The sequence below is a fragment of the Armigeres subalbatus genome, chromosome 2 (assembly GCF_024139115.2).
Source record: "Armigeres subalbatus isolate Guangzhou_Male chromosome 2, GZ_Asu_2, whole genome shotgun sequence".
In the NCBI taxonomy this organism is placed as follows: Eukaryota; Metazoa; Arthropoda; class Insecta; order Diptera; family Culicidae; genus Armigeres; species Armigeres subalbatus.
In genome coordinates this window covers 167,930,748-168,219,105 of record NC_085140.1, presented here as the reverse complement: position 1 = coordinate 168,219,105, position 288,358 = coordinate 167,930,748, and the positions used below count along the sequence as shown (strand labels likewise).

Genomic DNA, 288,358 nt, shown 5'->3' with positions numbered 1-288,358 from the left:
CGAGTGGGGAAAATGATCTAAATTATTTGAACTTTTCTGCAGTATTTTCCTCTGTTATATATGTACACTGGTTCTTTAAATTTCCAGTTTTTCACTTGAATTAGGATCACACTACATGTTCTTCCCCTACGCCTGAAAAAATACAGAGAAAAAATACTTGAATTTAATAAGCCTTGTTTCTGGATCATGAAGCAAAATTAACCAAGATTCTCTAAAACGTCGAATAGCAGAAACATATTTCCTACGTTCGCTATAAAAAAAAAGCTGATGTGCATAACAGATTTTGCCTGAGATGACCGGCGGTGGACATTTGTAAATTTTCTCCATTGGTCTGCAGAAATCATGCTGCTCGCAGTTTTGATAAGATCAAACCATTGTGCAATCGTTGGGTCGGCAACTTCGCAATCGTATGCCGCAGATCAGCTGAACAGTTTTGGTTGTCAAGCAAGCTATTTTTTTTGTAAGCTGAGGTTCAATTAAAATACTAAAACTCAAAGATTTGCATAGTCGAGGTCAGTGAATGCTAAATGAGGAAATGAAGAACCTAGAAAGACTGGCTTTCCCCTCATATATGTACCCGACCAGTGGATGGCAGATTTTATTACAGTTCTGCATATAAACTTTGCCGGATCTGTATAAAGTTTTGGCATATACAAATTTTGAAGATTTTAATACAATCATTGTATTGAAATCTAACTATTTTGTTTTTTTTTATAAGAATCTGTATCAAAAGCTTACATTTGTTGTATTGAAACTTTGCAGAATTGTATATGCCAAGATTTTATACAACAATTGTAATATTAGTTTTTTTCGTGAGGAAAAATAAACAAACTTTGTGATGCTTTGCATAAAATGCGTTAAATAAAGACAATGCAATGTTCATATATTTACAAGGGTTAACTGCTGAGGCAATTGGCAACTACATATAACGACAGTACAATCATTTTCTTACCGTAACGAATCTTCTCTTCTGCTGGATTGCGTTGTTCCTATTTTTTCTCCCGAATGTTGGTCATATTTTCCGCACACTGCGCTGCTGCTTCTGCGAACGAGTTATTGCGGTGACATGACGGTTATTATTATGAGCCACACCCCTCAACTACTACAGGAGGGAGACACATAGATCCTGAGGTCAGGTCGCCGTCGTCTTTGTCGCCGTTTGATGTATGTTCACTAGGATTGTTTTATTTTTATACTCTATGAAAACGTTTTTTCGATATCGATTGCCTCGTCGACATGCGAATATTTTGACTCTCGGGAAAACCTTCGAACTGAATCCGTTATCTATGCACTAGCCACAAAGAAAAAAAAATCATTCCATCGAGTAACTTTTTAACCATGTCAATGGTACTACTTGAAATTAGTATCAAAAGAAACTTTCCCAGAACTCGATAATTTCTTCACTACTCCGTTAATCCTTATTTGATGCACACTTTCAGGGTAATCCTACGGTCAGTTTCAATTAAAACTGCAATTAAAAATATGTACAGCTTGTTCTCACACTTTTCATCGTAGTAATTTGCATGCCATCACGGTTTCCACTGGCTTCCTCGGTAGTCCTGAGAGAAGCTTCTTCTTCGCAATTAATGCACTAGTTCCGCGCTTTTAGCTGGCGATGAAAATTTCACAGTTTTTTCACGTCATGTTTATCACATTTTAATTGCGCACTCTGAACCACCAGGACCTTCCTGCCTCTGCTCAAGGGCCCAGCTAAGACTTCCTTCGGTTAGCAACTTCCAAGCACTCCGGGAGGACCATCATGATGACGACGACGGCAAACTGTGATGGGCTGTCAACACCCACTACCGTGTGACCAGAGACCCTGTTGACGAGAGATCAATTTGAATTGTAAATTATGCGCATACATAAAAGGTGCTCGCGTTCGCTTTACTGCTAATTGCTGGCGCTCACAGGTACGCCGCTAATGGCTGATGGTACCCCAGATCGAATGTAGCTGTAGGTACGGGTGCAGCCGGAGAGAAGAAGAATTTGCCTAATAGACCAGCTTATTATCACATCATAAGCTCTGTTCTGAATAAGGTAAAAATTGCATTCATTTTTATTGCTTATGTGTTCCGAAAGTTTATTCAACAAATTATGTGGATGAATGAATCTTAGAAACTTACCATTCGAAAGGGCTCGACAATTTTACTAATAATAAAGTGCCATCTAGAATTCAGTTGCTGACATTTAGTGTCCAATGCTTGATTTGCAGTGACATATTCAAACACCCACAATCAAATAAGTTCTGATTTATTCCTTTTATGAAATGTAAAATCATTCCAAAATCAGTGAATGCTGTAATTCATTTTGATTTTTTCTTCATTCGTCCTGGCGGTGTAGTTACAATCAACAAATTCTTATATACAACTCTCTTTTTATTAACCAAATGAAAAAAAAACACTCTTTCATAGGACTATATCTATGCATGCCCGCCCATCTTGTGTGCTTCAAGGATGCTTCACTGTCGACCTCTCGAAACATGCTTCGGGATATCTGCAGTCCGCATCTGCATTGTTCAGCCTCCTTTCGCCGCGTAGTCCATGGTGTGCCATTCAGATTTTAAGTCGTTTATGAAAACTTTGTTCACTTTCGTCTCACACACTTCCCAGCAGTAGTGGCGTGACGATTTTTTTTGGACTCAAATTGAAGAAAGCTTTTATTCCCTTTCATCTTTTGCAGAAATCAACATTGCTTATGCTGTTTTTCAAAACTAACAAAAATAAAACACCGGAAGCTGATTTGTCGTATGCATGTTTGCCAGAAATATGGAGGCCATCGTGAATCGTTGTGGCAATACAGGGTCGGAATGTACATCTCTGATGTCTGACAACCGAATGTGTAATTTGAATGAAACATTTAACGATTTGACGAACCAAAACGCTTTTGATGGGACTAATTTACAATGTACCACGCACCTCCATACACCTCCACACTAAAAAGGACAACAAACGCAAAAATGGACAAATTGATATTAAAATTGCGAAAAACAAACTATTGGTCTTTGTAATCAATCCCACATTAAAATACCACTAAGAGGTTAGTGGAGAAGTCCTGTATCAAAGTAGAACTGAAGTGCGCTTTTCTTTCGCAAAAGAACATTTTTGATTGATTTGATTTCTCATCTGCCAAATGCTTTACTTTGTACACAGAACTCTATTCAACGTATTTTTTTTTAGGGGTGCTTGGTGGCCTTGTGTCACTGCTTCTGCCTCATAAGCAGGAGATTAAGGGTTTGATCCCTGGCCCTTTCTAATTTCCTATTAGATAATTTCGTTAATCATATAACTCAATCTCTTTGCAAATCAAATTCTCATTGCTAGCAAGTATGATTCTAAATATAGAATTGTTATAAAAGCTGCCTGTTACTTAGTAGCAGTAAATAAAATGTAAAAATAGATTGGTATTCATTTGTACCCGCATACGAATGCTATATACGGTCGCTACGCTCGTGCAGGCCTCATACAAGTAAGAATGTGTGAGGTTGATGTGCGGGTAGCGATGGTGTGGTAGACGTGTGCGTGGTATTAGAATCCAATAGCATTCAAATTCTAATTGTAAAAAATAAATCCCATTAGAATTCACTTTAATACTTTCTCATTACTCTAGTACTTCCAATTCTCATTCATATATTCCTATCCCATAGATCGCATCACTTACCAAAGTGAATCCAGATAATGTATCCCTTCATACTAACACAATATCCTATCCTAAGACTATCGTGGAGATGCAGAGGTATACTCGGTCTCTAGTAGCAACGAGAGTTGAACTAATAATCCTTCCTTCCCTTGATGACCGTAAGGACGTGGCCGGCGCCGTAATTGACTTAGTAAAATGCATTGAATTTCCGAACTTTGCACATTGAGAATGATAGCTAAACCCAAGCTCCATTCAATTGGTTCCCTGTGCAATTTCGCAAGTTCTAGTCAATCACGGAGTAGCAACTACGAATTGTACGGTTATCCTGCTCATGCTCTGCTCAGAACTCTATTCAACGCATTTTTTTATTGCACTTTTGATTGTTTCGTTTCAGTTTACCTTCAAACTCCTACCTACATGATTTTCCAATGAATTCTAAATGAATATGTATGTAATGTAGTAAACCTTTTAGTTAAGCGCAGTGGGGAAAATGTAAATCACGTAAAAACAGTATTCTGTGTATATACACTACACAGTCACTAACTGCATACTGGAAAACGCTAAATCGCTAAAACTAACAAACAATTCACGTTGTTATTTGCCGACCGAATTCTAATTACCTTCTAGTATCCATGAATGCATAGCGACGTTTAGAATACCTATACACCCAGACTTTTTTTACACGGTTGGAATTCAATAATTTCCCGGTTAACCCGAACTTTCAGAGCTTTTCAAATACTACTTGAATTTTCTTTGATGTTTTGGGAATTTTTTCGTAGGGTTACCTCCTTATTTCATTGACGCTGTAGGTCTTAAACGACTAAAACCAAACAGTGTAAAAAAAACCTGGGTGTATGTCAATATCTAACTTAAGTTTGAATTGAAGATCGCAACTCTATTGACAGAAATCGAATAGTTTTTAATACATGTCTTAGTAACCTTAGTGAAAAGCTAGATTTCTTGGCAGGATGGTCTTTATTTTTTGAATTGTCACTGTCAAGATTAATCTGTATTCTATTCGAGAAATGATACCGAGCTTGACTGTCCCTATTTGCTTTGGAGTTTCTTGAGAAAAATCAATACATATCGTCAAAAATCGACATAAAACTCTTGGGCGATTCGAGTCAACATAGTAATGTTTTCAATTCAAGTGATTAACTGCTTAGCTAAAGCACCTTCGTAATGTACACTTGAGGAAACTTGGTGATCCGCTACACCATTTGAAAGCATACTCATTTTTGGGAATACTAAGAAGTATTTATTCATAAACTGACAATCGTGTAGGTTTCCGGGACTGTAAAAGAGAAATCTATTCCGAAAAGCTTCTTACAGTCTATGAGGAATGCTTTCCATTCCAAAAAGTACGCAATGATGTATTGAAATTTTCCAAGAAGTCTTGATTTTTCTAATAGTTTCTTCTCTTCCATAAAACTGTTGAAAGTTTTCTGAAAGTACGTAATTATTTCTGCTAGTTCAGGGAGGCTCAGAGAATTTCTGATATTTTATAAAAAGTGACAAACTGATAGGTTACTTAACCAAAAGATGAATATTTAAACAAGGATATAGCTTAGCTTAACTTAGCTAAGACTGACTGTACTTGTCAATGGTTGCTCTCCGTGACTGTCATATTGGTCATAATTGTAATAACTGGTGTAAATTGCGCTACGATTCAAGTGAATAAAGGTTGGTATTCACTACCCACAGCTCCAGTCAGTTGGGAAAGGAGAGAAATGTTAGTGTGTAGTTATTGTTGCTACTACAGGCCGAGAAAACCTCTGCATCCCCACACTGCTCCGAAAAGGAAATTTCGTCAATTTGGTAAGGTAGATGAACAAAGGTATATATCGAGGGTTCACTTTAAAAAAATGAAGTTTTTGCCGCATTATGTGATGTAGTCTTTTAGTCTTTGCCAGACCTCCTGTATATAAGGCAGAAGCGGTAGTTACTAGACTGCCGAGCTCGTCTTTATAGGTTGAGAAACTAAACAAAGATATGAAAGAACAATCGCAGATATACGCGAATATGAAGCAGTTTATGATGATACGGAGCACATACGGAGGTCTGGTAGCAAGCATGAGAAAAAAAAATTTAAAGCTTCTAAGAATTCAATGAAATCGTTTGTTTAAATGAAATCTTAGAAGTTAAAAAAAAGTCTGAAATTCGGAGTAACATTATTCTTGAGATTTTTGATACCCCGTAAAAGGTACTGAACACCCTTAAAGATTTTTGGACGATCATAAGCTTGACTCGAAACGATGTTTCTGTATATTTCTAAATTCGAATTTCTAGAAGTTAGAGATAATTGCTTCAAACCATCAAATATTTTATAAGATTTACAGGAATTCATATTCCGTTCTGGAAATTCGTAAAAATGTAGACATACTAGTCATAGGGTGTTTTATAACTTATCTGAGGATGTCCGAAAAAATCCTTTGAAATTCGAGGATCTCCGGAAAGTCCTTGAAATTCCATAAAAGTATTCCATAGATTTGATAATCCAGTTTTTGTCCTACTCACGTCTCGGAATGTGGCCGCGCCTCTGAATGTAACCAAAACGCTCATGTTATTATCTATGATACTGCCATCCGTCTTTTTATTTCATCTCTTCAGAAATCAAGAAGTCTATTTTTCAATCATTGAAAGAATGAATAATATTGCGAACTATTGGTTTTTCATCTCTGAAGGCAGCATAAATCTAAAACGAGCTGGTGTTGAAGAAAGGCATTCAGGACATGCGAGTTTAAACTTGGTGAGAGAATTCCATTATATATATATATACATTATATTGAAACCATATGATTATTAACAAAAAATAACAAAACCATCAGGGCACCCGATTGAAGCGATTTGGATAGGCAGAGTGGACTCGCCAACTTCCTATTGTTAACATCTCGTGGATAAAGGGCGGGCTCTTCTCCCCATCTATTGGGTCAATCTAAACGAGGGCTAGGTTATATTATTGTATGTACTAACTTTCTTCTGGAAGGAGATTCTCTATTCATCCCGTGGATTCGCATAAGTGTCTCTGCTTATGGAACCACCCCACCCATTTTTGGCCCTTCATACAGGAGTTTGATGAAATACAAACAATAATATAATCATGATCAAATCGTTTATCAGATATGGCCAGTGCTATCGGCAGGTGCCTTGCTACAATAGATGGTAGTATCATCATCATCATCATCATCATCACTAAGAATTATTTATTCAAAGAGACCAGTTTTTGTTGGCAGAAAGCATTGGAAACAACGCGATAAAGAAGCATGATCCATTAAGCAGTGATGCTCAAATTTCACGATTCAGCAATGAGAAGAAAAAACACAATATTTACCCGATGACTTCTGCGTTCTATGTAGGGTCAGGCTTCTCCTTCGAACACTCAAAAAAATTGACCCATCAAATGTATATTTCTCATACTTTACTAAAATTCCCATTCTCATCATTTTCATTTGATTCTCATGACCATCATACTTGCGACATAAACTTTTAATTTCATCAAGCATTAGAATTGATGAATTTGGACCAATGGATTTGCTCATGATGGTATGATGTCAGTAAGCATTTTAATTATAACCATGAAAAAGTTACAGTAAAATAAAAAAAACTGTTAACGTAGTTGCCACATATACATCGTCCGAAACCATCATCCGAATCTCCTACTCCAGCGGAAACTGAAAACAAAAGTGCATACCCTACATCCCATGGCGGATATACAAAGTACTATCGTTTCATTCGGTTCCAAGCTTCCGTGTTCAACGTTCTACATTTGACAGCTGTGAGATTCAAATGTACGAACCCGCGGCCTAGCCACATGTATTTTAAAGTTCCCAGAGAATGCCGTAGTACGGCGAAGTGAACGATCACTACTTCAGATCAGAAAATTCACATTGCACACAAAGTTTCTAACAATGCAGCCAAAATTCGAACACATCGACTTGCGTTGTTCGATTTCTTCCGATTTGCAGGTTAAAACCAACGTCGAAAGTGAGTACATAAATAATGTCGCAAATAAAACAACACACTGTTTGTCAAAGTTAGGTTTAGCGCACAAAACGAGAGAGAATCCAGATTCGCTAGTCGACGTTTTCGAATTTCAATTGAACCAAGTTTGTGTTGCAATTTAAGAATAAAATATGCTTTTGCATCCATAACCTGGTATATTTAAAATGTTTTATCTATTCATAAAAAATGAAAAGGGAAGAGAAGGTATTTCTGAATACTAGCGATTAAGACCATTTGCTGCATGAATGCATTTCATTGATGGATATTATAAAAGATATGTCAGTTGGTCCATGCTATGCAATTGATTTGAATCAAATTGAATATTTAAAAAAAACCATTCACTTTGCACATACTTTTCATTGGTCAACCAAATAACCATGTGAGTCGACACATGAATCTGAGAGGCTTTTTTACTTGAGTGTACATTTTAAGATAAAGTTGTTAACTGCTGTATTTCTAATTTTAGCATTGTACGCACGCTATTCCAGATCTACCCAGATTTTTCATGCTGTTTCGTTCACACCTATTCACACTGCTGCAAAACCGACCCAAATTGATGAAAAACCGTGGTTACTAAAAAATGAGTACCACGGTTTTTTCATCAATTTGGGTCGATTTGTCAACAGCGTGAGAGAAAGAGCATGAAAAATCTGGGAAGCGTGCGGTGTTCTAGAAAGTTGTTCCTTATTTAATTTAAAGGTACTTTGCTGAAGAAACCATTGTTGTAATGCGAGATTTACTCCTATTTAGACTCACCCTGAATAAATGATTATCACTGTCGTATTTCACACACGATTGCACAGTGCATCAAGGCTACTGCACATTAAGGTTATCTTATTTTTCCATACAATATTTATTTTAAAATACCTAATTTTAATTGGCCTTGCATCTGACAGTCAGCAATTGCGATAGTCAACAATGAAAATAATTTGTTTGCATCATCATCTCAAGGCGTTTGACAGTGCGAAAGTTCGAAAATGGGGTGAGTAGGATTATCACAAAAATATGTAAACAATTGTGAAAACAGCAATATGTCGTTTGTAGGGGAACGGTTCGGCACTTAATCATATAGCTCCTATTTCCATCCCATCAAAAACAAAGCAAAGAAAAGGAATTTGGTTTGTTTCTTATTTTTGTGACGCGTGTTAGCAAAAAGAAGCGACGAGATTGGTGCTGTATTTCTTTGTTTCGCGATGAGATGAATATATGTTCAGTGAGATGGAAAACGGAACAGTTTCCCTATTATTTGTTATGATAATTTCAAATAATAGTGTTAGGGTGACCCCAAAAAATCAATATTTTCATTGTAACTTTTGTTTTTTTTTTACCGGAATGACGTCTGCTAGAAAGTTTTAGAGCACAAAAAATGCACGTTTTGATTACACTAGGGTAAATGACCCAATAGTGGAGGAACTAAGCACTTCCTTTCACTGTTTTAGCTCTTGAAACTGATACATATTTTGTTTTGCTTACCTTGTGGGTGTATCCGAAAGCTATTGGACTTACTTTTCTTGCAGTTGGGAAACCATCGCAACAATATTCATAATTGTGCTTTAAAATTAAACCACCAATTATTGGTACAGTGTTCCAATAGTTGCGGTATTTTTTAATTTGTGTTCCTATAGTTGCGAATCCCATTGTTTTTCTATGAGACTCGCAACTATAGGGGCACTACCGCAACTATTGGTGCAAAGACGGAAAATATTAAAAGTGTTTTAATGTTAATTACCTATTTTGGATGAATTCCGAGGCTGTTCCTCTTTCAATAGTGTGTTAATATGTCAAACAAACGATAGATCATGTAGACTACTGCGATTAATTTATAGATATGACATAACATGGACTACCGCAACTATTGGTACACCCACAACCATCGGATCAATTGCCCTACCTAGTGTATCCACATTGGTGGATTGCTGAGAAATCACTTGATAAAATTCGCCATTTTCAAATGCCTGCGTTTTTGAATTGGCGAAAATGGGTAACTATTTCTCCCTGGTTTAGGCAGAGGAATGGGAGGCGTACACTTTACTAACTCAGGAATAGGGGTGTCGCCGATATTTTTGCATCAGCGTCACGTGTCGCTGACCTAAATTTAAACAGCGGAAATTTTGAACAATTTCAAAACAATCGTTGAAATGCAGAAACGTTTCCCGTTTAAACCTGTCGTGATAACGATCCGGTGATTCAAATTTACAGTTAATCGTATATAACATATACCGGATAGGCTGATGTTCTGGACATAAAAATGTCTGAAGCACAAAAAGATACTTATTTAACACACACAATATAACGCTGAATCATTTCAATCGTTTGAAAAAGTCCAATAAGTAAATGTATCGAAACTTCGCATCAGAATAAATATAGTGTTTATGAGAATCTGCAAGGCCGATGAACACTATGTCGTGCTAATTTCAGTCAATAACCACCTCAACTGGGAAAATCTTCTTTATTTCCGTGGGAAATTCTTCTCAATTTAGGGACGTGAGAAATATTGGTCGACGGCGCACGGATGCAGACATATCGTCAGTGGCAGCACACGCCTGTATTCCAGAGTTAGTAAAGTTCTTCTGATTACTATAAACATTTTGTTTTCGACGAATTGGACGAAATTTACAGTTTTACAACACTTCTTGAACTGGTCATTGAGATTTCCTCGTACAAAAAGCCATCTATGACAAGGTTTGTCATTCCCCCTTTAACCCAACATTCGAGAACGGGTCACTAGGAGCATTGTAAAAGAAAACAACCATGCGTCCAGAGTTTAACTAAATCGAACTTTACTTCAGTGATAATTCAAATATTTGTTCAACAAGTTATGGATAGTGGTTGCCAGTTATTGGACGATTCTTTTCTCTGGCCTCCACTGCGATTGTTGATCGCATGCGAAGAAAGAACACTAAGTCGTTGCTGATTTGACGGCTAAGTTCTGAACAATCATAGAATACCTGAGAGGCACACTTTTCTGAGCATGGGGAAAAGTTTTTTTTTATTACAAGATGAAGTTTATTCCTTTATTTAATTTAATTTAAATCTAATGAATAACATTATTTATATGTAGAGAGGTTTACTCTAGCTTCGGCGAAAAGGATAATCCGGGTATGGAAAGAAACGGGGGAATTAAAAAAAAAACCAGATTGATCCACCTAGCGATGACGATGCCTTGCTCGATTCAATCGTTTGGTTTTGCCTTAGTGTGATATACATCATAAATAATTTCCTACATTACGGCTCTTGAACGCAATGGCCGATCGTGATTATATTCAATAGTGATCAACTCTCCCGTTGAATGCAACTTGCTGTGATAAAATCGGTTAATAATTGCTATATGAAAAAGTGACTATTTTTTCGGTTTTCGTGTGCACACACACACATACACATGGACTGACAGACATTTGTTCAGTTCGATGAGCTGAGACTTCTAGAAAACACGATTTTGGAGTGAAATGATAGCCTTTCGGTACAACAGAAAGGCAAAAACCTTGACAACTACAAACTATAAACATTAGTTATCTATTTATTTATTTCTATATCTTCGATGTCTGTCTCTTTGAAGTTATGTGGAAGGGAAAAACCTTTTTTATTTGGTCCTAGATCATTATCAAACCCTGTATCTAGGACAGAAATGCGTAATGGTGGTTATAAATTCATAAGAAAAAATAAAAATATTCTCACTATTATTATGCGAGTTATGCAGATCGGTAACGGATTAGGAAAACTGATACCTTTGTTGAACGGATCAAATTGGTTACTTTAATTTTTAATGATCTATAGCTTTCAACATGGTCGGATTTTGTTTTAACAGTTCAATAAAGGACAACAAAACCACGGATCATTTTTATGGTTCTGGATGTGATCGCTCTTTACTGTTGTTTCTGTTCGAAATTGCTTCTTTGAGATATACCGGAATTAGTGCAGTTTAGCAGATAATTAGCAAGTGAAGTTTTGCTATCTTTCTATGCTAATTGTACACATAACGAGAGTAAAAAAATTCCAAAACATCAACCGTCTAAGACGAGTTTAGTACTCTCCATTTAATTCCACTAATTATTTTGTTATCTTTGCAGATAAGTATTTCGACCGTGGCCCCGGGCCCCCACAAATCTTATGTACCAAAACCAACATTTTTTGTACATTTTGGGGCCCCCACAAGTGTACAGAAAAAGTTATAACACTTGTTCAAGCCATATGCAACAATCGGGCTACCTATTATAGTTAGAGAGCACTACTATTTTGCCTTTTTGTTCGGATTTTCACGTGCAGAAATGATACCGAGTAACTCCAAGAAGATCCTAACTCAATAAGATAAATTATTTTTCAATAACATTCAGTTGAATTATTGGCCCAGGTAGTTCGGCAGTGCTGGCGGAATGGATGTTTTTTTTTTGCATATTGGTTAAACAACCAATCTTCGAAGCGTTATAACTTTTTTGTACACGTTCCAGAACGTACCTTCTTCAGCAAAGTTTTCCGACATCACTTGGTTTACGACGAACTGGAACCTCTAGGAGGAAACGAAAATTTACGTTTTCCCATACTAATTGACATACAAACTTCAAACGCGATGCGGAAAGCGAGGAAGGAACCAAACGGGCTAAGATTTTGCACAGCTGTTTGGGACATAAAACATTTAGATAAATCTTATTAAACAATGTAACGAGTTGTTGGTAAGAATTGTAACCAAATCAAAAGCAATTTACGGTGCCACTATAATAAGGATGAAAAAAAAAATTGGTTCAAATTCCAGTTGTTAAAATTAATTGAAAATCGATGGATAAATTATTTTTGAAAATCCTTAGGCTGAATCAAAAGAAAATTTTAGAAACTGACAAACGTATTTCTGCAGCTTCTTTAATTCTTTCAGTTCCTATCAAATTTCTTGAGAAAGTTCAGAAAATAATCTGCTAGAAGAAAAGCTCCGTGGAAAATCTCGTCAGAGCATTGTGCCTTTTCCAAGGAGTTAACTATGTTCCGTTTTGTCACATTAGCCTAGGACCTATTTGTCACCACAATTCGTTTGTCCTGTCTTGTGTGAGATAGGGCGGCAATTTGAATTGACCCGGCTCGTAGAAACTTTTAGTGCACTTTTATATCAGAAACTTTTAGTGCACCGAATCAAAAAATCCGAACTGTAAATAACTTTTGAAAAAAGTTGTTAGAAAATTAGTAATTGCGGTCCAATGACATTTTTTGACATTTCATATCACAGTATGTAGGACTTCGACTGTACCTATTCATTTTGCTCTAACATTGGAGCCAGCCCTGGTGAAGCGATATGTAAATTATAGTTTTCCTTCCTATCGTCATTCTCAATATCACTTCCAGTTTCCAGTGATGCTGGCTGGCTGGCTCCTGCCCCGAACATCACTACGAAACGGGCTAGGTTGAGGTTATGTGGAGCCTCTTTGTAAAATGGCCCATAAAGCAGTAATCTGTACGACATTCGCATCCCATTGCTGCCGGGGGTACCCACACTGAAATGTATCTACCCGATTTAATTTCCCGTTGCTGTCTCTCTTTTCCAATTTACCAGCTTTTTGGCATCGAACTCAATTTTTTTCTTCCGCTCGTGTACATAGGACTAGGGTATCAAATCATGGTTTGAACCATTCGGCATGAGTTTGATCAATTACCTATTTCATGATTAGATGCATTTTACTGTAACAAACTTTAACTTACATGAAAGCTTAGTTCATATTCTTATGCTGTATTTCATTGACTTAATGATTACATAACTGTATGGTATGGTACGGAATGTAATGGTTTGGAAGCATCAACAGAACCTTACATGCAGCGACTCAGCCTAGTGACAGCTCAACAGTCGCGTCGCGTGTGTTTGAAGTCATCTGACATTCAATCATGCTTGGACTACCTATTGGTGGTAGTTCCTAATTTCACGCATGACGCATGACTTTTTGATGCAAATTTAATTAACAATCCTTTATTTGGTATATGATTAGTGACTTGAATCTTGCAAAAAATCACCTAAATTATCGATATGATTTTTTTTATATTTTTTTCAGATTAGAAATGTAAACAAAATGTGGAACCTAGCTGCATTTACAATTTTACGTTTTAGTTAAACCATGATCACTTTTCATTGGGCAAATTTTACAATTTTGACTATTTGGATTTTTTTAGATTTTACTATGTTATCAATTGATATTCCCACGTAAACAATATGATTAAGTGTTAAAATTAACACTATCATTTTTAGTATAGCTAAATCTGCCTTAAATACGACTTCAGTTAGATTTCCAATCAAAGGAATGCCAATTTCGACTGACTTCAAAATAGATCAAACCATGATTGTATACCCTACGTGCAATACAAACCATCCAGCAGCAGCAGTTATAGCAGCAGGAGCAGAAGCCTTTCGCTGTAGTACACGTCACGCTGATTTTCCACCAGACATCGCCATTATGGCCGGAACTCCCCGGGTGGAACTTTTGGCACGACAGCAAGGGCGCATTCTATGGCGAATAGTATAGAGCATCTAGCGCGCGCGTACCGCTAGGCGTACGTATACCGAAGTGTATAGGTTGTTACGTGCTGCTGAAGTGTGTACGTCGCATGGTGAAGCTTCTGTTTGTGCATTTCTGGTGCCGACTTGTGCAGGACATGGAATCCAACTGAATGGAATGTGCTGACTTGAGGTGGAAACATTGAGTGACGTCATATGAATAGGAAATACTGGCCTAATGCTTTAGAAAAAAATGGAAGTGGATTGGAATGCGTATTATACCGGGGGAGATTGTCACGTGCCGTCACGCTGATCAATTGTTTCCGAAAAACAAATTTTTCATCAATAGATAAGTAATAGATTGAGATTTCGGCTGGAATAATCAAAACTGACTTTTTTGTACTATTGGGCTTTGTTTTATAAGCAGAACACGTTTCTGAGATGTTTTAAAATTATGAATAATCGAATAAATCATTTTAATAGTAGTAAAAATTTCCAAATAATATATAGGTTCCACATTTTGTTTACATGATCATTTTATTTATTCTAAAGTCGTTCATTCTAATTACATCACTAGAACAGCGGTTCTCAACCTGAGGTACATGTACCCCTGGGGGTACCTTCGAAGGCCCCAGGGGGTACCTCGGACAAAAATGCGTAATGGCGGATGTATTACAATTCCAATTAAAACTTATTAACATGCATTCATTATTATGCATATTATATACAATACAAACCCATTGAATTCCACCACTTAATTGTATCTTGACAGATACGTATTTCGACCTCAACAGTAAGGCCGTCTTCAGTGTCTCGTACTTGACTCGACTTGAAGAAAATGATCGCAGCTTACACTATTTATACTATGCGTAGGTATAATAATTTATCTAGGTACTTATCTTACCACGGTGCTTATTTCTACTCGCTTGATGCGCTTAATGCTTAGGTATAAACTTGAAGAGCCAGGAGCTACCATTTCCTTGATCTTTATTCAACAACCGCGTTTGTACCTGTCGGTAGATTTCCAAGCTCTCAGCAACATCAAGTTTCCACGGAGAAGAGACATTTCTTAAAATTTTAATGTTTGATGTCGTAATTGAATGATTTTCCTGATATACATGTTCAGCTACCTTAGACCTAAACTCATAATTTAATCCCTTATCAGTTTCCCTCTTAGCCTTACTTACTTCTGCAATATGTTCTTTGAACCTTACATCTAACGATCTTTTGTTTGACCTACATATACTTTATCACACTGTGAACAATTAATTTGATAAACCCCGGCCTTATTTAACATTTCTACTCTATCCTTTGTGGAGCCCAACAGTGTCTTCAGTTGATTGCTTCTGCCGGAGAATACTAAATAGATGCCGAATTTCCTCAGTCGATGGCTGGTGGGTGATGTGTCGATCATAGGGGACCGATACCCTCTTCAGCGGTTCATCGATCGGTGTCAGTGTTGTTAGTTCGTTTTTCCGTAGGTTCCTCTGCTTCTTGTTGATGATTGCTTGTATTGTTCTTTCCTTGTATCCGTTTATCCTCGCTGTTTCTAAGATGTGTTGTAGCTCCTTCGTTTTTCCTTCTTCGCTCAGGGGAATCGTCTGCATCCTGTGGATCATGTGATGAAAAGTTGCCATTTTGTGCTGATACGAATGATTTGATGAGTATGGGATGACTCTCATGGTGTTGGTGGGCTTCCTGTAGATTTCGAAGTCTAATGTTGCATTTGTTCCCTTGATAACCAGTAGATCCAAGAAAGGTAATTTACCTTCCTTTTCCTCCTCGTGGGTGAATTTGATGTCTTTATGCACGTTGTTTATCGCTTCCAAAATCCTGGGTAGATCTTTCCGGTTGATAATGCTGAAAATGTCGTCCACGTATCTCCACCATTTCTCGGGTAGTACTCCTTGTTCATCTAGGTTGTCCTCCAAATTCGCCATGAATAATTCGCACAAAAACGGTGATAGCGGATTTCCCATAGGTGGAAAGGAAAGAACAATACAAGCAATCATCAACAAGAAGCAGAGGAACCTACGGAAAAACGAACTAACAACACTGACACCGATCGATGAACCGCTGAAGAGGGTATCGGTCCCCTATGATCGACACATCACCCACCAGCTACGCCTTCGACTGAGGAAATTCGGCCTCGATTTAGTATTCTCCAGCAGAAGCAATCAACTGAAGACACTGTTGGGCTCCACAAAGGATAGAGTAGAAATGTTAAATAAGGCCGGGGTTTATCAAATTAATTGTTCACAGTGTGATAAAGTATATGTAGGTCAAACAAAAAGATCGCTAGATGTAAGGTTCAAAGAACATATTGCAGAAGTAAGTAAGGCTAAGAGGGAAACTGATAAGGGATTAAATTATGAGTTTAGGTCTAAGGTAGCTGAACATGTATATCAGGAAAATCATTCAATTACGACATCAAACATTAAAATTTTAAGAAATGTCTCTTCTCCGTGGAAACTTGATGTTGCTGAGAGCTTGGAAATCTACCGACAGGTACAAACGCGGATGTTGAATAAAGATCAAGGAAATGGTAGCTCCTGGCTCTTCAAGTTTATACCTAAGCATTAAGCGCATCAAGCGAGTAGAAATAAGCACCGTTGTAAGATAAGTACCTAGATAAATTATTATACCTACGCATAGTATAAATAGTGTAAGCTGCGATCATTTTCTTCAAGTCGAGTCAAGTACGAGACACTGAAGACGGCCTTACTGTTGAGGTCGAAATACGTATCTGTCAAGATACAATTAAGTGGTAGAATTCAATGGGATTGTTGACTCGTCGTAGGACAGGTGAAAACATTCCACTAAAAAGCTCAAAATAATTTTCTTATACAATACAAAGTTTTGATATGAAAAATCATACAATTATCAAAACTTTGCATTGTATATAATGTGCATGGTGATCAATAAATCAAAGCCCATTGAATCCTGCACACTACAACTAGCGAGGAATGTGGGACAAAAATTTCAAAAGGGCAAAACGTCGAATGAATCTAAAAGTTTCGAAGCCTCCAACTCAGAGTCATACAGGCTTTTTCTGAAAGGCTCAGTAGCTTTGTTGCAAGGAGCTTGAAAGCCTTCTTCTAAGCAGCCCGTAAGATTCTTTTCGAGAGGAACACAAACCTTCTTTCAAGAGGCTGCGAAATCTCCTTTCAAGAGGCCTGTTTTCAAAAGGCTAGGAAGCCTCGTTCAAAGACGCTCGGCAGTCTCCTTTCAATAGGCTGGGAAGCCTCCTTGCAAAAGGTCCGGAAGCCTGTTTTCAAGAGGTTCAGAAGCCTCCTTTCAAGAAGCTCGGAAGCTTCTTTTCAAGTGGCTCGGAAGCCTCTTTTCAAGTGGCTCGGAATTCTCGTTTTAAGAGGCTCGGAAGCCTCCTTTCAAGAGGCTAGGAAGCCTCGTTTCAAGAAACTCGGAAGCTTCCTTTCAATAGGCTGAGAAGCCTCCTTGCAAGAGGCTCAGAAGCCTCCTTCCAAGAGGCTCGGAACCCTCCTTTCAATAGGTTTGAAAGTCTCCTTTCCAGAGGCTCCGAAGTTTTTTTTTTTCAGAGGCTCCGAAGTCTCTTTTCCAGAGGCTCGGAAGCTCTCTTCGAGATACTTGGAGTTCTTTTGCTTGGAAGCCTGCTTTCAAGAGGCTCATAAGCGTCCTTTCGAAAAATGCTCAAAAGCGTCCATTCAAGAGACTCGGAAGCCAAGAGGCTCGAAAGCCGCCTTTCAAGAGGTGCAGAAGTTTACTTTCAACACTTCAAGACGCGACGCGAGACAAGGCATAACACTTATTGTTCTCCTCCTTGCAAAAGGTCCGGAAGTCTGTTTTCAAGACGTTTAGAAGCCTCCTTTCAAGAAGCTCGGAAGCTTCTTTTCAAGTGGCTTGGAGCCTCCTTTCAAGAGGCTCGGAATTCTCGTTTTAAGAGGCTCGAAAGCCTCCTTTCAAGAGGCTAGGAAGCCTCGTTTCAAGAAACTCGGAAACTTCCTTTCAATAGACTTAGAAGCCTCATTTCAAGAGGCTTGGAAGCCACCTTTCAAGAGGCTCGGAAGCCTCCTTTCAAGAGGCTCGGAAGCCACCTTTCATGATCCCTTAGGCGGGTCTTCACTTTTCGGTGTGTTTGACTGATGTAAACTGCTGGGCAGTCCTTAAAGGAATTTGATATATTCCTGGTAGGTCATCTGGGGGTACTTTATCTTTCAGGTTACAGGGCAAGTCTGGTATACAGGGCAAGTCTGGTATACTTGTAAGGACTACGTGTAACCCTTGTCGTATGAGGGTGGATTTGATCGGATTTGTCAACTTCGGATAAAATGGCAAGCTTATTCTGCGCGTTTCCTTCGTTTCTTTCAAGAGGCTCGAAAGCCTCCAAAAGTCTTATAGGAAGCTTGATGTAGGTATATAGTAAATTTGAATTAGAAAGTTCTACGGTATAATAAAAATGTCTGACCACTTTTTGGAGAGCCATATATGTCGTTAGTTTTTAGGTCCATTTTTCATATACCTATCTTATGAAAATGAAAAAAAAAATTGCACTTGTAATATTATTTCAGCGTTCGCATTTAATTAATTTAATTTTTCATCATTTTACATTCTAATTATAAAATATTCTAACTTGATTATGTGGAAAAAATATTTTAAGCTCTTTCTAGTGGAATGTATTCAACCGTCTAAGACGAATTAAGTAACTCCATTTAACTCCACCAATTATTTCGATATCTTTGCAGATACGTATTTCGACCACAACTGTGTGGTCGTGTTCAGTATCTCGTACTTGACTCGACTTATTGATTATGTGGTGGGTGCTGTGTGAGTGTTAATATAAATGATGATACATTCAAAATGGCTTTGCTTTTTCAATAAAAAATATGTTCGAATTATATTCGTCGCTAGTCCCATAAATATTGATCCCTTCCTACCGCTGTTTGGGTGATGTTTTTTTGTGATACTTGCTCATAATCATCATCAATTCCCAACGATGTTGTTTTTGCAGGTTTTAAATATGGCGCCAGATTGCCGCCTAAGGAACACTTACCTCCAGAAAAAAAGGTACTTTGATATTTTTGAAAATTTGGCCGCCACGTGGTGAATTGTGACGATGAATGCTTTGATAGCACGTGCTATTTGTACTGCGGACACATATTCTATGAGAGCCTTGTACAATGATCACGAAAGTTGTCATTTTGTTGCAAGGTACAATTAGAAAATTATCAAGTAAAATATTTGACGTACGTTTGTTTCTTTGTTTCCAAGAATCTTGATTAGTGCCAATATTTTTCATCAAATCAAAGCCTTCATTGATTAATCACTTATCATGTATTTTTTTTTAATGTATTTCATGAGCTAAATTTTATGATTTCATGAATTTATGTTCATAATCCTGAGAATAGATTTGTCTCCGTGTACACAGGGAATATGAAACAAAATTTCCAACGTTCTGCAAATGTACATTATAATAGGCATCTTATTGTGGGAAAATTGTATATTTGAAAAATTAATTAACAGGGGTCTCGTAGCGTAGTTGGTTACACATTCGACTCATAGGCGGATGATCATGGGTTCGATTCCCACTACCCATCTCCCGCCACACAACAAATCTCGCCAATCCACTGAAGGATGCAGTGCAATGGGCGACGCTTTGGGGAACGCTCATTCATCACAACCATCTGACAGTGACTGGTAATGCATTTCCTCAGAGGCATACATCTACTGGATATGGATAATGGCAATCGACTCCAGCAATGGAAAACGGGTTTAGATAATGGACTGAAAAGGAAGCAACACAACAGTGTCATGTGCTTATCGGTACCATCAATAATGCAGATAGGAAGCAGCAAAATTAGGGAAAAAAATCCAATCGGAATAGAAAGATAAAGACAATCAAAATAAAGGCTAGATAATTAGACTATGAGCTACAGTGTGGTAGCACCAGGTACCACCACAATACGTTGTGCCCAAAGGGATGAATGGGCTTTTATTTAACAAAATTGGGGAATTATCTAATAATATTTGCCACCAAATGGTTACAATCAACAGTTTTAGAAACTTTGGATTAAGAGATATATGTAGTTATAGTTTGCTAGGCAAAATTTGTTTTCCTTCATTAAATACTCAATTCATATGTCATTGCAATACGCATGCTTGTTCACAATTCCCCACACCCCAATGCACGCGGCTCCGGGCAACGATTCTAGAGATACAAGTACAAAACAATAAAACCATGTTCCGCTCCATGCTTATGGCTGGATATGCCATACTTTATGGCGCCAACCAGAAACATAGGCCGATTGTCATTTGGTATTCTGAAACCGGTAGCTGAGGAAACAAAAAATAACATCCAGATTTGGACTAGCTTTTTTCCTTTTACACACTACGCACAGAATAAAAAAAAATGAGTTTCACAAACACCGATTGGGCATTCTACAGTAGAAATACTGATACAAACAACTCCTTTTGCCCTTATTTCCCTACGATTTCGCTCGAATTTTTCATCGTTCAAATGACATGTATGTATGTCTATACCAACTATACATGTATGTACATAGATGGCTGATCGGAAAAGAAGAAAAAACAATTCCTACATCAAAAAGCTTCCTATTCTGATAGTCGCTCGATTAAGCCCCTGACTACTATGTGCCTTCAACAATAACAGGTCGGTCACCCTCGTCAGCACTTTTCGCTGGAATCAATCTGCTCCCCAGCCATTACTATCCTGTCCCATCCTGTGCCGTACCCCGCAACCGCCACAACACTCATCGAGCCATTTTCCAATGAATTCATAATGGGCGCTCGTTATGTGTCTTCCTCAAATGTATAGCGTGTAGAGGCTCCTAAACTTGTCGTACAGCGGTTCATGCAGTATTAATAAGTAAAGCTTTTATCTAGCTCTCATCGTAGGATAGGACACTTGTTCTTTTAATAGATTCTACTTATTGGCATATTTGTGACTTGAATAATTTCTCTGGTTACCTCAAGTGAACAGTTTGTTTGATCTAATATTAGGACGACATTTACTCTTCCTGATGTGAATCCATTTTAAGTATGTCTCTTTGTCCTTCGATTTTATGAGCTTATGAAATGTTCTGCGCGTGGGTAGCAGAAATATTAAACTTGATAACTCCTGGCAAATGGTGCTCTATAGAATTTGTGGCAGGCTTAGCTTGTCCAGTAAAAACTATCCGAAGTTCTTCAATCTACTATCCAGAACCCACAAGCCAAGTGGACGACTATCAATGTATGAATTCGGTTCGGTACGAAGTGGATAGAAGTGGAAAAAAGCATGCTGCGAGAAGGAGACAATCAGGAGGAACTGAAGCATAATAGAAGACTAGATATTCCATTTGAGTGATTAAATATGTGCGGAACACAGAATTGGATTTGAACATTGAGCTGAACAGCCGTCCGAAGAGCAGCTAAACCGAATTCATTACGGGCTGTTGGGAACAATTGAGGCAGTAAATTGTTCTTCTGCAAGGGTTATCAAAGCTTCGATTCGGGCTCATACGATTTTGCATGTGTGTATGCATATGGACATGATGGAAATGTTTCTGACACACGCGAGCGATTCGATTTAGTGTGGAAGATGCACTCATTCTTAGCAAAATCTATATGTGTGATAATTAGATATTGGGCTCCGATATGCCGGTGGCAGAGATGGTTCAGATCATTTAATCAAAGTTTGACTCTTTTCCCAACAACTAATTACATTAGTTCTATTTTGAAATGAGTTGTATTGTGAACTTGCAGTACTTGAAGTAATAAATAGTGTACTACAGTCGCCTCTCCACATCTCGATATTGAAGGGACCATCGAGATAAAGAGAGATCGAGGAATGGAAGGAAAATTGAATTGCGTACTAGATTGAAAAAGGCTCGTTGCTATGAAAAACGACAACAAAACAAATGTCATCTCTTGTTGTTCACGTATTTGTTATTGTCCAAAAATGGTCTAGTAGCCTAGAAATATGAATATATCGACATAGGGAAAGAGTATCCTGAACAAAATACGACCCGAACACATCGAGATAGAGAGATATCGAGATAGGGAGGTTATCGAGATGTAGAATGCCCAAATGTATATAGATTGAAGGGACCGAAAAAACCATCGACATAGGGAGAGATATCGAGATATAGAACATCGAGATGTGGAGAGTCGACTGTATCAATTCTAGACCAACATTTGAAAAGGGCGTAACTGCCAAAATTTATTCCTTCTGATTCTTCGTCCACATATAGAGCTTTATATGTAGACGAAGAACCAGAAGGAATAAATTTTGGCTGTTACGCCCTTTTCAAATGTTGGTCTAGAATTCATGAATAGTATTCCTATACACGCATAGACGATAACTGGTTTTAATTCAACTGTCACTCTAATTATTTCTATTTAGAAAAAAAAAACCTTCTGAACAAAAGAGCAATAGCTTACCTGAAGTAAACGGTCGTATCAAGGTATGAAAGACAAATAAAATCAATTTACGCCATATTCCCATAAAATCTCTGTACGATTGATACATCCTAAGCACAGTTCTTTACTTCACACCATGCGTCTCCATGAGCATTGGCTCAAAAGCATACCTAGCATACCACCGTAAATGGAGTATTGCATCCACCGACACAGCGATATAGTCGCGGCGACAGTGACAACTACGTCACGTGTGTTTGGGAGAAGCTTAACATGAGAACGACTATTAAACAATCGACTTAAGGTAACTGTGCCAGTTTTGGCTATGTTTCTTATTTGGTCAGTTTTTCGCATAACTCCAACAACATCAGCATTCCAGTTCGTGACAGCAGCGCGTACGGACGTGCTTTTTGCTAGCGCATTTTGTTCTTTCTCGTTCGTTCGCTGTTTACGTTTTCACTTCGTCGCGTTGGCGTTTTTTTCTCCGTCATGGAAGACTCGATGGCCGATTTGGTCGCGGGAAAAGTGCCTGAGCGCATTGCTCTTCGAGGCGCGGGTAACCAATTCAAGCAGCTTTTGCAGAGCAACGTGTTCTCGTCGTTGCCGCTTGATGACGCCGGCAATCCGCCGAAAAAGAGAAAAAAGCAGCAATTGCAGCTGCCGCAGGTGCAACTGGAGCGGAAGGAGAAGTGCCCTCCCATGTTTGTGAAGGGCGATCGCCAACTGATCGCTATGCAGCGAGGGCGTGAAAATGATGCCGACAAATACGGACCATCATCAATCCATCGTGGAGGGCTCCACGACATGAAGGAAGAGATCTAAGCAGAACTCGAGAGCTGCGGCCTAAAGCCAGTGGCCGTGCACAAGATCGCTCGTCACGACAAGACGAGGAGTTAGCAACCAGCTTTACCTGGTCCACCTGGAGTACGGCTCCACCACGTAGAAAGACCTGAAGCTGGTCGGCGATATAAATTACACCGTCGTTGACTGGGAGCGATATCGTCCAGTGCGCCGCGACGTCACGTAGTACACCAATTTCTTCAACTGCGGGCACAGCACCATGATGCCGCGTGAAGCCGCGCTGCGACAAGATGGATGTGGCTGATCCCAAATGCGCCAACTGCGGCGACAAACATCGAGCTACAACCAAGGACTGTCCAAAGCGGGCAGCGTTTTTGGAAATCCGGAAGAAGGCCTCCACCAGGAACCTGCCGAAGAAGAACCGTGTTCCTGCTCTCAACGAGGTGACCTTTCCAGCCATCCCGATTTCCCGTCTTGGGATTCCAACCCTCCCACCGTAACAACCGCACAAGCGACTGGCAGCGGCAGCTGCGTCGGTTCAAGCTCCTCCACCAGCGAATGGCCCCCGCTCCCTCCTTCTAGGTTCCGTTGGCAGTCGGAGAACGAAGCCGTCCCACTTTGCGCAGCTTGCCACTCGGCTGCGCGGCTGCAAAAACCCGTTTCGACCTGGTCTTCACTCTTGGCATGTTCATTATTGAAAATTGCTGCTAGGGTGGGCCTGGTCAACTGGAACGCTTGCTCGCTTAAGAGCATAAGCATTGAACGCGGTCGGTAACTCCAGATGCTATTGATCGTCAGCCGCGTTCCATCAAGGAGGCGATCTCGGTGGCCCGTGATCAACATGTACCGACGGCTAGGCAGGTAAGCAACACCCTAACAATCGATACACTCACCAAAGATTTGATTCAATTGCGGAATATCACTCGCAGGCAGTTTCATCGTACTGGACTGCCTGAGCTGAAGGCACTCTGCTATCGAATCCTAAAAATTATCAAGGCCAGAATGGTGGACCTCAAAAATAACGATTTCATTAAGATCCGCACTCTCCCAGACTATGCAAAGCCGTTCTGGAAAATGACCAAAATACTAAAATCCAAGCCTCGGCCCATTCCAACTTTGATCCCAGTAGACAATAATGACTCTAAGGATCGCTCGATAACTCCTGCAGAGAAGGTCACTGAAATAGGTCGTCACTTCGTCAGCTCACACAATCTTGGACAAAACATCATCAGTCCACACGAAGCAGCCGTTAACGAGTATGCACACAATATTCATCTGACTCCCAACGACTTCTTGGAGGAGTTGGAGATGTCAGCTGACGAATTGACAGCATATATCGAATCTTCTTTCGCTGATCTTTAATCAATGCCTCCGGCTCAGCTACTTTCCATCGTCCTGGAAGTCAGCGAAAGTCATCCCCAGCCGGAATCCTGTGAAGGATCCTCCTCCCCCAAAAGTTTTCGTCCCATCAGCCTTCTCCCAGGATTATCCAAGCTATTCGAAAAAGCTTTTTATCACCGATTACTCGAGTCTGCCGAAAATCTCAATATCTTGCTCGAGGAACAGTTTCGTTTCCGACGCGGTCGGCCAAACGTACACCAACTGACTCGAGCTAGCAAAGTCCTCAGACGGAACAAGTTTGTCTCAGAAACATCTGCCATGGCCTTACTCGATGTTGAGAAGGCATTCGACAATGTAAGGCATGATGGCCTGGTGTACAAACTACAACGCTACAATCTTCCCAGCTACCTGGTCAAAATCATCAACAATTACCTGTCGGCAAGGACATTCCGAGTCTCAATCAGCGGGGCGAGTTCCAAAGCGCACAACATCGTTGCAGGCGTTCCCCAGGGCAGTACCCTCGGGCCCCTGTTTTTCAATTTGTTCACCTCCGACATCCCAGAACCTCCAGAAGGCGGTATTCTGTTTCTGTTCGCAAATGACACCTCCATCGTCTACAACGGTAGAGTGATCAGAGCTTCTGATACCGGTTATAGATTATTTTAATTTATTCAAAAGGTGGATGTTTAAGACAGTCCTAATCAATGTTAATCACCGATCTAGTTTCTATTTGCTGCAATAACGGCCTCCACACGCTTCCGAAATGCAAAGCAGGTCCTAAAGCCTGTCCACGTTAAATTTCGGACACTGTGACAATGTCCAATTGATTTGTAGCCATTTTATCACTTTGGACAAGAACGAAAACACGCTGAACGAATCACATAAAGCGGAGAGATTGAGTTGTCATGTAAATTGATCTTCTCAGTGGTTTGTGAAAATTTTAAAAAATCGCCTTGGATGATGGGTGTCCGAAATTTAACGTGGACAGGCTTTAATAATGTTTTTTTAATATTTTTTTAGTAAAGTGATTTTTCATTATATAATTAAGTTCATCATTTAATAATTATAATAGGCGGCTTGGAAAAAACGACCTATGGGCTCCTGTCAGTAGACCTAACAATGAAGCCTTGATCAATTTCTACCACACCCATGACTAAAGAAGGACTATAGCGGCTAGATCAATGTTTCTAGTACATTTGAAAAGAAATTTTAGCAGCCCAAAAGTCAGTCATTTTGATTTCCAAAGCGGCGCCAAACATTAATTTCTGGCTTATACTTATCCAGCCCGTTCCATCAATATCCGTGTTGCTAAGATTTGCAGTCATTTCAGCAAATCATGTTCCAAAATTACGCCAAATGTCAATTACCGGTTTCTACTCATTGAGCCCATTCCGTCAATACCATTTTTGCAAGTGTTTGCAATCATTTTACCGAGAGTCGGACCGCTTTAATTCCATATGACGCCGAACGTCGATTTCCATCTTCTAATCATTGAGCCCGTTCCGCCAATACCCGTATTGCATAGGTTTACAGTCATTTTAGCAAATCATGAATTCCAAAATTGCACAAGCATCGATTTTCAGTTTCTACTTATCGATCCCATTCCGTCAATATCTATATCGCATGGGTTTCTGAATGTGTTTTTCTTTCAGAACGATTTAGAAGAACTTCAAGATGGATATCGCGTAAATGTAAAATACGTGTAGAAAACCGTGTAATATCAAACACGCGTGTAGATTGCTGGCAATTAGAATTGCGTGTAACATTTTATGTAAATTTTTACTGCATCCTATCAATTACACGTGTATTCTTTTCATCAGATTAACGCACAAGCAAATTTTATTTATTTGTTTATTTTGCTTATTTCATCTGACTGTGTCGTCTTTATAAAGCATTTAAAAAAAGAACCCAACGTATACTGCCCCTATTCACATAAGCGTCCCATGTCAGTTTTCTTCAACTCGTTTTACATGGAGAATACAAAAAATCTAATAAATTGATAATCCTCCAATCTTTCTGAAATTTGGAATAATATTCTTTATATGTATGTATATATTGCTATGGAACTATCAAATGGACCATAATTATATTTATTTTTTTGTGCAAAAGTGAATTAAAATCTGTAATGTGACTGTTATGCGAGTAAATAGCAAGATGGGACAATACAATTGGATTTTAACTTTCAAATGTCTAGAAAAAAAAGCCTGTTATTTTATCAGTTGTTCTTAAAGACTGATGCTTATTTCTGGAAGAAAATCAAAATCGTCAAAACTCGACATGTGAATTTTATGCGAATCGTGGCAGTACAGCAGTTAGATTAAGTTTAAGCGAATGTAAAACATACCGATGATCCAAATGTCCTGATTAGAATAGTTCTATAATAGTACCTTTAAGGAACTGTGGAAAAATCCAAATTAATTTTACTGCCTTTCTCGTAATTAGTTTGGGCAATAAACTCCTATTTGGTTTGAAACACTATTTTCTTCTCAAATTTCGAACGTAATGAACAATCGTGATCAAGCTTATTACTTGCTGTGAAACTTATTCATTGAGTGGAGCCGTATCGGTTGATATACATCACTATGGAGTTCCAAGCCTTCCCTAAAAAGGTCGCTTAAAAAAGCCTCCCATTAAAAGTACGCGCGAGAAAGTGAAACACGATGAGTATTTTCAGAGCTAAATCCAAACATTACTACGCTAATTGCTGTGCATTAGGTAGGCTTCCGATTTTCCCTCCATTCCATCCACAATCAAGAACAAATAGATATAAATAGGTACAGAAATGTAACGTAACATTGTAGCAAAACATGAAGCCCTATGTTTGACACCTTAGTTTTACAGCTTACTCTACAGCTACAATTCTCACTTAACTTTTCAAAAGGTCCTAAGTAACATTTTTTTCATGAATTAATTTGAGTAGCGCAATCAAAAGCTTTCATGTTGTTCTGTCGATTGCGCTATTCAAATTAATTCATGAAAAAAATGTTACTTAGGACCTTTTGAAAAGTTAAGCGAGAATTATTCTCGTAGATAAGTATGTAACGTGGTGGCTACATCCATCACCCACCACTCATAAATATGTAGGGTAGTTATAATGTTTCATGTTAAGCGTGTGCTAAATTGGATATTTATCGTTTCTATAGGAATATACAAACTTGCATAGCAGCGGTCATGTAGGGCTTCTTAATCTATTCGTTTCGGATAAATAGTGGCATTAAATGGTTATGAAGAAGTGATTATGGCTAACACGATCATGGACAATTAGGATTTGAGCGTTGAAACCAATTGAGCTGTTACTTAAAGACTGGTAATGCCATAATCCGGGAAGTCGCTTTGCGAAGGTGGAACATCGCTCTGGCGCACAGTGGGATGGTTTTGAAAAAAAAGTGGGACATTCGTATTATCGGCGAAACAATTGATTGGAGACTTTTGCCGTGTTCTGGAGGGTGTCTTTATTTTTAGAGCATTTTATTTTAGGAGTAAGAAAAACTGACTTAAAAGGGAGCACCCCGAGAAAAAAAATATTTTTTTTTATTTTATTGATAAAATTGTTTATATTGTATGGAGACATTGTGAAAATGACAATTACAAGACACTTTGTCGAAGACACCAACTTTTTGTCTCTGAAGTGGAAAAAGTTATAGGGGTGCGAAGTTAGTAACCCCTTAAAATTAATTTTTTAGCTCTAACTTTTTTATTTAAATTTTTACATTTTCATAATGTTCTACAAAGTTTTAGGTGCTTCAAAAAAACATTATGTCGTAGAAGAGTGAAAATCGCTACCCGAATAAAAAATACAGTAGAATAACAATGCAATTTATTGTGACACTACTATTAATAACATTAAATTGACAATAGATTATATTGTAAATGAAACCATAGAAATACATTAGAATGCATTGTTATGAACCATTTACTGAAATGTAAATGAAGTTTTCGCAATAGAATGTACGGGTTGTTAAGTATCGTAACTATACAAAATCTGAGATTTTTCCATACATTTTTTTCGTCACACAATAGAGTGTATGGTTAATATATTGTTGAAATATCCGAACAAAACTGTTCAAAATACAATGGATTGTATTGTATTTGTATAGTAAAACAATACGATTTTAAATTTCTCAGTTGTGACAGCTTTACTGTTCAACAATGCAATTTAAAGGGAAAAAATGCATATTTGGCGCTATGAGGCAAATATTGTTATATAGTTTATATCCAATGTAAAGAAACGTTTCAAAAACTATCAGTGTATGAAACTTATGTACGAAAACGTTCCAAAAACAATTGCAAGTATAGTTACATTAGAGAAATATGTTGACGTATTGTATTCACAGTATGGATACAATCTGTGCAACCATCAAGAAACAATGGATCCTATTGTATACCGTACATTTTATGGTAATTCAATTGTTTACACTATTGAACCAATAGTACATTTTTATCCGGGTATCTTTTCATTTTAGGGAGCTATATCAGATTTTATAGTTTTTTAACACTATTTTTAATCGGGTATACCTTTCAGGGTAGCAGGTTATCTATGTCATTAGCTTCAGTAGCTCTTACTCTTTTGTTACATATATAAATCATAGGTGGATCTAAGTGGATTCATAAAAATATTCCGCAAAATGCACCTCAACTTTTTGATCCATTATTTTGTTTCTCCGTGCATAATTTAGTTATCATTATGTTTTCTCGTTAATATTTCCCTGTACGCTGTCTGCTGGTCTAGGTGCCACGCTGTTGTTTGGAAAATTTGAATTGTGATTCGAAAACAAGCCTTTTTAAGTGATTTAGAGCGTATATTTATTTCTAGGGGACTATTGTCTATTGTTTGAGGGAACCGTTTGAGTTTCTGACAAGAATCCGTTTGAGACAGAATCTGTTCAGAATTTCAAACAGAATTCGTTTGAAATTCTGAAGCGAATCCTTTCGTGAACAGAATTCCGGTCGATATTCGAACCAGAACCCTTTCGGCATTCGTTTGAAATTTTGGATAGAGTTCGTTTGAAGGCTCTGACCAGAATCTGCTTGCGAAAGAATCCGAATGGTATTCTGAACAGAATCCATTGTTGATGGTGAATGTATATTCTGGAGGTAGTAATCCAGCAAAATTTCAGTTCAATTTCGCCAAAACCTAGTTTATTTTGAAAAATAAAAGTATTCTTATTACGGAGCATGACGGGTATTACAGCATTATTTCTACCTGTAGTTCAACCTTTAGTTGCTTCAAATCTGTAATTAAATAAAAATTTGCTATTATAATAACCCGGGACGATAACATCGAAATATGTTTGCTGTATATTTCTAGCTACACAACATCTATGTATGAAGTTATGAATTCCTTGAATCATAATGATAAAATCGTGCTTCAACATCATAGTGATGTGAACATGACATGTTTCCGAGTACACCGACATTTTGGGAATGATAATAGGCTTTTCCTATATGTACTGTAATATAATATATTGCTTATCAATGGGCCACATGCAGTGTATTCTCAGAAAACCTTCGCGAGCCGCAGGAAAAGGCTTAAAGGGCCGCACTTTGGGAATCACTGCCTTGGGTGGGACATCTAACGACATTGCGAGGAACCTGCTTTTACGGCACTTACGTACGGTGTACCAAGCGTCTCCATCCTCTCCACGCACTGCACACTGGCTAAATTCGTGTTTTAGCGCGTTTCTTTAGTAGTACCTTTATTATGTAATTTAGCGCAATGGCGTCTTCGAGACATTTTATCAGTAAGTCGACGGGCTTCTTTGGAGGTATTCAACCTTATTATCAATCATCCTAAAAGTGAGATGAAAAAAAATATTTTTTCCACTTTACAACATGGAAGGTATACGGCTTCGCGAGAGTTGTAGCAAAAGTTCTCCTGAAAAACTTTGTCGAAGACACCAAGTTCGTAATTCCGCTACTTTTGGAAATTTTTTACGTTTTATGCTATTATGGATATATCCTTTCGATTATAAAACTGATTTTTAAAATTTAACTAAATAGTATTTCATCCAACGATGCAGTGGATCTGCAACTGCAACAGTCTTTTTCGTCAGAAATGTCCTGCGATGCCCCGTCTTCTAACGTCTGCTGAGTATATCGTGGGATAGTCGCAGGAACGTACGCTGTGTTAATCTGATGCTGTAAATTAAAATTGAAAACCAAACGAATCGAATCATTTTTTACCTATATCCAAGCCAATATCATGGTTGTCTTGTGGGAATTCAGCTCCCATGTTTATGAGGAGTGAAGTGCATGGAAAATCAATTCAAAATTCCTGCCTAATTAATAGCGTGGGAACTAAAACCCGGAATGTCGGTCTTTAGTGAAAATATTCTTTTACTTATCATTATGTTTCAACAATAGCTCGTCTTGAAGTATGGCTATTTATCTAATAAAAGAAGAAACGAAGTACAGTTTATTTGATTATTTCGACTGCTGTACCTAACAATGAAACTAGCAAGAACAGCTCTCGGCATGCTGTTCAAAAAAGTACTTGACAACCGCTAATATCAAGTTATTCTTAATGATACTAAAATATATGCATTGGAAGTATAAATTTAAGTATTTGTCATGCACAAATTCAATTTAGGTAAATTATTACTTAAATAAAGTTCCCAAATGAATTCATTAATTTCTGAGTGTACGCCGTTTAGTGAATACCCCTATTATCAATTATCATTTGAGCAATGAGCATTTAATGATGATCCGAATAGCAAGCGCAGTTGTTGGTTTGTGCACAACACGAAAGAGTTGTTACAACACTTAAGCTGTGAAAAAATGTTCTTCCATGTTTGCTGAGCGGATAGAAAAATGAAATCAATATCCCATCACTTTATCCCTATCTTTGCTCAGAAGATCGAACAATGGGATCGTTTGAAATTCCTGCTATAAAGTCATACCGGAAAGTCAAATAAGCTTCAAACCTTGGACAGATACCAACAGAAATCGCAAACGCATCAAAAACATCAATAGAATCAGCGTCAAAATGGTCAATGCGCCCACCTATAGTTGACATGACAGAACAATCACGGAGACGGAGATGGTTTCTAAGATGGCGGACAACGAATATGTAGAATATTGACGTTGTCATCTTAGTAACCAGCGAATCCAGCATCTGTTGCAGCAGCACATTAAGAATAGTGTCAACGAATTCTACAATCCAAATTTTCAAAAGTAACGACTCATTTCGACGAGAAAGAGGTAAACATTTTTACAACGACGTATCGACGGTGTCTGGACTTGTTAATTTTCATCATTGCTTTATACGTATACTCCCGCTGCAGGACTTGCTGTCCCATATAAAAAGCTCCCTTTTTTCTTATTAAGTGAAATAATTTTCTAAATCTATATACATAAAAATGAATTTATGTCTGTCTGACCCTTATAGTCTCGAAAACTTCTGAAACGATCGGCGTGAAAGTTTGTATGCAGAGGTTTTTGAGGCCAGGGAACGTTCTTAAGATGGTTTGAGACCCCTCTCCCTTTGGAAAGGGGGGCTCCCATAAAATTGAAACACTTATTTTTGCATAACTCGAGAACTAATCAGAGAATAATTGAATCTTTTTTAGGCGAAACGAAGCTCGTCGGGTCTGCTAGTTCAAAATAAAATTTGGTGCGTTACAATGAGAAAGCATGCCTTCGATATGGTTTATGGAAGAGGAGTTTATGGTTGAGGAAGAACAATCTCAGACTCGGTTATTTCGCTTCCAAAAAGGCTGGCATCAAGAGTTTTAAATAATTTATATTATAGAATTGAGTTTGAGAAAAGTTAAGTTTATCGTTCGGAGGGGGAAATCATTCCTGGAAGCGCGACATCCGTCCGCGCAGCTCTCTCGAAAAAATCGGAGGTCTTCTGGTCCAGTCACAACCCACTTGACAACTTCATTTCGGCCATAAATTATTTGCATTATTTGCACGGACTCATTAGGTGCGCGCCATCGGGATAGATCGAACAATTTCCATCAATTTATTTATTTAATACATTACATAAAAACATACAATAAAAACATACAAAACATTCATTAATAGACATTTCCACCAGACATTTATTTAATTTTTTTTTTCCAATGTTTTTTTTCAATAATTCCGAAATGCAATGTTCGGTCGAGCCAATTTTCTATAGCAAACAATTGTACCGAATTCTCTGTCGAATGCATCTTGTAACGAGGCCAATGCTAAGTTCCAAAAAGAGTGTCTACAACATTTGTACACATACACACATACACACGCAGACACATACAGACATCATCTCAGTTCTTCGAGCTGATTCGATCGATATATAACACTATTGAACCACGGGCATCATATGAAAAGCTCATTTTTGGAGGGATCTTATATATAGCCTATATATAGACTTTCGGTACAACTCTGTTGTACTAATCGCGCGTCAAAAAGCCTTTAACATGTTTTGAAACGCGACACCAGACAATGCGTTCTGTTCTATCGCGCCAAACGTAACGATTATAAAACCTTTCCAAGATAAAATATGTCCATCTCGCTTATCAGTGAATCTGAACAACATTAATCGGAACCTTTTGAAATCGGCCAGCAAAGGAGATTTGAGTCCCAGAATCCTTTTGAACCAAGTGCTTTGCAACTTGGTTTTCAAGACGAACAGTTTAGTTGAAGTTTATAAAATAAATGATATTCTGGGAACAGAAAACGCGAATCCGAGAACAAAAAAACTGCTTGAGATTTGCAAGAACTGATAATTAGTGCAAAGACGTGTGCGTTATTGAGAACATGCAAAATAAAACCTTCGAAAAAGTGTTTTTTTTTTTGTCAGGTGCAGGGTTTAAACAAGAACGAGTCGTCATGAGTGGATCCTTCAGCATCCGAAGCGCCATTGGCCGTTTAGTGTCAAGCAGATCTTTCTTTATCCATGCAATCTTCTTTTTCTTATTGGCATTACATCCCCACACTGGGACAGAGCCGCCTCGCAGCTTAGTGTCCATTAAGCACTTCCACAGTTATTAACTGCGAGGTTTCTAAGCCAGGTTACCATTTTTGCATTCGTATATCATGAGACTAGCACGATGATACTTTTATGCCCATGGAAATCGAGACAATTTCCAATCCGAAAATTGCCTAGACCGGCACCGGGAATCGAACCCAGCCACCCTCAACATGGTCTTGCATTGTAGCCGCGCGTCTTACCGCACTGCTAAGAAGGGCCCCTTATATATATAGCCTATATATAGACTTTCCTTACAACTCTGTTGTACTAATCGCGCGTCAAAAAGCATTCAACATGTTTTGAAGCGCGACACCAGACGATGCGTTACGTCGTATCGCGCCAAATGTAACGACCTATAAAACCTATCCAAGATGAAAATATTATCAGTGGATCTGACCAATATTGATCGGAACCTTTTTAAATCGATCCACAAAGGGGATTTGAGTCCCAGAATCCTTTTGAACCAAGTGCTTTCCAACTTGGCTTTCAAGACGAACAGTTAAGTTGAAGTTTATAAAATAAGATAGTATACTAGGTTCAGAAAACGCGAATCCGAGAACAAAAAAAACTGCTCAAGATTTGCAAGAACGGCTAATTAGCGCAAAGACGTGTAAATTGGCGTTATCGTTACTAGTTCTTGTTCAAACCCTGCACCTGACAAAAAACACTTGTTCGAAGATTTTATTTTGCAGGTTTTCAGCAAAAAAAAAACCTTCGAACAAGTGTTTTTTTTTTGTCAGGTGCAGGGTTTGATCAAGAACGATTCGTCATGGGTGGATACTCCAGCATCCGAACCGCCATTGGCCGTTTAGTGTCAAGCAGATCTTTCTTTATCCATGCAATCTCGACAGTGTGGTGGGTAGATCATAGTCATAATTTCTGCTCAACGATGAACCCAATCGATTGTAAGACGAAGAGGACGATCATTGCGGCCACGTACCGATCGTGCTCACCGACCACGATTTCCATAAGGGTACCGCATCGATCCTGTGACAGTGGAACCCGTCAGCAATTGGTTGTGCAGTGCATAAATCAGTCCGTATGGGCATCAAGTCACCTGCCCTGATCCACTGGATACAGCAACACGATAGATTCGCGAAACAACGTTAGAACCGAGAACACCATGTTGTCAGCATAAACTACACTCCAAATAATCTAAACGTTGTTTTCACCTGAATTTTCAGGTACATTTTACGTGCGCACGTAGCTGCAAATACTTCAGAAAATTCAGGTGAAACTTACGTGTCCGGTGAATTCTATCTAAAACTCAGGTAGAACTTACCTGATTTTCACGTAGAATGAAATTTCTATCGGAAAATCAGGTAAAAGTTACGTGAATTTCAGGTGGAAAAAATCTACGTATTTTTTCAGGTGGAAAGAACGTGCAGATTTTTTTGGGTGTAGGTTAGACCTTTCGTTTTTGCTCTTTTTTAGTTCATGTTCATGAAAAACGGACCTGAAAACTAATGGCACTCCGAAAAGGAAGCTTCCAAGCCTCTCGAAAGGAGGCTTCCGAGCCTCTTGAAAGGAGGCTTCCGAGCCTCTTGAAAGGAGGCTTCCGAGCCTCTCCAGCTTTCCACGCTAGCCATAATGGCGGCTGCTATAAATAAATCTGACAGTAACTGCTTCCGACGCCGACCTGTAATCGACGCTGGTTGTATCTATGCAACCATTTTCACATTGTTTATTTATTGTTATTCAAAAAGGCAAGACTTGAAGATAATGGAATAAAATTTGAACAAGATTTTGATAATTGAAAATTAATTTGATCTGTGTCAAAAATATGATATACATTTGTCTTTAAGGTTGAAGTAGGTATTCCTGCGATACAACAGTTATTTCAATACGGAAGGTGTAACCCCAGTTAATGTGAATTATTTTTATCATTTAGATTCCAATCCCAGACATGTTCGAATGCAGCGCTGAGTTAAAATTCAAAATTAAGTCTAACACGGAATTCGAAACAAAATATTTCTGAGATGAGACGATTGGAATTAGATGATTGGCTGCAGTTACCTGTGTGCTCCGGTCACTTTGAATTTATTTGATCTGTAATATTTATCTAAAAGTTTATTCAAGAGAAGCCTTATGAACAGTTGAATGGCGATATGCAAGTAAACAAAAGCGCAAAACTCGGTTGTGCTAAGATCGGAGTGATAAAACCTAACGTTACGTATTGCGTTGCATGTTATACATAGATGAACCCTAGGATACATCTATTGCGTATTAGACATCCATGCTAGTTCAAGCTCAATAGCCGTCATCCATCCAACACAGTGCGGTCCAGATGATAACATTCCACTTTTCTTAGTTTCACTAATTAATTAAATTAAATGGGATACCTACTATAAACTCCATTTCAGAGTCGTATTTACAGACAGTAAATTGTAACAATATCAGGAACAAAATATAGTAACCAATACTAATGAATAGTTACTTTATTTAGCCATATTAACGTTAATGGGGTAAGACTAGCTTATGAAGATTTTAGAGCTGTATATGTGCCTAAGTTGAAAATAAAAAAAGGATTATTGAAAAGGAAGTCATATGCACAACGTAAGTTTAATAATGAAACGCGAGGCATAGCCTGGCTGGATTATTTCTCATTGGATTGGATAGTTTCCGTGAGATCGAACAAGACACTTTTGCTTTCCCTCTGGAGTGTTGGTGTTAGGGCGGTTTGGCTCCACTATTGACTACTCGCATGTTCTATGAACTCGGAATAACGATACCAAAAGCCAATGACTATCAAACACCTTAGGTCGGTTACTGGTGATGAGCTCAGAACATAATGAATACACATTAGTAATCATCGTAGGAAACATAACTAAATAGCATCAAGACAAATAACGAATGCTTAAACATGTTGGAATTACATTCTAATTGAATATCAGTACTGCGCTGCTCTGTGACATGTCCGGATTAGAAATCTTTATATAGTAAACCTCCACATCAACAGGGATCACACAGCGCGTACTTGAATTGCTGTTTGTATGGGAGAACCTCTTCAACCTAAAACGATAATTAGTGTTGATCATATTTGCGAAACAATAAATAAATTAGTATTTAATTATCAAAAGCTTGTTACAAAAACTCCTTTTTTCAAATCTCGCCTTTCTTGATAACAATAAATAAACAATGTAAAAATGGTTGCTGAGATACGACCAGCGTCGATTACAGGTCAGCGTCGGAAGCAGTTACTGTCAGATTTATTTATAGCAGTCGCCATTATGGCGAGCGTGGAAAGCTGGCTTGAAAGGAGGCTTCCGAGCCTCTTGAAAGGAGGCTTCCGAGCCTCTTGAAAGGAGGCTTCGAGCCTCTTGAAAGGAGGCTTCCGAGCCTCTTGAAAGGAGGCTTCCGAGCCTCTTGAAAGGAGGCTTCCGAGCCTCTTGAAAGGAGGCTTCCGAGCCTCTTGAAAGGAGGCTTCCGAGCCTCTTGAAAGGAGGCTTCCGAGCCTCTTGAAAGGAAGCTTCCGAGCCTCTTGAAAGGAGGCTTCCGAGTCTCTTGAAAGGAGGCTTCCGAGCCTCTTGAAAGGAGGCTTTCAACGGAGATCGATTCACATTTGGTGAGATCAAGCCAATATTATTTCACTTTCTTCTTCGCTATCTCTGTGGATGTCTTCCATCCATTCGTTAGGCTATCTTTCTGTTTTTACACAAATTCATAAGTTCATCATCAGCTTCGATTCTTTCTTACTTCTGTTTGTGATTCTGTACATATTCATCAGTTTATAATATTTAAAAATTTGTTCACTTGAATAACTGTATCTTGCATATTCATTATATCTATTATATAATTTGAAATTACTCATATAATATGTACAGTCACTCTCAAAATTGAGCGTACAGTATGGATTAGTTGATTATATTCGAAAATTTCAAAGGAAATTTAATGGTTAGCTCGGTTGTTTTTAATGCATTTCAATATTCATCCCTTCCTTCAATGTATGCGTACATAAAATTGTTAAAAAATTTTCTCTAAAGTTCATTTATTTGAAAATAATCTCAAAATACGCCTATTAGATGTGACAAAATTGAGCGTACAGCTAATGTTTTTCTATAAAATTTCTTATTATAAACACAATTAATGTATTTTAATATTGTTTTTTCATGATTATATTTATAATAATAAACATCCGCTACTTAAACATTCAATGTTTTGAAATTAAACCATGTTTTGGTCAAAATGGCGAACAAGTGAGAGGTAAGAACATTGCTATTTTACAATTCAATGCCTGTGGGCAAAATAAATGCTTAAATTTGTATGTTTCACCGGCATCGCATCTTATATATGATAAATAATCGAAATCGAGCGAGACATACGATTAATTTGTCAAAATTCAGTCTGTAAATGATGAAAACAGATGTAAACATACAGAGAAAACGACAAATGTTAGGAACGACATAATTCAAATTTAGTATGTCTTTAACATAAATTTGTTTTAAAGCTCGATTATTGTCTCAGGTCTATCATTAAGAGTAATATTATTGAATCCAATCATTCACAGTCAAATTCTAAAAGTACAAGGTGCATGTTAAGGTACCGAACATAAAAACCGCTTTTCAACCCCGTAGAGCACTTCTGATTGAATATTGAAAAGATAGCTTAAAATCGTAATTTCATAATTAAATTTGGATTGAACTCCACGGTCTGTTACCATAAGGGATACAATTGGATGATTTCCATGTGGCGAGTAAAAAAAACTTTCTTAAGAGTTCGGCAGCTTATTTAATGATATCTTGATGAATTTAAATGATTCAACCAAATTTGTTCCTACGGTGACTGAGTCTTCAAATATAAAATGACATCTTATAATGTATCCGTGTGCTGCTCTTTTATTAATATTATTATTAATGAGTGTCCTGAGCTTATAAGCTACCTATACATCGACTTTTAAATAAAGTTATACTTAATTTGAAATATGCCGTTCCCAACATTTGTCGTTTTCTTTGTATGTTTACATCTGTTTTCATCATTTACCGACTGAATTTTCCCAAATTTATCGTATATCTCGCTCTATTTCGATTATCTATCATATATAAGACACGATGCCGGTGAAATCCATATCTTAAAGCATCTATTTTGCCCAGCAGCATTGAATTGTAAAATAGCATTGTTTATACATCTTACTTGTTCGCCATTTTGATTAAAACATGGTTTAATTTCAAAACATTGAATGTTTAAGTAGCGGATGTTTATTATTATAAATATAATCATGAAAAAACAATATTAAAATACATTAATCGTGTTTATATTAAGAAATTTTATAGAAAAACATTAGCTGTACGCTCAATTTTGTCACATCTAATAGGCGTATTTTGAGATTATTTTCAAATAAATGAACTTTAGAGAAAAAATTTCAACCATTTTATGTACGCATACATTGAAGGAAGGGATAAATATTGAAATGCATTAAAAACAACCGAGCCAACAATGAAATTTCCTTTGGAATTTTCGAATATATTCATCTAATCCATGCTGTACGCTCAATTTTGAGAGTGACTGTATATATATTTGCATTTTGTTTATCTCCTTCATATGTGACAGCTGTTTCGGTTCCGTGCGTTTTCTTTAGCAGATGATAGGACAATTATAAAATGAAAACACTTGTAAGGACGTGGCCAGGTGTGTGGAGAAAATCGGGTCCACTTTATTGTAGATTGTGGCAAAATCTATTCTGATCGTGGATATGATTATCTCTGCAACCCCATCTACGATTTGTGCAAGGGTTCTATACTATGCTACGATACATCAGTCTTCGCGTCCTATTATTCTTATTCACAAACAAACGAGAAGAAACAACAAATCAACCAAATTTACAAATCTGTACGATAAAAATGTTGCACAAATTACCAAACAGTTTGGTAGTCTATCACAGATTATCAAATATAGCCGTTTACCGTACGTTCGGTATTGAATTCGATTACCGAACTCATTACCGTACCTTCAGCTGTTGAAAGATCGGTAAAAAATTACCGAATACTGTATCGTTACCATGCATCTACGAAAACCCCCGTGCAATAATTAGTATTCGAATTTTCCGAATGAATTTCTTATCAAAAGATTCCTGGTACCGTGGTAATTCAGCCCCCTGAAACGGCTGTCATCTGCATACAATATGATTGAAGCCGAAAACTTGGTGCTACTGCTAAACTTGGTGCTAGCTGTCAAGCAGTGGCTTTAAGCACGGAACACAGTGACGCATGCGACAATATCGCTCGAGAAAAAAATTAATTCGAATAAAAAAAAATAAAGAAACAGTTTTTTTTAAAGCGCTAAAATAAGTTTCATTAATGTATTGCAATTATCTCTATAGCTGATTCGTTAATTTCAGATACACATGTTTCGCTATAGCGCAACAGTTATCAGCACTGTATTTGTCACAAAAACAAATACCAAATTTTTAATAATAACAAATTTGTCAAGTCTGCCTGATACTCATGTCGATATCTTAACGGTTTGATAGATGTCTGACGGAATTTGACAAATATTTGGCATTGTGATAAAGAGTGGGCCTTTAATTTCTAATGCATCGTTCTGTTAAAAAAAATAGAAAAAATAAGACTGCAAACCAATTAATTGAGATCAGCAGTGATTTATTTTTCCTACAAATTTAAGAACACTATTCTCGTTGGAATCTGAAGCAAAAAAAAAACGCTGATATTTATTAAACTATTATTCTGTCAACACACAAATGGTCCAGTTTAAAGAAAAATTTTACTTGTCATAAGACGAGTTTGTACAATCCCATTGAAATTCCACCACTTAATTGTATCTTGACAGATACGTATTTCGACCTCAACAGTAAGGCTTTAAGATACAATTAAGTGGTGGAATTTCAATGGGATTGTACAAACTCGTCTTATGACAAGTGAAGACATTCCACTAAAAAGCTCAAAATAATTTCCTAAAAAAAAAATTATCTTAAATTATATTTTATTTTATCCAATAGTGTTTCATAAAGCACCTGTCGATGACACGTACAATGACTAGATTAATTTATGTTAGTTTCGACGCCCACATTATATTGAGCTCAAGTTTGTAACCAAAGAGTTAATGCGTCAAGATCAAATACGTCAAATTCGTCGACTGAAAAGTAGTTGCTGTCTCATATCTCATAGAGGCAGTTCAATAATTATCGTATAACCCTGTTTGCAGGGCAAGATTACTTTTGATAGATTTACGTTTTAATGGTTTTGGGAGGTGCACCAGCCTTTTTTAAGACTGGGTATTTTTTTGAATCTTCGAACTGGCACTTTCAAGTTTAGGGTAAATGTTGCATTTTGGATCCCTAGAGGAAGTGCTATATCCGCTTATATCTTTCAAATTAGACGTGTGATACAGGCTAAAATCACAAAATTTCATAGATGAAAGTCTTATTTATGAAAAGGAAGTTTGAAATGAACATCGGATGTTTATAAATCGCTTAGATTTTTGAACTATCTGATTGACTATCTGAAATGAAAATATTCTTCGTTTTGGAAAGTGCAACATATTTTGAACCCCCAAATGTACACATTTTGGACACCCCCCTTTTAGTCTGTTCAAAAATGAATTTTCAATTTGCACAGGTCATTTGAGCTAAAGCAAAGTCTTATCTTTCAATTGACATGCATCAATGAGAAGATTGCAGCGATTTAAATTTGCAATTTCAACATGAACTGATTGTGTTCGTTCTGAGATATTCAATGATGTATGCTTTGAAGCGTAACGCATTGTAACGCTTGCCTTCTTGAAAAAATTGGTTTCATCAACATTTCATCCAAATATCGTTATTTTCGCACATGAAACTAGTTAAACAAATTCGCAGCAATCTTATTTGCATTAGGACCATGCGGGATTCAGCAGCGGCATTGTTTAGTTCAGATATCAATAAAATGTCAACAGGAGGGTCCAAAATATGTAATTGGTCAAGTTGGTTACCTTAATTTTTCGGTAAATGTTTGTTTTCATTCTGATTCTAATAAACTTATTTCTCGAAGGACCTTACCCGGCCCTGTCCAGGAATCCCTAAATTGTCAAAATCGAATGATAATTGTTGTCATTTACAGCATCTTACGGGCGCTAACGGCCGCTTATTTTAAGCTCTTTTAGTGGAATGTCTAGAAGTAGTTTGATTTAAAACGAAAAACAGTACGGGGTTTGACTTTTCTCATACTGTGTATCAAGTGTGATATCACAAAATAAAATTTGAAATCGAAAAATTGCGTTTATTATGCAGTAGAAGGGAAGTCCAGCCCCGTACTGCTAACCGTTTTTAATCAAATTGCTCCTAAAATTTTTGAGAAGAATTTTAAAACACTTTCCGTATGTTTCCTCGTGCATTTTTTTTTCAAATATTATCCTTAGACTTCCTCTTCATTATGCAACCTTTATTCGGCAATAATGATAAATTCATGAGGATGATGATGATCGCTGCGATCACAAACGACACAAGACAAAAGTCAAATAGATTGCATCTTACCAGAACATGTTAAATTGTGGCGGCTATTGAAATTAATTTATTGTTTTTTTTTTTTCGGTGATAATTTCGGCTGATTTTGATGATAATTATATTGTGGCAGCTATTACCGCACGTAAAATGCTGGATAAATGAAGAAAACAGAACAATATAAGTTAAGTTATTGAAATTTAAATTTTCACGGTCGAAAATCATTTTGCGATACATAATTAAATACCCGCGCGAAATGTACGGTACAATATGAACGGAGCTTTAAACTTCAAGAACAGCACTAGCGCCACACCAACAAACGGTGGCTTCAAGAACTAGTGCTTGTTTCACGGGGTTGTGGTAATTGCCCGTGCTCCCGGTAATTCCCGGTACTAACATCGTTCAAATTAAAAAAGGGTTCAAGCATCATTTAGCACGTGGAATCAAGAAAAAAAAATGCAATATTGTGAAACAGAATGCAGAATAAAAAAACAAATAGGCCAGCCAGAAACCAGTTTTTTCGGATGCCCATAGAGTAATCAGTATTTCAAATTGTAAATGAACCCCGTTAATTTGAATGAGGAATCGTTCAAATTATCGGGGCCCATGGTACTGGGATAGAACGCTCGATCGGAAGATATCTAGTAGAAAAAAAGTGATTCAATCATATATCTCATAGCCAGAAAGTCGAAAATATATCTCACCTAATTCTGGGACAGCGGTAAATATTGAATCATTAAGAGAAATAGTAGCCGGGTAGATCATCTTTACGCAGTGTATTATGTTGTAAGATCTTCTACCATATTATGCTCTAGTTCTAACTTTCTAGTTCTATGAAACGACTATAATTTGCTTTTTGAAATTTGTTTAGTATTTCTTATAAAAACCCAGAATAATCCACCTAGCGGTGATGGTGCCTTTCTCGGTTTTTTTTCGAGTGAGTAATTTCTAGGCACTTTTGGTATGAAAAAATAGTATTTTTGTCATAACTTCTGAGCCCATAGTCCGATCCGGCCAATTTTCAACAGGAAACAATGGGATCGGATTCTGCATCGAATGCAACTTGCTGAGGATAAGTGCCTGAAAAATGAGTGAGAATTTTGTATGTGTTTCTTATGTAAAAAAATGAATTTTGGCCATAACTTCGAAACCCATAGTCCGATATGTCCAATTTTCAATACGAAACAATGGGACAAGATTCTGCGTCGAATGAAACTTGTTGCGAGTAAATCAGCTAAGAGTAAGTACCTAAAAAGTGAGTGAGAATTTTTCTAATAAAAAAATATATTTTGGCCATAACTCCGAAGCCCATAGTCCGATTGGGCTGGGTAAGGCAAATCAAGCATCCGAAAGATATGGCTTTTTTCACAAACGTGACCTTTAAGTGGTCTTGTTGTGTAGAGGTTAGCACAGCCAAGATATTAAACAAAAAATGGTTTTCGTACGGGCGAGTTGCCGAATAATATGCAATTAATTGTTAACATAACTAATGTTAAAATTTAGATAGGGAAAAATGTCAAAACGATTTATTATAACTCTATGACATCAATGGTTGTTATAAATATCGGATACTATTTACCACGATTGTGTTATAATCTTCCTACTTAAATGACAGTATATTTTTGCTCATTATATAGTCAACTGGAATGCTAGCTAGACACGTTTGATTAAAAAAAAACAAAAAAGCTTCTGCAGTTCCACGAGTCCTTTGAAAGCATAGTGGGTAAATACAAGAAGTGATGATTTGGATAACGATTTCCTCATCTGATTCTTGGCGGTCTCCCATTTAGTTAAATATGGTCCATATCGCTCACTTATTGATCCAGATTTTATCTGTTGGAAGCAAAAACAAATTTGGAGCACGCCTCTTCTTCTTAGAAAATGCGAAGAAAAAAAATAAACGACTTATCACGCACTAATTGATTTTCTCAAAACCTGGCAATTGGCCACTTGCCTTCAACAATTGAACGTTATAAATTTCCAACTACTAAAAATAATTATGAAACTTTAGTTCAAAAACAGCTAGCTCACCGCAAATAAAAATAAAAATCAAATAATTTAAAACATGTGATAAATTACTTGTAAATGTAAATGTATGTAAAAAAACAAGGAAAACCACATGTTCGGTTCGGTCTCGTAAAAAAACATTTTCACTTACAGAATGCAAACTAGCGCATTTGTATCATCTTTCAAGTTTTCATTCACAGAAACTCCTTCAAGCATAGAATAATGAAACATTTAAGCATCACTTCAACATCCTTCGAAAGGCACTGTTCGTACAAAAGTCCACCGCACTGAACGCAATTCAAACAACAATACAACAGAAAACAAAGTTCAACTAATTGTACCATTTCTCGTGCGACTGTATTGCTCAATTCGCTTCCAGAAATACGCTCCATCCGCTCTCGCCCCGAAACAATCGCTGAGAAAGCTCACTCACTTTTCACACGCCAAACGCTCTTGTTCTCACCCAGTATAGCAAAGAAAATCGGCACCACACCAAGTACCCCCAAACTTAAAAAAAATGGGAAGGAACTGTGCAAGGAAAACGCACACACATTTTTTCCTCAATCGATATTTTCAACTTTTCCGATGGCATTTACCTGGACTACCGTTGGGTCCAATTTACTAGATTTATTACTGCTGATACGGGTTAGGCAGCTATTTCAGCAAGCGAATGCATCATTCTATATAGGGGAACGGTTTGCCACTTCATCTCATAGCTCCTATTTCCATCCCATCAAAAACAAAGCAATGGAAAGGAATTTGGTTTGTTTATGATTTTTGTGATTTTTTTCAGCAGTGAGCACGTATGTTGACAAAAAGAAGCGACGAATTTGGTGCCGTATTTCTTTGTTTAGCGATGAGATGGATATATGTACAGTGAGATGGAGATCGGAACAGTTCCCCTATGTATCAACGGAACTTTTTCTCTGTTGTTCCACCCACTTGAGCTGCTGATCAGTAATATGAACCAAGTAGTATTAACATGATACAACAAAAAGCCAGTAACGTAGAAGAGATCATGATCTATTATTTGTACAAACATAGATTTTGTTGATTCATTGCATTTGAGTTGAGCTCTGGTACATAGAAAAAGAATTGTGGCTTATTCGGCTGAATTTGTTAATGAGTAATTTTAGAAAGAAATAATATTCCGCAAGCATGCTTAGCTTAAACTTCTCGGAGGACAGCAAAACTTCTTCTCTCTCGCTCCTTGTCAAGTGCTACACCCTCCTCTGAACAAAGCAGAATTTTCAATCACCTTATTATTCGTGAATTTTCTTTTCCAAAGCTACTTGTAGCAGCATATCGCACTTTTCCTGCTTATCCAGATTCGTTTCAATCCTCACGATCAGCAATCTTCGCTTTTTAGAAGCATTCACATTTCCAGCTCGAATAGAAGATTCAAGGAATTCACTTCATTTTCACATCACTGTTGCAGCTATCTAACCCAAATTCGTGGAAACAGTTTTCCTGTTCTTACTTTTCAACAATTGAATCCAGCAAACTTTTCACCTATATCTGCAAATCACTTTCACGTCACCTTTTTCCGACCGATCCCGAATTAGACCCGTTCTCGAGAAATCTTCAGTTCAAAGCAAAGGAAAGCCGCCTTTAAGGTCCTTTATCCACCACCACGCACCAGATAATCGTCTCACAAGAACAAATAGGTCCAAACACGTCCCTTTATCCAAGCACTCATTGGCAAGATGGCTTTTCTTTACTAGAAAAAGGGGGAAACCGATTTTCCGCCTACTTTTGCTAACTAACTGTCTGTGAAAGTGCAGCTTTCAATTCCAAAACGTGCGCACAATTGAACGGCCGAATCTCGACTGAAGGAACGGAAAATCTATCGCCGAGCGAGTCCACCCGAGCATCGCGGAAAAAGAGTTTTCCCCAATGCATGATGTGTTCAGCTTACGGTACGGGATATTGTGTGCCAAGGAGCGACCAAAAAGTGTCTCTGACACTCTCAACCATACTCACGATCTACGGGCAGTGAACGACGTTTAGCGCGATTTTCCACGCTGCAAAGGGAAGAGAAATTAGAGATCTGTATCTGTAAGCTAATCACGAGAGCGGAAACCTGCTGCAGGTGCGTGGTGTTACGCAGGGCTGGAAAGGAGCACATTTTCCTGTCAACTTGTAAAAAGTATCATTTTGGTTTTCACACCAGTGAAAGGATACATAGTCTGAATAAATCTTTATCTTTATTCTTTATCCATCTATATTTATATAGGGGAAATGTTGCGATCTCCATCTCATTGAACATATATTCACAAAATATCACAAAAATAAGAAACAAATCAAGTTCCTTTTCCTTTTCTTTTTACTTTGTTTTTGATGAGATGAACATCGGAGCCATGAGATGAAATCCAGGAGCAGTTCCTCTGTATATATATATATATATATATATATATATATATATATATATATATATATATATATATATATATATATATATATATATATATATATATATATATATATATATATATATATATATATATATGACACATGACCGATTTAATGAAGAAGAGGAGGGAATAGGGGATGTCACTCATAAGAAATGCGACGTGAGACAAGACATACCACTTATAGTTCTTACAATCGTCATGAAGTTAAAATTTACCTTATCTGTCGACCGGTTTCGGGTGCGATGTCACCCGGTTCCGAAACCGGTCGACAGATAATAAGGATATGCGGTGTTTCGAAAAAAATCGTTTCAGGTGGTTCGAAACGAAATTCCGCGGAATTTGAGCATGGCGAAATCTGAATTTTTGATTTCATTTTGTTTCGTTAAATTTCAGAAATTTCGCCGGCGAAAACTGGATTTTTACGAAATGAAACGGAATTCCGCGGAATTTCAGTACAAATTTTAACCAATACCAAACTTCATGTAATCTAAAAATTTCGGCTGCGCCGCTGAATTATATAATCAAGCTTACATTTAAGATTATGAGACATACAAATACTATTTACTTTTACTGCGAAAGCTATTCTGAATCAATAAATACCTAATATATTTTAATTACTATGTCTGAAACTCGATTATGCATATGTACAACATGTGATAGATTTAGTTCGGAAAAGGTATTGGAGGGTAACCGCCCCTTCGGCCTACTAAATACTCATCCTACTTGGTTGGCATGTGTACAAAAATACATATGAGAGAGTTAGTTCTGAAAATGTATTGCGAGAGATCGGCTGGTACCTAGTGCTGGGAATTTGGTTTCATCAGTACCCGCTAAGCTGTGGTGGACGACGGAGGTCCTTCGTAGCTTAGTAGGGAAAGCACCTGTCATGCGAACTGGGGTCGTGGGATCAAACCCCACCGAAGGGGCGGTTACCCTCCAATACCTTTTCCGAACTAAACCTATCACATGTTGTACATATGCATAATCAAGTTTCAGACATAGTAATTAATTTCCACTCAAGGTGGCTTAATACCCTATATGCCGGGCAATTAACTTTGAATGTACTAATATATTTTGTTTTTTACTGAAAACCCTCTATCGCTGTTTTAGAAATGTCCTAGCAAAAAACGAAATACGTATCCGTTGATTTAAAATAATATTGTGCAGATTATTGTTGTATAAAAGTCTTCTAAATCAAAAATGTAATTATACTTTAAGCCTGACCTACTCAAAATTGCACCCAATTCGACTTATTTTCTTTATAAATAGGACATCCCAAAAATTGAGTAAAAGATTCTTTTTAAATAAAATGATGATTTCGTGAAAGTTATGAATAATCTTTCATTATTTTGTACGACTTGGAGGAAGCAAGTTCACCTATCTAGCTGAGTGCTTTTTACAGCATTTGATTTTAGTGCAATAATCATGTTAATGAAGTATCTTTTACTCTTGAAGACGAATTGTTGCTACAAATAGGGCCTTCTATGGCTTACACGCACAGCTGAAAGTATGCTCTTTTGGGCAGAAATACACTCTTTTGCGGGAGAATGGGACTACCCACAAAAGGAGTAAAATTAGATGCATAAAAAGGATAAGTTTAACACACTTTTCCTGTTTTTATTCATAAATGTTAATAATTTGTGAATAAAAGATGGTCATAATTGTGCATAATATTTATTCCTTTTTGTGTGTAGTCCCATTCTCCCACGAAAGAGCGTATTTTGAAGTCATAATTGAATACTTTATAGTCAAAAGAGCATACTTCAAAGTATTTTGTGTGTAAACTTTTTTAGCAGTGAACGTTACCAGTTTAGGTCCTACGAAAATATCATTTGTGGCGTATAAAACCTTGTATAAAACTCTGTGTAAGTAATTTAGCACAGATGATATATCTTCTTGTATTTTTTTTTTTTGAACATTAAAATTAACTGGATTGTGTTCGCATCCGCATAACTTGAAGAGGAACCATCTTAAGCCTCAGACTACTGGTCTATTTAGCCAACGGTATCTATAACACATTTTGTTACAATATTTTTCTGAAATAAATAACTCCCCTTCTTCACTTTGGCAGTTAACTATTATCAAAATAATTCTCAAACAGAAATAGTTTTTTTGGCGGTTACAACACTGACCCACAAAGAGATTCATATTTGTGGAATCAGTGTAACCTCCGACACATTTATAACACGTTTATAAATATATAGATTGGGCATGGGCAGGTCACCACCGGCATTCTCTCCTTGTACGCAGATTAGCTAATAGATTTTAAAAATAGGGTCCATCAGCATTTCATTTTGATATTTGAATATAGGGAGATAGACATTCAGTTTGTTTAAAAAAAATCTATACCAGTTTAAAAAATATTACTTCGAAATCCGATCATATCTTCTTTGTGGATTTTTGAATGGTGTAAAGGACCATGAAGTGTTGCCTTGCTATAGTCATCATTCTCACATCCGAGAAATGGACAATTTGGGATCAATTTGTGTCTTTTTTCTTGTTACCCTGCGTGCTACTACTCACTGCTGGAAAATCATATAAATGAGAAACAAAGCGGAAAAAATATTATCTCTATTGCTCTTATGTTCATCCCATGAAAAACAAAGTAATGAAGAGAAATATGGTTCTTATTTTTGTGATCTTTTTGACAGTGAGCACGCATATTAAAAAAAGCGACGAAATTAATGTTGTATTTCTTAGTGTAACGATGAGATGAATACAAGTTTAGTTAGATGGAAAACAGAACAGTTCTCCTATATAAAAAATATCGCAAACTACTTCTTCCGTTACTAAAATGCTGTTGTTCGCAAAACAGAAACCTATTTGAATAAAAAATGTTAAATTAAAATTGCAAAAAAAAAAATATAGAAGTTCCGCAGAAAAAAAAAATAAAAATTTTGTTCCGTTTCTTTAAATTTCGAAACAAATAGGACCTTGATTTCGTATCGCTTCAATGTTACGGAAATAATTTTTATTTCGTTTCGTTTCGAACCAATATTTCAAATATCGTTTCGTTTCATTTCGCCAGGAAAAAAATGTGTTATCGCATACCCTTAATGGCAGCTAAATAAAATTTCCATTTAAAATTAGAAATTTTCCATAAACAATTAGGAAATTGCCAATAAAAAAATCAGGGTATGAGCAATAAATAATTGTAAAATTTCCACAAATAAAACAAAATTTCCATAAACTATTAAGAATTTTCCACAAAACAAAAATAAATAAGCACTTTTAAAAGCAAAAATAGCAATTATAAAAGAAGAATTTTCCATAAAGAAATGAAAATGTTCCACGAAAAAATACAAAATTTCCATAAATAAATCAATATTAGCAATAAACAATTACAAAATTTTCCACAAAATAAATATTTTTTTCCATAAAAAATTAAAAATTTTCCACAAAATAATCAATAAAGAGCAATAAAAAAAAAAGAAAATTTCCTTTAAAACATACAAGAAAGCAATAAAGCTGATGAAATTTTACATGAATTTTAAACGCTTTTAAAGAAGGGGTCATCTATGGAAAAAAAGCACAGTTTGATTGCTTTTTTATATTTCTTTATGGAAATTTTCTTATTTTTTTTATTGCTTTTTATTGATCATTTCGTGCAAAATTTTTATTTTGTTATGGAAAAAATATATTTATTTTGTGGAAAATTTTGTTATTTTTTATTGCTAATATTGATTTATTTATGGAAATTTTGTATTTTTTTTTTTCGTGGAACATTTTATTTTTTTTTATGGAAAATTCTTCTTTTATAATTGCAATTTTTGCTTTTAAAAGTGCTTATTTATTTTTGTTTTGAAAAAAAAAAAATTTATGGAAATTTTGTTTTATTTGTGGAAATTTTATATTTATTTATTGCTCATACCCTGATTTCTTTATTGGCAATTTTCTATTTTCTTATGGGAATTTTCTAATTGTTTAGGGGGAGTATTTATTTTAGTCTACCCTTAATAGATAAGGTAAATTTTAACTTGTTGACGATTGTAAGAACTATAAATGTTATGTCTTGTCTCGCGTCGCGTTTCTTATGAGTGTCGTGTCGTTCTTACGTTAAGCACAAACCATAAAAATTGTTGTGAATAGGGAATGCATTGTTTAGAAAACGAACAAATCACTAACTTTCAACCCCAGGACCGATTTCAAAAAATGCTATGCACATACCCACTTTGAGAAGACAAATATATGAGTGGATAGTTGGTAAAAGGTGGAGGGTGTGATGGGAGGTGTTACACCTACTATGTAAGGTGAACGCAAGCTCTAAGACGGAGCATACATAGGCCGCAGACATGTTGAACTTGGTTTGCTCATGATTAGCAGAAGTTGTTATTAGGAACGTTATTTGATTGAATTTTGAATAGTTAGATAATACTAAATAAGAATATAGTGCGTTCAACGCCGTAGCGTGCTATTGGCCGGGCTGGCGTTAGGGGGGCGCCGAAATAAAGAATAAAAGAAAATAAAGAATTACCGTATTTTTTTTTCTTCCTAAGCAATGGAGGGGGAATCTGCTCAACAGACATCCTGGGTTGTCCAGGAAGTGCGGGGTTAGGGACCACCTCCAACAGCAAACGAGGGAGGCAGGACTACATCCCCGACCCACTAAACCGTTTCCATTGCCGCCAAGCCCATAGTCCCTTCGGTACAACCAGAAAGTAATGCTTCAAAGGGGGGCCAGTGCACAACGCACCCTCGAGGTTAGCTGCGTGTCCTTGCAGCACCGAACATCGTGACTCGCTTTTTTAGAAGAACACCATGGTATCGTGCCAGCGCATTGCCGGTTTTCCAGGTGGCTCTACCACGTCCTATGTCCTCTGAAGGTGGGAATGGTCGACTTCGCGCCTGCTTCCCTCTGCACGACTGGTATCAAGAATGATGATGCCGCGTGCACCCCAAATTGACCTCTCTGCGGTAGGGCCTATTCGCCAACACACAGAGGGACTTGCCGACGCGGTGCCTACGCCTGCCCCAGCATTGACGATTTTGCAGCACGCTTAAACGCCGGGCAATTTGAACCCCCCATGGGGTGCTTGCTGTTCACAGCTTTGCTGGAACAAATCAAACAACTGGGAGGGTTCGTGCAGCATTGTGCCTTATGTCCCTCCAATCCGCAGCGTCGGCAGAGATTGCTTCTGTCAGAGCCTTTGCAGTCCCATTGCTTGTGCCTCGGTTCCAGGCCCTTGAAGCAAACTTCGGGTTGTTCGTATATGCCCACAGGGCACACCGACCATCCCACCTTGAAACTCCCTAACTTGACTACCTTGGATGCATCCGCTGCAGATAGCCGAACCAACCTGCGTCCCTGCCGGACCTTTCCGTAGCCGAACGACTTCGGTGATCTCGTCCAGGTCTTTAACCCTTAGACCTTTCCAGGTCCTTCCTCCCCCGGTTTTGGAGGTACCTGGCCGGGGTTCAGCATCCCAGCCCTACTACCCTTGTTCGAGGTAGTAACCCTCCGCGTTTTGGAGCGGTCCCCAGGGAGCTCATCCCCTGGAAACTGTCTCCCCCGTTTTTGTGTCTGCTCCGTTGGAGCAGTCACCCGCGAATACTTGAGCCTCAGTCTGGGTAGACTTTGACACCACCGTCTTCGCTGGCACGCCCTCGGTCGATTCGACCTTGCCCGAATCCGCGAATCCTTGGGCCTCAGTCTGGGTAAAACTCGACTCCACGGATTTCGCGGGTTTAGACTTGGCTCGCTCCTTCCCAGATGTCAACTCATCATTTCGCAGCCCAGAATCACCGTATGAGAAATTAATCAACTGTACTAGTTAGGTGACGAAAAATTAGAAACGACTCTGAAGTCCAAAGACATTTTGAGGAATATAAAGCAAACAAAAATATTTCTTCATTTCCACATCAACATGTCATATGGATAGAACTTTGAAGTATTAACATCTCTTCTGGTTTCTCTGGGACTTCCGGAAGCGGTTACAAGGGGCCGGTTTGATAAAAAATTCAAAAGTATTATATTCAAATTGTTATTTGAGTGTAATATCTGCACTGCGTAATCGGATGAGTTCCATTTTTGCCTCTATCAACCAGGGACCTCCGGAACCGTAATGTAATGCCGTAGTGAGGAGAATTTACTTTCAATTTAAATTATTTGAAATAACTCAGCTTTTGTTTCAGTACATTCCTTCAGGGGCTACAACCCAACCGTTAACTAATACTAGGGGCCATCCAGAAACCACGTGGTCATATTTTTGAAGATTTTCAACCCGCCCCTCCCCCCATGTGGCTTATCGTGGTCATTTGGCAGACCCCCCTCCCCCCCTATGACCACATGGTTTTTTTCAAGTACAAAAATAAAAAAAAAAAAAAAGGTTAATCCGATCAATTTTGAAGATGGACAATTTCAATTGATTCAAAATCAAACTAAACCCAGCATGGAAATTATAAATTTTCAGGAATTCGAAAATTTTGATGATGTTATCATGTTGTATTGTGTATCAGGTATTAGGATATCTAGAACTCGCACACCTTCAATGCATCAATCAGAAAAATTTATAATGGTTTAGAAATTTTCCAAAACATCCTTATATTTTTAATTTTTTTAAATTTTTTTTATTAGTTTTTTTTTGAATAACTATAAAGTTCTTCACGGAATATCCCTATAGATTCCTTAGAGTATTTGGGACCTTCCATAGCTCTGGAGGTACTGGAAATTCTTAAGATATTAACCTCAGCGAAGCATCTGAACTGAACTCCTACAAAAAAAATCACAAAGGTAATATGTAATCTTAGAGATGCAAATAAAACCTCCTACTGTTGTTTCTTTTGAGTGGCATTCCTGTAGAAATTTCAGTATTGTTTTCAGAATCATTAATATTGGAAATAAATAATTATAATTTTTTTTTAATTGTTCATTGCTAATATTGATTTGTTCATGAAAATTTCGTATTTTTTCGTTGAACATTTTGATTTCTTTATGGACAATTTTTATTTCATAATTGCAATTTTTGCTTTTACTAGTGCTAATTTATTATTGTTGTGTGTATTATTGTTCTTTCTTAGCAATTTCCTATTTTATTATGGAAATTTTTTATTTTTTCTCTACTAAGATATTTTCAATCCAGAGCTGGCTCATCTCTCAAAATTTCTAATTCTTCATTGAAATTTTATTTTGATATCGACTCGTGGAAGCCAATGATGCCATACTTAAAATATTTTCTCGGTCACTCTGAAGGTTCTTTGGAATAATTTTCCAAGAAACTTCTATTCCACATCACGAATATGCTTCAGTCAATGGTCCATTCATAAGCGACTCGTAGAGGAATGAATGTATTATAGACCAATTATTATTTTGGAGTTCGGATCATTCGATTTATCCAATTAACCAACTTATGAATGATGTATGATATAATATCCCAGTAGGTCCATTGGGTTGATATGACTTCAATTATTATTTATACAAGCTACTACAGACTTTTTAGGTTATACAAAACGTCCTGGGCCCTGTAGCATAATCAGACTAATAATATTAGCTACAAGTTACAAGTTACAAGTCAAGAAATTACAAGTACTTGTAAATTGTGTTGCATAAAAGTGATTCGCCAACTAATAATATTAGTACTTGTATTATTAGTAAGATGGAAATGACAAGTTTGTCAGGTTCATTTACCTGTCAAAATTCATCCGATAGTTCACTGCCAATGCGGCGATAAATGATTTGTTTATGTTTTTCTGTAAGTTTGTACATAGAATACTGCGATAGGTATACACGGAACACGAATTTATTATTCTTCTCTCTTTAATTTATTGATTCCGCGGTTCATTCCGGTTTCGTGGTATTTTTTACAAAGAAAAAGTTATGCACACTGGATTGATTTTTCACGTGGTTTTTATATAGGCAGATTTGGGGATTGACATGGGTTTTAATTTGGGCGAATTGTAATTACGGGATTCAATTTACGTGTTTTGCGGAACTTATGCAGGTTTGGATTTTATTTTCAGTTGTTGAAATTATTATGAAATTTAGGCGATTTCTTGAAAGATAAATCATTTCAAAATATAAGTTGAAAATACTTACTAATGATAATATCGCATCAAATTTTATTAAAAATTTAAGTGTTTTTCCTTTCTGATTGTTGTCAAAATAGGGCAAGATGCATGGCCCCACCCGAGATTGTTCAGTACAACAACTCAAATTTGAGTTGAATAAAGTCAACTTTAGATAAACTAACTTTGCTTTGGGTAATATGTTTTTGCGTGGATTAAGGTAAACTACGTAGTGTTAGAAGAGTAATTTTACACTAAATTGGGCTATTGGACCAAAGTACGGGTTTAAGCAAAAACAACCCACTTTTGAGTAGTTAGCGCCCCACCATTTGAATACTTGATGTCAGCACAAGTATTTCTGCTTTTTCCAGAGTAATTTGAAAAAAAAATCACAATTCTCAATTTTGTATTGGAACGATAAATTTATTCTTAGTGCATAGTATTTCACTGTATGGTAATTTGATGTACATTGAATAATAGTTTCTTTCTCTGTTAAGTCGTTTAAAACAATAAAACGATGTATATTTACTTTGCACAGCTGAAATAATAAAATAAAAGCTACTTGTAAATTAAATTACAGCACCATTCATACTTGTAAAAGAAAATACAAGCCAACGCTAATAATTTGTACTTGTATTTTCTTTATGCAACAGTTACTTGTAAATTCTGCTAATATTATTAGTGCGCTTCACTTGTAATATTAGACTTGTAAATTGATACTTGTAGATTCATTATGCAACGGAAAAATACAAGTTACAAGCTACTTTACTAATATTATTAGTAACATTTCGATTATGCTACAGGCCCCTGGAAGTCGTAATGTTTGAACTACTCAAGTCCGTGAACCCAGTGCTTCTAAGGCTCTACAAAAACAGTTTGCGAACAAACCTCATAGTCATTGCGCAACTTGATGTTGACTCAAGATAATTTTGGGTACCTTGTCTCTTGGATCTCATGTTAATGGAAATTAGGATCATATGCTTATTTCATCGGATTGGGTATATACCGATGATGAGAACATTGCAAATGCCTTGATTGATCTGGTAGATTCGTGGGCTGAACTTGAGAGCATTTTGAAGTACCTTGAGCATCTCGTATTCCTGAATATTAATCACTGGCTTAACGTTTAGGATGAGCCATTTCAAATATCTGACCACCCATCTGTTCAGAATGATTCAAACATTTAAACTTTATTTACATGCTCTTAGAATCGAAATCTTCCCAAGGTTTCGGATATCTGAGTTTTCATGGTCAGTCAAATTTGAGCTCCCATATTTTTTCTGTAAAGCCAATATCTAGATGAACAATTTTACTGAAGAAAATGGTGGCCTAGCTCTCTTTTTGTGATTCTATAGACAATCTAATCTATATATATAAAACTCAATGTTTGTATGTTTGTATGTATGTTTGTATGTATGTTCCAGCATAACTTCTGAACCCATTTACCGATTTTAACCAAATTTGGAACACACATTCTTCATCTTAAGGAGACGACGATAGGGGGGTTATGCATGCTCTTTGGAAAAGAGGGAGGGTGTGGGGGGAGGGGTATTGCTTAGTTATCTGTCAACTCAGTGTAAATTCTGAACCTCTTGGCCGATTTCAACCAAATTTAGAAAACAAATTCTTTATCTTAAAGAGGGGACGATAGGGGGTTGACCATGCTTTTTGTAAAAGAGGGAGGGCATGAAGGGAGGGGTATTGCTTATTTATCGATCTACGCAGTTTAAATTCTAAACCCCTTGGCCGAATTCGACCAAAATTGGAACACAAATTCCTTATCTTAAGAAGGGGACGATAGGGGGTTAAGCATGTTCTTTGGAAAAGGGGGAGGGTGTAGGGGGAGGGGTATTGCTTAGTGACCGATCAACTCAGTGTAAATTCTGAACCCCTTGACTGATTTCTAACAAATTCGGAACACAAATTCTTTGTCATAAGGAGACGACGATAGGAGATTAGGGATGCTCTTTACAAAAGAGGGAGGGTATGGGGGGAGGGGTATTGTTTAGCAATCGATCAACTCAATGTAAATCCTGAGCCTCATGACTGATTTGAATCAAATTTGTATCAAATATTGTCTGTCCTAAGGAAGCGATTTGTTAAGTAATTTTCAAAGGAGGAGGGTGTGGGAGAGGGTGTATTGTTTAGTTATCGATCAATTCAGCATGACTTCTGAACCCATTTATCGATGTCCACCAAATTTGGAACCCATGTTATCTGTCTAAGGAAGACTATATCAGACTGAGTATGAGTGCCATAGCTAAATGAGAGAGAGGGTATATTCATTAAACGAACAGTTTAGTATACCTTTTTATCGCATAGGTCAATTCAAACAAAACACGTAAACACGTAATACCTACCCAAAGGAAACTGTTATAGAGAGGCTGGAAGGGACTTTTGGAATGGGAGGGAGGTGTGGTATTGGGATTGGGTATTGTTGTTCATCGGAATAATGGTATGCCCAGTGAAAAGCAATGATTAATGTGTTTCCTTCTGAATGATGGATGTGATTGCTTCTTTAAAAGTAGGAATTTGCCCGGAATAAGGCAATGGTGGGTATAATCCCTTCTTTAAAAATATGCGTTGCCCGGAATATGGCATCGATGAATGTTTTTCCTTCTTTAGAAATAGACGTTTACCCGGAATAAGACCTTTCAAACCCACGATCCCTTCTTCAAAATCAGTCAATGTTTCCAAAAGCCTTCTTTTAATCAAATGATAAAGTATGAATAAGTAAGCACAACTACCCTGTTGACCAATTGGTTTTATCATTTTCCGATTGTAAAAGAAAACTGCAAACCAAACTGGCAATTCCGAGCAAGGCCGGGTACATAAAGCTAGTGGGCATATATGACCCATCATTCCTGAAAGGGTTGAGATTTGTTTTGGAATTCAATTTCAATCGTTATTATAACACTATTTTTTAACCTAGATTGTTTTAGGAATTGGAGTGTTTTTTTTGGAACACTGCCACTTTTTTTCATATCGCAGGACTCTCCTTAGTTCTAAGACCCTTTTATGAATTTAAAAAGCATTTTGTTTAGAATTTCATGTTGATTTTTTTTAATGCAAGCTTCACTATCACCACCTATCACTATCACCTTTTTCATGCGCACTACTAGAATTTTGTGCATTTAGAACATTTATGTGCATTATTATTTTTTTCGATCATTAATTATTGCCTACATTTATTGCTTGGATCAATTTTAAATTCCAAGATCTTCTTAATTTTCAAGAATAATTATTCTGGAGTTGCAAGGGAAACCCTTCGGAATATTGATAAGAAATTCTTCGGAGTCTCCCCGGAAAATCTTTAGAATTTCAACGACATTTTTTTCCGAAATTCTGTGGAAGAGTTCCGAAAAATGTTCGGTAGAAATTTTGAAGAACTAGAAGAATCCGTAGAAAGATCCGAAATGCATATTTACGATGAAAATTCCAATAAACATCAAATTCCGAAGAATTTCCAGTATAAATTAGAAAAAAAAAATCCAGCTTACTTTTTTACAGAATCTCTAAAGATTTTTTTCTAAATCCTGGGCAACTTTAATGAATCCTCAAAGGAAATTCTTCTAAATTTCCAATGGAGTTTTTTTTCGTTTTCCAAATTAGAAATTTTCAGCAGTTTTTTTTTATTTCTAAAAGAAATTATTCGGAATATGCCAAAATATTTCCGATGGAAATTCCTAAGATTTTCCAGTAGAAAATCGAAAAAAGTTCATCTGAAACACCAATAATGAGTTTCCGAGGAAATTCCGATGTTTTTACAGGTGGAAACAACGAAAAAATTGTACTTTTGTAGTACTTGTAATGGTTGTACTTTTGAAGCATTTCCAGTAGGAATTCCTTAAAAATATAAATCAAAATTTTAAAGATTTTCTGATGTGAAAATTCCTTAAACTTTCTAAATCATTTCCTGTGTATCTTTGCATGGTAAAGATTTAAAGCAATGTTTAGCTGAACCTACAAAGAAATCAAAATGACGTCCCGAATGATTTCTGGTTCAAATTCAAAAAACATGAACCTTGAGAATTCTAAAGATTTATTCTCTGAAAATCCAAAGAATTTTTTGTAGATAATCCATAGACTCTTCCGTGAAAATTCTAAATAATGCCTCGAATAAAAAATAACTTGGAAAATTTTAAAAAAAATGTGATAGAATTCACAAAGAGCGTAAAAAAGTATTCCGAAAAAAAATCATTTCAAAAAAGTGTTTCATGTGGCATTGGCTCCATATTCACACTGGAAGTTGGTCTGCTTTTCAACTTAGTATATTCTATTAGCATTTCCTCAGTTATAAATTGAAAGCTTTGATATGCCAGCCATTGCACGATTATATATCTTGTGTAACAAGTACGATGGATACACTATACATAGGGTGTCGAGAATGTTTCCCACCCGACAACATCCTAGACAGGAACGAGAATCGAACTCGTCATCTCCGGATTGGCAATCCTACGCCTTTGCTCGCAAGGCTAACTGGAGACTGAACATTTTGAAGTGCACTCCTTAAAATGTTCGAAAAACTTCTTTTGGAAATGAAGAAGAATTTCTGGTGAAGATTTGGAAGAACTTGTCGAAGAAATTCATTAGAATGTTTTTCCACCGAAAATTATATGTATTTCCCACGGGACTGTTTTGAATTTTCAGACAGAATTTTTTTCGGAGTTTTAAGGAAATTTTTTCGGAAATTACACTGGAGATGTATTGTTTTTTTTTCATTATCAATTTGTAGCAAAATTTCCAAGCAAAATTTTTCAGAGAGAATTGTTCAAAAAAAATTCTGAATGCTAGCACTTTATCAGGATTGTATGAAGTAATGTCAAAGTTTTTAAAGGAAATTTCTTTACTTGATTTTTCCTGAATATCCACAAGAAATTCTTTTGAATTTTTCTTCTTAAGATTTTTTCTTGGATTATTGTAAAAACATGAACATTTTTCAAAATTGTAGCTGCGCTTATGCAAAAGTGTCGGCGGCGTGATGCCAAAAACCATCAGCGGCGGATTTTTTTAAAAATATTTTTCCATTTTTCCCTTCCAAATTTTTTTTGGGGGAATTGACTATCGTTTATTTTTGTATGGATATGGGATCTTAGGCTAAGATGGTCAAATAATGCAGATATGCATCGGCGTTGCGACCGAGGCTGCGTTATCGATTTTTCTCGATGCACACCTACGTCTTTTTAACGCTGAGTTGAAAAGACGCTACGTGGGCATAGCCCTTAGACGCGCTTTTCGTTTAATGATTAAATCATTTAATTTTAATGATTAAATCATTAAATTTTAATGATTTGTATTTTTTACACCGCTATTGTTATGCACTAAAAGTTTTTCGTGTAAAAAAAACCACGTGGTTCGAGAGCAACACCACTCCTCCCCCCATGTGGCTTATCGTGGTCATTTTCCAAACCCCCCCCCTCCCCCCATATATGACCACGTGGTTTCTGGACGGCCCCCTAGGAAAAAGTAGTATGGGCGGTATAGGTTTTGTGTAGATTCAAGATTATTATTGTCTGTATTATAGAGGCTTGTTGCAAAGTTGTCAACGACAATCAACCAACCCAGAGTCTATTATATAGAGTTGCGCAAAGAGTGAAGCCAAATCTACCTATTGAACTGTCAAACCGTCTACCTATCGAGCAAAGTAAACAAATGCTTGTTGGTAAGGCGGAAGTATTGTTTTCGTATAATGATTATTATGGCGAATTAAAACGCAAGAATTGAAATGTATTAGATTTGTTCTAGAAACAGCTTCGAAACACTTCAATATTCCCCTCAATAAAGTAGCAACAAGAAACTCACGTGTTTGCACTCTCTGGGTGACTTGACTAAAAACCTATAGAAATAAACATTCCCGTGAAGTCACTTGAAGTGTTGAACAAAAATGAAAGTTGCCAACAGAATAATAAAAGCATCACCCAGAATAAGTGTAAGAAGATCATCTTTGCGCAACTTTATAATCAGAAACTTTAAACCAACCAAGCAACCAACTCACTTTAGAAATATTTTTTATTTACCCAACAATTTACAGAGCCCAATTGTGCCTCCTTGTATGTTGCGGTAGGTCCGAGACGGGTAACAAACAGGGTTAGGGTAAAGGACCCAAAAGTGGAGGAACTAAGCACGTTCCATCACTATTTCTTGCTTTCCATCAAGTCTATACTTAATTGCACTTGCACTGGTGCAGTGTTCCAATAGTTGCGTTATTTTTTAATTCGTGTTCTTATAGTTGCGAATCCCATTGTTATCATATGGGACTCGCACCTATTGGAAGACTCCCCAACTATTGGTGCAAAGCCAAGAAAAAGATAAGGTATTTTAGTGATACTTTACCGATTTTGAGGGAAGTCCAAACCTGTTTCCTTTTATTTTACTACATGGGTTGCTGCGTCCAATCCGTAGATTTTGTAAAAACAACGCTACCACAACTATAGGAACACCCACGACTATTGGATATTTCACCCTATTCGATTTCGTGATTTCGGTCATAGAGCTTTTCGTGATCCAACTAGCTCCGACAACGACTGTTACCATTGACCATCTCCCCTCACTTCTGGGCACGGCAAATGCTAAATAAAGCGTACCATTGGTACTTCGCGTACCTGAAGGAATAAAATAGACTCCATCTCGCGGTCCTTAGCCTCTTACAAAGACTAATTAAGACGGAACTGTAAGGCTCATGCGAGGGACCAGTTCTACTACTGCATTTGGTCCCTCGGTACCCAAGTTTGACGTTTCCGTGCAGACCAAAGTTTTCATCTGCCTTGCGACTAAATAGAGTCACTAGTAGCCTATGGCAACCACATCTTGTTTGGAAGAACACTTTTGATTTGGTTTTGTTTAGCAATGCAATGCAATTGCAAAATTATTTCATTATTTTATTTTCTTATTTTTCTCAATTGGCATCGCTCGAGACAGACAAGCAGTACTCATGGAGCGCTTCTAGCATTCTCCAAATTTTCCATGTGAAGCCATCAGTGAAAATTTGTCTCTGGCTTTTCTCGACTTTGCCGTCATGAAACAATTTATAGCGAGGTCTCTTCGAACTGTAACCGGCGTGGGTTTAACATTCCAAACAATTGCACTTTTTACTCGTGTACGGGGTGGCAGCTAATCGGGTAATGAATCCGCCTGAGAACGAGGGTATAGTCTCGCCCAAGATGAATACAGTAGTAGGTGCTCCAACCTGTCAAGTTTGTAGAAGAGAAGACGGCGGGAGTGAAAAATTCATTTTCAGTGCAAAACGAAAACAAACCGGCTGGCTCTTTCATACTAAAATCCAAGATGGCTGGATCGTGAATTTGGCAGATTGGAACACCTAGTGGTGTATTCATCTTGGTCTCGCCGAACTTCACAGGAGCCCATTCTGGCCATGTTTGGCTATGGATTGGAAGCTCATCGGCCACCAACTCAAAAGCTAGTCACCACCCAGGAATTCGTACTCTTTTTCTGTAATCTGATATCTGGAAATGTCCGGAGTGGCAGTTAGGAGTTCTACAAATTCTACTAGAGAAATGTCAACCAGTGTTAATTAGCCAGTTCGATACTTATTGCGAACTACATGTTCTCTTCGATTGTTTTGTGCTCAGTGCTGTAGAACAAAGAGAAATATCTATGGTATAGTAGTAGTAAAAACTACTAGTACAAACTACGACCAGAGGGTTTTTGGACAACTGGTACAAAGTGTGGGATTGTTTGAAGCCCGTATTTGAAGGTGCTGCTCCGATCACGCTCAAATGGAACGGTGGTGGCAAACGGCCTCGCGTGTCAGCAGCATTGCAACTCAATCATACAGGAGCTTGAGAATAATCTTTTCAAGAACTGCAAATTGAAGATCAGGCCAGTTCTAAAAGCTGAACGATTTATCCGAGCAGCACCATAAGCTACATCGTCCGGTTCACCTGCATCTCAATCGCAATCATTATACGACACCTCAAAGAAGAACGGGAATACCTGGGAGTGCAACCAATACTTTTGGGGCCATCCACCAAGTACGTCACGCTCCTAGGGGGGAGGGGGGGTTCCGAACAACGTGACGACTCATACACAAATTTTAGAGGTTTAATACAAAAAGCGTGACGAAGGGGGGAGGAGGGTTGAAAATATCCAAATTTTGCTTGACGTACTTTATGGATCTTCCCTTTGGACAGTCTACGGCACCAGCTGTTGGATTACCCCAAATGTTTGTTAAACCGTGTGGAAATATGCCCACAATTACGATTGGACAAACCAAAGCGCTTCAGGAGGACTTATGACCAACAAACCGGCATTTGTAATATTAATAACCGAATATTTCTGTCAAATGGCAGCTCCGGCTACATTTTTCAATGATTTGATCTACATAACATTTGGAAGGTCGCCGTAGCAACACATGAAGATGTACTAGTTACTCAGCTCTGTACTTGCACCCTAGGATAGGATGTGACAATTCAATTGAGACTGCCTTGTTGTTTTTAGTCGATGGCTCTGACGAGGTGGTCGCCAGTGCAGCCAAAATAATTTGGTACAAAATCTTCCAAACATCATGTATCAAAACATGATGTTTTTCTTTCCGTTCTATCCATTATTTATGTAAGAGAAGCGAAAGACTAACAGAGTGAAATTTTCGCTAATGAAAATATGGCTTTAAGATCAAAAACGACAGAAATGTGATCAAAATGCTTAAAATCAACAGTCTTAAACCTTTACAACCCCTTGAGAATAATTTATATGGCGTTTGCAGTTCAATATAAATTAGTTTTGTGTCAAAAAACTCGAACTCAAACATTCACGTAAATTGCTTAATATCAACTTTACAAACCAGCAACACGGCCAAACTAACAACATGCTGTCCTACGAAAAACGCGTCGCCGCCAATCGAAGTAATCGATTGTCATTTCCAACCAATCAGCAACCGGTACGATTGTGACAGAAAATCGGTACGATTTTTAATGACTAATTGACGCATCCTATCCTAGCTTGCACCAAGACATAATGCTGTTGTTCAATTTTCTATTCTGGTACTCCATGAGCACTATAAAAGTGGGACATTAACGTTATAATTAGTCTTTGCTCTTACCCAGCAACTCCTATCCATACCTCCTCGTGGTGCTGGCCGGGATACGAGCAAGGGAAGATTCATTAATTACGTAACGCAAAAATTGGTAATTTTCAACCACCCCCTCCCCCCCTTTGTCACACTTTTAGTATGAAACATCTGAAAATTTTGTATGGACCGTCACCCTTCGCTCAACCCCCCTCCCCCTCTAAGCGTTACGTAATTTGTGGACGTTCCCCAACCTTAGGGAAGATCGGGTAGCCAACCCCGGTGGGAACTATGGTCGTATGCTGACAGGGGGTCCGCGATGTTAGGTATAAGGACGTTAGGCATAAGTACGTTAGGCATAAGTACGTTAGGCATAAGTACGTTAGGCATAATGGACGTTAGGCATAATTCTGCCTTCTTTATATCATTGGCTGTTCTTTGGGTCATTTTATGCCTAACGTCCATTATGCCTAACGTCCATCATGCCTAGCGTCCATTATGCCTAACGTAAAGTTTCTAATTATAAAGTTGCGCAAAGATGATCTTCTTACACTTATTCTGGGTGATGCTTTTATTATTCTGTTGGCAACTTTTATTTTTGTTCAACACTTCAAGTGACTTCACGGGAATGTTTATTTCTATAGCTTTTAGTCAAGTCACCCAGAGAGTGCAAACACGTGATTTTCTTGTTGCTACTTTATTGAGGGGAATATTGAAGTGTTTCGAAGCTGTTTCTAGAACAAATCTAATACATTTTAATTCTTGCGTTTTAATTCGCCATATTAATCATTATGCGAAAACAATACTTCCGCCTTACCAACAAGCATTTGTTTACTTTGCTCGATAGGTAGACGGTTTGACAGTTCAATAGGTAGATTTGGCTTCACTCTTTGCGCAACTCTATTAATAGACTCTGGCCTAACGTACTTATGCCTAATGGGGTAGGTGGCTCAAATCAGTATGGGAAAAACTTATTTCGAATTTTTTGATTTCGTGATGCTCTGGACAAAATTTCAGCCAAATCGGTCAACGTTTGGGCGGTGCTAAACTCGTTGAACATATAAACTTCCAAAAATGTATGCAGAAACATCCAAAAACAGTGATTTGCATTTAGAATGCACAAGGAAGCAAAATTCCACATACAGGCAAAATAGGAACGGAAACTGGTCGCTTTGTACGGAATTAAATCAGGGAATTCACAGTTAGGAATAAATCAACCAATAAATTATTGTATCATATGCATTAATTAATTGCAAAATACTTATGTTTGTGATACTACACTAGAGATTGGTGACGTTATAACAGAGTAATATCGCCTTTGACTGGGAACAACGATACTGGAGTACTGGTTCGGATTTGTCAACACATCGTCTTGAAATTGTTGTTGGGATGGAGGTGTACGTTGGAAAGAAGATATTGATATCTTTGAGAAACAGCATCGACTCAAAATGGGGCCAACAGGTGTAAGTTTCAAAATTAAGTGGACCCACATCGCCAGATCGCCCTTCTGGAATCTTTTTTATTTCCTTTCCAAACGTATTCCTGAGATTTTTCCATTTCTTTTTTACTTCGTCAGCTGTTGAGTAACAATAAATAAATACATCACAATAATGAAATAAGCTATTATTCAGACTTACTGATTACATTGCCTTCCAACTCAGAAGAAACTTGACGCCAAAACTTATCCACAAGTATCCTATTTCTATACCTACTGCTTGGTGGTTTTATCCCACACTGCCGTAATCTGAAAAAGTGACGTATACGCCATTTTCCAAAAATGGTGTTAAGGTGATTATACAATGGAGCCAGAATTCGGCCATTTTGTAAACCACGTGCTTTTCCAATATTTTTTTCAAGAGCACGAGATGAAGGAACCATAACGCGTAAGGGGCTCAAATAATGGTAGATCGTTTGCTTAGTTATGCTGAAAAATCATAATTTGAGTTTCGGCACTGTACGAAAACTATTATGCCAGATTTGGGCTTTTGGAAATGTATGTACACGCAACAAAATGTTGCGGTCGAAATTACCATTCCGAGGGTTAATTTAAGAATACGCACCGACGATTTTCAGCAGACAACAAACCCGTTTGATTTTACCATGCGCGCAGTAAAAATCAACTGTGGTCCTAGTGAAATGTTGTTACATACACTGAATCAGTGGTGAATTTGTCCGAATGCATGGTTAATTTAACTGAAAATTTATGGTTGTTTTAAAAACATGGCGTAGTCTACAAAATAGTAATTGTTACCATGGAATTTTTTTCTGTGTAGATAAACGTGTGGTGAATTTGAAATTAGGGGCCCTCCTTAGCCGTGCGGTAAGACGCGCGGCTACAAAGCAAGACCATGCTGAGGGTGGCTGGGTTCGATTCCCGGTGCCGGTCTAGACAATTTTCGGATTGGAAATTGTCTCGACTTCCCTGGGCATAAAAGTATCATCGTATTAGCCTCATGATATTACGAATGCAAAAATGGTAACCTGGCTAAGAAACCTCGCAGTTAATAACTGTGGAAGTGCTTAATGAACACTAAGCTGCGAGGCGGCTCTGTCCCAGTGTTGGGATGTAATGCCAATAAGAAGAAGAAGAAGAATTTGAAATTCACCACGGGATTCGTTCTATAATTCTCCCGCAAAAGAGTGTATTTCTGCCCAAAAGAGCATACTTTCATCTGTGCGTGTATCCTCGCCAGCAAAAGATGTTCCGGACAGCGCCCAAGTAACACCGAAAACATCATTATTAACTAAGATCTAATAATGATGTTGAATAAAGGTCGGGAAAATGAAATTCAAAACATGTTATGTTCAAGGAAAGCTATGATAAGGTTTTGCAAAACATACAGCAATTTGATCAGAGAAGAAGTTTCATACTACATTCTCACAACTTGCTGATAACATGTCAATTTTTGACATTTGTTTGGTTTTTTGAGATGTTTCTTTTTACATTAGTGCTGTCCAATGAGCAGCTCGAAGTAGCTCGAAGTTGTTCCTGTCACGCTCATGCCCGTTTGTTGACAAAAAAGAACGAGCAGGACGGGAACAACTTCGAGCTACTTCGAGCTGCTCATTGGACAGCACTATTCTCACAACATAAAACAGAAGATTTTACGAACAATGTCATAACATGTTCATTTTTAGAAATTTGTTTTGTCCGAACATATACCGCAATGATAGAAGTTTATAATGCATATAATGTTTCGACCGAGACATCGAAACAAATTTGATTTATTTATTCAGTTTGTATATGTTTATTAATATTATTAAAATGGTGTTCATCATTTCATGCATGCTTGTTTTCATTCGTTTTTTTGCATAAAATTTATTTCTTTGGACGTGTTGGTCAGCATTTTAGTTTTGGTATTTAATTTGACAGAACCATGTTGAAAGTCGGTTACTGAAAACATCCTTAATACTTAAGTTTAGTCTTGTGAATGTGCAATCAAAAACAAGGTTGCAACTGAAAGATGTTGAAAATATCGATAACTTTTGCGCTGTTTGGGTCGTGTGAAAGTAATCAAAGCAGTTTTTGATACCAAAACGTAACATACTATATGTTCGAAAGATGTATTTTTTACTCTCATACAACAAACCGTGTTACTTGGGCGACGACAGCGACAATGATTATCTCTCGCGTAACATATGATTACGGCTTATGACCCAAAACCACGATTTTTCATTTTCTAACGTAAACGATTGCTTTGTAAATGATTCTTTATCGTAGGTAAAACTCCGTACTTAATATCTCTTAAGAAACACATTTATTGTTATTTTGAGTGAACGTCTCATGAACCATTTGCAGCATAGTGGTTTTTAAGTCCTTTGTTGGCGCCCTTAACTACCATGCGGAATGTTTGCTTTGGTTTTTAGGCCGTTCACTTTACGTTATATTATTTATTTAGAAAAACTAGCTTCAAGTTAATTGAAAATGTATATTCTTACTAGGTTTTTGATATATCGCATAACAGAACTACTCTGGCTAACAAATCTAAGTAAATCCGATGGTGTTACAAGCTTTGAGCAAACGGCTTAAAAACCAGACATGTTGCCGGTAATGCGAGTAAACGGCGCGATTTTTGTTTTAGCTGAAATTTTGAAGATTTCGAATAGTTTTTCAATTAATCTTTATCTGCTGTTATAATATAACCATTTACGTATGGCATTGACATGGTTTTTGCAATGAAATGAGCTTCTACTTCAATAAATCAATTAAATTATTAATTACTCAATTACTCAAACTTGAACCTCATTTTTCTCGGTTCAGCATTGTTGGATTTTTTTTTCGGCCCTAATCATATGTTGCTCGAGATCTTGTAACTAAAATATCTTTTTATCTTAGAGGAACTTCAAAGATGAAACTTCAGTATTCAGCATCAGGAAACAAGAAGATCATTGGTTTTTCTGACGCAGATTGGACCGCCGGGCTGCGAAATGATGAGTTGACATCCGGGAAGGGGCGCCTAACATAGCTCTGGTCCTCACAAGTTCCAATACTCACGCTTCCACGGGTCTTCCGATGACAATTGACCGCCAGCTAAGGGTTGCGTACTTAGCTGGTAGTGCAGCCTGGGCACTGTTGTCCTTCTGACATCAGCTAGAGTAAGAGGGTGGATAGGGAACCTTGGGCCAACAACCTACTGTTCCCGAAACATCTATTTGTTCGAGAATCCGATAATGAAAGAATACGGACTGATTTTACGGCGACGACTCTTAGCGCGAAACAACGGACACGAATAGGAACATGGAAAGTTTTAACCCTAGTTCATCAGGGTAAATTGGCACAACTTGCCAATGAGGCACGCCGCATGAAGCTTGAGTGAAGTCCGTTGGCCAAACTTTGGAGAACACAGAACGCCGTCGGGACAAGTTCTGCTATACTCTGGTTTACGAGGTGAACACGCTCTCCGGCATCGCGGAGTTGGCTTCCTACTAAGCGCTCAGGCACACTCTGCGCTTATGAAGTGGGAACCTATAAGTGAAAGGATAATCGTTGTCAGATTTAGAACACGGGTCCGAAACCTTACTATAATCAATGTAATGTAATGCGCCAACCGATGCTGCCGATCTGCAAGACAAAGAGAACTTCTACAGTCAACTCAATGCCGTCGTAGATAGAATGCCGAAGGGTGATATCAAGATCTGTTTGGGCGACTTCAATGCGAAGATCGGATCCGACAACTCGAACCATGAGCACATTATGGGACGCCATGGTCTCGGAGAAATGAGCGAAAACGGAGAGCTGTTCGCAGAATTTTGTGGTAATAACGACATGGTGATCGGGGGATCGCTCTTCCCTCATCGACCGGTTCACAAGGTCACATGGGTCTCCCGTGATGGCTCTACAGAAAATCAAATCGACCACATCTGCATCAGCCGAAAATAGAAACGGAGTCTTCTTGATGTACGGAATAAACGTAGTGCCGGTATCGCGTCTAATGATCACCTCCTCATCGGCGAAATACGCCTGCGCATTGCGCGGATTCGTCGGCAGGAGGAAAGAGTTGGACGACGGTTCAACACACGTCGACTGGAAGATGCCACGGTGAAACGGTCCTTCGTTGAAGAGCTGGAGACGCGTGCTGCAGATATTCCGGAAGGTGTCAGCGTGGAAGACCATTGGACCGCCATCAAGAATGCCTTCATTGCCACCAGCGAGAACAATCTGGGCGAACTACGCACCCAGAGAAAACAATCGATCACCGATAAGACCTGGAGGAAGATAGAGGAACGAAGAGAAACCAAAGCCGCGATAGAGCGATCGAAAACCAGAGGAGTCAAAGTCTTAGCCCGTCAACGATACGCGGCTCTTGAAAAGGAAGTAAGTCGCTCATGTCGACGGGACAAGCGAGCGTGGGCAGACTCTCTGGCCGACGAAGGAGAGAGAGCCGCCGCAACCGGGGACATTCGCCTCCTATACGATATCTCACGACGCTTAAGCGGGGCGAAGATGAATGCAACGATGCCTGTGAAAGACGCGAATGATCAGTTATTGACCGACCCAACTGACCAGCTGAAACGCTGGTTCGAGCACTTCGAACAACTTTTTCAAGTGCCACCACCTCGGCATGATCTGCCTAGGATCCGACGTATAACACGCGTTAATACAGACGCTCCTTCACTGCTAGAGATTCAAACAGCCATCCAAAGCATGAAATCGAATAAAGCTCCAGGGGTCAACCGCATACCAGCCGAGATGCTCAAAGCTGACCCCATGACATCCGCTCAACTACTGCATCGTTTATTTCGTAATATCTGGGACACCGGACACTTCCCCGGTCGACTGGATGCAAGATATCTTAGTGAAGGTGCCCAAAAGGGGTGACCTGACTGTATGCGATAACTGGCGAGGCATTATGTTGCTGTGTACCGTTCTCAAAGTTCTGTGCAAAATTATCCTAGCCCGGATTCAGGAGAAGATCGATGCGACTCTCCGGCGGCAGCAAGCCGGATTCCGTGCCGGAAGATCCTGTGTGGACCATATTGTAAAAGGCAGTCAACCGTAGCATTATCTACTTGCGAAGCAGAGTATATGGCGTTGTATGCAGCGGTACAGGAAGCATCATGGTGTCAAGGACTCATATCACAGTTCGGCTCAAGGCAGCTAATAGATTTCAAAGCACTATTATATGTATTGCAAGAAATGGCGGGTACACTCCAAGGATAAAGCTAACGAATTTCACCCGACCAACCAATTACTCGTTCAATTCTTAACTGCTGTCATTCAATTCGCCTACTGCAATCTTTTCCACATTCATACGAGATTAGACTAAAGGCTATACTATATACTTAAGTAAACGTGTATAAACGCATAGATTTATATCTATCATATGTTTTCTCAACTCTACAAACAGGTGGCAGATGGGCTGACGAAAGCTTTACAACGAATCAAACTGGATCGAAATCGACAAGCTATGGGGGTTTCCCAATAATCGGCTTAAGGAGGAGTGGTGTAAAGTTAATCATAGTAAGTCGTTAATTTATTAAAATAATGTTAATTAATAAATTCAATTCATTCTGTTATCAACCACCATACGAGCAAGTCGTTTTATTGTGCTACTCTAATAGGCACTCAAACGGCTATTATCTCAGTTTGCGAAAAAACGGTATGTGACTGATATACAAGTGGGGGCAGATTAGCCTGTCAACGAAAATGGTCATTTAACTGTTCCGATGCGACGAACGAGCAGCATACCTACCTACACTCGGTTCAATAACTGGCTGCAATTGAAAAAGGAGGTTCTCACCAATAAAACAATAGATGGATCAACAAGTTTGTAGCAAACGACCCGTTTGTATATATTGTCTTGCAAAAATTTAAGTAGTTTTCGAAATATAAAACTTTATATTTACATATTTGAACTTAATAAAAACCAGTTATATTAACACAATTAGCAAAAGTAACAGACCTAAATTAATCAGTCTTCTACTGTTAAAGTACTGACTGTTCATAACCATTTTCTACATAATGCTCATATTATCATTTTACTCTCCTTAGGAGACATGTTCCAAGCAAAACTTCATAAATTTTGCATAGAGAGTATAACTATTTAAGGCGGGTTAAAAAGAATCTCTAACGTAATTGCAAAAAGTTTTATGTTACGGTATCATTACTTGGACTTTTTCGTAGGTGTCGCATCACTTTCTCTACAAAGGTATCCACGTCGTCATATTCGTCGTCTTCCTCGATGTGATACAGCACCTTCCGCTGCTCGGCATCTCTCAATAATTCAGACCACACGTTTGCTTCCTAAGAAAAAAAAAACGTTTACAGTTTTTCAAGAATAAAGTGTGCTACTTTTTCACGAATACTAGATCTTTAACCTTCGGGAACTCGCCTATTCCTGAATCACTCATGCCTCGTTGTGTACGGCAAGCGTGCTTTTTTCGCTAGTGTTAAGCTTTTTACAACGGTGCGAGTCCTCGAGGGCTAAGTATTCAACATTCAGAGAAATTTACCCTTAAGTCAGCAAAATTTCCGCACATGATCAGGCATTTCCTAGCACGCGTCAAAGCTACATTCAGCCGTTGAGGATTGTCGAGGAACCCTGTGCCGATCGTTCTCGCTAACGAAATAACTACAACGTCGTATTCCTGTCCTTGTACCGAGTCGATTGACAATACCGACACCTGTGTGATCTTTCTCGCGAAAAGAAACTTCTCGCACTCCCGTTTATGCCGGCTGTATGGCGTGATGACGGCGATTGTCGTATGCCTTTCGCAGAACTGTATGATTTCGCACAACAGTTTCTGTACAAACTGAATCTCTTCGTTGTTGTAGATTTCATGCTCCATCTGTGTTAGATTTTGCTGACACTCCAAGCTGAATACTGTATAAGGTTTAAAGGGAAACGCGTCACACTCGGTCGCTTTCTGATTACTTGTTAGTTTTCCTTCGTAGAAATACTCATTTGGCCACTTTAGAATTTCTGGGTGCATACGATACTGCGTCGTAAGCATTTTGACACCCTCCAGGTTCGTACCAACGAATGAACCTGCGATTCTTGAAAACAAAGAATTTTTTAATCCGGCTTCTGCACATTCCTTTCCGAAAACTAGGGGTGGTAATTGTTTTACATCTCCCACCAATATGAGTTTTCTTACGTCGAACTGGAGCGGCGTGAAGGATGCTATTTCTGTGCACTGCGTTGCTTCATCGATGATACACACGTCGAACCTCAACGATTGTGTGTAATCCATTAGACTACCACAACTACCAAGGGTTGTGCAAATTACGTCCGCTTTTGCTACGAACTGTTTCTTGGCATGCATTTCCATACCCCGACGATCTTTGTCATGCAGGTCCATGTCATTGAGTTTTTCCGGCAGCATTTGTCGGATATGATCCCGTCGTTCCACAAGTTCATTTAGCTCATCTGTTAACTGCGTTGCCTTCAGCAAAATACCTTTACTATTGGTTGCGTTCTTGAGGTGGTTTATCTTTTTCTGAAGGTTTTCGACCTGAACAAAAAATAATAATATTATTTTTACATAGATAGGGTAATTCGTCAAATGTTGAACAGCTAATTTTTTCTCCTATTGTTGAACGCACGTGCATTTCTTATGGGCGTTCAACAATAGGCGAAAAAATAGCACTTCGATATTCAAAAAAATCTAATATGTACTCCAATATGTCTACCAGCTTTTTTTATAATTAAGTCTTGGTAGAATTTTATCGTTTATCGTTTTTTGGTAAGCCCTTAAAAACTGCATTGGCAAATGATTTGCGTCTTGAGTTTCTTTGACAGGTCAATCCTGTAACGTGTAACAGATCATTATAAATACCATCTCGCAATACTATTGTATTGTTATTGTTATTGTTGTATGGGCAATTGGACAGGGAGGGCACAAGCAGAATCAGGATTGAGGATGATTGACAAATAGCGGAACCACCAACGGTGAGAAAAGCTGTTCGAGAGGCAAGGTCAAGAACGTCCTATCTACAAGAAAGGGCACATACTCGATTGTGCTAATTATCGAGGTATAACTCTCCTGTTGTTGGGGCCCTCCTTAGCCGTGTGGTCAGACGCGCGGATACAAAGCAAGACCATGCTGACGGTGGCTAGGTTCGATTCCCGGTGCCGGTCTAAGCAATTTTCGGATTGGAAATTGTCTCGATTTCCCTGGGCATAAAAGTAGCATCATGTTAGCCTCATGATATACGAATGCAAAAATGGTAACTTGGCTTAGAAACCTCGCAGTTAATAACTGTGGAAGTGCTTTAATGAACACTATAAGCTGCGAGGCGGCTCTGCCCCAGTGTGGGGATGTAATGCCAATTAGAAGAAAAAGAAGAAGAACTCTCCACAATACCGCCAGATAATCTCCCGAATTCTGATTAGCAGACTGCGTCCGTTTGCGGAGACATTTGTCGGCTAATATCAAAGCGGTTTTTGAGAAGGACGATCAATAACAGACCAGATGTTTACTCTGCGACAAATTATTGATAAATTCTGGGAATTGAACTTGCGCGCACATAATCTGTTTGTAGATTTCAAGGCAGCGTACGACTCAGAGAAACGGAACGAGCAGTGGCATTTAATGCTAGAACATGGCTTTCCGGCAGAGCTTATTAGGCTGATTCGGGCGACGCTGGATGGATCCAAATCAAGCGTCAGAATATCTGGTGAGACAGCCGATTCGTTCGTGACGGTTAGATAGACTGAAGCAGGGCGATGACCTCTCTAATCTGCTATTCAAAATAGCTCTGGAAGGTACAATTCGAACATCTTGTGTTCAAAGAAACAGAGCGATTATCAACAAGTTTTACATGCTCCTTGGTTTTGCGGATGACATCGACATCATTGGTGTAGGTCAGCGGTTCTCAACCTGGGGTACATGTACCCCTGGGGGTACCTTCGCTGGCCCCAGGGGGTACCTCAGACGGATGGATCACAATTAAAATAAAAGCTTATTTATAACGTTTTAGCTGTGGGACAAAAGATAAAAAGGACAAAAGGTCATTTTATCAACAAATGGATAAACAAATTAAAGCAAAAAAGTTCAGCAAAATCTATCTGATCGAGTCAAAACGTTGGATAAGATGTTAAGAATATGATTCCGAGCTGAAATCTATAATCTAAAAGTTCTGAAGCCTCAATTTGAGATACATGAAGAGATTTTTACAAAAAGCTCATAAGCTTTGTTACAAGAAGTTTGGAGGCCTACTTCTAAATGTCTCGGAGGCCTCATTTCAAGATACCTTCAGCGACTCCACAGAAAAAAGTAAAGGAAGATGGAAGACATGTAAAATAATTTATAATATGAATATAGACTTTATTTGATGTAATAGCAACCATTATGTAAATTCACATTTATATTTAAGTTTCAATTAAATCTACTTTATTTTTAAATAATCGGGCAATTTTTAATTGATTTTGATTTAAAATTATAGCATATTTGTTCATTTTTATGCTCTAAATACGGCATCTAAATACGAGCATCAAAATATTTCTGGTTGTGTCTGATGCCTCCTTTCAAAAGGCTCAGATGTCTCGGAAACCTTCTTTCAAGAGGCTCGGAATCCTCCTAGAGGCTAGGAAACCTTCTTTCGAAAGGCTCAGAAGCCTCCTTTCAAGAGGCTCGGAAGCCTCCTTTCAAGAGGCTCGGAAGCCTCCTTTCAAGAGGCTCGGAAGCCTCCTTTCAAGAGGCTCGGAAGTCTCTTTTCAAGAGGCTCAGAAGCCTCCTTTCAAGAGGCACGGAAGCCTCCTTTCAAGAGGCTCGAAAGCCTCCTTTCAAGAGGCTCGGAAGCCTCCTTTCAAGAGGCTCGGAATCCTCCTTTCAAGAGGCTCGGAAGCCTCCTTTCAAGAGGCTGGGAAGCCTCCTTTCAAGAGGCTGGGAAGCCTCCTTTCAAGAGGCTCAGGCCTCCTTTCAAGAGGCTCGGAAGCCTCCTTTCAAGAGGCCTCAGGCCTCCTTTCAAGAGGCCTCAAAGCCTCCTTTCAAGAGGCTCAGAAGCCTCCTTTCAAGAGGCTCAGAAGCCTCCTTTCAAGAGGCCTGGAAGCCTCCTTTCAAGAGGCTCAGGAAGCCTCCTTTCAAGAGGCTCAGAAGCCTCCTTTCAAGAGGCTCAGAAGCCTCCTTTCAAGAGGCTCAAGCCTCCTTTCAAGAGAGCTCAGAAGCCTCCTTTCAAGAGGCTCAGAAGCCTCCTTTCAAGAGGCTCAGAGCCTCCTTTCAAGAGCTCAAGCCTCCTTTCAAGAGGCTCGGAGCCTCCTTTCAAGAGGCTCGGAAGCCTCCTTTCAAGAGGCTGGGAAGCCTCAATTCAAAAGGCTCGGAAATCTCCATGATGAATAAGTTAAATTTAAATTGGAAAGGAATAACGAAAATTTTAGAGAACTTTTATTTTCATTTACAGCGAAAAAATAGGGGGTACCTCAAAGAATGCAAAAGATCGAAGGGGCACCTCTCAAGAAAAAGGTTGAGAACCGCTGGTGTAGGTCGCAGAGCAGTGGAAGGGGCTTTCGTGCATTTTTTCGTGCCTCTGACTTCACCAGTGGCCCTTTACGGATATGGAGCATGTACGTCAAGAGAAGCGGACTGGAAAGCAGGGTTTTCGTGCGAAAAATGTTACTCGACGGGAAACTAAAAAATGGTGTGTGGCGCAGACCGATGAATCACGAGCTGTATTCATGTGTAAGTGTACAGAGAAAATATTGTTAATAGTATAAAATACGACAGACTTCAGCGGGTTGGTCACTTTGTGCGAATGTTGGAAGAGTCGAAAGAAACATTAGCGAAAACAAAATTAAACGAAAAACCGAATAGAGGCCGGAACGCGCTGGTTGCTCGCGATGGAATCGGACCTGGGGACCCCAAGCGTTTGAGGAAACTTGAGGAACATCGTCCAAGCCCGGCAATTATAAAGCTCTACATTACCCTATAGGCACAAGTGAGTCGAAACTGTAGCCAACCAAGTAGTATGCAAGTAGGTAGGTAATGCTTAAAATAAAGTGTCGTACAAAAAGATTTGAGTGTACATCTAATATAAATTTCTCTACCGTTACCAATAAACTCCAGAACATAAACCACCCGATACTCTGCCGTCCAAATGTCGACCTGCTATTTTGACATTGTAGTTGCTTGTTTATATTTAACATTGACGATACCAACATACCTCTAAGTAATATGCTTCATAGATAGGGTCATCATCCCGAAGCCTGCGACATCTAATCTGCTCATCGACGTGCTTCCTAGCAAGGTCATCAAGAAATACTATCCTACACTCATGATTAACCTTACTGGATGAACCAGTACGGAGCAAGTTACACCGTTCGTCCTTATCTAAAAATGTTCAATAGAGATTACATTGTTGTTCCCTATTTATTCACTAGAAGACACTTACTTAACAACCTGAACAGCTTCATCAGTTTTAGCACAATTACGTCGACGGCGGTGTTTGATTGCGCACAGACTAGAATTTTAGGTTGACGATCCGGCATGCCTCTCCGCAGTTGCAGCACCAAATTGCTGATCAGCCTCGATTTCCCGGTACCGGGTGGTCCTTGGATCAGCATGATATGCGGCCGACGCATGTCTAGGCACTGTCCGAATACGCTGAGTAGAATGTCCCCTTGCTGGACGTTGAGTGCCTCCTTTCGGATATGATCTTGGATTAATTGATATTCGCGAGGAAACCGCCGCTGCCAGCCGTTACTTACCTTTCCCTTGTATGCGCGCCGGTCTATATCATTATTGCAGGCGTAAAAGTTGCTCTTTGGGGAGAGTATATTTTCCAAAAGAGGAGAACTTTTCAGATTGAACAGCACGTGGAACTGTCTCATGTGGAGATTAATTTGCGTGAGCGAAAGAATCCGATAACCTTCGCCGTGGCCATCTTTTATCCGCTGTGTAATAGGGCTTTTAGCGGTTTCGATGGTACAGTGGAAGAATTTTAGACCATTTTCTCCTGAATACTGAACCTGCTGACGGCGCGCAGTAACGACAGCTGGAAAACGTATTGTATTACCGCTGTCTCGGTCCCTGCACATTATCAATACGTAGTCTTTGTTGTTGATGGATTGCTTCTTGTTGCTCTCCACTGAAAATAATGAACATAAGTTAGGTGTAAATTGCACAGAGGTGAGGTCAATCGATTTTGCTTCGAGTTGACGCTTCTTCACTACCGCCACCTGTTTCGTGATTTGCTCAAGTCGACGTAAAAAACGCAGATGTCGTTAGTGCTTACGCGACTATGAATTTTATCAGAATATATTCGTTGTGTTATGTCAATGGAAATTATTTTTGTACTTATTCTAATCCTTCCTAATCCTACGTGTGTTATAAAGAATGAAGACAATATAATGCTGTAGCTGTCCAGTCATATTGTATATAATATGTATTTAAAAAAATCAGTTTTGAAAATAAAATACAAATCGGTAACCTGGCAAAAAAAAAACAATGATTTTTCAATAACACTGGAACGCAATAGCCGATCGGGTCATTTTTCCATAAAATACAACTGACGAATTTCGCGCCAACCCTTCTATGGGGCTGGCAGCACCATCTCAGAATCGAATAAAACTTGGTGGGCATAAAGATATGGTATTTCTAAGCCACTCATACTTAGTTTTTCAAAAATTTGTCAAGAGTAACGTTTTGTGAGGGCCTAATTTGTTTTCATTGATTTTTTAAAAATCGATGTAACTCTAAAATGACAAGACCTATAAAAAAGTGTTGTATGGCGGACTGTCGTGAAATTCCCTGAAGTTTTTTGGAAAACTATCCAAAAATTAAAAAAAACGATTTCTACACTGGAAAAAAAATAGTTTTAAAAATTAAAATCGATATTACAAAAAAAACCACATCTCAGAAATCGATGACTTTTCTGGGAATAATGTTCCTGTGACATATTTAAGGAAAACAAGTTTTTCTAAAAAAAAAATCTTTTTCCATGTCCATGTTGAGTGAAAATTTATCAGCGTGTTTTATGCCTACCGCCCCAAATATAGGTTCAGCAGCCTATCATCAACCAACAACACATTTTGAACGTACAAAAATTTGTTTAGGAAGCAATTTAGCATAATCTAACATAACTGTGGACCAACATTTGAAAAGGGTTTCTATTTTCTTTGACTTTTTGTATCGAAGTAACTTGAAAACAATTGAGTCAAAAAAAAACAAATATTTGCTCTGACGGGCAATGTTGCCGAAACGAAACTAAAGTGATATTTAACCGTTGTGTGGCCGGCAAAAAAACACCCTTAACAGGCCGGCAGGGTACCCGGGTACCCACAAAACTAAAATGCTTTTATCTCTGGAAATTTACAACCGATTTCAACAATTTTGGGCTTATTCGATTCATAATTTTCTCTTCTATAAAGATGTTATCGGGATGAACCGATCCGGTCAATTTCGGATTTCCAGGAACATGTCCTGCATAAATGATACTGCTCGTGGATTTCGGTAGCTAATCAGCTATATGGGTATCAAACTTCTTGAAACTTCATCACTAGATTGATTTTTATCGATTTGAGTCCATCAGAAGTGCACACTTTCGATTGGCCATTCCAGAACAGGTTCCTCGAGGGGTCATAGGTGGCCATGAACATTGTTCAATGGATCATCAACAATATGGGTATTAGAGTGGGGCGCCATGGTAATTTTTTTTCAAATCAATGTTTTTCGAAGCCATTCTGGGTCCTAAACAACTGTGCAGAATTTGGGCCCGATTGGTTGCTTCCTCGCTTTCCGCATCTCGTTTGAAGTTTGTATGGAAATTAGTATGGGAGAACGTATATTTTCGCATTTCTACTACTGGAGGTTTCAGTTCAGCGTAAACCAAGTGGCACATTGCGTTAAAGTATAACCCAAAGGATGCCGAAAAACTTTGCTGAAGAAGGCACGTTGCTGAAACGTCCACAAAAAAAGTTATATCGCTTCGAACATTGAGTGATCAAACCATATGCAAAAAATCGTTTATTCTGCCAGCACTGCCATACTACGTAGACCGATAATTGCACTGAGTGTTATTTCAAAATAATTGATCTTATAGGGCGATTGAGCTAATGGGAGTTATCCGGAATTATTTTACTAAGAAAAAAATCCGACAAGAAGGAAGATGAGTTTTGCCCTTCGATAACCATAAGTTCTCCGGTAGTGCTGGCAGAAACATTGATTTCTTGCATATGGTTTGAACAATCAATTTTCGAAACGTAATAACATTTTTTGTAGACCTTCCAGCTACGTACCGTCTCCGGCAAAGTCTTTCGGCATCTTACAGACTATATTCTAACGTATTGAGTCACGTGATTGATGATAAATTGAAGCCGCTAAGAGCAAAAATGTAAAAAAGTACGTTTTCCCATACTAATCTACATGTAAATTTAAAACGCGATGCGGCATGCGAGGTGGCAACCAATCGAGCTCATATTTTGCACAGTTGATTAGGGTCCCAAAACGATTCAGAAAAACCTTGATCTCACTTGATCGGACGAAGTTTGCGTTTTTCCATACAACTGCGCCCCACTCTAATGGGTATCCAACTTCATGAAATTAACACTTGCGTATGTCACATTGGAACATTTCTCATTGGAACCCCAACAATATGGGTGTCAAACTTCTTGAAATTGTCTCAAGCGTTTATTTCTTATCTATTTGGGTTCATCAAACAAGTTCACCCCGGATTGCCAATTCCGGAATAGGTTCCCTGAGGAGTCAGGAATGTTCATAAACATTTTCAGAGCCGCATTTTGTTTTAAATCAATTTATCTAGCAATGTGAGTGCAAAATCAATGCAAGGACCACTCATTGACGCCGGGTGACCAGCAGGAGACCCGCCCACCATAAGATTCCGGACACTCGGAGATATGATCGATTCCAGAAATTCTTCTAGACAGATGTGACTTTTCATAAACCGTTTGTTTTAACATTGTCACATCAAAACCAATACATGAACTACTCTTCGATTCTAGGTGGCCTCTATCTGATACTACGAAAGTTTGTTCTAGAAATTTGCGCCTTTCTATAAACAATCCGTTGTAAAGTAATGTCCAGGGCCATCAATTGATTCCAGGTGGACACTTATCCTTGGAAAGCTCCGAATCATCCGGAGCAGTGGTTAATTCTTGATATTCGTCATTTGTTGTGGGAGCAAAATTAATGCAAGGGCTACCTGGTGGTCCCCAAATGGTGCTCCAGAAGTGCAGGGACATCCAGAGCAGTGGTCAAGTATTGCAGTTCGTTCTAGAAACTTTCGAAAATCGTTTGTAATAGCAGTATAGAAGCAAAGTCTTTGCTCGCTCTTAGAATCATAGGGGCGTAACTGTATTGATCGATTTTTGTTCATAGATTTTATGTTTACTTCAGGTAGAAGATGCAATAACCTTCATTACAACCATGAACTCGTCGAAGATAAATCGATTAAAACAGTACGCCCTTATGATTCTAAGCGCGAGATTGCGAATATCATTCATTGATCCCGAGTGGCCACCAAGAAGTCCTTCTGAAATACCGGAATTCCCGAAGCAATCGTCATTTCTTACATTTTGTTTTCAACAGTTGCGTAATCGTGAACAATTTTTTTGTAACAAAGTAAAAAGAGAAGGAGAAGAGAGCGGGCTTGGTAGTCACAAAGCTACTGCTTCTGCCTCATACGCAGGAGGTCGTGGGTTCAATCCAAGGTCCGTTCCATTCTCCTACTTTGTATCTTTCTTTATATTTATCTCTAGCAATCGCTAGAACTAGAAGTGGACTTCCATACCATTTCTATTTCTATTCCTATACCTTCAACTTGACTATTCTAACAGTATCTGCTAGAATTGGAAATGAACTAAAGAGCTTGTTTCCTACATCCAATTAGAAATTCCATCAGTTGCTTTCTATCTATAACATTGGCAGCTCGTTAACCAAGACGGACCTCTGCCTCTCGAACCTTGACCCAAAAACTCCAATAAATTCCGTACGAACTCGTGGCAAGTGCAGAGGTATATTCGGCTTGCAGTGGGCGAGTGATTGCATCATCATTTCGTCCCCCTTCTCTACATTGACTTGCATTCTGAATCCACTGATAATCTGTGTGAAAAAAAAATCTGTAACTAGATATGCCCCCTCAGTAGATAAAGAAACTGGCTAGTCTTATCAGTTTCTTCGTTTCAGTTCCAAAATCTACCTGTCTGGCCGTGGAGTCCGATCAACGACGGATGAGATGTTTAGCCTGAAGATGATCCTTTATGAATTTCGGGAGTACAACTTGCAGACTCACCATCTGTCTATTGATTTCAAAGCAGCGTACGTTTCAGGCGAAGCCGATTACTATGATACGTGCAACGCTTGATGACTCGAAGTAAAGTATTCGGGTTGCAGACGTCGTATCAAACGCGTGGAGAGATTGAAGCAGAGTGATGCGCTTTCAAATTTATTGTAAACTAGCAGACCCAACGAACTTCGTTTCGCCTAAAATTAATTTATTCTCTGCTTAGATCTCGAGTTATGCAGAAATTTCTGTTTCATTTGTATGGGAGCCCCCTTTCCAAAGCAGGGAGGGGTCTCGAACCATCTTAAGAACCTTCCCTTCCCCAAAAACCTCTGCATACAAATTTTCACGCCGATCGGTTCAGTAGTTTCGGAGTCTATAAGGTTCAGACAGACAGAAATTCATTTTTATGTATATAGATATTGCACTCGAGGGGGTGATTAGGAGATCTGGTGTGCAGAAGAATGGCATTATCATCACATGGTCGCATATGCTCCTGATCTTTGCGGACGACATTGACTACATTCGATTGCAGGGCAGTAGTGGAGGCTTTTACCCTAATCAAGAGGGAGCCGGTGAAGATAGGCTAAATTATCGACTCTACCAAGACGGAGTACATCTTTACATGACATGTGGCATGTGACAATAACGTTTCATGTGAAGTGAAAAGACGTATTGAGGGGCTTCCTCGAATATTGGAAACGAAATTTGCTCTGATTCGTAAGGATGTAAAAAGAGGCGGACAGGAAAGCTTTTGACGTTTTCGAGCGAAAAGTGCTACGGAAGAAAGAATAGCAAAAACAATATTCACCAGAGATCCGGATAGAGGCCAGTGACTTCGCTGAAGGCCACGAACACGCTAGCTGCTGCACGCGGTGGAATCGGACTAAACCCTAAACCCTAAACGTTAATGAAAACTGGAGGAACATCACCCAAGATTGACAATTGTGGAGCTCTACAAAACGTCAGTCAAAGGTTGTTTAGAGCTTCTACATTCATTGATTTATTTTCTCGGTGAACGAAACGCTCTTTTATGTTTCAGATTTTACAGTTCGGACAAATTTACAATAGTCCATCAAACATCACAATTTTGTAATCCCTGGTCATTTGTGTGTAACATTGATGTAAGAAATACGTCCTTTTAAAATGTTGGTCCACATTAATGTCAGATTATGCTAAATTTGCCTCCTAAACCAATTTTTATACGCCCAAATATGTCGTTGGTTGATGATAGGCTGCTAAACCTATATTTGGCGCTATATGCATAAAACACGCTGATAAATTTTCACTCAATATGGACATGGAAAAAGTATTTGTTAGAAAAACTTTTTTAGCTTAAATGTGTTACATGAACATTATTCCCAGAAATGTTAGATAATTGAAATACCTATCTGCAAAAAAAATTTCATCGATTTCTGAGATGAGTTTTTTTTTTGTAATATCGATTTTAGCTTTAAAACTATTTTTTTTTTCAGTGTAGAAATCGGTTTTTTTTATTTTTGGATATTTTTCCGAATTTCACGACAGTCCGCCATACAACACTTTTTTGTAGGTCTTGTCATTTTAGAGTTACATCGATTTTTAAAAAATCAAAGAAAAAAAATACGCCCTCATCAAATGTAACACTTGACAATTTTTGAAAAACTAAGTATGCAGGTTAAGAAAATAATTTTGAGCTTTTAAGTGGAATGTCTTCACTTGTTATAAGACGAGTTTGTACAATCCCATTGAATTCCACCACTTAATTGTATCTTGACAGATACGTATTTCGACCTCAACAGTAAGGCCGTCTTCAGTGTCTCGTACTTGACTCGACTTGAAGAAAATGATCGCAGCTTACACTATTTATACTATGCGTAGGTATAATAATTTATCTAGGTACTTATCTAGGTACTTTTACTACGTAGTAAGAAATGAAACATATCCCTGTAGTATGCGAGAGTGCCAAAAATATTACGTATGAAAAAACCCAGAAAAATGCTTAACGTAAATGGCGTCGACGACGACGTTCGAATAAAATGTGATAAATAAAAAAAGCTGTAAATAGTTTGATGATTAAGAGGAGAACCAGCTTATGTATTATTGTAAAGGTAATCAATAAGATGGTGGCTCTGTAAAGCTGAACTCGGAAAGTGAGCCTTCAAATAAACGAATTTAAATAATAAGATGTCTAAAGTTAAGGATGAATTGGGCGCTTTAAAAAATGGAATCATCTGATTATTTACCCTACTCCGAGCGTACGTACGCTTTCAAAAGGAATAACTTATTCTGAGCAAATGCATACTTATGAAGAAGGTGGCATCTACTTTTTTGTCTTATTCTGAGCAAATGCGTACTTTTAAAGAAGAAATCATACACTCTTTGCCTCACTCTGGGCAAATAAATGCTAAAGATGGAATAATATATTCAGATGGTTCACTTTTTAGTGTGATCATTACGTCAAATGGCATTTTACCCAACACCTCTGCAGAATATAAAATCTAACCACAGATACCAAAAAAAAAGCCAAGAAAAACTTACCGCTGCAGGTCATCACGAACGTACGCCCCTGCGCCCGTGTTTGGTTGACTTTCATCTGGATGGGTTCTTGAGCGCGCTTCTTCACCTCCACATATTGGCCCAGTATGTCGTAAAACAGCTCAGTCTTCAGTATTGGCAACACGATCCGCTTGTAGTCCTCAAAGTCAGCATACTCTTCCACCATCGGCAGTAGCGCTTGATTCCCACAGATGGCCGCCTCCGACGGATTGTCGAACCATTCCGCATTCCAGCTGGTGATGTCCTGAATTATTTCGTTCTGGCAACTTTCCTGCGACATATCCCGGAAGAAATCGGTATTGTCCTTGTACAGCTTGGTTGGTACTGTCATGTAATTGCCGTCTTCTATTTCAAAGGTCCGCGTTTCGACTAGATTTGCGCTCCACTTCACTTTTTTTGATGAGGAAGATTTGCTGATCGTGGCTCCAGGCGATTTGAGAATCGACCTCATATGTGGAGAAGATCGCGATATTGGTGTGGTAGGGGGGTTGTTGCTGGAAGTCGGCTTATATTTCACTGGTTGTTTAAAGTTTAGAATATTTGGTTTTGGCTGTGAAACAGAATTAGATGCTGCGGGAGTCGGGATGTTTTCCAGGATGGATGAAATCGATTCACAGGCTGGTTTCTGCACGATTCCCGGTTGACGCTTTGGTATTTTATACGCAGGTGCATTTTGAGCAACCCGGCTGACCTTTGCGACACTGTTAAAAGTGAGCTTCGGTGCTTTTGTAATGTGAATGTCGATTAAATCATCTATCGGAGGAACGTTTTTAAGTGTAGTCGATTGAGTACAGATAAAATCATCGACGTCTTCTCTGCCAGCATCATCGGTACGATTTAATGATTTACTTGGGCCTGGTATTTGCTCTGTGAGAAAAGCTCCTCGATTACATGGCGTAAATTTTACTTTAGGTTTGGTTAGAGTTTTGGAATTTTTGGAATCACCCTCATTTCCTAGACTTTTCTTCGTGGATATTTCTTTCAGTTTTTGCTTACGAGCTTCTTTTGTGACTTCTGGTTTTTTAGCTAAGGAGTGTTTTGGAATCTTTGGCGGTTTTTTATTCAGCGATGCTGCGCTGACGCTCATTCTTCGCTTCACTATGTGATGCGGTTCAATAAATGGAACTTTTTTGCTAATCCACGCATTGCTTGCACTATTGGAGTTCTTTTCCTTAATTGGCGTACGAGGTACCTCTGAAGGTGTTTTGGCAGGCGAAGTGTGTGAATTTGGCACGACAATCGAACTATCTTTGTCCGTTTTGTCAAGTTCCTGTAAGAAGTTGTCCAGAAAGTTATCTGCATCCTCGATTCCAGTATTCTTTTCTTCATTCGTATCTTCCGAGGAAAGTTTTTCAATACCGGGCATACACACTTCAGGTTTGGATACTTTCGGTTCTGGTTCTTTTAATATATCCAAAATTTCGTCCGGAATATCCAGATCTCTGGAGCCATATTCGTCAAGCTCGATAGGTTTTTCACTTGGTAAAACCCTTATAATCGGAGACACTTCATCACCAGAACTTTGTTTGTTTCTGAGAGGAGAACTTTTTTGCGACAAGCGTTGAAACCATCTTTTAGAGTCTTCCAAATAATTTTCGTCCTCATCATCGTCTGTAATATAGATTGGAGCATCATCTGAAATAATTGGTGTTGCTTTTGGTGAAACGTTTTCAACTTTAATTTGCGGGACAATGAGAGGTTCCTGTTCTGCTTCCTCTTCTTGTGATTCAACCTCGAGGGCTTCCTTTTTGACGCGCCGATAGTAGGACTGAGTAAGACCGTGCTCGCTGAAATCAACTTCATCTTCAGCCTCATCGCTGTCGTCTAGTGATATTAATGGTATATTACTCTGAGCCTCAGAACCCTCCGGGCTTTGACACGAATACGAATCTTGAAATAGTTCATCTATTTGATCTGTCACAGTCTCAGCTTTTTTATGCTTTGCTTTAACATCTGCTCCATTGTTTTTTTGTTCACTCTCAACATTTTGAACATCTCGACGTTCGTGATTTTCATCTTTATCAGATGCATGATTGTTCAAATTTGAACTGGATTCACTACATTTACGTTTTTCCCTATCTTTGCCGTTATTTACATGTCTCCGACTGGAACTTGATTCTGCTTCGTAGGATCGTTTTCGTCCATTATCCTTTGTTTTAGATGTTTTTTCCGTTTGTATCTTATCGTCCTCCTTTGGTTTGCTAGCTTTCTGAATTTGCTTATTTAAGAGCTCGTCGATGCCACTCTTCTCGTAGTGTCGGTTTTCTTTATTAGCCTGTTCTTCCTTTATATGTTTTTGTTGTTCCAACTCATTGATAGCTATTTCTGTTGATTTTGCAACACTTTCTTCAATGCGTATCCGCCTATCACACGATTCCAACACATGTAGACCTTCATCATCATCTGATGATAAATCGATTCGATCCACGATACGGAACAGTCGCTCATCCCTACACTCCGCAACCATTTCTGGGGCTGAAACTGGTGCTGGAGTCTGGTTCTGTTCAGGGGGGATTTCCAAATCGAACACTTTGATATCTTCCGGTTCATCGTCACTGCACAATATCACCTCTACCTCGCCCTCTCGAACGATCCGATTACGATCCTTGCAGACCTGGAAGAGCAGCACATGGCTGTTTTCGCGGTAGAACGATTCATCCTGGAAGCATGGTGTGCCTATTCCAATCAAGTCACCTTCACACAGAACTCTCGAGCCCGGATGTTCTTTGCAGAATTTCTGATCGTTCACAAATGTTCCCGTTGTAGACTGCAAATAAAAAAAAATATTTTTAATCTATTTATGTATTTACTAATCTTTGATTCACAAGTTGCACATACAGATATCATTACAGGCAGAGCCGTAGCGTGGTCTTCCAGCGCCCTTGGCGAAACCTTTATTGAGCGCCCCTTTTTTACAAAAGGAATTCAAATTTCGAGATCAATTTGAATCTTACAAGATTAAAGGGTTAAGTGGTTCCAAAAAGTACAAATAAAAGTCATGTGTAAATGTTCAGCGATGTACAGGAACCTGATCCCTGCAAGTCTTTTTCGATTGCAGAGAATAGCCTGAGATATTTTTAAAGTTTTGTTATCATTTTGACCTATTTGCAAAATTTGAGAACTTTTATAGCGCTGAACAGAAAACTCCAAAAATTGCTGAAAGTTTTTAGGTCGTCTATAACATACATAACGTATAATAGTGGCCATAATTTACATAATTTCAGACAATAGTGACCATACGCATGGTGAGGAGTGGGTTCAAAATCGCCAATTTTTCCGTGACATACTCAAAAAAAAAATCTTTTATAATTTCTGTACTACCTATGATCAAGCATGATTGGACAGTAAGGCTAGCTAAATAAACTTGCTCCTCAAAAATTTGAATAAACTTGAGTTTTTATCGAATATCTGGTAGGTTAAATAAAGTCTTCCTAATTTGAAAAAAAAAATGATTTTTTGGGTCAATGAAACCCAAGTCTGTAGATCAGTCGATGGTCGATCTTTTCGGATCAAGAAAAATCCCTCTCTTTAGAGGGTCTGTCGAAGCTTTGGAGACTCAGTGTAACCTAGCTCTAAAGTGGGTTGATCGATTTTTGAATTCGCTGTCGGACCTAGTCAAAAGTTATGAACAATCTAAACCTGATGTCGCTTGATCGTTGGTTTGAAGGAACAACTGAACTTAATTAAATTAACAAAATCCAACTCTGGGGTGAGTTGGTAGATGATCGAAATGGCTATTGAACGTAATCGGATCAATTGGTGGCCGAAACTGTCATTGGACCTAATTCAACGATAATAATCCAGCTCTGGTGAAGGCACATCTGGATATTCATTCATTTATTTAGTCTACATCTAAACAGATAACACTGAATCAACAATTTGACGCCACAATACACGGTTCGAGACCGCATCTCTCCATCCTCGAATACGCCCCACGCTCGCCAAGTCGTTTTGCACCTGGTCTGCCCATTTCGCTCGCTGCGCTCCACGTCGTCTCGTCCCTGCCGAATCAGAAGCGAACACCATCTTTACAGGGTTGCTGTTCGGCATTTTTGCAACATGCCCTGCCCATCGTATCCTTCCGGCTTTAGCTATCTTCTGAATACTGGGTTCGCCGTAGAGCTGGGCGAGCTCATGGTTCATTTTTCGCCGCCACACACCGTCTTCTTGCACACCGCCAAAGATGGTCCTAAGCACCCGTCTCTCGAATACTCCGAGTGCTTGCAAGTCCTCCTCGAGCATTGTCCATGTTTCATGTCCGTAGAGGACTACCGGTCTTATTAACGTCTTATACATGACACATTTGGTGCGGTGGCGAATCTTTTTTGACCGCAGTTTCTTCTAGAGCCCGTAGTAGGCCCGACTTCCACAGATGATGCGCCTTCGTATTTCACGACTGACATTGTTATCAGCCGTTCGCAGGGATCCGAGATAGACGAATTCCTCGACCACCTCGAAGGTATCCCCGTCTATCGTAACACTGCGTCCCAGACGGGCCCTGTCGCGCTCGGTTCCGCCCACAAGCATGTACTTTGTCTTTGACGCATTCACCACCAGCCCAACTATTGTTGCTTCACGTTTCAGGCGGGTGTACAGTTCTGCCACCTTTGCAAATGATCGGCCGACAATGTCCATGTCATCCGCGAAACAAATAAATTGACTGGATCTGTTGAAAATCGTAACCCCGGCTGTTACACCCGGCTCTCCGCATGACACCTTCTAGCGCAATGTTGAACGAAAGTCCATCACATTGTCTTAATCCCCGGCGCAAAGCGATGCACAACTGTCATTTTTGCTATTCCAGCTTAAGTGCGTGGAATAATAAAAATGACAGTTGTGCGTGGCTGATGTTTTGCATAGGGTGCCCTTGAAAACGAAAGTGCATTTAGTTTTGGATTCCGAGAGGCTTGTCCTTAAAAGACTTCTAAAACCAGATTTTTTTTTTAATTCTTAGGCTACTAAGGTCTGTTTTTTTTTCTAAATAATAAAGTAACGAAGTGCAATAGATCAGCAATTTTTCCTTCGGCTGGTATTTATTCTGAATATGTTTCTGCTATTGAAGTTTAGCTGTTGTGAACCTCAGGTATCAGGTATCAGAACGTCGGCTCAGGAGGCACGTTCCCCTCAATATGGGAGATTTGTGCCATCGCCTTCACTGGCCTTTCTCATCATTTACCTGACGGAAAAGGAAGTGAAAAGGGGAAAGGAAGAGGAAGTGAAGTTGGAAAGGAGAATGGAACCATTTATACACGGTAAAAAATCAACACGCTCAATTTAACTGTTCCATCTATTGAATGATCAACTTTAAAATCACTATTATTGAAAATGATATTCCTTTGATTTTGAAGTGGTGTCACACCTTTCACAAGTGTGTTGAATGCAGACAATTCCATAACATCAACACTGTTGATCCAAGTGCTACTCACTGGATGTTGAAATGATTAGCACTTCGATCAGCACCAATAATGTCTCCACTAGAATTGAAAGTGCTATGCTATTGAATTCACAGGTTCAATGCTATTGATTTAAAAGTGGAGCGATATCGGTGTTGTTCTAAAAATAGATGACATCTGTTCTGCTTATTTCAAGAGGTATTTCGAAGTGTGAGATGGAGTCATGGTAAGACGAAGGACTTTCAAGCAAAGGTATGTTATTCAAATCTGAGCTGAGGTAATTCTATTTTTTTATTTTGTTGTTTTATAATCAAAACATTGTGCACGTCAAATGAAAGTGGTGGTCTTTGAATGCGACGAGCTGAATATGTTTCTGCTATTGAAGTTTAGCTGTTGTGAACCTTCTGAAGTGTTTGGATGGAGCAATAAGTGGATGGCTGCATGGATCATTTGTAATCATCCATCAAAAAGTCAAACAAGTCATCAAACTGTACCTACCACAAATGAGATTTCTCAACTGTCGTCTCTGGGTCTAAATGAACATTAACATAAAATAGCGAAGGAAGTAACTAATGGTGTGGACTTATTTTTAATTTGGTAAGGTGTTTCAAATTATTCGAGATAAAAAAGGTAAGTCTTCCTTTCAATAGATTTTATATACAAAACAAAGTGTAATGTTAGGTTTGTTAGGGGCATAATTTTCGCCTATAAATATTGAATCAAGCCTTTTCTGCCGTCAATCAAATCCGCGACTCCGAAACTTAAATCTATGTGGCATAAAAATATACTGATTCTCAGTTCTATTCTAGTGTACCGTCGTTCGGGTGACATTGGGCCTTGGGAGTAAGATTGAGGCAAAAATGAAAAGTGTTTCCACTCTAAATATTTCAGAAACTGTTACGAATCTTGAGGTACACTTTTAACCTATCGAAATATTATTAAAATTCACATCTTACCAACTGACTTTTAAATAGAAGGCTACCTGCTTATTATATTACGATACTCTGTTATTACTTTGTCGAATTTTATTATTATTAATACTTCATAAAGTGGTTCGTAGCCACGTGCAACGCACTCTACAAGGAGGGTGAGAATGTGCCAGGCGCAATAATGTACAAGTTATTATTACTATTGTCTTTATTTAAGAGGCTTTTAGCCCCTGGCTGACTCACCCTTGAATAAATATGCAAGTTGCGTTTGGTCCAATGATGATTTTAACCAAATCTGCAATAATGACAATATAACTTTAAACATGCTTGGATATTCATAAACTTTTTAATATTTGAACCAACGAATAGTATAGCCAATCATAGTTTGAATCACAAACATGTGCTGCTGCCTGTCGTATTGAGGCGGGTTTGCTTCTGCTACGACAATAGAGGCTTGTTTGCAGCCGTTTCATCATTTATTCATCCACTTAGAATTCATTTGTTGATCAAAATCATTATCATATCAGGGGGGAAGGGGAATTTAATTTCTTTTTGCTCTTTTTTCGTTTCAGAGAGCGAGCAAAGGCGCTTAAACCTAGGCTATTAGCCAGGGCAAGGCTAATACCTTCGCCCCATCCGAGGAAAATCATCGGCAAGGATAATGGAGTGACATAAATTTCTTAGAAAATTTTCTATCATTTGCTTATAATGATACTCCTAAACCACATACCCTACCCACCATCCAATTCCTTGACATCTATGAGGGCGTCGGTGAGTCGCTGGCCTCTCGTTAAGTAGATGTCATATCATCATTTCCTTCCCTTTCCTAGTAACGGAGAAGATGGGCGTGGCCGGCAATGATAGCTTTCATGTTTTATCATTTTGGACCCCCAATTGGATTTCCATTGAATCCCAAATGGAAATCCATAAGCAATTGGAGTAAGAAAGGTAAAGAATATACATGACAACTATCAGTATGCAATCTACGAAATACTCCGCTACAACGCAACGCAACGCAATAAAGTAACGAAGTGCAATAGATATTTGTAGAAATTATGTGTTGCCTAGCGGCTAGGGGCCCTCCTTAGCCTAGCGGAAAGATGCGCAGCTATCAAGCAAGATCATGCTGAGGGCGGCTGGGTTAGATTCCCGGTGCCGGTCTAGCCAATCTTCGGTTTGGAAATTGTCTCGACTTCCCTGGGCATAAAAGTATCATCGTGTTAGCCTCATGATATACGAATGCAAAAATGGTAACTTGGCTTAGAAACCTCGCAGTTAATAACTGTGGCAGCTGAATGAACACTAAGCAACTAGGCGACAATGTCCCAGTGGGGGATGTAATGCTTATAAGAAGAAAAAGAAGATTTGTTGCCAAATAAGAATGTAAGGAAATTTTATCTACGAACTGGAGTGTTCGCCCGAAATCTTCACACAGTTTTGCACACCATCCACCGTTGCTTTGATCAGTCTGGTAAGCTTCACAGGGAAGCTGTTCTCGTCCATAATTTTCCATAGCTCTACGCGGTCTATACTGTCGTATGCCGCCTTGAAATCAACGAACAGATGATGCGTTGGGACCTGGTATTCACGGCATTTTTGAAGGATTTGCCGTACAGTAAAGATCTGGTCCGTTGTCGAGCGGCCGTCAACGAAGCCGGCTTGATAACTTCCCACTTGCGTGTAGAATTGAACTAGAAATAGAACTTGCAGGTTTCTTGAGAACGGCACAGCTGTTCCATCTCCTCACACTCCGCTTCTTCCAGGCGGCATTTCTTCTCCTGAAAAAGGCGAGCCTGCTGTCTCCGCTTCCGTCTATAACGTTCCACGTTCTGCCGGGTACCTTGCTGCAGCGCGACCGCTCGCGCTGCGTCCTTCTCCTCCAGAATCTGTCTGCACTCTTCATCGAACCAATCGCTCCGTCGACTTCGATCCATATACCCGACGTTGTTCTCTGCTGCGTCGTTAATGGCTGCTTTGACTGTATTCCAGTAGTCCTCAAGAGGGGCCCCATCGAGCTCACCCTCTTCCGGCAACGCTGCCTCGAGATGCTGCGCGTATGCAGTGGCGACATCAGGTTGCTGCAGTCGCTCTAGGTCGTACCGCGGCGGTCGTCGGTACCGAACATTGTTGATGACGGATAGTTTTGGGCGCAGTTTAACCATCACCTGATAGTGGTCAGAGTCGATGTTAGCGCCACGATATGTCCTGACGTCGATAATGTCGGAGAAGTGCCGTCCATCAATCAGAACGTGGTAGATTTGTGATTCTGTCTGCAGTGGTGATCTCCAGGTGTACCGATACGGGAGGCTGTGTTGGAAGTAGGTGCTGCGAATGGCCATGTTCTTGGAGGCGGCGAAATCAATTAGTCGTAGGCCGTTTTCGTTCGTCAGCCGGTGAGCGCTGAACTTCCCAATAGTCGGTCTAAACTCCTCCTCTTGGCCAACCTGAGCGTTCAAATCCTCTATGATGATTTTGACGTCGTGGCTTGGGCAGCTGTCGTAGTCACGTTCCAGCTGCGCGTAGAATGCGTCCTTATCATCATCAGTGCTTCCAGAGTGTGGGCTATGGACGTTGATTATGCTGAAGTTGAAGAACCGGCCTTTGATCCTCAACCTGCACATTCAGTTTCACTTAGAGTCCCTCGCTGGCACTCGGACGATGACATGGAGAACAGACGCTGTTGTGAGCCGATCCTGACATGGAGAACAGACGCTCAATAAGATTTGCACCTCCGGAGAGGAGCAAACTCCCCCTTCCCTGTCAGCATACGACCATAGTTCCCACCGGGTTTGGTTACCCGATCTTCCCTAAGGTTGCTCGTATCCCGGCCAGCACCACGGGGAGGTAGGGATAGGAGTTTCTGGGTAAGAGGCTAAGGATATAGTTGGGTGAATTAAATCCAACTCTGAAGTGGATTAGTCGATGGTTGGAATTGCCATCAGAAGCAGAAGGATCAAGAAATCCAACAATGGACTAGATAGATATTCATCTTCTCCAATTTAATAGCCAGAAAAAAAATCTTAGATGAGTACCAACACTTGGAATACGCATCATCGTTTTAATTTTTCTAGTTGGAATCGGTCCACAGGAAGGATCTCTAAATAAAACAGGAAAATGATCTCAAATCTACATAAAATCCATATTACTACTTCTCGGAATCAATCTTTAGAGTATTAGGGCTTAACAACAGGCTGATTAAGGGAGACCGGGGCTGGTTGGCCGAGTTTTGCTTCCATAATGTCTGTTCTAAATCTGGTTCGACTTTTCAAAAAACGGTTTTCACTGTCATAAATATACAAGTCTTGAGCACATTTGTGACATATTTTCATCGATGAACACAAATTTCATTTTCATTTTCATTTTGCAGCGTTTGGTGGGGCAATGAGAGCGCAAGTCAATCCAAAGTCCTTGCAGACCACTTGAACGCCATGGGGTAGGATAAGGATGGGGTGAAGTGAGGTTCGGATTTGGAGTCGACTCGACACTAATGCAAAATGTAATTGAATGCAAACTAGTCAATGATCAAAATGATAATTTCAAAAATTCTAGTACAACGTTTTCTAGTTTTTAAAAGTAATGTCTTCTTCTTTTGTCTTGGAAGCAGCTGATGTGGTTTGAAAAGTCATATAGTCCAATTATGAGTCATTTAAATTGTTAGCTTTTTGTGACCACATTGAAAATATAAAAAATAATTGCGTACTAGTGTTCTATTTCATTACTTTTATTTATGCAGATTGAAAATTAATTACCTTTGTTTGTTCTGGGTGTAGGTTATGCGTTCGTCAAATCACTTTGTTTACCTAAGTCATTGTTTCGTCAATATTCTTAAGCAGTGTCGATAACAAACACTGAAGAAGTTTCCAAGTAGGAAACGAAATACGTATTTGTTTGTTGATACATAAAAAGTGAATAGTGGAAGTAAATGGAAGAATAATAGTCTTTTAACCTTGTAGCATTTCCCCTAAGACGCTCTAAAATAATTAATCATTTAATACTTTGTTTTTCAATAAATTCATAGCTAGCTAAATGTAAGCGTGGCTACGACTCAGCGTCACAGGGAAAGCATCAGAAAAGTATTGCCGAAAAGAAGAGAACTCACATCATTATTACTGATGAAACAGGCCTCTGTCTGACTGCTCCAAGAGACGACGTTTGTTGGATCACATGCACATGCGGTAAATCAGTGCGCCAATGCCAGATATGTGACGCGGCCCCAAACAAAAATAGTCAACATGTGATACCACCACGACAGGATATGTCTTTGGTTGCCATATCAGTGCTAATAGCGTAAGCCCACCCATCGCGGCAAGATCACATATCCGAGGGGAGGGATTTTCATCGATGAACACAAATTGAGTAAAAAGTTATAACAAATCAAATGCGACGAAAAATTCCGTCAATCAACCCCAGGGCTGGGGTAAGTTGGCAGAGTTTGTTAAAACAAGTGAAACACATCAAATCAATTAGTGGTGGCAATGTTTAGAATTGGAAAAATGTAGTGTGTAGTGTATAGTTTTGTAATTTTTAGGCACGTAAAAAAATTCTAACTCTGTAATTTTTAGTCTTTTTAAAACATTTTTAGTAAACCAAATTTACATTACTATAATTTCCTCGAGCATTTTTTTGTTCAATGCTGCTTTTAATGAGGAATCGGTAAAAAATAGTGCCGATTGGTATTTACTAAGTTTTCAACTCGGCCAAACAGACCACACAAAAGTCGGCAAAAAATTTACTCACTCGAACCAAAATAGCAAAAAACGTGAACGTGAGTAAACGGAAACAATAAAATACCTGAAATTACATTCGATCTAATACCCCACCCAAAACATTATAATAAGCCTTAAATGCGCCTTAAAATGTCACTCGGTCAGCCTGCCACTTCGACCAACCAGCCCCGGTCTTCCCTATAGATGTAGATTTTGAAAAAATCCACTGGAAAGAGCTAAATCTTTTGAAACGATTTTTAGTTTAATTTGTCCTTACTGCTGTAAAGCATTATGTACACTGAGGAAAATGGATGTATGATTTTCAATCAAACACCTTATGAAAATTTGCCACAAGGCATCGGTATGAATTTGAATATGTTGCCTTATGAATGATGATTTTTATCTAATCTAATCTAATCTCATACTTGCGCAGCCAATACTTGAAAGCATCCTGGAAAATGACGGTTTCTAAATTCCGTCATTTTTCTTTTCATACGGCCAGGCCAACTACGCAGTATGTACCGCAGAGATGATTTCTAGATACTGAGCGACTTCAGAATTTGTAAACCTTCAAGTCGATCCATACCATGAAATCGAGGGGAAAGGAAGAAAGCGTGGACCTCCCGTACCAAACGCTTCCTGTTAGTATAAATAGTAATGAAATATAATATTAATGAATTTTTCGTTGGGAGCGAAGCTATTTAAAAGTTATGAAATGCTCCATTCGGCAAGTGATGGTTGTCGTCGTGTTCAGAATAACTACGTTCACTATAAATTAGAAAAGAAGGATTTCATCATTAGTAAACGGTAACGTAAGCTTCTTTCCTCGGTGATAGATGTGATGACAATTCTGAAAATAAAAGAAGTACTAGCACAACATTAGAAGATTGGTCACTTTAATTATACTCATGTTATTTTTGAAATGCTTTTCCAGACTGCTATCAGAAATCAAGAGGGGGTTTAATCCTTGATTCCAATCTAAGAAAAACATTACAGGGATATGAGTATTACTATTTGTGGTCGGAAAGCATCTAGGAAATTATAAGGAAGGATTTGTGTAGTATTTACTTAATGACTTATCGAAAATTTCATAAGTACTACAGAATTGGAAATTGGGGAAGGTTTTCGTTGGGTCAGGATTTGCCTGTAGCTGGCAATGTGACCGTGGTAGATCTTACCCCGTAACACACCACGTAAAGGTGTCTACCCAGCATTACGGGAATGCCTTATGAATGATGATTTTTATTTGAAAAAAAGTGAAATGCGGCAGACTGGGTTCGAACCATGGACGTCGGGGTCGGGAGGCCGGTATGTAGACCACACGCCCATCGACGCTTGATTACTCGGGAAGGTAACTGCGTATAAGAAACACTGTTGGTGGAATAATCAGTCGAAGATTCATAATAATTTATTTATGAATTGCGTAATTTTGTTATGAATTGCGATTTTAACTAATATAAGTGTTCTATTTCTCATAGCATATTTCTGGATTTTGGTGCCCCAACAGGCTGGCGACCTTGGCGGGGCCAACCTGGCCAACCACATGCTACGGCGCGGTAATCTTCGATATAACGTCACTCGATATAGCGTACATTTTTCCCCGTTCGATAAAGCATATTCATATGATACGATAACACCTTTGATTTCCTCCAAAACAAGCAAAGCATAATTGTAAAAATTGATTTTGCTTAATTTTTGACGTCCTTTGCACCAGTTGTCGCACTAGTGGTCCCAATTTGGCCAGTCCCATAAGAAAACAATGGGATTTGCCAAATAAGGAACCAAAATTAAGAATAGTGCCACAACTGGTGCATGCGTTCATATGATAGATTATTCAATTTTGAGGATTATAACAAATTTTATTGAGGTTTTTACAGCTGTTCTAAGGAGCAGGAAGTAAAATCTTTCACTTGATATATAAAGTCCACCTACATGGCTTTTACTTATTTCTTTAAAAATAGTTGTTCTTATGTATGGCGACAATTGGTACACCCACCCTATATGATATTTTTACACATTCTAACATCCCCCTTCTTTAGAACAAACTTGGTCCAGCTCGAAATCACCGAACCTAATTGGTCGACGTACCGTTCGCCTTGGTCTATCTGTTTCGCCTAACGGAATCGGTGTAGCTGGTCTCATCGTTGTGTGCTGCTGTGCTAGCGATTGGGTCGATAGTTCCTCTGATTCCTTTGATATTCGATCTACTGGTTTCGGAGTGCTTGAGATCGGATTCCAACTGTCTTCCGCCATGCTGTAGAAAGCACTTGGCGAAGCAATGCTCCGCCCACTGGATTCTTGATGTGTTGGTTCTTGTTGCTGCACGGTAGAGTACGCATCCCTTATGAACTTTCTGTTTCGGCGGTAGCTTCCACCGTTCGCCAACACCTGATAGTCCCTGTCGCTCAACAATTCCATAATCTTTCCTCGGGTCCACTCGGGTGTTTTCTCCGGCTTCAGTTGAACAAATACCGCTTGACCCATCATCAGCTTCGGCAACTCCTGAGATTTTCGGTCATGGTAAAATTTTGATTTCACTTTCCGTAGCTCGATGTTGTTTCGAACTCTTTTAGTATCCACAGCTCGAATTTGCAGTTGGTCACTCGCAACAGGAAGGATGCCTCTCGTCCTTCTTCCCATCGCTTTTTGCGACGGCGTGTAACCATCCAGCTGTGGTGTGTTTCTCCAATCTAATATAGCCAGCCAAATGTCCTTCTTGTCTTGCAGAGCATTTTTGATGATGTTCTTCGCAATCTTGATCGCAGACTCGGCTTTTCCGTTGGACTCGTGGTGGTACGGTGCACTTGTCACATGAGAAATGCCGTAGTCTGTCATGAATTGCTTCCACTCTTGGCTTAGGAACTGTTGCGCTGACTTGGTGATAATTTTACGTGGAATACCCATCCGACTAAAGTTTTTCTTGCAATGATCAATCAGCTCCGTTGTTCTCTGACTGCACAGGAAGTCCACCTCGAAGTAGTTGGAGAAATGATCTACCGACACTAGCAAAATCTTCTTCCTCGCTTCGTGTGTCAGTTCTCCTAAGTCCATCGATACTATTTGGAACGGGTGTTCCGGAACTTCCGTGCTCTGCATAGGTTCACACCGCTGACAGTCCTTGTACTGGTTGCAGACGCGGCAGTTTTTGATCATATTTTGCACGTGATCATTGATATTAGGCCGATATCTCTTGCCTTGCGGAGCGTCGCTTGCTCTCCTTGATGACTATAGTGCAAGAGCTTCAGAACTTCGAGACGACTATTGTTAGGCACCACTATGCGGTTTCCCCTCAGGATTACGCCTTCCTGGATCACCAATTCTGATCGAAACGCAAAGAAGGGTTTCACGCACTCATTTACCGATGCTTTATCGTTCGGCCAGCCATGGACGATGTATTGCTTCAGAATCTGGCACGTTTCATCCTTCTGAGTAGATTGTTTTATCCGCTCTAGCTGGATGTCGACGCTATCCAATGCATTCACCTCTTCGATAGTTTTCCAAAGCGGATCACCTTCCTCACTTCTCGCAGTATTTTTGATGTCGATGTTTCGAGACGGTGTGTCGGCCAGAATCAAATCCTTCCCCTTGACGTATTGGACTTGTAAATCGTACCGCTGCAGACTCAAAATCATTCGCTGTATTCGCTTCGGAACATCGGATAGCGGCTTAGCGGATAGATAGCGCCTATTGTCTTCTTGATTGCGCCAAAAGCTTTGGCTTGCTGCTTTCCCCACTGCCACTCCTCTGCAATCAGTACTTCTCTAAGCGGTCGGCTCATTTCCGATAGCTTCGGTATGAATTTGATGTATGTTGCTAGGCCAAGAAATCGTAGAAGTTCAGCTGCATCTCTTGGTTCCGGCATATTCCGAATCGCTGCTGTTTTGTTTGGATCCGGTTTGAGTCCTTCTTTCGATAGCACATGACCGAAAAAGCTCACTTCCGTTTGATTCAGCTTGCTCTTCGATCGGTTCAGCTTAATTCCCTTATTTTGGCAACGCTGTAGTAGCGCTTCCAGGTTCCTGTTGTGATCTGCAACGGCTTCTTTGTTCGTTGGTCCACGTCCAACACACAAAATATCGTCCACTAACACTTCAATTCCCTTCAAGCCGTGCAACGCTTGTTGCAGCTTGGCCTGGAAAATCTCTGGCGAACAGGACAATCCAAATGGCAATCGTTTCCACACATACCGCCCAAATGGCGTCCAAAACGCCGTCACCTTACTACTTTCGTCCGTCAATTCAACATGCCAGAACCCGTTTCGAATGTCCAGCGTTGAAAACACTTTCACGTCATGTAGTTCAGGGGCCTGTAGCATAATCGAAATTTCACTAATAATATTAGTAGAGTAGCTTGTAACTTGTATTTTTCTGTTGCATAATGAATCTACAAGTATCAAATTACAAGTCTAATATTACAAGTAAAGCGCACTAATAATATTAGTGGAATTTACAAGTAACTGTTGCATAAAGAAAATACAAGTACAAATTATTAGCGTTGGCTTGTAGTTTCTTTTACAAGTATGAATGGTGCTGTAATTTAATTTACAAGTAGCTTTTATTTTATTATTTCAGCTGTGGAAAGCAAATATACATCTTTTCCTGCATCGTTTTATTGTTTTAACGACTTAAAATAAAAAGAAACTATTATCCAAAGTGCATTAAATTATCATACAGTGAAATACTATGCACTAAGAATAAATTTCTTGTTCTAATACAAAACTGAGAATTATGAAATTTTTCAAAAAACTCATGAGGAAGCAGAAATACTTTAAGTGCTGACGTCAATTTAGTGTAAAATGACTCTTCTAACACCACGTTGTTTACCTTAATCCACGTAAAAACATATTACCCAGAGCAAAGTTTACTAACTTTACAGGGTGTCGACTCAAATTTGAGAATGAAATTCCCTGACTTTCCAGACCATTTCTCGAAAAATTCCAGGTATGAAAAAGGTTTTTTTTCCTATTTCTAGATCTCTGCATGTTTGATTCCTATCCATATTCCTGAGTTACTGGAAGCCTTATGACTTCTAGAAGCAGAACATTAAAGATATGTAGAATTTAGTAGGAAATTCTGGTCGTTCACAAAGAATCAAGCAAATGCGCAGAACTCCTGAAAGATTTTCTGAGTTCAGTGCGAGATTTATCTTGTTTCGGACAGCAGAACAATCGCGTGATCGACCGAATAATTGTGTTCTGCATTTCGCGGCCGGTAATAAAGTTAACCAGTTCAGTGCGAGATTTCTCTTGTTTCAGACAGCAGAACGATCGCGTGATCGGCCGAATAATTGTGTTCTGCATTGCGCGGCCGGTAATAAGAATAGCTATCGAACAAAAAAGTGCAGTGCGTGTTTTAGTCGTCGAGAAAGAAATAAAATATCTATATTGTGTTCGGTGGCTCATGCGCATGTCGCACGCTGTCGAAAAAAGCGCCTTATTTAATAATTTGCTGTAGCCATCGAGCAAGTTAGTACAGAGTGCTGCGCTTCCGTGCGGTCTTCCAAAACGAGAATCTCCTCAGTTTTCATATGCCACCGGACGTGCATGTTTTAACTTTTACCTCGTATTAGTGTTATTTCCCATCCCATAGATCGCATCACTTACCGAAGTGAATCCAGATAAATTATCCTTTGTAACTAAAACGATATCCTATCCCAAGACAATCGTGGAGATGCAGAGGTATACTCGGTCTCTAGTAGCAACGAGAGTCGGACAAACAATCCTTCCATTCCTATATGACCGTAAGGACGTGGCCGGCGCCGTTATTGACTTTAAATATTTGAGCTCCCGAAACGTGTACATTGAGAATGGGTAGCTAATTCCAAGCCCCATTCATTGTGTACAATTTCGCAAGTTCAGTCAATGACGGAGTAGCAACTACGAATTGTGCGGTCATAATGCTCATGCTCAGAACTCCTCAAAGGTTTTCATAATTCACATCTTTCCAAAACTTACTCCAATGTTATGAACTTTCTGGTGCATTTATCCACCATTGCAAATTCCCACGGACTTTCTGGAGTCGCAATAGACCTCCAAGAATACTGACACAACTCTTTTGACACGACTTCAGAACAACTTTTTGAACTATCGTGGGAGCTTCTAGAAATACTTCTAATTCCGTTAAAAAAAACTTACGAATTAGGTAGTTTTGTGGACATCGAGAAACCTCCATTGGGTCTCAAGAATACTTACGAAGTAAGAATTCTTATTCACTCTATGTGGAGTTAATGGACTTCTAAAAATAGTCACGGACGCTGCAATCTTCCAGATAATCAAGAATACATTCCCTACAAGATCACATAAATCCATGCAGCACTTACAGCCTAGAAAAACATTCTAACCATGCAATACTTTAAATATGTTGGTCTGAATACACTCAAGTCGTTTAATATTTGTCGATTGTGGCCTTTGCCGAAGGCCCCATGGAAAAATATAAAAAAAGGTCATGTTTGTGAAAAAGTGTTATAACTAGTCTCATATGCTAAGGGGAGCTACACCTACTCAATTTATTTTATTGAATTTTAGTTGTTTGCCAAAAGCTAATCGATTGTCTTGGAATTCCAGGATTGTTTTATTTATAAAAAGTTCAACTACTATCAACTAGATGTTAGGCAAGTACAACAAGCAATTAAACTTTATAAGAAACATCTAATGGAGTTTTTTGAAAAACTCGTGGAAACATGTTTGAAGATTCCTTGGCATAATTTTTTGTATGAATTGAAATCTATTAAACATAACATCCATCAAGAAGCTCCGGGATTAAACTATTGAGCGAGCTCTTGGAAATCCCCAATCCAGTGAAATTCTGAAGTAATTTAGAAAATTTTCTGAAGGGATTATTTTCACAAGATATCCCGAAGCATTTTCACTGGAGTAATTTCTGGACAAAATTCTCAAAGATCAACCAGAATAGTTCCTGATAAAATTGTTTTATAAAGATCAAAAGCAGTGAATGTAAAATTGAAACATTTCCATTGACAATAACATTATCCTTTTCTTTCTTCCGAGTATGGTTAGGAGTATCGAAAAAACGTTTTATTGAGACCATCGCCACCTACGTACATGAGATAGCTGATTATATGATTATATGATGCCATCATCAAATGAAAGTTTACGAAATGTTTTTAAAACAATCCCTATCCCTACAGTTACAGAATCTTGTTTGGGGATGCTGCCGATGCTGTGGAGTATTGTCAAAGGCGTTTTTTTTTCAACAAGCCTTTGAATACCTAGTTTTTGGTTGTATGTTGAACATTATTGATGATTATTTGTGGATCGGTACTGAACTATGGCACATTTCAGCCATTTGATTCAGTTTAGACTGCTTAGACTAGATAATTTTCAATTTCGTTGCATTTTCATCAAAAGGTAATATGATATATTGTTGGTTACTAATCAGTAATTTAAATTTATCAAGATAGATCGCATTTCTTCCAATATCATAAGCACATTAAGGCCGATACAAACATTTAACCCTCTCTTTCCCACGACTTTTTTCAAAGTTTTCAATAGGAAGCAATCATCTAGGGAAAAAATGCTAGAACAAAAGTTATTTGGCATAGCTAAAATTAGTGGAAAACGAAAAAAAGTTTTTGATTGTAAATCAATAGTTAATTGATTGTTTTCAATAGTTTCACAATTTTTACACAAAATTGATTATATTTGCAGTCTAATGAAACCATTAGGTTGTGCCAAATATAGCTTTTTATTGTTGAACCAATTCGAAGAAAGTTCGAAGGTGCAAAATTTGATGGAGCTCCACAGCTACCATTGGAAGGAAAGGGTTAAAAACTATTTTGTCTCCCCCCTTCGGATTTTTTTTTGCTAAAAAATAATATTTTGAGGGGGCAACAAAATTAAATTCGGATAATTTTGAGGATTTTTTTATTTAACAAATCCGAGGGTTTTTTTTATTTTTTTCATTTCAATATTTATTTTGTATTATCCCCCCCTTTACCTTTCGGAGACCAGTAGGTCAAAATGTTAATTAAATATTTGTAACGGACTAATATAATTTTATTAAGACTCTCGCGATGGATGATTAAGTATTTGAACGCTAAGGGCCGATGCCCACGTAGCGTTTTTTCAACGCTGCGTGCACGTGGCGTTGAAAAAACGCAGGAGTGCATCGGTGCGGCGACGGTGCGTTACCGCTTTTTCCCGATGCACACATGCGTCCTTTTAACGCCGTGTGCACGCAGCGTTGAAAAGACGCTACGTGGGCATCGGGCCTAAATGAGGAAACTGCAAACAAAAAATCAAAACGACTCTGACACTCAAACTAAATAATCTTAAAAATTGAAGAAGACTTAAAAAATCTATTTGTATCAGGCCTCAACAGTGATCATTTGAACAACACTGATTTGGAGCCTGTGTTATTGCTTAGATATTAATAGAAATAAATTCGATTACCATGGGGTACATGGAATGGGCCTGGAGTAAACTCTTAATCTAGAGACTGTCAACGGTCACACAAAAAAAGCTTCAAAGCTTGATAGTGAAAGTGGTTGTTGACTGTAACTGCCTCGGAGTATTGTTTTGTTTATCGGCTATACAGTCTGATTACCAGCTAAAACGCTATATTAATTCTGATCCGAAGTTTCAGTACTTTTATTGATCCTATTTCAATGGATTAAAATGGTTCAGCGTTTCATTGTCATAGGTGTTTAGCATATTGCTCGAAATAAAAAAAATCACTATAAATTTTTAATATTGGATTTTGTGATTTTTTCCCTGACCCAGGGCTGGTAGCGACTGAAGTCACTCAAAATAGTGACTTTAGTGACCAAAGCTGACGAAAAAAGGGTCCAAATAGTGACTTTAAGTTGCAGAACAAGTGACCAAATAGTGACTTCCAATTTCAGTTGCAAGTTCGATGAGACGAAACCAGGCGTTTTTCGGTCGAAGGACAATAATTTTTTCGTAATTTGTGGCGGAAAACATCTTTCACTCACCACTCTTTTCTCTTAGAACGAAAGAAAAACGAAAATCGTACTCGCTAACTTGTATCTACTTAGTGACTAAGTAAATTTGTATTGCCCTCTCTTTTAACCCCACGGAAATTTAACTCAATATCAGTAAAAAGCAGGACAACTCAAAACTAGTAGTCTGCCAGCAAATCAATTTTTTACGCCACTGGAAGTAAGCGAAATATGTTTATCACTCTTAACACCTGTTTTTCTTTTCTGAAAATTATTCCTCATTGGATTAGCTGAACACCTACTTAAGAAAGATGCAGAGAACTCTACGATTTGGAATTTTCAGTGGGACAGGAACAACATACAAAAATTATGGAGATTCCTGTACAACGAGCCTGGGATTGAACCCTCGACCTCCTGCTTGTAATGAGGACCATGCTATCTGAACTTGTAAATATTTTTAATCCAAATACGCAGGTTTTCCAACTTGCTGTGCGTATTCATGAACGATTTATGAACGTATTCATTTTTACTATGGAATTCGACAGCGCATGCAATCTTCAAAATTTGGGAGACTTGATGGTCGCCTTGCTATGATATCTATGATACTCAATAAATATTTATTTAGAGCAAACCCTTCATCACATCTGTCAAATCTACAAAAAAAATAGCCGCTTGAGAACAAATTAAACTTTCTTAAATTTTTTAGACAAATTTTTATATGGATGCCCAATGAGGGAAGTCTGCTCAAATTGAGACAACTTAAAATCCAAATATCCTGAAATTGTGGTGGAATGATGGCATTTTTATCAATGAAGGTCATTTAGAATATTTATTAGAGTGGGGCGTCATGGTCAATTTTTTAAATCAATGATTTTTCGAAACCATTCTGGGTCTCAAACATTTGAGTTTGAGCACGATTGGTTGCTTCCTCGCTTTCCGCATCGTGTTAGAAGTTTGTATGGAAATTAGTATGGGAAAACGTATATTTTTGCATTTTTACTTCTAGAGGTTTTAGTTCATAGTAGACCAAGTGGCATATTAATATATAATATATAATATTATATTATATATTATAGACCAACCATACGCGAAAAATCGTTTATTCTGCCAGCACTGCCAAACTACGTGCACCAATAATTTAACTGAGTGTTATTTCGAAATTATTGATCTTATATGGCTTTGGAGCTAATGGGAGTTATTCGGAATTATTTCACAAAGTAAAAATTCCGACAAGAAAGAAGATGGGATTTGTTCTCTGATAATCATAGGTTGTCCGGTAGTGCTGGCAGAAACATTGATTTCTCGCATATGGTTTGAACAAACAGTTTTCGAAGCGTAATAACATTTTTTGTGGACCTTCCAGCTCCATGCCTTTTTCGGCAAACTGTTTCGGCATCTTGAGGACTATATGCTCACGTATTGAGTCACGTGATTGAAGATAAATTAAGGCCGCTAGGAGCAAAAATGCAAAAAAGTACGTTTTCCCATACTAATTTGCATAGAAATTTGAAACGCGATGCGGAAAGCGAGGACGCAACCAATCGAGCCCATATTATCCACAGTTGATTGGGGTCCCAAAACGATAAAGAAAAACCTTGATCTCACTTAATTAGAAGAAATTTGCGTGTTTCCATACAACTGCGCCCCACTCTAATATTTATGGATTTGTGCTGTGAAAAAATGATAGCATTTGGGCATTATTGGGAGAAGTTATTCTAATTTTGCGTGGCCACTAAAAACATCTTTAGGAGCAAACACAGTAAATAAGGTCGTCAATTAAAAAAAAACTCGCAACATAACGATTATATGTCTAGAGGATCTATTATAAAAATACACTATAACAATACTACTTTAGTTCTTGCTAAAACAGGGGAGAATCAAGTCTCCCCACCATCCCCTACTGCATAAAGTTTGAGTTAAAAAAAAACTCGAAATCGACAGGGTCCTCCTTGCATGACTTTATACCAAGTTATAAATTGTGACGTAAAACACCTACAATTAGCTACTACTGAAATGCCAATAAGAGCAGCGAGTTAAATGGCTGGCAAAGTTACAAAGCGATCATTTTTGCAAGGTTCGTAATTTCATTTCCGTCATGAAAAAAAGCATCTTCCGATGGAATAAAGCCTTATAAAAAAATCTCAGTCAATAGTTTCGAAATAGTTGAAAATAGTGACTTTTTGCGAGAAAAAGTGACTTTAGTGACTTGAGGTCGAAAAAAGAGACTTTTTAGTGACTAGCCCGAAAAAAGTGACCAAGTCACTAAAAAGTGACCCGCTACCAGGCCTGCTGACCTCAATCGAATTTCCCTGACTTTCCCTGACATTCCAGGTTCAAATTGAAATTCCCTGACTTTCCCTGACTTTCCAGGTTTTTCCAGGTAGTCGACACCCTGCTTTAGTTTACTTAAAAATGACTTGATTCAAATGTGAGTTGTTGTACTGAACAATCTCGGGTCGGGCCATGCATCTTGCCCTATTCTTGATAACAATCATGGAAAATAAAGAAAAACTACTTAAATTTTTAATAAAATTTGATACGATATTAGGGGGAATGACGGCTTTGGCAAGTTTTGTTTCGACAAAAACCCCCTTGCCAATAATAGAACAAAACCTGCCAAAGCCGTCTTTCCCCCTATGTAAGTATTTTGAACTCAAATTTTGAAATGATTTATCTGTCAAGAAATCGCCTAAATTTCATAATAGTTTCAACAATTTCAATTATTGGACTAAAAAAAATCCAAATTCGCATAAGTTTCGCAAAACACATAAATTGAAACCCACAAGTACAAATCGCAATAGCTGAAACCCATGTCAATCCCAAAATCCGCATATAAAAACCACGTAGAAAATCACTTCAATACCATGCCAATACCAAGAAACCGGATTGAATCAATACATTAAAGAGAGAAGGATAATAAATTCGTTTTTCGTGTATATCTATCGCAGAATTCTATGCAAAAACTTGCAGAAAAACATAAACAAATCATTTATCGCCGCATTGACAGTGAACAGTCGGATGAATTTTGACAGGTAAATGAACCTGACAGACTTGTCATTTCAACCTTACTAATAATACAAGTACTAATATTATTAGTTGGCGAATCACTTTTATGCAACACAAATTACAAGTACTTGTAATTTTTTGACTTGTAACTTGTAACTTGTAGCTAATATTATTAGTCTGATTATGCTACAGGGCCCAGGTAAAATTTCTTCTACTGTTGTCATTTGGAAACGTGGTCGCTTGATTGCCCGGTTCAGAAACACTGGGTCCAGACAAATGCGCAGTTTTTCATTCCTCTTCACAATCACAATATTACTCGCCCAGTCTGTCGGTTCTTCTACTTTCGCAATAATGCCTCTCTTCTCTAACTCTTCAAGTTCACACTTTAGTCCATCTCTCACCGCAACTGGCACTCGTCGCGGTCCTTGCTGTTTTGCTACGCAGTTTTCCAGCTCGATGCTCACTTGTCCTGCTAGTTTTCCATCTCCGTTGTACACTTCTTCGTACTTCTTCATTATTTTTTCCACTTCTTGATTTTCCAGTTTTCTTCGCACAGTTTCACATCCTGCACACTGACTATGCCCAACGCCATGCAGGTTTTGAACCCAATCAACGGCATTTTGAGGACATTCGGATCCAGATCGACTACTTGGAACACCACTTTATACCTTTTTCCTCCATTTTCGTGTCGAAGAACAACTTTTCCCACGGCCGAAACGATATGGCTCCCAAAACCTCGTAACTTCGTCGAACTCGATTCTATTTGCACTTTTCCCATCACCTTCTTCAGATATTCACTAGCAATTACATTACAGGACGCTCCAGTGTCGATTTGACAACGAATCTTCTTCATCTCTTCACCTCTCTTCGCAGCGAATCCCAATGCTGCCGTTATCTTCTTTTCGATCACATTCATCTCTTCGATACTGGTGATGTAATCTTCATCATCACTGTCTTCACCATTCTCTTCAATCAACTTCACCCTTTTCGAATTTTTTTGCTTGCTCGAACACGGGGATGCATCACGCCATCCCTCCGTGTGATCATTGTTGCTTCTCCCTTTGCACACTCTAGCATAATGGTTTTGCTTCCTGCATTTCCGGCACGTTATGCCATTCGCCGGACAACTGTCTCTGTCACCGATTTTGTGATTTTTGCGCCCACAGAACTTACAAACTTCTCCGACTGATACGAACTTCTTGCGCGCACTTGTGCTTACTTTTGCGATCACTTCCGGTGTTGGTTCCGGGTCGCGTGGCTCTTCTTTGATGCTCATAGCTGCCATCCTGTCTTCAACCAGCTTCTGAGCACGGCAGGTATCGATGGCCGCCTTCAGAGTCAACTTCGCCGTCTTCAAAAGTGTTTTCCTCGTATCATACGAACGAATCCCAAACACGATCTGATCACGGATAAGCGAATCTTTCAACTGTCCGTAATTGCAACTTTCTGCCAGCTTTCGCAGACGTGTGACGAACTCATTTATATCTTCTCCCTCTCCCTGCACTACGCTTCGAGTGCAGTCAAGATTGCAGCAGGTGTTGTTTGTGCCGCCGGCGTGAGTAGCGTATTCAACACTTTCACTGTTTCCGTCCCCAGGAAATTTTTAAGCAACGCTACTTTTATCTCCTCACTTTTTTCGTGAATTTCCGCGGCAATCGCATATATTCCCATGCTTGCCGAAAATCTGCGAAATCTTCGGGCATTGGTTTACTTGTTAAGTCCAAAAAGTTAGGTGGATGTACTCCCAATGTCATCATTCTCACTTTTTGTTAACTTGCAACTGCTATCCTAGAACTTCTTCTTACTTCCACTCACTTTCAACACTCAAGCTGTCGATTCTGTGCACAGACACCTTCTACTCTTTTTTCCGCATAACCTCACTCTGCTAACTGCAGGGCGCCGCCACCTCCGAACTGATGACGATAATCTCCCTCAGCGCTTCTTGGCTAGAGAATCATCTCACCTCCGGAATTTCACTGCAGGACAATTCGGAAATGCCTTAATTCGATTTTCTTTCGAATCCTTCGCGATATCTCGACCGAAAATCGCGAAAATATCCACTTCTATTCCACTTAAAATTTTCAATTAAATGAAATCATCATGTTGGCGCCAAGAAAGACGCCGTAATTGCAAAGTGGATTGATCCGTAGATAAAATGACGGATTCGTAAACCAAACAATTGGAAAATATTTGAATTGATTCAATCGTGGTTGAAATCTTCAGAAAATAGAACGGAGCGTTATACCAGTTTTATTTTTTTGACATTTGGCTGGTATAAAAAATGAATCTAGAACAGCTGCTGGGAAAATGAATGTTCCAGATTCATATTCAAACTGACAGCCCCGAACGATTTGAATCACTGCTGATTTCACTCTAAGGGTGAAATCAGGAGTGATTCAGTTTCATTCCAAATTTTCGACCACTATTCTAGTTTGAATCTGGAGCCAAATAGAACAAACTCGCTGGTTTCCCCAGCAGTGTTCTATTCATGTTTTTCAAATTTTCAATTAAAGGAATCATCATGTTGGCGCCAAGAAAGGCGCTGTAATTGCAAAGTGGATTGATCCGTAGATAAAATGATGCATTCATACACCAAAACAATTGGAATATATTTGAATCTCGTGATTCAATCGTGGTTCGAATCTGCAGAAAATAGAACGGAGCGTTAGGGTATAACGTCCTATCGTTGTGGTATGCCCTAATGTTGCGAGAGTGTGAAAGAAGTCCATTCTTGATATAATACCGTTGCAAACAATTGTGGGTACGCTAAAACTCTTCGGATTAACGACTAGAACAGCTTTTGTTTGAAAAAATTCCGTTCAAAACGATGAAAAATCATCATTTTTCGTTAAAAATTTGAATCCTTTGAGCCTATTATTGCGGTAATGCTAAGGTCCTATTGTTGCTGTATCGCTCTCCATAAGAATTACATGCAATACCGCAACAATAGGACTGACCTTCAAAAAATATCGCAACGATAGGCAACTGCGTCCTATTATTGCGGTAGTTTGTTTTATTATGATAAAAACAAAACAACATAATTTTAGCACAATTGACGTAATATATACGAAACTATAGTTAACGAGCATCCTATTCAACTACTACAATGTGGAAGTCGACCAACAGGTAATTTTCGAAGAATTTTTGTAATCAATTTTGTTTCGACACGGTGCTTAACCCCTCCATAATAGGTCGTTTTACCCTATACCAGTTTTATTTTTTTGACATTTGACTGGTATAAAAAATCAGAAGGGTTGTGTGCAAGACACGACTGCCCGACGTAATCTACGAAAAACCTTTTGGTGCAATGATAATAACCAATTATTTTCAATACTCCAATTTGTTTTCAATAATACGCATTTCCAATCAGTCATAACAAAAAATCCAAAGTCAGAATGTTGCGAACTTTACTTTTCGAATCATATTTAATTCTGCGCACTTTGTCGGAGAGAGACGTTGCAATAAATTTATTCGCATTGAATTTTGATCAAAGTAAAACTTAATTGCTTGGTGATGGCAGATTGTTTTAGATTGTATTTAGATAGGCAGATTGGTAGTAGAACCACGAGAGCAAGATTCAGAGAAAGACTTATAATTTTGGTAGATACCCGGATAAAAATTTACAGTAACTTGTATGACATAACCCATTGAAATACAATAGATTGTGTGGCAAACAATACAAACTATTGTATGCTTATTGTAAAATGTTCACGGTTGTAAAAGATCTTTATTGTACGTACATTAAAATAACAATATATTTAAATGTTTCCGATATATTCTATTATATTTTTATTGTTCGCTTATGTTTACACACAAAGAATAAAAATAGTTTTATTAAATATAAAGCACTTTTAAATTGAAAAGTGCTACAATTTGTTCAGTATAAAAGCGATTTTCTCTAAAACGAAAGTTATTTGTTTGATTTAAAAATATTTTGCGTGTCTCTTTCCCGTAAATTTAAAAGTTCTTTCTTTCAGATTGATAACTGTAGAAGTGTCAAATTCAGAGAAACTCAACGAAACCCGTTGAACCAAACAGAGAAAAGAGGTCGGTTTGCAAGAACACTGGCATTTTAAAAGGCCAAATTTCATGTCAATTTGTAATTTTATCAATTTATGAATTTCTTTCAAAATATTTATTCAACAGCAAACATTTTTTGGTACAATTAGTTAAAGATTAAACATAATTATGATAGCTCAAAAAGAAAAACTCAGATACCCCAGCTCTTAATAAATAGTTCGTTCCTTATTAAATGCATCTCTTTAAAGATTTACAAATTCATTAAAATTTTGATAACTGATAGTTTAATACTCGGTTTAATGTATAAAAAAATGATAAACCTATAAAAATAAACTTATATTTCCCATTAATGCTAATTTTGGACATTAATGAAATGTAAACCTACCATTGTATCCCCATTTGATTACATAGTGTGACGGATGAAAATCAATATAAACATTATGTTGGTGACCGCACCGCACGTAAAGGAAAATTTTCATTTCCTTAGTTTTTATTAGTTGGAATAGTACTTTTGTTATTTCGTTTAATTTAAAAGTATTTTAATCAGCCATGGAAAGATTCGGGATAGTTTTCTTTTCGTTCCATGCAGTGGAAATGACCAGAAGCAGAAAATATTCCGGGAGTGCATTCGGCTGTCATTGGGGTAAGTTTGTATTTCAGCAGCGGTTTTGTATAGCGATTAAAGTTATGAATTTCTTGTTTTAAAACAGCAGTCGCAGCAGGGATCTTGCGGCCAAAGCTCCTTCAAAATCGGGAACATTGAGTACCGTTGCATATTTTGCAATATGAGGTTCCAGATAAATCGGTGTCCTGAATCCTAAAGGAGCCAGAGGACGGATGTTAATGTTTATGTTTCGATCATTTATGACTATGCACAACATATGTCCGTTTTTTGTACGTTTTATTACAACTGCAATAAATATTTCCTAAGAAACATATTTTATTCAAAAAGTTAATTGCGGGGAAAACAAAAAAGGGGGAATGGAGAAACTTGGGAAGAAAATGTGAGAAATTTCCTGTAAAATAAAAAAAAGAATCCATTATTGTTTCTACAGTGTGATCTTTAATGTTTGCCAGTTTTAAATACTATCCATTTCAAAAGTGCATAAACTTTTATTTCAGAGGTGGATGCCGAGTAGATATAAACTTTTTTTTAACAGTTTACTGACTTTTGTTCTAAACATATACAACTCTCTACGAAAAAGAACCAACGAAACTTTTTATTTTAACCAATGGTTTTTTTAATTTTATAAAGGATTTTTCTTTCTGTGTAGTATTGCTCATCCAAAAACTAAACAATTTTTGAAAATATTCGGTTTGGATGATCTGGAAATCCGTCTAATGTTATTGAATTAATATAATTTTGGAATATTTCATTGATTTATTACAGTCAAACCTCCATGAGTCGATGTTCTATGACTCGATATCGACTCATGGAAGCAAATTATTCCATATCAAAAAATATTTTCTGGGTTACTGTGATGGTCCCTCCAAAGAGCTTTCCAAAGATTTCCTATTCCACATCTCGATATTTCCATGAGTCGATGGTCCCTTCAATATCGACTCATGGAGGTTTGACTGTATATTGATGAAATAACAATTGAAAACAATAAAATTACAATAGCTTTGTTTGTTAAATAAATAAATATGTTATACCGGTTCTCAAGTATATATTTTCATATTGCAGGTCTTGTTGCAGGTCTAGAAATGTTTTGCAATAAAAATTTGATTTCAAAAAAATGAAAGAGAACAAAAACTTTTGCTTATAATTTTACTCGGAGAATGGCTGGATTCATTTGAGCGTGTACAGTTTTGTTTATAATTAGTGAAGAGATGAAAATAATGACTGCATGGTGCAGAAAGTGTTTTTTTCATTGCATTTTCTGCTGCTGGGAAAGCGGTAGATCACTATGGCTTCTGTACCGTGGTGAGTATCTAAAGTGTTGAAGCGCGTTAGAGCATCATTACTGGGCGCGAGTATTTTGATCACTCTCACTGTACTGTCATTTTAGATTAGTCACTTTTTTTCGCATCGGTCACTATTTTCGATATTTTCGGTTATCATTTCGGTGGCTGCATTCCGTATCGATGACGTTCGACGTTTGATAGTTCATCAAATAGTAGCGCTGTTATTTGGTCAATTTGGTCACCTGTCAGCTGCGCTACTGTTTTAGCAGCGCGTTTAGTAGCGACCGGTAAAGTGTCAAGTAATGATACTGCGCTGACAAACGGTTTATACTCACCACCGGTAATCGTAATCTTATACTACAAAAGTTCAATGTACATAATGAACGCAGTGGTTCATCCCGAACAAAAAATAAATGAAAATTTTATCATCATAATACCTGATGACATGCCTGGTAACATGTATCCTTGTTCCTTTACAGAAATGAAGCTTATGATAAATAAAATACTGCTGCTTGCTGGTCACTGATTGAAGATCGTTCAGTGGCTACCATTGGCCAATCTCACCAACGGGATGTAATAAGAACTGATGCAGGTAATTTTTTCTTTTCTTCTCGAAGTATTTTTTATAATAAAACTGACATTCTTTTATAATTTACATTTTTCACAGGTTTATATTTACATGTATTGTCTATTCGGAACAAAGTTAGTACGCTTTTTAAACCGATGTTGGATTTTTCTCCAGATACAGACAACCCGCATAATGAAAAACGACATACCATGCAGTCAAAATTACATATGTGTTATAAGATATATTGTCACTATTCACTTCATTGTTAGCATACAATTTTAAGCTTGATTCACCATACCAAGCCTACATCAACACTTACTGTTAATACATAACATGCTGTCGATGTGTAATTATATAGTTCTTGAATTGTACATCTACCAACTGATGTATGGTACATCGAAAATTTTGTTCGAAAAAACGACCAGATTTAAATGTTAATTATACTTAACCGCCCATTACTCATATGGTAGTTTGGCCGTTTACCATCTGAGCTACTGTTGAAACAGTATATGAGACTGTCCATTTATAGTTGACTACTAAGTATTAGTGAGACCATCGCTACAATACCACTTATTCTCTTCAATTATAACAGATGCGGTCTACGTATGGTCCATGATTATGCGGGAACCCACTTAACTTTGGAAGTAGTGCGCTGGATTCGTCTAAAGATATGCTAAACAACCGGAGGAAAATAAAATAATTTGTAAAACAATTAATTGTATTGTATTTTTATTGTAATATTGGAGTATAATGTATTCTAAATCCTGTTGTATTTCTATTGTAAAACAATAGAAACAGTAATTGAAAACATTTAAAACACAATGTTTTCTATTGTTTTGTCGCTCGAAATCATCTCATTGAAGAACCGTAAAATCAATTGTTTTGCTCCGAATTTTGTATGGAAAATTTTCGATTTTTTTATTGTAAAGATACATAACAACCCCCCTTTTTAATTGTAAAAGTCCCATTTACCATTCATTTTATCGTGGAAAACCATTATTTCTCATGTGATTTTATTGTCAAAATTCCATTATATTCAATGGTAAAAATTATGTTTTAAATGGTGTTGTAACAATAAAATTTATGATATTTTAATGATATTTTTTATCCGGGTAGTCATCCATGCGAAAACATTTTTGCAGCTTCTCCGTTTGACGCGCGCTCGTGATTCTACATACATACAGAAAACATACGATGATTCAACTCATCCATGAGTTTTTAGGTGCTGAAATGCCACGCGCGCGCGGTAGAGCAGTTTTCTTATAATCAATAAAGATGGCTCATTAGTCCCGCCTCTTTGTTGTCCGGTATGACTGCAAATATTAGGTAACCGTCACACACTCATCAAAGGGGCGTGGCTACAGGTTCAACTTTATTGATTACAAGAAAGCAGCTCTTCCGCGCGCGCGAGCCATTTCGTTCGAGTTGTCGCGGAGAGCAGACCTTCACCTTCGGCATCGGCGGAGCTCCTACCGGAAATTTTATTCCCGGCGATGGTGTGGGTCGCGCGGTCGTCGTCATTAACATAAGCAGCGCTCAGTTTAACTTTTCTTGTGTGAAGTAGGAGGAATGACGGCTTTTGCAGGTTTTGTTCTATTTTTGCTTTGGGGGTTTGTTGACCTAATTTTATAAAATTTGGTCACAATATTCTTTTATATGCAAAGAATGTTTAGGCCAAATTTGAGCATAATTAGTTACAGAAAACCCCCTGACAATAATAGAACAAAACCTGCCAAAGCCGTAATTTCCCCTACTAACGATTGGCTACCATCAATGAAAGTAGCTCTTAAGTCACAACTTGAGGCGAGATGAATTTTGATCAAAGTAAAACTTAATTGCTTGGTGATGGCAGATTGTTTTCCGTCGGTAGTAGAATCACGAGAGCACGATTCAGAGAAAGGCATAATTTTAGTAGATAGTCATCCATGAGAATACATTTTTGCAGCTTCTCCGTTTGACGTGCGCTCGTGATTCTACATACATACAGAAAACATACGATGATTCAACTCATCCATGAGTTTCTAGGTGCTGAGTTGGGCTTGATTTGAATCGTCCATGAGTTTTCACCACAACAGACCAAACCACAGGCGTTATCGCTGGAACCGCGCTGGTCCGTTCTCCGTGACATCCAGAATGAAAATGTCGCGCGCACGCGAAACATGGGGCTTTTTATACACAGGGAAAACGAAGCAGTGGATCAAAAGGCCCGTACCTTACTGCAATCCGATGTCCGTGTTGGGGATTTATGAACGGAATTAAATTTATCACCCGTTTTGGAAAGAAATAACATTTTCAATAGTTTAACCACAAAACAGATAGTCATCATAGAACAAACTACAAATTTCAAAGTAGGCTCTTTGTGTATCAACAATCGACGAACGGCACTCCCGTATATCCAAGGCGACAGAAAGAGAAAGCAAAGCATGCGATGCTGCTCTGCCTAATGTGCGTTGTTCAGTAAAGCTTGACTTCCACCGCTAGGTTCGCTAGCGTTCCAAAATCATCGAAGGACCACATTCCACGGCAAAGATGCCTATATGTTATGTGGTTTAACGTTGATAATCAATAGTATCAATAGAATTGGCAAATTGATGAAGAGTTTCCGAATCTATTGATAAGCAAATCTCAAAAATCCATCGAAAGATAAAGACGCTATTAGGGTTTGAAATCTATCCTAATTTCGTGACGGTCTCGAATTTGGAAATTTCGGTTTTACACCCTGTATCTGAGTCTTCCCCTTAGACGTAGTTTACGTCAAAATGAATCTAGAACAGCTGCTGGGTAAATGAATGTTTCAGATTCATATTCAAACTGACATTCCCGAACGATTTGAATCACTGCTGATTTTACCCTAACATAGATAAAAAACCCAGATTAATCCACCTAGCGGCGATGATGCCTTTCTCGTGCATCGTAAAATGTACTGAAAAAATCACATAAGAAAGGTCAAAAAAAGCACTTTAGGGGAATAGATCGCATATTTTCTATCATTTTGCATGTTTTTGCATTAATTACTATGCATTCCCACCATTCTTGAAAAAAATTTTTTTTCGATTTTGAAATTTTTTTTTCCAAGGGGGGACCCTTGGGAAAAAACAATGATTTTTCAATAATTCCGAAATGCAATGTCTAATCGGGCCAATTTTCAATAGCAAACAATGGGACCGCATTCCCCGTCGAATGCAACTTGTTGCGAGTAAATCGGGTAATGCTAAGTTCCAAAAAGTGTGTCTACAAAATTTGTACACATACACACATACACACACACATACATACATACACACAAACAGACATCACCTCAATTCGTCGAGCTGAGTCGATTGGTATATAACACTATGGGTCTCCGAGCCTTCTATCAAAAGTTTGGTTTTGGAGTGAAATTATAGCCTTTACGTATACTTAGTATACGAGAAAGGCAAAACTGACAGTTTTAACAAGATCGGAAAACATCAACATAAGTAGGGTCGAAATTTGTGCGAACTTTCTTTTAAAATAGACAGTGCTGCAGAAAAATGGGATTTTCTTAGAGCAAGATTACCGTTCGATAACTGCAAAATGTTTACTTTTCAGTTAACGAATGGCGTTCGATAACTGCAACGCATTCTAGGTTTTTTTCAAACGGTTGTCAATCGACGTCAGATGCAATAAAAGTGCATCTACAGTGGGTCCAAAAAGTATTCGTCTAGCTGCATATTTTTTAGTAAGATGTAAAACTTAGGCGTGTTAGAAGTGAAATTAAAAAACTTTCTTCTAAATTTGTTAGAAAACTTATCAACACATGATTATTATTCAAAAACGAATAGAAATTTCAATTACTTTTTCTGGTATGTAGAGAATATCTAAATTTCGTCAATTTCGCTTGCTCAAAAAGTATTCGTCTATTCAGAAAATAATCGAGCGAAACACGAATATAATAGTATTATTCGCATGTAATTACACTAGCACACTGTAGTGATGTCTAGCAACATTTTGTCAATACTCAATGACAGATTAAATAATGTTTTTGTTTGTTTGTTTGAACTTGGCGCGGAAAATAGAAGCACCATGGATGGGAACAGTAAAAAGATGAGTCCCAATGAAAAAAAAAACTATTCTACGCCTGCATAATTAGTGCAAGTTGACTTATGACTTTGCATGAAATGTGGGTAGACCAAGGGTAGCAAGAATTCAACCATTTAATTGGGGATTGGTCGCATCAGCGCCTCAAAAATCTATCAAAACAAATAACAGAGTGGTTGTCAGCGATGGTAAACTGATAACGATGAGCGATTTATCGTGCGGAAAATAAAAAAATCCTTAAAAACGAGTTCACCCATATAGGCAAGTGAGTTGGAGAGAAGAAGTGCTCAGATATGAACTAATACGAACAGAAATACCTGTGAAAAGTATGGGTATAATGGGCGAGTATCACGGAAGAAAATTCAAATGAGCCATCAAATTATCAAAAACAGCTCGATTTCAGCTAAAAATATCGCTGGAAGAAGGATGACTTTCGGAATCAAGTCATGTTATCTGACGTAAGCAAGTACAGCATATTTGGATCAAATTGCCGATGTATGGTATGGCGGAAAAGGAATATTGAGATACAGGCGCAGAATCTCTTTTGAGCAGTAAAGCATGGTGGGGGCTCCGTCTGAGGTGCTTGAGCGCAACCGGTGTGGGAAAATTTCACATTATTGAAGGAATTATGTATCACAAAATGTTCATTCGCATTTTGAAAGAAAATTTGAACTCCATTGCTGAGACATTAGGCTTACAGGGAACATACATCTTACAGGGTGATAATTACCTCGAGCACACAGCCCAAAGTACTACTCTATAATACCCCAATCAACTCAAAACGCCTCTTCAGAGCCCAGATATGAATCCAATTTAACTCCATTTGAAGGTTCTGGACGACAAACTTTTCGTGAAATTCGTGAAAGTCATATTTCCAACAACAACGAATTGAAATTAGTGTTGAAAGAAGAATGGAAGAATATTCCGTCCCCCGTTACGGCTAATTTGGTCAGTTCCATGCCACAAGAACTGCAGCCCGTCATAGATATACAGGGGAATCCAACGAAATATTGAATTCCATTCTACAACTCCTGTTTTCGTTTCAAAAGCGCGCTAAACCTGAATAGACGAATACTTTTTGAGCCCATATTTAATGAATTGTTATGTTTTGTTACCTTTGTTTTTGTTATTGTTTTATTCTTCTGTTTGATTTTAAACAATAAAGATGAATTGATTATTTTGCTACACAATGTAATCGATAGTTTTATTTTTTTGAGCTTACTAGATTCTATTTTTGACATTTTCAAGAAAACGCACAGCTAGACGAATACTTTTTGGACTCACTGTATTGTGTTTTCGTAGTGTTAGTATTGTGTTTTCGTAGTATACATGTCGTCTCTTTTCTTCTGGTTGTCGTTTATGAAACTGTCACCGTGGAACGCACCAATCTCTTTCCATCCCGCGATTATTCTTATGGCTGTCAGTGCGGAATTTTCAATGTTGACTACGAGATGTACTGTGCTGGTGGGATACAAGTGTCAGTCCCGTGATCTAAATGTGCAGCGCAATGCAGCTGTCATTGAATCTGCCATCGCACAATGGTCGGATTCGTCAAATTTCACGACATAAATCGATGTGCAGCGCAATGCAGCTGTCATTGAATCTGACATCACACAATGGTCGGATTCGTCAAATTTCACGACATAAATCGATCATGTTAGAGTTTTCGAAAACCATCAGTGTTAGAGTTTTGACGTCTTCAGAAGAAATGATCTACAAGAAAAGATCAATTTTTGGTGTAAGTTGTCGTTAGGGTGGCTCTTTTGTATTTTTTTTGTAAATGTATTTTTTTAATCTTTCAAGTTAGAAGTTCATATTATTCTACAAAGTTGTAGAGAATTCAATTTTAAGTATTTTTGCTTAATAAACATTCAATTTATCTCATATAGGTAATGTTTTATGACAAAATTACAAAATTTAGATAGGGTGGTCTCGAAAAAAATAGTTTTTAGCTTCCACTTTTATCAATGTAAAATATTTTCAAAAACTGTCTTAGCATCGCTTAACGGTCTTTGGATTGCGCATCTTTTGGTTACATAAGATGGTTGATAGCTTCTTTTTCAAGCATATTATAAGCTTTTTTTCATGAAAGTGCACGTAAAAAAAATTTAATGTTATTTATTATTAAGATTTCTAATACTTTTTTGCCAAAGCAGGCGCTTAATGACATCTATAAGAAAAAACTTATACATCACATTAGTCACATACATTCCAAAACTTATACTTTTCATTAACTTATGAATGTTATTAGCTTTTTGATATGTGATCATTCATTAGGTGGCATAATGAAGAGTATAAGTATTTTCGAATGGTTTTTTGCCATAACATATAAGGTTATTTTTTTACGTGTACAGTAGCCGTTCGATAACTGCAAAATGTTTACTTTTTTCAGTTAACGAATGCCGTTCGATAACTGCAACGCATTCTAGACGTCAAACAGTTGTCAATCGACGTCAGATGCAGTAAAAGTGCATCTAAATGTGCAGCTGTCATTGAGTCTGACATCAGTTTGAAGTTTTGCGGTCCGATAACTGCAAAACTGTTGCAACTATCGAATTGCAGTTAAAAAGCATTGTAGTTAAATGACTTGCAGTTATCGAACGTCTACTGTAATATTTTTCTGAGCATACTACATCAGCTAGTAGCAAACATTAGCAAAAATTTCAATCGTGTTCTGAAAGTATACATCCATGATATTTGATTTGTCCATCTTTGTCCACTTTTGTTTGATAATCATATTAATTGTTGTATGAAAAATCAGCTATTCATGGGAAACACATATATCATATCTCTGATTTTTGCAATATTTGGTAGAATCATTCTATTTCGAAAAAAAAAATATCATTTAAAAAAAATGTATCTTTGGAGCAGGTTGCAGAACATCTCTTATTTTTTTTATATATTAGTAAAATTTAAATATTAATTAATTTTTCAAATTAATTAAATTCAAATGTCACGGTTGAAAAAAAAAGATTTTTCGACTACTTTTCCACAAGATTTGATTTAAATATTTTAGTTAAAGAACGGTTTTTTGTGGGCTTTGTGGTCGTGCGGTTAACGACCTCAATCGTCTAGACGCATGGGCTATGGAGCGTGGGTTCGATTCATCCGTTGTCTAGGTGAAAAGTGTGCAGTCTATACGACCTTTGATCGAAGACGGTGTTCCTGTCTTTTATTCTATCAAATATTGCGAAAATTCAAAAGATGGTATATGTGTTTCACATGAAATTCTTGATTTTTCGTACAAAACTAATACTATCACCAAACAAAAGTGGACAAAGATGGACAAATGAAATATCATGGATTTGATGGGCCTGCATGCATACTTTCAGAACATGATTTAAATTGTTGCTAATATTTGCTACTAGCTGATGTAGAATGCTCAGAAAAATATCATTTTTTCATGAAAAACGCTTTTAATATGCTTGAAAAAGAAGCTATCAACCATCTTATGTAACCAAAAGATGCGCAATCCAAAGACCGTTAAGCGATGCTAAGACAGAATAATACAGAATAATATGAAATTCTTACTTGAAAGATTAAAAAAACACATTTACAAAAAAATTACAAAAGAGCCACCCTAACGACAACTTACACCAAAAATGGATCTTTTCTTGTAGATTATTTCTTCTGAAGACGTTAAAACTCTAGCACTGATGGTTTTCGAGTTATCGATTTATGTCGTGAAATTTGACGAATCCGACCATTGTGCATCAGTTTGAAGTTTAGCGGTGCAACTATCGAATTGCAGTTAAAAAGCATTGCAGTTAAATGACTTGCAGTTATCGAACGTCTACTGTATTAGCCGTTTAGCAGCGCAGTATCATTGCTTGATACTTTACCGGTCGCTACCTGGGAGCTGCGGATAGAGTCAAAACGAGTGCCAAAAATTCTCCAAAGTAAACTGTCAAAAAGTATCCATTGCATCGAGAGAGGTTTCGAACATTTTGAGCGGAGTCGAGAGAGAACACGTATAAGTCAACTCATACTAATTAAAGCCCATTTCGAACATATTTTAACTTTTTGGTGTTACTTTAAATATATCGACGGATTCAACATAAGTAAACAGTATGAAATAATTTAACATTCGGCACGTTAGTTTATACAATGCAGTAAATTGACGAAATCTTTGCAATTGGTTTTATTGCAATTTGCATCTAAAATTAGCATTATAGACAACCTGCAAGCAACTTGCACAGGAACGAGCTGTCAAAAAGCATGCTGATGTATCCATTTTAAGCGTGTTATTCATCGGATTTACGTTAGTTTTGATTCGATGTGTACATCGGGGCAGTGGTGCTAACATGTTTTCATGTTTTTTAAGTGAACTTATATCAAACAATTCCACTTAATTTCGGTTTATTCATTAGCTTCATCATTCTTTTCTTTTAAAAATGAACACTCTATCAAAATATCTTAAAGGTCTCATTGTATTTTACTTAAATCTTCTTCTTCTTCTTATTGGCATTACATCCCCACACTGGGACAGAGCATTAAGGCTCAAGACTCCATCACAATGTTTTGAAAATTAATGACTGTATCGCTTGTTTGTAATAGTGAGGCAATTGGTACGGAAAAGTGCAGCAGCGATAAATAAATTTTGTTTACAACTGGGGTGGATGGAAATGGGGTGTTAAAAATATGCCAGCTGATTCATAATGTTGCCAGACTTGACGAAATTTTTATTTTATATCATGACACATGTTTACGGTGTATCAAATATATGGGTTTTTACCGGTTAAAATTTTTGTATACACCACTTGGAATGTAACAGAAGCTTACATAACATGTTGAAATATTTATTTTTGGTTTATTTGTTCAATCCGTCAAACAGCAATGATTTTTTTCCAATAAATAAATCTGGCAACGGTGAAGAGATGATTATTTTCTTGTGTATGCACACCTTTGTTTGCGTGTTGGCGTGGACGTGGCTGGCGTATACGTTGTATTGTTCGGATTGAATGAAGTTGCATCGCGTAGATTTTGTTCTCACCATTTCACTTATTGCGCTAGTAAATTTGAGCCTTCCGCATTTTATTGCTTTTGCAATACGGTCGTCAAATTTGTCTCTCACTTCGATTTTTGGAAAGCAGTTTTCGACAGTTTTTGGACGTGAAGTGAATTGATCGGTAGTCAAGATTGAATAAAAAGGTGAAACTCAGTTAGTGAATATGTTTTAGGAGTGATTAAATCAAGGAAACAGTGGGAAAAGATCATGTGAAAAATCTAGTGCGTGTGTATGTGTTTGCTCCGAACGTTCGGAGTTAGTATGCGTTCGATAAAATTGCGAATGTCGGTCTAGGAAAAAAGCAGTTTTCTGCGTTTTTCCAGCAATTCCTCAGTAATTGTTAGTTTGAATAAGTGAAAAATTAATATGAAAATGTAATGAATATGCTATGATTGAGGTAAGTCGGCAAATAGCCCCAAAATATTGAATTTAGTTCAAAACTTTATTAGTATTAGTGCGGATTCGAATAAAATCATCGTCATCATTGGATTGATTACGGTTTATAGAGCAGTGATCCCCAAAGTGCGGCCCGCGGGCTACATGCGGCCCTCTAAGTCTTTTCTTGCGGCCCGCGAAGGATTTCTGAGATTACACTACAAGTGGCCCATTGATTTGCATTATATGACCGAAAACCCTTTTTTAAATTCCCAATATTTTGGTGTACTTGGAAATCTGTCAAGCTCACATCATTATGATGTTGAAGTACTATTTATATATCGCGAATAGTTGTATTTTTATGATTCAAGAAATTCATACACGGCTGTTATGTAGGCCAACAGCAAATAAACTTCGATGTTATCGCTCCGGGTTATGGTAATAGTCAATATGTTTTTAAAAACAGATTAAAAGAAACCAAAGTTTGAAATACAGAATACTTGATTTATTAAAATAATTTTGGTGTAACGAAATTGAATTGAAATGTACAATACGTCGACTAGCAACTAAATATTCTTTCTGAATCGTGAATGGATTCTATTCAAAATTTCAAACGAATTCCGAAAGGATTCTTATCCAAATCTCAACCGGAGCTCTGTTCAGAATCAGTTCTTACCAGAATCTTAAATGGATTCTGTTTAGAATCTCAAATTGGTTCTGTTCAGAACTCCAGACGGATGCCTGAGTATGTTTCTCAAAATTTCCACCGGACGTTGCTTAGTTGTTGCAAAATTACTGCGGCCCGCTTCAACAGCTCAAAATTTCTATGTGGCCCGTGATGGTAAGCATGCTGGGGACCACTGTTATAGAGCCTTAAGCACTTCCACAGTTATTAACTGCGAGGTTTCTAAGCCAGGTTACCATTTTTGCATTCGTATATCATGAGGCTAACACGATGATACTTTTATGCCCAGGGAAGTCGAGACAATTTCCAATCCGAAAATTGCCTAGACCGGCACCGGGAATCGAACCCAGCCACCCTCATCATGGTCTTGCTTTGTAGCCGCGCGTCTTACCGCACGGCTAAGGAGGGCCTTAAATATCATGGTATATTATTACTACATCGATTGTAATATTATCTCCTTGAATGATAAAATACCCAGCAACACTGCATCCAAGATCTTTTGCAAGTTAGCTGCAACTTCATGCATTTGGCGATATCAACGCAAACTGCAATAATATAAGGATAAACCTGGATAAACATAATGATAATTCAATGTGGGAAAATCGTAGCGTGTACATGAACACCGAGAGGAAATTTGCTGATTTCAAGCAAAATATCTTGAAAATTGTATTCGATCGAGTCCGCAGCTCCCAGGTCGCTACTAAACGCGCTGTCATAACAGTAAGGTGCCCGCCAGAGTAAACGCGACGTGCGATGCGACGCGACGCGACTCACGTAAAAGAATAACAATCATTATCAACAGGCTGTCAAATTGCACTGTCGCGTCGCGTCGCATCGGCTTCACCCTAACGCGACTGTCAGATGACTAAATTTGATAACGCGGTAAGAGCGCTGCTATTTGGTAAACTGTCAACCACAGACAAACAGACGTAACAGCTTGAACATTTTTCTAAAAAATCCATCGCTCAACTCCTCTACCACCATCTTGCGAGCATGTTACACGAAACGATGCTTCGTATGACATCGTCACCAGAAGGCGCTGGAGTGAAATGTCAAACCTGAAGGATTACGACACTAGCGCCTCTAGTTGTGAATTGCGTACCGTCAAACGGGGTGACTTGCAACAGCGGGGTGACTTGCAACACTTGGGTTTTCCACAAGTTTTTGTTTTTTTTTTCAACAAAAATATACCCAAACATCGACCTATGTCGTCACGCATCCCTAGTTTACATTGTATTTGTTGTGCCTAGTTGGTATTTAGGTGAAAATATAACTCACTGTTGTTTTTTTGTATTATTTTGTGAATCTGTTTCGTTAATGGAAAGTCGAACGTCGAAAATCGTAAGTTCGTGTAGCAAATTGAAAATAATTTCACCAAAATCGATCCCCTCTCCAGTTACAGTACCTAATTAGGTATGTAATTCCGCAAAAACTATAAAATAATAAAATTGTTTGTTTTTGAAATATCAACTTTTTTGAAATTTGCCCCCCCCTGCGGGTGACTTGCAACAGCTGATACACGATAGTTTATTTTCCAAAAACTGCTGATTCAGTTTTTAAACATTTTTTTTTTTCAAACTAGCATTGATTTTATGTTACCGAATTCCTGTATCATGCCACGAAACTACAAGAAACTTGCAGGAAATCGCATGTATGCTAATTTTTCAAAGAAAACTTTGATGAAGGCAGCGGTAGTAGTTAAAAAACAAATTGTTTATCCGGGAAGCCGCTTGGTGGTACGATTTGTCCCTAACAACAATTTTACATGATCCTAATACAGAAAACAGTAAAACTAAGACTAACGGTGGTCAAGCAGTGTTGTATCTCCAAGAAGATCCAACACTTGTGGATGTTTTACTGCTTGCTGCGAAAATGCCTTTTCAAAATAACGATCTTAACATAATCGTGGTAATTTGGATGGCGGAAGGAAAACCGTTTTAAAAACAACTAACCAGGGAATGGTGATGGTGCACACCATTCTTAAACCGACATAAAGCACTTTCAAAACGGAGACTTAAAAATATCAATCGATCCGTTGAAATCGTAAAAAAATGAGGGGAGGGGGGATCCCTCAAGTAAGGCCCCTGCATTGACAGTGTTGAAGAATGACCCAGGATGAAAAATCACTAATGATTAAGTTGTTCTAAAACATGTTAGGATTGAATTCGATGAAGTGTTGCAAGTCACCCCGCAGTAGGGGTGGCTTGCAACACCCATCATTTTGATATTATTTTCATATTTTTATTATTGTTATATGTCTGATTATATGTCTAATCACTAATATTAGGACACATTAAAAGTATCATGTACTAGCAGAATGAATAAATCCTTTAAATTCAGAATTATTGAGAGAGAAACTTGAAAAGTGTTGCAAGTCACCCCGTTTGACGGTAATCAATCAAATTCAAATTGATCGTTGAAGTCATGGTCGATGGTATTTTCTCTAGTATTACGTCTGTTTGTCTGTGTGTCAACTGTCAAACGTCACCGGTACGGAATAATGCAACCAAATTGAGAGCCGGAAATAGTGATTGATACGGAAACGAGTGACGAAACTAAAATGACAGCGCTTCGCGGGTGATTAAATGCTCGCGACCGATAATTATGCTCTTAGATGTTCTTGAGTTGGCGCTTCTGAATTATATATGAAATGAAGCTTTTTAATTCCTTCATTGCCCGTCGGGTTTCGTTTTTTATCATAGATCTGTTGATGAAAAATATTCCCTTCGAAAAAATGATTTTTTTTTCAGGGGGGTAATATGCGGTGCATCGCGCCTCCTCTGCATGTAGTATGAAGCAAATGTAAATAAACAATCCCACATTTTTTTCGTTAGTCAGCAGTAGTGTAGGTTAACCAATATCCTACAAGATTCCAGTTCGAAAAATGTAACACTTGCCAAGCGGGGTGGCCCAGGGTGGCCCGCCTTTCCCAAGCGGCGAGGCCCGGATAATACATCTTAGGTAGGCTTGATTTGTTCGTGGATGACAGGCTTACTCCCCCCCTGTTTTTTTTTATAGAAAAAGTCCATTTTCTCCTAAAGTAAACATTTTTATAACCATATTAACCACTTGGTATAAAGTACTAATTGAGTTGAAAAAATGCGTGCAAAATTTTAACAAAATCGGTGTGTCAGTGCCAAAGTTTTCTTTTAATTTGGCAATTTTTAAGCATCATTTTTTGAAGGACCGTTTTACCCCACTTCCCCTCAACGAAAAAAGCTGAAAATTTGCAAAATGTCTTTTTTACATGAACAAATCCTGAAAATTTCACTCAAATCGGAGAACATCGATACAAGAGCGGGTCGTGCTTCTCGCGAACTGGCTCGAACTGAACATGTGAACACCTTAATTCAATTCACTTGAACGAAAAGAAAGTTGAACATGACATTATGCTACGTTTTGACAGGGCAAGTGAATTGAACAACTCAGTTGAATTCAATTGACTTGCCAAAAGTTGAACATGTTCAACTTTCTTTTTGTTCAAGTGAATTGAATTAAGATGTTTACACGTTCCATTCGCGTTCATCACTTAGGTTTCTCGGAATTGTGTAAAATTGAAATGATAGGTCTCAGCCGAGCAGTTGTGAAGCAGAAAGCAATAAAAAAAAATTGAAATGTGTACCTACCTACAAGATAAGGTATCTTGAGTGCTATATATTTCGAAGCCTATATTTTATGGTTTCCGCATTCGAAATTGATAGTATCAGCCTCGCAGGGGCCCTCCTTAGCCTAGCGGTAAGATGCGCGGCTATAAAGCAAGACCATGTTGGAGGTAGCTGGGTTCGATTCCCGGTGCCGGTCAATGCAATTTTCGGTTTGGAAATTGTCTCGACTTCCCTGGGCATAAAAATAGCTTCAGAAATCCGAATGCAGAAAGTTACTATTTCTCTTGGCTTAGAAACCTAGCGGTTAATAACTGTGGAAGTGCTGAATGAACACTAAGCAGTGAGGCGGCAATGTCCCAGTGAGGGATGTAATGCCAATAATAAGAAGAAGTAACAGCCTTGCAGCTCTTTATCTTGTCATTAAGCTCATAATTTTAAAAGCTTGATTTGGATCTATTGATTAAATGCAAATATCTGCTACAGAGTAATCAGAGAGAGATCGATTAATAGTGTCATGTAAAAATTATAAATCCCATTCTCCCCATCACGTTTCTGGTACATATACAGCAACGAGTTTGCTTCGTTACTGAGATATCCATATCACACCCCGCACCCATAAAACATGACGCAATATGGACACTCCCCCGATTTTTTTAAAACTTTTCCAGTTATGTAAATATAAACCGAATGTAAACATACCGTTTCGTCCGTCAGTGTAGCGATTCCGTGAACGCTACGGATAATGCAGTGGCGCTTGGATATGTGCTGAAAATGTGCCTACAAAAAAAATAATTATTTTTCCATTTCAACAACTTGTAGGTCTTAAAGTTATCACGGACCTTATCCAGCGGAATCGCTGAACGTACTGAACGGCTAATATCCGTTTGTCCTTCGATGTTCACAGTCAAGAAATCTGTATGATACATCCGGCGCAAATACCACCGGGTAGACTCCCTGCAATTGGTAACCAGTTAGAAACAAATTGAGAACCTATGCTAGAATATAAACGAAAACGAACAAGTGAAACTATGTAAGCTTTCATGTTCTTACCTGTAATCCATAGTAGCGAGGTTTTATCCCGATTTCGGGTATCAAACCGTACTGTCTAGTTGTAATAACACCAATAAGTATTAAAATACTTCTATAATCTACTGAGTTCAATTTAAATCAGCCAAATAATGCTGATTTAGCTATATTTTTGGACTTGTCTGGCTGAAATCGGTGACAAATTCGTTTTGTTTACCAAAAAGTGGATGTTGCGCGCAATAACACGGAAAACGAAAAACTACCCGAAACTGAGTTTTTTTGTCATGTGACAGCGGGTAATTTTTACCCATTATCTGAAAATATTTTTTTCAGAGGATGTGTAAAAATCACTCTTTATTATTCTAATTAATGCATTTTCGGGAATTTTGAAACAAATCATTAATCATAGGGTAAAATGCCCAATACTGGACCCCCTACACAGCAAAAATTATTGTAATGTGCCTCAACGTAATTGAGACGATGTACCACAATTCCGATGTAGAGCCTCAATTCGTATGTAAATCTATATCATTTTGGATGTTAAATCACATCCCCTTTAAATTACACCGAAACAGATTTATCATCTTCTTATACGTTGTATATGTGTAATATTTGAATATAAAACCATTGAATATAGCATAGAAATGAATGCAACCCAATGAAACTGTTTCGGTTGTGTAATTTTACACACAATCTCTGTACTATCACATTTAAAGATTATGCGATTTTAAATCTCGCAACACTGGTCAAATCGAGTTTCAGATGTTTACCGATCGTATCGCCATTTTTATTTTCATTGCTGATTGCAATTTTTGTAGTGAAGTTAAATCAAAATTTAATTATCGGTGTAAAGTGCGCTTGTAAACTAATTTAGCAAATTGGATTGTTGTGAAGAGCGGAGCCAGAAAGCATTTATTTACGGTGGAAAAGGATTCCCACTACTGCACCGATTAGGGAACCAGATCGCTATGGTATGGTCCGGAGCTTGTGGCTGACTTTGAAGAAGAGTTTTAGATGGTTATGAAAAACCCCGGCACACACGGGTCGAAAAGGATGAGGACAAAAAGAAGGGATAGACAGACAATTAAAACCCCTTTGATGACCACTTCGGGAACGACGTTGAATAAAAAGATGCATTCGGAACAGGAGTTTGCTGAGTGCAAAGTAAGATTCGTTTAGGGCCAATCATAAAAGTCGGACGTGAACGTGAAGTGCATCCGACTGAACACCGGATCGGGAAGCCCGGTTAACTCGTTCTTTTGGCGACGATTGAGAAAGGTTTCGGAATCATATGAGGGGAAACAAAAGAACGTTGTCTTGTAACGCGGATTAACTGGGTAATGCAATGTGGCTTTATGGATTATTCTGACGCGAGTAATTTACGTAAGGTAAGAACATCTATACCAAATAGTTTTCACTTAATGAAGAACTTTAATTTTTAGAATCGATCGTTCAAGTCCAGGAAAGAATATCACACACGGCCGTGTTATTTGAAGTTTCTTCCGTGCCCTGTCAGTCAGAAAGATTGGATTTGCGAGAAATATCGAATAAATCAACGAACTGTAAAACCGCGTTGCCGTAGCTGAGCATGAAAAGCGGATCTTGTCCGATCCTGTGGCACAGTTTTGAAACAATCCGACGATTGATTCGGTCACCCAAACAGTGTTTGCATTATTTCGGCCTGCTGCAATATGTTGCGATCCATCCCGAAACTCGGTTTGTTTTCCAGGCGGCTTTGCGTAACGGGATTTTGCTACCCGAATTCAGGAGGATAAATTCACTGTTTCGGATTCAGTATCTCAAGAATTACTTAGAACCATAACCGCACCTGGGGCCGACCCGTGAAAGGTTGGTATTAGCTGCTATCTAATTCATAGATAAACACCAAGGCTGTTATAACTACATTCACCGGGTGGCATTGGCTATGCACGTTATATGTTTGGTGATGCGAGTATTCTGGATGAAGATAAGACACCGTAAACTAACGTTTACCCAAGCGTTTATCACATAATAACGAACTTTATTTTTCAGACTCGGTTCGACCGAGCTTTCGCAATTGATTTTCATCAAGCCGGTTCGTATCAATTTTACTTCAGAGCTCAAAGTCGGGTTAGAAGACGGTTCACGGAAGGGTTGGTCACAAGATCCAACCAGAATATAGCGCTCTGGTGACGCCGACGGAACGCTGCATTCATCGGTGTGTATTAGGCGGTAAGTTGATTTTTTTCGCAATACACTCAGTTTCTTTTTTACACGGGTGGTGTATGCGAGTATTATAAATAGTAGTGGAAAAATCACTCAAACTGAAGGTTAATCTCGTTCTTGTATCAATCAAATTATTGCATTCATTATTCATTCTCCAGGTGATTGCTCTGTCGAATATTCATGTGAATCTTCTGTAATTTCTTCTTTAATTCAGAAATAATTGGTAGTCTACTTTGATTCTAAAGGAATCCTTAATGAAATTCGAAACATATCCTTATTAAATTCAAAACGAAATTCTTCTGAGTTTCCGGATGGAATCCTTAATTTTGAATGGAATTTATCTGAGATCCCATTTGATTTCAAATTGAATGGTAACTTGGCTTAGAAACCTCGCAGTTGAAAACTGTGGAAGTGCTTAATGAACACTTAGCTGCGAGGCGACTCTGTCCCAGTGTGGGGATGTAATGCCAATAAGAAGAAAAAGAAGAAACCTCGCTTAACTTTTCAAAAGGACCTAAGTAAGATTTTTTCATGAATTAATTTGAATAGCGCAATCAACAGAACAACATGAAAGCTTTTGATTGCAGTACTCAAATTAATTCATGAAACAAATGTTACTTAGGTTCTTTTGAAAAGTTAAGCGAGAAATTCTCTAAATTGTCCTGGAACTTGCATCAAACGGTCTACCGAATCAACCACAATGTCCACGATATCCAAAGTCGCGGTATCGACCCAATTATGCCCTCTAAGAATTTGTCTTTCATTAGAGTCTTAAATCCAGACATATATGATGTTTCAAGATCTCCTAATTGTCCTGGAGTTTGAATCAAATGGTCTATCAAATCAGCCACAATTTTCTTGACGTTTACTAAGTCATGAAGGTTTGTCTATGATTCTTATGGCTCATCCACAATGGTGAGCGCAGCGGCAGGTTTTGACAGAAAATACATGGGTTAACTGTCAAAACGCGCCGCTGCGCTCATCATTGTGGAGGCCCCTTTAGTCCTGATTATGGTTGTGCCACAGACAAACAGACATAACATTTCTAGCATTCAGTCATCAAATTCATCGTCGTACAAACGCTAACGACATCTGTTGTTTTCACTTAGTTGGGCGAATCACGAACCAGATGGCGTTAGTGGGCAAACGTCAAACTCGAGCAAATCCGATGCGCGCGCCACTCGTGACCGATTGGCCAACTAGTGATCATTTAAATTAACCAGTAAATCAGTGAACGATGAGAGTTTCATGAGTGTTATGTATGTTTGTATGTTGTGCCCTCTCTGTCCGATTGTCCATTCAACATTAACTCAAAGTTAAATATCTTGGCTGTGCATATGCACAGCATATGTTTCGAAATGGACAAATAGATATGAAATTTGCGAAAAAGAATCCACGTGTCTTGGAGGGACTCTAACCCTCAACCTCCTACTCTCTAGATAGGCGTGATCACCCCTACTCAACAAGACCACTTAAAGGTCACGTTTTGCGGAAAAGCCATCAGAATCCGAGTACCAACCTCCACCGCGATTAGCTCTCTTTTTTTGCAAATTGAATTTCTTTCGGATGCTTGATTTGACCAATCTCCACATGTGCTTTACTGTTGTATATCCACAGTCAAGCGAGTGCACATTGTTTATTAAACGAGAGGATCACACTCCATGCCTCCCAGCAACGGGCTGGGCGGGCTGGTATAGAATGCGAATCAATCGCACTCTGCTGTGCCAAAGGCTTGCTTGGCTAAAGCATTTGATGAGTTTGATTGCCTTACGTAAGCGGTCGCGTGTACTCAGACGACTAATGACGGTGGAAGACCGACACTTGATTACAATTAATTGCATATTATTCGGCAACTCGGCCGTACGAAAACCATTTTTTTGTTAAATATCTTGGCTGTGCATATGCATATGTATCGAAATAGACAAATTGAAATGAAATTTGCGAAATTATGAGAGAGCTAACCGCGGTGGAGGTTGGTACTCGGATTCTGATGGCTTTTCCGCAAAACGTGACCTTTAAGTGGTCTTGTTGTGTAGGGGTTATCACGCCTATCTAGAGAGTAGGAGGTTGAGGGTTCGAGTCCCTCCAAGACACGTGGATTCTTTTTCGCAAATTTCATATCAATTTGTCCATTTCGATACATATGCATATGCACAGCCAAGATATTTAACAAAAAAATGGTTTTCGTACGGCCGAGTTGCCGAATAATATGCAATTATTTGATTAACTCAAAGTTTTTCTTCCTCCTAGCAGCCACCTTTTTTGCACAAATGCAAATAAGTGGGATGATCCCTGGAGGATTCCCTCTGGAATCCCTAGAGGATTCCCTCTGGAATCCCTAGAGGATTCCCTCTGGAATCCCTAGAGGATTCCCTCTGGAATCCCTAGAGTTCCTCTGGAATCCTAGAGGATTCCCTCTGAAACCCTATAGGGTTGCCTTTGGAATTCCCAGAGGATTCCTCTGGAATCCCCAGAGGATTCCTCTGGAATCCCAGAGGATTCCTCTGGAATCCCCAGAGGATTCCCTCTGGAATCCCCAGAGGATTCCCTCTGGAATCCCCAGAGGATTACCTCTAGAATCCCCAGAGGATTCCCTCTGGAACCCCTACAGGATTCCCTTTGGAATCCCCAGAGGACTCCCACTGGAATCCCTAGAGGGTTCCCTCTGGAATCCCCAGAGGATTCCCTCTGGAATCCCTAGAGGATTCCTTCTGGAATCCCTGGAGGATTCCTTCTGGAATCCCTGGAGGATTTCCTCTTGAATCCCTAGAGGATTTCCTCTGGAATCCCTAGAGGGTTCCCTCTGGAATCCCTAGAGAGTTCTTTCTGGAATCCCTAGAGGGTTCCCTCTGGAATCCCTAGAGGGTTCCCTCTGGAATCCCTAGAGGGTTCCCTCTGGAATCCCTAGAGGGTTCCCTCTGGAATCCCTAGAGGGTTCTTTCTGGAATCCCTAGAGGGTTCCCTCTGGAATCCCTAGAGGGTTCCCTCTGGAATCCCAAGAGGGTTTCCTCTGGCTTCCCTAGAGGGTTCCCTCTGGAATCCCTGGAGGATTCCCTCTGGAATCCCTGGAGGATTCCCTCTGGAATCCCTGGAGGATTCCCTCTGGAATCCCTGGAGGATTCCCTCTGGAATCCCTGGAGGATTCCCTCTGGAATCCCTGGAGGATTCCCTCTGGAATCCCTGGAGGATTCCCTCTGGAATCCCTGGAGGATTCCCTCTGGAATCCCTGGAGGATTCCACTGGGAATCCCTGGAGGATTCCACTGGGAATCCCGGGAGGATTCCCTCTGGAATCCCGGGAGGATTCCCTCTGGAATCCCGGGAGGATTCCCTCTGGAATCCCGGGAGGATTCCCTCTGGAATCCCGGGAGGATTCCCTCTGGAATCCCGGGAGGATTCCCTCTGGAATCCCGGGAGGATTCCCTCTGGAATCCCGGGAGGATTCCCTCTGGAATCCCTGGAGGATTTCCTCTGTAATCCATAGAGGATTTCCTCTGGAATCCCTAGAGGATTCCCTCTGGAATCCCTAGAGGATTCCCTCTGGAATCCCTAGAGGGTTCCCTCTGGAATCCCCAGTAGATTCTCTCTGGAATCCCTGGAGGATTCGCTCTGGAATCCCTGGAGGATTCGCTCTGGAATCCCTGGAGGATTCCCTCTGGAATCCCTGGAGGTTCTTTCTGAAATCCCTAGAGGGTTCCCTCTGGAATCCCTAGAGGGTTCCCTCAGGAATCCCAAGAGGGTTTCCTCTGGCTTCCCTAGAGGGTTCCCTCTGGAATCCCTGGAGGATTCCCTCTGGAATCCCTGGAGGATTCCCTCTGGAATCCCTGGAGGATTCCCTCTGGAATCCCTGGAGGATTCCCTCTGGAATCCCTGGAGGATTCCCTCTGGAATCCCTGGAGGATTCCCTCTGGAATCCCTGGAGGATTCCCTCTGGAATCCCTGGAGGATTCCCTCTGGAATCCCTGGAGGATTCCCTCTGGAATCCCTGGAGGATTCCCTCTGGAATCCCTGGAGGATTCCCTCTGGAATCCCTGGAGGATTCCCTCTGGAATCCCGGGAGGATTCCCTCTGGAATCCCGGGAGGATTCCCTCAGGAATCTCAGGAGGATTCCCTAAGGAATCTCAGGAGGATTCCCTCTGGAATCTCAAAAAGATTCCCTCTGGAATCCCAGGAGGATTCCCTCTGGAATCCCTAGAGGATTCCCTCTGGAATCCCTAGAGGATTCCCTCTGGAATCCCTAGAGGATTCCCTCTGGAATCCCTAGAGGATTCCCTCTGGAATCCCTAGAGGATTCCCTCTGGAATCCCTAGAGGATTCCCTCTGGAATCCCCAGAGGATTCCCTCTGGAATCCCGGGAGGATTCTCTCTGGAATCCCGGGAGGATTCGCTCTGGAATCCCGGGAGGATTCCCTCTGGAATCCCTGGAGGATTCCCTCTGGAATCCCTGGAGGATTCCCTCTGGAATCCCTGGAGGATTCCCTCTGGAATCCCTGGAGGATTCCCTCTGGAATCCCTGGAGGATTCCCTCTGGAATCCCTGGAGGATTCCCTCTGGAATCCCTGGAGGATTCCCTCTGGAATCCCTGGAGGATTCCCTCTGGAATCCCTGGAGGATTCCCTCTGGAATCCAGGAAGGATTTCCTCTGGAATCCCGGGAGGATTCCCTCTGGAATCCCGGGAGGATTCCCTCTGGAATCCCGGGAGGATTCCCTCTGGAATCCCGGGAGGATTCCCTCTGGAATCCCGGGAGGATTCCCTCTGGAATCCCGGGAGGATTCCCTCTGGAATCCCGGGAGGATTCCCTCTGGAATCCCGGGAGGATTCCTCTGGAATCCCAGGAGGATTCCTCTGGAATCCCGGGAGGATTCCCTCTGGAATCCCGGGAGGATTCCCTCTGGAATCCCGGGAGGATTCCCTCTGGAATCCCGGGAGGATTCCCTCTGGAATCCCGGGAGGATTCCCTCTGGAATCCCGGGAGGATTCCCTCTGGAATCCCGGGAGGATTCCCTCTGGAATCCCGGGAGGATTCCCTCTGGAATCCCGGGAGGATTCCCTCTGGAATCCTGGGAGGATTCCCTCTGGAATCCCGGGAGGATTCCCTCTGGTATCCCGGGAGGATTCCCTCTGGTATCCCGGGAGGATTCCCTCTGGTATCCCGGGAGGATTCTCTTTGGAATCCCTAGAGGATTCCATCTGAAATCCCTAGAGGGTTGCGTCTGGAATCCCCAGAGGATTCCCTCTGGAATCCCCAAAGGATTCTCTCTGGAATCCCCAGAGGATTCCCTATGCAATCCGCAGAGGATTCCCTCTGGAATCCCCAGAGGATTCCCTCTAGAATCCCCAAAGGATTCCCACTGGAATCCCTAGAGGGTTCCCTCTGGAATCCCCAGAGGATTCCCTCTGGAATCCCGGGAGGATTCCTTCTGGAATCCCGGGAGGATTCCCTCTGGAATCCCGGGAGGATTCCCTCTGGAATCCCTGGAGGATTCCCTTTGGAATCCCTAGTGGATTCCCTCTGGAATCCCTAGAGGATTACCTCTAGAATCCCCAGAGGATTCCCTCTGGAACCCCTACAGGATTCCCTTTGGAATCCCCAGAGGACTTCCACTGGAATCCCTAGAGGGTTCCCTCTGGAATCCCCAGAGGATTCCCTCTGGAATCCCTAGAGGATTCCTTCTAGAATTCCTGGAGGATTCCTTCTGGAATCCCTGGAGGATTCCCTCTAGAATCCCTGGAGGATACCCTCTGGAATCCCAGGAGGATTCCCTCTGGAATCCCGGGAGGATTCCCTCTGGAATCCCGGGAGGATTCCCTCTGGAATCCCGGGAGGATTCCCTCTGGAATCCCGGGAGGATTCCCTCTGGAATCCCGGGAGGATTCCCTCTGGAATCCCGGGAGGATTCCCTCTGGAATCCCAGGAGGATTTCTTCTGAAATCCCTATAGGGTTGCCTTTGGAATTCCAAGAGGATTCCCTCTGGAATCCCCAGAGGATTACCTCTGGAATCCCCAGAGGATTCCCTCTGGAATCCCCAGAGGATTCCCTCTGGAATCCCCAGAGGATTCCCTCTGGAATCCCCAGAGGATTCCCTCTGGAATCCCCAGAGGATTCCCTCTGGAATCCCCAGAGGATTCCCTCTGGAATCCCCAGAGGATTCCCTCTGGAATCCCCAGAGGATTCCCTCTGGAATCCCCAGAGGATTCCCTCTGGAATCCCCAGAGGATTCCCTCTGGAACCCCTACAGGATTCCCTCTGGAACCCCTACAGGATCCCCTCTGAAATCCCCAAAGGGTTCCCTCTGGAATCCCCAGAGGATTCCCTCTGGAATCCCTGGAGGATTCTCTCTGGAATCCCTGGAGGATTCCCTCTGGAATCCCTAGAGGATTCCCTCTGGAATCCCTAGAGGATTCCCTCTGGAATCCCTAGAGGATTCCCTCTGAAATCCCTATAGGGTTGCCTTTGGAATTCCCAGAGGATTCCCTCTGGAATCCCCAGAGGATTACCTCTGGAATCCCCAGAGGATTCCCTCTGGAATCCCCAGAGGATTCCCTCTGGAATCCCCAGAGGATTCCCTCTGGAATCCCCAGAAGATTCCCTCTGGAATCCCCAGAGGATTACCTCTAGAATCCCCAGAGGATTCCCTCTGGAACCCCTACAGGATTCCCTCTGGAATCCCCAGAGGATTCCCACTGGAATCCCTAAAGGATTCCCTCTGGAATCCCTAGAGGATTCCCTCTGGAATCCCTGGAGGATTCCTTCTGGAATCCCTGGAGGATTCCTTCTGGAATCCCTGGAGGATTCCTTCTGGAATCCCTGGAGGATTCCTTCTTTAATCCCTGGAGGATTCCTTCGGGAATCCCTGGAGGATTCCTTCTTTAATCCCTGGAGGATTCCTTCTTCAATCCTGGAGGATTTCCTCTGGAATCCCTAGAGGATTCCCTTTGGAATCCCTAGAGGATTCCTCTGGAATCCCTAGAGGATTCCTCTGGAATCTAGAGGATTCCTCTGGAATCCCCAAAGGATTCCTCTGGAATCCCAAAGGTTTCCACTGGAATCCCCAAAGGATTCCCTCTGGAATCCCCAAAGGATTCCCTCTGGAATCCCCAAAGGATTCCCTCTGGAATCCCCAAAGGATTCCCTCTGGAATCCCCAAAGGATTCCCTCTGGAATCCCCAAAGGATTCCCTCTGGAATCCCCAAAGGATTCCCTCTGGAATCCCCAAAGGATTCCCTCTGGTATCCCCAAAGGAGTCCTTTAATCCTTTTCGGATCACGAAGGGAATCCTTCTCGTACTCCGAAGGAAATGCATCTCGGACTATGAAGGGAGTGCACCTTGGAAACCGAAGGGAATCCTTCTCGGATCCCGAAGAAAATCCTCGGATCCCGAAGGGAATCCTTCTCGGACTCCGAAGAGAATGCATCTCGGACTATAAAGGGAATGCACCTCGGATCCCGAAGGAAATCCTCGGATCTCGAAAGAAATCTCTAAAGGATTCTCGTTAAAATCGCTGAAGAATTTGCATCGAAATCCTTGAAGCATTTCCGTCGGAATCACTAAAAGATTTTCATAGGAAACCCTAAAAGATTTTTGTCGGAATCCCTAATCCTTGAGGAATTGCTTTAGAATCCCTGAAGGAATCACTTTGGAATTCCTAAAGGATTCTCTTTGGAATCTCTTACAAATTTCCTTTGGGATCTCTGAAGGATTTCCTTTGGAATCTCGACAGTGTAATGTAACAGTTCAATGATAAAAATTGTTATTCCTTTCCGTGAGTCGCGTCTCGTTGCATCGCACGCTACGTTTACTCTGGCGATCATCTATAGGATTCCCTAAAGGATTCCTTTTGGAATCCCTAGAGGATTCCTTTCGGAATTCTTAAAGGATGGCCTTTAGAATTCCTAAAGGATGGCCTTTACAATTCCTAAAGGATTCCCTCTGGAATCCCCAAAGGATTCCCTCTGGAATCCCCAAAGGATTCCCTCTGGAATCCCCAAAGGATTCCCTCTGGAATCCCCAAAGGATTCCCTCTGGAATCCCCAAAGGATTCCCTCTGGAATCCCCAAAGGATTCCCTCTGGAATCTTCAAAGGATTCCCTCTGGAATCTTCAAAGGATTCCCTCTGGATTCCCCAAAGGATTCCCTCTGGAATCCCCAAAGAATTGCCCCGGGAATCCCCAAAGGATTCCCGCTGGAATCCCCAAAGGATTCCCGCTGGAATCCCCGAAGGATTGCTCCGGGAATCCCCAAAGAATTGCCCCGGGAATCCCCAAAGGATTACCCTTGGAATCCCCAACGGATTCCCCCTGGAATCCCCAAAGGATTCCCCCTGGAATCCCCAAAGGATTCCCCCTGGAATCCCCAAAGGATTCCCCCTGGAATCCCCAAAGGATTCCCCCTGGAATCCCCAAAGGATTCCCCCTGGAATCCCCAAAGGATTCCCCCTGGAATCCCCAAAGGATTCCCTCTGAAATCTTTACAAGATTCCTTCTAGGGTCCCCAAAGGACTCCCTCTGGAATCTCTAAAGGAATCCCTGAAGGATTCTCTCTGGAATCCCTGAAAGATTCCCTCTGGAATCCCTTAAAGATTCCCTCTGGAATCCCTGAAGGATTCCTTCTCCAAGTAACCAAAAGTTCCTTTAAGAAAACATTTTTCGCTTAATCAACTTCACAGAGCTGCCTCTGGAATCTTGGGTGGAATCCCTAAAGGATTCCCTCTGGAATCCCTAAAGAATTCCCTCTTCTTGATCTTCCCTCCTCTTAATCCTCCCTTAATCTTGGGTGGAATCCCTAAAGTATTCCCTCTGGAATCCCTGAAGGATTCCCTCTGGAATCCCTAAAGGATTCCCTCTGGAATCTTTGGACGAATCCCGACAGAATCTCTGAAGAATGTGCGTCAAAATCCTAGAAGTATTCCCGTCGAAATCCTTGAAGGATTCCAGTAAGAATGCCTGAAGGATTATTGTCGGAAAGCCTGAAGGATAAGTGTCGGAATATCTGAAATATTGATTCCAAGATTCTTCTGGTCTTCTGGAAAAATCCATTATCAGCCTAGACAAGATAAGGAATTTCCTCGGATTTTCAAAAGGTTTTTTTTAGAATATCAAAAGTTCGGAATCCTAGAATGATTTCTTTCGGCACCCTACGACACGATTCCCTTTGTTCTTTTCTTTTCTATAAATTATCTCCAATGAACCATTTTAAATAAGCCGCTCTTAATCAGCCATATTAAAATATGTTTCGTTTTTCAGTGTTTGACGACATCTAACGGTACCGATTTTCGTACCGCTCCGGAACTGGAGAATTTCAATTGAGCAGCCACTCACCTTCGGCCATACTATTTCACTGGATCCAAAGTTCGTTCGATTACGCTGCACTTGGCTGATATTGCCGTTAGATGGACGAACGGTCAGGACAACAAATCATAATTTATGGTCATCGACAGTGAAATTTACCATTCTACGAATCTGCGCACCATGCCGCTTCTGCTAAATGAAAAAAATAGGTTTAAATCGGCATAAATCGTATTATGTTTTGTTTAAATTTCGTTTGTTCGATTTCGAACATGAATAATTAAATAACAATTTATATGCAAATGTTATGTTGTATTACATATATATATAAAAACGGCACATACCGCACTATGAAAACCGAAAAACTCAAGAGCTCCATTCAACGCCATGCATTTTGGACGGTTTTACATCACAATCGTTTACATCGCTTCAATTACATCATCTTATTGATTACATCGATAGAAATTACGTCGCTCCTGTTTATTACACAGCAAGCTCTTTAGTACATCGCACGATGTAATATTAAACAATCGATGGACTCAACGGGTTGCAGCGATTTCGATGTAATATTCAACAACTTTTTTTGCTGTGTAGTAGCGAAATTTTACTCTTCCTGTCATAAGGCTTAGAAATGTTCAACATATTAACTATGCTTGATATCTAACAACAAGCTCCCGGTAAAAATCGTTTACTCATTAATGGGTACTTTTTATCTGCTATCTCTTTCTCTCTGCTGAAAAATTTACCCATTTCCGGAGAATAAGTGGATTTACTCATTTAAATGAGTAGATCCACTTATTCTCTCAAAATGGGTAAATTTTTCAGCAGAGGGAAAGAGATAGCAAAGAAAAAGTACCCATTAATGAGTAAACGTGTTTCTCCGTGCTCTGCATCCCCTCTTCACGATACATACATAAAACACCCAAATACACGACGTTATTCGTTGAAATTAACATTTTAAAGTCTAACTGAATTCGCCCTATAGTATAGACTATAGATAGTGGAATATATAGATGAGCGAAGATAAATCCTCTGTCTCCAAACGAACTGTCAAACGTGTCTCCAAACGAGCATGACGTCACGATTTCAATGGAAATGTTAAGGGCTGTGACGTCATATGCGCGCGTGCACGGTCAAAAAAATTGACTCAGCCATGCTTTCGCTCATCTATAGATTCTACTATCTATAGTATAGACCCCCTGGGGGTCCATAATAGGAAATTGCTTCCCTATAGTCGACACTTCATTTGATTTTCATGTCCGGTTTCGGGACGTTCTTCTTCCCTATTATGGACCCCCCAAAATATTTCTATAATGGACACTCTCGTGTTTATTTTTGTTTTGTAATTTTGTAATTTGAGTTTCCATAGCATTTCCAATGCATGTAATCAAATCATAGGACTGTAAGGTAGGTTTTCCCGATAGAACTTCATAGCAAAATGTTGACATTGTGCAATAATAATGCAAAAATGGCTGGAGTGTCCACTATTGGTTGGGGGTCCACTATAGGTCACTTTACCCTAATTGAATACTTTATAGTCCAAAGAAATAGAGGTAATAAACTACACGCAAAAAAATGTTGCGGTCGAAACTACCATTCCGAGGGTTAATTTAAGAATACGCACCGACGATTTTCAGCAGACAACAAACCCGTTTGATTTTACCATGTGCGCAGTAAAAATCAACTGTGGTCCTGGTGGAATGTTGTTGCATGAACTGAATCAGTGGTGAATTTGTCCGAATGCGTGGTTAATTTAACTGAAAATTTGTGGTTGTTTTAAAAACATGGCGTAGTCTACAAAATAGTAACCGTTACCATGGAATTTTTCTCTGTGTATATAGGAATAGAGGAAGATTGTCGCTGTCGTCACTGGCGAAACATCTTTTACTGGCGAAGATAGGGCACTAAATGTCAAAGAAGGAAAAATCAGTACGTTTTGACAGATAGATACCCAACATGTTTGGGAACGAGAACAAAGGGAACCGCAGAGACATTCGTCCTCTATACACGCAAAAAAATGTTGCGGTCGAAACTACCATTCCGAGGGTTATTTTAAGAATATGCACCGACGATTTTCAGCAGATAACAAACCCGTTTGATTTAACCACGCGCGCAGTAAAAATCAACTGTGGCCCTTGCGGAATGTTGTCACATGAACTGAAGCAGTGGTGAATTTCTCTGAAACCGTGATTAATTGTACTAAAATTTTATGGTTGTTTTAAAAACAGAGCGTAGTCTACAAAATAGTAATTTTTACCACGGATTTTTTTTCTGTGTAGTTATTACCTCTATTTCCAAAGAGCATAGAGGTTGCTGGCGTTTGATCATCCCTCTCTTCCAAGCGCAAATGAAAGATAGGATTTGTTTTCATCGGGAAACGTTTCCCGATGAAAACAAATCCTATCCTTCCTATGCGCTTGAAAGAGAAAGATGATTAAACGTTCTATACTTTGCGTGTAAACTTTTTTAGCAGTGTATGCAACGTTTGTCTGACGAGGTCTGACGAAGGGGGGGAGGGAGTTGAAAATCACCAATTTTTGCGTGACGTACTTTACGGATCTTCCCTGAGGTGACAGCCTGCTGCGGTGCTCAGTGCTGGCTCAGCCTGTGACATAACACCAAAACAAACCGTGCAATTTTTTTGATATAGATCGCATTAATTTTATTCAGTTTAAACGGTAATTTAATTTTTTTGTTCTTTATAACACATGTGTAAATGATACTCTCTTCAAGATGTGGCCAACGCTATCCCGCTGTAGGACGCTGTTTAGTCCCCCTTTGCTGAGCTCCTTAACAAGCACGTTCCGGTTTACGTCAAGCTGCTTTCATGTGCTAGCCGGTTACCGAGTGATGGAATCGCCTCTAGCAAACCAATCTTCAAAACAGCTACCACTGGATCGGTCAGCAAACCAATTGCTTGCTTCTGCAGTGAGTCCCTTATTGAATCAGGTTTGCGGTTTCAAAGTTAAAGGCCATTTGAAGCGTCGCTGCAAGGATTGTTTCTTTGTCGTACGGCACCAGCGATTGTACGTACTTTGCAAGACCCATCCGCGGCATAAGCAAATGTCTATGAAAAAGCACGAACGGAATACCTGGATACTTACCGATGCCACCCAGAGTCCGAAACGAGCTTGGTGAGTGGGGGCTTTCCTCTAGATTGATTTTGGTTAGGCGAATAAAGGGAGTTACACATATATGTAAGTAGTGTTCTTACAATCCGAAATATTTACCGCTCCAAATAGGGAGAGTTCGAATCATAGATACCTTGATCGTTATCCTGCAACATCCACATAAGATAATGACTTTTTCTACGCCAGTGAACAGGCACACTACCATTTCTTTCATTATTCAAAAGTGCTTTTAAACAGGAATATGTTTTCCTGCAGTTCAGAAATTAGCTTTTTTAACAAATAAGCGCACTGCAGCGTCCTTTTCTTGGTTTCATAGAGGATAGTATGACATTGCACCTGCACATGGCTTGAATTCAGAGAGAAACGAAAAAATGTACATTCACGATAGGTAGCCCATTATGAGTGGACTTCTACTACACACCTGTGCAGAAAGATAGTTAAGTTAAGTTTAAGTAAGTAAGTAGTTTAAGTTAAGATAAAGATTGTCGCTTCGGTTCCCTTTGTTCTGCTGTCCGAAACATGTGCATTAACATCAAGAGTGAGAAACAAGGCATATTATATTACTTGTCGATGAGGGATTTGTTTGGTTCGCAGTTTTGACACGTTTGTTTTCATAACTTGTAAAAGGTAATGATTGTATTTCGTTGTTGTACTGGACAAAAAGCATTTACTTATTTTTAATTTAATTTATTTAGCTTACATCTAAACTGCCCATGATCGGATATTTGTAACACTCGCATTTTTGTTTATTTAAAAAAAAATCCTGTGAATCGTTCAGTAGACTCAATTTACTGCATCTAATCCCACAACAGTAAAATAGGCTTTAATATCTTGCGTATCTGTGGAAAGCTGGGAATGATTGAGTTTGTGAGAAGGATTGACAAACGATTTATAAAATCAATCAAAATGCAATTGTTACAAACATGCGTTACTGAAGGAATAAAATAGACCCCATTTTGCGGTCCTTAGCCTCTTACCCAGCAACTCCTATCCCTACCTTCTCGTGGCGCTGGCCGGGATACGAGCATCTTTAGGGAAGATCAGGTAACCAACCCCGGTGGGAGCTATGGTTGTATGCTGACAGGGAAGGGGGGTATTGCTCCGCTCCGGAGGTGCAAATCTGATCGAGCGTCTGTTCTCCATGTTAGGACCGGCTCACAACAGCTTCTGTTCATGTTAGGGGCGGCTGATTATCGTCCGAGTGCCAGCGGGGACTCTAAACTAAACTGTGCACACCATGTTGCATCGTGTCAGCATCGAGAAGGCAGCCCCTTCGACGCGAGGTAGGTAGCGCAAGAAAGGCAAATGTAGAGCAAACGAATTGATACAATGGCAACAGACCCGGCACCGAATAAAGGACAACGATTGGAAAGTCGGATCTTGGAACGTGAGAGCATTGAATGAACCCGCACGTGTTGGGCTTCTGGCTCGTGAGCTGTAGAAGGTCGGCGTGAGTGTGCCAGCAATCCAGGAGATACGGTGGCCCAGAACTGAAGAACGTGAATTCCGGGCGGTGGATCCCATAGCGAACACTTCATTCAAGTACCACATCTACTTGGCACGGCATATGCTGGGTAAAGCGTACCATTGGTACTTCGCGTACCTAAAGGAATAAAATAGACCCCATCTCGCGGTCCTTAGCCTCTTACCCGGCAGAACGTGGAACGTTATAGACGGAAGCGGAGACAGCAGACCCGCCTTTTTCAGGAGAAGAAACGCCGCCTGGAAGAAGCGGAGTGCGAGGAGATGGAAAAGCTAAGCCGTTCTCAAGAAACACGCAAGTTCTATCAGAAGCTCAACGCATCCCGCAAAGGCTTCGTGCCGCGAGCCGAAATGTGCCGGGATAAGGATGGGAGCATCTTGACGGACAAACGTGTGGTGATCGAAAGGTGGAAGCAGCACTACGAGGAACATCTGAATGGCGCTGAGAGTACAGGCAGTGAAAGTCAAGGCAGCGGAGGAGATGACTACGTCAGTTCTGCGGACGATGGAAGCCAACCAGCCCCCACCGTGAGGGAAGTTAAGGATGCCATTCAACAGCTAAAGACCAATAAAGCAGCTGGTAAGGATGGTATCGGAGCTGAGCTCATCAAGATGGCCCCGGAAAAGCTGGCCACTTGCCTGCACAAACTGATAGTCAGAATCTGGGAAACCGAACAGCTACCGGAGGAGTGGAAGGAAGAGGTTATATGCCCATCTACAAGAAAGGCGACAAACTGGAGTGTGAGAACTTTCGAGCGATCACCATCCTTAATGCCTACAAAGTGATATCCCAGATCATCTTCCGTCGTCTGTCACCATTAGTGAACGAGTTCGTGGGAAGTTATCAAGCCTGCTTCGTTGACGGTAGCTCGACAACGGACCAGATCTTTACTGTACGGCAAATCCTTAAAAAATGCCGTGAATACCAGGTCCCAACGCACCATCTGTTCGTTGACTTCAAGGCGGCATACGACAGTATAGACCGCGTAGAGCTATGGAAAATAATGGACGAGAACAACTTCCCTGGGAAGCTTACCAGACTGATCAAAGCAATGGTGGATGGTGTGCAAAACTGTGTGAAGATCTCGGGCGAACACTCCAGTTCGTTCGAATCGCGCCGGGGACTAAGGCAAGATGATGGATTTTCGTGCCTGTTGTTAAATATTGCGCTAGAAGGTGTCATGCGGAGAGCAGGGTGTAACAGCCGGGGTACGATTTTCAACAGATGCAGTAAATTTATTTGTTTCGCGGATGACATGGACATTGTCGGACGAACATTTGCAAAGGTGGCAGCACAGTACACCCGCCCTAAACGTGAAGCAACAAAAGTTGGACTGGTGATGAATGCGTCAAAGACAAAGTACATGCTTGTGGGCGGAACCGAGCGCGACAGAGCCCGCCTGAGAAGCAGTGTTACGATAGACGGGGATACCTTCGAGGTGGCCGAGGAATTCGTCTACCTCGGATCGTTGCTAACGGCTGACAACAACGTTAGTCGTGAAATACGAAGGCGCATCATCTGTGGAAGTCGGGCCTACTGCGGGCTCCAGAAGAAACTGCGGTCGAAAAAGATTCGCCACCGCACCAAATGTGTCATGTACAAGACGCTTATAAGACCGGTTGTCTTCTACGGACATGAAACATGGACAATGCTCGAGAAGGACTTGCAAGCACTCGGAGTATTCGAGAGACGGGTGCTTAGGACCATCTTTGTTGGTGTGCAAGAAGACGGTGTGTGGCGGCGAAGAATGAACCATGAGCTCGCCCAACTCTACGGCGAACCCAGTATCCAGAAGGTAGCTAAAGCCGGAAGGGTACGATGGGCAGGACATGTTGCAAGAATGCCGGACAGCAATCCTGCAAATATGGTGTTCGCTTCCGATCCGGCAGGTACGAGACGGCGTGGAGCGCAGCGAACGAGATTGACAGACCAGGTGCAAAACGACTTGGCGAGCGTGGGACGTATCCGAGGATGGAGAGATGCGTTCTCGAACCGAAAAGCAAAACTTAAACTTCGCAGGAACTACTCCTCGTAGCGTCACCATGTAGAGTTTTTGGCTAGGAAGCTGTCCGAAATCCATTTTGACGTAGGTTCTATCGTCGATGACAGGATTATCAACGTGGGTGTGCAGACTTTTTTCTCTCCTTCCGGCTTCCATCTGAAATTATTGTTTGCACGCTGCACGAAACTTCGTGAAATTTATACCACAGCAAGTGGGCGCCTAGGTAGACAAACCGCTGTAAAAGAATTCTTGCAGCGGTCACTTTCCGTGCCGCTGCAATACAATAAATGATTCCGGATTCTAAATGGACATAGCTTTATGAAAGCCTTGATAAGGCTTACGGAGAGTGCCCAACACATGATGTAAAGTTTGTCATCGGGGATGCAAATGCGCAGATGGGAAAAGAAAGTTTCTTTCGCCCTGTCATTGGTACGGAAAGTCTTCATTCCACTACCAACGATATTGTAGATCCAGTTGAAAACCGAACTGAGCTCTCGCGACAATCGCATTTTCTCCCATTTCCGAATGTCGCAACTGCATCGCGAGTGGTGCGCATGATGGCGCACGGCTATGACATAGATGCGCACTACTTGCTATGCAGTTGCGACATCCGGAAATGGGAGAAAATGCGATTGTCGCGACAGCTCAGTTCGGTTTTCAACTGGATCTACAATAATGGTCTGCAATTGGAACCTTTGTTTGCTAAAGGGATGGCTATCAGCAGTACCTACTTCGCACGTAAGAATATCCGCAAACACACCTGGCAACATCCGAGTGGAGACACTTGCTCGCAGATAGACCACATGCTGGTCGACGGACGACATTTCTCGGATGTTATAGATGTAAGGCCCTCAGAGGTCCGAACATCGACTCGGATTACTATATTGTAGTTGCAAAAATTCGGGCGCGACTTTCCAGCGTCACGAATTCACGAAACAACAGAACGATGCGTTTCAACCACAGAGAACAGACATGGATGCTCGAACAAAATTTCGTTAAAAAAGTGTGTAAAGTTTTAAATCGTACCTCAGCGCCGCCAACGCAGGCTGCCCGACATAAAAACTCAATTTCACTAAGCGATGGCGTTGGCATACACTACATAAACAATGTAGTGCTGCCACCTAGGAGCGAGCCTAGGAGCAATTCGGAATGAACACTATAGCGTTAAAAAGTAAAACATGGCAAATCTTAATCATATTCATCAGCACTCTAGCACCGCGCAACGGGGGCATAACGACATACTTTAAAATGGCCAGTACAAACTTTACACAACCACGCGAATGAAGATGAACGTCTGTTCTCTGTGTTTCAACATCCAACGCTTGTCAGTTGAAGGAGTTGCTGAACAGTACCACCAGAAGCTGGACGAGCGGATAGGAGATGCCACCGGATCTGGCGACGTCAACAGATTGTGGGAACATATCCAAGAAACTGTGACTACAACAGCGCAGGAAGTGTTGGGCACTGCACAGCGACGCCAAAGAAATGATTGGTTTGATGAGGAGTGCCAGCGATTGACGGACGAGAATGTGTTGCTAGGAGTCGAATGCTAGTGGCTCGTACCCGCTCCAACAGAGAGCGGTACAGTGTAGCAAGGGCAGAAGAGAAACGAATCCAACGCAGAAAAAAGGCAACACGAAGAGAGTGTAGCGCAGGAGAACATGGATAGAAACGATATGCGGAGGTTTTACGTAACTATCGATGGCGCGCGGCATAAGACTGCGCCAGTGCCCGCCATGTGCAATGACTGAGAGAGGAATTTGCTGACAGACAAGACTATGGTGGCAGCCAGGTGGAAGAAGCACTTCGAAGATTTGTTGAACGGTGGAAATGAAGGTGTATTAAGGAGGATTGACATAGTCGGCGACGGTTAAGCTGTGGAACCACATACACTTGACTAGGTTAAGAAGGCTCTAAACAAGCTGAAAAACAGTAAAGCTGCTGGGAAGGACGAGATCCCGGTCGAGCTTCTCAAACACGGAAGTCAGCAGCTGCATCAATCAATCAAATACCACATTATCCAGAAAATATGGGAGGATGAAGAACTGCCTGCCGGCTGGTTGGATGGCCTCATATGCCCAATCTACAGGTAAGGGCACAGACTATAGTGTGCCAATTACAGAGGGATCACCCTTCTGAACTCGGCGTACAAAATCCTGTCGCGTATCCTGTTTAACAGACTGAGACCGCTTGAGGAGTCTTTCGTCGGCGAATACCAGGCAGGTTTCCGTGAGGGCCGATCAACGACGGATCAGATGTTTAGCCTGCGGATGATCCTTGATAAACTCCGGGAGTACAACTTGCAGACTCACCATCTGTTCATTGATTTCAAAGCAGCGTACGATTTAGTGAAGAGAGATGAGCTGTGGCAGATAATGTCAGAACATGGTTTTCCGGCGAAACTGATTAGACGGATACGTGCGATGCTGGATGGCTCGAAATTAAGTATTCGGATTGCAGACGAAGTGTCAACCTCGTTTGTGACCTTAGACGGATTGAAGCAAGGTGATGTTATTTATTGTTCAACATTGCACTCGAAGGCGCTATTAGGAGATCTTTCGTGCAGAGGAAGGGTACAATCATCACACGGTCGCATATGCTCCTGAGCTTTGCGGACGACATCGACCTTATTGGAATCGATCGCAGAGCAGTAGTGGAGGCTTTTGTCTCACTGAAGAGGGAGACGGCGAGGATAGGCATAACCATTAACTCTACCAAGACAAAGTACATGGTGGCAGGTAGAGATAGAGATAGACCTAGTGGTGTGCTGAGATAGTGCTTGATGGTGATGTGTTTGAAGTTGTTGAAAAATTTGTTTACCTTAGAACGCTTGTGACATGTGACAATGACGTTTTCCGTGAAGTGAAAAGACGTATTACTGCTGCGAAAAGGGCCTTTTACGGATTACGTATCCAGCTTAGGTCCCGCAACATGTAGACGGAAACGAAATTTTCTCTATATAAAACTCTGATTTTACCAGTGGCCTTTTATAGACATGAAGCATGGACATTAAAAGAGGCGGACCGGAGAGCTTTTGGGGTTTTCGAGCAAAAAGTGCTACGTGCAATACTCGGAGGGAAACTAGAAAATGGTGTGTGGCGCAGACGCATGAATCATGAGCTGTATCAAGTATGACTTGACTTGACTTGATGGGCTACAGCTCTTAAATCAAGCTGTATCAAGTATATAAAAAAGAAAATATTGTGAATCGTATAAAATACGGCAGACTTCAGTGGACTGATCACTTATTGCGAATGTCGAAAGAAAGAATATCGAAAACAATATTCAACAGAGAACCAGATAGGGTCCGGCGACTTCGTGGAAGGCCACGAACACGCTGGCTGCATGCGGTGGAATCGGACCTGGGGAAACTGGAGGAACATCACCCAAGACCGACGATTATGGAGCTCTACAATACGCCAGGCATAGGTGTATCGACGCTGTAGCCAACCAGGTATCCAGGCATAGGTAGGCATTGTCATATAAACTAGAGTAATTCGCCAAATATGTAATGTTGAACGTACGTGCATTCCCTCCCTTGACGATCCCTCCTCAGGCCATCTGCGAATTGTGGCGCCTGCCTAGGATGTGGTGGGGTTTGACAGTGGGCCCTGTTAAACCTCTATAAAAAGCTGCATGAATCCGCAAGTAGGCTCCGCCAAAGCGACCGTGTGCCGCTCAAAGCTCACCAGCCCAAGTCCCAAGTGGTGTTAGGTGGGACGCTAAACAGCCCTGACACGACGGCCCTCCGACGAGACAGGAGGTTTGCACAGGCCCAATAAGCCGCCTTTAAAAACAACTATTACGAACGACATAGAAGATAATACGACTCGATACAATCGGCAACGACCTAGGCGACGAATAAAGGATCACGATTGGAAGCTTGGAACATGGAACTGCAAGTCGCTAGGCTTCGCAGGTTGCGACAGGATAATCTACGATGAATTACATCCCCGCAACTTCGATGTCGTAGCGCTGCAGGAAATCTGCTGGACCGGACAGAAAGTGTGGAAAAGCGGGCATCGAGCGGCTACCTTCTACCAAAGCTGTGGCACCACCAACGAGCTGCCCAGACAACCACACATCGCATAAGAATGCACGATCAAAATCGTTTACCGATCCAAATTTCATCAGAATCGCATTGTTGTGCAAAGCTTATCAGTTTATTTATAAATTTTCCCGCACAGTAGGCTATTTTACGAGTTTATTCCAGCTTCATTTGTTGACATCGCATATTCCTTAGCTTCGCTTAGCTTAGCTTTGACTGACTACATATATCTATGATTGCTACTCCGTGATTGACCAGAATCAGTGAAATTGCACAAAGAATCAAGTGAATGATTGACTGGGATTGTTCAAGCATTCTCAGTGTGCAAGTTTCAGTGACTCTAAAATTCAAATGATCAATAACGGCGCCGGCTACGTCCTTGTAGTCAGTTAGGAAGAAGGAAGGAATATTAGTAGGTGGTTTTTGCTATTTGAAGACCGTGTTTACCTCTGCGTCTCCACAAAAACCACAGGAAGGATTATAAGTTAATTGGTAGGCATCGTTGGATCTGGATTCACTCTGATAAGCGATACGACCGTGCCATTCTTTATACACAGTGATTTTACCTAGCCATGAATCGGGCGCGAAAAGTAGTACAAACTAACAATGCAGAACACAATATTTCGGCCGATCGCGCCATCGTTCTGCTGTCCGAAACAAGAGAAATCACGCACTGAACTGATTTTTATTACCGGCCGCGCAAAGCAGAACACAATATTTCGGCCGATCGCGCCATCGTTCTGCTGTCCGAAACAAGAGAAATCTCGCACTGAACTGATTTTTATTACCGGCCGCGCAAAGCACAACACAATATTTCGGCCGATCGCACCATCATCGTTCTGCTGTCCGAAACAAGAGAAATCACGCACTGAACTGATTTTTATTACCGCCCGCGCAAAGTAGAACACAATATTTCGGCCGATCGCGCCATCGTTCTCTTTGTTGACATCGCATATTCCTGCAATCAAACTCACATAAAATCGGATTATCTGTCAAACAGAATTTGTTATCACAAATTACATCGTAATGCATAACGAACAAACTCGCATAAAAATCGTGGACATCGCATACACTTCCGTGCAACGTCGGATAAGAAATACACATATATCGCCTCCACTTTTGTACGTAAAAAGTGTTTTCGCGACTAGTAAGCGATGAAATTTGTGCGCATAGGCATCGCATAACAGAAAAACAATTCTATTATGCATGCATTCTGGTTGTCTGGGTGGGAACCGGCTTCATAGTGCTGGGAAAGATGCGCCAACGCGTGATTGGGTGGCATCCAATCAACGCAAGGATGTGCAAGCTGAGGATAAAAGGCCGTTTCTTCAACTATAGCATCATCAACGTGCACTGCCCACACGAAGGGAGATCCGACGACGAGAAAGAAGCGTTCTATGCGCAGCTGGAGCAGACATACGATGGATGCCCACTGCGGGACGTCAAAATCGTCATCGGTGACATGAACGCTTAGGTAGGAAGGGAGGAAATGTATAGACCGGTCATCGGACCGGATAGTCTGCATACCGTATCCAACGACAACGGCCAACGATGCATAAACTTTGCAGCCTCCCACGGAATGATAGTCCGAAGCACTTTCTTCCCCCGCAAGAATATCCACAAGACCACATGGAAATCACCTAATCAACAGTGCGATTATTGAATCCGACCACTACCTCGTTGCACTATGTCTGCGCTCAAAACTCTCGACGGTGATGAACACGCGTCGGCGTCGTCCGCCGCGGCTAAACATTGGGTGGCTACAAGACGCGCAGCAGCTGGAAATGGCACTCCCAACGGAAGAGCAGCTAGGCGCAGCATCTCTTGAAGATGGCTGGAGAGATATTCGATCCGCCATTGGAAGCACCGCAACCGCTGCACTAGGTACGGTGGCTCCGGATCAGAGAAACGACTGGTATGACGGCGAATGTGAGCAGTTAGTTGAGGAGAAGAATGCAGCATGGGCGAGATTGCTGCAACACCGCACGAGGGCGAACGAGGCACGATACAAACGGGCGCGGAAGCCAGCAGGAAGATCGAGACCGTGAGGAGACGGAGGAACTGTACCGCGCTAATAACGCACGAAAGTTCTATGAGAAGTTGAACCGTTCACGTAAGGGCCACGTGCCACAGCCCGATATGTGTTAGGACATAAACGGGAACCTTCTTACAAACGAGCGTGAGGTGATCCAAAGGTGGCGGCAGCACTACGAAGCACCTGAGTGGCGATGTGGCGGTGTGGTAATGAACCTGGGATCACGCGCGCAGGATACACGTCTTCCGGCTCCAGATCTCCAGGACATCCAGGAGGAGCTCGGCCGGCTGAAAACAACAAAGCCCTTGGAGTTGATCAACTACCAGGAGAGCTGTTTAAACACAGTGGTGAGTCACTGCCTAGAGCGCTGTACTGGGTCATTACCAAGGTTTGGGAGGATGACGTTCTGCCGCAGGAGTTAATGGAAGGTATCGTGTGTCCCATCTACAAAAAGGGCGATAAACTGAATTGTAGCAACTACCGCGCAATCACATTGCTGAACGTCGCCTACAAGGTACTCTCCCAAATTTTATGCCGCCGACTAACACCAATTGCAAGAGAGTTCGTGGGGCAGTACCAGGCGGGATTTATGGGTGAACGCTCTACCACACACCAGGTGTTCGCCATACGTCAGGTATTGAAGAAATGCCGCGAATACAACGTGCCCACACATCATCCATTTGTCGACTTCAAAGCCGCATATGATACAATCGATCGGGACCAGCTATGGCAGCTAATGCACGAAAACGGATTTCCGGATAAACTGATACGGTTGATCAAGGCGACGATGGATCGGGTGATGTGCGTAGTTCGAGTTTCAGGGGCATTCTCGAGTCCCTTCGAAACCCGTAGAGGGTTACGGCAAGGTGATGGTCTTTCGTGTCTGCTATTCAACATCGCTTTGGAGGAAGTAATACGAAGGGCAGGGATTGACACGAGTGGTTCGATTTCCACGAAGTCCGTCCAGTTATTTGGTTTCGCCGACGACACCAATATCATGGCACGTAAGTTTGAGAGGATGGAGGAAGCCTACATCAGACTGAAAAGCGAAGCTAAACGGATTGGACTAGTCATCAACACGTCGAAGACGAAGTAGATGATAGGAAGAGGCTCAAGAGAGGTCAATGTAAGCCACCCACCACGAGTTTCTATCGGTAGTGACGAAATCGAGGTGGTTGAAGAATTCGTGTACTTGGGCTCACTGGTGACCGCGGATAGCGATACCAGCAGAGAAATTCGGAGGCGCATAGTGGCTGGAAATCGCACGTACTTTGGACTCCGCAAGACGCTCCGATCGAATAGAGTTCGCCGCCGTGCCATACTGACTATCTACAAAACGCTTATAAGACCGGTAGTTCTCTACGGACACGAGACCTGGACGATGCTCGTGAAGGACCAACGCGCACTGGGAGTTTTGAAAGGAAAGTGTTGCGTACCATCTATGGTGGAGTGCAGATGGGGGACGGTACGTGGAGGAGGCGAATGATCCACGAGTTGCATCAGCTGTTGGGAGAACCATCCATCGTTCACACCACGAAAAACGGAAGACTGCGGTGGGCCTTGCACGTAGCCAGAATGTCGGACAGTAATCCGGTGAAAATGGTTCTCGACAACGATCCGACGGGAACAAGAAGGCGAGGTGCGCAGCGGGCAAGGTGGATCAATCAGGTTGAGGACGATTTACGGACCCTCCGCAGACTGCGTGGTTGGCAAAGTGCAGCCATGGAACGAGCTGAATGGAGAAGACTTTTATGTGCAGCACAGGCCACTCCGGCCTTAGTCTGATAATAAAATAAATAAACGTGCATTTCCTATTTTTTTGAATTGTTCTTTCCAGAAAATAGCAACAAATTCCATTCATATGCTTTATTATATTTTACTTTAAGTATTCTGTTCATTACAAATAATTATTTAACCTTCTTCTAATTGGATGTTTAAAGAATAAATCATAAATTAGAGCAATCGGAGAGATAGTTCTTAAGAGCTACGGGGTGGATGTTATAGTTTTCTCAAATGCCAACTGATTCATTTTCCTGAACTAAACGAAATTTTGTTGAACACAAACAAAAGTACTGCTAATACATGCACTACAACTAGGTATCCGTATCGCTTAGCAAACGCACGACACGGCCTTACAAATCGATTTGAATTCTGAATCCCTTCGTATTTCCTTGTTTCCAAATGAAGGATGGATTTTGAATTGTGTTTGCAGTATTATAATAGGTTTTCAACCTTCTTTTGCAATTTTTAGCATAGTTGACTGACAAAAACTGGTCTATTGTACAAGAAAATAATGGGGTATCTTGAAAGCGAGAAGCAAGAAATACAACAAAAGATTAGATAGTGCGTATGAACCTACTAAATACCTATATCGTAAAAGTTAATTCTGAGGATAACACTAATCTTGTCAGTTTGTGATAAAACGACCGTGTTGGAAAGCTGAGAAGCAGCTGCAGACTTAATCTGAATCACGGTCACTGTCCCGATCAGATCCACTATCAGATCCGCTATCTTTATCGCTACCCTTGGCGGATCGGTCGTCGGATTCGTTGTCGCTTTCTTTATCGGATCCGTGGTCCGATCCGCGATCGGAGCCTTTCTCAGAACCACGATCAGATCCTGCATCTGATCCACGATCCGAACCTTTGTCTGATCCACGATCCGAACCTTTGTCGGATCCACGATCCGATCCCTTATCGGAGCCATGATCTGATCCCTTGTCGGAGCCATGGTCCGATCCTTTGTCGGAGCCATGTTCTGAACCTTTATCGGAACCACGATCGGAGCCCTTATCGGAACCACGATCGGATCCTTTGTCAGAACCACGATCAGATCCCTTCACTGAACCTTTCTCGGATCCGCGGTCCGATTCCTTATCGGATCCACGATCAGATTCCTTATCTGATTCATTGTCCGAACCCTTATCTGATGCTTTATCCGACCCATGCTCAGAATTACGACGAGATCCTTTGTCGGAGCTGCGATCATTGTCATCGTTTTTCTTTTCTTCCACTTTGTCGGTCTCGTTCTCATCGTCTTTTTTATCATCGTTCTCTTTATCAGAATCGTCTCCGCCCTTTGCAGAACCGTTGCTCTTGCTCTGATCATCGTCCCTTTCTTTGTCCGATTCGCTGTCCTTCTTTGTCTTCTTATCGTTTTCGTCGTCCTTATCATCCTCCTTGTCCGAGTCTCGAGGACTCTCTTTACCGGAATCGACATCGCGAGGGCTTTCCTTTCCAGTATCCTTAGGGGTATTCGTACCTGAACCTCCTCTGTCACTTTCGTTTTCCTTCTCCTCCTTCTCCTCATCGTCATCCTCATCCTCGATGATGCGGTTCCGTCCGCTTGCTTTCTCGCGCTCCTTCTCCTTCGTTTCCGGTTTGAGTTTGTGCAGTTTGGTGGTGGCCAAGAAACCAATCGGTTTCTTCTTCTTTTCGGCGGCATCCTTGGCTGCCTTGGATAGCTGGGCAATTTCCATCAGTTGCGATTTGAGCTTTTTGTTCAAAACTTCCAGCTTGAACTCGTAATTCTTCTCCATGTCTTTATATTTTTTCATCAAATCCTGCTCCAAGTATAAATGCTTCCCTTTCCATGCGCTGATCTGTGAAATAGTCGTGAGTAGTGATATCATTGTTAGTTATGCTTCTTATATTTTTTCGATTTCCTTGCTATGTTTTATAATATGTCTCACCCTTTTATAGACCAACCATTCCAACTTACCTCTTTCTCCTTCTCCAGAATAATACTATCTTTCTGCTTAAGTTTCCTCTGCAGTGTGGCGATTGTTTCTTTCAGTTGAGTCATCGCAATCACGTGATCCGAGCTGTGCGGATCAACGTACTTTGTATGATGGTGATGGTGATGATGATGGCTTTTATGGTGACCCAGTTTCTCCGGCACATCCGGGGTTGGTTTCATATCCGTACGAGGCTTCTTGCTGGACGAATGGCGACCGTTGTCATTACGAGAATTGTCCACCCGATCCATTCCTCCGGGTGCGGAAGATTCCAGTGCCAAGGGCACTGGTTCCGGAATGTCAACCGGGCCCAAACTCATGTTCATATCACCCAGTGGGGGCAAAGTGGATCCTCCGCCGCCACGGTTCATCGAACTGCTGTTGCTGCTGTTGTTGGTCTTGTCTGACGCGCTGCGGTTGTCTGCACGGTTGCTAGAATTCGCACTGGATCCGAGTGATCCGGCAGCGGGGATGTTGCTGCCTGAAGTTCCGCGGCTGCCAGCGCTGGCAGCGGATGCCGACGAAGACATCGCCGGCGGAGGAGGGCCACCATCGGCCCCACGTTTCTTTGCTCGGCGACGTTCGCTTTCTGCCTGGCGTGCCTTGGTCAGGGCACGCTTGTAGGATAACGTACAAAGCCAGCATAATAGCTTGCCGTCGACCTACGGATCAAGATAGAGAATTATGAAAAAGCATTATTTAGAGTATAGTTTGTTTTTCAGATTTATAACTACGCGGGCACTGAGAAATATGTTGTCTAACGACGACATGAATGGAGGTGGACCCTTATACGTATATGAGCTTTTCTATTCTGACCTATTGTATAACATAATGTATGCAATTTTTGCTTATCATCTATTCATCTCTGGTGTGACTATTTCACAACTAGAACAAAACCTAGTCTTCATATTAATGCTTTTAATAAACTTACCACTAATGACATAGGGTATTACATATTCCTTTAAATACTTATTATTAAACTCTGAACGATATTTCACGATCACTTCGCACAACAATAAAAGAACTAAACCACATAAGGACCATAATTCGACAGAGCAACACAAATGAAGCACCCGAAACGAGTTCGCCTTAACATCTCGGAAAAACTTTCCACCTGGCTTCGGTGCAAATGGGAAAGAACTCTAATGTGTGAAGTCGTTCTGGAGGTTGTGCAAAAATGATGCCCGAGGTTTTAGAGAGGAGGGAGGGGGTACGGTACATATACTATGGGTATACAAAATAGCATGACAGGAGAGGGGGGGGTCGAAACATCTCAAAGATAATGGAAGTCATATTTAAATCGCCCCTTATAATAAAGAACTTGTAGGTCCCCCTCCTTAGCCTAGCGGTAAGATGCGCGGCTGGGTTCGATTCCCGGTGCCGGTCTAGGCAATATTCGGTTTGGTTACCATGCAAAAATGGTAACTTGGCTTAGAAACATCGCAGTTAATAACTGTGGAAGTGCTTAATGAACACTAAGCTGCGAGCAATGTCCCGGTGTGGGGATGTAATGCCAATAAGAAGAAGAAGAAGAAGTGTTAGCCTCATGATATACGAATGCAAAAATGGTAACTTGGCTTAGAAACCTCGCGGTTAATAACTGTGGGAGTGCTGAATGAGCACTAAGCAGTAAGGCGGCAAAGTCCCAGTAGGGGATGTAATGTTAATAATAAGAAGAAGAACTAAGAACTGTAGGGGCACTATGCTGATTAGACTGGCCCAGCAAACAAAAAACTGTCTAATTCACGGGCACCCCCAGATTGTGTCTTTTGAGAATCAATCTCTGAAAATTCTAAGCTTAATCGCTTGATGCATAAGCTGGCGCATTTGATTTGAAGTTTGTATGGGGATTTCAGCCAAAATGTATAGGAAAATACACCTCCGTCACTCATTCGATCTAGAAATTGGTTCTGATTGCTCGATTGGCCTCAGAATTGCAAAAACGGTAGTTGGTATGCTACAGAACAATTTCACAGAACATTGTATGATGATGAAATGAACTTTTATATAAGTTTCGGCTGATGCGATTCGATCAAAAACCCAAAATACACAAATCAGCTCCTAATAAACCAGCCGAAAATTATATAAAAGTTCATTTAATCATCATGCAATGTTCTGTGAAATTGTTCTGTAGCATACCAACTGCCGTTTTGCAATTCTGAGGTCAATCGAGCAATCAGAACCAATTTCCAGATCGAATGAGTGACGGAGGTGTATTTTCCTATACATTTTGGCTGAAATCCCCATACAAACTTCAAATCAAATGCGCCAGCTTATGCAACAAGCGATTGAGCTGGAATTTTCAGAGATTGATTTTCTCACCCAAAGACACACTTATGGGGGGTGCCCCGTGGAATTCGACAACATTTTTTTCTCCCCATAGTAATCTGGGCCAGTCTAATGCTGATTGATGATACCAGAGATGTCCTACACAGGTGGCAAAAAATCTGCGCTTTTATTTTTCACAATTTTTAACAATTAAGGCCGTTACAAACATTTAATTTAAATTATGTCCTACTGGTTTTCGAAAGGTCAAGGGGGGGGGGGAAATAAAAAATAAATATTAAAATGGAAAAAAAATCAATAAAACTCCTTGAATTTGTTAAAGAATGTTTTGAAAATCCTCAAAATTGCCCGATTTTTTTTGTTGCTCCCTCAAAATATTTTTTTGGGCAAAAAAAAAATCCGAGAGGGGGGAGACATAATTGTTTTTAAATATTTGTATCGGTCTAAATAATAGATAGTAATAGATTAAATAAATAGATGAATATTTGTGTTTTCGAACTTTAATCTCACAAAATTGTGCACGCCAAATACACGCGGACGTGCGCACGTCAAATACACCGGCGTGTATTACATGTATTTGCTGTGCGCGCACTCGCGTGTCTCTGGTGTGTATTATTTTGACTCGAAGTGACAACTCAATAGCTCAAATATCCATCTATAAGTTGCACTCTTAAAATGAACTTTATTTGATTGTTCAAAATTGTGAAAAAAAATCATCAAGGCACTTAATCAACAATTTGATGCCACAACATACGTTTTGAGGCCGCATCTCTCTATTCTAGATTGTGCCACACGCTCGCCAAGTCTTTCTGCACCTGGTCAGCCCACCTCACTCGCTGTGCTCCACGCCTTCTTGTACCTGTCGGATCGAAAGCGAACACCATCTTTGCAGGGTTGCTGTCCGGTATTCTTGCAACATGCCCTGCTCATCGTACCCTTCCGGCTTCAGCTACCTTCTGGATACTGCGTTCGCCGTAAACCTGGGCAAACTCATGGTTCATCCTTCACCGCTACACACCGTCTTCTTACACACCGCCAAAAATGGTCCTAACATCCATCTCTCGAAAACTCCGAGTGCTTACTAGTCCTCCTCGAGCATGGTTCTAGTTTCATGTGGGTAGAGAACTACCGGAATTTTGAGCGTTTTCTACATGACACATTTGGTGCGGGTGTGAATCTCTTATGATCGCAGTTTCTTCTGGAGCCCGTAGTAGACCCGACTTCAACAGATGATGCGCCTTCGTATTTCAAGACTAACATTATTATCAGCCATTAGTGAAGATCCAAGAAAGACGAATTCATTGACCACCTCGAAAGTCTCCCCGTCTATGGTAACACTGCTTCCCAGGTGGGCCCTGTCGCTCTTGTTCTCGCATGCTAGCGTGTACTTTGTCTTCGATGCATTCACCACCAGTCCAACTTTTGTTGCCTCACGTTTCAGCCGCCGGGTGTACTACAGTTCTGCCACCTTTGCAAATGTTCGGCCGACAATATCCATGCCATCCACGAAACAAACAAATTAACTAGATCTGTTCAAAATAGTACCGCGGCTGTTACACCCGGCTCTCCGCATGACACCTTCTAGCGCAATGTTGAACATCAGGCACGAAGGCTCATCACCTTGTATTATTCCCCGGCGCGATTCAAACGAACTGGAATGTTCGCCCGAAATTTTCACTTAGTTTTGCACACCATCCACCGTTTCTCTGATCAGTCTGGTAAGCTTCCCAGGGAAGCTGTTCTCGTCCATTGTGGGGCAATATGGCCCAACCAATTTTTGCGATTTGGAACTGATTGTTTTGTAACTAGTTTAAGTTGAATTACATTGGGCAGGAACCAATTTCGAACTAAGAAAAAAATTGGTTTTAGTTGGTTGGGTAAGAGTTGCAGTATTCCTATCCTATACAATACGCGTAGAAGTCGGACACCACGGATTAACATTGGGCGACTATAAGACGAAAGCCTAGTCCAAGATTGGTTTCGGACTACGGCAACCTTTGTAGATACCGATCAGTTTAGATTTTATTTGCTTTGTCTGCTTGTCGCCCTGCTTTATTTGTCGCGGTAGATAATAGAGTGCGAAATGATAGAGACAACGGTTCAATTTCGTTTCCCTATTTCTGCTCCCCGGCCAAGCTGGGTTGAGATCGCCGGGTTTGTGCGGCAATTAGACGTGGATGTATCGTCTATGGAAACTGTTTAGGGGAAGGGGGGGGCAATATGCCCTAGCTAAGCAAACACTGCTTTATTGTCTTATTTGTAACGCTATTCATGGGTATTTTTACATTATGCATCAGTTAAACAAGATAGCTAGTTGATGCCATTCAAAAATTGTCAAAAATCTTAATCATATTGATAATATTCACATTTCAAAAAAGTGGTGATATTCTGTTGCCGGAAAACTCATGAGGCAAAACGCCTTTTAGCTGGCAGCTCCTAAGGAACAAAACACCACGCGTCGGCAAATCAGCATTCTGGAATGGATAGTGCGTGGAGACGCAAGTACATTGTAGGTTAGTGCCACTAGGGCGTTTTGCCTCGCCAAAATGTTAGATGTTTCTTCAAAATGTGGAAATTTTCGGTTTTTCCGACCTTCCCATACACTATTTTGAAACTTGTTTCGCCTAACTTACATAATTTTAGATCTGGTTTTGTTACAGCCATCTTAATGGCGGTAAATATGAGGGAAACCACAAAAGGCGTTTTGCATCGGGGGGGCGTTTTGGGGCCTCTTCCCCTACAAAACAGCAATGGACAGATCACTGTTTGTTAAATTTGTCACACTGGATGCAATGCAGGATTCATTGAAAAAAAATGTGGAACCAAGAAAGTTTCATTATTCTAGTGGAAAGACATTTGAAGTAAATATGGTGATTTCAGGCAGTAATGTCCACTACATCCGTGTATTTGACTTACCACCTGAATTACCGGATAGTGAGTTATTGTTGCGTCCGGTGGAATACGGAAAAGCAGAGCGCGTGATCCGGGAAAGATTTCCGCCCAACTTAGGATTGGATCATATGATCACTGGTGTGCGAGGGGTATATCTGGATGTTCAGAAGGAAGTTCCGCCGTCGCTTGAAGTACTGAATTGGACCGGCAGAATATTTTACCCAGAGCTTCAAAATAAATGCTTCGGGTGTTTAGAGGAAGGCCATCGGAAGGACTTGTGCCCACAATGGAAAAATAGGAGTCGGGAAAACCAGGATCATGGCAAGCAAGTAGGGAAAAGCAGAGACGGACAAAACCGAACATATTCCGGAGTGGTGATCGGATTTGAACGGACAGCACCGGAGCAAACGTCAGTAGAAATAATGGAAAATGAGGTAATCGAAGAGGATGCAGTTGAGTTAGACACTGAGTGTCGACGGCAACAAAACAAGCGGAAACAGTGCCCATCCCCGACTCTATGATCAAACGTGAGAAGATGGCGGAAACTGATCTGATTTGTGAAACTGATATGATTTGTGAAGAAATGAGTAATGGGCTACACAGACTGTGTAAGCGCATTGAGGAAGGAGGAGGAGAAAAAACAATCACGATTGGCTAATCAGCGACGAGATCTAACTACGGCAGGTTCAATAGACCGGTCGCCACCGAGGTCGCCACCGAAGAAAACCTCTCGCAGGAATGCTTCTCACAGCATATCAGAAACAACTTCAGACTAAGAGTTTTATTGTAAACATCGACGAAATGAGTAAAAAAACTGATATGGGACAGAATAGAATAGAAATACAAAGAGTAGATATTTCAGGAAGCCCGTTCAGCTATTTGGTTTCGCCGACGTATCAATGGCGTATCAACTTTGAGAAGATGGAAGAAGCTTACATCATACTGAATAGGGTAGCAAAGGTGACCGGAATAATCATCAACACGTCGGAGACGAAGTGAATGCTAGGAAGATGCTCGAGGGATGTCAACCACCGAGGTTTGTTTCGCTACCCAACTAACAATTTTGGTGCTAAAAGCTTCAACTTCTAGCCTTTGGCTGTATAATATTTGAATAAAAGCAGCCAATGCTGAATAAAAGAAAAGCCTCTGCAAATAATCCCTTAAACTTCAACTCGACTATTACCCAAATATCTATCAGCTAGTCAGTGTGCCGAATATATTTAATCTTTTATCGTTTATGCAGCTTTCATATAGTCATAAAACAGCTCTGTCTGAATTAGCAACCAAGCTTATCGGTTAATAGCTCATGTATGTAACTGAGTTGCTTGTTAGCAACTTCCCATATTACGGTGAGTAGCATTCACAATGAAAACGTTTTTGCTGTTGTTATAGCACTAACAATATAGCGTAATGGCGCTATAAATGAACTAACGAAGCTTTTAGGCAGCTTCTGTATCTTTGAAGATTACACAACGTTTAAGTAAACCTTATACTGCTTCTTTTAATAGCATATCAGTATGGAACGTCAAAACCGCTATGTTTACATTTGATTTTTGTTGCCGGAGCTGTGTATGAGCTATTGATTTCTGTAATGCAGCTACAAAGGTATTCACCTGCTCTTATAGCAACTGACAAAGCGCTGTCATTAATGCTAGCAGATAGCGTAAGAAAACAAGCCATTTAGAAGCGATATTTCTGTTGACGGCTACTGTTAAACGATTAGCAGCAAAGTAGCATCTATACAGATCGAGAAAATGTTGCCTAAAATAATTTCAGCGATTGATGATGGATAAAAGTTAGCCAACAGAACATGCTGATAGATGTTTGAATAATGGTTGAAATAATGCTGAAAGCATAATTTTTAAGCTTATGTGCTGAAAGCAGCATGTAGGCCTCTTCCTAACGTTTATACAGCATGAATCTGAAAATAGCGTTAGTAAAACAACCTATAGGGTATGCGAAGAAGCACATCCATTATTTTCTTTGTTATTTACATATGTCAAAGTTACGGTGATGACAGAGCAGCGGCCATTGAATCAGGAGATCAGGAGTTCGAATCTAGGTAGCAACAAAATTGATATTTGAGTTTTCACAAAATAAAACATTGAATAAACTTCCGAAATTTACTCTCCTCTCAAATAATATTTAATCAAATTGAATTCAGTGGCTGTATAAAATGTATTTAACAGATTCAAAAAATCTGAATAAGCGCCATTGAAGCGAATTATATTACTAAATGGTTTAATAAAGATTGAGAAAAAATTGTGTAACATGCTGTAAAGTAGTTGTGCAGACACGTCAAATACAGCTGAATAGATTCGCCAGATTTGCTGGTAAAGGAATTGAATAGAATGATTGAATTGATCATATGTATAGCACACATATTCAGCTTGAAGCCGTATAGGCGAGTTGAAATAACATTTACATTGACATTAAATGTTAGTTGGGTAATGACGAAATCGAGGTGGTTGAAGAAATTCCCCAAGTAACCAAAAGTTCCTTCAAGAGTACGTTTTTCGCTTAACCAACTTCACTGAGCTGCTTAAGCGCGAAACGTACTCTTACAGGAACTTTTGGTTACTCGGGTCATGTACCTACAAACAAGGTCACCGTCTTCGACCATAGGTCGCACAGACTGAATACGCAACACCTAGCATTAGACAACGGACAGGACATTTACACAACACCCAGTGGACCAGCGGAGAATTTTTCGCTTTACGAAAAGTTTTCTCCACAGAGAAACAGACGTCTCACTTAGAACAAATTGCAATCAAAATCATCGTCACGAAAACATTGTCGCCCAATGCTAAAATCCCGGTGAGTGGCCAAGCGGCAACCAGATGGCGGTAGTGTGCAAACGTCAAACACAACCAAAATCGATGAAAGCGTCATCGGTGGCCGATTGACCACCTACAAAAAGTTAAATAAACCGTTAAAAAGGTGTACGATGGAACATATGTTGAGTGAGACGTCTGTTTCTCTGTGTTTTCTTCTTTCTAGAGCGGGAATCGAACCCACACTCCACAGCACGCAAATAAGCCCAGACTACTGACGCCGCTAACCGCATGGCCAAGAAGCTCACTTGCGCTCATTGGTGACCTTCGATAACGATACCAGCAATCGAGTTTGCGTGTGCACACTATCGCCATCTGGTTGTCTATTGACCACACACAGGGCATTTAACATTGGGCGATAATATTGTTGACGATAATTTTAATTGCATCTTGTTCCACAGACGTGTCGATGTGTGTTTCTCTGTGCCTAGATGATGCTCGGTTAGAACCAAAGCGCACTTGGGATTTTCGAAAGAAAAGTGTTGCGTACATGCTTGTAAAATGTCATTTGCTGATTTGAAAGAAATTTTCCCTCCCACGCGCCAGATTACATATTTACAGTAATGTCTGGTTACACAAAGTTGTAGGCACATTAAGCCGCTATAAGTTTGTCATTCCTCATGAATTGATAGCTAACTTCTGAAATAAGTTCTGGGAAGATAAGGCAAACGAATGCTAATGATATTTTACAACACTGCACTGGTTGCGTACCATCTATGGTGGGGACGTGGGGTGCAGCTGGTGGACGGCACGTGGAGAAGGCGAATGAACCACAGCTGTTGGGAGAACCAGCCCATTGTTCATACCACAACATTTGGAAGACTGCGGTGTTCCGGACAGGTAGCCAGAATGGCGGACAATGACCCGGTGAAAATGGTTCTCGACAACGATCCGACGGGCACAAGGTGAGGTGCGCACTGTGCAGCGAGCAAGGTGGATCGATAATTTCACAGAATACCCCCTTCCCCAGAATTTCTCAATCCCCAGCCTCATTCCCAGATAGTGCAAAACAGCTTACAATGTTTGTTGAAAACTGTTGTAGCAGTATGCAGCGCTTAGTTAAAAAAAAAAAACACAATTTAAAATTTTCACTTTAAAAACTCAAATTTGTTCCCCAGTGGTAAGAATGCCTTTCTCGATTACATCTGTTGGTTTCGCCGTAGTGTGGTTAAAGCTAATTGCCTACATTTTGGCGATTGAATGCTTTGAAGCGTTTCATGTAAATTTTCAATAGTTCAACGGAGATGTGGTGGAGAGTTTCCGGGCCAAATGATATATAATTTCAAAATCCCATTAAAAAATAAGAGCGCTATTCACATTTAAAATTTTACATAATTTGGAGACGGTCCCTAATTTTGAAATTTCCGTTTTACACCCTGTATCCGAATCTTCCCCTTAGACTCAGTTTACGTCAAAATATTAGGATGCATTCATAGACTTACATTCTGTTCGGTTATGAGCAACTAATGTGCAGCAGTAACTGCGAGAAGCGCTTCACCTTATCGCCTTGCTATTCGTCATATGAACGACAAACACACCAACGATCACTATCTATCTTAACTACCGTCAAATGGTGTTACTTGCAGCACTTTTCACTTTCAAAGACATTGTATTACAAATGAAGCAGTCGAAAAACATAAGTACCGTCGTCGGGGGTGACAATGGGTCAAATGGGGGTGAGAATGGGTCACTGTTTCAAGTACTTAAAATGCTTGTAGAATAGATTGAATGTATCTGAGGGCAAGAAGACTAAAATATAAGGGGCCTTTCACAAATTACGTAACGCTGTAGGGGGAGGGAGTGGGTCAAGCCGAGTGTCACGATCCATACAAAAAAATAAACCTTTCATACAAAAAGTGTTACGAGGGGGAGGGTGGGGGTCCAAAATCATCAAATTTAGCGTTACGTAATTTTAGAAAGAACCCTAAGAGACCTTTTTGAACGATTTTGCTATCCGATCCCCAGGGTGTTGATGAGAGCGATGACCCATTCTCACCCCCAGACCCATTGTCACCCCCGATGGCGGTACCCAACCCCATATCATGATAGGGACGCGTATAATGCGCTATGCTTATGAATCTAACTTTACCGGAATATCGATTAAATTGATTCGGAAGAATAAAAAACATGCTTGTTGCAGGGACCCCACATGTGGGGTAACTAGCAACATTTGCTCAGAGTTCAAGTTAACCGACAAAACAATCGCCGGAAAGTAGGCAATTTCCTATGTGGAACATCTGAATAGGGTCAAGTCAAAGTGTTGCAAGGTACCCCATTTGATGGTACGTTCTATAGCAGTTACATGTATAGGATGGCTTTTTTTTACAGACAGTGTCCATTCTTAAGCTAACGGGGCATCTCTGCTCATATTCTCATGCCGATTGTGTATCGAATGTGTATGTCATGTTACGCGTTTTATTGAATTAGTTGAAGCTAATAAATTAGGTAAATTAAAATTGTGTCCGCAACTAAGCTCCTGTTTCAACATATTCCAAAAGTGAATACAAACTAGAGTACGTTAGTGGTTATATAAGTTTTATGATCCTTCAAGGCATACACTACCCCCACTCGCATATCAGTCCCTCACCGTTTTTTTTTGCATACTGAAATAATAGCCATTGAAGCTCCAAATTGCATCTTCCATTAAAAAAACTAATAAATTGAAACATCATCGGATCTTATTAAAATTTTGCTAAGTTATTCATCATTCGATAGATTACCGTGATACGATTTAGTTTGATCCTAAAATCTTCAGTTTTTTTGCAATCAGGACATGTAAATTCCTAATGGGACTGTAATGCGGGTACTTTCAATATGGGACGCACATGACCTGGTACTTTTTCAGTCATGGACATACACCCAGTTCTTTTTTTACACGGGTGGGGTTTAGTTGATTACGACCTTTAGCGTTACTGAAACTATGAGTTAACTCCATAAAAAAATTCTCAAAAAATCGAGGAAAATGCAGGTGGTATTTAAAAAGCTGTGAAAAATCAGGTTAACCGGGAAATTAAAGAATACCAACCGTGTACCGTGAATAAGTACCCGAGAAATGTAAATAACTTGTGGAAAAAGTTATTAGCAAATTAGTTACATGATATCTAAATGAAATTTCCTGTGCAACGTATAATATGAAGTAGCCTGTTCGAACTTGTAATGTTGCTATGTTTGAAGTTGTAAGCCAATTTTTATATAAAACACTTAAATATTATGAACGTCGTTTTTAGCATTATTGAGTTAACGATTATGGTCAAAGTGGCGGCTGTACATTAATTTAAGACTACTGTAATGATAACGATGAATCGGATTACAACCTTGGCGAGGGATTTGCTCAACTGAACTAAGGGTCTATGAAAAACTACTCAATTTTTCATACAAATTTACGTGTAGCACTGTTAGCAGTTCCAATTAATTACAAATCGTATCAAATATTCCTTAATCTTTAACAAATATATGCATAAATAGATTTTTTGTCTTTCACAACAGAATCAACAGAGGGCCATAAAAAAAACGATTGGAGCGATTTAGCAGAACCTCAGCCAAATGAGTGTGTCTTTCTTATTGTTTTCACATCCCTCACGAGAAATGTTTGCCTCGCAGGTTATTAACTGCAAGTTTTCTACACAGAAGAAAAAACACCCAGCGTTGAGTATTTTTAAATCCACTTTTGAGTTATTTTATCTCCTATCTTTCATCCTCTTAGCTTCTTCTTCTTCTTCTTCAACGGATCTACACTCCAACTGGAACTCGGCCTGCTTTTAAACTTATTCTATTGGCATTTCTTCAGTTATTAATTGAAAGCTTTTCTATGCCCGCTATTGCATGGAAACAATGGATACACTATGCCCAGGTAGTCGAGAATGTTTCCCACCCGAAAACATCATAGACCGGACCGAGAATCGATCATCGCCTTCTCTGGATTGGCAATCCTACGCCTATGCTCGCAAGGCTACTGGACACCCATAGCTTAGGCTTAGCAAACCCCGATCAACTGTTGAGAAGGACATTTGAACAATATTTCATTTTTGTGTATCGCTTTCTTATACCGTGACCTGCCCTAATTCCGCGCACCGCCTAAAACCGTGGTTTTCATAAAAAATCAGAACCTGGATATCATGGACATCACATTATTTGGTGAAATGTTCAAACATAATATGTTTGAACATTTCACCAAATAATACGATGTCCATGATAAACAGGTTCTGATTTTTGATGAAAACCACGGTATTAGGCGATGCGCGGAATTAGGGCAGGTCACGGTAATACTTGGCCTACCCTTCAACTTGGTGTTTTTTTGATGTTCTAGAAATATCCCCGAATCTTCCAAACTTTTACTATAAGAACTCCAGCTTCGATTTTATTTACAAAATTGAAGAAGAATGAACACAGGGAGTCGAGAATGTTACCCGAAAACAAGCTTTCACGGCGTTCTGAAGACTACAGCATTATGTCCCGGTTAACACACCCCTATCCTTGGGGGCTGTACACTAATTACGAAAGCATTTTTTCTGGGTTTTTCACCACCCCCTCCCCCTATGTAAGATTTTCCCCATATACAAATCATTTTATATTTATATGAAGCGTATGAAAATGGCCCCCTCCCCCCATAAGTGCTTACTTAACTAGTGTACGACCCCTTGTTGAAGGTAGTTTGAAAATTCCGAATTAATTCAATTGGTTCGAATAATTTTCCCAGGTTGAATATGTCCACAGTTTGATTTATGCATGAGTAAGCGCCAGTGAAATTTCTGTGCGCGCACTCGTGCTGCTTTGGCGTACAGTATGATAACATTAATTTAATATTTAACGAAATTCAAATATTAGTTCAAGAATAAGGCATATTTCTTTGAAATAAAATGTGGAACCTATGACCATGTCTAAAATTCCGATAAATTTCAAATCCAGAATTATGAATAGTATTGTAAAGGGAAAAATATGTGTTATGGTGGCTTGACTATAACCATTTATAATTATTACTTATAGGTGGTTCATTTTTTCCATTGCTTATTTATACTGCCGTGATTCTGCCAGCAAACATGGAACAAGTAGGCGTATACCGGCAGAATACATCCTTTGACTCCCGTTAAATAATGTTAACCCACAATTAGACAGCTTGTTGGTAAATGTTTTTACAAATCTACAATACACTTACATGAACATCTTCTTCTTATTATATTATATATATACATAAAAATGAATTTCTGTCTGTCTGAACCTTATAGACTCCGAAAGTACTGAACCGATCGGCGTGAAAATTACTACAAATCTTGGCGAATATGTTTGCATGTACTCGTAAAGAATTTAAGTTAGATTGTGTTGTTGTGATTGCAGCTTCGGCATTTGGAAAGCCAGCATTGTAAACAATCTTCACGTCAGATTTATCTGAAAACAAATATGGTTCTTATTCACCATACTTTCCATGTGAGAGTGAATAACACACTCTAAATAATCATCACGTCATATTCACGTGAAAAATCACGTAACTGATCTGTCTTGAACAAACGACGATTGTTACGTGACGTTAGTAATGTTCACCTGAAATTCACGTAACTTTCACTAAAATTCTTGGTGAATATGTTTGTATGTACTCGTAGACAATTTAAATGAGATTGTGTTAGTGTTATTGTAGCTTCGGCATTTGCGGAAAACCAGCATTGTAAACAATCTTCACGTCAGATTTACCTGAAAACAAATATGGTTCTCATCCACCATACTTTTCACGTGAGAGTGACTTGACACTCACGTAAGAAAGAATGACACACAACCTAAACATAATTAGGCTTCGCCGAGGTAAGAGATATTTCAGGTGCCACTAGGCGGGGATTTTCCGAACCTGCATGTTCCCCCTTTGGAAAAAAATATCAACGGAAGTCGGGTGAAATTTATCCGATTCGGTGAAAAGTGATATGGAAAAAGATAAAGCGACATGAAGCCTAGAACTACAGTATAAAATTTCTATTCCAGATTTCAGTCTTCGAGGGTGAACTTTTTGATTGATTTAACAGTGGAATAAGTAGCAATTTTCGAGAAAGACACTAATTTCATTTCTCAACAAATCTGATAAATTTCATTCGACATTCGTCAGTAAGTTTGATTTGTTCTCCAGCAGTGTTTTTGCGGTAACTCCGAAGCGCAATGGCCAAATGAAAGTACTCCCTGTCTAAAAATAAAAACATCATTCTGCATCAAACGCATTTCAACGCATTAAGCACAAAGCGGAAAGGTCTCCTTTTTACGGCTGTTGGCAGTCACTATTGTATTTTGCATAGATTTGAAAAAAACAATTTTTCAAAACATTTCTAACCATGTAGTGGTTACCTGATGTCATGTAGCTTTCACTAAAAGTTCACGTAACTAGTACGTAGAAATAACGTAAGATTCACCTGATCAAACACGTAACTACTTTCAAACTTCACGTCATTAGTACTGGAAAATCCAGTCAAATTCACCTGATAAATCACGTAACTCAACGAAGCTAAATTTTGTTCAGGTTACATGCCATTCGGGTCACTCTTACGTGAAAAGTATGGTGGATGAGAACCGCATTTGTTTTCAGGTAAATATGACGTGAGGATTTTTCAGAGTGCACGTAAGAATGAATGACACATAACCTAAACATAATTAGAGATGTCGTAAAATCCCGATTAATCGATTAGTTACTAATCGATTACTCTTGATTCTTGTCGATTATTGAATCGATTAATCATTGTATAGTAATCGATTCAAAATTAATCGATTATCACAACGATGAATCGATTAATCGAAATAATCAATTAATTTTCGACATCCTTATGATGTCGTAAAATTCTGATTAATCGATTAGTAACTAATCGATTACTCACGATTCATCTCGATTATTGAATCGATTAATCGTTGGGTAATAATCGATTCAAAATTAATCGATTATCACAACGATGAATCGATTAATCGAAGTAATCGATTAATTTGCGACATCTCTAAACATAATTAGGCTTCGCATAAGTGATAATTCAGGTGCAACTAGGCGGGGATTTTCCGAACCTGCAGTTCCCTCCTTGGAAAAATATCAACGCAAGTTGCATGAAATTAAGAAGATTCGTAGAAAAGTGGAAGAAGATTAAGCTACATGAAGCCTAGATCTAAAGTTTTTCGGTATAGAGTTAGTTTTTCTATTCCAGATTTCAACTTCCAAGGTTGGAATACTTTTTGATGGATTTAACAGCGGAAATTGCAGCAATTTTCGAGGAAGAAACTAGTTTCATAATCTCTAAACAAATCTGATAAATTTCATTCGACATTCGTCAGTAATTTTGATTTGTTCTCCAAAAGTGTTTTTGCGATAACTCCGATGCGCAATGCCCGAATGACAGCATCCCCTGTCTAATGACAGAGATATCATTCTGCATCAAATGCATTTCAACGTATCAAGCGTATCAACAACACGAAGAGGTCTTATATTTACGGCTGCGGGCAGTCACTAACTTATTTTGCATTCATAAAATAATTTTGCAATATATTTGAAACCATGTAGTGGTTGCCTGATGTCATGCAGCTTTAACTAAAAGTTCACGTAACCAGTACGTAGGTTCACCTGATCAAACACGTAACTACTTTCAAACTTCACGTCATTAGTACTGGAAAATCCAGTCAGATTCACCTGATAAATCACGTAACTCAACCAAGCAAAATTTTGTTCAGGTTACATGCCATTCATGTCACTTACGTGAAAAGTGTGGTGGATGAGAACCACATTTGTTTTCAGGTAAATATGACATGAAGATTAGTCAGAGTGTAGGTATTATGAAACAAACTGCTGCTATTTCTTTGGTAATATATACTTATGGCCAAACCAGAGTCGTCGTAAGTACATTATCGAGGGAACATGTACAAAAGGTGGATTCATTGGGATATTAAAAAAATGTTTCATTAATAGAAGTTAGAAATTTCTAGATATTCAAAGTAGTAAGGGCCAATTTCTTCACCTCCGCTTAACTCTTAAGCGGTGCTTACCCATACACTTAAACCTGGTTTAAGGCCTAAGCGGAGGTGAAGAAATCGGCACTAAGATTATTTCCATACTTTAAGGCTCTGTCTCATTTGGAGAATTAAACTGAAATTAAACTTAAAAGTGACATTTCAATAATTATCCAACAACCCAGCTCGCAGAGCAAGATTACTTTTGACAGATATCGAATAATTTCGCGCCGATGTCTTATTGGAATTGCTGGGTAGCACCAGCCATTCTTATGACCGGGCGAATTTCTTAATTTTTGAACTATCACTTTTAAGTCTATCTCATTTGGAGAATAATTAAACTTAAAAGCGACAGTTCAAAAATTAGGAAACAACCCGGTCATAAGAATGGCTGGTGCTACCCAGCAATATCAATAAGACAGCGATGCGAAATTATTCGATATCTGTCAAAAGTAATCTTGCTCTGCGAGCAGGGTTATTCGATAATTAGTGAAATGCCACTTTTAAGTTTAATTTCAGTTTAATTCTCCAAATCAGACAGACCCTAAGAATAATTATTACACCAGATTTGCAGCAATTATTTGCTCAATGAGCTGGAAACTTGTAATACACCTCAATCTGCATGTATTCCTGGTATAGGCTTCGCCGGATTGGTATAGAGGAACATTATTTGATCAAGTATGGAACTAATGATGGAAATACCTGCTGATGGCGTATCTTGAAATAAATCTAGAGAGTTTCGTCAGATTCGTATATATCATATGCACAGCATTCGTATAGATCATATGTACAGAAGGAGCCAAATAAACGAGGTTGGAATAACATTTACATTGACATTGAATGTTATTGGGAAGTTACTGCGCTTTGGTAGAAAGGAATATTACTTTTTTGAGCATGGGAACCAGTGCTAGTCGATAGCCTACTTCAAAATAATGGTAAAATCCTATAGTATTTTAAACAATGTTTTGAAATTCTATTATGCTAATTTAAATTCCATCTGTGAGCATTATGTCTAGATTGGTGTTGATCTTTTCAATTTGGCTTGGTACTGTGTGGCAGCAAGTGGAGGTGTTATGGAAAAGCACAGTATGCTTTTGCCTTTTCAGTGTCAAAGAGGATTGGACGAATATTCTAGAGTAGACTTATGCTGAAGCATTGAATGTCACTTGTAACAGTAGTTAGATTTGAACAATCAACAGAAATTTTTTTGTCTACTTTTGAGGGCTTTGCCAATTAATAATAAATTTCGCACAAACGTCAATTCCCAAAATTATTACAGGTTGTTAACAAAACAAAAAAAACTAACGTTGAAAAATGGCAAAGATTTATGTTCCTCCTGACCTTACTATTGTCTTTTGACATGATTTTGCCATTCTCGCTATTGTGTATCATACTTCTTGCACATTTTAGTGATTCATTTGATTGCAATTATTTCTTATACGATAATAATTATCAGTTTGAGTGTATCGACTTAATTCTTCCTAAATCTAACTTAATGCTAAGGTCCACCTCCATTCACTTTCGGGTTTTTTTTCGGACTATTTCGGATCGAACTTCCGCTCGGTCCTTGTTTTCTTTCATATTCCGAACATCACTCAGTGCCCGCGCTACGGATGTGTGTTTGCGGTCAGTCAGAACCCCTCAATGGGCGGCCCCGGGAATCATCGGCCGATAGTAAGGGTAGTAGTGAAGATTGACATAGGCCTGTAGGTCATCACTTCAAGTTGGCGTGATGCTAACCTTATAGTCTGGCCTATTAAAGGCACATCGTTGTTTGCATTGATCGCATGTTACCGCTGGTCCGTACTTTAACTCGGAGTTTGTACACCTATTCGGGGGGAATGGTACAAATATGTTTGCGTCATAATCAAACGTAATTTTGGAGACTTTGCAACAGCAACTGATTCTGGTGTGCTGATACAGTCGAGAGCTTTTGTTCTTTGTTATGAGTTGGAAGGATTGGTGAAACGAGGTGAGGTAGGAGATTATCATTGTTCATAATTATGATACGTTTTATTTAAATTTAAAGTGATACATACAATAATTATAAACAAGGAGTTTCCGTTACAAGGTTATGAAGGATATTACAATAGTAGATATGATGAATAATCGATACAAACCTTTGGCATTTAGATCCAATGAATGCAGCGATAATGTTGCACAGTTCACAAGCGGACGGCTTCCCATATTGCTTGACATTTTGGTCACATTTTTTGCAAATAGCGGCCGTGCTTCCCTTGCTAGTTTGCTGGAACTCCGTGCGACAGTATGTACATTTGACAATTGGAAACGACCCTCGGCAATCCTGGAATTAAGAAAAAAAAGATTATTACTATGAATTATATTTATAACGCGTACATTGTGTTGCTATTGATTGTGTTACATTTTATAATCACAATAAGCACAATAGCTCGTCCTTTTAGAAATAGACATTACTCGGCTATTTATTCAAATGGAGGTATGTGATTTTGTAAACAAAGATTCAAACGTCGATTTGAATAAGTACCCGTGATTTATTTTACATACACTATCATATAACATACTATGCCAAAAATGGACCTTTTAACAAAATGATATCTTGCTATAACACCTATTGCGATACAATTGATGTAACAATGAGTAAATGTATGCACCCTAGCACCCTATCCTCGCCAGCAAAAGATGTTCCGGACAGCGACGACAGCGACAATCTTCATCTTTGTTATTCTTGTTATACTCAACGTATCCCCGGGCCGTGGCCAATCTACGTTGTATGACATTAGGCAATACGTTTACACTGCTGGCTTAAATTTTCAACGTGACGATTAATATATAGAACTCATAAAATCAACGTGAACTCGAATCGTGGAAAACTTATTCCAGGTTATCCGAGGCTTTTGATAGACCCTTTATCCCAACGGACCTTTCCATCCACTGACTGGTAGGCTCGAGCGTCCCGTGCTCTGCTTCAGACCCATAAGGGGTCCGAAACAGTTCAGTTTCAGGATAGTAAACTTGTGAGAGAATAGAAGATAGAGGAGGAGAGTATGGAGCGGCTTGTTGACCGCTTCCGGCTCTAGCGACTGCTATGGAACCTATTTATTAGAGAATTGTTTGTAGAGATAGAGGTACGTGCAGTTTGGGATTAGTATGATCACGTTGGTTTAAGTTTGGAAACATAAAATAGAAAAGGAGGGAGCAGGAGAGGGGTGGGGAAACAAATACCTAACCATTTGACGCAGAAAGATTAAAATAATTAAACTGAATTAAAATAAATCAATTAAATTTTACACTTTTGGTCAAACTTGAGTTAAAATGTGTTCCAAGCGTGCCCACCGAATTAAGTATATTACGAGTACTGATAACCTATGCTACTAAATAAGGCTCGTGATTAAAAAAAGGAGGTTGGCATTGTTATTGCTCATCAAAATATAATATTATTCTAGATATTCTCTTAAGTATGGAAACTGAATCCTAACTGTCCCGAAACTGCTTTCACCATACTGCCGCCCGAGCACAGCCGCCACTGCCACTCATTGGCAATGTCCCTTCCACCGCCTTGACAGCTTTCAGAAGTATCTACCAAAAGATTTGAGAACTAGTATGAATTATTAACATGTCCAGCCTTTATATAAAATGATTTGTTCAAGCAAAGGCGTCATAGATGCGGGAACGACATCGCCATAATTAAACGACACGGGACATCCATGCTCCAAACGACAGTGCAACAATGCACCGAATCAGGGACCTCCTAAACTGTTCTATGCAACGCAGAGTTTTACCCTCTCTTGGGTTATGTGATGCTGCAAATAAGCTCCTAATCATTTGATGGCAAAAATAAAATAAAAACAATCAAACAAAATTAAAATATTCTAGCTAAATTTTACTATTTTGGTCGAGCATGGGTCAGCCGCCTGACACCCGCGTTGAAAAATATGTTCCATGCGTGCCCCCCATATAAAATAATAACGCGTGCTAATCACTAATGATACTAAAAGATTTAAATAGGTAGGTAAATATTGTTCCCGCTTATCATTTTAGCACCGCCAGGGGGAACTTGGCCGGTACCCACTGCACTTTTCTTTCCCTTGCCACAAACAATTACCACAGAGAAACAGACGTCTCACTCAACATATGTTCCATCGTACACCTTTTAACGGTTTATTTAACTTTTTGTAGGTGGTCAATCGGCCACCGATGGCGCTTTCATCGATTTTGCTTGTGTTTGACGTTTGCACACTACCGCCATCTGGTTGCCGCATGGCCACTCACCGGGATTTTAGTATTGGGCGACAATGTTTTCGTGACGATGATTTTGATTGCAATTTGTTCAAAGTGAGACGTCTGTTTCTCTGTGCAATTACCATCATTTGTGATATTTCAACGGAATGTTATTGGGAATTCTGAAAAGGCAGACAATCAATGCAGTTAGATTGCCAGGTAATACGTGCACATCGTATATACAGGAGTATATGCACTAGGGTAAGACACCCAGAAATCGCCCTCCCCCCAGTTTTCGCCCACCCATTTTAAAATCTTCATTTCTCGTAAACTAGTTGTTGAAAACAGTTACAGTTAAGGTTTTTCCATACAAGCATCAATCAATCATGAAAAAACCTGAACTTTAACTGTTTCCAACAACTAGTTTTCGAGAAATTAAGATTTTAAAATAGGTGGGCGAAAACTGGGGGGAGGGCGATTTCTGGGTGTCTTACCCTATATGATGACATTGACCGGAAGATTAGATAAGCATTTCCCCCCACTTCACAGGCTTTTTACAAAATGAACAAAATGCGATAGTTGCAAATATGCGATCATGGGCAGTTTGGTTCTTAGTAAAACAGGGGAGAATCAAGTCTCCCCACCTTCCCCTACTGCATAAAGTTATTTTATTTTATTTTATTGATGTATAAGGGGGCCAGGGGCCAAGTCACCGATGTAAATTTGGAATTCATATCGTCCATGATACACCAGGGACATAAGGATAAGGCTTCACAACATCTTTACCTATGGGGTTTTAAGTTTTGCGGGATATGCTCATAGTATATCGCTGCCTAAGGAGTTGGGGCAGGTTGGGGATAGTTTTATGATGAATACTTAAGCTGTGGAGAAATATCAGTTATTATATATGATTATATGTTTTACATTTAGTTCTAATTAAAATCAATAGCGTTTGGGTCATCAAGCAACAGAAGCTCGAAAAGTACGTTAAAAAAAAAAATTAGGTAATCATCAATCGCACGTGTTTTAGTCTAAATATAATGATATTGATGATGAAGTAAGAAACTCTAATCAAAACATAATTTAACTATAATGTTGCATTAGATTTTGAGGATTATTTAGTGAAAGCCTCTAAAACTGCATTAAAAGGCCAAAGCGGGCCGCAGTTTAGAACCGTTCACCAAGCAATCATCAAAAATTCTCTACTCACAATTTTAATCACTACATATTCTGAACTTCATTTCGAGAAAACCCGGAATACTATCATTGTGGGCTACGATAGTCCTCGACAGCATCGGAATTGCCTCCAAACAAGATTCGACAGTTCATGAGCTTCAATTTGATGATGGGCTTAGGAAGTCTTATGATTGATCTCCACGTCTATGTTTCTATTGTCAATCTTTTCGTATCCTCAGTCATAATTATGCCAAATGTTTAATACGATGTCATATCGTCTTACAATGTTTAATTCTACTGTCATTTTGTCTGTCTTAGTTATTACATGTTTCCTACGTTATTCAGTTTAAATCTATGCTCTAGTTGTAGATTATGTTGCGTATTAGCTGTAGTAAATTGCCTCCATTTGTTTATCACTAAAGGTCAGCTTTGCTTAGACGAAAAACCTAGTTAAAGCGTTATGCGAAGATGAAGAAATGGTCCCTAAGTTGTCTAATCGTCCTAAAGCCTTAAAAGCAAGCGTAACTATAATTGTGTGGGTCATGGTCAGAGCTATAGATTCACTTTTCGGTGGCAAAGTAAGTAAGGCTTCATCACGTCTATTCCCTATCTATTAGTAAAATTATCGAGATGAAGCCATTATAAGATTGTTTGCATACCATCGTTGTAATTTGTGATATTTTTTAATTATGGTTCTTCAAAGTGAGCCATAACAAAATAAAAGGCGCCACGTTCCTAGTTTTGATAAAACTTCTACTCAGTGAATCCAACAGTCAATTCCCTATTACCGTCGATAAAATTGGCCACATTCAATTAAAATAAGTACCTATCTAGCTAGAATTAAGCGCGGCTACGACTCATCAATATCAGGGAACGCTTCAGAAAAGTATTGCAGAAAAGAAGAGATCTACCACCATTATCACTGAGGGATGAGATCTGCCTGACTGCACTACCATTCAAGGCTCCAAGACTCGACGTCCGTTGGATCACATCCGTAAGATCAGTGCGTCAATGCCAGATTATGACGCGGCATTAAACAAAAATAGTCAACATGTGATACCACCACGACAGGATATGTCTTTGGTTGCCATATTAGTGCTAATGGCGTAAGCCCACGGCAAGGTAACATATCCAAGGGGAGGGACCTTCCCCTACTGCATAAAGTTTGAGTTAAAAAAAAAACTTGAAATCGACATGTCTCCTGCTTGCATGACTGTATACCAGTTTATAAATTGTTACGTAAAACACCTTCAATTAGAGTGAAATCAGTAGTGATTCAGTTTGGTTGCAAATTTTCGAACACTATTCTAGTTTGAATATGAGCCAAAATAGAACAAACTCACAGGTTTCCTCAGCAGTGTTCTATTCATGTTTGATTTTTTTCCATTAAATGAAATGATTATGTTGCTGCTGAGGAAGGCGCGGTAAATGCAAAGTGGATTGATCCGTACGTAAAATGACACATTCATGCACCAAAACAATTGAAAAATATTTGAATCTCGTGATTCATTCGTGGTTCAAATCTGCAGAAAATAGAACTGGGCGGTATAACAGTTTTAAGCTTTTGAATCTCGACTGTTATAAAAATTGAATCTTGAGCCACTGCTGGGAAAGTGCATGATTCAGATTCATATTCAAACTGACAGCCCCGAACGATTTGAATCACTGCTGATTTTACTCTTAGCTACTGGTGAAACAGCGACAATATTTATCCTGTAACTAAAATATCTTTTGCATTTTTCTTCCTTGCTTGGAAAAAGTTTCAACGGTGGTCGGATGAAATTTATTAGATTCGTCGAAAATGTTGGATTACCATCGTGCGGGGTCCAATAGTGACGTCACTATTTGCGTTGCATAAGATCAGCGGGAGAGTAAAAGAGAGAACTAGTGGCACGCAGCGCTCATCTGCGCCACCTTAGTAAAGTCGAGTTCATTGATATACAATCACCTATAACAAACATTTCCTTAATCTATACCTAAGAGCTGCTTCATGCTTCATGCATATCGACACCGAGGCGTCGCACCCTACCTAGTACCGTCGTGAGGGGCTTCTTTTGACTTCAGGGGCTACTTTGGATTTTGGATTTATGAAATAATTATGCGAAAAAAAATACCAAATTTGAAACAGAAAGTTAGAATCCAACTATTAACAAGACTCCCGAATGGTAATAATGGCGATTTGATATACATATACTCGTTGGGTTTGAATGAAAGAGAGCTGCAGCTGCTGGCATCGGAACAGGTGCAGGCGCATGCGCTGGAGAGGTTGTCGTTTGGATCGGATTTGGATCAGGAGGAATTGTTCCGGCGAGGAGGAGCTCTGGACGGGAGGCTCGGTGTTAAGCGAATTGCAGTTACAAAATTAATACAGGTAGCTTGGCAGGTATGTAATATTGTTTTGTATGTTTCCAACAGGGGCGTCGCGTGGAATAATTGGGAACCTGTTCAAATATGTTCATTAATCAAATAACATTCTTATTAACCCTTCAGCATGTGCGCGGTCCTGAAACGCCCGTGCAGGCTCGCTCGTATGAGGTTTTTTCGTTAGTGTTGTACACCAGTGGTTTAAGAGGTGGGGCGCTACCACGCTTTGTTTCAAAAGGCAACGTTCTTGCACCAAGGTGTACCTAGGGATCCTATAATGAGAGATATGCGAAAGCGGCCATTGTAAGCCAATCGAGCATTGAGAACTGTCAAAACGTGAGCCAAATGAACGTTGTTATTGTTGCAGATTGAGACGAGGTTGAAAGGTATTGAGATAGATTTTAAGAAAAGTTTCATCGAAAAAAATATTTGTTTTACTTTCGCGAGTAGAAGTAATCTAGTTTATGTATCGTGTTTCGCCTATTTGTATTGCACTTTTATTTTAGTGATAATGCTTATTTAAACACTGTTAGTGGACAGACAAACATATTCCAAATTATTATCAAATGCAAAGTCATATACAAGCTTCAACATTTTGCGCTGCGGCAAGTGCTGGAAGCGTTTGCTAACAAAAGTAACAGCGTTGCTAAATCGTCTGGAAAAGTATTTGCATATCTCTCATTATAGGATCCCTAGGTGTACCCTACCAAATAACTATGACTGGCAATGACGCCACCAGTGATTATCGGAAAAATATCTCTATAAAGCTCACTTTTCGTTGTTGGCCATTAGCAAGGGAAAAGCATCATGTAACCGATCATTACACCTATATTTGAGCCACATATTAAACAAGATACAATTTTATTGCAGATTATTAGTAAAACAATGTTCCACATGCACAGACATCCTCGTAATGTATGAACTTGAACAAGCATTATTGAAATAGAAGAGCAGCAACTCGGCCACGTAATATGCTGAACAAAATCAATCAACTACCTACGTTCAAATAACTATGCTGAACCAAGCTGCTCCCCACGGACTAAGTCAAATATGTACTGTTGTTACTACTGACATCCGTATCATGTGTAGTTTTGTATTCCGCGCATTCCATATTAGTTGAAGCGACAGAAGAATCTGTCTTTTGCTCGTTCAAATTTGAAGTTGAACAAGTTGCAACGAAATGTGAGAAGCGGGGGTCTGATGTTTTGGTTGTGTTTTCGTAGTGTAGATGCAGTCTCCTTTCTTCTGCTTGTCGTTTATGGAGCTGTCAGTGTGGAACGCACCTATCTCTTTCTTTCCCATGATTCTTCTTATGGCTGTCAGTGCGGAATTTTCTATGTTGGCTACGAAATGAACTGTGGTAGAGGTATACAAGTGTCAGTCCCGTGGTGAGAAGGCGTCGATATTATGCTCGCATTGTGTTGCAGCGGTTCGTTCCAAGATTTTTTTATGTACAGGTTATCCGACTTGTCAATATCCCCAACTCAGCCATCTTGGATTTTTGTATCGAATTTATGCTCGTTTGTTTACGTTTTGCACTGAAAATGTATGTTTCCCCCCCCGCGCTGGTTATTCCCATCTACTGACGAAGTCGGATCACCTGTACATAAAAAAAATCTTGGTTCGTTCCCAAACAGACGAACAGAGAGAAAATGTTCCTCGACATTCTCTCTCATATTTTCTCCTTCGTTCACGTCGTAAACTTGAACGAACTGCGACGTCGTTTCGTTCCAAGGTTTGTTGCATCGCTTCGTGTTCTACATTTAGACGGGCAGAGACAAAAAAGCACGTGTTTTGATGCAAGAGTATCTTTTTGTGCATTGGAATGATACAAACACCAAACGCCTGAATACAAAAAGGATGGCTACCTATTAGCCTATAATTCAAATGTGTGGACTGGTTCAGAAACAAAATTGAACGTAGCTGTTGCAACAGCTCTGTTTTCTGCCAACCAGTGCAACTATGTTTTTGAACACATGATCAAAATATAATCTTCATTAGTTTGCCTACCTGTGCAATGAACAGGTTGAACAGGCCGACCAGACGCCACTGGTTTCCAAAAACCATATTAAATAATCATTGTTGTACTCAGGCCCATGAAAAGTCCTTGGGATCATTCCAGTCGTTTAGAGCGTCCAGTCATATACAAGAGACCAAGATTCCAGTCTCAACCATAGCGAAGGTCACCGTTAAGATAACGCTTGATCTCCGATATGTCAGCGGCCCGCCCGACGGAGAAAAGTCAAGATGCCACCTTTACTGGAAGCTGCCGTGGCTCCCACGAAAGGGGCCGTACACTTATTACGTAAGCATTTTTTCTGGGTTTTTCGACCACCCCTCCCCCCATGTAAGATTTTTTCCATACAAAAGATTTCTTATTTATATGGCGCGTAAGATATTGACAGACCCTCCCTCCCCCCATAAGTGCTTACGTAATATGTGTACGGCCCCAAAGCAGGGTAGAGGTTAAGGTGCAGAATCAAAGGTTTAATGGTTAGTAACAATGAAGTAATTATGAATTTACGGAAATAAATATGCTTTTAAATTTTTCTAATAAAAATAATCTAAATGGAGAGAACTTCAATTTTTCAAATCAAATCCATGCAAGGAACTGTAGGGGTAAAAAGTACACATTATCCTTCTATTTTCGGAGTAAAAATGACACAATTTTTACTTGTAGAAAAAGAGTAAAGATTATGCCTAATTTGACGTATGAGCAATATACTCATAAATGAGTAAACGAAATATACTCCTTTTAGGCGTAGTTCCAGTTTTCCAAGATTATGCATAGAGATGTCGCAAATTAATCGATTACTTAGATTAATCGATTAATCGTTGTGATAATCGATTAATTTTGATTCCCAATGATTAATCGATTCAATAATCGACAAGAATCGAGAGTAAAGCCCCAAACGCAATACAACGGAACGGCGACGGAAACGGCAAATTTGACAGAAAATATATGGGATAACTGTCAAATTTTCCGTTTCCGTCACCGTTCCGTTGTATTGCGTTTGGGGCTTAAAGGTGGCCTCACACCTCGGGAATTTGGTCCGCGGATTTTTTTCCCACGCGTTTTTACATATGCGATTTTTTCCCCATGTGTTTTTACATATGCGATGTTTTCGGAAAATTTTCCCGAGGTGTAAAGTTTACCTTAAGGTTGCCTCACACCTCGGGAAAAATTTCCGCCGGATTTTGATCCCCGTGCATTTTAAATGGGGCCGGGATTTTGATTTTCCGTGCCCAAATCCCGAAAACATCGCATATGCAAAAATGCATGGGGAAAAAATCCGCGATCCAAATTCCCGAGGTGTGAGGCTACCTTTAAGGCTACCAGAGTCTATTATATAGAGTTGCGCAAAGAGGATCTTCTTATACTTATTCTGAATGATCTTATTGTTATTTCGTTTACAACTTTCATTTTTGTTCAACCCTGAAAGTGACTTCACGGAAGTGTTCACTGCTAAAGCTTTTTAATTCGATAACCAAGTCACCCACAGAGTGCAAACACGTGAGTTTCTTGTTGCTACTTTATTGGGGGGTGTATTGAAGTTTTTTGAAGCTGTTTCTAGAACAAATCTAATACATTTCAATTCATGCGTTTTAATTCGCCATAATAATTATTAGGCTATAACAATACTTCCGCCTTACCAACAAGCATTTGTTTACTTTGCTCGATAGGTAGACGGTTTGACAGTTCAATAGGTAGATTTGGCTTCACTCTTTGCGTAACTCTATATATAATAGACTCTGAAGGCTACCTTACACCTCGGGAAAATTTTTCGCCGGATTTTGGTCCCCGTGTTATTTAAATGGGGCCGTGCTCAAAACCCGAAACCATCGCATATGTAAAAATACATAGGGAATAAATCCACGGACCAAATTCCCGAGGTGTGAGGCTACCTTTACACCTCGATAAAATTTTCCGCCGGATTTTGGTCCCCGTGCATTTTAAATAGGGCCGGGATTTTGATTTTCCGTGCCCAAATCCTAAAAACATCGCATATGCAAAAATGCATGGGGAAAAAATCCGCGGAACAAATTCCCGAGGTGTGAGGCTACCTTAAGGCCACCTTACACCTCGGGAAAATTTTCCGCCGGATTTTGATCCCCGTGCATTTTAAATGGGGCCGGGATTTTGATTTTCCGTGTCCGAATTCCAAAAACATCGCATATGCAAAAATGCATGGGGAAAAAAATCCGTGGACCAAATTCCCGAGGTGTGAGGCTACCTTTAAGGCCACCTTACACCTCGGGCATTTGGTCCGCGGAATTTTTCCTCATGTGTTTTTACATATGCGATGTTTCCGGGATTTGGGCACGGAAAATTCAAATCTCGGTTCATTTAATGATGGGGACCAAAATCCGGCGGAAAATTTTCCCGAGGTGTAAGGTAGCCTTTAAGGTGGCCTTAAGCCTTTAAGGTTTAAGGGAAAAATTTTCGCCGGATTTTGGTTCCCGTGCATTTTAAATGGTCCGCGAATGGAATTTGGTCCCCGAATTTTGGAACTTGGGGATCTACGAAATTGGGAATTCAGAAGTGTAGAATTTTAGGAACTTAGGAATTCAGAAGATTAGAATTTTAGGAACTTAGAAATTCAGAAATTTGAAAATTCAGTAAAAAAGTTTTTGATTGTAAATCAATAGTTACTTGATTGTTTTCAATAGTTTCACTATTTTTACTCAAAATTGATTATATTTGCAGTCTAATGGAACCATAAAGTTGTTTCAAATCCAGTAATATCCCGATTTTATCACCCCCTGGTGAATTTTGGGGTGATAAAACAGGGTATGTGACAAAATTGGAAAAACATATCTTTATTTTTTTTTAATTCATTCCACAAATATGAATCATTTTATGCCTTGGAAAGGCCAAATGCGTGATCGGTACCCGTTATTTCTTGTCGAAATTGCTTACAGAGTATTTCCCAGATACTCAGAAGTCGTTCGTAATAAACTACAGGCGGTGAAAGTTATTTAATGAAAATCAATGTTATTTTTGGTATTACTTACGAAAATAAAAAGAATGACAAAATTTTTTGGGGTGACAAAATCGGGTCGAAAACGTGACAAAATCGGGTCGAAAACATGATAAAATCGGGGGTAGACAAAATTGGGGAGTGACAAAATCGGGTCAACACTGTACTGCTTTTTGTTGTTGAAATAATTCGATGAATGTTGGAAGGTGCAAAATGTTTAGTTTTTTTTGTGTCTTTATTAAGGAGACTTTCAGCCCTAGGCTGGCTCGTCTCCGGAGTTTAGGAGTTTGTATGTTTGGGAATTCATGAATTTGGGAATGTAGGAATTTATTAAATTAGCAATTCAGGAGTTTAGAAATTTAGGAATTCAGGAATTTGGAAATTTGAGAAATTAGTATTTTGGGAACTTAGGAAATTGGGAAATTAGGAATCTAGGAATTAAAGAATTTAGAAATTTAAGAATTGGGCCCTAAAGCCCTACCTCGTTTATGGTTGCGAACGATAGTACATCGGTCAAGAATATTTGTACCGTTGTTATAAAAATTCTGGTAAAATTCTAAATCAGTAAAAATAATATTTTTGTGTAAATTAGGGTAAATTTTGGGCTGTGCAACATTTCAGAACGAATGAACCATCAGCCCAAAACGTCAGCCCCATATATTAACTGTCAAAGGTTGAGTCAAGTGCCCTGCGGTGTTTTGCTAGTGTGTTTGAATCCGTACGTCAAACAAGACCGAAAATGTCGAGGGAGCATTTTTCATCTATTTTTCAATTTCAAATTAAACAATGTTCTTTTCGATTTTTGTGTCTAAAGAAAAACTGACACGTTTAGAATGATTACCTTCATCGTTCCCTGAAAGAAAATCGAATATCGATTCTTCAATTCAGAAATATAAAAAAATATTATTTTTTTTGGAATTTGGACTTTAGAAATTCAGATATTTGAGAACTCAGGAATTTATGCATTTAGGAGCATTTACGTTGAAGTATTTAGGGATTTGGATATTTGGTAGTTTAGAAATAAGGGATTTAAAAATTCAAGAATTTAGGTATTTGGGATTTTAGTAATTCAAAAACTTTGAAATTTAGTTATTTAAGAATTTTGGAATTCAGGAGTTTTAATTTGGGAACTTAGGAAGCCGGGAATTTATGAATTAAGGAACATAGAAATAGAGTTATTCATGAATTTGGGAAGCCAGAAGTTTTTTAAACTTTAAGGATTATTATAATTTAAGAATTTAGAAATTAAAAAAATTGGGAATTCAGGAATTTGGGAGTTTAGAATTTTCAAAATTCAGGAATTTATGAATTTGAGAATTTAGCCACTTAGGAATTTAGAAATTAGGGAACATAGGTATTAAAGCATTAGGGTAATTCGCCAAATGTTGAACGGCTAATTTCTTCGCCTATTGTTGAACGCACGTGCATTTCTTATGGGAGTTCAACAATAGGCAACAAAATTAGCCGTTCAACATTTGGCGGTTTCCCCTAGATAATTTAAAAACTTAACATTTTCGGAATTTGAGAATTTGAGAATTAAATTCAATGAATTCAGAAATTCAGAAATGTAGGTATTTGTTTATTTAGAAACTTAAGAATTTAGGAGTTTATAAATATAGGAATTCAGTAATTTAGGAATTTATGAATTCAGGAATTTAGGAATTCAGGAATTACCATCGGGTGACAATGGATCTGTGGGGTGAGAATGGGATATCGCTCTCACCGACAGTCTGGAGGTCGGATAACAAAATCGTTCAGAAAGGTATCTTATATTTTAGTTTTCTTGCCCTACAATACATTTAATCTATTGTACATATAAGCATTCTAAGTAGTTGAAACAGTAACCTACTCCCAACCACGATGACGGAATATAGGAATTCGAAACTTAATAATTAAAAAAATAGTAATTTAGCAATTTAAAAATTTAGGAAATGGTTATCTGAGAATAAAAAAAATTCCGGAATTCAGAAATTTAGGAGTTAAGGAATTCAAAATTTGAACATTTAGGAATTTTTGGAATTCAGGAATTCAAGAACTTAGAAATTTAGAAATTAAAGAACTTGGGAATTTACTTGTCATCAGAGGAGCTCGTACAATTCCATTCAATTCCACCACTCAACAGTAATCCGTCTTCAGTGTCTCGTACTTGATTTGATTTGAAGAAAATGATCGCAGCTTAAACTATTTATACTAAGCGTTTGTACTATATAGGTATTAAATGGAATTGTACAAACTCGTTTTACGACAAGTAAAGACATTTCACGAGAACCTCAAAATAATTTTCTCATAAAATTTGGAATTCAGTAAAACATAGGAATTTGGAAACATAGGAGCTAAGGAATTTATGAGCATAAGAACTTATGAATTTGGGAATGCATGAATTTAGGAATTTGGGAAATAATGAATTAAGAAATTAGACAAAATTTCATAACAAACTGAGCTTCCCTGGATTCTGAGATGATAATAATCATCTCTGGGTTAGTTCAATTTGCAAGTTCAATTTGAATTAGAAGTGGCAATCTTGTGATGTATGGACGATTAGTATAGGGAATACAATTTCCTACCTTGAAACAATTTTTCCAATTTTTTCAACCAAAAATGTTTGTAGGGTATAATGCCCAATAGTGGACCTCCTAGTAGTGGAATTTTGCTCTTTTTGGTATAAAGAGTCGAAAATTGCAACATATTAATTTCGCGCGATGTCTAATGTCAAGTTCTGCATCTCCACTTTACGCTACATACATTCAAATACACGACGTTATTCGTTGAAATTAACATCTCAAAGTCTGACTGAATTTGCCATATAGTAGACCCCCGTGGGGGTCCACAATGGGTGGAATATATACAAAAGCGAAGATAAATCTTCTGTCTTCAAATGAACTATTAAACGTGTCTCCAAACAAATGTGTCGCCACGATTTCAATAAATATATAAAGGTGGGATGTCATATGCGCCTGGTACACGGTAAACCACTCCCTTCGGTTGGGTTTGATCGCGGGTGGCTTAATACCCGGAACATAGGCAATTAACTTTGAATGAACTGCTATGTCCGAGTGGCTATCTCTCTTTGCTTATGTGGTCGGGTTGGGATCTGACAAGTAATTTCAGACATAGTAATCTAATTTCAAACATAGTAATCGACGTTAAATCATTCAAAAAACTGTTTTACTTGCCCAACTTTCCTTAAGCCTTTAAGCTTTTTTAAGCTCAAAATGAATCTAGAACAACTGCTAGAAAAATCGATGTTCCAGATGCAAAACGACAGCCCAGAACAACTCGAATCATTGCTGATTTTGCTCTAACTATTTTTAAAATCGATAGTACTCGACCAACATTTGAAAACCCAAATTTATTTTTTTCAGTTCTTCTGTTACACCCTATTCAAATGTTGGTTTAGAGTTAACCACAAATAAATTGAAGAATCCACTGATAAAAAAAAACATTTTTACATCTGCCAATATTTTGGTATCCAACACCTTCATGTTTCAGAGATAAGCCAGCCTAGGCTAAAAATCTCTTAAATTAAGATAATAATAATAACCTTTATGTTTTTCATTGCTTGTTATCTATCGTTAATTTTTTCTTCAATCTATTTTCAGTACTTGAGTCTTATTTTACCTTGGCCAGAGAATTATTATGGATTTGAGTATTTCTACTATTGCTACACATCCTGACCTTATTATGGCATCATACTTTATTGTTTATGCCAATTTTTCATTCATCCTTATGCTGGTTTACGACCAAATACTGTACTTAATCTAAAGCACTTCTCCTGTACAGTATAACCATGTGATAAAATAAAGATGTTAACAACGAATGACCAGAGATTGTTGAGATATGTGCCTGGAATCGAACATATTGGAAATACTCGACTACAGTTGACAAATCTCCAGGCAAAACTCGAGTCACTTTCCAGAAAATATCGAACAAGCATCTTCTTCACGGTAACTTATATGTGACCAGATTCAGTCACAATTAGGTTGCTGCAACCAATTTCACTTGACTTCTGCTTCTTGGGAAGCTGCAACGAAATGCTAATTAGCTTTTTCTAGAACTCACGGAGATTTGCTTGGTCTCAGAAACCTTCCTAAGCGTAGGTGCTTTTTTCCATCATCACTACAGAGAAGAGCTCTAGACTCGACATTACAGAAATCTGGTTTCAATATAATTTTCATTATACTTCTGACAAAGCCGAATAGTTGCTCAAATAGTTATAGTTCCCCGATTTCTTGTATAATTTCAAAAAATTCCCGACTTTTTCCGCATTTCCCGCATGGATTCTCAATTCCCGCATTTCCCGATTTCCCGACTCACTGGCCACCCTGTAATGCTAATGTTAACCGAGTAAAAAAGGACTTTAGTGTACATCGGATATAAAGCGTTGACTTAAATCCATAGAGAAACGGCTGAGATGTTAACGATCAAAGTCTATCATATTTTCGTTACGTTTTTCGATTTTTTGCAATCGTAAAGTGTACCCCAATATAGAAAAAAAAAAACAAACGAATTTCTACGTCAAAAACTCCACCTAGCGATGTTTGCGCATTTCTTGTACATTAAACATACTAAAAAAAATAGTGAGAACTTTTTAGCGTGTTTTTTGTATATAAATCGTTTTTGGCCGTAACTTTTGATCCCATAGTCCGATCTGGCCAATTTTTAATACGAAACAATGGGACAGGATTCCCCGTCGAATGCAACTTATTGCAAACAAATCAAATCAAGATAAGTGCTTAAAAAATAAGAGAGTTTTATTTTGCGCACATGCATACACACACGCACACGCATACACACAGACAGACATCATCTCAATTCGTTGAGCTGAGTCGATTGGTATATAACACTATAGGTCTCCGGACCTTCTATCACAAAATCGTCTTGGAAGTGATTATATAGTCTTTTCGTTACACCCTGGTGTACGAGAATGGCAAAAACGAGTGGCTTGACCGTTTTTCAGGGTTTACCTACATATATTTTGAAAAAAAAAACACGTTGTAGGCCCAATCAAAAATTAGTTTTTTTTTCTAAGTAATTCAATTGAAGATGCGGAATAATTTTATACTTTTAGTAGCTATTAGAGGATGCTATCGAATTGTTGAATTTGTTTACTTTTCATTGTAGACCCTAACAAATTGTTAAGCGAGAGATGTGTGTTTCCGTTGTGCGAAGTGCCTTAATTTTCGATTTCATTTGTCCAAATGTATGTTTAGAAAAAGATTAGTAAGTCTGTTTGACTTTTAAATCGAAGACTTTTATAAATAAATAGTTTTTGCTAAAGGTGGCTTGGGGAAGCGGAAGCACAACACACCGTGTTATTTTTCCTATCTTTTGTCTCTTTCTAGCATTATCACCTCGTGACGTTTGATGTAACTGTAAAAATATCAGCATGTAGATAGAGAGTAAGCACGCGCCGCTGATACTTTTTCAAAATCATATTTGTTTTAGAAAAACAATTAAGCATTCAATGATGAAAATGATGACGATTTGATGATTGTTTGTGCTTCCCGTATCCCCTTAACATTTGAAAAGGACCTACATCCGTAACCAGGGTGTCCATTTAAAATCTATTTTCGGATTCCCGGTTTTTTCCCGGTTTGAGGAACTGATACTAAAATATCATATTAGCGGATCTAAACAAGAAATAAGCAATTGTATGTTTGTTTTATTAAAGGGAAGACTAGGAAGCTCTTAGACCCGTTCAGTATGAATCAATCCCAGTTTTGCCACATGTCACAATCAAAGGAATTAGAGTCCACAATAATTTCTTGTGGTTTCTAATTCTAGAACAGAGAATTTCCAAACATGAGCCAGCATAGGTCTGCATTTTTTTGCCTTTCTCGTATACTAAGTATACGTAAAGGCTATATAATCACTCCAAAACCAACTTTTTGATAGAAGGCTCGGAGACCCATAGTGTTATATACCAATCGACTCAGCTCGATAAATTGAGGTGATGTCTGTTTGTGTGTATGTATGTATGTGTACAAAATTTTGTAGACACACTTTTTGGAACTTAGCATTGGCCGAATTACTCGCAACAAGTTCCATTCGACTGAGAATCCTGCCCCATTGTTTGCTATTGAAAATTGGCTAGATTGGACTGTGGGATCAGATGTTATGGCCAAAATACTATTTTATATGCGCAAAACACGCTAAAAAACACTCACTCATATTTTTTGGTATTTATTTTTTTGCACGGGAAAGGCACCAACACCGCTAGGTAGATTAATCAGTTTTTGCCTTTCTCGGATACAAAGTATACGTAAAGGCTATATGTTCGCTCCAAAAACAAACTTTTTATAGGAGACTCGGAGACCCATAGTGTTATATACCGATCGACTCAGCTCGACGAATCGAGGTGATGTCTGTGTGTGTGTATGTGTGTATGTATGTGTGTGTGTATGTGTGTGCGTGTGTATGTGTGTGTGTATGTGTGTGTATGTGCGCAAAAAGTCTAGCCCACTTTTCAGGTACTTACCCTAAACCGATTTGCTCGCAACAAGTTGCATTCGACGCAGAATCCTGTCCCATTGTTTCCTATTGAAAATTGGCCAGATCGGACTATGGGCTCAGATTTTATGGTCAAAATACTTTTTTTATAGGCCACAACGAGTGGAAAAGTCTAGCCCACTTTTCAGGCACTTAGCCTTAACTGATTTGCTCGCAACAAGTTGAATTCGACGCAGAATCCTGTCCCATTGTTTCCTATTGAAAATTGGCCAGATCGGACTATGGGCTCGGTAGATATGCCCAAAATATTTTTTTTCATACCAAAAGTGCGTAGAAATTACTCACTCGAAAAAAAAACGAGAAAGGCACCATCACCGCTAGGTGGATTAATCTGGGTTTTTTATGTCTTTATTATCAATTTATTTAAGAAATCTTTAATAGAACAGAAAAAGCAGAAGCACAATTTCTTCTTGAAGGAATTAAGGCTTAGCTTTTCCTCTCGATTCCTCAGAACAAGATTAATATCAAATAATCTTCTAAAAATAACTCTAGGATCCCTTGGAATTGCTTCAGAATTTTATTGATGATGTTATTTAACCTTTTTGTTTACACTGCTCAAAAATACTTTCTGAAATCAATCTTACCTTTAAGTGCATCTAAATTTTGAATTTTTAGAATTTTGTTTATTCTTGCCGATTTTCCACCACATTTAAAGTTTGAAAATGTTCATCCTTTATTGCAATATTTAAATTTTCAATGTTATGGAACTTATTTTTTATTTACTATGTAAAAAATAGAAAAATACTTTGGATTATAAAAAATCTCAAATTAGGTTGGGGTAATGATGGCTTATCAGGGGGGCTTTTGTGGATCAAATTTTATGAAATTTGGCCATTATATTTTTTGATATACAAAGAATGTTTAGGCCAAGTTTGAGCATAATTAGTTATAGAAAACCCCCCTGACAATAATAGAACAAAACCTGCCAAAGCCGTCATTTCCCCTACCAAAAATTCTTTCAGAACTCCAGATTTTTTTTAAACTAAATTAATCAAAAATATTTCGAAAGCTGTTGGGTGAACCACAATCTTCTCATGAATCCTTCTAATTCCTTTTAGATTAATCGGAAAAAATAATATCTGAATTATTTGGGGCTCCAGTAGCCTTGCGAGCCAAGGCGTGGGATTTCCAATCCGGAGACGGCGAGTTCAATTCTCGGTCCGGTCTAGGATGTTTTCGGGTTGGAAACATCCTTGACTCCCTGGGCATAGTGTATCCATTGTGCTTGCCACACAAGATACATCCTCATGCAATGGCGGGCATAGAAAAGCTTTCAATTAATAACTGAGGAAATGCTAATAGAATACTAAATTGATAAGCAGGCCAAATTCCAGTTGGAATGTAGAGCCATTGAAGAAGAAGAACTGAATTATTTATCATAATTTGAAACATTTAGAGATATTCAGCAATACGTTCTATTAGCAACTCTCAGAATGCCTTGCTCTTCGAGAAATTTCCTCATTATTTTCTATAACTGATTCAGGCCCAGGAGGAAGATCTTTCACTTTTAGAAATCCAAAGCGGAAATCGAGAGAATAGATTTCAAATACAATTTACATAGTAGTGAAAACCCCAGATTAATCCACCTAGCGGTGATGGAGCCTTTCTCGTGAGTTATAAAAATAGTATTTTGGCCATAACTTTTGAACCCATAGTCCGATATGGCCAATTTTCAATACGAAACAATGGGACAGGATTTCGCGTCGAATGCAATTTGTTGCGAGCAAATCCGTAAAATATAAATGCCTGAGAAGTGAGAATTTTGTATGTGTTTCTTATGTAAAAAAATGAATTTTGGCCATAACTTCAAAACCCATAGCCCGATCTGTCCAATTTTTAATACGAAACAATTGGCCAAGATTCTACGTCGAATGAAACTTGTTGCGAGTGAATCAGCTAAGACTAAATTTTTTCTTTTGAAAAAATATCTTCTTCTTCTTATTGGCATTACATCCCCACACTGGGACAGAGCCGCCTCGCAGCTTAGTGTTCATTAAGCACTTCCACAGTTGTTAACTGCGAGGTTTCTAAGCCAGTTTACCATTTTTGCATTCGTATATCATGAGGCTAGCACGATGATACTTTTATGCCCAGGGAAGTCGAGACAATTTCCAATCCGAAAATTGCCTTGACCGGCACCGGGAATCGAACCCAGCCACCCTCAGCATGGTCTTGCTTTGTAGCCACGCGTCTTACCGCACGGCTAAGGAGGGCCCACTTGAAAAAACATATTTTGGCCATAATTATCAAGCTCATAGTCCGATAAAGCAAAATTTTCAATCAGAACAATTGGATGCAACTTGTTGCGAGCAAATCGGTTAAAGATAAATGTCTGAAACATGAGTGAGATTATTTTGCGCACATACATACACACACACGCACACACAGATATCACCACCGGGGCTGCGAATTGGTGAGTTGACATCTGGGAAGGAGTGACCTACACAGCTCTGGTCCTCACAAATTCCAATCTCACGCTTCCACGGGTCTTCCGATGACAATCGACCGCCAGCTAAGGGTTTTGTACTTAGCTGGTAGTGCAGCCTGGGCACTGTTGTCCTTCTGACATCAGCTAGAGTGAGTGGGTGCGACCAAGGGGACCAAGGCGTTAAGCGACCCGTGCCGAGGGGATGCATGGCCAGGGGGGGTTAAATAAAGAGCTAGGCCTTTAACGGAGCCTGTAGGGTACCTGGGCACCCTCCACAGTAATTGTCCCTTACCGCGTCATGTTGGGCTCTGGCGTGGTGGACCTCTTTTCCCGAGCAACTCGTGGGACCAAAATGGAAAACCAAGTCAATTCTTCAATTAGTGGTAGTAGTGTAGGCGATAACCCCTTCACAAGAGGTGGCTTGTTCAGGTCTTCGCCTAGGAGGATAGAAGCAACAGTCGGCAGCTCGGTGCGCAGCGCCAGCGTGGGTCACTTAACCTTCTCCCCGGCTACGCCGGTAGTGGTTATAGACGGCCCATGGCTTGCGAAGGCGATGAACTGCAAACGCGATGGGCTTTCGGCCTTCGAGGTGGCGACGGAACAGCTGGACGCCATCATCGACTTTGCGTCGTCGAAGCATAATATCAGCAAGGACCTCAAAGGGAGCTTGCTGAAACTTCGAAAGTCGATGTTGGACGCCAAGCTGGAGAAGGTGGTCGGGATGGCCAAGTGCGAACCCGTGCAATATGTGGAGTCGAGGTCTACCCAGACTGAGGCCCAAGGATTCGCGGACTCGGGCAAGGTCGAATCGACCGAGGACGTGCCAGCGAAGACGGTGGTGCCAAAGTCTACCCGAACTGAGGCTCAAGTATTCGCGGGCTCGCCGGGGGTGACTGCTGCAACGGAGCAGACACAAAAACGGGGGAGACAGTCTCCAGGAGATGAGCTCCTTGGGGGCCGCTCCAAAACGCGAAGGGTTACTACCCCGAACAAGGGTAGTGTGGCTGAGAAGCTGAATCCCGGCCAGGTACCTCCAAAACCGGGGGAGGAAGGGCCTGGAAAGGTCCGTCCACCCAGGAAAGACGGTGGTAAGGGGTTACGGCAGAAATAGAGGGAGATGACGCCTCCTGGACCCTGGTCAAGAACAAGAGGAAACCGAAGACGTCAAGGGCCGAAAAGAAGGCCCAGGCGAATGAGGGCATCAAGAAGTCTAGGGTAGGCGCCAATCGCTCCAGGGGCGATGCCCTAGTCATCAAAACAGACGAGGCTAAGTACTCGGACGTCTTGAAGGCGATGCGGAGTGACGTCAAGCTCGGTGAACTCGGCGCCGACGTACGTCAAATAAGACGTACCCGGATGGGCGAGATGATCCTCGAGCTGAAGCGGGGCGTCTCGCAAAAGGGCGCCGCCTACAAGAAGTTGGCGGAGGAAGTCCTTGGCGAGACGGTCAAGGTGAGGGCACTCACGACGGAGATGAATCTAAGGATTAAAGACCTGGACGAGATCACCGAAGTCGAAGAGCTCGTCACGGCACTGCGGCGACAGTGTGAAGTGGAGACGCCCACCGCAGCCGTTCGGCTACGGCTACGGAAAGGTCCGGCAGGGACGCAGGTAGCATTGGTTCGGCTATCTGCAGCGGACGCCTCCAAGGTAGTCAAGTTAGGGAGCGTCAAGGTGGGATGGTCGGTGTGCCCTGTGGGCATATACAAGCAACCAGAAGTTTGCTTCAAGTGCCTGGAACCGGGGCACAAGCAATGGGACTGCAAAAGGCCCTGACAGAAGCAATCTCTGCCGACGCTGTGGATTGGAGGGACATAAGGCACAATGCTGCACGAACCCTCCCAATTGTTTGATTTGTTCCAGCAAAGCTGTGAACAGCAAGCACCCCATGGGGGGTTCGATGTACCCGGCGTTTAAGCGTGCTGCAAAATCACAGTGCAGGTAACGCAGCTGGTTTGCTCGGCCTCGCCCGAGTGTTTGGTGTGCGCAGGTTTAGAGGAAACGGCGGAACACGCATTGTTCGTGTGCCCACTAGGGTGGTTCAAAAAATGGATTTTGCTCCACAGTGCTCATCTGATTCTTTACCATGTTCTGGGTGTCCTCTGAAAATTTGAGCTCATTTGGATTAAAACTGATTTAGCACAAGCCGTTGCAAGTTTGCATGCAAATTAGTATGGGGAAATTTATTTTTTCATTATACTGTTAATGACGTTTTCCCATCAAGCGCATGTTAAAAGAAAACCTACATAGCTAAAAGGAATACTCAACAGCTTTCACTCAGTGAAAACCGCGTCTTAATTAATCGTTCCAATAATTAATAATCGAATTTAATCTATACCGTGGTTTTCTGGAGCTAATTGCATAACTAATCAACAGGCAACATTGCTGCTCGTGGCGCGAAAGATAGCACACACAAATTCAGGCTACTATGTTGCACTGCACATTTCAGTGATGCCCTCAAAGAAGTTCAACGATCATGACTAAAGATTCGCAACCTGTCTTAAAATCGATTACTAATTATTGAGACGATTAATCAACATGCGGTTTTCGTTGGGTGAAAGCTGTTGAGTATCCCTTTTAGCTATGTAGGTTTTCTTTTAACCTGCGCTTAATGGGCAAACGTCATTAACAGTATAATGAAAAAATAAATTTCCCCATACTAATTTGCATGCAAACTTGAAACGGCTTGTGCTAAATCAGTTTTAATCCAAATGAGCTCAAATTTTCAGAGGACACTCAGAACATGGTAAAGAATCAGATGAGCACTGTGGAGCAAAATCGATTTTTTGAACCACCCTAGTGCCCACGTTTTCGCGCAATGCGTGACCACATGCTTGCCACATGTGGTCTGGACACCACCCCGGACAACCTAGTTCGGAGTATGTGTAAAGATGAAGTTGGCTGGAACGCCGTTTTATCGGCTATCGCCCAAATCGTCTCGAAGCTACACAGAAGGTGGCGCATGGACTCAAGGATGGCTAGTTCAGGCGCAAATAAGAGGTGATCCAAGGGATCGGAGTCGGCTTCATGGGTCATACCGGTGGTCATGCTCTGTGGTCGAACTCGATCCTTTTATCGAACAAGTGGCCGCGCGAAGAACAACATGGTATCGTCGCTTTCGCGGCGTCGGTCAACCGGGCGGGTTCCGAGCCCGAGGATGGAACCTCGTCAATGCTAGGGCAGGCGTAGGCAAGTCCCTCTGTGTGTTGGCGAATAGGTCCTGTCGCAGAGAGGTCAATTTGGGGTGCACGCGGCATCATCATTCTTGATACCAGTCGGGCAGAGGGAAGCAGGCGCGAAGTCGACCCTTCCCACCTTCCGAGGACATAGGGCGTGGTAAGGCCACCTGGAAAGCCGGCAATGAGCTGGCACTATACCATGGTGTTCTTCTAAAAAAGCGAGTCACGATGTTCGGTGCTGCAAGGACACGTAGCTAACCTCGTAGCGTTGTACACTGGCCCCCCTTTGAAGCATCCAGCTCCACCACGCTCATCCGTTTCCGTCCCATGCTCCATATCCTCCAAAAACCGATTTGAACAAAAACTGGTTGAGCACAAGCCGGTTCAAGTTTGTATGAAAACTAGTATGGGAAACTAAACCTTTCATTACACTGGCTACAGCGCTTCCCCTCCAAACGCTGGCGAAAAAAAAACCCACATAGTTGAAAGCAACATTCCAGAGACTTCACCGCAGGAACGTTCCATTGATTACGTAACGCAAAAAATAGCATTTTATACCCCGCTTACCCCCATGTCACACTTTTTGTGTGAAGTATCTAGTATCTGGTGCGACAGATATCACAGACAAATTCTGGCTATTTTGTTGAATAGCCTAATGAAAAAAACGAAAGCCTAATTATCATGCTAAAGATTCGTAGCCTCGATTAAAATCGACTTCTAGCAGGGTTGTTAATCGTTAATTTATCGTTATCGCCGATAAAGTTGATTGTGTTCCACGTTATCGGTTGCTACGATAAAGATTATTTAACTCAATAATTATCGGAGTTCGATTGCCCATAGGTGATTTTCAACCAAAGAATCGATTAAGCGAATACAAATTTTTGACGGGAAAGGTCAATTACCTGAGGAGTATTGCTCCAGATTCTTTTCAACATGCATATTCGAATTGAAATACAATGGTCAATATCTTATAAAAAAAGCTGTCGAGTCAATATGCCCAATGAGACAGTTTTCAATTCAGCTGAGTAATCAGCACTGCCTTATCTAGACAAAGAATTATTTTTCGGAAGCAAAGAAAGTTCTATCTCTCTGCTTCTCTTTTAAACTATCTCATTTTATCAGATGTAGAAATAAATCAAGTTTCTGATAGTAACAAACGGAACGAATTTATCTGATCAAAATAAATGTAATTCAATGTGTTTAAATAAAAATACTATTTCCTTGTAGTATGATCAAATTCCATGAATGCCTACAAGAGAGGCGTTAGGTACAAATGAATTTTCCTCCAGATATCTGCTACAATTAATGGGTATGAAATTTAAAAAAATAACACAACATGAGAATAAAAAAAATAGCCTTAAAAAAAATACTAAATTAATGATTTCGTGTGTGTTACTTCTACGTGAAGTTAAACGATTTACAATGATATGGAAATGCTAATATCATCTTCCAAACTTGGACGTACATGTTCATGATAGAATTAGAGGCGAAAGTATAGAATTGATAGTTCCGTTAGGATACGGCAGGCATGAAGAATGTTTTTATAGAAGTCGATTTGAAAGCGAGCGGAGGGCAATATTTGTTTTTTTTTTTTTTTTTTTTTAACTAATTTTATTTGCTAATTATCTAATACATGCATTCATCTCTTAGACTAGGTGTTCCGTGTTTTCTTAACACTATCATCCTTATTTGCTATGTTACGCTTTTAGTTATTATTAATACATTTCAATTGCCTCTGGCAGTTAGAATTTTTCCTCTGGTTGAATTGAACCATGTAGGATATACAATGTTTTCAACTTAAACTAAACTTAACCTATTTTATACTAAGGGTAAAAGGAGTTAATCGTTGCAATAGAAGATTGCAACGATTTTTGTCTAAAATTGGAAATTATTTTGTTGGACATTTGTTGCAATGTCTCAATATTAGAAATTCTATGAAGTTCATTAGTACTATACCACGGAGGCAACTTCAGAATCATTTTCAAAATTTTATTTTGAATCCTCTGGAGTGCCTTCTTTCTGGTATTGCAGCAACTAGCCCATATTGGCACAGCATACAACATGGCAGGTCTCAAAATTTGTTTGTAAATCAAAAGTTTGTTCTTAAGACAAAGTTTTGATTTTCTGTTTATAAGTGGATATAGGCACTTAATATATTTGTTACATTTGGCTTGAAGGCCTTCAATGTGATTTTTAAAAGTTAATTTTTGATCTAGCGGAAGTCCTAAATATTTAGCTTCGCTAGACCAATTAATTGGAACCCCATTCATAGTGACAATATGTCTGCTAGAAGGTTTCAAATAAGAAGCTCTCGGCTTATGTGGGAAAATTATAAGCTGAGTTTTGGAAGCATTCAGGAAATTTTCCATTTTTGCAAGTAAGTGGAGAAAATATCCAAACTTTTTTGCAATCTACTACAAATGACACGAAGGCTTCGCCCTTTGGCTGAGAGACCTGTGTCATCTGCAAACAAAGATTTTTGACACCCTGGTGGTAAATCAGGTAAGTCAGAAGTAAAAATGTTATACAATATGGGCCCCAGTATGCTGCCTTGGGGAACACCAGCTCTAACAGGTAATCTATCAGATTTAGAATTCTGATAGTTTACCTGCAGTGAGCGTTCTGATAAATAATTTTGGATCAGTTTAATAATGTACAGAGGAAAATTAAAATTCATCAATTTTACAATCAAACCTTCATGCCAAACACTGTCAAATGCTTTCTCTATATCAAGAAGAGCAACTCCAGTCGAATATCCTTCAGATTTGTTGAGCCGAATTAAGTTCGTAACTCTTAATAACTGATGAGTGGTTGAATGCCCATGGCGAAAACCAAATTGCTCATCAGCAAAAATAGAATTGTCATTAATATGAACCATCATTCTATTTAAAATAATCTTTTCAAACAGTTTGCTTATTGAAGAAAGCAAACTGATTGGGCGATAACTAGAAGCCTCAGCTGGATTTTTGTCCGGCTTCAAAATTGGAACAACTTTGGCGTTTTTCCATTTATCTGGGAAGTATGCCAATTGAAAACATTTGTTAAATAAATTAACCAAAAGGATAAAGAGCTCTCAGGAAGTTTTTGATAAGTATGTAGAAAATACCATCATCACCCGGGGCTTTCATATTTTTAAATTTTCTAGTAATAGATCTCACTTCATCCAAATTGGTTTCCCAACGAAGGGTCAAAACATTCTCTTGATTGAGAATGTCTTCGAAGCTTCGTGTAACCTGATCCTCAATTGGACTAGTGAGACCTAGACTAAAATTATGGGCACTCTCGAACTGCTGAGCAAGTTTTTGAGCCTTTTCGCCATTTGTTAATAAAATTTTATCTCCCTCTTTAAGCGCTGGAATTGGCTTTTGAGGTTTTTTAAGAATTTTCGTTAATTTCCAAAAGGGTTTCGAACTGGGATCCAACTTCGAGACATTATTCTCAAAGTTGGTATTTCTCAGAATAGCGAAACGTTTTTTAATTTCATTTTGCAAATCTCGCCAAATAACTTTCAACGCGGGATCGCGAGTTCTTTGGTATTGCCTTCTTCTCACATTTTTAAGACGGATCAGTAGCTGAAGATCGTCGTCAATAATAATGGAGTTGAATTTAACTTCACATTTCGGAATTGCAATGCCTCTGGCTTCGACAATTAAACTTGTCAAAGATACGAGAGCATTATCAATATCACTTTTGGTATCGAGAGGAATATCAACATCAAAATTCCTATCGATATACGTTTTGAGATAAATCCCAATCAGCTCTATGATAATTAAAAGTAGAGCTGATTGGATTATAAATGGCTTCTTGTGAGATTTCAAATGTCACAGGAAGGTGATCAGAGTCAAAGTCAGCATGAGTTACCAATTGGCCACACAGCTGACTTGAATCCGTTAAAACTAAATCAATTGTAGAAGGATTTCGACTGGAAGAAAAACAAGTTGGTCCATTGGGATATTGAATAGTATAATATCCCGCAGAACAATCTTCAAATAAAATTTTACCATTGGAATTGCTTTGAGCATTATTCCATGAACGGTGTTTGGCATTGAAGTCACCAATTACGAAGAATTTTGATTTGTTGTGAGTCAGAATTTGAAGATCAGCTTTCAACAAATTCTTTTGCTGCCCATTGCATTGAAAAGGCAAATAGGCTGCAATGAAGGAAAATTGACCAAAATTTGTTTCAACAGAAACTCCCAAGGTTTCAAAAACTTTGGTTTCAAACGAAGAAAATAATTTATGTTTGATACGTCTATTAATGACAATGGCGACCCCACCACAGGCGCTGTCAAGACGATCATTTCTGTAGATAAAATAATTTGGATCTCTTTTAATGGATAGTCCTGGTTTTAAATACGTTTCAGTTATAATGGCAATATGCACATTATGAACTGAAAGGAAGTTGAATAATTCATCTTCCTTACCCTTTAGAGAGCGGGCATTCCAATTTAGAACTTTCACACAATTATTGGGATCCATTTAAACAGAGTCCGATAACAATTTTCTGTGTGTACTTTATACCAACCTGAACAGCTTCAGGAATGGTATTTGCTTTGAACATTGCATCAATCATGTGATGCAATTGTTCAGTTAAAAAATCAAAATCGGAAGCAGTCATGCTACCTGAATCGGCAACATGACCGTTATTTTCCGTTGGGACATGGGTATAAACATCATTTTGAGAAGAGAAATTTGGTCTACCAGCAGCGATGTTTGCATACGTAGGTACATTGGAAAAATTGGAATTTACTGAAGAGCTTGCTACCCGTTGACGAGCGGCAAAATTTGTTTGTGAATTGTGGTGGGTATTAATTGCTCGACCGGTAACCGGTTTCGAAATTTGAGCGTTTGAAAAATTGCTACCCGTCGAATCTGGGATCCGATTGGAATTTCCCGTCATCAATTTTGCACGGGAATTCAAAACTTTTTTGCGTGAAGGGCATTCCCAGAAATTGGATTTATGATTGCCCCCATAATTTGCGCACTTAAATTTATTGGAATCTTCTCTCACAGGACATGCGTCCTTGGCATGAGAGGTTCCACCACAAATCATGCATTTAGCATCCATGTGACAATGTTTGGTTCCATGACCCCACTTTTGGCACTTACGGCACTGGGTAGGGTTATGGAAATTTCCCCCAGGCCTGCGGAAATGTTCCCATGTAACACGGACATGAGACATAATACAGGCCTTTTCCAAACTTTTCATATTATTTAGTTCACTTTTGTTAAAATGAACTAAATAAAATTCTTGAGAAATGCCCCTCTGAGAAGTACCAGAGTGGGATTTCTTTTTTCATCTTAATTACTTGGACTGGTGAAAATCCAAGTAATTGAGAAATTTCAATTTTAATCTCATCCAGTGATTTATCATCACTGGGGAGACCTTTCAAGACGACTTTGAACAATCGCTCAGTTTTGTCGTCGTATGTGAAGAATTTATGGCGCTTCTCAGTTAAATACTGAAGAAGACGTTTGCGATCGTTAAAGGATCCCGGCAAAACGCGGCAGTCACCCTTCCTAGCAATCTGAAATGAAACCTTGATCCCCTGAAGGTTACTCAACACAATTGGCGGAATCCTTTGCTTTTTCGCATGAGTCGAATCACCTGGGCTAGAGGTATATTCGATTTGTTCAATTTCATCATTAATCAAATCGAACTGATTGCTCAGTTCGATTGGAGAAGAATTATTTCCGATATTAGAGTTAGAAGGAATATCTGAATTCTCCAGCTTCCTTCTATTTTTGCCGCGCTTGGGCAGGACGGTCTTGAAACCTTGTTTCTTTGAAGGAAGTGGAGAATTCAGAGACTCCCCTTCCTCTTGTTTTTGTTAATACTCATTGCTGAGCGTGGAGACGTGACCTTCTAAGAGGTTTTTTCCCAGAACGGTGTCCCTGCAGGATTACCACCGCTTGTCGGAATTTTACTTCCGCAAACGGGTCCAACGTAAAACGAAGGCACGGGTCCTTGCAAAGATCGTAACGGGATCAGTGGGTACAAATAGCGCTAAGAAGCACCGTTGAAATTAAAATAGCTTCGGGTAGTATTAAAAACTTCCTTCCGCAAAGAGAGAAAGAACCGCACAGCACAAAAGCACGATGCGGTCTGGGGGCAATATTTGTGATGGCACATATCACACGACCTTCCTTCTGCCAAGCTCCCGTATGAATGGGGAGGGAAGAATATCAGTGTGGAAGCTGATATATCTCCACTATAGATAGTGGAATATATAGATGAGCGAAGATAAATCCTCTGTCTCCAAACGAACTGTCAAACGTGTCTCCAAACGAGCATGACGTCACGATTTCAATGGAAACGTTAAGGGCTGTGACGTCATATGCGCGTGTGCACGGGCAAAAAAATCGACTCAGCCATGCATTCGCTCATCTATAGATTCTACTATCTATAATCTCCACTGGCAAAAGGAAGGTGGTTTGATTTGCTCATATGCCATCGCATGCGGAAGGCAGAAGGAAGGTCGTGTGATATGTGCCATCACAAATATTGCCCTCCGCTCGCTTTCAAATCGACTTCTATAAAAACATTCTTCATGCCTGCCGTATCCTAACGGAACTATCAATTCTATACTTTCGCCTCTAATTCTATCATGAACATGTACGTCCAAGTTTGGAAGATGATATTAGCATTTCCATATCATTGTAAAACTTAAAAAAATAACTTGGCAGTGCATTACTGAATAGATTAAGCCATCTATTATTACAACAGTGTAGAAAACCAAGATTTTTGGGTTAAAAATTCATTTTACGAATGTGGCTTTTCATCTGTCAAAAACGATTTTGGACCTGGTTCAAAATTAGTTCAGTACCAAAAAAATAGACCAGAAAACTGGTATAGAGCAAAATTTGGAACACTGGTGCGAGCTCAATTTTTTACATTGGTTCAAAGTTTGGTCTAAATCGACGATTTGTATCACTGGTGAAGTTGCTCTTACTAACTTCAAGAGAGCGTAAATATAAATCCGCGATTTTCGCGACATGATTGAAAGAACCGTGGCTTTCGCAACTGGAAGAGGAAATCAGCGATAAACGCGAAATCCGCGACTGTCGCAACAGCCCTGCATATATTATTGAAAACAAATGTAAAATGCATTCAAAATTTGTTCTTTCATAAATGGTACTAAATCGAATTTAGCCGTTTTCAGTATTTGGGTAACCAACTTGATTTGAGCCCCTACACATTTTGGATCCTCTTGGCGACATTTTCCTTATTTCTGAACTTAAAACAATGCCGCTGCTAATTCAACACGGTTGTTTCATAAGGGCCAATGTCGCAAACGTAAACAATGCCTTTTCCTGCAAATTCCTCAACAACTAGGACTAGGCCCAACTAACAACCACTTGGAACTGGTGGCGCTCCGCGCCTTCTATCGAACGGAAGTGGAAAATACCGCCAGAAGTCTCTAATCTTCCGGAAATCAGCAGAATAAGTCAATGTTTACGTTTGCGACTTTCGCCCTTTTGAAACAACAATGTCGAATTCTTCCATTGGCTTCAGAAAAATAATATCGTTCAGCATCTGTTTCACTGGTTTCATGTGCGTAAATAACGATATTTAGATGAAATTTCGAGGAAATTTGTTTGTTCAAGAAGGCGAGCGTTACAATGTGTTACGCTTAAAAGTATACATCACTAATCTCAGAACGCACATGTAGTGATCATTGTAGATATTGATAAATTGTTGAATAAATGAATATGTATAATTATTAATATAGTTTTGAAAGTAAACTATTCAATATGCTGCTCTATTTGAACGAGAACGATATATTGTAGATCCAGTTGAAACCCGAATTGAGCTCTCACAATCGCTTTTTCTCCCATTTTCCGATGTCGCAACTGCATTACAAGGAGGGCGCATCTATGCCACAGTCGTGCGCCATCATGCGCAGCTCTCACAATGCAGTTGCGACATCGGGAAATGGGAGAAAAAGCATTTGTCGCGAGAGCTCAGTTCGGTTTTTAACTGGATCTACAATATTTCGCCTAAAAATGTAGGCACCCTATTCGCGAAGTCGAAGCAAATTCTACTCTTCCCTCCTATGGGAAATCCCATTGCTATCTGTCAGAGTTTGAGTGAAACATGGCCACCATCTCCTCCTCTCTGTTGCTCTACTGTAAAAACCTATAAAGAACTGTCATTGTTTGTGTGAAGAATTTTGCTTCGACTTCGCGAATAGTTTGACACAGCGACGAGTTGCGCGACTGAACCGTTGCTATGGAAATGAGTTCGATGTTTGAAATACAATTTGCTACACGGAAGAAATAAACTACCCAATAGTGAGTTTAATTCACCCAACCTCGAACATCCGTACGGGAAGCCAAAATTGAGTAAGTAGGGTCGAAGTAGTTTGCCTTTACTCCCATGTTAAAAAAGTACCCAACGGAAAATTTATTGACCCAAATTTAAGTTTAATTCACTCAATTTCGACCTCAGGTAATAAAACTCAACATTGGCTTCCCGTATTGAACTGGCGTCGTTGGATTGTTTGGCTCTTTTGTTTTTGACAACAAGAGTGGATGAAAGCGAAGAGAAAAAATAACTCAAAAGTAAGTTTAAAAGTACTCAATTTTGGGTACTTTTTTTCTTCCGTGTAACGACTTTTATGCTACGTTTAGACAAGGCAAGTGAATTGAGCAAGTCGCTTGAATCGAACGCGAACTGAACGTGTAAACACCTTAATTCAATTCACTTGAACGAAAAGAAAGTGGAACATGTTCAACTTTTGGCAAGTCAATTGAATTCAACTGAGTTGTTCAATTCACTTGCCCTGTCAAAACGTAGCATTATGACGACAACACGAACCTTCATACACCGGACGTTTGCTTCAAATTTTTAGTATTCGGCTGATGCGTTTGGTGTGGGATACGACAGCACACAATAAGTTTTTGTCAAAATTGTGAATTGGGTAGGGGGAATGACGGCTTTGGCAGGTTTTGTTCTATTATTGTCAGGGGGGTTTTTTATGACTGATAATGTTCAAATTTGGCCTAAACATTCTTTGCATATCAGAGAATATTGTGGCCAAATTTCATCAAATTCGGTCGACAAAAACCCCTCAGCCAATAATAGAACAAAACCTGCCAAAGCCGTCTTTTCCCCTAGTTTAGCAAAAAAAATGAGGTTTTTTTTAGTTTAACATAAAGAGCATGCTTTCCTGATCTCCAACATATTTTTATTTTGTTTGTAAACCTTTTATTTACATTTTTATACAGCAAACAATAAGCCGTTTCAATCGACAGAATGACACTAACATTCATAGAATGACAGACAGTTGACCCATGCAGCATAAGAACAAATTTTTAGTCCCATGTAAATTTAAAATGCAAATTAAAAATAGTTATGGGGCTCCAAAAATTCTGGAAAATTGGGGTTAGGCTCAGTTTTTTATGCAGATTCAGAATATGTAAAAACATATATACTCATAAACAACCCAATTTAAAACGCAGGAATCTTCTCATTGATGCATACCAATCGAAAGATAAATTTATATTTCATAAATGAGATTTCCATCTATGAAATGGTGTGATTTCCGCGTATATCAAACGTGTCTTCTTCTTCTTCTTATTGGCATTACGTCCCCACACTGGGACAGAGCCGCCTCGCAGCTTAGTGTTTATTAAGCACTTCCACAGTTATTAACTGCGAGGTTTCTAAGCCATGTTACCATTTTTGCATTCGTATATCATGAGGCTAACACGATGATACTTTTATGCCCAGGGAAGTCGAGATAATTTCCAATGCGAAAATTTCCTAGACCGGCACCGGGAATCGAACCCAGCCACCCTCAGCATGGTCTTGCTTTGTAGCCCCGCGTCTTACCACACGGCTAAGGAGGGCCCCATATCAAACGTGTCATTGGATACAAATAAGCAGATATCGGTAAGCACTTCCTCTTAGGGGTCCAAAATGAAGCATTTACCCCAGTGGTTTGTCTATATAGGTTCTTTCAGGAGTGAATGGTCCTCATACGTGTTGCGTGTTACACACACCTTGCATTCCAAGCCAGCAAAAAATGTGATTGTAATTTTATTGAGTATTTGTATTAATTGTAATAATTTAAAATTGGTTGCTCATAGTAGAATTGTTATACTTATCCGTTCTCCGAATTTGAAGCATTACACTACTCTTATACTTTGTAGTTTTTACGGATCAAAAAATCTGCCAGTGATGGTTAATAGCTTTTGATTCAATGTCCTGAGTACGGTCCTGTCACATACACTTGAAGCGCTTCGAGCACAAAGCGCATCTGGCAACCCTGACCTGAACACGAAGAGGATTGCATTGAATGCATTTTTATTTAACTTCAACGTCACATTACGGATTCGATGAGTTTTCTGAATATCTTTAAGATCACTACAAAAAGGTTTATTCACAAAAAATCAGGCATTGTTTTATACACTTGCGTCATCTATTTCTGTGCGAGTCTTCAATACACGTCACTATCCAAGCAGGGTCATTTGAAAGCCGCTAATATGTGGCGTAGTAAGTTGTAGTCTTCACAAATGTTTGTTCTTCATTGTACTAATAACTTTCACACTCTTCATTTTAATTCACCCCTAATAATCATCTACAGCACATGATTTCCGCACATTCAATTGCCTCAGATCAAGGCTTCATGACGATTTTGCAACAAGCATCATTCCGCTGTCCTCGATTCGCCAGCTAGCAAGCCATGATTTTTTTTCGCTTTGCTTTGCGTCGCACGGCCGCCTAGCGGGCATGAAAATTTACCTTGCAAAGTTGCTGCCCCGGGGATAATTCCTCGAACGGATGCCTCGAAAAACACTTCGAACATGCGAACAACATTACCGCGGAGCTCATTATTATTGAATTTCAGCGCAAAAACTACTGTTATTCCGAGAAAAAGTTGGAAATTCTGCAGCGCAGCCGATCGAAAGCAGAAACGCGTACACTCACTCACTTTTCTCTTTTTGATTGCTTTCTTTTGACCGTTTCTTGAATGTTGGCATTTGACATGACGATGACATGTTCCAAACCGGTATAAGGAATAGACGTTACCAGACTCCATAGACGAGCGAAAACCACCATTTATACCACTGGCACACGGGACACGGGTGGTATAAATTTTATGATTTCGATTAGAGGCCTGCAAAAGATATTATCACAGACAAACAGACATAACACTCGTAAAATTTTCATCGTTCACTGATTTACTGGTCAATTTAAATAATCATTAGTTGGCCAATCGATCACTCGTGGCGCGCGCATCGGATTTGCTAGAGTTTGACGTTTGCTCACTACCGCTATCTGGTTCGTGATTTGCCTAACTAACTGAAACCAACGGATGTCGTTAGTGTTTGCACGACGATGATTTTGACGAGTAAATGTTCAATGTGTTATATCTGTTTGTCTGTGATATTATTTTAGTTACCAGATAAAGATATATGTGGTACTAAACTGTTAAATCGTATGTATTTTTCCTTCCTTGACATTTAGATCCCCTATCCTTGCCAGCGAAAGATGTTCCGAACAGCGACGACAGCGATAATCTTTATCTATAGTAACTAAAATATCTTTTAGGCCTCTAGTTTCGGTCAAATCAGCTGTGTCAAATTACTACCCAAATGAACTAAACCACGATGACGTCACGCGACGATTTTCAGTAAGAAGAAAACATCATCTTCGGGTAAAGTTTACAAAAAATGAACATCAACATGAACATTCGGTGATCTAAATAAGGCATTTTATGAGACAGATCGAAACAGCTGTTTTTCTCGTGTTTATCTACTTTGACAATTAGTGGGAGCCCGTTTGTTTGGTAATTTCGCGCTGAACATTCCGATGGGTCCTATCATCAATTCTGCCTGTTTTACTTTTTGTCTACCAGGACTTTAGAACAAAGTTTTTCATATGATTCTTAAAACGTGTCGTTAGATTATTCATACCACTGCATTCTAAGCATGAAATGCTGAAGAAAACACAAATGAAAAGTAAAACGTTACAAACATTATTTTGTGTTCGGACCTAACGGAATGTTCACGCAGAATCATACCAAAACAAAACTTTAGAAGTAAATAATCGGGCCACCGCGAAACGTCTCATAAAATGCCTTATAGCTCCGGATTCACTAAAATGTTCATCGGCACGCGGCGGATGTCATTTTTCGAGCGAAAAGAAGAAGAATCTTGAAAAAAATAAGACGCTCGTGGTTAAGTCCATAGAAAATACAATAGAATTACATTAAAATATCATAAAATTATACAATACATTTTTTTGATGAACATTCAATATATTCTTCTATTGTACCAATTAAATTGTCTTAATATTGTTCCAAAAAACGTACAATAAACTCTATTGACAGAAGAATTGAATTACAATAATTTTTTTTATAATAATGCTGTCCAATGAGCAGCTCGAAGTTGTTCCCGTCCCGCTCGTTCTTTTTTGTTAACAAATGGGCATGAGCAGGACAGGGAGAAACTTCGAGCTACTTCAAGCTCTCATTGGACAGCACTAATGGCAAAAATTTATTCGAGAAATAAACGATTTTTTTAAATGTTACGGTAACTATAACAACCCCTATTTTGTATTGTAAAACTTCCATTTATAATAGGATTTGTGGCTACCTTACACCTGGGACGAGACTTGCGAAGAGGAAAAAATGTATTTTACTTCATCTGCGACCAGCAAGCGCTGACACGAATTGTCAGATGCAACCAGCACCTTTTTGTGTGAAAGTTTTGGTATCCCTCAAAAAGTATTACGAATGCGACTTTATTTATATTACGCAAGATTCATGCACTTCTTCAACTGATAAACGCAATAAACCTGCGTGGAAAAATGCTTTGACTCGGTTTATTAGCAACCACTTAAGTAGGCAGGCAGCGCAAGAGATTTTTCTTTTGTCCAATAAAGTAGTTTTTGTAATGGACTTATCTATTTTCGCACATTAGATGAACGGATAACAATCACACAATTTTAGCATTCATACTAAATAAATCCACTATTTTCATTAGTATAGTGACACAATTAACCAAAACTTTTTTGAACAATATTAGAACACTCGTTGTCAAAATACGGCTGACGATTTTCACTTGAAGCAGCACATTTTCGGTTCGATCTTCAATATATGAATATTTAAATCGATGAATGTGCTTAACCACAGCATAATAGACTAAGATTTGAGCCATATACCCTATTTGATTATTTGAACATGATTATCGACGATGTATATGTATTTTGATGATGAATTTTGGTGAAAATTTTTACGGTTCAGAAAAGTTTCTTCAAGTACCGGACACTATTGCATCATGTTGAAATATGACCAAATTCCTTTTACATGAGTAAAGACATCGTTTAGAATGGTAATATTTGCATTTGCTTTAAGTTGTAGATATTAAAATGTATTAGTAGAGCTTATTTGTCTCTCCAGCTAAATTTCTTACATCCTACTTCAAATTCCACCTTTTTTCAATGACATCTTCAATTTTTGCCTTTCTCGTACAACAAAGTTGTACCAGAAAGGCTTTCATTTCACTCCCAAAAGGTACTTTTTATAGAGCGCTTGTAGACCCATAGTATTATATACCATTCGATTCAGCTCGACAAACTGAGCAAATGTCTGTCTGTCCGTGTGTGTGTCCGTGTGTGTGTGTGTGCGTATGTGTGTGCACATTGAAACATTAGCCAATTTTTCTAGTACTAAACCTGAATCGATTTTGCTACAACAAGTTGCATTCGATGGGGAATGTTTTCTTCTTGTTCACTATTGAGTTTCATAATGATGGCACTTCTCAAAAAATAGTAAATATTCAAAGAGTTATGAGACATCATTATTTCTTAACAAATAAGCTATCGATTTTCTAGATTATGTTCTCCCAAGACACAATTTATTCGAAACCGGCACACTGACAGCAAAGAATACACAGCTTACACGGAAGAAAAAACTTCACAAAGAAACATAGAAACCCATTAATGAGTTAAAAAGTACCTATTTTAAGATTTCATGTATACACTGAAAATTCTCGTTTATTTTTTCAAAATGACCTAAGAACATATTTTCATGAATGAATTTTAATATTGCGATCAACAGACCAATATGATAGCTTTTGATTGCAGTACACAAATTAATTCATGAATAAAAGGTGACATATGTTCTTTTAAAAGTTAAGCGTCATTTCTGCCATTTCTTTCCCCTATGGGCCGATGTGAGCAGTGAGAAGTGAAAAGTGAGACGTGAGAAGTGCGAAGTGAGGAGTGAAAAGTAAGAAGTAAAAAATGAAAAATGAGAAATGAAAAATCACCAGATGATCCGAAATGAAAACAAAAATGTTTTTCCAAATTTAATCTAGACTATCCTTTGAAAAGAGCTGAGATTTTTTTGCTAATATTTTCAAATGGATATAATAGAAAAACGACGCATCCCACAAAAAAGTGTTGTATGGGTGACCATCGCAAAATCAGTCAAACTTTCTAGTGAAAATATCGGAAACAATCCAAATTGAGCCCTACACTGAAAAAAATCAGTTTAAAAATTTTAAAGTCGATTTGCGAAAAAACGCCCTTTTTTATTTTAATGAAATTTTGTCTCAAGATAGGTGATTATGTTCCCTACCAACCGTCCATACATCGGGGGCTGGGCACTCTTAAGGAAAAAAAGTTTTTCTTACAAAAACTTTTTCTTGTCGGAATTATTTTCAGTGTATTTTCATCTGAAATTAAACCAATGAAAGCCATCGTTATAGAACCCCAAGCAAATCTATTTTTATGATACATTGTCTAATTTAGTCACTAAATATAGTTTGTTTTTAAATTAAGAGTAATATTAAGAAGGGGTTTATATCTTCAAAAAAATATTATATTCCATTATTAGCTTCTTTAGTTGCGACCAGTTACGACCAAAACATTGTACTCTGCCTGACTGTACAGGAATACTTAATATGAGTATATTATGTATACATATGTTAAATCCACCCCTTAAAGACACTGAAAAAATCAATTCCGTCAAGAAAAAGTTTTTGTTAGAAAATTTTTTTTCCCTTCAAAGTGCCCAGCTTGCGATGTATGGACGGTTGGTAGGGAACATAATCACCTATCTTGAGACAAAATTTCGTCCAAATCGAAAAGGGCGTTTTTTTGCAAATCGATTTTTTTTAGTGTAGGGTTCAATTTTGAGTTTTTCAAAAAGTTTTATTAGAAGGTTTGACTGATTTTGCGATAGTCACCCATACAACACTTTTTTGTAGGAAGGGTCGTTTTTCGATTATATCCATTTGAAAAAATCAGTAAAAACAAGTTTGACCCTTTTCAAAAGATAGTCTGAATCAAATTTGAATAAACTAAGTATGCACTTTTCTTTTAACTGCACTTCTTAAATATTGACCAATAAATTTACAAAAAGTCAACTTAAACAATCAGAACACTTGCAAGTTCCCAAAAAGTTCTATTTTGGCTTTACGCATTTCATTACATTTCCCGCATAACTTTTCAAAAGGACCTAAGTAAAATTTTTTCATGAATTCTCGCTTAACTTTTCAAAAGGACGTAAGTAACATTTTTTTTCATGAATTAATTTGAATACTGCAATCAATATTGTGATTCTCGAGATATTATAGCATTTTGCTCATTCACCTCTGCCTCGCTTAGTTGTGCGCCGCTAAGGTATTGTGTCATATTATGGTACTTTACTCAATTTAAGTGTAGAATATTACATCACAAATTAAACATAATTGCACTACTAATATCCACTTAAACAATATCCCGAACGCAACACAGGCGAAAGAAAAGCAAAAAACTACTAAACCTCGAACAATTTCACTTAAAAATATCTTTTCGTAAAGGGACGACAATATGCTACATACCTTACAAGCGAATGTGGAAAAGCTTAAAGCATCTATTTGACATTGCACAGAAAGAAAAATCATTGATCAAATTAAAAGAAACATTGGTTAAAATAAAAAGTTGCATTGGTTCTTTTTCGTAGAGAGTTGCATATGTTCAAAACGAAAGTACGCCAACTTTTACAACAACCATGGTTTTGAAAGCCACATACCACCCGAAAATTAAAAGTTTGAACTTTCAAAACAAATTGTACAAATGTCAGATCAAAATGGTTACACTGTTAAATAGAAGAGAATGGAATATGGAAATTCAGAAACAAACTTTTTATTTGCCCAAAATGAAACCTCCCACCCCTCCATTTAATTTTCCTTTTCAAATGAAATATAATTATTCAAAGTTTTATCTTTTTATTTTATCACTTCCATCAGTTTGATAGTTTGTAGGTATATATTCGCCGCTGAGAAATATCTCCTAAGCTTTATCTGCATCTCCATCAGTAAGATTCTCTTGTTTGCAGGCTTTAGCCTGTCAAAAATAATGTGTCAATAAAGAAAAGCATAACATTTTTTTCATCGTACGAACCTAATCATAAGATACGGCATCCACCTCGGCTCCCACAACTCCGATAACCAATTTTCGCAAAGAGTGTCCATTTCTCCGATAAGCGATGATGGCGATTGTATACCTCTTCAAGTAAACCGAGTTTACGGACGGCTACTTTGCCAGTGGTAATGCTGCAAACAAAAATATAACCGCATAGATTTAGTCTATCAATGAAATATAAATAAACTTAAATATTTTATTCAAGCGTACCTGCTTCAGTTTGAATTTAGATAGTCCTTCTCTCGGTCCTTCTGTGGTTCGGGATTTTTCTCACAATCCAACAATGCGTGTGTGACTTTGCGGAAAAAAATTGAAGAGCGGCCGGGAAAACCATCAAAAATTCCACTATTCTGACAGCGGATGGATACACTGGAGGAAATGCATTCGGCATTTCGGCATAAGTGCAATTACTTTCCACTATTTAAATCTTTGCAACTACTTTCGAATGCTATCTTAGGATTAGATTAGAATAGGATTAGAATTAAGTATAATACAATAAATATAGAACAGATTTTAAAATATTTTGAAGTGTTTTTCACTTCATGGTTCGAATTTTGTCGATATCAAAAATGTATTGGTTTAAAAATATTCGCATTTATTTTTTCTTTGGGTGCGTTAATCTGATGCCCCGCGTTGTTGCACGTAGTTACACGATTTGACAGTTCTACAGTTTTAATGATGAAAGTACAAACTTTCAAATATACAGTCATGAACTGACAAAAAATACTTTTAGAATGATGAACTACTTTTGCGTTAATCAATTTAACTTTTAATTTAATCAAATTTAAGCTCTTTTTAATTGTAAAGTATAATATATTCAGCAAAACAGTATTCTTTTTTTCTGTGTGGTTTATTTACTTTTTGCATGGCGCACAACTCGGCGCATGGGACCCGGCGCGTAACTGGTGAGCCAGTATGCTAATTTTAGAAAAGAATCGCAATAGCTTTCATGTTGTTCTGTTGATTGCAGTACTCAAATTAATTCATGAAAAAATGTTACTTAGGTCCTTTTGATAAATTATGCGAGATCTATAGTACAGCAGAAAGTCCATTGCTGATAAACGTTCATTTCGAACAATACACCGCAGATTGCTGGTTAATTTTTTTTTTTGACATATACTCTGTCTCGCTCAAACCAACAGCGAATAATCTTGCGACTACTTTAACGAACTATTTAAGGAACAGCTACTTTAACCGACCGTGTCCATTTAGCAAGTACGGTGTTGAACATAATCTGGAGATTAAAACACTACTAAAATTCCACACATATTTATTGGCAAAAATCCATAGATTTAACTTATGATGTATATTAGCGCACACATAACATTCTCCACGCGAACTACAAATAAAATATATATCCAAATAAACTTTATGTGTGGTCTCGATTTAGCAATTATTTAATTTATGTGTGGTTCTGTATCGATTATATTAGGGTGAAGCTATTGTAAAAAAATATGACGGCGACACATATATCCTATACACGCTTAGATAACATTACCTAAAAATACGTTTTTATTTTACCTAGAATTAGGTAATGGATGTTTACTAAAAAAGTCGGTAAAAATTAGCGATAGGGGAAACCGCCAAATGTTGAACGGCTAATTTTGTCGCCTATTGTTGAACTCCCATAAGAAATGCACGTGCGTTCAACAATAGGCGAAGAAATTAGCCGTTCAACATTTGACGAATTACCCTAATTATCGTTAGTTTTTACCGACTTTTAAGTATTTGAGGTTTCCAGACAATGACGTTATTTTTTACCTAGAATTAGATATTTCTTGTCTTAGTAAAAAAAAGCAGCTGCTGTTGAACAACTCCCAAAGTTCCTGCTTTCGTCGCTTCCTGTTCCTGCCGTCGAACTCGCTGATCCAATGAAAAATGACGGTAAGTTAGTCGACTATTGAAGGCATTAAATTTCGATTAAAACGCTGGATTTTTTTTAATGGCAGGAATTCGAAAAATGGACTAATGGCATCATATTCCTCTTGGAATGTTTATTGAGTCGGCAGATCAACGATCTTTCGGCATTTACATTCATATATGGCCATTCCAGTAGCAGTGAGCACGAATTTTCCAAACTCCTGGAAATTAATAAAACTTTCCTGGACGAAAAACTCCTAGTACCGATCAGCATTCGAAGCCAGTTATCTTCAATAAGGTTTGTTTTGAAGCGAGAGATTTTGATTGATTTGGTCATTTATTTATCTTGCATTTTTACAGATAATATTGGTCCAACAATTTGACGGCACAAAACTTGGTTCGTGGCAAATTCTTCGTGGTTAGGCACCACGCTCGCCAAGTCGATTTACATCTATTCTATTTATAAATACTTTCCCTGAGATTAGGCATACCGTCAGATAGCTCCGCAATGATGTGCAATCAATTATAATGCATCCTTAGCTCCCATATTCATCCTATTTGAAAATAAAATAATTGATTGGAAAAATTGTTTTTCATATAAACAAAACACTGAATAAAAACCTAATTATAGGTAATTTTTAACGTTTTTTCTAAACCAAAACAAGCAACAAAAACCTATTTTTCGGTAAAAAGTAACGTCCGGAGATCGGTAATTTTTAACGATAATTTTTATAAACCAGCATTACCTAGATTCAGGTAATGCATGATTACCGACAATTTAGGTATGTGCACTTTAGCTCGATTATCGGTATTTTTTACCGACTTTTAGATTATCATAACTAAGCGTGTATAGATATTTTTGGCAGTGAATAACACTCAAGGAATGTAATTGTCGCTGAAAAATGCAAAAAACAAGCGACAAAAGGGAATAGCGATAACTCTTTGTCCCCATCTGCAGAGGATAAAGACATTGTTGCGTTCCATTTTATTTGCAACAAACATGGAGAGGTAATTGTTGTGAACTTTTCAAACTGCGATAACTTGTTTATTTTAGAAGTAAAACGCAAATCATGTCAACAGATGGTTAAGTTTATGTCTAATCTATGATAACTGATACTAATTTAACCAAAAACATCATCGGAAACCGACTATTTCTCAAAATGCGTGGCAGGCGATAATTGTCCTATTCTGTTGCAGTTTGGGACAAACGCTTATTGCGAGTTGAGTTTGTCCCAACATTTACAAGAGAAGATAATGTCGTTGTCATTGGCAATGTTGTTATTTTACATTCCTTGATAACACTTAATAAAGTTTAAAAAAAAACTTAGCAAGTAACCGCACAATATTGAGTAAAACAAATTAAGGGTGTAGCATTTCTGCATGCGGTGAATAAATTTCGCACCGTGTATATAAATGACAGCATGAATGTTTGTGTTGCTTCTTTCGTGCTTTATTGATGATGCTAACCTCTCAAGCAAAGTTTTCCAAAGCTTCAAATGTGGAACACGAAAACTAATGGACGAACACACACGCGCTAGAGACCCGAAGCCGATGACTTCATCCGCTCGCCTCAACACAGCTGTAAAAGTTTCGTCGTTGGAAATAAAAATCGCATACCTACGTACATGCTTTCTCGTGCGCTCGTTACGTTTGCTGCCATTTTGTTTCATGCTTTGGAAGGAAAGAAGAGGCGTGTCATTAAGGCTAACTGCTTTTTGGTTTGGGTGGTTTGGTTGGTTTGGGTGGAATGATGGTGTAGTTTGGGCATATGGGTGTATTTCACAATTGTACTTGTACAATTATTACACAAAGGGATGCAAAATCAATGTATGACATACAACTATGTAGTATTATTGAACTTTAATATTACATTGGTGAAAAAACACTACGTGGGAATCAGGAAAGTTGGAAACATATCGAATTTTAATCCATATGTATTTTTCAAAACGCGCCGTTGCGCTAATCATTGTATTTACTATCGCTAATCATTGTACTACCGCACGATCGCATATTTGTAACATATGCATTTTTTTCCTTTCTCGTACAACAAAGTTGTACCGAAAGGCTATATGATTGCTAAAAAAACTTGATAGAAGGCCCGGAGACCCATAGTGTTATATACCGATCGACTCAGCTCGACAAACTGAGGTGACGTCTGTTTTTTTGTGTATGTGTGTGTATGTGTACAAATTTTGTAGGCACACTTTTAGAACTTAGAATTATCCGATTTACTCGCAACAAGTTGCATTCGACGGGGAATTGTTTGCTATTGGAAATGGGCCCGATCATTGCTTTTCGGAATTATTGAAAAAACATTGTTTTTTCCCCAAAGGTCCCCCTTGAAAATTCAAAGAACATTTTTTTTGAATGGTGGCAAGGCAAAAATATTAAAAATGATCGAAAAAATGTGATCTATTCCCCCAAAGAGCTTTTTTGACCTTTCTAATGTGATTTTTTCAATATATTTTATAATGCACGAGAAAGGCATCATCACTGCTAGGTGGATTAATCTGGGTTTTTTGAAGATATAATTGAATTAAAGTAAGTTTATCAAAACAAGTGGGAAGCATGGTTATTTGGTCACATAAAAAATCTCACTGTCCGGACCCGGGGGGACAGCTACAAGATATGTACCAACATTGTTTTTGCACTACAATCACATCAAAATTATAACAAATCATGATTGATATTCAAAATATGGTTAATGTTGACCATCTCCACATTATCAAAATGCATTCGTTTGATTTTAATATTGTTCATTCAATCCTACTAGATCTATGCGAAATATGAAATTTTTTGACATTTTTGTTCAAATTCAAATTTTGTACAAAGCTTACACTCACAAAAAACTCCGCATTATATTCATGAGTTTACACATGGATTTTTGCAATGGGGGTAGCGAAATGGATTCCATATTTTTGACACATATATTCCATGCGCCCACATGCATTGCATGAGTGTTCACACATACTATCCATGTGGGTCATACTATTCATGTGTGAATTTGTATGCAAATAAGTATGTGCCGACGCATGATATGCATATTTCAAAATACATGGATTTTTGCCATAAAGTATGTGTCGATTTTCCTGCGTGTACAGCATGAGGATTTGTTATTCCTTGCAAGTAAATGACTTTTCAAAAGCTTTCACTTGTACTACATAAGATGGTGGAGAGACCTCTGCAAGTGTGGTTTTGAAAAGTGTCCGGTGTAGGTAGGTGTCCGGCGCTGGGGGATCTCCCCCTATATGAAATAGTAATTATTACATTATTTTGGAATACGTAGTCCGAATACCTTATTATACATATGACCTTTCTTTTGGAATAATTCTGTTTGCAGCTATAATTTCATTACATTCAATATATTTATGTATAGATAAATTTGTCTATAATTGAGGGGTGTAAGTGACAAAAAAAATCAATATTCGTCTGTTTTATACAAATTGTATAGAAGTTAAAAAATCTCGTAAAAATACTGATGTTTTGTGAATTTTCATATTTATTATGAATAACGTACAAACGATATAAACATATTGCCACATAGCCTTAGCTAAAGTATTTTTCGTTATTATCAACTTAAATCATCAACTGAAATGTCACCCACGCCCTCTGCTTCTAATCCGCTTAATTTATATTGCTGCAACTGGGTACACCTTTTATTGTCTTATCATAAAAACAAAATATTTATATCATTTGTTTTCAAACTTTAGAACAGTGAACCAAAATTTTCGGTTGCTCTATATCTCCTTTACTTTGAATAATTTTCAGCTCACGTTGTGCGGAAGTGACGGTCACCTTTCCAGCCTTTACATCGTCTGGAATGTACGTTAGCGTTTTGGAGATGACTGCTTGTAAAGTGGCGATTGTTCGCTCTAGGGTGGTGGACATATCACATTTGGTCAAGGTTGAATGGGCCAAAAAAAGGGAAGCGAACAGATCGCCCGTCCCTGTGAAGCGGATTCCATTACCCTGCTTCGGAATTACCATTCGGTACCGCTGATAATCGATATCTGTAAATATTAGGTTTGTTAACAAGAAGACTAACAATGATTAATTAAGACCGTAGACCTACCATTATTATGACTAACGAGTGCCAGCAAAGCATTCGAGCCACCAAGCTCAGACGAGGAAATGGCCACCGTTCTTACACCCTTGCTGTGGAACCAATCAATAGCATCCCATGCATCCTGTTCAGTGCTGATGGTTTTTCCGGTTAGCAGTTCGACTTCAAACTGGTTTGGAGTCACAATATCTGCCAACGGAACTATTTCATCGCGATATATTGGAAGCAGTTCTTTGGGTACGTACATAACGCCATCATCGCCCATTACTGGATCGCATACTGCAAAAGTGCAAATAAATGATTATCTTATCGGTATGGGCTAGGAGAATCGGATGAATGCTGTCATCAGGGAAAAAGTAGAATCACGAAAATTTACCACGGCAAGGTATGTCTTCTTTTTCTTCTTATTGGCATTACATCCCCACACTGGGACAGAGCCGCCTCGCAGTTTAGTTTTAGTGTTCATTAAGCTCTTACACAGTTATTAACTGCGAGGTTTCTAAACCAGGTTTTGCATTTGTATATCATGAGGCTAGCGCGATGATACTTTTATGCCCAGAGGCCTGGTAGCGGGTCACTTTTTAGTGACTTGGTCACTTTTTCAGGCTAGTCACTAAAAAGTCTCTTTTTTCGACCTCAAGTCACTAAAGTCACTTTTTCTCGCAAAAAGTCACTATTTTCAACTATTTTGAAACTATTGACCAAGATTTTTTTATAAAGCTTTATGTATCCATTGGATGATGCTTTGCTCATGGCGGAAATTAAATTACGGATCATGGAAAAATGATCGCTCTGAAACTTCGTCAGCCATTTAACTCGCTGCTCTTATTGGCATTTCACCAGTAGCTAATTGAAGGTGTTTTACGTCACAATTTATAAATTGGTATACAGTCATGAAAGTCCTGCAAGGAGACCTGTCGATTATAAGCTCAAATTAAAACTTTATACAGTAGGGGAAGGTGGGGATACTTGACCCCTCGGGAGACATGATTCTCCCCTGTTTTACCAATAACTAAAATAGTCTTGTTATATTGTTATAGCTTATTTTTATAATAGATCCTCTAGACAAATGATCGTTATGTGGCGAGTTATTTTTTGATTGACAACCTTATTTGCTCTATTATCTACTGTGTTTTGTTCCTCCTAAAGATGTTTTTTAGTGACCACGCAAAATTTGAACAACTTCTCCCAATAATGACCAAATGTTATCATTTTTTTCACAGCACAAATCCATAAATAAGCTTAATGATCTTCATTGGTAAAAATGCATTGATAACAAATACATTCCACCACAGTTTCAGGATTTTTGGATTTTTAGTTGTTGCCTCAATTTGAGGAGAATTGATCACTCATTAGTCATCCATATAAAAAAAAATTCTAAAAATTTCAGAAAATATATTTTTTTTGTAATTGGAAAGATTTAATGAGGGGTTTGCTCTAAAGAAATATTATTGAGTAGATATCATAGAATGGAGATCAAGTCTCCCCAATTTTGAAGATTGCATGCGCTGTCGAATTCCATAACAAAAATCGTTCATGAATACGCACAGCAAGTCGGAAAATCTGCGTATTTTGAAGGAAAAATGTGTAAAAGCGCATGTATTTTGGAAGAAAAATGTGTAAAAGCGCATGTTCCTCATTACAAGCAGGAGGTCGAGCGTTCAATCCCAGGCTCGTTGTACATGTATCTTCAAGTTTCGTTTCGTTTTCTACCAAAACGATCCGTACTGTTATTCCTGTCGCACTAAAAATTCCAAAAACTTCCTCGGCACCAGTGACAAATCGTAGAATTCTCTGCATCTTTCTAAAGTAGGTGTTCAACCAATCCAATGATTGCAGATCGCAGATTTTCGCCGAGAAATCATTTTCGGGAAAGAAAAACAGATGTTATGAGTGATAACCATATTTCGCTCACTTCCAGTGGTGTAAAAATTTGATTTGCTGAAAGACTACTCATAGTTTTGAGTAGTCCTACTTTTGACTGATTTGAGTAGAATTTCCGTGGGGATAAAAGAGAGGGCAATACAATTTTACTTAGTCACTGATTAGAAAAAAGTTAACGTGAACGATTTCTCTTCCGAGTTTCTTTTAATATAAAAGAGTGGTGAGGGTGGCGAGTGAAAGATGTTTTCCGCCACAAATTACGGAAAAAATATTATCCTTCGAGCAAAAAAACGCTTGATTTCGTCTCATCGAACTTGAAACTGAAATTCTTCTTCTTCTTCTTATTGGCATTACATCCCCACACTGGGACAGAGCCGCCTCGCAGCTTAGTGTTCATTAAGCACTTCCAAAGTTATTAACTGCGAGGTTTCTAAGCCAGGTTACCATTTTTGCATTCGTATATCATGAGGCTAACACGATGATACTGCCCAGGGAAGTCGAGACAATTTCCAATCCGAAAATTGCCTAGACCGGCACCGGGAATCGAACCCAGCCACCCTCAGCATGGTCTTGCTTTGTAGCCGCGCGTCTTACCGCACGGCTAAGGAGGGCCTCCCATGCAACTGAAATTGGAAGTCACTATTTGGTCACTTTTTCAGCAACTGAAAGTCACTTTTTGGTCCCTTTTTTCGTCAGCTTTGGTCACTAAAGTCACTATTTTAGGGGGCCTTTGTCGCTATCAGCCCTGTGCCCAGGGAAGTCAAGACAATTTCCAATCCGAAAATTGCCTAGACCGGCACCGGGAATCGAACCCAGCCACCCTCAGCATGGTCTTGCTTTGTAGCCGCGCGTCTTACCACACGGCTAAGGAGGGCCCCTAAGGTAATGTACAATGTAGATAATCAAAAGTCTTCTTCTTGTTCATTGGCATTACATCCCCCACTGGGACATTGCCGCCTCGCAGCTGTTCATTAAGCACTTCCACAGTTAATAACTGCGAGGTTTCTAAGCCATATTACCATTTCTGCATTCCGTTTATCATGAGGCTAACACGATGATACTTTTAGCTCAGTGTGGAGGGACTCGAATCCTCAACCTCCTACTCTCTAGATATGCGTGATAACCCCTACACAACAAGACCACTTAAAGGTCACGTTTTCGGAAAAGCCATCAGAATCCGAGCACCAACCTCCACCGAGGTTAGCTTTTTTTGCAAATTGAATATCTTTTGGATGCTTGATTTGTCCAATCTTCACATGTGCTTTACTGTTGCATATCCACAGTCAACTATCTAGATGTCCATAATATTGTTTCATTAGTAATAACTCCTTCGTTAAAAATTGCTCATTCTTCAACTTTGATTGATGAGTTGAGTGTAACAACTTGCTGTTCACAAACAATGTTATATATGGTATACGCCAACATTTGTATTTTGAATATAAATTACCGTAGATTAATCCTGGATTGACGGAGCGCAGAGTTTTCACGATGTTGGCGATCTCTCGCAGGAAAGTTGGATTCCCGACATACCCAGTCAAAAGATGGGTGTACTGTTTGTGCAGATCGTTGGCCACTAAACCGGCGAATACTTCCGCAAGTTCCTTTTCATTGAGCACTTGTCCCTTAAATCCATTGGTGTAGCCCGTGTGGTTGGAGAACTGCACCGAATTGATGTTGTCGACTTCGAAGCCAAGAACCTATGGTGGAAGATTGGTTGGATGTTATAATTCCGCATATAGAAATATATAAGTTATGATTAATTTATGATCTTCATCTTCTACTTGTTTGATGATAACATCCCCCACTGGAACATTGCCGCCATGCAGCTTAGTGTTCGTATTTTTTTAAATTTTCGGTCCGCCTATTTTCTTATGAGCGAAACCATGGTTGTCAGGAAGACGATTCTTCCATCTGGATCTGAACCTGGACGTCTCGAATCTGTCAACACATGGTCCTACGGCTTTACTTTCTGCCCGAGGGAAAGTGTCACCAGATATCTTTCGTTTTAGAAAATGCCAACTGTTGATTTCAAGTCGTTAAGTTAAGTTGATCAATTCGTCCTTTCATTTCCGAGCGTTTGCCTTTTCATCCAAAGAAATCGTGTCGATGGACGAAAAATAGATAAATAATCATTCATTCAGGACAAACCTGGTGCCTTATTGCGCACCTCGACTCGACCATATTTTAATATGACAGTTAAATAACATGGTTTCTATAGAATAATTTATTTAACGTCGACGATGATTCATTTGAAAAGTTCTAAAGATATTATTGCATTGTCATCATTATATGTATATTGCCTTTCAGGCCATATGATTCACGTACGGGTTGACCGATTAGTTCGGTTTCCACATTAATCGATTCGTCCTGGCTTCAGCTTAGTTTGCAAATCAGCCCAAAAAGTTTGCAAATTTGAAAGGGAAATTGAGAAATTGTCGAAATATAATATAAGGGCGAGTTGGGAGAAACCCCAATGTGATCCCACAAAAAAAATCTACAGTGCAGCTCTGTAATGAACTCAACAATTGACAGTTAGGAAATTTCGAGACAATCATCTTCATCTGTATACATAAAAATGAATGTCTGTCTGTCTGAATGTCGGTTTTGAAAGGGAAAATATGTTCCTGTGGTAGTTCAAAACCCCTCTCCCTTCTGAAAAGGGGGGTCCCATACAAATGAAGCATACATTTTTGCATAACTCAAGAGCTAATCGGAGAATAAAGCAATTTTAGGCGAAACAAAGTTCGTCGGGTCTGCTAGTAACTAAATATAGATTGATGGCTGTAATAATCTATTACAATTTTCTCTTCGCTACCACAGTACGTGCAACTAGTTTTAAATACAATCCATGGTGTCATTAGTTTCTTCATACAATAGTGCATTCTTCCGCGATGAATTTACTTTTAAGATTAAAAATCACGGTAATAAAGAATTTAAAAAAAAATAGTGCATGTTGCTTAGGAAGCGTTTAATTTTTTCAAAAAAGAATCCGCAGTCGGTTCATCTTGTACACCTTTATCCTCTTTGAAAGCTATATATTTTTCATACTATGAAATCATAATTTCATACACATTTCATCATTATGCATTGTTTGTTATAATATAACGCTAAGTTCTGTTTCATCTATAAATATTATCGCGAATAAATATTCAACGTTATGATAATCTAATGTGTCCTAATACGCGGTAGTATATTTGTACTTGCACTGCGACCTTACCTGTAATGGGAAGACGGCACTTTTATTACCAACATATCCATGCACTACATGGCTCTGTATAGAGAGGACCCGATTTATAGCAGACGACATAGCTCACGATAATAATCAAACTAATTTAACTTTCTGAATGGAACATCGATCACACGCGGAGGTTGAAACTTAACTGAGCTAGTGCCAAAACGAGCAATTGCTAGGCGCTTAGATTTGCCTAGAAGACTAACAACTATGTATTAATAACAGTGAAGTATCACGATAAGATAAGAACACTCCTATCGTGAGACGTTGATTCACTGATACTGAACCACACACAATCTAGAAGCTGGAGGTTTTTTGTTTTTCTAAATATTTACTGCACTTCACAATGCATACTGAATGCCAGATGAGTATGGTTATTGCAACTTTGTAACAAATACGGTAAACACGGTGTAGCAAATTGCTATGTAAACATGGGGCAACAAATTAACATGCATTCTAAAAAGCGCCTGTAACACACTCAGTATAGTTCAATATAAAAACCAAAACAAAACTAAATGCTTCTAAATTATAATATTTATATGCCTGACAGTGATTTGTGTGGTGGTATACGTGGAGTCAAGCGACTACGACCACGTGTTCTAATATACTGTGGTTGTTTTGGTTGGCGCGCTTGCGTACCACAGCCGTGAGCCGGCTTCCTTCGATAGTTGACTATGTCGTATAGATCCCCGATTCATCACATCGTTGATATCAACAACATTAATGCTCGGACCTGGCTCGGACACAACATCTAAGAATATTATAGTTAGTTTTTTTTAGAAAGGTATGATGCCTTTTTGTTTTTAAATAAAATAATAGTATTTTTTACGGGTAAATTAAAGCATTTCTGTGCAAAAAGTGCGATTTTTTTTCTAGCTTTTTGTGTTTGTTTGCACGTATCCACGTGCTTGCGATAACGTGTCCCTGAGTCGTTTCATCTCGATGCTCAAATCCGTTTATTTAACGCCACAGTCACGCGGTGTTAAAAGAATGCTTCGAGGGCATTGGACTTTAAACGTCTAATAGTAGTTTGTGCAACTAGTTGCAAAAAGCTGATTTTTTAAGCAGGAGTTGTACATTTACCCAACGAGAGTTGCCGAGTTACTACTACGAGTGTTGAAAAAATCGAGTTTTGCATAGAGTTGCAAACGCTATTTTTTGCAATGACGAAAAATGGGCTTTAACCCTTTCAGGTCCACGGGATCATATATGACCCCAACAGAAAAAAAGGATGTAAAAAATCGCACGATGGATAAAAGTGAACATTATCTTAAATACCGATTTTTATGTAGATATTTTGGAACATGAAAAATCAATTAGATTATACATTTTTTATTGGAAAACATAACTATTATGAACATTGAACTTAATGAAAATTATTGCTCCGCATACGAATAATCCATCATGCCCGCCTCCTGAATGGCAATATGGTTCGTCTCAGGATGATTGCTTCCAATGGTGGCCCGCATTCCAGGTGGCCTTTGAGTTTATCCAGACCTGGCCCTTCTTCGGATCAATTAGTCGTGGAATAACCTGTAGTTTAACGAAATTCTAATGAATCTAAAGCATTGTAGAAGATTTATTTTAAAAACTTACCGTTTCTTGTAATCGTCAGGTAGAAATGCAAAATGGTAACCTCTATTTTCCTCTGAAATTCCACAAGCGAAGAACTAGAAACAAAATCCTAGCAAATAAAAATTTAGCAGTAATGGTAGATAATATTGAGAAGATCGTAATCGTTTACTTACATTTTACGTGAGTTAGTTGATTTAAATTCCCTTTCAATCAAAAGAAACGGGTAACAGTTCGAAAATGTTCACAACTATTTTTTCACCCATTAATGGGTAAAAAAATATACTTTTTTTTCTCCAAATAAAATTTGAACATGGGTACTTTTTCACCCATTTGACAGTTTTTAAAATTACCCCTTTTTTGACAGATCAATGGACCATCAAAAAATGTATACTTTTTTATACATTAATGGGTTTTAGCCAGTAACCGTGTAAGTTACTGATACTATACTGCCCATGATCACATAGTTGACGTATATGCCAAAATGACCAAAACACACTTTTTTGCGGATATGGATTCTTCGTACGATTATACATATGCTCCATGAAAAAATATTCATGTTTTGTTCGGAAACATTCGAGTTATGGCGATAATTGTTTTTGAAAAAATGGTCATTTGATCGCATAAGTTGACGTACCTCCATTACCTGCTGCAATATGGAGCAAAGACCTGTCTCATAATTTTTCGACATTCACAATCCACCAATTAAGCACAACAGAGGTTTTCGTTTACTTTGTCGTATTTCAGGACTACTTTTTGATTTGGGCGTAACTGATTTTGTAATCAAAAATTAATATGCAAGTTCCTGCTAAAGCCAGCACTTCTTGGGAAATCCACGGTATAATCCGACAAAATAAGCTTTAATCCCTTGAGGTGTAGCTCTGGAGATAAACGTTTACATTCTTTTGAATCAATAAAATAATGTTTGTTTACTAAATATTGTCGACAAAAGTTTTGATTTAAAACATTAAGATTTAAGTGCATATCAGAACCAAAATCTAGCTTCATTTTTTGCGTGGCAGGACAGGTCTACCACTGAGGACTTAACACATAAGAATTAGTGCGTGTAAAATGGCTTTTTATTTGTATTGCTTGATAATATTGGTATGTATATGTCGAGCACATTTACCGGGAAGGGTCCTAATTTATCCACGGCTGTTATTTTAGTTTTTACAATTGCAATGCAATTCTTGTTCATGTTTTTCATTACCTCACCCGGGCAGAACTGAATTATAAAACATGATATAGACTTTGATGTAGGATTCAAAAGAGCAGGCAAAAATATCAACAACAAAAATGCACCGAAGTGTTATTTAAATATCAAGATGTGTTATGGATAAAAACAAACTAATAGCTTGAGATATTAATCACTTCTTCCAAATGCCATTAACTGATAACCTCATGATATTTCATAGCAAATATGGATATTGTCGTCTGATATTTTGTGCTTTTAAATCCTACATATAAATCAGGCACATATCTCATTTTGCAATCTAATCACGATTGATTTACTTCTAATCCTCGTCTACTCGGGTATTTTAAAATAAGGATTGGAACCATGTTTGCTTTAAATTTGGTTGGAACGAGGGCTTTGGCCAATACATGAAAAGGGTAACTGCTTGCACACTTGTTATAGAACCATTCTAATGCTGTAATAGTGCAAAAAAACCCGTACGGTACTGATTAAATTCTTTGCAACACGAATTCTTCCACACATAGTTTTATCTTTACCACATAATTTTAATTTTCACAGAAAGACTAACCGAAAAACCTTTCCTGGAAACTCGAACTTTTCAAAAGATTTCTCTTCTTCAATCAATAAATCGTTGGAACTAACTACAATTATTCTTTAGCGATATATAACCACACATAGTAGCCTGGTTTTTACGCCATGTTATGGGAGCAAACATTTCACAAAACGTTTGTTTGATCGCATAAACTGTCGTATGCATATTTTGACCACTTCAATCAAAGGAATAATAATTAATTCCCCGCGGCCTTAAAATAACTACTAATATTGTCCATTTAGACAGATTAGTTCATGTATTTTGTTCATTGATATGATGATTCGGGTAAAATTAATAAAAATGCGTTTTCCCAACATCGATGGTGCTGGTTGTTACGTCAACTATGAAATCATGGGCAGTATAGCTATAACTCCGTTACTAGTGGAATTCAAACAACGAACTATTTGGCAGAGTTGTAGAAAAACCTTCGCACTAGAAGTCCACCATACAACAAATTTTGAAATTCAGCTTCTGGAATGAGTTATTGACAAACTACTAAATGAGCGAACGCAAATTACTAAATGATCGATAACATCCTTGGCTGCGAAAAAAAACTTGTTTTTCGTTACTCTAAGTTTATTTGAGTATTCAATCGTGTTCATTACATCCTATAGAAGTTGATAAGAACACCGCAAAATAATTCTGGAATATTCTGAGCAAATCAAACAGTCCTTGAGTTCGAAGCTTAAGATCTACATCTGCGAAAACATCGTTTTTCAAGTATGTTAGGTTTCCACCCATGATGCGTCTCCAAAATTCTCTGCTGGTATCATTTTGGGCTGCGAAATGGTGAGTTGACATCCGGGAAGGGGCGCCTAACATAGCTCTGGTCCTCACAAGTTCCAATACTCACGCTTCCACGGGTCTTTCGATGACAATTGACCGCCAGCTAAGAGTTGCGTACTTAGCTGGTAGTGCAGCCTGGGCACTGTTGTCCTTCTGACATCAGCTAGAGTGAGAGGGTGCGTCCTTTGGGGTCTGCCTAGGATGTGGTGGGGTTCGACAGTGGGCTCTGTTGAACTTCTATAAAAAGTTGCATGTGTCCCCAAGCAGGCCCTATCAAAGCGACCGTGTGCCGCTCAAAACGCACTAGCCTAGTCCTAGTCGCGAAACAACGGACACGAATAGGAACATGGAACGTTTTAACCCTAGCCCAGCAGGGTAAATTGGCATGGCACAACTTGCCAATGAGGCACGCCGCATGAAGCTTGAGATCCTGGGACTGAGTGAAGTCTGTTGGCCAAACTTTGGAGAACACAGAACGCCGTCGGGACAAGTTCTGCTATACTCTGGTTTACGAGGTGAACACGCTCCCCGGCATCGCGGAGTTGGCTTTCTACTAAGCGCTCAGGCACACTCTGCGCTTATGAAGTGGGAACCTATAAGTGAAGGGATAATCGTTGCCAGATTTAGAACACGGGTCCGAAACCTTACTATAATCCAATGTTCTGCGCCAACCGATGCTGCCGATCTGCAAGACAAAGACAACTTCTACAGTCAACTCAATGCCGTCGTAGATAGAATTCCGACGGGTGATATCAAGATCTGTTTGGGTGACTTCAATGCGAAGATCGGATCCGACAACTCGAACCATGAACGCGTTATGGGACGCCATGGTCTCGGAGAAATGAGCGAAAACTGAGAGCTGTTCGCAAAATTTTGTGGTAATAACGACATGGTGATCGGGGGATCGCTCTTCCCTCATCGACCGGTTCACAAGGTCACGTGGGTCTCCCGTGACGGCTTTACAGAAAATCAAATCGACCACATCTGCATCAGCCGAAAATGGAAACGGAGCCTTCTTGATGTACGGAATAAACATAGTGCCGATATCGCATCTGATCATCACCTCCTCATCGACGAAATACGCCTGTGTATTACGCGGATTCTTCGGCAGGAGGAAAGAGTTGGACAACGATTCAACACACGCCGTCTGGAAGATGCCACGGTTAAACGGTCCTTCGTTGAAGAACTGGAGACGCGTGCTGCAGATATTCCGGAAGGTGGCAGCGTGGAAGACCAATGGACCGCCATCAAGAATGCCTTCATCGCCACCAGCGAGAACAATCTGGGCGAACTACGCACCCAGAGAAAACAATGGATCACCGATGAGACCTGGAGGAAGATAGAGGAGCGAAGAGAGGCCAAAGCCGCGATAGAGTGATCGAAAACCAGAGGAGCCAAAATCTTAGCCCGTCAACGATACGCGGCTCTTGAGAAGGAAGTAAAACGCTCATGTCGACGGGACAAGCGAGCGTGGGCAGACTCTCTGGCCGACGAAGGAGAGAGAGCCGCCGCAACCGGGGACATTCGCCTCCTCTACGATATCTCACGATGCTTAAGCGGGGCGAAGATGAATGCAACGATGCCTGTGAAAGACGCGAATGATCAGTTATTGACCGACCCAACTGACCAGCTGAAACGCTGGTTCGAGCACTTCGAACAACTTTTTCAAGTGCCAGCCAGGCCATCACCACCTCGGCATGATCTACCTAGGATCCGACGTATAACACGCGTCAATGCCGAAGCTCCATCACTGCTAGAGATTCAAACAACCATCCAAATCATGAAATCGAATAAAGCCCCAGGGGTCGACCGCATATCAGCCGAGATGCTCAAAGCTGACCCCATGGCATCCGCTAAACTACTGCATCGTTTATTTCGTAATATCTGGGACACCGCAACTTTCCCGGTCGACTGGATGCAAGGTATCTTAGTGAAGGTGCCCAAAAAGGGTGACCTGACTGTTTGCGATAACTGGCGAGGCATTATGTTGCTGTGTACCGTTCTCAAAGTTCTGTGCAAAATTATCCTAGCCCGGATTCAGGAGAAGATCGATGCGACTCTCCGGCGGCAGCAAGCCGGATTCCGTGCCGGAAGATCCTGTGGGAACCATATTGTCACGCTCCGCATCATTCTGGAGCAGGTGACAATTCTATCACCGTTACGAAAAAGCTTTCGACCGTCTCAATCACGAGAATATGTGGGGCGCCCTGAGACGCAAGGGGGTTCCTGAGAAAATTATCGGCCTCATCGAAGCACAGTACGAGGCCTTTTCGTGTAGAGTGCTGCACAATGGGGTCCTGTCCGACCCTATCCGGGTCGTAGCTGGTGTGAGGCAAGGATGTATTCTATCACCGTTACGATGAGATTCTGGTAGATGCGATTGACCGTGAACCAAACCGAGGGCTGTTATGGCAGCCTATAACCATGGAGCACCTAAACGACTTCGAATTGGCTGATGACGTTGCACTCCTCGCGCAACGGCGCTCATATATGCAGAGTAAGCTCAACGACCTTGCCGAGCGCTCCTCCTCAGCAGGTTTAGTCATCAACGTCAGCAAAAGCAAATCGTTGGATGTAAACACGGTGACTCCTTCCAGTTTCACAGTAGCCGGGCAACCAGTGGAGAATGTTGAAAGCTTCCAATATCTTGGTAGCCAAATGGCGTCAGACGGCGGTATCAAGATCGACATAGGTGCACGGATAAAGAAAGCACGGGCTGCCTTTTTGGAGTTTAAGAAATATCTGGAAAAACAGGCAAATAAGTGAAAGCACCAAAATACGAATTTTCAACTCTAACGTGAAATCTGTGCTGTTATACGCTAGCGAAACATGGTGTGTATCAGTGGAGAACACTCAACGGCTGCAGGTGTTTATTAACAGATGCCTGCGGTATATAATTCGGGCCTGGTGGCCTCACAACTGGATCTCAAACAACGAGCTCCATCGTCGTTGTCACCAGAGGCCGATAGCAACAGAAATTCGGGATCGGAAGTGGGGCTGGGTTGGCCACACTCTACGTAGGGGTGGAAACGAAATCTGTAAACAAGCATTAGACTGGAACCCAGCGGGACATCGCAGCAGAGGCAGACCCAGAGGCTCATGGCGGCGAAGCCTCAATAAAGAAATAAAAGAAGTCGACCGAAATCTAACCTGGCAACAGGTTAAAGCGATAGCCGGGCAACGCTCAGGATGGAGATCTTTCAATTCGGCCCTTTGCACCACCGGAGGTGTACAGGATCCATAAGTAAGTAAGTAAGTATCATTTTCAGCAGTCACCCTTTGTCATGACTTCTTCGACTACCTCGATATCGTCGACCGATACAATCTCGTGGTGAGTCTGAGTGGCTCACGCTTTCTCACAACCACGAAAGGTACACAAAAAAGACTCTTTTCAGGGTAACAGCCACACTTGCAGGGTTTCAAAGGTTTCCGTACACGTACCACAAGCCAGATATGATTGGCGGATATTGTAGTAATTTGTGTGATGATGATTTGTGACACCAAGTTCGTCGGAGAAGTTTTAGTAATGTGTCGTTCTTAAATGAAATTCCTTTATAATGCATCCTCTATTGATTCTGTCTTTGGTTTTTACTCTTGTTGCTCGCTGCTGGCGTCTACTTCATAATGGGAATTTTCGTTACAGACCAACAAGCCAGGTACGCGAACTAAGAATTGTTGCTCAGGTGGGAAGTGCGTGGTCTTTTCTGAGACAACATTGTTAGTAGTAGGGCAGGGCATTCGAGGGCAGCAGGAACTACACCCAGGTTTTTTTTACACGGTTTGGTTTTGGTCGTTTAAGACCTTCAGCGTCAATGAAGCAATGAGTTAACCCCACCAAAAAATTCACAAAAAATCAAAGAAAATTCAGGGGGTATTTGAAAAGCTGTAAAAATTCAGGAGAACCGAGAAATTAATGAATTCCAACCGCGTAAAAAAAAACCTGGGTGTATAACCAAGGGCTTTACTATTCTTCCCCAGGTCATTTGCGAGTTGTGCTGCATGCATAGGATGAGGTGGGGTTTGACAGTGGGCTCTGTTAAACTTCAATAAAAAGTTGCATGTATCCGCAAGTAGGCTCCGCCAAAGCGATCATGCGCCACTTAAAGCGCACAAGCCCAAGTCCTGGTGTTAGGTGGGACACTAAACAGACCTGACACGACGTCCCTCCGACGATACAGGAGGTTTGCGCAGGTCCAATAAGCCGCCTTTAAAAACAACCATTACGAACGACATATAAGATAATACGACTCGATACAATCGGCGACGAATAAAGGATCACTATTAGAAGCTTGGAACATGGAACCGCAAGGCTTCGCAGGTTGCGACAAGATAATCTACGAATAATTACATCCCCGCAACTTCGACGTCGTAGCGCTGCAGGAAATCTGCTGAACAGGACAGAAAGTGTGGAAAAGCGGGCATCGAGCGGCTACCTTCTACCAAAGCTGTGGAACCATCAATGAACTGGGAACCGGCTTCATAATGCGCCAACGCGTGATTGAGTGGCAGCCCAATGCAATGATGTGCAAGCTGAGGATAAAAGGCCGTTTCTTCAACTATGGGCGATGACATACTGACGCGTCGAGCGATGCGGCGCGCGTCCAAGCACTCGTAAAGCAGAATGTCAGCAAGAGAAATTCTTTTGTCTTGGACGCGTTCGCGCACGTGATTATGTCATCGGCCTATAGCATCATCAACGTGCACTACACACACGAAGGGAGACCCGACGACGAGAAAGAAGCGTTCTTTGCACAGCTGGAGTAGACAAACGATGGATGCCCACTGTGGGACGTCAAAATCGTCATCGGTGACATGGCTCGGTAGGAAGGGAAGGGAGGAAATGTATAGACCGGTCATCGGACCGGATAGTCTGTATACCGTATAGAACGACAACGGCTAACGATGCATCCACCTTGCAGCCTCCCGCGGAATGGTAGCGGAATGGCACTTTCTTTCCCCGCAAGAATATCAACAAACATGGAAATCACATAATCAAGAAACAAAATCGACCACGTTCTAATTGACGGTAAAGTCTTCTCCGACATCACGAACGTCCGCACTTACCGCAGTGCGAACATTGAATCCGACCACTACTTCGTTGCAGTATGTCTGCGCTCAAAACTCTCGACGGTCTACAACACGTGTCGGAGTCGTCCGCTGCGGGTGAACATTGAGCGGCTACAAGGCGGTAGACTAGCTTAAGACTACGCACAGCAGCTGGAAGTGGCACTCCCAACGAAAGAGCAGCTAGGCGCAGCGTCTCTTGAAGATGGCTGGAAAGATATTCAATCCGCCATCGGAAGCATCGCAACCGCTGCACTAGGCACGGTGCCCCAGGATCTGAGAAACGACTGGTATGACGGCAAATGTGAGCAGTTAGTTGAGGAGAAGAATGCAGCATGGGCGAGATTGCTGCAACACCGCACGAGGGTGAACAAGGTACGATACGATATTTTCGGAGGAAAAAGCGCCAGTGGAAGATCGAGACCGTGAAGGGATGGAGCAACTGTCCCGCGCTAATAACGCACGAAAGTGCTATGCCATTCAACAGCTAAAGACCAATAAAGCAGCTGGTAAGGATGGTATCGGAGCTGAGCTCATCAAGATGGGCCCGGAAAAGCTGGCCACTTGCCTGCACATACTGATAGTCAGAATCTGGGAAACCGAACAGCTACCGGAGGAGTGGAAGGAAGGGGTTATATGCCCCATCTACAAGAAAGGCGACAAACTGGAGTGTGAGAACTTTCGAGCGATCACCATCCTTAATGCCGCCTACAAAGTGATATCTCAGATCATCTTCCGTCGTCTGTCACCATTAGTGAACGAGTTCGTGGGAAGTTATCAAGCCGGCTTCGTTGACGGCCGCTCGACAACGGACCAGATCTTTACTGTACGGCAAATCCTTCAAAAATGCCGTGAATACCAGGTCCCAACGCACCATCTGTTCGTTGATTTCAAGGCGGCATACGACAGTATAGACCGCGTAGAGCTATGGAAAATTATGGACGAGAACAGCTTCCCTGGGAAGCTTACCAGACTGATCAAAGCAACGGTGGATGGTGTGCAAAACTGTGTGAAGATTTCGGGCGAACACTCCAGTTCGTTCGAATCGCGCCGGGGACTAAGACAAGGTGATGGACTTTCGTGCCTGTTGTTCAACATTGCGCCAGAAGGTGTCATGCGGAGAGCCGGGTGTAACAGCCGGGGTACGATTTTCAACAGATCCAGTCAATTTATTTGTTTCGCGGATGACATGGACATTGTCGGCCGAACATTTGCAAAGGTGGCAGAACTGTACACCCGCCTGAAACGTGAAGCAACAAAAGTTGGACTGGTGGTGAATGCGTCAAAGACAAAGTACATGCTTGTGGGCGGAACCGAGCGCGACAGGGCCCGCCTGGGAAGCAGTGTTACGATAGACGGGGATACCTTCGAGGTGGTCGAGGAATTCGTCTACCTCGGATCCTTGCTGACGGCTGACAACAACGTTAGTCGTGAAATAAGAAGGCGCATCATCTGTGGAAGTCGGGCCTACTACGGGCTCCAGAAGAAACTGCGGTCGAAAAGATTCGCCACCGCACCAAATGTGTCATGTACAAGACGTTAATAAGACCGGTAGTCCTCTACGGACATGAAACATGGACAATGCTCGAGGAGGACTTGCAAGCACTCGGAGTATTCGAGAGACGGGTGCTTAGGACCATCTTTGGCGGTGTGCAAGAAGACGGTGTGTGGCGGCGAAGAATGAACCATGAGCTCGCCCAACTCTACGGCGAACCCAGTATCCAGAAGGTAGCTAAAGCCGGAAGGGTACGATGGGCAGGACATGTTGCAAGAATGCCGGACAGCAACCCTGCAAAGATGGTGTTCGCTTCCGATCCGGCAGGTACGAGACGGCGTGGAGCGCAGCGAGCGAGATGGGCAGACCAGGTGCAGAACGACTTGGCGAGCGTGGGGCGTATCCGAGGATGGAGAGATGCGGCCTCGAACCGTGCATTGTGGCGTCAAATTGTTGATTCAGTGTTATCTGTTTAGATGTTAACTAAATAAATGAAATGAATGTCTGCGCTCAAAACTCTCGACGGTCTACAACACGTGTCGGAGTCGTCCGCTGCGGGTGAACATTGAGCGGCTACAAGGCGGTAGACTAGCTTAAGACTACGCACAGCAGCTGGAAGTGGCACTCCCAACGAAAGAGCAGCTAGGCGCAGCGTCTCTTGAAGATGGCTGGAAAGATATTCAATCCGCCATCGGAAGCATCGCAACCGCTGCACTAGGCACGGTGCCCCAGGATCTGAGAAACGACTGGTATGACGGCAAATGTGAGCAGTTAGTTGAGGAGAAGAATGCAGCATGGGCGAGATTGCTGCAACACCGCACGAGGGTGAACAAGGTACGATACGATTTTTCGGAGGAAAAAGCGCCAGCGGAAGATCGAGACCGTGAAGGGATGGAGCAACTGTACCGCGCTAATAACGCACGAAAGTGCTATGAGAAGTTAAACCGTTCACGTAAGGGCCACGTTCCACAGCCCGATATGTGTAAGGACATAAACGGGAACCTTCTTACGATCCAAAGGTGGCGACAGCACTACGAAGAGCACCTGAATGGAGATTTGGCAGACAACGGTGGCGGTATGGTAATGAACCTGGGAGCACGCGCTCAGGGCATACGACTTCCGGCTTCGAATCGTCAGGAAATCCAGAAGGAGATCAGACGGCTGAAAAACAACAAAGCCCCATGGAGTTGACCTACTACCAGGTGAGCTGTTTAAATACGGTGGTGAGGCACTGGGTAGAGCGCTGCACTGGGTAATTACCAAGGTTTGTGATGATGAGGTTCTGCCGCAGGAGTGAATGGAAGGTGTCGTGTGTCCCATCTACAAAAAGGGCGATTGTAGGATTGTAGCAACTACCATGTATTCACTTTGCTGAACGCCGCCTACAAGGTATTCTCCCAAATTTTATGCCGCCGACTAGCACCAATCGCAGGAGAGTTCGTGGGGCACTACCAGGCGGGATTTAAGGGTGAACGCTCTTTCACAGACCAGGTGTTTGCCGTACGTCAGGTTTATCGACTTCAAAGCCGCGTATGATACAATTGATCCCGACCAACTATGGCAAGTAATGCACGAAAACGGACTTTCGAATAAACTGATACGGTTGATCAAGGCGACGATGGATCGGGTGATGCGCGTAGTTCGAGTTTCAGGGGCATTCGCGAGTCTCTTGAAAACGCGCAGAGGGTTACGGCAAGGTGATGGTCTTTCGTGTCTCTTTCGTGTTATTCAACATCGCTTTGGAGGGAGTAATACGAAGGGCAGGGATTGACACGAGTGGTACGATTTTCACGAAGTCTGTCTAGTTATTTGGTTTCGCCGACGACATTGATATTATGGCACGTAACTTTGAAAGGATGGATGAAGCCTACATCAGACTGAACAGCGAGGCTTTTTTTATAGTAGGCAACGGAAATCTGCTATCAGACACCTGGGGAGGCGAACTCAGGTAGTGTGGGGATGGGATCACTACTCCCGACCCACTACTTCTTCTCCAGTCGCACCCCGGCCCGCAATTAAGCAATACATCAGGGGTGCGCCTATTTGAGCATTGCGCTCTCTCCTTGACGCCTCAACTCTCCTTAACATCCCATGTACCACCTGTGCCACTGGCACCAATTGTGCCCCACCACTCACCTGCCTGTGCTACGGGAATAACAGCAAGAAAATTGCAGGTACCTTGCAGGAGGCACCTCTTGCTGGTATCCCACACAGTCACACACAGACAGTCCTCATTCAGGGTGGTATCCACTCCGTCTTGCAACAGGGTGGTACCACCTGTCTGCCAAGCCGGAGGCGACCCTAGGGCAGTGAATCCTATGCCAGTCTTACCTCGGCTACGAGGCAGACCAATCACCCATCAACCCAGGCAGCGATACCTCGGCACCAGTCAGGAGGTAAAGGTATCTTACAGGAGATACCCCAGTCTGGTGCCCCGCTGTCCAGATTGACCTCACTCAATGTTGTGGTTCTCTAGTCCTGCACTAGAGAACCCTACTTGTCCACCCATCCAGAGAGGATGTGTACATGGCTGGTACCCTGGTTGCTAAGCACCTTACCATGACAACAATCCCCCCGGCGTGGGTAGACCACTCATTCTACTGCCGAAGCAGTCCGCTCACTTCCCTGTTAAGCAGGGACCCTCACTGCGGGTGTGTGGGTACCACCCACTGCCACCCTACTGCCTAAGCAGCCACTCGATCAACCATCCTTACCGTGTGAGACTTACTTGTGTGCTCACCCTTACATTCGAGAACTCACTCCGTGAGGATATTACCCCCATTCTCCTTGAGAGTAATACCCTCATCTCCCTTGCACTTGCACCACTTGTGCACCACTTGGGGGTGTGCGGGTACCACCCGCTGCCACCCACTTGCCGCCAAAGCAGCCCTCACTCTGTGGAACCTCCACAGGCTCCGTTAACTACCTGGCTAATTATTTCACCCCCAGGTCATTCATCCCCTCGGCACGGGTCGTCTGACACCTTGGGATTCGGGGCTAGGAGCTTGTGTGCTTAAAGCGGCACACGGTCGCTTGATAGGGTCTGCTTGTGGATACTTGTTTTTTTGGAGGGAATTAACAGAGCCCCCTGCTAACTCCACCACATCCTAGGCAGAACCCCCTGACTCGCAGACAGCTGGGGAAGGGTCGTCAAGCCCTTGGACATGGTCCCTGCTGCCCCCTGAACAGCGAAGCTAAACGGATTGGACTAGTCATCAACACGTTGAAGACGAAGTGTATGATAGGAAGAGGGTAAAGAGAGGACAACGTAAGCCACCCACCACGAGTTTGTATTGGTGAGGACGAAATCGAGGTGGTTGAAGAATTCATGTACTTGGGCTCACTGATAACGATACCAGCAGAGAAATTCAGAGACGTATCATGGCATCGTACGTAGTTTGGACCGCGCAAAACGCTCCGATCAAATAAAGCTTATCGCCGTACCAATCTGACTATCTACCAAACGCTTATTAGACCGGTAGTTCTCTACGGACACGAGACCCGGACGATGCTCGTGGAGGACCAACGTGCACTGGAAGTTTTCGAAAGGAAAGTGCCACCATCTATGGTGGGGTGCAGATGGCGGACGGTACGTGGAGGAGACAAATGAACCACGAATTGCATCAGCTGTTGGGAGTAAGTGAAAATGGTTCTCGATCAACATGGCGAGGTGCACAGCGAGCAAGGTGGACCGATCAGGTGGAGGACGATTTGCAGACTCTCCGCCGACTGCGTGGTTGGCGACGTGCAGCCATGGACCGAGCTGAATGGAAAATACTTATATGCACTGCACAGGCCACTCCGGCCTTAGTCTGATAACAAATAAATAAGGATGGGACATAGGATTTGGGGTGATAACATTTAGTATATTGTGCATTTAGGATTGGTAACTTTTATTTTATTTTTATTTATTTTTATTTTTTTTTTTGGGAGGAGGGAAAAGCCTTTTTGAGTTGAGCATACAAGAACTCTCTCTCAAATGGGCGCAAACCCTTCTCATCTTTTCTATCAACAGAATACAATTTCCTAAAGACAGAAGCATCTTAAAACTATGTATACAATTACAATTTGTGAAAGCAACAAACATACACTAATTAACTAATCACAATCCCGCGACAATAAACGTAAAAATATTTTTTTACTAGCTCTGGTCAAATTAAAATCAAAAACACTGTAACACCGATTAAAAACGCGACACATACTATTGTTAAGTGAATTTAATCCCTAGTTTGTTCTCATGTTAGGTAAGCGAAGGAATCCAGCATTTCTCGTAATTCACCTTCTAATATTGATACTAAGCTGTCCACAGTCGATTCGATGCGTCAGGAGGTCAGCGTTGAAAATTGCTTTTTATGCGTTTCAACGAACGCGAAGAACATCCAAATTTAATAATTTGCATCGATCTCCATATCGAGAGAGGTTTCCTGGATCGCTCCACGGCAAAAATCTAAGCGCAAACCTAATTAACTTTTTCTGCACTGTTTCAACTCTTTGAATGGAATTCTGGTGGAACGGAGACCACACAATCGATCCGTATTCAAGTATAGAATGGACTAAAGAACAGTACAGAGCTTTCAGGCAATATACGTCTTTAAATCCTTTAGCCACATTAAATAAAGTTAAAAAAACTTTGGCCACCCGGAAGATGAAGCCTAGTTGAGCCGATGCTTTCGATGTTACGTATCAAATGTGATCCTTGAACGTTAATTTCGAATCGAAACATTGGGACAATCATTCAGTCACGTTCGCTTAGTGTGCGAGCGGTAACAAACTATATTTTTTTATATTTTTTTTATCCATGGCAAAAAATTCAACATTTGATGAAAAATCGATTAATAGCTTTTTCTTGAGATATTTTTTTCTAAATTGGTCACAAAAATTGTAATAAAGCCTGTCCAAGTGTCCACGTTAAATTTCGGACACCCAACTTCCTTTGTGATTTAAAAAAAAAATTACAAACCACTGATACGGACCATTTACATGACAGCTAAATCTTTCGCTTCATGTGCTTCTTTCAGCATGTTTCAGCTGTCGTCCAAATTGATAAAATGGCGACTAATCAATTGGACATTATCTGAATGTCCGAAATATAACGTGGACAGGCTTTAATAATGTTTGGACTGTTATCTAAAGTCCTACGTCCACTTCGCGGCTATGTCACATACATTATCCACTGTTCGTTTTTTTCCAAGCGGTGCACACTGGGGACAACCAATTTCAAAGGTGGAAAACATTGATAGCTTTCTTTACGAACAACTTACAGATCAAGCGCTTATTCGATTGGGAATTTTCCGAAGAATTCAGTGATCGCTGTTTCGTGGACGTGGAACACTTCTGTATGTTGAGCTCGTTTTGTCCCAATGTCCATATACCACGAGTTTTCATATTTTTTGGCATTTTATTTATTTTATCAGCTCTGTAAGCTGTTCGTAAAGAAAACTATCAATTTTTTACACCTTTGAAATCGGGTTTCCCCAGTGCGCGGTTGTGGTAACATAATTTTTTCATCTGTAAAACATTTATTCTTGTTTTAGAATGTTCAGTAATTCTGGAAAGTGAATAGTAATAAATGTAAATTAGTTCCGACGAAATCGGTCAAATATATTGAATAATTTGCTTAAAGTGGCTCAATGTATATATTAACAAATATCTCCCTCAATTTGGCTTTACTTCATAAATTCTATGAGTTCTAATGCCTTTTTGAAAGTATGTTCAAATTTCGATTCATATCGGTCAGGCTCTTCAAAAGACGCATCAATGAAAAACTTGTTCCAGTGCAATGAACATTTAATTAAACATAACACTTGAAGTAGCCACTTGAAGTTTTAACTAAAATAGGAATAGAAACAACAACATACCAGGGAAGGGGAACTGATGGTCCTCGTAACTTGTTCTGATATGCATCAGATAAACCGCTATGAAATAGAATATGGCTCGCATTGTACATCGAATAGGGGAGTGTGCTGAATTGTTGATGTACGTACTGGTTCTCATTTCTGCATGATTCGAAGCGAAATTCTACCTGATGGCGGACTAACAGTACAAAGAGGATATTTTTGGAAGTAAGTTGATAGTTTTTTTTGGTAATGTGCAAAGATAGGAAGCTTGCGATAAGATTGGGAATAGAAACAGATACCTGTTTTCTTCGGCACGCTTCTAATGCGATAATTATTTGGGAATAGCACGAAATGTGTTTGGTTTTGATTCCATGAAAAAACGTCTTTATGATTTTCAAAGATTTGGTTTTGATCGAAGATTTGAACTAATAATTGATACATTTGATTGATATACATTTCAACTTCACAAGGCTAATGCCGTATCTTTTACATATATGGAATTACAAACAAGAAATAAGATCCTTAATTTGTTAACTTCATTACTTTGAACTTTGCTACAACATTTCTAATGGTTAGTTTATTAAGTAGAAATACTTATAACTTATAACAGAAAAACATTATAACATGGATTTAATTAACTACTTCAATACGATATAATTGTAATTGCGAATAAAATAAGGCTACACTAATGTTATTATGATTTAGGATTCAATTCCAAAAACTGATAAAAATAATATTTTCTTTATTTTTCATTACACTTTTATAGTAAAATACTCTATCTATGTTTTCCAAAACGAAAAATCCAGCTATTAAATTAATCATGTTTTTCATACTAGCTAAAACGTTATAAAGACAATCGAATACTAAAGTGTAATTTTATGTTGTTTTGAACACCCTGCGCTTGAATTATTATTCATCCGTTTGTTAAGGGATACCGTAGTCACGTCGGTGGCTGATCATTAGCAGGTATAGGATATGTTACCCCAATCAAATTTAGAAATGAAGATGCACCGATATTGTACACAGTGTTATCCCTGCTGCACCCGCTACCGAATCGAGAACAATATATTGATGGGTGGTCCGAAGTGAGGAGCTGACGTACTTCGTTAATTCCCAGCGGTAGAGGAGTGATAACAATCGTGACCATTTTTATCAATTCATAAACGTGAAAAAAAATCGAATGAATTCGTAATCGGCGGCGTGCTTCACCAAAGTGGTGGTAATTTAAGGATTCCGCACAAATAATCCACCAAAATCCTGATTGATTCCGATTGCTTTTGCGATGGCAGTAGTGAAGGTTGGCATGTCGACAATTTCGAAAATGGGTTCCTCTCCGAATATGACTGCCGAATTTGATCTAGCGTGTCGAATAAGCCGCACAACAAACATATCGCCACCACCCGTGTCAAAAGTACCCAAATTTGCAGATTATAACGGCTGCTGACAAACGTGAAATCCGATAAATCGCCTTTGTCAATCAGAAAATTTTCGAAAAAAAAAATCAATTTTTCTCCCCCTCGTTCAAATGCTGGTGGTAGCTAGTTCGTTATAAATATCTGCTTAATTGTCCCATGTTGGAGGGAGTATACGGATCTGCTCACCATGCATGTATGGTGTAGTGAATTACAGGCAACATTTTCATGGCAAATACGCAGTGAGACGCCGGAACCAATTCATGATTTGAGCAGCGAATAATTTTGGAACATTGTTGAAGATTTTCTCTTCTCTTGAATCAATAATTGATTGGCAGTATGTTTATTTTACTACTTGTGTAATACATTTGTAGACTTCAGCAATAGTTGTGGTTGGCAAAAAGCTTTTAATCAATTGCAGTGATCTGTAAAAGTTTGAACTTGAAGGAACATGTCCAATAAACAATAAAAAAAACATGCTTCGTAACTCCAGAGATGTGTTTCATGATACATCTTATACCATAGTTCAATAATCATAACCTTTACCAGCACCTTTAGAATTCTGGAAACGTTCACACGAAAGTATATGAATTATTTGTTTGAGAAACTGCAAACTACTACTCACTATTCCATGAAAACAGCAAAATACCATTTTTGAACAAATCTCTTGATTTCTGCGATAAAGATCGCAACATCGCGTCGATGATAGACTCCTTCCCGTCTGCCCGAAATGTGCTAACGCAGCCTTCATTGCATAATCATTTTTTTTATCTTCGCTAAAGTTTCCTGCAGGATATATGGTTTACCCTAGAAATACTAGAATAAGAGATCGGCGAAGACGCCATCTTGTTTCCAATTGAACCGTCAAAAGCGGTTCCAATTCGACTTGTTTACTTTTTGCCAGAGCGTTAATGAATAAAGCTTTAAATGAATGATTAAATTTGTTGGGATTAAATCATTTAATTCTGTGATTAAAGATTATGATTGATGATTAATCAGTTGTCGACAATGATTAATGATTAGGATTAACGATAAAATACCTTTTTGACAATGATTATGATTAATGAATAAAAAGTTTCGAGAATGAATAACGATTAACGATTATGATTAAATATCGACACAATATGTGTATGATTAATGATTAATTATCCATATGATTAACGATTAATACTTATGATTAATCAAATTTAATGATTTGCATAGTGATCAATAATCAAGAAATCACACCCACTGAAAAAATAAGAAATATTACGTACAACGAAATCATTTCCAGTTTTTAGATTCAGAAATTCATTAAAGGTACTTTCAAAGGTATCAAAGGTATGATTATGATTAATGATTAATGAATAAACACGATGAATATTGTGATTAATATTGACGATTAATGAATAAACGCTACAAAATTATGAATATGATTAATGATTAATGATTAAATGTAAAAGTCTCTGATTAATGATTAGTGATTAATGATTAAATCTCATTTTTGGGTGATTATGATTAATGAATAATGAATAAATATCCCATTATTCATTAATCATGATTAAATCTATGATTAATCACTAATGCTCTGCTTTTTGCATCCATAAGAAGCAAGCAAAAAGTTCAAGTGCTGCCAGTATTATTTTCGCGATTTCATGCATTTTCATACGTTGCCAATTCGACAGTTTTTCACTCCGCCGGTCTCTGGTTATAGGGTTGCTAGTTTACCCGAGTGAAACAGAGGGCTACGAAATTGTGAGGCGACATCTGGGAAGGAGCGTCAAACATAGTTCTGGTCATAATTCACAAGCTCCAATACTCACGCTTCCACGGGTCTTTCGATGATAACTGACCGCCAGATAAGTGTTGCGTACCTAGCTGGTAGTGCAGCCTGGGCAATATTGTCCTTCTGACATCAGCTAGAGTGAGAGGGTGCGACCAAGGGGCTTGCCTAGGAAGTGGTGGGGTTTGATAGTAGGCTCTGTTGAACATCTATAAAAAGCTACAAGTATCCACAAGCAGCCCCTATCAAAAAGACCCTGAGCCGCTCATAGCGCACTAGCCTAGTTCTGGTGTTGGGTGAAACTTTAAACAAACTTGACCCGACTGATCGAGCGTCTGTTTACCAAGGAGGTGCGGCTCCAACAGCGTCTGTTCTGGCATAGGCATCCAGCTGCTGAGTACGAAATACTTTTCGCCGGAAGCTACATATATCTAAGATGGCAGCCCCCTCACGGTGGATAGGGACCTTAGGCCAACAATCTACTGCTCCCGAAACTTAAGAAACTGTTCGAGAAACCAACGAAGAAAGATCGAGTGAAACAGAATAATATGTCGCTTGCAAATGCAGTGTTTCTATCTTGTATGAGTAAGAGAGAAATCGATATCTATCGTGAAATATCGTCACTAGGCGCTGTTTCGAAACTCTTCGAGCTCGTTGTGATGGATCGATTTATTTTCCACTACAAGCGAACATGGATTCATCTCGGGATGCACAACAACATAAAATCTTCTATGACTCACCTCCTATGTGGCTGACCGTATGCAAGATCGTGCGTAAACTTATGTGGTGTACATGGACCTCCTGACCGTGAAGAGACGGAGCAACTGTACCGCGCTAATAACACACGAAAGTTCTATGAGAAGTTGAACCGTTCACGTAAGGACCACGTGCCACAGCCTGATATGTGTAAGGACATAAACGGGAACCTTCTTACGAACGAGCGTGAGGTGATCCAAAGGTGGCGGCAGCACTACGAAGAACACCTAAATGGCGATGTGGTATAGACGAAGATGGCGGTATGGTGATGGACCTGGGAGAACGCGCGCTGGACATAATTTTACCGGCTCCAGATCTCCAGGATATCCAGTCCAGTGTTGGTAAAATCACTCACAAATCTCAATCAACGAGCGCTCCCGTGCGATCGAAATCGTCTGCGATTTTAAAGGAATGCATCACGCTTGAATTTTTCATGCTAAAACGCATCATTTCACTCATTTGCCAAAAAATCATTTTGGTTTAAAAACGCATTTGAAATCAATTTGCGGGCAATTTTTTGCTTATACATAAAAGAGTGTTTAATATTTTATACGACAAACGTCAATTCACTGTTTTTAACGAACGAGAACAAAAGAAAACCTACGATGATTCAAATGGATGATTCAACTCATCCATGAGTTTTTAGATGCTGAGTTGGGTGCGTTTCAACTCACGCTTGATTTGAATCATCCATGAGTTTTGAGATTTTGAGTTTTTACCAACACTGATCCAGTCATTGGGTCATTGGGTCATTACCAAGATTTGGGAGGAGGAAGTTTTGCCGCAGGAGTGGATAGAAGGTGTCGTGTGTCCCATTTGCAAAACGGGCGCTAAGCTGGATTGTAGCAACTACCGCGCAATCACATTGCTGAACGCTACCTACAAGGTACTCTCCCAAATTGTATGCCGTCGACTAGCACCAATTGCAAGGGAGTTCGTGGGGCAGTACCAGGCGGGTTTTACGGGCGAACGCTCCACCACGGACCAGATGTTCGCCATTCGCCAAGTACTGCAGAAATGACGTGAATACAACGTGCCCAAACATCATCTTTTCAATGACTTCAAAGTCGCATATGACACAATCGATCGGGACCAGCTATGGCAGCTAATGCACGAACACGGATTTCCGGATAAACTGACACGGTTGATCTAAGCGACGATTGATCGGGTGAAGTGCGTAGTTCGAGTTTCAGGGGCATTCTCGAGTCCCTTCGAAACCCGCAGAGGGTTACGGCAAGGTGATGGTCTTTCGTGTCTGCTATTCAACATCGCTTTGGAAGGGGTAATACGAAGAGCAGGGATTGACATGAGTGGTACAATTTTCAATAAGTTCGTCCAGCTATTTGGCTTCGCCGACGACATAGATATTATGGTAAGTAAAAGGTGGAGGAAGCCTACATCAGACTGAAGAAGGAAGCTAAGCGGATTGGACTAGTCATCAATACGTCGAAGGCAAAGTACATGAAGGCAGAGGCTCAAGAGGGGACAACTTAAGCCATCTACCACGAGTTTGTATTGGTGGTGACGAAATCGATGTGGTTGAAGAATTCATGTTCTTGGGCTCACTGGTGACCTTCGATAACGATACCAGCAGAGAAATTCGGAGACGTATCATGGCAGGAAATCGTACGTACTTTGGACTCCGCAAAACGTTTCGATCGAATAGAGCTCGCCACCGTACCAAGCTGACTATCTACCAAAAACGCTTACTAGATCGGTAGTTCTCTACGGACACGAGACCTGGACGATGCTCGTGGAGGACCAACGCGCACTGGGAGTTTTCGAAAGGAAAGTGCTGCGTTCCATCTATGGTGGGGTGCAGATGGCAGGCAGTACGTGGCGGAGGCGAATGAACCATACGAGTTGCATCATCTTGTAAGTGTTGGTTATGTTATGTGATGAGTGTTGCCGAGAAATTCGTGGAATTTTAGTGTTATGCGTGAATTGTTTGTGAATGGCAGGTAAAACTCGTCTTTATGTGTAGGTTTTCCATGTACAGTAGCGACTGCAGTAGAGCAGGGCGTGATTAGCCTCCACCACCCTAGAAGTCCGCAGCCAACCACTCACCATAGTCCTCCAACCCAACACCAGAGGGCCAGAAGCACCATCGTCGAGCAGCCATGAAGGGGTGGCGTAATTGGGTTGATGGAATGATGCGAGGTGACTGACCTGAAAAAGGAGGTCATGACCCTAGAATGCAGGAAACAAGCCTGAAACCGTCACTTATCCAACGCAATTCGAAGTGAACGGAATAAAGTTTTAAAGCTAGCGAAAGCACCAAATTAGAAGAAGTGAGAGAGTTTGTGGAAGAAGACCAGGCGTAGAGGACGTCAGGTAATTTAAAGTGGCTGCTTCCGGAGACAGAAGCTGATCCCAGCATTTTCTCCTTCCCAGAACCCCGCCGTTTTTATGGTTTAATCCTTGGTTAAACCCCATCGAGAACCGCCATCGTACCCAGGTTCCATTGTCGGCCTGATTCGGCATTGTTCCGCCGATAGCCGTTCGGCCATCTTATTGGTCGTTTTGGACCGCGGCAAGGAGCGAGGGAGATCCCCAAGCCACCCCGGCGTTACCACCGGTAAGCCGCAGCGAGCCGAGTCGTCGGCAACAGAAGGAGGAAGGTGTCAGCCACCGACGCTACGTAGGCCGTTGAAGGGCGAAGGAAGTACCGAAGAGGAAGAAAGCCGCCGTCGCCGGCGTGAATGCCCTTGCATCGAAGATTGAAGTCAAGGAAGGACGGAAGGAGAGCTAGGCAGAGGACGAGGAAGGACAGGAGTTGAAGAAGGAAGAAGTGAAGTGGTGGAGTGCTGCCAGGAAGAGGGGCCCCGAGGAAGACAGGTTAGCTAGACTTAAGAAAGTGAAAGAGTGGAGGAAATAAAGTGTCGCATTGTGAAGCTCTGTGGTTTTCCCTACATTTTGATTGCGAGAGTTCCCTGCCCGCGAGTAGCTTGAGGTGAGCGTGCCGACCCTGAGGCCATTGGTTCAGGGAGTCTCAGCATAACTCAGGCCATACTTACCCAATTATTACAATCTGTTGGGAGAACCATCCATCGTTCATACCGCGAAAATCGGAAGACTGCGGTGTGCCGGGTGCGTAGCCAGAATGTCGGACAGTAATCCGGTGAAAATGGTTCTCCACAACGATCTGACGGGAACACGAAGGCGAGATGCACAGCGAGCAAGGTGGATCGATTAGGTGGAGGACGATTTGCGGACCCTCCGCAGACTGCGTGGTTTTTGCTTATCCATCAAAACCAGAAATGAGCCTAGTGGGAAAGTTGTAGCGGATGGTATTTCAAGCCACTTTGCTAAAGACACTTCATACCTATGGCTTTATATCGTACGAGATATGTGACGATTTCTGAGAAAGGTCCCTAAAATCAGTTTTTTGAGCATATATTTTTTTCTATGTTTTAGGCACTGTTTTACCACTTTCTACAAAGTTGTTTGGCTAACAAAAATAAACGTCTTTGAACAATATTACTTTTGACGGGTATTTAAGAATCGTGTAGCTTGTTCCGGCGCAAAATGTCGCACACAGCTTTTTAGTACACTGAAACTGCTGGATGTTTACTTTTGTCTAGCGGTTGAAGCTTGTGTTTACACGAAATTACACGTGAGTTGTATAGATTTTTAATGTCCCAATTTTTGCCTTACTCACACATTAATTTAATGACTCTGCTCGACGAACTGAGGTGATGTCTGTATGTGTGTATTTGTACAAATTTTGTAGACCCGCTATTTGGAACTTAGCATTATCCGATTTACTCGCAACAAGTTGCATTCGACGGGAAATGCGTTGCTATTGAAAATTTGGCTCGATAGGACATTCTTTTAGGAATTATTGAAAAATCATTGTTCTTTTTCCAAGGGGCCCCCTTGGAAAAAAAATCAGAACCGATTCATTCCTCTAAAGAGCTTTTTTGACCTTTCTAATGTGATTTTTCCAATATATTTTTATAAGAGACGAGAAAGGCATCATCACTGCTAGGTGAATTAATCTGGGTTTTTATTCTTTATTTCTTTGAATTTCGAAATGACTTCAGTTCTACTCTTCAATATTATATTTATTAAATTTACGCTCTAAGTAATGCACATATTACTTTTCGTGTAAATTTTAACAACTTTTTCTATCTGTGTGTTACAATTGCTATTCAATGCGACGAGCGCCTGATATAAATACACCTTGACTTACAGTGCGTTATCATTCGTTTTATAATCACTCAACCCATGAAATCCGCCTATTGTTATCAATCGCCATGGCAAGTTGTAGTTTGATCTCGATTTTAATACTGGAGTCTGAAAATATTTCAACATGGTTAAGGAAGGGTCAAAATCCCACTGTAGGTATACCTATCTTCCAGTCCGGCTTTTCAAGGTACCTATACACAGTTTGCAAATAGCCAAAACCAGTCACAAAATTTAAAAAAATAGGAGAATTTCGTAATCTACATATGTAAACGCTGCCGGCGGTGCAATAACGTTGCTTTCGAGAGCAAAAGCGTGCTTTCAACGATGGAAATGGGAACAGTTCTCCTAGTAATTCATTTAGTACGATTTTTGTATTGGCATTAGTGATACTTCGGTATACGAGGTTTCGTGTCTGACAAAGCCAATCTCAAATCGTCCTTAATGTTAAGTCTATTTCTTGCTTTTCTTTATCCACTCTTGCACTCTTTCTTATCCACACTCCTAGTTCTATATTAGACCTCTTCGTGTATCAAAAATTCAACCGGTCAGCTCAGAATCAGAATTCTAAAGCATTTGAGTAATATAATTGCTAATGTGATACACCGTTAAATTCTCAAAAATCAGGAGCTTAACATTTGTCATAAATTTGCACGTTAGGATTTCTTCAAAAAAGTTATTGTGGATTTACTTGACCAATGGATTCGAAGGCCGGTTCACTTGCCTATTTCAAACGTTCCCTTTTCCAGCAAGGTTTGCCAAACTCAATAAATGTTTGGTAGATTACTTTGTTTTTTGCTCCTTGTCTATCAAAACAGATGCCAAAACATCGGAAAAAGAAAGTGAAGTCCGAGGGAAACAGCAAAAAGCACGTGGCAGACTTGTCAGTTTTAACAGATTTTACTGTGAAGATGTATGTGAAGGTGAAAACGGCGATTTCAACGACCGTTCAAGTAGCGACTATTTCGAACGGTCGGGTCCAATAGGGAAATCCACGTACAATAATTGAAAATTTGAAAATTTGACAGGCTGAGACTTATTTTAGCATTTTGTCTCAAATTGTATCTGTATTGAATCAGATTGGTTTTTGCTTGCTCTATAACTTTAAGTTCAAATTTCATTTTTCAAGTTCAATTTCCATTTTCAAATTTCAACCTTTAAATATTTAAAAACAATTATGTCATCCTACTCCCCCGGGATTTTTGCTGTAAAATAATATTTTGAGTAGAAAAAATACAAAATTCGGATACTTTTAAGGATTTGCAAAACTTTCTTAAGCAAATCAGAGTTTTTTTTAAATAATTTTTCATTGTAATATTCATATTTTATTATTCCCCCCCTTGATATTTTGGAATTCATACTCAGAACTTACTAAGAAATAAGTTAGGTTTTGTTTAGAATGAGAACATGAACAAATTGAAACATATAACGAATATATAATTACTAAAATGAAATATTTACTAGTAAAATATTGTTTATGAAAGCAATGGACACCTTAACTAGACTAGAGGCGAGTGAAGCAATGCAATATGGCATTAAAAGATTGAGAGCAATGATTTCATACATAATGCTAGTTAGAACGTGGTTTACTTGATGATTGAGATTTAAAAATAATTCTTTCAAAACTATTTATTGAATAGAACATTAATTTGTTATTAGAGTTGGTAGAATCCTATTTAATTCCACCACTTGAAAGTGGACGTTTCACTAAAAAGCTCTAAATAATTTGATATTCAAAACATTCATTCCTCTTGTCTCAGGAAATGGTAGCGTGGGAGATTACTTTCATCGCATCAACCGAATGCCCTCCCATCGTTTCGGTGCCTGATATAGAATAAGCGAGGTATTCCGTGTATAGTAGAAAATCGAAAATTTGTTTTCAATAAAATGAAATATCTACAGTTATCAGACGTCGCAACTCATTTCTGATTAGTGCGCATAATAGTACATCCATGCGTGCATGATGCGCACTACTAATGAAATATTTCAAATTGTCGCGACTCGCGTCGCAGCGCGAGTGCTCAATCGCGCGGTCCGGTTTGGTGGCGGCCCGACAATAACTTCATCGCTGATACCGTAAATACTGCTTTGCCGAACAGCAGTATGTTTATTTCTGCCCTTTTCTTCCCTTTCTTTTTATCTGTCGGCTAGTTGCCACAGTTCATTCGAATTAGACTCGTTATGAAACTAATATTGGGATATGTGCGTTTGTCGATACAACTACAAATAGGCAATTGCACGGATGTCATTAATCTGATGTGTATTACACCAACACAATTACATTTTTTTTCGAAAGCTGATCTGTAATGCATATCAAGCTGTATTGGAACTTGACAGCTGACTAACACTCGTTTCGGTACCTTTTGTGAACTAGTTATTTGTTTACCTGAAAATAAAATCATTTCTGAGAAACATTTGTGTTAGACCAACTATTTTGAGACGTGGGTAAGTTTCTAACAAAATCAAATTAAATGATTGCAGGCTAGTTATCGTCGATTATTCATCTTTTTCAGATATGCCTTTCGCTTTGATTGAAACGACTAATGCCAAGGGAAAATGCAAGCTCTCGGTTGTGCCCAACAAATGGCTTCGCGCCTCACCAAATGGAAGTGTGGTGTTGTGGCCCAATGGAAGTCCTCAGGAGCAGGAGACATTACTCCGCAGTGAACATAGTTGCCCCAGTAGTTCATGGCTGCGATACAAGTGCACTGTCAAACGTAATCTTATTGGATCCTACAATCAAGCTTTGAAGTTGCTTGAAAGGATGACTGATGGCGATGTAGATTCGAATCAAATCCGACATGAAAAGGAATCCCAAACTTTCTTACAAGAGCTTGTATATAAGAACACTTCGCGCGTAAATGTCGCACCACCGACAGGTATCCGGAAAGCTAATAGAAATTCGTTCCCAGTCATTACTTCGGCATATTCCGCTGCAAACACGGATAACGTGCGATTCGTTTCCGATGATGATGTTCATCAAGTTGAGGCGGAGGATCCAATACAGAAATGTTTGGATAAAATGGATATCATCATTAATATGCAGCAGCAAATCAACAAACGACTGGATGCATTAGAGAAGCGAGTTACAGTAATTTCGGATCAGAATACTGCAATTTTTCAAGCTACAGTTAAGCAGAAGACACAAAGTAAAACAGAAATTGAAGAAACATTGTCTTTCAATTTCACTCCTATGGAGACAGAACACGAGTTGGTCGACTTGGAGAAAAAACTGGAGCATAAGACGTTCAGTGAGAAACTGGTACATAATGATAAAATATAATGGTGGTTTACCTGTATTAAATTGCTTATTCTCTTTTTTAGGTTAAATGGCTGAGGGTGAACGTAAGTGGAAAATGTGCGGAGGACCGCATGCTCTGTGTGCTCGATTTGATGTTCACTAAAAAGTTCCAAACCATGTGCACCTGGACTGGAGTTAGCAGAAAGGGTCCAAAAACAGCCATAATGCCCAACCGGAACATTTTGGAAATCTTTCAAATATTGGGCAGCGACGATATGGAGGTGGTGAACCAACGGGAGCTAGCAGCTTTTTTCATGAAAAAACTGAAAAACTCCCTCAAAAGACTGACAATAACTGGAGTGCGGCGCAGCACGAGACACGTGAGGCGACGCAAAGTAGAGCTGACAAAGCCCGAAGAAATTCGTGCCGATGAGGGAGAAAGTTCAATGAGCGACGCAGAGCTGGAAGATGGATTTACCTACATGGTTGAAGATTTATCTGATGGTCAAGATAGTCAAGAGCAAACGGCATCCGTTTCAGATACTCCCCCCACTTCGGATAATAATTTCGATCCATATTTCATTGTTAAAGTAGAACAATAAACGTAACATTTTTTCCACTAAAATTCCACTTCTGAAAATTTCGTCTCTTGGGGAGGGGTTTTATATCCAAAATCCCCCCCCCTTCCCCCCGTTGCTACGCCACTGATCAGATTCGTCAAATCGTCGTTTGAATCTTTGTTTACAAAAGCAGATAGGTCGTTTTGAAAATTTTGTCTTGATTTTGCGGACAATCTTCTCCTTCTTCTTCTTCTCTTATATACAGGGCTGGTAGCGATGAATGCCGTTCAAAATATTGACTTTAGTGACCAACGATGACGAAAAAGTGACTAAATAGTTACTTTCAATTGCAGAAAAAGTGACCAAATTGTAACTTTTATATGAAGTTTTAAACCGGGGATAGAGCTACAAGTTGCATTAGCATTGATATAATTCATAGATTTCAAACTAGTGTTTTATTTTTGAAATCCTTATCTAGCAGGAAGAATGGGGGGAAGAACGGGATGGAAGTAAGAGGCCAGTGACTGCGACACTCTCATAAGTACACCCGATTCTTTTTTTTTTTACACGGGGGATGCGTTCCGTGTAAAAAAAGTTTTCAGTTCAAAATTTGAAAATCCGTGTAAAAAAAAATCTCGACGAATCATGCAAAATGGAGCAACTTTGCAAAAAAATTGTATAAGATTTTTTTTACACGGCCGTGTAAAAAAAAATCCGTGTAAAAACAGAATAGGGTGTACCACGGAGTTGGATATTGAGGGTGGTATTGGTTGGATCAGCCAGAAGCTAGCAATGTGACCATGGCATCATATTAAGCAATCATATTAATTAACACACCACGAGAAGGTATCCACTCAGTTTCACAGGAACGAATAGTGAATTACAAGTTGTTACACAAAACTATGTTGATAAAAAAAATGTGTTGTTTAATATGAGCTAAAAGTTTTCTGTATATAAAATGATCTAATTGATTCCAAGACGGTGAACTATTTGGACTCACAAAGCCTATAAATTTTTGGTAGAACCGTATAGAACCATCTGTTTGAAAAATATAAAGTAATTAAAATAAGGCCGGAACGAAAATTAATTTCTGTTTTTGTCCCACTGACCTATCGATAATCAGGGAGTGGAAATAAAAAATAAAGGCATAAAATGATAAAATTGAAAAACTCATAGTTTTATTAAAGATTTTATTTTGGAAGTTATAAATTTCAAGCAAAATTTTGAAATCCCCTCTCAAATAAATAAATTTGGAGAGGGGTGGTGACAGAATAAGATATTAAAATTTGTTCCCACATAATGAAGAAATTTAAAAAAATACGATTTTACCAGTTATTATACTTTGGTTTAATAACCAATTAAAATGAAATTTTTGAGATTTTGAGCTCGACGTGGCTTTCTGAGGAAAAATTTTGAAAATCCAAAAAATCCATAGTCTCTTATTAGAAATCCAGAAATTATTATTTTATTTCATTTTCTATTTTATTTTAGATTTTAAAAATCCGACTAATTCATTCAACTTCACATTAGTTTTTGGGTATCTATACCTTATCGCTTATAAACAGATTTTTTTTAATGTAATGTTTCTCAAATAGTTTCAATCAAAAAGTTTTGAAGGCGATTTAATTCGCGAGCTTTTTTCATACGCACATGTTCTTTATAAATCTTACCGAAGTTAGGAGCACTAAATTATAGTAAAAATGAACACCCTCGTTAACAAAAATGAGCAGCGTCGTGTCATTTTGTTTTTCTTTTTGTAGAAGCCACTTATCAAGTTTTTTTTTATCACGACTTCCTGCATATTATCCGCAACTCATTTTCAAAAAGCCTGTTTTCAAGGACGGTCCAAACACCATTCAACCTGGGCTTGTGCTAGAATTACTTCTGACATAACTTGCTCTACAATTTCTGTTTAGGAGACATATCCCGAACGGTCTCAAGGCGGATTTAACAATCATAAACGGATTAAACAATCATAATGTACCTATTTTCTGTCATAGACGCTCATGATTCTCCCTAACGTTGTGAAAAATCAAATATCACTGACATGTGATGAAACTGAGGCTGTTCACTATCTTTGTCACCGGAGAGTATAACCGCTCACCAACAGACGTGGTTCTAGTTCCAATTCTCCTCAATTCTATACACTAGCTCGACGTTTTTTTTTTCTTTTCTAAATAAAGAGCAGGTCAACGAATTCCAAGAGTCCCTTTACTTGGTATTTATTGACTACGAAAAAGCTTTCGACCGTCTCAATCACGAGAATATGTGGGGCGCCCTGAGACGCAAGGGGGTTCCTGAGAAAATCATCGTCTTCATCGAAGCACAGTATGAGGCCTTCTCGTGTAGAGGGCTGCACAATGGGGTCCTGTCCGACCCTATCCGGGTCGTAGCATATGTGAGGCAAGGATGTATTATATCACTGTTACTGTTCCTCATCGTAATCGACGAAATTCTGGTAGATGTTATTGACCGTGAACCAAACCGCGGGCTGTTGTGGCAGCCTATAACCATGGAGCACCTAAACGACTTCGAATTGGCTGATGACGTTGCACTCCTCGCGCAACGGCGCTCTTATATGCAGAGTAAGCTCAACGACCTTGGCGAGCGCTCCTCTTCGGAAGGTTTAGTCATCAACGCCAACAAAACCAAATCGTTGGATGTAAACACGGTGACTCCTTCCAGTTTCACAGTAGCTGGGCAACCAGTGGAGAATATTGAAAGCTTCCATTATCTTGGTAGGCAAATGGCGTCAGACGGCGGTACCAAGATCGACATAGGCGCAAGGATCAAGAAAGCAAGGGCTGCCTTTGCTAGTTTAAGAAATATCTGGAAAAATAGGCAGATAAGTGAACGCACCAAAATACGAATTTTCAACTCTAACGTGAAATCTGTGCTGTTATACGTTAGCGAAACATGGTGTGTATCAGTGGAGAACACTCAACGGCTGCAGGTGTTCATTAACAGATGCATGCGGTATATAATTCGGGCCTGGTGGCCTCACAACTGGATCTCAAACAACGAGCTCCATCGTCCTTGTCACCAGAGGCCGATAGCAACAGAAATTCTGGATCAGAAGTTGGGCTGGGTCGATCACACTCTACGTAGGGGCGGAAACGCAATCTGTAAGCAAGCATTAGACTGGAACCCAGCGGGACATCGCAGCAGAGGCAGACCCAGAGGCTGCCCCATTAAGCGCAGGTGAAAAAAAAGCCTACATATTGCGATTCTTTTCTAAAATTAGCAGAAGGCCAAACAAGTTACGCGCCACTCATCCATGCACCATGATCAATAATGTAAATATGTACATGTTATTTACCCCCATCGGTGGGGTAAGAGTGCGTTTTTCACTTGTCTGGCAATATTTTTATTGAAATTGTCCGGCTTAAAATATATAATAGGCTCAAAAGTTATGGCAAAAATTCAATTTTTATAATGCATGCCTGCCTGGTGTTCGGTCAGGCTTGCGAGCAAAGAAGAAGGATTGCCAAACTGGAGAGTTCGATTCTCGGTCCGATCTAGGACGTTTTCGAAAGAGCAAATTTTTCGGCTCCCTGGGCATGTTTTTTTCTTGGGCAATGGTAAAAGGAAACCTGCAACTCCCAGGGAGGGTCCTAGGTAGTGCGGGGATGGGCGTCATATAAACTCTAACCCGACCCACTAAAGTCAAAACCGTTTCACTAGCCGTATCCTTTTGGCCCGCATTTAAGCAATACATCAGGGGGACTATCGAGGACTATCCCTGGACATAGTGTATCCATTGTACTTGGCACACAAGATTACATACTCATGCAATGGCAAAGAAAAGCTTTCAATTAATATTTAATAACTGAGGAAATGCCAATAGAATACTACGTTGTGAAGCAGGCCAAGTTCGAGTTGGAATGAAGAGCCATAGAAGAAGATAAAGACACTACAACCACACTGCAAAAATAATCCCTCTTTAATCCTCATTTATGAAAGACTCACACTGCGCAATTGTGTCACCAAAGTTCTTTTCTAATACACATGTTACCTACAAAAGTGGATATCAATCGCCCTAGTCACGGTTATTGATGGCGATCAAAACTGGTGCGTCGGAAAAAGTGTTTCCGACTTCAGTGCCCCTAGCGTTACGCTTTGATAGCTATAGCCTCTGAATTTTAGAATGAATGTAACATTAAGCATTACTTGATTCTACAGTGTGATAAGTTAAATGTCATTTCTGTGTCCACACGTGCTGCGTGCGGTCAGCACCCCCTTCTTTCAATCACGTTTTAATCGAAGGAAACAAAGTCGTACTCGCGACTCAACTGTCCCTTAATTAATGAAGCAGCTGCATTTACATATGAGATTTTTTTACATCAAGCAAGAAGGGTGCCCCATTTTTTCCCACATTAGCTATGCACTCTGAAGCGATCATCCACTCCTGCTGGACTTTTGAACTGTTGACTGTTTCCGGTTACCTGTTACCGGGAGTTCAGTAACATTAATTATCGAGCCTCAGAGTGTTTCCCTTCCGAATGTCTGAGGTCCTCGTTCGGGTAGAGAAAGAATAGAAAATAATAAGGGTGCAAAAAATCGTTAACGCCAACCGACCCAGCCAACCGACAGATGTGTGTCGTCGACGTTAACTCAGGCGATTTTGGTTTACGTGATTGTGTTTTTCTTTTTGAAAAAAAATCAGACCCTTCAGCAAAGCGGAAAATTGTCGATTTTTTCCTCAAATAAAATATATAATTCGATTTTAACGATGAAATATGGATGGTTACGATTTTTTGTACAAGGAGAATTATGAGGGTTAGAATTGCAGCTTATATTGTTGCTTTGAACATTAAAATGAAAGACTTCAATTGTTTAATCGTTTACTGCAAAAAATGAAGTACCTAGTGTCCGATATATCTCGCGATCGCGAAGTACGTATAATAATTGTTATAGGACTGCTTCGAAATCAAGCTCAATCTGGTGTTGCAGTATACATTTATTCACCTAACTTGCCAAAATTTCATCTGTGGATACATTTTCTGAGCATTGTCTGATTAGACTTGCATTTATTGTTAGACTATCTAATCTTAGGCATTGCCGTATCCCAAAAACTACAATAAGTTGTCTTGCATTTCGGAGATAAGATAATTAGTACCGTCAGGTGTCGCCATTCACCGTGGGGTTCAAAGTAATTTTCGTTATGTTTACGAAAATATTGAAGAATATTTCTTTTCAACATCAGGTACTAATATGTCAAAAATTTAACTCCATTTGAAAGAACAAAAGATGGACTAAGAAAAAGGATCACCAAATCGAGAGTCTTCACTTTACGATACACGATACATACCTACATAATAAATAATGTCATAGAAAAGGATAGATTTCACGTTTTATGTTATTGATTTTCATCATGTCTGGAATAGACCAACAAACTTTATCTTAGCTTGATTGATTGTACGAATCGCAACAAAAATGTTCATTGAACCATTTTTTTACACGGATTTTTGGAAAATTTGATCCGATTTTTTTACATGGGACGCATTTTTTGCTAAATTTGAACTTGTTCGGAAATAAACTGACTCTAAATAGCAAATTTATTTCAAACTGATAGTAATAACGCCCTTATACGCCTTGGAGACTGTTCAGACTGCATAGTACTTTGAACAATGCAAAGCTATAAATCACAACCAGGACAGCGAAACGGACCTTTTAAAAATCCTTTTTTTTTCTAAACTGGCATTTAAATACTTTTTGATGAATGATTTCCACACCAGCTCGAAAGGCTGCACCCCTATGGTAAAGACACGATTCTCATAAAAACGAGAGCAAATGCCACCCCATGTCAATACAGATTGGACGGGGAAAATCTTTTGTTTGGCCATCACCTGCTCACCTCGGTGGGTCGCTGTGCCAGAAATGCGTTTGTAAAATTTTCTTTCCAGACACGGGTTCGGCTGCTGCAGAAAGCACGTTGTGATGCGGCGGCGTGCGGCACACTGAAAAGTCAAACCAGCGAATTTTTACAATCACTTCGCCCCCGTATAATTCCATCGTAAATCAGAGAAATCCTCGATTGCTTATCGTCTCTACCGTTTCCAGGTTTCGGTGCTGCAAATCAGAAAAGCGACGCAGAGCCCCGGCTGCATACATTAACAATGGCTCGACCGGGTGCAGAGTCCTGAAATTAATTTTATTACTCTCCTATCGGGTGAGATGGCGATCGATCGGGAATGCAGCGCCTCTTTTTCAAAATTTCGGTTTGGGTGTAGACTTGGATGCCAGGAGGGTGCACTAATGGTACCGCACATTATCTTATCCATTGGCTAGTTGGATGTTTTTGAGATATGTTCGTATCTCAGGAAGGAAATAGTGTTGTCCTTTGTCACTTCGGACTTGGATATAACGGACAGGCAATAATCATAAAAATTGATTGTCGCCCATTATATGATTTGATTTTTCTTTTGTCTTGAGGTTGTAAAACTGTTGGCAATCCGTTGATTTATGCAGAGGGCCATTTCTATGCTACGAGGAGTATGGAATAAGTAGGTCACGGGTGAAGTCGAACAACTTATTTCGAGTATTGTCTGCTGGTTGAAAAATAAAAGGTTCATGCAATTGAAATAGCCGGCGTTTGTGAAAAGGTGTCATCGTTTGCTTTTGATTAGCAGCATATGGAAAAACATTGCAATCCAGTTTTGCATAGTGACCATTATGAGTGCATTTTTCAGAAGGGGTTGTAGCCGCATGTTGGAAATTTCTTTTCAAATAAGAGTGCATCTGGAAAAATAAATAACGACGTAATGATAATACAGATTTTCATTTCACCGAGAACGGGTGAATCTATTGTGAGCATTTGAATTAGTTTTGCATCATTGTATGTGTTCTTTTTCAAACGTATGTAGGGTAAAACGTCCTATCATTGTGGCATGCCCTAATATTCTGCCGTAATCTGGAAGAGTGACGTAACAGCCATTTTACAACATGCATGTTTTCTATTTTTCTGTTAAAGAGATCGATGAGTAGTACTCTTTAACACCATTTTTGGAAAATGGCGTATACGTCACTTTTTCAGATTACGGCAGTATTGCGGTAGTATTAAAATAGTTTATTTTGGGTATAATAGCATAAAAAACAATAATTTTTTTTTTGGAACTTTATTTTCGTGATTTTTTATCCTAATTATAATAAGTTCATCACGTATAATAAAAAACAATGGAGAAACCGCTAAAACTGATGGAATCAACCACTAGAGCACCTTTTATCTGAAAAAATCCATTCAGAGTGATGAAAAACCAACATCTTTCCCTAAAAAATGAGTCCTTTGAACCTATTATTGCATTGCGGTAGTGCTAAGGTCCTATTGTTGCGGTATCGCTCTCCATAAGAAAAACAGGCAATACCGCAACAATACGACTGACCTTCAAAAAATATCGCAACGATAGACAACTGCGTCCTATTATCGCGATAGTTTGTTTTTATTGTAATAAAAATAAAACAACAAGTTAAGGACAATTGATATAATCTCGGGCAGCAGAGACTATGTCCAAGGGCTTGACGATCTTTCCCCAGGCCATCTGCGAGTTGTAGGGCTTGCCTAGGATGAATCTATGACAAAAGGTCGAAAGACAAAAGGTCGAAAGGACAAAAGGTCGAAAAGACAAAAGGTCGAAAGGACAAAAGGTCGAAAAGACAAAACGTCGAAAGGGACAAAAGGTCGAAAGGACAAAAGGTCGAAAGACATAGAAGGTCAAACGGGACAAAAAGTCGAAAAGGACAAAAGGTCGAAAGAGACAAAAGGTTTATCAAGAACAAGTTGATAACAAGTTGGGTGTACAGTGAAAATGCATTTAACATCAAGCAGAAATAACGCACTCATCTAATCAATCAAAGTTGGAGAATGAGCAATTTTCAAAGAAGGAATAATTACTATACGACAATATTATGAATGAATTTTCACTATTTTTAACAATTAAATAAAGTTCATCCAATGAGTGCCAATAATACATGAATATTTAGGTTTTCTGAATGGCACTTCGATCTGTCATAATAGTGCCCGCCGCTGCCAAACAGGCGCACGCATTGAAAATACAACGGCGTATAATACACGCCGGTGTATTTGATCGAAGTGATATTTCGGGACCGATTTGCGATTTGGGCGTAACTTATTTTGTAAACAGACATTGTTTTGTGGATTCCGTAGAATGGAAGTGCTTTCCTCCAAAACTAATTCCCTTACCTGCTAGAGGAAAACCTATTCTGTCGGAATTTGCCTTCCAATGTTTGTATACAAAATAAGTTATGCCCAAATCGCAAATCAGTCCCGATTTAGAAAACTCAAACATCCATCTATTAGTGGTACTTATTGAATGAATTTTATTTAATTGTTAAAAATTGTAAAAACAAAAGAGCAGAGTTTTTGCTAACTGTGTAGGGCAACTCTGGTGCGAGATTGATTCTATCCATTTCAGTTTCTTGTCAATTTTAAACCTTTCGACCTTTTGTTCCGTTCGACGTTTTGTCCTTTCGACCTTTTGTCCCTTTCGACCTTTTGCCCTTTTCGACCATTTGTCCCTTCGACCTTTTGTCTTTCGACCTTTTGTCTTTCGATCTTTTGTCCCTAACCCGCCGAGGATGTGGTGGGGTTTGACAGTGGGCCCTGTTAAATTCCTATAAAAAGCTGCATGTATCCGCAAGTAGGCCCCGCCAAAGCGACCGTGTGCCTCTCAAAGCGCACAAGCCCAAGTCCTGGTGTCAGGTGAGACACAAAACAGACCTGACACGACGGCCCTCCGACAAGACAGGAGGTTTGCGCAGGCCCAATAAGCCGAAAACCAATAATTACGAACAATATAAGAGATAATACGACTCGATATGATCGGCAAAGACCTAGGCGACGAATAAAGGATCACGATTGGAAGCTTGGAACATGGAAGTCGCTAGGTTTCGCAGGTTGCGACAGGATGATCTACGATGAATTACATCCCCGTAACTTCGACGTAGTGGCGGGCGCTGCAAATCGCCTGCTGGACAGGACAGAGAGTGCGGAAACGCGGGCATCAAGCGGCTACCTTCTACCAAAGCTGTAGCACCACCAACGAGTTGGGAACCGGCTTCATAGTGCTGGGTAAGATGCGCCAACGCGTGATTGGGTGGCAGCCAATCAACGCAAGGATGTGCTAGCTGAGTTTAAAAAGCCGTTTCTTCAACTATAGCATCATCAACGTGCTCTGCCCACACGAAGGGAGACAACGACGAGAAAGAAGCGTTCTACGCACAGCTGGAGCAGACATACGATGAATGCCCACTACGGGACGTGAAAATCGTCATCGGCGACATGAACGCACAGGTAGTAAGGGAGGAAATGTATAGACTGGTCATCGGACCGGATAGTCTGCACACCGTATCGAATAATAACGGCCAACGATGCATAAACTTCGCAGCCTCCCGCGGAATGGTAGTCCGAAGTACTTTCTTTCCCCGCATAAATATCCACAAGGCCACATGGAGATCACCTAATCAAGAAACGGAAAACCAAATCGACCACGTTCTAATCGATGGTAAATTCTTCTCCGACATCACGAACGTCCGCACTTACCGCAGTGCGAATATTGAATCCGACAACTACCTCGTTGCAGTATGCCTGCGCTCAAAACTCTCGACGGTGTACAATACGCGTCGAAGTCGAACGCCGCGGCTTAACATTTGACGGCTGACGGCGCAGTGTCTCTTGAGGATGGCTGGAGAGATGTTCGATCCGCCATTGGTAGCATCGCAACCGCTGCCTTTGGCACGGTATCCCCGGATCAGAGAAATGACTGGTATGACGGCGAATGTGAGCAGTTAGTGGAAGAGAAGAATGCAGCATGGGCGAGTTTGCTGCAACACCGCACGGTAGGGCGAAACTCGATTTTCCGGAGGAAAAAGCGCCAGCAGGAAGAACCGTTGAGTAAGGGCCACGTTGAACCGTTGTTGAGCCGTTCACGTAAGGGCCACGTGACACAGCCTGATATGTGTGAGGACATAAACGGGAACCTTCTTACGAACAAGCGTAAAGTGATCCAAAGGTAGCGGCAGCACTACGAAGAACTCCTGAACAAAGCCCCTGGGGTTGACCAACTACCAGGAGAGCTATTTAAACACGGTGGTGAGGCACTGACTGGCTAGAGCGCTTGTGTCATTACCAAGATTTGGGAGAAGAAAGTTTTGCCACAGGAGTGGATGGAAAATGTCGTGTGTCCCATCTACTAAAAGCACAATAAGCCGGATGGCTTAGGGTCATTTGGCCGAATATCGTTTGGCTGAATGCAATTTGGCCGAACACCATTTGGCCGAATGCCGTTTGGCCGAACACCATTTGGCCGAATGCCGTTTGGCCGAATAGTTGAAATATGTTTCCTTACGAAGTGAGAAGTGAGTAGTGAGAAGCGAGAAGGAAGAAGGAAGAAGGAAGAAAGAAGAAGGAAGAAGGAAGAAGGAAGAAGGAAGAAAGAAGAAGGAAGAAGGGAGAAGGAAGAAGAAAGAAGGAAGAAGGAAGAAAGAAGAAGGAAGAAGGAAGAAGGAAGAAGGAAGAAGAAAGAAGAAAGAAGGAAGAAGGAAGAAGGAAGAAGGAAGAAGGAAGAACAAAGAAGAAAGAAGGAAGAAGGAAGAAGGAAGAAGGAAGAAGGAAGAAGGAAGAAGGAAGAAGGAAGAAGGAAGAAGGAAGAAGGAAGAAGGAAGAAGGAAGAAGGAAGAAGGAAGAAGGAAGAAGGAAGAAGGAAGAAGGAAGAAAAGGAAGAAGGAAGAAGGAAGAAGGAAGAAGGAAGAAGGAAGAAGGAAGAAGGAAGAAGGAAGAAGGAAGAAGGAAGAAGGAAGAAGGAAGAAGGAAGAAGGAAGAAGGAAGAAGGAAGAAGGAAGAAGGAAGAAGGAAGAAGGAAGAATGAAGAAGGAAGAAGGAAGAAGGTACCCTAGCAGCACACATATTCCATATAGGTTACTGCAACTTTTATGTGACCAGATCGAGTCGCAATCAAGTTGCTGCAACCAGATTTGCCTGACTTGTGCTGCTCGGGTAGAAGGAAGAAGGAAGAAGGAAGAAGGAAGAAGGAAGAAGGAAGAAGGAAGAAGGAAGAAGGAAGAAGGAAGAAGGAAGAAGGAAGAAGGAAGAAGGAAGAAGGAAGAAGGAAGAAGGAAGAAGGAAGAAGGAAGAAGGAATAAGGAAGAAGGAAGAAGGAAGAATGAAGAAAGAAGAAGGAAGATGGAAGAAGGAAACAGAAAGGAGGAAGAAGGAACAAAAACGAAGGAAGAAAGAATAAGAAAGAAAGAAGAAGGGAGAAGGAAGAAGGAAGAAAGAAGAAGAAGGGATAAGGAAGAAGGAAAAACGAAGAAAGAAGAAGGAAGAAGGAAGAAGGAAGAAGGAAGAAGGAAGAAGGAAGAGAAGGAAGAAGGAAGAAGAAAGAAGGAAGAAGAAAGAAGGAAGAAAGAAGAGGAAAGAAAAACGAAGGAGAAAGAAAGAGGGAAGAAGGAAGAAGAAAGAAGGAAGGAAGGAGAAGGAAGAAGAAACAAGGAAGAAGGATGAAGTAAGAAGGGAGAAGGAAGGAAGAAGAAGGAAGAAAGAAGAAGGAAGTTAGAGGATGAAAAAAAGAAGAAAGAAGAAAAAAGGAAGAAGGAATAAGGAGGAAGGAAGAAGGTAGAAAGGAGTAGAAAGAAGAAGGACCATTCGTAAACTATGGTCAATTTTTTAACTGTTAAACGGCATTCGGCCAAACGACCCGTTCGGCCAAATGGCACCACCTGGATTGTAGCAACTACCGCGCAATCACATTGCTGAGCGCCGCCTACAAGGTACTCTCCCAAATTTTATGCCGTCGACTAGCACCAATTGCAAGGGAGTTCGTGAGGCAGTACCAGGCGGGTTTTATGGGCGAACGCTCCACCACGGACCAGGTTTTTGCAATTCGCCAAGTACTGCATAAATGCCGCGAATACAACGTGCCCACACATGTCCGACTTCAAAGCAGCATATGATATAATCGATCGGGACCAGCTATGGTAGCTAATACAAGAACACGGATTTCCGGATAAACTGACACGGCTGATCAAAGCGATGATGGATCGGGTGATGTGCATAGTTCGAGTTTGGGAATTACTCTCGAGTCCCTTCGAAACGCGTGGAGGGTTATGGCAAGATGATGGTCTTTCGTGTCTGCTATTCAACATCGCTTTGGAAGGGGTAATACGAAGAGTACACGAGTGGTACAATTTTCAATAAGTGGATTCCGCAAGACGCTCCGATCGAAAATAGTTCTCCGCCGTACCAAACTGGCAATCTACAATGCAATTTAGACCGGTAGTCTTCTACGGACAGGACAGGACACCTGGACGATGGTCGTGTAGGACCAACGCGCACTGGGAGTTTTCGAAAGAAAAGTGCTGCGTACAATCTATGGTGGGGTGCAGGTGCGAGCCGGTGACAAGCTCGGTGTCATCATCATCAATAGACATAGACCGCTGTCATCATTGAAATGCAGTATGAAAAAAAAATATAGCCCAGGACATCCTGGCTACGATCTGGCGAACAACAGGATGTCAGTAGCCTGTGCAGATGGCGGACGGTACGTGGGGGAGGCGAATGAACCACGAGTTGCATGAGCTGCTGGGAGCACCATCCATCGTTCACACCGCGAAAATCGGACTGCGGTGGGCCGGGCACGTAGCCAGAATGTCGGATAGTAACCTGGTTAAAATGGTTCTCGACAACGATTCGACGGGCACAAGAAGGCGAGGTGCGCAGCGGGCAAGGTGGATCTATCAGATGGAAGATGACTTGCGGACCCTCCGTAGACTGCGTGGTTAGCGACGTGTTGGCTACCATGGACCGTTGTTGGCTACCATGGACGTTCGGCCATGGACCGAGCCGAATGAAGAAGACTCTTATATAAAGCACAGGTCACTTCGGCCTTAGTTTTAGTTAGTATTATCGAGGATGATGTCCAACAGTTCCAAGATGTGTGTCAGAAGACGTAGGCAGCAAACTAGAAGATCTAGACTTCTTGACGAATTACCAACCAAGTAGTCTTCAACGTTGAACAGCTCATCTTAATCGACTGAATGCATTAACGAGGAGGATTCTACATCTGGTCCAATTCCTGTTCCTTCTTTACCAGATCCCGCTCACTGCTTAAGCACAACTCCATTCCAGCACAACAACTCATTGCACTGTAAACAGAAATTCTTTAAAATTTCCAAGACAGTTCCAATAAATATGGAAAAAAGAAAAAAAAACTGCTACCGTTATTCTTCCCAATAATCCAAACTGAAGAAAAAACAAAAATTAGAAGTGTTTGTCCAGTCGATGTTTTGTCGTGTTCCTCGAGAATAATTTGATGCATTTGAACATAACTAAAAAATAATTGAGGCACATTACATAAATTCCAATTAAAACTCAAAATTTCTCAAAATCGCTAAAATTCTTTAAAATAATTCAAGTCATAATCTGGAGTCTTAAAGATTGTAATATATTGTAAACTTGAAGACTCCAGACTATTCTAAAAACCTAACTTATAAAATTTTATTCGTGCTTAAAAAGAATAAGTTTAACTTTTCGAAATTAACTGGAGACTGTCTAGCAACATAGCGAATAACTCCGTGATTGCATCTCTTACGAAAGCCTTACACGCGCTTCAACCACTAATCTCATTGCCAAACAAATGTTCAAACGAAGCGCACTTTCCGCCCTTTTACTTTCGACAATACGTAGTCTGCATTTGTTGTAAGTTTGACGTGTATCCTTACAGCATTACGAGTTGTGCAGCTATGATGGAAAAGCGACCCAATAATTGTATCTACGGCTAGTGAAATATTCAAACAAGCGCCTGTAGGATGGAAGCGAATCAGCAGGGAGCTCGTTAGATAGAAAAGATAAACAAATAGACGCACATTAGCTTATTTGATTTGGAAATAAATTCTATAATATTAGCTTTTAATGGCCCTGGGCGTTTGCATCCCTCCTCGTCCAATGCAGGAGTTTTCATTTTGAGGAACAATTCCAGGAGGGGTGCTACCAGTACCTGCGATCTGATCGAACCATAATTATCCGGTACATATTTGCACACGTGACGTACTGCAAATGGTACTGGAAAAAAAATCTGCTTCCTAACGATATTGCCATGCTCCAAAATGCTAATACCCCGAGGACAGCATTGACTGAGAACTCAATATCCTCGTGACAAATAGTCGATTTCCTTTTTTCCGCTTCCTTTTTGGATTGCCACCGTTCGTCACGCTTTCTTAGCGGTTTGGTTTGAGGTACCACGTTTCACAGGCAACGACAGATTCAGCGTGAAATTGCAGTAATTTGCTTTCTTCAGATGTCGAAAGAGAAATGTAAACGTATACTTGCTTAATAAATTTTATTTTTAAGCGTGTATCCTTTTTCCGTTTGCTTTATGGTGTACGAACGTATAAATCTAATCAGAAAAAATAAAAGTAAATAGAGTGTGACTCCCAATGGATTTGTTCGATATACATATGAGCTTAGGCTTTATCTAAAAAAAGCATGCACTAGACATAATTGAAAATTATAAATTTGACCACAAAAAAACTGATTCTTATGATGTAGTCAGCAAGAAAATTATGTATTAACATATTTGTCGTAATTTGTTACTATCATAATCCGAATAAATCTTTTAGGCACTTATCTTTGCCATAGAAACAGTTTTATCTACTCTTTCATTTATTATCAAATTCTTGTAATGTCATTTACTGATGACGTTGGCTAAATGGAAATTGAATAATCAAAAACAATATCCAACAAAGTAAACCTAATCCAATCATCGCACAAGGTAATGTAATCAAAGTTCGAAAGCAAATATGTACAAACCAATGAATGCATTACATATTACTCGTTCGAGGACCCTATTTCAGGAAAAAGAATCCTTCCACCACAAGACGCATTACCAACCGTAACTAAGGACAAATTTCACGCTCTTTTACAACTTAATTTAATGCGCCTGTCGCCTCAAACCAGGACTGTCGACTGATGAAGGGAGAAATCGTATAGCAAGCGCAGGCGGATGGAAAAACGGAGAAAATTCAAATAAACTAACATTTGCGGCTTCCGTTGCGTCACGTGCTTTCACTTCCGTAGCATTCCTCATCCCCCACTTGGAACGCCACGTGATCGCCCGGTAGCCAATAAAATAATTAAGTCCCAATCAAACCGATCCTAAGTGAGGACAGCACTGCGCTAAATGATTATTAAAATGGGAAAAGAATAACAACTTATCGGAAGTGGATTGCTGGCGGTGGCGATGAAGTATCGCACCCAACATACCGTCGGTCACGTGCCTTGAAGAGACGACTTGTTAAGTGATATTTTTGTGGGCTCGAAGCCGAGGTGCAACCAAGTCGCGTGGCGGCCATTAAAACAAGAAAACGCAAACAAAACCCTAAAATAGGAGGCGTTTGACAGGGGAGCGTGCGCATTTTCGCACTTTTCGCCGGAAGGAGTTTCGTAGGAGTAGGAATGGTTCGGCGATAGAGAAATGGTTTTGCGGGTGAATTGTGGCTAAAGATGGCTGACACGTGCCGTGGTGAGAATTTACATCTGGTCTATCGGAACAAAACGTATCAGATATCAGAAAGATGCGACACACGTGGTAACAATCATTGATATGATTTGTAGCAGCTTGACCATATTTTTTTTTCACGGGGGAATGAAAAGTAGATAAGATTTTAGTGTTTTTTATTGTATCCACGTGATGGGATTGTGTACGGTCTGAGCTGACTGGTTTTTAAGATTAAAATAAATATGTGTTCCCATAGGAATCTTACAATACCAGTAGATACTAGTAATATTAAATTCATCAATTTTTTTATGACACAGGAAACATCTGTGCCGAATAATTTAAGAACTTTCCAGATCACGTCTAATAATTTCGCATATGCTTGATAGCCTATTCAGATTACGAACATTTATTTATTTATTATCAGACTAAGGCCGGAGTGGCCTGTGCTGCACATAAAAGTCTTCTCCATTCAGCTCGGTCCATGGCTGCACTTCGCCAACCACGCAGTCTGCGGAGGGTCCGCAAATCGTCCTCCACCTGATCGATCCACCTTGCCCGCTGTGCACCTCGCCTTCTTGTTCCCGTCGGATCGTTGTCGAGAACCATTTTCACCGGATTACTGTCCGACATTCTGGCTACGTGCCCGGCCCACCGTAGTCTTCCGATTTTCACGATGTGAACGATGGATGGTTCTCCCAACAGTTGATGCAACTCATGGTTCATTCGCCTCCTCCACGTACCGTCCGCCATCTGCACCCCACCATAGATGGTGCGCGTTGGTCCTCCACGAGTACGTCCAGGTCTCGTGTCCGCAGAGAACTACCGGTCTTATAAGCGTTTTGTAGATAGTCAGTTTGGTACGGCGGCGAACTCTTCGATCGGAGCGTCTTACGGAGTCCAAAGTACGTACGATTTCCAGCCACTATGCGTCTCCGTATTTCTCTGCTGGTATCGTTATCGGCGGTCACCAGTGAGCTCAAGTACACGAATTCTTCAACCACCTCGATTTCGTCACCACCGATAGAAACTCGTGGTGGGTGGCTTCATTGACCTCTCTTGAGCCTCTTCTTATCATGTACTTCGTCTTCGACGTGTTGATGACTAGTCCAATCCGTTTAGCTTCGCTTTTCAGTCTGATGTAGGCTTCCTCCATCCTCTCAAAGTTACGTGCCATAATATCAATGTCGTCGGCGAAACCAAATAACTGGACGGACTTCGTGAAAATCGTACCACTCGTGTCAATCCCTGCCCTTCGTATTACTCCCTCCAAAGCGATGTTGAATAGCAGACACAAGAGACCATCACCTTGCCGTAACCCTCTACGCGTTTCGAAGGGACTCGAGAATGGCCCTGAAACTCGAACTACGCACATCACCCGATCCATCGTCGCCTTGATCAACCGTATCAGTTTATCCGGAAATCCGTTTTCGTGCCTTAGCTGTCATAGCTGGTCCCGATCGATTGTATCATATGCGGCTTTGAAGTCGATAAATAGATGATGTGTGGGCACGTTGTATTCGCGGCATTTCTGCAATACCTGACGTATGGCGCACACCTGGTCTGTGGTAGAGCGTTCACCCATAAATCCCGCTTGGTACCACCCCATTTGATTTGCGCATTGCTTTTTGTCTACAGATCAATTTGGTTGCTGGTGCATTCATAGCTCGATTTCGTTTGGGCACCCCGATAGAATCGATGCCATAAGACATCAATAATTTGCTGTCTGTGTCTGGAACCTTTGACCACATAAAAGTTTAATTGCCTACTTACAGACTTTCGACTTCGATTCCAGACGGAGAACATTCATAGTGTCACGAATAATGGTACAGTCTCACTTTAACATTTACGAATAGTACGAATTAAAATAAGCCGTAACACAGTTTCCATGTTGAGAAATCCACAGCAAGTTCCACGTGTCCACTTCAACGCGTTCTTTCACCGGCGTCATCAAGCTAGCCCCGCTGCAATCCATCATTTCGTGCAGCGTGTAGTGTGAAGCACAAAACTCAGTTCAATGCAGTATTATCGTCGGCCATGGTTTCTGTTTCCATATCGGAAGTGGTGCAGGACACTTGTATTGCTCTTTCGCTTGCGGGTAAGTACATCTGAATAATCGGATAAATATTTGGTCAGCCATTATTACTGAACTCTCCGTCAAAAGATAACCATGAATCCAAATGATCGTCTTGACAGCGCCTCTAGTTACTCCACCATCAACTCCGATGGAGTAATTTTGGGAAATTTTCATTCATAACTGCCTACTTACCTTTTCAATGCACTGGGCAGCAAGAGAACGTTCAGAAAGACCAGGGTGCATATTGAGCCTATACAACAGACAAAAAGTAAAATAATTAAAAAAATTTGAACTGTTCAAACTTATAGGATTATTGGCTTTAAAGTAATTTTTAATTTTAACTCAAAACGGCTACGCAGTCTTTGAGGATTAAAACAAGATTTATATTTGTCCAACGTTTCGACACGGGGTTGGTGTCTTCATCAGGGGAAACTATAATTTTGGGTAATGAGTTGTGTGTTATACATGTTTGTTAAAATTTGACTTACAATATTATGTTTGTTCCTTGTCTAATGTTTAGTCTTACAAAAACTGTCAAGTTTGAAAATTTGTGGTACATTCTGTGAAATTATTTATAATTTATAAATTAAATATAAATCTTGTTTTAATCCTTAAAGACTGCGTAGCCGTTTTGAGTTAAAATAACAATAAACAGTCGATCATTCGAAAGTACGTAATTTTTAATCTAATACTTACTCTATTACTAATGCCAACTTCAACTATGGGGTTATTGCATCTTTCGGACGTGTGTTCTGTTCACAGGAACACAGGAGAAAGATCTATTAAAACTTCATAATAATGCCGTACTACAATTAACCAGCCGTTCTATAAACAAGTAAGTTCCAGATTGTCGACTATCGGGACATTTTCCGGCACAGAATGCAAATACATGACATTTCGTTACTACACCTGTTACGTAAGCCGATACTGCCGCTTCTAAAAAAAAACCTTATATGTTATGGAAAAAAAATATTCGAAACGACTTATACTCTTCATTATGCCACCTAATGAATGATCCCATCTCAAAAAGCTAATAACATTCATAAGTTTATGAAAAGTATAAGTTTCGGAATGTACATGACTAATGCTGGTTTACAAAATTTTCCTCTAATGTTTATTTTGCTGAAGATCTACCAAAACAAGCCAACGTCGATAAACCCCGCACCTTTATTATTCATACAGGCTGTCAACTACATGAAAAAAACCTGGAATTATCAGGGAATTGATGCCAACCTGGAAAAATCAGGGAATTATTGGGCCAATCAGGGAAAGGGAAAGTGCAGATGATGTAGGTAATCAACTCGCCTCACAACTGAAAAAGAACCAGTCCATAAGGTTTTCTGCTGTTTAATTCACTCTCTTTTTCAAGCATTGAAGAAGAATAGAATTTGTTTATTGTGGGCTTGAACACTGGTGGAATTAAACTGAGGCACGATGGGACTCGTGACCCACCAAATTGAACATTTTTCCCTAAATTTTAATATAATCGCCCAATTTAGAGCTAATTTTTCCAAATTACCGTGGGGCATCGAAATCCGTACACTTAAGCACCTCAGTACATGAAAAAGTCATTAGAAAACAGGAATCGAACGTAAATAAAACGTTTGTCATTGGCACAGGAGCATGATGGCTTCTGCTTTTGAAGTGTTCCACATTTACTCATTAAAAACGTCGAAAAACATGATAAAATAATGAATAAAATCAACTACTCCTGACTCGAAATCCGTCCACCGTGGACGGATTTCGAATCAAAGGATCAAAATCCGTACAGCTATTTTTAAACTAAATATTTAAATTGAAGCATTCTGATTGACTAAACTACCACTGTAAATAGTTCGATACGCACCTTGAGAAGCGATCCCTTCGATTTGTATTCCGCTTATCTTATGTAATGATTCGCAATTAGCAATTAAAACACAGTTACTTTTGGTGCAATTATGCTCTACACGAAAACAAAATGGCGGCCAAAACTCCGCGTTTGGTGGGTGGCGATTTGTTTTTGATTTTTGTTGTTTTAATTTCAAAGCCTTCTTTCCATTTCTATGCCGTAAAAGCTTATTGCCAAGTATCGGAACAGGATAAGATAAATTATTTCTTCATGATTCACCTTCAATCCCCTTTAATTTATTGATATCTCATGAGGTGGACGGATTTCGGTGCTGTACGGATTTCGGTCCCGCACGGTAATAAATTTCTGGATGAATTTTCTAAGTTATTCCTGCAAGAATTCCAAGGTATTACAATAGCAATTGCTTCGGGAATCCCTTTAGAAATTCTTCTAGAAGCCTTTCGAAATGTCTTTTGAAAGTTTTTCAAAAATGGTTTCAGCAATCCTTCAGGAATTCCTTTTGAAATTCCTTCAGAAAATTTATCAAGCAATTCCTTTATGAAATCCTTCATAAATTTCTTCAGTAATTCATTCGGAATTTTCATTCCTACCTATGGGGCTGTCCACAAACCACGGAGACCGAAATTTCACCATATTCATCATATATGGAAATCAACCACGTTTTAAATTCAGCTATTCAAATCCATTTCCATGTAAACAATACAGAAAAACTCGAATTTCTAACATAACAAAATCAAACTGAACAAAATCCAACAAAACAAAAATCAATTCGAAATGAAATCAAATTTAATCCTCTATCCATAACTCCTGAAATCAAATCTCAAAGCCAAATAATTTAATTTCTGTTGAATTCTATTCCTCCTAGAGGTGTGCGCCACCACCGCCGACACTTTTGCATCGGCGCGCTTAAAATCTGTCACGCATCTGACCTATAATTCTCAACGCTGGTTCAAATGTTTAAAAACCGAAGAATTTTCAGAATTTTGAAAAATTTTGAGTTGAAATTCCGAGAATGTCAAGTATACATTCCAATTGTCCCGTAACACGGTAGATCACTTTGACGTAGTGTGTTACGGTGTAAAATCTACCAAACAAAGCCCTAGCTTAATCCATTTTTCTAGCTAGGGCAATAAGTTGTGGTAATTAACGATTCATCATATTTTTTCCCTGCTACCATAACTGCAGTATCAGTAGCTAAAACATAACTAATGTTACCTTTTCCCTTTCCTAGGCTGAACTGACTGCTGGAAAAATCGAGTTAGGGGTTTAAATACGTACTAACTCTTCGTGAACTGGTGAACAATGATAGTGAGAGGAACACACGGATGTTCTTATTGCTGAACAAATTCTCTTGCTTGAAATGGTCTTGTAGACAAAGCTAAATCCCGGGCTTTCAGGGTTTTACTGGTGATATTCTAGAAGCAAGACAAGCTTGTGGCTAGGGCTCCGATGCATGGCCAAAAACAGTATTACTGTTCTGTTAAAGGATTGATTTCCTATTGATAAGGGGCGAGCCTTCAATGGGATTGCTCTCTGTGAAGGGTCTAAATAGTGGGTCCTTGTCATGGTGCTCTTGAGAAAACAAAACAACAACTGTATCGAAACCGATACTGCATTGCTGATCAATAGTAATGGAGTAATTCGACATGCACTCAAACACTAAGGATACAATAGATCTAATAACTGGTCGCAGGGGCACACCTGAACAGGAAAAAAATACATTCTATAATTTTTGCGTGGAAATTTCGTAAAATTTCTCAATTGATAAACTTGAAAGCTTCCAGGTAATACTCCAAAGAACTCTCCGTGATAATTCCAATGCTTTTCTTGAGAATAACATGCAATATTCCGCTGAATAATCATCTGTTGAAATCCCAAGAATTTTCTTCTAAATTCCAAAAGTTCCCCCGTTAAAAAAATCCCGAGGAGTTTTAGAATTATTTCCCGAGGTAATTTCAAAACGGACATTCCGAAATATTTCCCGTGGAAATTCAGAATGGTTTTCTACAATATTTTCAAATTTCTCTTGCAAATATGGACCAATTTCTTGAGGAAATTTTAAAAAATCTTGTGGACATTCCAAAGAATTTTCTGAATAATTTTCGGTGGAAATTATGGACAATTTTCTATTGAAGATTTTGTGAATTTATCGTAAAAAAATCGAACAAATTTTCATGAAATTTACAAAGGCTTTTTTAATAAAAATTGCAAATTCTTTTTTGTGGAAATTTAAACAGTTTTTGATGGGAAATTCAAATAATTTCTCGTGTAAGTTTTCAACAATTTGTTTAGCAATTCCAAAGATTTTCCATCGATAATTCCAAAGAATTTGCATTAAAACTACCGATGAAATTTGCGAAGAATCTCCCATGCGCATTTCGAAGAATTTTGCTTATATGTCCAAAGAATTCCTCGCGAAAATTCTGTAGAATTTCCGAAATTAGGAAAAAAAAATCCCGGGACTTCTAAGAAAATCTGCAAAAAGACTTTTTCTTGGATATTCCAAAATGCTTCCTTTGCAAATTAAAAAAAAAAATCCGTGGAAGTACGACATAATTTCAATAGTTTCCTAAGAAGTTCCTGACGAAAATCAAAAGAAATTCTAGTAGAATCTGCAATAAAATCCAAGTAAAAATTTTGAATTTTTTTTCGAAAGTTTTTATAGAATACCTGCTCAACACAGAAGAATTTCTTGGTGAAATCCATGATAGTTTTAAGCCGTAGTTCAGACTTTTGCTTTAGTGAAATTCATTAGATTTTTATCGAGTAATGCAAGAGATTATTTCGGTAACGTCTCGCAAAAGAAAAAAAAGTATCCAGAAAAAATCAAACAAGTGAAATTCGCACGAAGCTGTTGTATAAATCGTTTTCACAAAAAAAAAAACATGAAAAAAACTACGTAGACTTTTGGTATACCCCCCCCCCCGTCCCCCTTCGTAGACTATCGTAGACTTTTTCGAAACCCCTCCCCCCTCTCAAAAGTCTACGTGGTTTATGGACAGCCCCTATCTCTCTAGAATTTCCTTCTTTTTCTTATTGGCATTACATCCCCACACTGGGACAGAGCCGCCTCACAGTTTAGTGTTCATTAAGCACTTCCACAGTTATTAGCTGCGAGGTTTCTAAGCCAAGTTACCATTTTTGCATTCGTATATCATGAGGCTAACACGATGATACTTTTATGTCCAAGGAAGTCGAGACGGTTGTATGACATTCGCCAGAAAGTCGTTTGCCAGAAGACCTTTTGCCAGAATCAATATGCCAGAATGGACTATTCCCCAGAAAGTCGTTTACCAGAATGCACCATTCCCCAGAAAGCCATTCGCCAGAATGTACCATTCCCCAGAATGGACCATTCCCCAGAATTGGTCATCATCTATTTGCCATGCACGCGTTTGCCCAGTATGCGCAATAATTCTTAACGCCATAAACTTTTGGCATAACTATGAACAGCGTTAAAATAGAGGGTCATTTGGCATAAGGGACATTTTTTATAATTTTGCTTTGTTGTTGTCGATTCTATTATTCTATATTCTATTGAAAATACCTAATATGTATATAAGACATATGCATACATAAGCCGAGTATAGCAGCTTGCCTGGATTAAGGCAAAAATGGCGGATGTGATCCTTTCTTTCAAATCGGTGTTTGCCCGGATTAAGGCAATGGTGGATGTGACTCCTTCTTTTAAAATTGGCGCTTGCCCGGATTAACGCAATGGTTGATGTAATTCCTTCTTTAAAAGTAGGCGCTTGCCCGGATTAAGACAATGGTGGATGTGATCCCTTCTTTAAAAGCAGGCGCTTGCTAGGATTAAGGCAACGGTGGATGTGAACCCTTCTTTAAAAATAGGCGATTGTCAGGATTAAAACAATGATGGATATGATCCCTTCTTCAAAAGAAGGCGCTTGTCCGAATAAAGGCAATGGTGAATGTGATAACTTCTTTGAAATTAGGCGCTTGCCCGGATTAAGGCAATGGTTGATGTGAACCCTTCTTTAAATCTTTAAAAATAAGCGTTTGCTAGGATTAAAACAATGGTGCATATGATACCTTCTTTGAAAGTAGGTGCTTGCCCGGATTAAGGCAATGGTGGATGTGAACCCTTCTTTAAAAATAGGTGTTTGCCAAGATTAAGGCAATGGTCGATATGATACCTTCTTCAAAAGAAGGCGCTTTTCCGGATAAGGGTAATTGTGCATCTAATTCATTCTTTAAAAGAAGGCGCATGCTCGGACTAAGGCAATGGTGGATGTGGTCGCTTCTTTAAAAGTAGGCGTTTGCCACAAATGAAGCAATGGTGGATGTGATTCCTTCTTTAAAAGTAGGCGCTTGTCCGAATTAAAGCAAGGGTGGATGTGATCCCTTCTTTGCAAATATTGCAAAAATTTGCGTTTGTCTGAAATGAAGCAATGGTGATTGGTGGATATGATACATTTCTTAAAAAAAAGTGCTTACTCCGATTAAGGCAAGGATAGATGTTATCCCGGTGTCCTCCTTAGCCTAGCGATAAGATGCGCGGCTATAAAGCAAGACCATGCTGAGGGTGACTGGGTTCGATTCCCGGTGCCGGTCTAGGTAATTTTCGGTTTGGAAATTGTCTTGACTTCCCCGAGGCATAATAGTATCATCGTGTTAGCCTCATGATATACGAATGCAACAATGGTAACTTGACTTAGAAACCTCACGGTTAATAACTGTGGAAGTTCTGAATGAACACTAAGCAGCGAGGCGGCTATGTCCCAGTGGGGATGTAATGCCAATGAAAAAGAAGAAGATGTTATCCCTTCTTTAAACGTAGGTGGTTGCCCATGTCCGTTGTTGAATATGAGGCATTCCACGGGGGCATGTCAGTCGATCCTGAGCGACCATTTCGAAAATATTTGAAACTCTGCACAGTTTTTCAATTTCATCTAAATCGTCATTTTTCGATATCAAATCTTCATATTGAGTCACGACTAACTTTTCAAAAGGGTGTATGTGAAAATGGTTCAAAAATATTTAAAAAGCTGCACAGCAAAAACGGAATGTTCGATTGTTATGATTTTTTCAGCAAAGTTAGACAACTAAATGGTGATTCTTAAGAAAATGTGCACAGTAAAAAAAATTTTTGGCTTTTAAAATATCATTTTTGTCACAAAAACTCAAATATCTCAAAACCCTATCTTTTTCGAACGTAATTTTTTAGGAAAACGGTCCATTATATTAGCTATCTACCATAAAAATTTGGTGATGGTAAACTAATAAACAAAAAAGTTATGACATTTCAAACATTTCACAATTTTCACATTTAGTAAAAAAATTTTTTCTGTGTAAGTTATTTCGAGAATTGCAGTTTGATGCAGATTTTATTGTTAAGGGACGTGATTTAAACAAGTTGTTTTCATGATATTTTGATTTAATTATTCATAGCATCTATAAGAAACTTAGACACGATCCAGTGTTGTGATCAAAAGTATTGATAGTGTCATAATTTTCATTGCACGTGACTGGCGAAAAATTATTTTAATAGTGTTGAAACCTGTTGATAATAACGTTGATAGAAACATATCAGAAATGTTATTTTTAAGACAAAAGCTGCAAAATCAAAGATTTATATACACGTGTACGTCTATAGTTTACCTGCAAAAATATACCTCTTAGAGAATAGACTTTATGATCGGGAGGAAACGGGTATCTTCAACAACAACAAATGCATGATAGGTACATACCATGACAATGCTCACGAAAAAGCAAAAAATTACTACTACTAAGGTTGTTAAAGATCTTATAGTAATTTTTCTTCAGTCAAGCAAATGGCACCAAACTAGTCAGTAAAAACTTAAAAGTGATTTTGTTTATTGAAATATTACGAACAACATGAGTAGCCGCTTTCTCAACTGTTGTAGGCCGTTTGATGAAAAAAAGTGTTCAAAAGAGTTACGAAATCTCACCGAAAGCACCATAGATAAACTGAAAGCGACTGGTTATGCTCCAATGTACACATTGAATACAAATTTACGCATTTGCACGTCCTGCCGTCTAAACGTTGACAAAAGAGCAATCTGTATAGGGTAAATCACTACTTGGGCCTATTGACCCGGTTCCCGGCTCACTGCACAGAAAACTAATGATTTATACTGTTTGGAAGCCGTAGGTTTATTATTGATAATTTTTAAAAAGTCTCCCATTTATTTTTCACAATACTCAATATTTTCCAATCACTTGTTTTACTCCTAATTGATCCAATTGTAGAAAATAAAAATGTAGATTTCAAAATTTCGCTCTCCGATGCCACACCACTGAGCCGGAGTGATTCTTTCCACTTTTACAAAACGGTATCATCAAATAAACACCTACCTGAAAATCCTCACAGTGCTCGATACAATCATCGCTTGAAGCTGTTAATCAGCACACCATAATTCTAAACACACGCACTTCAATTATTCTTATTTGTTCGTTTCACTAGAACTTATTTAAACATATTAGAATACATTTTAAAACGTATTCTCAAACCGAACAAAAATTCACCTCGGCCCAAGAACCTCTAGCCACACCGTGCTGCCAAAAAGCCAGGATTATGAAAATGATCCTTCATCTTTAATAGGAAAATTGTCTAATACGTTGACGCTATCATGTTATTTATAATTATCTCTATTTTAAAAGGTGAAAAACATATTGTTTTTAAGTATTTGGAAAAAATTTGAATGAGTAGATATATCTTCTCAACCAAATAAAAATGATTATGAATAATACCATCTGGCATCTTGTTGTCGTGGAACGTGCATATTTTTGTTTACGTCGCATTTTCTACCGTCCCGAGAGAGAATGAGAGTAAAATGTTGAGAGATTGAGTGAAATTTTGCTTAGGCCGGGAACTGGTTTTTTGTATGCCGGAATGGGAATCGCTATGACCGAAATGAGTGCTGCACCTCGTTACTTTAAATGAAATAAAAGCTTTTTTGAACGATATTTAGCACGAATAGCTATTTTTTAAGCAGAAGTGAACCCCAATGCAGTATTATACAGCCCACAAAATTCAGGAAAAGTTGCTTCCTGTCAAAAATATCAATTAAATAAAGCAGTCGTACGCATGTTAGGCCGGGAATGGGGTAAGAAACCCTATCATCGGTTGAGCAGAGCGCAGGAAGTTCGAAAACGACAGCAACTGAGGAATTGCCAGATGTATCGACAACAACTGAGGAATTACCAGAAGTATTAAGTGCTGAGAGCCTTGCCACCGTACCATCAGCGAAATCTGTTTCAACAAATCAATCGGAAGATGAGTGTATCCAAAAGGTCAACATCGAACGCTTTAACGAGGGCATAGCTGGGATAAAAGTGACTCCGATTAAATGGAGTAAGATGGACTACGTTTATTACCCGGAGAAAAATACCGTGAAATAAACGAAGCTGTACGAAGAAACCTCTTCAAATTAGGACCTGATGATGTGGAAAATACAGACTACGATGAGGTAATTATAAATATGAAGGAAAGGTTCTCGAATGCAGCCACGACAAGGAAAGAAAAATTATTGATTTTGTCGATGCTGCCAAGTTCGTGGTCTATTCAGGATGCCATTGATGAGTTCAAAACCAATAGAAATACAGTAAAAGAGGCAAAACAATTGAAGAATAACTGTCTTTCAACCAAAAATACTAGGTCTAGTACTGCATTAACAGATGAGACAAAAGAAATAGTAGTTCAATATTTTGAAGATGATGAAGTAAGTCGAGCTATGCCTGGTCAAAAGATTATGTATCAGTAAAAAGATGGAAAGCGTCAAGCAATCCAAAAACGATTAATGATGACGACTTTGAAAGAAGCGTACACACGCTTCAAGGAAATTCACAATAATAATAAAGTAGGTTTTTCCTCATTTGCAAGCCTTCGGCCAAGGCAATGCAAGCTTCTTTCCAATTCAGGAACACATAATGTGTGTGTGCACAACCCATGAGAATATTAATCTTATTTTACATAGTTTGAAAAGAATCAATTCAACAAAGGATATTAAAATGTTAACTGGTAGTCTTTTGTGTGAAAATACAACATCAAATTGCTATCTACGATCTTGTTCGGATTGTCCAGATTCTTCATCATTGGAAAATACTTTATTCGCTGAGTTTGAAGAAGAATATATTGATCAGTTATCATTTGAGCAATGGGTGACCACGGATAGGTGTGACATAGAAACTATTGTAAAACCTGTAGATGAGTTTGTGTCATATTTTTGCTTGAAATTAGAAAGTTTAATCCCTCACGATTTCATTAAAACAGAACAATCCAGCTTTTTAAAAATACGAAAAATACATTACAAAATGGTGAATTTTTAGTCATTTGTGATTTTTCTGAAAATTACAGCTTTGTATTGCAAGATGAAGTGCAGTCCCATCACTGGAACGTACAACAAGCTACAATTCATCCATTCGTTATTTATTTTAATGGAAGTACGCAAATTGAACACTTAAGTTTTATTATAATTTCCGAAGATTTAAGACACGATTCAGTATCCGTAAACTTGTTCATTGAAAAATGATTAACTTTTTACGCGTTGATAAGCATAAAGAAGTCAAAAGATATATTTCATGTCTGATGGAGCAGCGTCGCAGTACAAAAATCGTAAGAATTTTTCGAGCCTATGTCAATTTAAATCAATGTACGGAATTGATGCAGAATGGCATTTTTTGCTACATCACATGGCAAAGGTCCTTGTGATGCTATTGGAGGAACAATAAAGCGCATGGCCACAAGAGCAAGTTTAGCCAAAGAACGTGAGCATCCAATTAAAACTGCGAAAGAACTTTTGATTGGGCAAATCGTAGAAAAGAAAAGATTTAACCAAATTATCATTTTGTTTTACTACTACTGAAGAGTACGAAATAAAGGCTTCAGAGCTCAGCGAGCAATTTAATAACGCGAAAACGATCCAAGGAACCCAAAAATTTCACTGTTTCATTCCATTGTCGGAAAATAAAATTAAAGCAAACCTATACTCAAACTGTGCTGATAATAATTCAAAAGTGTTCGATATCTTAAAAAATTTGAATAAAAATAAATAAAAAATAAGTATTAATAAACTGTTTTCATAATATCATAACCCATACCAAAATTCAAACCCAAAACTCTTAGTTTCTATAACAACATTGTGTAACTGCCACATTTAATTTAATACTTAGGATAATATTAATTCATTTTTATTTATTTATACATATAATATTTATACATATAATATACATAATATCGATGAATACATAAATATGGAATATCATACAAACAACTTGTTTAACTCACGCAAGGCCCTTAACAATAAAATCAGCATCAAACTGCGATTCTTGAAAAAAATACACGGAAATTTTTTTGTTTACTATATGTGAAAATTGTGAAATGTTTGAAATGTCATAACTTTTTTGTTTATTAGTTTACCATCACCAAATTTTTATGGTAGATAGCTAATATAATGGACCGTTTTCCTAAAAAATTACGTTCGAAAAAGATAGGGTTTTGAGATATTTGAGTTTTTGTGACAAAATGATATTTTTAAAGGCAAAAATTTTTTTTTTTACTGTGCACATTTTCTTAAGAATCACCATTTAGTTGTCTAACTTTGCTGAAAAATCATAACAATCGAACATTCCGTTTTTGCTGTGCAGCTTTTAAATATTTTGAACCATTTTCACATACACCCTTTTGAAAAGTTAGTCGTGACTCAATATGAAGATTTGATATCGAAAATGACGATTTAGATGAAATTGAAAAACTGTGCAAAGTTTCAACTCAATAGAAAATCATGAATTAAAAATTTTCTTAAATTTTGATGCTGTTGCTTGGAATCGCTCATATGTCAATTGTGGATATGATTTCTTTCTTTTAGACATTTTGCTTAGACTTGTAGATATAACTTCTTCAATGGAATTAAATGGCGTCTTGTATGACTTTAAATGATATTATCCAATTGTAGATATGATTTAATTTTTGAAATGAAGTCTGCGTCTGGAATGAGACGAAGAAAAATGATATCCATTCGTTAACAGTTTGTTTGTATTAGACAAATATGTTTTTTTTTTGATAAATAGTATCCACCTTTCTGAAAATTGTTTAATATGTTGAATAATCCCTTTTATGAAAATTAATTATATCGCAAATCCCTTTATTAATAAATAATGCCAAATCCACGTTATGCAAAATTACCTTCTTTATATAATTTTTTTCTATTCCTTAGCCATCAATAATAATTGGAATTTCCAGTTTTACTATTTCTGGGGAATGGTGCATTCTGGCAAATTACATTCTGGCAAATGGTCTATTCTGGGGAATGGCTTTCTGGCATATGGTCCATTCTGGCAAATGGGTGTCATACAATCGTCGAGACAATTTCCAATCCGAAAGTTGCCTAGACCGGTCTTGCTTTGTAGCCGCGCGTCTTACCGCACGGCTAAGGAGGGCCTCTCAATTTCCTTACGGAATTGTTTTAACTCTTTCGGGGTTTCCTTTGAGAATTTTATCGGATATTCGGCGTTGAACTTAATCTGTAGATTAAAAAACACTTTAATAAAACTTAAAAAAAAATCAGATATTACTTCAGAAAATCCATCCAATTTTTTTTTCAAAAATTTCGATTAAAAATTCATTTCAAAATTTCTTTTAAAAATCCTACAAAAATTCATTTCGTAATCTCTTAAGAAATTTCAACTGGCATAATTTCAAAAGAATTCCTGAAATAATTTACAAATGGATTCTTAAGAAAAACAGGAATTATTTAGAAAAAAGTCGAAGTAAATCGTAAAGGATTTTCCGAAAGAATTCCCGAATTAAATTTCGATATAATTTTTAAAGAAATTTCCAAAAAAATTCTAATGAGATTTTCAAAAAATCTCTTGGAGGCATTGGGGGAATTTATGAAAGTTTGAATTTCCTTCAGGAATTCTTTCTGAAATTCCTTTAAAAACATTTTTCGGAGTTTCCTAGATTTTAGATCGTTCTCGAATTTTTGAAGCAATTCCTGGAGAAAATTTTAAAAAAATCAGAAGGAATGGAACTTCCGAAGGAATGGATTGTCCGAAAGAAAAACATTTTCAAAGGAAATCCTCAAGTTTTTTTCAAAGGAATTTATGAGGTTTTTACGAAAAAAAAATGTCTGGAGGATTGCTCGTCGGAATTTTTGGTTTAATTTTTCAGATAACACCTAGATGATAAAAAAGAACAGGAAAAAGCTTTCTGAAAAATATTCTCGAGGTATTCCTGGAGTATAAAAAAAATACCCGAAGATGTTTCTAGGAACATGAATATCAAATGAAGTGTCGACTATGGGGAAGCAATTTCCTATATGGACCCCCAGGGGGTCTACTATAGGGCTAATTTAGTCAGACTTTAAAATGTTAATTTCAACGAATAACGTCGTGCATTTGAGTGTTTTATGTATGTATCGTGAAGAGTAGATGCAGAACTTGTTATTAGATATCAAGCATGAGCATGAGCATGATTGACCGCCCACGGTTGCTACTCAGTTATTGCCAGGCCAGCTGTAATTACACCAGAGAACCAACAGATGAAATTTGAGACTAACATCATCTTCAATGTGTAAGAACTGGTGACCCAAAAATAAGCAATACCAGCGCCGGCCGTGCCCGAATGCAGGTCAATTAAGGAATAGGTAGGAAATTGTTAACGTGATACTCGCTTTGATAGAATCCGACGAGTCATCCAAGATTTCTTTTATGTACAGGTTATCCGACTTCGTCAGTAGATGGGAATAACCAGCGCGGGGGGGAAACATACATTTTCAGTGCAAAACGTAAACAAACGAGCATAAATTCCATACAAAAATCCAAGATGGCTGAGTTGGGGATATTGACAAGTCGGATAACCTGTACATAAAAAAATCTTGGAGTCATCTGCACTTCCACGAGAAATCACTTGGATGTTGGATATATGGGGTAGGGAGTGTGGCAGGGTTCGTTTTGGTAAACGGTCTGCCGTGTATAGCGTGTAGTTTGATTTAAAACAAAACCAATCGAAAAACGCTAAATATTTTAATTATCAGATGCTAACCAAATTTTCACTTTCTGATTAACTTACTCACCTGCACAAAGCAGAACAAAATTTCGGTGACCGGCCGATCGCTTTGCTTTCCGCACAAAGCGTAACTAAATTTCGACGACCGGTCGGTTGCTCTGCTTACTGGAGAATCTGAAACACGAGAAATCACGCACTGAACTGATTAACTTTATTACCGGCCGCGCAATGCAGAATACAATATTTCGGCAGATCGAACGATCGTTCTGCGGTCCGAAACAAGAGAAATCTCGCACTCGCCAGAATTTAGATGACAAGTAGATTACAAGCAGAACTAATATGTTGACTATGGGCAATTTTGGAGATTTGTGGCAATTTGACAGATTTGTTTGTAAATTTATCAGAACATGGTTGAAAGTCCAAAGAATTTGACACGGAATCATTTCCAAAGCATTTATAGTGAAAATATTGGAACAATTTCCCGTAACAATGCGAAAAAAATCCAGTGGAAATTTCTTAGAATTTTCAGAACAAATTCAGAAAAAAAAAATCCAGAGGAAACTTCTAAGAATTCCCAGAGAAAAAAGAATCTTCTGAATTCCGTTTTAAAGTTTTAAAGAATTTCTAGTAGAAATTTAAGACAATTTCCAGTGGAAGTCAGGAAAAACTTCAGTCAACATTTGAACAATTTTCCATCGAATTTATATAGAAAACACCGAAGATTTTCAATTACAAATACAAAAAAAAAACAAATCACAATTCTCATTGGATTTTTTGTTTAGAATATCCAATGTGAAATTCAAATTATTTCCAAAAAAAATCCGTGGAAATTGGACATCCCTTACAATTTCTCATTGAAGATCTGAAAAAATTTCCGTCGAAATGTTGACAAAAATTTTCTTGGATTTCCGAAGAATTTCCAGTGGAAGTTCCTAAAAAGTTTCGTATTTTTTTTCGGGAAATATTTGTTTATTATCTGTATAGGTATATATATATATATATATATATATATATATATATATATATATATATATATATAAATGAAATGGTCTGTGTTCGTATCCGCATAATTCGAAAACGGCTGAATAAATTTTCTTCATTACAGTTTCCTACCATAAACCTAATATAATAATTTATCATGCACAAATCTCGAGTAAAGTTGAGTAAGTCCTGTATGGGGGTTTATTTAAAATCCCGAAGCAACCTGTCCCTACTGCTTCTTTTGATCCTAGTTGCAGTAAGACATTCCCGCCATTGCCAAAATCCGATGTTTCGAAGAAACATCCGGCTAGGAGAATCAAAGAAAGAAAAAAAGTAATTCGCACTTCTAGTAAGAGTATTCCGTCCAAGCGAGGATTGATCTCCTTTAAGGACCTTGTGGACCGTTTTTTGAATTTATTCAATATTCCGAATTCATTGAGGCCTATCATTGACCTTTTTATACCAACAGTGGAAAGTTATCTGAAGCAATTGACTGTTTCATGGCCCCTTCTTGCAGGAATTGTATCTTTCGATGGATAATACGGCAAATACCCAAGATACAATCACTGTGCTGCAGTGGAACTGTCATAGCCTGTAAAATAAATTAGACGTGTTCAAGTTTTTGATTCGCAAACACGATTGCGATATATTTGCACTTTGTGAAACATGGCTTTCTTCTGAAGATGAAATCAACTTCCACGATTTTAATATTATTCGCCAAGATCGGGATGATCATTATGGTGGCGTTCTTTTGGGGATCGAAAAATGCTGCTCCTTCTACAGAACTTCCATTCCGACTGTTCCCGGCTTAGAAATCGTCGCATGCCAAGTAAATGTGAAGAATAAAGATCTTTGCATAACTTCAGTGTACATTCCTCCAAATGCCTCTATTAATCGTCGACATTTTTGGAGCGCAGTCTCCCTCCTATCATCTCCAGTATTGATATTGGGTGATATGAACGCACATGGTATTGGATGGGGCGAAACGTATGACGATTATAGAGCGCCTATTTTCTATGATTTGTGTGACGATTTCAATTTGAATATTTTGAACACTGGTGAAGTAACTCGAATAGGACCAAATGGTCAACAAATCCGTATTGATCTGTCTTTATGTTCAAATTCACTATCATTAGATTGCACGTGGAAAGTAATTCAAGATCCCCATGGTAGTGACCATATGCCGATAGTCACCACAATTAAGAGTGGCTATCAAAAATCTGAGCCAGTTAATGTTCCTTTCGATCTCACGAAGAACATTGACTGGCAAAAATTTGCATCGGCGGTAAAAATTGGTATTGACTCAACTGATACTCTTCCACCTTTGGATGAATATCGATTCCTTATTGAGTTGATTCAAAAAAGCGCACTAGAAGCTCAGAAACGACGCGTTCCAAGTACATCTGTCATCAGAAGACCAGCCACTCCTGGATGGGATGATGAATGTACTAAGTTGTATTCTGAGAAATCTGATGCCTTCAAGGCCTTCAGTAAACACGGAAAGTCCGAGCTTTTTGAAGAGTATTTGAGGCTCAAAAGAAAACTCAAAAATCTTCTCACGGCAAATAAACGTAGCTACTGGCGACGTTTTGTCGAGGGACTATCACGAGAAACCTCAATGACAGCACTATGGAAAACGACTCGCAACATGCGGAACCGCATTTCCACCAATGAGAGTGAAGAATACTCCAATCGATGGATATTCAACTTAGCATAAAAGGTCTGCCCAGATTCCGTACTAGCAGAATCACTATTTCGAGAATCAGTCACTGATCCCGGTTCTTTGGGTGGACCATTCACAATGCTGGAACTTTCTATGTCTCTTCTTTCATCGAATAACTCTGCTCCGGGATGCGATAACATCAAATTCAATCTTCTTAAAAACCTCCCAGATATCGCAAAAAGACGATTACTTGACCTGTACAACTGTTTCATGGAGTACAACATTGTGCCACCTGAATGGCGAAAGGTAAAAGTAATAGCTATTCAAAAGCCTGGGAAACCAGCGTCTAATCATAATTCATACCGACCGATTGCCATGCTATCATGCATGAGAAAGTTATTGGAAAAAATGATCCTTTCAAGAGTCAACCATTGGGTCGAACAAAATGCATTACTCTCAAATACTCAGTTTGGTTTTCGAAAAGGTAAAGGAATAAACGATTGTCTAGCGTTGCTCTCTTCAGATATTCAGATGGCCTTTGCGCACAAGGAGCAATTGGCTTCAGTATTCTTGGATATTAAGGGCGCTTTTGATTCAGTTTCCATAGAAGTACTGTCAGACAATCTGCACAGTTGTGGATTACCCGTTATTTTGAATAATTTTTTGTACAATTTGTTGTCAGAAAATCATACGAACTTCCCACTCGGCACTCTGACAGAAATAGCTACATGGGCCAAGGATCATGTTTAAGTCCCTTGCTTTATAATTTATGTGTTAAAGATATTGATAATTGTTTGGAAGGACAATGCACGCTCAGACAACTTGCAGATGATGCCGTGTTCTCTCTAAGAGGTCCATGTGCAGCTGTCTTGCAAGGACCATTGCAAAGTACCCTAGATAATCTGACTGTTTGGGCCAGACATTTAGGGATCGAGTTTTCACCGCAAAAAACTCAGTTGGTTGTGTTTACTAGGAAGCGGTACCCAGCTCAACTGAAACTAAAACTGTTGAATGATGACATCAACCAATCTTTATCTTCTAAATACCTTGGGGTCGTGTTTGATTCTAAATGTACTTGGAAACTCCATTTTGAGTATTTGATACAAAAATGCCGGAAAAGGATCCATTTTCTACGTTCTATCTCCGGATCATGGTGGGGCGCTCACCCGGAAGTCCTCATCAAACTCTATAGAACGACTATTCTCTCTGTTTTAGAGTATGGCTCTTTCTGCTTCCTCTCAGCAGCTGATTGCCACCTGATCAAATTGGAACGGATTCAGTATCGTTGTTTGCGTATTGCCCTTGGCTGTATGCATTCAACGCATAACATGAGCCTGGAGGTGCTTGCCGGAGTCACTCCTTTAAAGCACCGTTACTGGGAGCTCTCACTCAGAATACTCATCAAATGTGAAACAAGTAACGCATTTGTCTTAGCTAACTTCGATAAAATGTTTGAACTGTCTTGTCGTTCAAGATTCCTTAGCCTTAGAGTCTATCTCAACTACATTTCATCAGATCTTTGTCTTCCGTGATAAGAAAATTATTTTGAGCTTTTTAGTGGAATGTTTTCACCTGTCACCTGTCATTATGACAGGTTTGTCTTCCGTGTTATAATCCACCTCGAATTCACTACACCAACGACAGTTCCTCAATTGAATACGATCTGTCCATGAAACACGCTATTCAAGGAATACCAGATCATCTTCGACGAATATCTATTCCCTCCCTTTTTTCAGAAA

At 39.6% G+C, this 288,358-nt stretch overlaps 6 protein-coding genes and 3 long non-coding RNA genes across 13 annotated transcripts in view; 4 read left to right on the top strand and 5 right to left on the bottom strand.

Moving 5' to 3' along the window:
• LOC134211150 (potassium voltage-gated channel protein Shab-like) overlaps positions 1 to 46,100 on the bottom strand; it is a 593,106-nt gene extending 547,006 nt beyond the window's left edge. Inside the window, 3 exon segments of the mRNA XM_062687792.1 lie at positions 1 to 132; positions 953 to 1,822; positions 45,293 to 46,100. The exon segment at positions 1 to 132 is cut by the window's left edge and continues 258 nt beyond it. The gene's annotated coding sequence lies outside the window, so the exon portion shown is untranslated.
• A 24,634-nt stretch (positions 46,101 to 70,734) lies between these two features.
• Positions 70,735 to 128,104, bottom strand: LOC134211146 (uncharacterized). 4 transcript variants are annotated; one of them, XM_062687789.1, is made up of 9 exons: positions 127,921 to 128,104; positions 127,710 to 127,824; positions 127,570 to 127,647; positions 83,672 to 86,456; positions 76,620 to 76,999; positions 76,304 to 76,553; positions 76,076 to 76,242; positions 71,428 to 72,429; positions 70,735 to 71,218 (listed from the first exon to the last, which is right to left on the bottom strand). In XM_062687789.1, exons 1-9 carry the CDS (start codon positions 127,929 to 127,931, stop codon positions 71,063 to 71,065), a joined length of 4,944 nt encoding a protein of 1,647 aa, XP_062543773.1. In that variant the 5' UTR covers positions 127,932 to 128,104; the 3' UTR covers positions 70,735 to 71,062. The 4 variants fall into 4 exon arrangements, with proteins under 4 accessions (XP_062543773.1, XP_062543772.1, XP_062543771.1 ...); XM_062687788.1 differs by having other exon boundaries at positions 76,304 to 76,999; XM_062687787.1 differs by lacking the exons at positions 127,570 to 127,647; positions 127,710 to 127,824; positions 127,921 to 128,104 and adding an exon at positions 96,806 to 98,992.
• Positions 128,105 to 128,589: 485 nt separating this feature from the next.
• LOC134215458 (uncharacterized) lies at positions 128,590 to 139,676 on the top strand. The gene is made up of 4 exons (XR_009980172.1): positions 128,590 to 129,284; positions 129,339 to 129,872; positions 129,928 to 130,107; positions 139,349 to 139,676. It is a non-coding gene; the product is annotated as an uncharacterized LOC134215458 (long non-coding RNA).
• A 2,236-nt stretch (positions 139,677 to 141,912) lies between these two features.
• Positions 141,913 to 142,584, top strand: LOC134215457 (uncharacterized). The gene is made up of 2 exons (XM_062694644.1): positions 141,913 to 142,068; positions 142,124 to 142,584. The coding sequence occupies exon 2, from the start codon at positions 142,124 to 142,126 to the stop codon at positions 142,526 to 142,528; it is 405 nt and encodes a 134-aa protein (XP_062550628.1). The 5' UTR covers positions 141,913 to 142,068; the 3' UTR covers positions 142,529 to 142,584.
• An 11,356-nt stretch (positions 142,585 to 153,940) lies between these two features.
• Positions 153,941 to 207,604, bottom strand: LOC134211145 (serine-aspartate repeat-containing protein F). 2 transcript variants are annotated; one of them, XM_062687784.1, is made up of 5 exons: positions 207,380 to 207,604; positions 173,911 to 174,095; positions 173,531 to 173,618; positions 155,810 to 156,487; positions 153,941 to 155,690 (listed from the first exon to the last, which is right to left on the bottom strand). In XM_062687784.1, the coding sequence occupies exons 1-5, from the start codon at positions 207,467 to 207,469 to the stop codon at positions 154,548 to 154,550; spliced, it is 2,184 nt and encodes a 727-aa protein (XP_062543768.1). In that variant the 5' UTR covers positions 207,470 to 207,604; the 3' UTR covers positions 153,941 to 154,547. The 2 variants fall into 2 exon arrangements, with proteins under 2 accessions (XP_062543768.1, XP_062543769.1); XM_062687785.1 differs by lacking the exons at positions 173,531 to 173,618; positions 207,380 to 207,604 and having other exon boundaries at positions 173,911 to 174,053.
• A 5,247-nt stretch (positions 207,605 to 212,851) lies between these two features.
• Positions 212,852 to 213,469, bottom strand: LOC134215456 (uncharacterized). Its single transcript, XR_009980171.1, has 3 exons — positions 213,263 to 213,469; positions 213,032 to 213,183; positions 212,852 to 212,974 (listed from the first exon to the last, which is right to left on the bottom strand). It is a non-coding gene; the product is annotated as an uncharacterized LOC134215456 (long non-coding RNA).
• A 1,330-nt stretch (positions 213,470 to 214,799) lies between these two features.
• On the top strand, positions 214,800 to 215,562 carry LOC134215455 (uncharacterized). Its single transcript, XR_009980170.1, has 3 exons — positions 214,800 to 214,936; positions 215,002 to 215,210; positions 215,273 to 215,562. It is a non-coding gene; the product is annotated as an uncharacterized LOC134215455 (long non-coding RNA).
• A 2,696-nt stretch (positions 215,563 to 218,258) lies between these two features.
• Positions 218,259 to 224,561, bottom strand: LOC134211144 (pyridoxal kinase). The gene is made up of 4 exons (XM_062687783.1): positions 224,077 to 224,561; positions 222,307 to 222,556; positions 218,985 to 219,254; positions 218,259 to 218,922 (listed from the first exon to the last, which is right to left on the bottom strand). Exons 1-4 carry the CDS (start codon positions 224,164 to 224,166, stop codon positions 218,612 to 218,614), a joined length of 921 nt encoding a protein of 306 aa, XP_062543767.1. The 5' UTR covers positions 224,167 to 224,561; the 3' UTR covers positions 218,259 to 218,611.
• A 26,477-nt stretch (positions 224,562 to 251,038) lies between these two features.
• On the top strand, positions 251,039 to 252,606 carry LOC134215454 (uncharacterized). Its single transcript, XM_062694643.1, has 3 exons — positions 251,039 to 251,195; positions 251,264 to 252,012; positions 252,075 to 252,606. The coding sequence occupies exons 2-3, from the start codon at positions 251,266 to 251,268 to the stop codon at positions 252,591 to 252,593; spliced, it is 1,266 nt and encodes a 421-aa protein (XP_062550627.1). The 5' UTR covers positions 251,039 to 251,195; positions 251,264 to 251,265; the 3' UTR covers positions 252,594 to 252,606.
• The last annotated feature ends 35,752 nt before the right edge of the window (positions 252,607 to 288,358 follow it).

What these genes read in the sequence shown, in the direction of transcription:
- LOC134211144 (XM_062687783.1), bottom strand. Translation starts at nt 224,166, where the DNA reads ATGTCGTCTGCTATAAATCGGGTCCTCTCTATACAGAGCCATGTAGTG. An exon ending in GTGCCGTCTTCCCATTACAG is followed by an intron (nt 222,557 to 224,076) that starts GTAAGGTCGCAG and finishes CTTCCACCATAG; the next exon opens with GTTCTTGGCTTCGAAGTCGA. An exon ending in CAATCCAGGATTAATCTACG is followed by an intron (nt 219,255 to 222,306) that starts GTAATTTATATT and finishes GCACTTTTGCAG; the next exon opens with TATGCGATCCAGTAATGGGC.
- LOC134215454 (XM_062694643.1), top strand. Translation starts at nt 251,266, where the DNA reads ATGCCTTTCGCTTTGATTGAAACGACTAATGCCAAGGGAAAATGCAAG. An exon ending in AGACGTTCAGTGAGAAACTG is followed by an intron (nt 252,013 to 252,074) that starts GTACATAATGAT and finishes TCTCTTTTTTAG; the next exon opens with GTTAAATGGCTGAGGGTGAA.
- LOC134215457 (XM_062694644.1), top strand. Translation starts at nt 142,124, where the DNA reads ATGTGGCCAACGCTATCCCGCTGTAGGACGCTGTTTAGTCCCCCTTTG.
- LOC134211146 (XM_062687786.1), bottom strand. Translation starts at nt 97,870, where the DNA reads ATGATCAAAAACTGCCGCGTCTGCAACCAGTACAAGGACTGTCAGCGG. An exon ending in GTTCGTGATGACCTGCAGCG is followed by an intron (nt 77,000 to 83,671) that starts GTAAGTTTTTCT and finishes CATTATTTTCAG; the next exon opens with TGGAGAGCAACAAGAAGCAA. An exon ending in ATGAAGCATATTACTTAGAG is followed by an intron (nt 72,430 to 76,075) that starts GTATGTTGGTAT and finishes TTTTTTGTTCAG; the next exon opens with GTCGAAAACCTTCAGAAAAA.
- LOC134211145 (XM_062687784.1), bottom strand. Translation starts at nt 207,469, where the DNA reads ATGAGCTCCGCGGTAATGTTGTTCGCATGTTCGAAGTGTTTTTCGAGG. An exon ending in CGGGGCAGCAACTTTGCAAG is followed by an intron (nt 174,096 to 207,379) that starts GTAAATTTTCAT and finishes TCTTAATTCCAG; the next exon opens with GATTGCCGAGGGTCGTTTCC. An exon ending in TTAATAGGCCAGACTATAAG is followed by an intron (nt 156,488 to 173,530) that starts GTTAGCATCACG and finishes CTTGATCCGTAG; the next exon opens with GTCGACGGCAAGCTATTATG.